A 273825-nucleotide genomic window follows, 5' to 3' on the forward strand; every position below is an offset into this window, starting at 1 on the left:
CACACCTTTCAGCAGCTGTTACAGCGGCAATAAACCATTCACAAAACAACTTTCAAACACAATAGAAGGGCTTATCACCAATCAGAGCTAAACGCAGCCTCATACCAAAACAATGTAGTCCAATGATGTGTATTTACTCAAAGGGATGCCTGCTACTGATGGATGGAGCATTAATGCATTGTTGCCTGTTAGTTTATTGTGATCAGAATGATTGGAAAAATACCAAAATAATGAATAAAGACTACAATAAATGTTGAATTGCTACATCCGGCAACTTACTAATGTAAAGATGTAGAAATGTGCCAAAGAGATTATATGAAAATATCATAATGTAAACTACAGATGCCAGATTAGAGTAAAGGTAAAAATGGAGTAAATGTTAATAAATGTTTACATTTATTTAGTAACCAGCCAGGTTCAAGTGTTTCATAGCTAACTCAGCTAACTAATATAAAAAGGTAATGTTAATTTATGTGACAAAAACAACAGAAAACTTTAAAAAACATGCGAATACGTTATCCTAAATGACCACATAGTACCATCAGATAGATAGATAGATGGATAGATGGATAGATGGATAGATGGATAGATGGATAGATGGATAGATGGATAGATAACTTTTTGTTTAGTTACCGTCAAGCTCAGTCTGACTCTCACCTGCATGTCAGCAGATTAATGAGCTGGTGTCCTTGCTGAGAAGAGGAAGTGCCAGCGGACAGTGAAAGTGTGACCTTGGTCATCAGGAAACTGTTGAACACTTCGCCTGAGGGGAACCTGACACATCTGCCCCGGCATGAATACCCCATGAAGGGCCCTTTAATGTGGAAATAATAAAAGAGCACACACCTTTTAAATTGCAAATGAGAAAATATCAGCCGGCTTTCAAGTGCAGAATGCCAATTAAAGCATCTGTTAGTGACTTTACCTTTAAAGTGGATGAGGTTGTTTTGTGTCCTACAACAAAGTGAAATTCAGTCTTTTGTTTAATTTGCACTTTTCATGAATTATATGCACGCTGATTTGAGGTGTGAGGACAAAATCCCTCCCTCCAAAATCCTGTTATTTCACTTTAACATTATGCTGCAGCTGGATGATAAAACAGAAGTGGGTCAACAAACATACATAAAAAAAAGTTACCTTATTTTACTTATGTAAACCAACAAGACAGCTACAGGAAATCTGTACTGCAGAAAGTATGACAGAAAATGAGTTGGTAGCTACAGAGCTAATTGATTAACCCTTTAAAATGCCAAACATGCAATGGTACCAGCTTCTAATGTGAATAATGTTGGTTTTCTTCAGCCTCTTTGTTAATAGGCCAGTAAATATGCTCGTTTGAGCTCTGGAAAGTTTTCACCATCATCAGATGTTTCATAGCACCAACAATGAATCAAGAAAATAATCTGCAGATTCATTGATCAGGAAAATAACTGCACTAATTGCAGGTAAGAGTTTTATATTTAAGGTAATGAGTGTGTTATGATTATTCTAAACTACTTTAGTGCATTTTCATTTCATTTCATGCAGTAAATTGTTTTTTTTTTCCAGATTTCAAATCTGAAACAAGGCTGTTTTGAAGATTTTCCCATCATTTGACATTTTGGAGAAACATGAATCCAACAACAACAACAGCAACATGGACGAGCTTATGAAAAGTTTCCTATAAAATCTGAACCAGGAAGCACTGGTGTATTAACTTTCCCAATAATTAACTTTTCAGTCAAATTCAGCTGAACTTTGGCACATTAGTTGTGAGTTTGCACATCCTGAAGTTTAAGACATAAACTGCACTTCTTACTTTCTTTCTTCTCTGAATATTACAGTTTATCTGCAGAAGCCTCACTTTGGGATGAAGATGTCCTGATTGGTGCGAAGGCAGCAGCACGGACTACATATCCCAGGCGCCCCTGTGCTCCCTCCCCCCTGCATACCTCTGCTGTGTGCTCACGCTGCGCTGTGGGGATCCTGCACAGCACAAGTTGCCCCAACAGCAGCAGCACGGAGGAAAAGTTTCCCCACAGGAATGGGCGAGTTTGAGAAGAGCGCTTTTCTTTCCCGCTGCAGTCACTCGGCCCGGGGCTGGATGTAAGGACCCGACACACGGCGCCACATTTGGGATTTTTGCTGTAACTTTTCGGTGGTTTCTCTCTCTCTGTGGATTGGTGGCGCTTCAGCTGCACGCACAGCCAAAGAGGGGTGAGAGAGAAAATGTGTTCCCCTCCGCAGCCTCGCAGTCTTGCGAGCTTTGCCGTGTTGTTCCTGCTGGTGTTGAGGCTGCAGCGTGGATGCGGTGCGCGCACAGGGACGTGCCCCCCTCCCTGCGCCTGTTCCGGGGAGCTTTTGGACTGCAGTCGGCTGAAAAGGGGCCAAATACCAGACACGATCCCGGAGTGGACCGTCCAACTGTGAGTCCAGTTAAAGGGCCTCTGTGTGCCTTATTACCGTCACGGAGAATAGTTTTATTTTCACTTACTGCTCAGTTATTTGAAGATCCTCTCTCACACCTCTGGGCTGCTGCTCCCCTCCAGCACAGATGTGAGGATCCACATTCCTGCCTTAGTGAAAACAGAGCAGCTTGTAAACCACATAAAGAATCTGCTATTACTGGAGAAAAGCACTTCAGTGAAGTTGCTTTGACTTAACTTGGCTCTTATTTCACTGCAGGTCTGTTTTAGACAGTAAACTCAATGCAAAGTTACAAAAATACAAAGTTTCATCTCAGGATTATCAGAAATCTCACCTGTTGTCCAATTTAACACCCACTCATGGATCTATTTATGTGTCTTAATAGGTTTTATTTAGTGTATTGGCCTTTAACAGTGGCATGTCAGACTGCTTGAGGCCAACAGGTGGACTTGCAGTGTGTTTTTACACATCAATGTGCTATTGTCAGCCCCTGCAAGCCTCTTCATTAAAGTGTAAATGATTCTGAACAAATGGTCCCAGTGCCTGCAGGGAGTGCTTTAAAAATCAGACGTTCTGGTGTTTCACTGGGGGGTATAAGCAGCTGCAGCAGTTTTAGTTGTTATAACACTAATAGTGGACTAGTTATCAGACTCCAATCTCCTATCAGGTCTCCCATTGCTACTAAAAGTCATCCATAATGGTCAAACAGTGTGGTTACATCCACATTTTTTATTTGCACTGACTGGTGCGTTTCAGTGTTGGTTTAGTCGTCAGATTTCAGCCGCACAGACATCGAGGCCTTCAAAGCCATAAAGGCATAAATCAGATGCAGTGTGTGTGTGTGTGTGCAGCCCTGGAGTGTTTCCTACAGTAATATCTCCGTTACTCTCCTGTTTGTCTACTGGCTCGGTGAGTTGAGACGAGGCCAAGCTCGGCCCGCTGGAGCTGACATACCAAACTCAGCATTTAATGGCATGTTCCTCAGTGTGTTCTCCTTTACAGATAATTATTCTTACTGGATTTGTTTTATTGCCCAGCGTTAAGCTGGAGTGCTTGATTTTTATTGTCCTGTGTGAGGCCATAGCGCTTGATTCACTGCCTGCTCGAAGCCGTTGCCCTGCTGTTGAATTTAGTTTTTCTCTTTCTAAAATGTGCTGCTCTGGAAACTTGACGTTGCCAGGGAAAACAGACCCAGCCTGAGCCTCATAACCGAGGCCGGCCCTCCAAAGAAAATGGAAAGAAAAAAAAAAAACGTTCCACATGGGGGGAAAATTCTTTTCACTCTGGCATGCTAATTTACGAGTGGCTCTCCAGCACATCTTAAACCCCTTAAACCGCCCGACCCTTTGTTTTCCAGCACCCCATTATTTCTGCTGAATTAGCAACTCCAGAGCCAGCGATGGTACTGATTAAGGAGGAGCGTGTAGGATTAGTTTGAAACAAACTGGTAGAAAGGAAAGGGGGAAGGAGAAAGTAGGAGGGAGAAGAAGAGCATGAAGGGGTTGGATTAAGGCATGAATATCTTGGAGGTTATTGGGGGGAAATAGGCTACAGATTTAATTCCCCTTCACTTTTTAGATGTTTAATACACCAAAAACTTTGAGTCACATTGACCTGAAACACTCATTTCCCCCAGGAGGCGTTAAAGAGTTTAAAAAAACACATATCAGAGAATTTGAATGTTTTTTAGCACTGTTGCCTCACAGCAAGAAGTTGTCGGCTCTGTGATTGACTGGCAGCCAGTCCAGGTCGTACTCCAGCTGGGCTCGGCTCCAGCTCCCCCACGACCCTTAAGGATTAGCGGTATAGACAATGGCTGGACGGATGGCTGGACCCAAAGTCCTCCATTACTTGTCCAGGCCCCAGTAATCCTTAGTGAGAGGACAGGAGTCACAGCTAATGCTAACTTCACCTTCCAGGTGTGTTAGTGGAGGTAAAACTAGCCAGAACTCCTAGTGCTCTATGTCATGAAACAATAACGCTTTAAGAGCAACATATTACACCATTTAACTTGTTTTTTAAAGAACAGATAACTCAGAGTCAGAGATTAACATCTTATTATGGAATAAAAACATACAACTTCCTCAAAACTTTACGTTTAAACATTTATCGGATGACTTTGGTGGTTCTTGGAGTCAGAGAACTGTATTTATTTAGCCGGGTATCACTAATGGCGAAGAGGAGATGGACAACATTAGCAGTCCCAGAGGTTTGCATCACCACGATGCTTATTTCTGTAGCTGTTCTAATAACTCACTATTGTAGCTAATAGCTTCTGCATAAGCTAGTAAGCATCAGTTTATTATTCTGACCTTCCCAGGTGAACCGTTAAACCCTTTGTCCTGACAGAGTTGTCTCTTTATGGTAATCTAAATGAACGACAGCACTCATAACCTAAAGAGATGCTCATTTATTCACCTTCCAGTCTGTGATAAGGAGGCCGTGTGGTGCGGCAGCAGATGGGGGCTGCAGCCTGCACGCAGCGCTGCGTTATCTCGCTCTGCTTTGTGAGGGAAGTGGAAGTGTCAGAGCTACTCAGGGTTTATCTAGGGAGTATGATAGGACACCTTTCCCATATGGCCCCCAGCGCCGGACCTACAGCAACAACAACACCAACACAGAGCTGCATGCCTGGAAAGAAAGGGACGAGGACGGTGGGGGGGTTAGCTTTAGCGAGGAAAAGTAAAACTCTGGTTGAGGGCTTTATGAAACTTTCCACTAAAGAACAAAAACAGGCCCCAGAAAAGTCGACAGGGGTGTTTCAGACATTTGAAAGGCGTCCCTCTCGCTTTTCCCGGCATTGTGAATACATTAGCAGTTGATACGTTCCTCCCCTCCTCCCAGAGCTCCTTGATGGATTCCAGATGAGGGAGGTAAGGAGGAGGAGGAGTTGGGGTGAGGGGGTGTAAAAAAAGTGTCTGGCACCGCAGCGTTGATCGTGCGCAGCAGCGTCAATAACTCCACCACTTTATGGCGCACGGGGGCTCCGCTTGCCAGACTCCTTGAGCCGGTTTTCAGGCTCCTTTTTTTTTTTTTTCAAAAACAGGCAGCAAAAACAAGAGGCTCGCTCCTCGGCGAGCTGCAGCCAAGACCGCTTCAGTCGAGTCCAATTCAGGCTCGGGTCCAGAGGGGGCTGAGACAGAATGAAGAGACAGACCAGAGCTAATTGAGCACTGTTCAAAACTTAAATAGACAACAGCCCTCGAACTGTTCAAACACTGATTAAGAAGTTTCCAAAAATGTACAAAATTCTAATGGAGTTCTGATATAAACCCCAGACTGATCAGTAGCTACAGGTCTGCTCCCGCTCTCCAAAGATGAAGTGCTAGGCAGAAAATAAACCAAATACCAGTGAAACTACACGTTTTAATACTGTTAGATTTGGTTTGAAGGTTTGTAAATATTAAATCCAAAATAGGAATGTGGTTAATACAAGTCCAGACACCCAGAGCGAGGTCTGGACCGAGCCTGGGCCAGCACTGAAACCTCTAGTCCAGCGGCCGCCAAGTTTCAGCCTCCCTTCAGCACTAAAAGAATCTGGCCCCTCAATAACGTATCAGCTTGTCTGCTTTGGCTCGGCTTCCCAGCGCAGGTCTGGATATGAAGTGAGCTGTTTTGGCACGGACGCCCTCCTCATAAAGACGGGATGAAAAGCCTGTAACTTGCTTTCGCAGTTGATTACAATCAAAACTGTATTCGGTGACAGGATGTCGGCAATAAATCTTATCCTTGCTTATTTTTCTGACCGTCCTGTTTCATTTAATCAGCATCAGCTTTGCGCCATCTCACAGTTTAATTACACTGACTTTTCTTTGATCCATTTCCTCTGTTCACATTGTTAAGGCACAATAACAGAGAATTTGTGTGTAATTTTGTTTGTTATGTAGACTGCAGCAGTGGAGAAACAGACCACAGTGTCTACTTTCCCCTTAATTTTTGCCTTTTCCTCCTCCACAGGGACCTGAGCCATAACAAAATGCAGGTGCTTGACAGCACTTTGTTTTCCAAACTACAACATTTAACTGAAATGTAAGTATGTCTTGTGTTCTCAGCACTTTCTGGAGTAAACTCAGGATTTTCTAAACAGCCTCCATCACTGTCCTGCATGTGACAAACTGTTGTTTCTTTTCCTTAATGTGCACAGAAAGCTGAACCACAATGAACTGGAGGCAATACCTGATTTGGGCCCATATGCTTCAAACATCACAACGCTCATTCTGTAAGTGAAACTTCTCCTAAAGCGATAAATACCTCTCTGTGCTCTTGGTTCAGCCCGGTCTGGAGGGTAATCCTCTGCCAGAGTTGTAGCTGCTGGTTAAAGTAGTGAGCTGGGAGGTGGTTCCTCCCCCTTCCTTCCCCCTAGAGAGCAAGCCTTTTGGTTGAGCCAGTTCCCAGACGGGGCAGTCGGAGACATGGCACCCTGCCCCAGACGGGTCACGTGGTGGAAGACAAATGCCATCAACAGAAATGGAAATGTTTTGTCTGGAGGCTGTTGCTGCTGTTGATGTATTTTTAACCTGGAGGCAGTGATGTGATGCTGGAAAGAAAGAAAATCTGCCATGTGAAAATGATGACAATCCAAATTTGGTGATTTGTGTTTAAGCCTCAGTGGGTGGATTTCATGTTCCTGTGTGGCCCTTTATGGGACTCTGAAACGAATGACGATTAATCTGGAAACGAGGCAGCGTCTCTGAGCCCCATCCCTTAAAGAAGCCAGTTTATGGCAGCGTAAACATACCCAACAGTGTCTTAAAGGATAATTCTGTTATTTTTAAACACGGGCCGTATTTTTACATATTTTGGGGTGCATTGACTCGTGTGTACAAAAACTTTTGGAGCGGGTCCAGTAGATCATTTCAGTCAGCAGCTGAGAACAGACGGCAACGGCTGTAATGTAACTCTTTGGGGCAATCGCACTACATCAAAAAAGTCCAGTAAAAGCACTTGTTTTATCCACTGACAGGCTCAGATCGTGTCTGACAACATTACAGAAAGAATCTCTGCCCATATGAATAACTTTTAAATCGCTCAGTTCAAAGCCACCAGGCTCCATTGACAAAAGTATAACTTTACAGGGTAGTTACTGGCCCACCGCCGTCTCAATCAGCTGGTATGTTTGTGTTATTGTGTTACTTTGGTGTTTTAAAGGGTTAGTTCCAATGCAAAACAATGTTTGTGTGACACACAATAATACAAACAAACTAACCGATTGAGGCAGCAACTCCCGTGTTCGGTGTGGTAAAATTGCTGTTTTTGTCAATGGAGTCTGGGGGGTTTGAAAAGCGACATACAATGGCTGGTTCTGGTAAATCAAAAAGGATCTTACAGGTCGATCTCTGTAGGGATCCTTTCAGTAATGTTGTTAGACACTTTGACGAACAATCTGAGTCTGTCAGTGGAAAAAACCCTTTTACCTCCTTTGATACTTTACAGACAGCTCAACAACCATTCTTAGCTGTAGACTGGGGCAATCTGGGCCAACTCTTAAAAGTTTTGGTGCCTACCAGTCATTTCAAATCCAATATAAACAAATGGAGCCCGTAGCTGTCCTTTTAAGTTCAATCCTGCTGATAAATCCAATGAAAAAGCGTTTGACTTGTCACATTTCACCCTGTCCAGACTTTAACCAGAAGATCCTTCGGAATATTATTGTGCAATACGTGCTCTCAGAAGAACACCAGATATTAGTGTGTGAAACCTCAACAATTTTATTTGCTTTCTGTGGTTTGTCTCTCCAAAACCAACCGACGTGAAGTTATTGTGGAAGAATGTATCCGTCTCCCGGCTTGATGAGGCGTATTCCTCATCAAGCCCCGACACGACGCTCTGCAGCAGCCGTAGGGCGTGCAGCCGTCAGCCATCGACAATTTGTTTGCACGTTTAGTGCAGGAGTGTCACCTCCAGCTATAACTTTCAGCAGAGAGAGATGGGTGGAGTGGTTGGTTTTTTTTTTTTTATATTTAACCTCCCCAAGCAAGCTTTCCTACTGCATGTGGTTACTGAGATTTGGATTTAATTACGAATGGATTTGTTATTCTGACCCAAGGAAGAAAACACTCTTATTTTCATTATTTGTTCCACATAAACAACACCTGGTGTGAATAGCTGCATTGTTCCCTTAGTGGTTTGAAAGAGGTCACAGGTTCATCTGCCACAACTGCTGTCCAAGTACCCCTGAGCAACTCTGGACTGAAGTGCAGAGTTCCTGCACAGATTCACTTTAAAAATTCCAGACTTTCTCCAAACCATAATTTCTTTATTTGATTTGACGATGTTGTTCAGTTTGGTTTACCCGAGGCCATGTCATCCACGTTAACCACGCCTTAATACAGTCCAGATAAATACCACCGCTTTCCCCCCCTTTTTTAATAAAGAACGCTCAGTTCAGAAGAACATGAAATACAGACACTTATTTATCTAAAATAAAACGACACTTGAGAAGTACGCAAACCTCCTTGTTTGGTCAAGTAACGCTACGCTGGAAGTGTAAGAGGAGGAAGATTATTTTATGGATCTGAGGGGTTTGAGCCATGATGCTAATTCACATTAGCTATAAGGGTTGGGAGACGTCTTCTGAACACTGAAACGACCTGAGTCACTTGGTGAACGCGCTATGGACACAGCGTTCGCCCCGATGTGGCATCTGTGGCTGTTAAATCCCAATATGGGGATGGTAGAGGCTCAGTGGTCAATTAGCCTCCTAATGTTCTTACATTTTAATTATTTATGAATCCTGAATTGATGATAATAATCAAATAGTTTTGTGCTAGTCAACACAATGTGCATTAAAGGCAAAATGCTGCACTATTTAAAGTGAGACCTTTGTTAAACCTGATCACTCTGGGGTACTTGTAAATATTAAAAACGTAGAGTAACAATAAAGGAAATGCAGAGGAGAGGGGTGAAGTCACCAGACTGATGTCAGCCACACAGAAACATCCACCCAGACTTTACACATTAGCGTTAGCCTCCTTTAGCTTCTGGCAGAAATAACATAGCACTGTTTTGTTGTTACATGTCTCACTTTGGTCTTCAAAGGACAATGTTCTATTTAATAAAAAAATCAAAGTGAACACCAAATGGTGAATCCATTAAAGAGTTGTTGGTTAGTGACGCCAAAGAGCATTCATTAAAAAAATAGCCAAAAGCAATAAGAAGAAAAAGAGCAAGAAGAAGAAGAAGAAGAAATTGACACTTGCTCTCTCAGTGCTTTGTGTTGGCTGCCGCTCTCCTCCTTCAGATTAGGTGACGCAGTCTGATTTTCCAGAATTTCTCTCCCTCCTTCGGCTTCTCTGAGCTGGGAGGGCAGAAAAGAAGAAAAAAAGGCCTCGGGGTATCGAATACCCCTTGTTCAAACAGCCAGTCAGACATAGCGGCAGCTCTCGCCGACTTCTTTGACCTCGCAGCTCAGAGTAAAAACAAACGGCAATAACCCTGCAGCTGGTAGTAATTGAGTCGTGATCATCTTAATTAATTGAACAATTTCCCAGGAATTTATGGAGGGGGTAAACCCCAGCGCCGCTAAATCCCTCTGCCTGTGTTCAGGGGGGTCCAACAAATGACCTGGAGATTCCAGATCCTGATTAGGTTTATTAGGAGGTGAACCTCTCGGTATGTCTACGGAAATGGGAACCTTGTTGAAGATGAGAATTACAAACCAAAACAGAAGCGATTATAGTAATAATCTGTGGCAGTTCCACTACAAATATCTGTGCAAAAGGCATTCAGCGAGGGCTGCAACTAATGAAAGACTTCATAACCTGTTGGTTGTTTTTGATCAACCAATTTATTGTCAAATCTAACAGAAAATGCTGCTATAAGTGACGTCAGCACATCCTTGTCCCAAAGATATTCAAGTTACAGCAATTGAGAGGCCGTGGGCAGCAAACATTTAGCTTTTTTTTCCTATTATTGACTTAAAATACCCAAATGTACCGTTCAAAATTCAAAGAATGCATCAGCCCCCCCCTCACACACACATCATTTGATTGACAGGTGATCTCTGAACCGTAATGCAGAAACACAACAGTAAAGAAAAGACATGTACAGTGAATTTTACAGCTCCCCTGCCATTTTATGTAAAGGCCCTTCAGTTCACACGTTAACCCGATCCCTGTTTCTCTCCCCTCCGACTGGGAACCGACGTGTTAAGATGATCAGCCATTTGAGTGAGATATGTGCAAGAGTTTAATATGGCGTCTCAGCCCTGGTTTTCATTACAGGCGCCACTGCAGAGAGAGGGAGTCATCGGATGGCTTCTCAAAACTCTGTTCTGTTTCCAATAGGAAATACCACACACACATATACACACACACACCACCACACATACACACACACTACTACTACTACAAGCAAGATGGTTTTTAGAAAAAGTTACTTTCCATTTAAAGAGCCTTCACCATTAAAAGCTTAAGTTGCAGCTCAGTGGACAAAACTTTGCAAGAAAACTTCATCAAGGATCTTTGAGTTTTACACAGCACAGCTTCTCAGTATGTAACTGTGGCCAGTTCGACGGTGCTACAGGCCAAAAATACTAGTTTTTTTTTCCATCAAGAGTGCTGGCAGGTATGAGCCTGTGTGGAACCCACATTGTGTTGATGTAACAAGCCTGTAATAAAAAAGGCTTTACCCGCACTTACCACACTCACATTTCATGAAGGGAAGTTCTTAGATAGTTTATAAAGTCTAAATCTTCACTTGTATGTTTCTAAAGTAATCAAAAAAGTGTGATACTGACCTTTTATTGCATATTGCACTCATTTTGTTGTTCTAATCATGGCAGCACCACATGATCGATTCATTGTCCGTCTGCTGCTTGCCTCAGTTTAATAACGAGTATATGTTTCATCAATGCTCAAGATGCCTCTGGCTGTTATTGACACATGGTTAGCCTTCCATTGATCTCCACTAACAGCAGCAAAGCCCCACAACCGCAGTCGTAATGGCTCCGTAATCGCGTTATCTGATAGCAAAGTGGAAGAACAAATCTGGAGTGTGCGTAATTAAAGTGCACAATGCTCGGCTTGTTTGTGTGTGGAGAAGACGGAGGAGCGCTGAGATGAGGGTTTGTAGCCGTTTTAAAGATGCACGCTTGATATATTTAAATAGAAATAAATAGAGTGACTCTGAGGAAGCTGACGGGATTAGGGAATAATTGGTTGGCCTGTTTTGTGAGTCAAACGTCAGGGTCTGTATCTCCTCGTCCTCAGGACAGGAAGTGTGCACCAGCCCCTCTCCGTGGCTCTACTTTCCCCCTGAGAAAAACTGGAAAGACTGGTTCTCTCTTACCAGGCGGCCTTCCCTCTCTCAGCGACCAGTCAGGGGAACATGAAAACTGAGATACAGGTGGTGTGCGGCTCTTTTGTTTGGGACCTGGGGGCTGCGGTGCATGGAGAGCCCTCTGCAAATCTCCAAACAAAAGAGCTGCCTGTGCTCTTTTTATTGCAGACAATGATCTTATTTTACTACTGCACACCAGAAACCCAAAAGATTTTTGAGTATTTGTGACATTTTACAAACAAGTTTTATCCATAGAGCCCAATATCATGAATCTGCCTCCAGGGGCTTTACAATCTATGATGAGATGAGCTTTAAGTTTGGATCTAAAGTCCTTAATAGACAGAGTATCTGATGTCAGCAGGGAGGTTATTAACAAGGAAGTGGACACAATAGGAAATGACCCTGCTGCCTGATGACTTCTTTTTACTCTGTGGACAGATGGCAGTGAGTACGGTCGTGCACAAAACCAAGTGAAGCCGTGTTTTCAGGCCGATGTGAACAATATTTCACATTGTGCACAGCCGCCCTGGCTGAGCTGCGGTCACACACCAAACTCCATGTAAAAGAAAGACAATTTTGTCAAACCTTTAGTAGCTCCTGCTCCCTCCCAGCCCCCAACCTGCTGCCTTTCCCTGCCACAGCACCAAGCTTGACTCAAGCGCTGAGCTCACAAACTTGCCCCAAAGTCCTGCCAAACTCCCCGGGCTGCCGCTGACAGGTGAATCTTCCCTTCTGTGTTTTGAATCAGAACATTTCCAAAAAGGTGTTGTACTTTCCAGATGGAGAACCCTGTTTCTGTGTAAATATGTGCTCTGAAAGCAGTCAGCGTGTTTGGAAAAGGGGCCGAGGCTCCCTCTGTGTCACACTAAGGTGTTTTGAATAGGTGAAACACCTCAGTTTCGCAGCAGCGTGGTGCCATGCTTGCCCTCTCTCTGCCTGAGGTGGACGAAAAGAGCATAAAACCTGAGATCAAGATGAGACCAATCGGCAGGTGTGAAGAGACGGATCCTAATACCTGAGTGTTAAATACTTAGCTTTAGATTTTATTATCATTCAGTTATTTGGTCCAGAAAATGTCCAGAAATCACGTTGGATGAAAGGAAACAAGTGATACAGCTGGAACTTAGGCTGTGTGGTATTTTGGCTTAAAAAATGACAATTTTCTGTCGATCAACTAATTGATTAATCCACTCATCACCTCTGCTTCTCTGGAGTGGCAGCTGTCGTGAATGGAGCTGTCTGCACCGTGGGTCAGTTGACTGACAGATTCCAACCATTACACATTAAGGACACCACGTCCCGACTGAAACCTACGGTAGAAAAACTGGCCTCGGTTTTGTTTTATTTTTTTCCAGCTGCTGGAAAAAGGAATCAGAAGAACTAACAGCTCTCTGGTCAGTAAGGTGTAGCTGGAGGCGGCGGCGGCGGCGGTGGGGGGCTGTAACCATCGCAATGAATGCTGAAAACGAGGCCTGTAGTCTGGTGCATTGGAGGGAATTCCTGCCTCCCCCCCCACTCTCTCTCTCTACTGCCGAGTCTCATGCACAAAGAGGGCACTGTACGGGCTCTGTTTATAACTAAGCAGTCCCTGCACTGCAATTTAGGAGGCGTGCAGCTCAGGAAATTGCTGGCCTCTGCCAAGGCATGCTTTCACTGAGGGAATGGTATTCATCAGCCAAGTAATTGGCAGGTTACTTTTTTAAATACCTTGTTGGTAATGACCTTATAAACAAAATAACACATCAATAAATTGAAAGGTTGTTTGGAGCTGGTGTGAAAAGCAGCAACATCGCTCATACTGAGCAATTTGTTGGCATCCTTGAAATATGCAACATCAGCAAATGTTGGGTGGTAAGTTTTAGCTTTAGCGCGTGAGAGTTTGTCATTTTCTTAATACCGCAGGCTAATTGAGGGACTTGACTGTTTGTATATCTAGAAATGTGAAACTGGTGCACGCCGCTAGTCAAATACACAGTATTTTTGTCATTTATTGGAGCGATGGTGTCTGTATTTTCAGAGCAAACAACAGGATCACCAGGATCTCTGAGGAGCAGCTCAGGCCCTTCCTCGCTCTGGAGACGCTGGACCTCAGCAACAACAACATCGTGGATATAAAGGCCGGCTCCTTCCCTGCTCTGCCTCTGAAGAACCTGTGAGTGTCACTGCCTGATAGTCCCAGTGCATTTTATACAGCTGGAGGGCATTTAATCTATTTAATCTGTCTAATCTAGTGCAGCACAGACATGGATGTATACATCCATTAGTTATTGTAGTGCTTTCATAGACTAAATGTATTAAATATAAATCACTCTATTGCTTTTACCTTATTATTAAATCTTTGTTTCTCAGGTTCCTCAACAACAATCGTATCTCATCACTGGAGACTGGCTGCTTCACCAACCTGTCGAGCTCTCTGCAGGTTCTCCGGCTCAACCGCAACCGTCTCTCCACCATCCCAGCCAAGATCTTCCAGCTGGCCAACCTGCAGCATCTGTAAGCTCCACTTACTTTTGCTTTATATTTGATAAATATCACAACCAGGGCTTCAAATCATGACGTGTCTCATATTAACATCCTGATAAGACTTTTCCGACATTCTGAATAAAATGACTTTCTCTGACTGCACTGTAGTTTGAAGGTTTTCCACTTGTAAAGTTGAGGACACACAATATATTGGAGTCTCTCTCTCATGGCTCAGCTTTTGTCTGATTGGCTGACAGCTATATGACCCATATATCTGCCAGCATATCATTCTGAAGATCTAATTGGCTGATATATTGGAGAAATGGCTATTAGTATTATTATTATTTAACGTCATGCACCATCATTGCTCTGCAGCCTTTCCACCCAGAACAGTTTGAAAATCCAAACCATACAGTTTTTCCTGCCTTGCTTGAAGCTTACCGCTCTGTGCGTGTTTCAGGGAGCTGAGCAGGAACCGGGTTCGCAGGGTGGAGGGCCTGACCTTCCAGGGTCTACACGCTCTTCGCTCCTTGAAGATGCAGAGAAACGGGCTCAGCCGCCTGATGGACGGAGCCTTCTGGGGCCTCAGCAACATGGAAGTCCTGTAAGCAACATTACAAGAGACGTGCATCAAGTTCTGGTCTTCCATCATGATTTAAATGCAGCATAAAGTCTCATTATGTGTGTGTGTGTGTGTGTGTGTGTGTGTGGGCCTGCAGGCAGCTGGACTACAACAACCTGACAGAGGTGAGTAAGGGCTGGCTGTACGGTCTGCGGACTCTGCAGCAGCTCCACCTCGGCCACAACGCCATCAGCAGGATCCGACCTGACGCCTGGGAGCTCTGCCAGAAACTCAGTGAGCTGTGAGTCCACCTTTTTTTTTTTTTTCTCTCTTCTCTTCCCTCCTTTTTTCCCCTCCTCCCTCTGCACGCTGTGTTTCTTTTCTCCCCTCCCTCTTGTTATTCCCCCCTCGCTTTCCATTAACACTCTGAACCCCCAACACTTTTCCGTGTCGCCCTCTCCTCCTCTCTGGCACTCCTGCCTGCCCTTCCTCACACTCCAGTTCCTCTCGTCGCCAATCCCCCCCTCCTACACACACACACACACACACACACAGACAAAGCAACATCTCTTATGCTCTGTCAGTCAGTGCCAACATTAAATCACTGCCAACATATTACACACCCCCTCTCCCTCCTCTCTGTTCTGCTGTCACTTAAGCCAAAACATCGACTTACGGAAGTCCCAATTATTTTTCCTGTTGAAAATTCCATGATTAGTTACACTTCTCTTTCCTTGCAAAACACTACATTACCCACAAACTTGAGTGATTTCCAACCCATCAACACACATTCCCGAAAGCAGATTGAGTTTCCTTTGTTGTGGCTGTTGTTTACAGCAGCGGTCAGCTCAGTGTTTGCACCGTCTGGAGCGTTTTTCACAGAAAGGTGGTGGTTCTTTCCCGCTGCCTCTCTCACTCTTATCACATGAACTTGATGGTACACAAACTGGAAACGTGCCCAGTTATCTGATTCATTCTCATCTGAGTTTACTTTAAAAACGGCTCCTCGGAATTTCTGTTTTGTTGCGAAATTTGGTCAACTTATACGAAATAAGCCTTAAAATCCTGAAAGTATCTATCTATCTATTGAAAGTCTGGAAATATAAGATTTTTTTTCTATTTCAAAATGTGCAGGAATATGAAGATGTGCAAAAATAAAGCTGTATTTTAGTTCTGGATTTTCTGAATGACCTACAGTGACGATGATACCCGGGATAAATAGCCAGATGGCATACATAGGCTCGACTTAGTGGATTTATAATTATCAGTTTTCAGTTGCCGTTTGGTTAAGTTTAGGCACTTAAACTACTTAAGCTGGGTTTTTACCACCCTGGTGCAAATAGCATCTGCTGACATAAAAAGATTTTTTTGTGCTTTAAGTCTACTATCCAGGTTTTTTGGCCGCTCTTCTCATGTTATTGTTTTTGTGGTCCATCCTACAGGAACCTGTCCTCCAACCATCTGTCCAGACTGGAGGAGTCCAGCTTCGTAGGCCTCAGTCTGCTGGACGAGCTCCACATAGGAAACAACCGCGTCAGCTTCATCGCAGACGGAGCTTTTCGTGGCCTCTCCAGCCTGCAGATGCTGTGAGTTTAATTCATAAATGTTATCTGATCTAATGTCTAATCAATATGAAATCAGTGTTCTTATTTTTATTGGTAACTTCCATATTTGCTTAAGTTAAGTAACATTATCTCACTGTAATGAAGAAACCCATAATTTGAAGAACAGGTTTCCCACCAAGTCTTGAAAGTTTTTGAAAATGCTTCATTTAAACTGTTAAACATGTTTCAGGGTTCAAAGAATAACCACTTGTTTGACAATATACGCTGATCGCCATAGGTAGAAGGGAATTATATAGATTTTAGTTTTTAATTTATTATAAAGGCTCCAAGAGTGTTGAAATGTTTTGTGCCTGAAAAGTGCTCCAGTTTTAAAAAAACCTGCACAAACCCTGGTGACAAAATCTGGCAGCAAGTAAATCCATGTAAAACCACATTTTGTACAGATGAAACAAATAACAGATTAATTAATGACTAAGCTAAGCCAATCCTCTCCCAACTCTAGCTCCATACTTACACGAGACAGGTATTGATCCTCTCATCTACCTTTTTGGCAAAAAAGCGAAATAAGTGTTACTTCTAAAATGTCAAACTGTTCCTTTAAGATAATCGCTAGTACTTTTTAGTGTGAGTTGATGTTTCAGCTGACACATTCAATGTATGCACACAAAAAAGGTCCCTCACATGCTGCTCTATTACCCCTCCCACCCCCGTTAAAGCCACCTCCACCATCAATCCCCCGCCTGAGTGGAAATATCCTGCCTGATTTGTTTTGGGGATGTGAAATAGATTACCATGTTGAGGTCTCTCCACATACATAAAAAAAAACCTCCAAGAGGCACAACCCCGACCTCAACAACCCCCCCACCAGCTCTCCCCTTTCTCCACCCGATCTCCCCCCTTCCACACCCACATCCACCCATCCCCCCTTTCCCACAGACAGGCTCCATAACATTTCCCCTGGTTGGGATTTTTTTTTTTTTTAACTGGAACCAAATGTGAGCTGTGCTGCTGAGGTCACCGTAGGGCAGGTGTGCAGCTAGGTGGACGTGCACTGCTTCAGGGCTTCAAATCCACCACCCCCTCCCACACACACACACACACACACACACACACACCCTTCCTCAATCTCAATCAGCCATAACCAGGCATGCCGAGGAGGAAAATAACTGTTTGAAAGCATTAGAGCAGCTGAGGGATCAAAGGAGGCAATTTCTCTGGGAAATTCTTGGCTTTTAGTGATGTTCGGACTTGAACGCTGCATTTAGCTGTTTGGTGTGTTTTTCTCTCTCTCTCAAAAAAAAAAAGTCCATATTTTCTCTCACTTTGATAGTAGAAAATGTTTCACAACATTTACTTTCAAAGCATTAACGTCGATCAATAGGTTTTGGTGTCATTCCCTCAGGACCAAAAGCAGGACACTTTCTTTGTAGAGACTTTGAAGAAAAGGCACAGAGATCATGAGCCGGTCGCACCAGCTGTTCTCAACTTTAATTTAGTGTTGTGTAAATCTCCAGTTGGTAAATACTGATATTCTAACAAAACTAAGTTTAAAGTTTAGTGTTACTTATTTAGTTTTTTAAGTTTTTTTTCACAAATGGAGCCATACAATGCGTTAAATACCACAGATATTGGTGTATTTAACGATGGATGGAGGATCTGAGGCAACACTTCCTTTGAGGGTAACTCATATACATATTTGTATTGCATGTAGAGTATATTTATCCCCTCAAATGAAGTTGAAAATGCCGCACACATGTTATATTGTAGCGCTTCCTTGTAAAGCGTTTTTTCCTACACAACGCAGTGAAGCCAGTGCAGACTTCTAAAAGTGCCACAGAGGCCAGGAATGAACTTCCTGTGAGGCACAGAGCCGCTTTGAATATAATTTTAAAGTCTCAAACGTTTTCCCCCCTCACACGAAACGCAAAGCCACATAAACTTTTATTAACATCGCAAGTGCAGTTGTTTTCTGGGTGTGGATTTTTTACAACGCGGTCTGTCTTTGTTTCTTCGGAAAGGGATCTCCAAAATAATGAAATCTCCTGGACCATTGAAGACATGAATGGGCCTTTCTCTGCTTTGGACAAGCTGAAAAAACTGTGAGTTCACGATCAACCTAACACCATTTTTCACCCTGAACTGTGTGACTTCGTGGACCTTGAACAAAGTAAACCCCGTGAGTAAAAAGTGAGGTTTGAAATTGATCAAACTTTTGTCATTTTCCCAGATTCCTACAGGGGAACCAGATCCGCTCGGTGACCAAGAAGTCTTTCTCCGGCCTGGACGCTCTGCAGCACCTGTGAGTCGGCCTCGTGTTTCACTGATTGTTTCCAAAAGCCCGAGCTGTAAACTAAGCAGGGTGAATCACACAGAGACACAGAGGCTGTTTGTTAGAGCAGAACACCCAAACTGTCTTCTCCCATTCCTCCACTTTGATGTGGAATCAGGAAAAAACTCTGCCATTAGTATCTTTACGTGTGTGCCAGACTATATCGATCACCGAGGCAAGTGTGTGTGTGTGAATGCCTGTGTGTGTGAGTGTACAACAGCTGCATTTGATTCTAATTAGAGTTTTTTCCCAGCCGTTGCCAGAGCTCAAAGCAGCCCATAGTTGGGCCTCTCTTGATTAACACAGCAAACTGCTGCCCAGACTTTTATTGTTCTGGAGCCCAGACCTTTTTCTTCTCTCGATTGAAGTTTTTGTAGCCTTCACTCTGTATGGCTGATGCTGGCAGAAAAACCTGCCATCTTGCTGCACACAAGCCCACCAGTCCTAATTTTCTTTTCACTTTTCTCCTCAGAGATTTGAGTAATAATGCCATCATGTCGGTCCAAGCGAACGCCTTCTCTCAGATGAAGAACCTGCAGGAGCTGTGAGTATGATCGCGTCAAAGGGGGCAGCCTTAGTTAGTGCTTCAGTGTTGATTTGGGACAAAACACCAGGTGAAACTCATTATAGTCTGCTGGGAAAGTGCTGACTGCAATGTTAATAACAGGTTCACAGTTTCCTTTGTCTCCCTCCACTAAAAGTTAGTTTTCATTAAAAATGCAAGGGAATTTGTGAATATTCTCAAAATTATTGTGACTTAAAGGATCGTATGTTGTTTTAGTCTGTTAAATATTCCCATCAGTAAGCAAAGCAACGTTAAAAGGTCATATGAGGCCCATGAGCGTGAACTAAACCACCCAGAGGTTTAGTTTGACGGACAATTTTAAGCCTCGAGTTTGGCATTTCGGCCGCTGCCATCTCTGTTTCAGAAGTGACATTCTGTCCTCAAAGACTCAGATTGGTTGGGTTTAGGCATGACCCGCCTCTGATTGGTTAAGTCACATGCTAGTCCTGCTTTAAAGCAGACCCTACTTTATTATCTATTTTCCTCTAAATGGGACTGTAATTTACTAAATTAACATCAGACTATGTTAAAGAAGACGTGAAACTAGCGACTGAGACGCATTAGGAAAGATTGCTCAGAGACTTCCACACAACTGGACTTCTTTTTGGAGTCAGTGGAGTCGCCCCCTGCTGGCCATTAGAAAGAATACAGGTTTATGGCTCACATGGTGCTTTAACTGTGGTGACTCTTGTTTTTACACTTTTTGTACAGATTAAACAAATAAGATTAGACGTGTGAATCAGTTAGAGGTGCAAGTAGACAGACTTTTTTAACCCATGGCCAAAGCCAGGCTAGCGGTTTTCCTCGTTTCCAAGCTCAGCTGATGGTCTGCTGGCTTCAGCTTCCAATTTACAGCATAGACATGAGAGTGCTATTGATCTCATCTCATCTAACACTCAAAAGAATGAATATTTTCAGTCCATCTACCAACCAAAGTCTGTTTGTGATAATTAAAGTCAGTAAAATTATTGGTATCCTTACATCTTACAGGTTAAAACTAACAAAAAAAACATTTACAGTGATATTTTTGCATTGTGAATGAAAACATTTTTGGTTTCTTCTCCCGTGGCAGGCGTCTTAACACCTCCAGCCTGCTGTGCGACTGCCAGCTGAAGTGGCTTCCCGTCTGGGTGGCAGAACAAACCTTCCTGCCCTGCGTCAATGCCAGCTGCGCCCACCCACAGATGCTGAAGGGCAGGAGCGTGTTCGCCGTCAGCCAGGAGGAGTTTGTGTGTGGTGAGTGATGCATTCACTTAGTATAACACCTTTACACACACACATACCGTAATGCCTTAAAAACAGCCATTTATGCGTAGCAGGTTTTCCATTTACAAACTGACCCAGATTGTTCAATATTTTCCTCCCTGACTCCTGGACGAGGTAATGAGTCTCATGAAGGGACCATTATGGAAATTTACTAAGTTTTCAGCTTTCCTGGTTACTGTCAGAGAGAACTACTGGGGAAATGTATCAGTTCAGTTTTTCCCCTTTCAGAGCTTCATCTGCCAACAAAACGCCAAAAAAGCACCAAACGTCGAGAATTATTCCCAACATGAACACTTTCATATGGAAATTTTAAATCCATTTTCTTTTGGTTTCTAGATGACTTCCCAAAGCCTCAAATCACTGTGCAGCCGGAGACCCAGTCAGCCCTCAAAGGCAGCAACGTGACATTCGTCTGCTCGGCAGCCAGCTCCAGCGACTCGCCCATGACCTTCGCCTGGAAGAAAGACAATGAGGTCCTGAACGACGCCGAGATCCACAACCAGGCTCACCTGCGGGTGCAGGGTGGCGTGGGAGGTGAGACGGAGGTGACGGAGTATACGACCACCCTGCAGCTGCGTAACGTGGAGTTCTCCAGCGAGGGGAAGTACCAATGCGTCATCTCCAACCACTTTGGATCGTCCTATTCCACCAAAGCCAGGCTCACTGTCAACAGTAAGTTTGGAACGGGAGAAACCAGTTGTTTGGCTTATGTCTCCATCTACAAGGTGCACACAATGTCTGTCAAAGTCTTAAACGATCAAAATGTAAGGTATTTCTCTCTTTCTCTCATTCCCAGTGCTCCCATCTTTCACCAAAATGCCAATGGACCTGAGCATCCGCGCAGGAGCAACAGCCAGGCTGGAATGCGCCGCCGTGGGTCACCCATCGCCTCAGATCGCCTGGCAGAAAGATGGAGGCACCGACTTCCCAGCCGCTCGCGAACGCCGTATGCACGTCATGCCGGAGGACGATGTGTTTTTCATAGTGGATGTCAAGACCGAGGACATCGGTGTTTACAGCTGCACGGCTCAGAACACAGCTGGAGCTATTTCTGCAAATGCTACGCTAACTGTTCTAGGTAAGAAGACCAGTATGAAGGATAGATGAACTCTGCACACTGATGAGTCTCTCTAATGTTGGTTTGGTTCCTCGTCACACTAACCTATTCTTCTGCGGTGGTCCTTCTTACAGAAACGCCCTCCTTCCTACGGCCCCTCATGGATCGCACCGTGGCAAAGGGTGAAACCGCCGTCCTCCAGTGCATAGCCGGCGGCAGCCCTCCCCCGAGGCTAAACTGGACCAAAGACGACAGCCCGCTGGTTGTGACCGAGCGCCACTTCTTCGCAGCTGCCAACCAGCTCCTCATCATCGTTGACGCTGCCGAGGCTGATGCGGGAAAGTACACCTGTGAGATGTCCAACACGCTGGGCACAGAAAGGGGCAACGTCCGCCTCGCAGTCCTACCGAATCCCAACTGCGACTCTGGAGTGCAGGGCGGCATGGGAGTCGGCGTCGTGGGTGGGGCAGGATCGGACGATGATGGGTGGACCACAGTGGGAATTGTCATCATAGCCGTGGTGTGCTGCGTGGTGGGCACATCGCTGGTTTGGGTGGTCATCATCTACCACACCCGGCGACGCAGTGAGGACTGCAGCATCACTAACACAGGTTGGTTCATGACGGTGTTTCGTTTTCCATTTCATAAGTATCACTTATCCTCCAAGTACCTGAATCTCCTCTTCTTTCCTTGTGTACATTTAAAAATGGTAAAAAAGTGTATGATTTAACTGGCTGTCCTTGTGCTCCAGATGAGACCAACCTGCCTGCCGACATCCCCAGCTACCTGTCCTCCCAGGGAACGCTCGCTGACCGACAGGATGGCTACATCCCATCAGAGAGTGGCAGCAGCCATCAGTATATGGCTTCGTCAATTAGCGGCTTCTACCTGCAGCCAAAAGACATGAATGGTAAAACCCCTGCCCTTTCTCCTTTGTCCTGAATTTGAGTCCTTCTGCAGCAGCAAGTTTTTCTTATACGGTTCTGTTCCTTCACCCACACAGGTCTTTGTCAGCTGGACACAGGAAGTGAAGCAGACATGGAGGCAGCTATCGATCCTCTGCTCTGCCATTATCAAGGTCCGATCAGCTCACTGCTTCGCAGAGACAACATGTACTCCACTGACCCATCCGAGGTCTTCACGGGTCCGTACAGATTTTACTGTACTGTCCAAATATTTCTTACATCTGGGTTTTGTCTCTCACTTTCTAAAGGAACTAATGATTTTAATTTTTCCACCCCTCAGGCTGTTCCATCGATCAAAGGCCGGTCTGCGTCGACTCCTACAGTGGCAGCCTGACCAGCCCGAAAAGGAGGGACTACTTCCTGTCAGAGCATTTTGACCTCTGCTCCTCTACTGTCCTGATGCAGCTCCCCAACGCCAGTCTCCATCACGCTCCCTCCCACCAGCAGACTGACCGCCGACCATCCACGGAGGACGGAGAAGCCAACGACTATGGGAGACCTCATGAGTGTCTTTCCCAATGCAACACCTTCATGGGTAGGTCTTAAGTTAATCAGTTGTCAGGACTTTTGCAGATTTTGCCTGTTAGCTGCTCTGACTTCTCTCACCTTTCTGGCTCAGGAACATTTGGGAAAGCTCCCTGGAGGCCTCACAAGGACCTGTACACGGGATTCGGCCCGCCGTCAGTGACGCATAATGGAATTACTCTGCACGAGAATCCTTACGCCGCTCCGGACACCGATTCAGACCTTGAGGAGAACGGTCTCACCAAGGACTTGGCGTCAGAGCAGATCAGCGGCATTTATGAACAGCCGTTTGACTGCAGCAGGACTGATCCCATCCCACAGCGCAGAACGAGCACTTAGCCAAGTGACTCTTTTCTTTTTCATGAAGAGGACGACCAAATAAATGAACATTTCTACCTCACTGAATGGACGCTTTTGCAATAAAGGACTCCTCAAATGTGCAACAAGTGAATGTAAAGGACAGTTTGATGTTCCTAGAGAAAAGTAAAAGGGAGCATATTAACAGCTTCAGTTAAATAATATAGATTATATACATTTTTTATATAAAGTTTATTATATTTTGTAAATTGTATATAAACAGATTCCATTATTTTTGCTTACTTTTTGTGTATGAGTATTTTGCAGCCCTGCCTATTCAGTTATCCCAGCTTTGAATAAAGCAGTGTTTTGCACATGTGTAAACAATAAAAAAAACACCTAAATGGGTGCTGCTACATTCACGACAAGCGCTGCAAGTCTTCCATGATGTGACTGTCTTTATCATGTAGGAGACGTACGAGAGATTTACAGGACGTGGTTCTGGCGGTGGGTGTTGCACGCCGACCTTTTAGAGCTGAACCACAGACCGCCAAGGACGCCTCAGGTCTGTCATCAGTCAGCCCCCCCACCGAGAGAGAGACGCAGACGGAGAGGACGTTTAACTGTTTGGCATCAAAGCCTGGTTCCATGTGGGACTGGACAATATTTACAAATATAAATCAACTTTCACCAGGACCATGTGGTAATGATACAATCTTTTGATATGGATCCAAACATTATCCAAATGAATGATTCCAAGATAAAGACTTATTCTGAGCATAATTGCCATTTTGTAATTTAACTAAATACTGGAAACTCTCCATAGTAATATCCTGACAATGGTAGTAACAATATAGTCTGTCCCTACTGTAGTTCAGTGGTCTTTAATAGACAGACTGTTGTGATGAGCCTCAGCTAGAGGACCAGGAGTGAGCTTTACTACTACTACTACTACTACTACTACTGATACCAGTACTAATGCTAATGATTGTACTATATTAGTACTATGGGGTCACCGTTTACCTCCACTACTACTGATTGAGTTCCTCTTATTATTGACAGCAAGTCATTTTGTACTAAGACACAAATAATGCACACAAATTATGCTCATACACAATATTACTAGTATCACTGCTTAACTAGTTCTACCACTGTAACAAACATTACTGCAGTACTAATTACTATGAAAGTACACACAGTTACTACACTGTTACTATAACATTACTGCTGTGACTCATAACGCTGTACTAGTTAAGTAAAACTATCCCTGCAACTGCTGCTACCACAAGTAGTAGTAGTAGAGAGGTAGTAGTGGTTGCTGAGAGATAAGATAAGAGAAGATAAGCCTTCATTCATCCCACGTTGGGGAAATTTGCAAATTTGCAAATTTGCAGCAGCAAAGAACAAGAATAACAGGTGCCTATATAAGTAGAATATAATATAAATAGAATAAAAAAGCTCTGCAGTATATACAAATATAACAAAGAGTACTGTAGTAGAATGGATGAAGTACGAGTGGATAAGTACTAAAATGAGAACTAGTAGTAATACTAGTATTGATAGCAGTGGTTATAGTAACAGTAGGTTCAACGGCAAAAATAAATATCAGTATAGGTTCAGATTTTTTCAGGCGTGCTCACATGCCTGTCGAAAGAGTTAGTCGTCAGATTCCTCCAGTTCACACTGGCCATGAAGTTATCACAACACGTGGAGGAGGTGAGCAGCACAATCTTTAGTCTTTCGACGCCTTTTGTGTAAAAGTTCGGCTGTTATGATGCTTCAGCAGTGTCAGTGGGCCATACTGGGTGGATATTTCCCTAAGTTACAGTCTTCTACAGCCAAATTCCTCCTCTTTGTGTTACTGTCTCTCCACAGAGGGAATTTTGTACCAAAAATACTAAACTTGTGAGTACTGCATTCAAATATATAAAAGAAATAACATACAGACTTGAAAAAATCCAACAACAAACAAACAATACTAGTAGCACAACTGGTACCTTTGCTACTATCTCAGCTAATGTTTATGCAGCCAACTATAATTCCCCACCGTGACCAACAACACTGCGGTAACCACTATCATTAATAATCATTCCATTAAACCTGATGCTCATAATTAAATACTACTTAAGATAATTCTATGTAATTTATATTGAACCCACAAATTGCTGTTAGAACAGTATGGCATAATATAACTAACTCCAAACTAGACTCTCTCTGTTTGCTGGATGACTCACCCCCTCTGCCTCCCTCCCACCTCCATCCCCCCAGCCCTTCTCGCTCGGCGGTTTGTTGTTTCAGGCCTCTCCTCTTCAACATGAGGGAAAAAGGTGTGCTTGTGCACCAGGCTAGCTGTTGAAACTTGCACTTGGAAAGCGTCTTGCGGCTCCCTGCCTGCCACAGTGGAGTTGTGTTTACGAAATGGCAGATTCACGATGGTGGTGCCAGCAGTTTGGAGGGGATTTAGTCAGATCCCCTATCCAGGGGCAGTTGGTTCAGCCTTGCGTTTAATCTGGCAGCATGCAAAGAAGTGGAGTGTAAAGTGGTAAAATGGACTTCTTTTTTTTTTTTTGCTATAATCACAAACACCCTAAAAGTCTGTGTTTGGATTCTCACTCAGTTTGTGTATGGAAATGCTGATGATGAGATTTGCTTTCACAGGATGTGTTATTTCGCTGCCATCCTTCTGGCTGACTAATGTTTAAGTACACCTGGCTGTTGGCTTGTGCTGGTTTCTATGCCTTTACCCCACTGTAAAGGAATGAGGGGGGTTTGTTGGAAGTCTTGCCAGTTCTTTGAGGAGGCTGCGATTAGGACAAGATGGTGGAGCCACACACATCCAAACACCTGGGAAACAGCTGCTGCTGATGCTGCTGGGGCAACATTCAAGGACCAGTCCACTTCTGGCTAACAGCCTTATCTCAGTGTGAAGTTGTGTCAGGTTAGAGGAGCAACTGTGCCTACAAACCTGATCCCCCAGGATGGATAAGTGGCGGCTTGTAGTGATAAATGATAAACTCAGTGGATTCCGATCCACTTCTCATTGAGTACAATGTGCTGATGTTTATAGGACTGACATCTTGTATTGTTTGGAAGTACATTTTCAAACCTTTGTGTGGGCAAAATGATGTATGAAGAGCTGGTGATCTATGTAAGTTGTCTATAAACAGATGTCAGACCAGAAGAGAAAGGGCAACTTTTAGTAGTTGTGGTCACAGTCCCACTGGAGCAGCGGCCCCCCCCTTTAAGGAAAAAGCCGCCTTAAAATACTTCAGCATCGCTATGACACACCTTTTGTCATCTAGTTTGGTGTATTTTCTTGGTCCTACTCAGCTAAATATGGAGGATTTGACATGACATCAGAACAATGGAAAAGGCTGATCTGGGAGGTGCAGTTTCAGAGTTTTAATGTAAATCAGATGCTGCACAAGAGTTTGTAGTACAACTCTGGAAAGTTATGATTGTGCCAATTATTTTGTCTATGGTCACAATGATTGCATGGTAAACAGAAATACTGTTCATGCCACAAAGTATTCTAACGGGAATGCTTGCACGTATTTGATTGGCCACCGCAGCAACTTGCCAAGTGACTCTGGTGTTGTGGTCTGTCAAGATGAGCCAGGTTCAAAGCTACGTTCAGCTTGTTTGCTGGATGACATTCCTGTAGCGGAGACCTCTGTCTTCGCACCCTTGTTGCATTGTTAGTCTGGCCTCGTCCAAAGAATGAGGGGACTGAGAAGTCAGGATATGTCTGACAAAAGTTTTAACAAGCTGTAATCGATTATTTTGGACACTTGGGGGCAATGCAACAAGCTGAACACACAACACTGACATAAAGCCCATTATTCACTCTCCTTTTAGCTCTGTTTTGGTCTCCACCAAGAAATATCTAGCTTGCTAGCTCCTAAATGCTTCACTATGCTCAGCTGCTAGTTGCTAACTTTGTCTGTTTAGTGAAACGGGTAGTGTACAGTGGGCTTTTAGAACATTTTTGCCTAAAACAGCTGCCTACTGAGGCCAAAAGCCATGAGAGCGAACCAAAACAGCTTAAAGACGCACTTTGTAAGATTTGGCCACCTGCTACAAATAACACACACATAGAACATGCTGCATATACAATTAAATTTAGAATAGAAGGGGATCTAGTATAAAATAAAATGAAAACAATACACAGAGTTTTACAAATATAAACACCCGAATATACGCACCAAATGTGTACTACTACTTCTTCTTCTTCCCTCGTGTTGTATTGAGGTCGGACTCGATGCTACGGTGACTCACTATCACCCCTGAGGAACAAAGTGAATACCACCTTACCAGACAGCACAGGCTGGAGCTAACTAGCTACCACGTGAATGCTTTAAACTAAAGTTCTGGTTACAGTTGTACCTTGAAGTACTTGAAAAACTATGGGGTTGGATTATTAGTGAGTCAGACAAGACCAAAGGCTTCAGCGCTTCATGTCTCTTTCTACACCCATATACATACTGAATACAAGTTCCCACATGTTTTACGGGAGTAGTCAATAGACATCATGAAGGAAATCTCTGACTGGAGTAGAATTAGGCAGGGCAGGTTGAGGGGAAACAGATAAAGTGTTATATTTTATTACAAAATAACTCCTGGGTTGTGTTGAAAAACCCAAAATTGGTGACGTTAACCATGTAAGAGGATCTGATGTGGAGTTTTCCTTGAACTGCCTCAAGGTCAAGGTCACTTAATGGCAACTGTGGGAAGAAAGTTTCCTCCCTTTTCAGAGTTTAGCAGATGGTCTGGGGGATTCAAACTCTTCTCAACAGTTTGTGATACCCTTTTTGTAGGAAAGGTTTTACACATGACTTAACTATGCATGTTACAATTAAGCGGGTGGATGTAATTCCCCTCAGAATGGTTTATTTACTCCTTAAAGAAAGTCTCTGAAATTGCCGCAACCAAAAAACAATTTGTGGCCTAACAAGCGACTGAGGCGTAGAGGGTTTCCACTTTTAAAAGACGCTGTGAATCCAGGAGACTCCTGCTGAGTCTGCAGCCAGCGACAACCTTCACATTTCCAGCCGGGGGGAGAAAGAAAACACCGGCCAGATTGCAGAATAATTTCCCCTCTTTGATTCTGCGTCCAGAGAAATGAGACAGGAAGTTGACGATTCCTCCAGACCACCAATGACTGGCAGACGACTGATGGAGTTTGCCACCCCCTGGTCTCAGATCAGCGTCTGATCTCCATTCTCTGACCCCGGACTGTTCACGTTAGCAGTCAGACACTGATCTAAGTTCAGCTCCTCGGGCTATCTCTGCTCTCCGCACCCCAGAGACTGAGCCAAGAAAATGAATTTAGCATGCCACAGCCTTATCTCATTGCCAGACACTCTGAATTTTGTAGCTAATTTGCTTTCATTATTGCCAGATGTGGTGACATGCAGACAGATGTTTATTATATTAAATAGCTGAAGGCGACTCGCAGAAATTATTATTCCTCTGTTATGAAGCTCAGGAAATCTGCTGGAGGATTGGTGTCTGACTTTTACAACCACTGAGCTCGTTTTAACATTCAATATGCTTCGTCAGTACTAGAACACAGATTTTTTAAAAATGAGGTGACCCCAGCTTTTGGTATGTGAGGTCGCACTCGCTTTGGGTCAGACTGCCCAACTGTTGACAGACAAATCCAGCAAGATTTGTGTTGTGTTGCTTTCACGGGTGGTTTTCACTCTCCCTGGCTGATCTTTTGGGTTTTCCTCGTATGTGACAAAACATTTCGATCATTCACAGATTATCTTCAAGCATGGTGAGACTCCTCTGACCATATCGAATCACAGAAACAGCATTCGCTCAGTGCAAACACCAGCTGAAGCCAACTTCAGCTTGGAAACACTGAGCTGCAGAAATCCCACGGTCATATAATATGTTCACACGAGTTGCCATCAGTGTGAATCCCAGCACGGACTCCATAAAACCCCATCAGACCCCATCAGACCATCTCTTTTCAATCTCCAATCCAGCCACGGCTCTTTGTATGATTAAAAACATACACAAGGGCTTTGCATCTTGCAGATGTTGCCATAAATCACCGGTTGGCCCTGCCTCTGCAACTGGCTGCCTGACAAATGTTCCACAATAACTGTGGCCCCCACCCCACCCTTCCAGTAAAAGAGAAAAAAAGAAAAGGGGCAAAAGAGAAAGAAAAAAAAAGGCCTGGAATTTCTGCCCGGCTGCTTGTAACTCTTTCAGGACTATTGTAAAGTCTGAGCCATGTCAGCACAGGTGGAAACCTGAAGGGTCGTAAAGCCAGAAAGGAAAAAGAGCCTACTCACTCCAGGCTTTCTCTCTCCCAACAATGTCTTAAACTCCCCGCTGTCCCAGCCAACCCTCCACTGTGACTAATTCCACACAAATCTAAGGAGCTAAATCAGTCAGGCTGTCTGTGCGCCTGTGGACAGCAGTAACCGACACCCCCACGCCTGTAAAAGACACAACCATAATGGCTGATACGGAGACCAAGCTGTGAATCACAGTCTGTGAGGCACTGGAGAGAGATGCTGTCTGTAGGCACTTTCAAGCTCAACCCCCATCCTGCTACTTTAACAAGTTTCACACTGATACTAAGAGGAGCTTGAATCGCTAAGCTTAACTCCAATTTTCCTTTGTTTGCAGGTCGTATCAGCCTGAAAGATTGATTTGAGGAATGGATGACAAAGTTTGAGGCATGACAGTTTTGCTCTATATATATTAAAAGGAAAGCTTTCTGTGTCTAGAGTTTACACAGTCGAGCACTTTAAATGACTTTAATACTTTATGAAACAAGCTTATTCACTTTGCTGAGACAAAGATTAGAAGATCACACCTCGTCTGTAGCTGTTGTTAGGTGTGAAGCTACAGCCAGGACATCATTAGTTGAAATCGGAAGGGAAACGTGCTTTAAAAAAAAAAAAAAAAACAACCTACCAGCATCTCACTAATTATCACAAGTGGTCATTTTAACAGTTTTGTTTTTGCACAAATTAAACATATGAGATATAACATCCCAATTAGCTGCCTTTGGAAAAGAGCCAGACTAGCTGTTTCTTTGTTTTTAGTCTTCATAACTGTTTTATGCCTCTATTGTCAATTTTAAACTTTAAGTAAACACAACACTGACACCACCTTTTAAAGCTGATTGCTGCCTATTGAGACATTCAGCAGATGTGGAGCAACATTAGCATTTATTCATCATATCATGTCATATTACTGGCCACCAGATGCTCTGCTTTGGTCTCCACCAGCTCCTGAGGGAAATATCTGACTCTAAATTCACCACCAGGTTAGCAAGCTAGAAGCAAACTTTGTCTGTGTGCCGTTCGGTGCTGAACAGGTAGTGTTACAGTGTGTTTACTGAAAACGGAGCAGGAAGCAGCCGCTGGGAATGACACTAATTAGAGCAGCGAGAGTGAAGCAGAACAGTAAAGTTAAAGGCTGTAAAAAGACGCAGAGCAGCACAGTCACAATCAGTTGTTAATATGAAACCATAAGAGCAGCTTGAATGATCTTTGCTGTTGTCTAAACAACTGGATTTTACCCCGACAGTACATAAAGTGTGAACTCTGCTGAAATACAGATGTACCAGTGTGAACTCATCCGTCTGTGTTCCCAGTGTGAGTGCATTTTGAAGGGTAGGAGTAGGTGTGAGGGCTTGTGGTGATGAGAGTAGAGATTTATGAGCACACACACTGCCAACAAACCGCCACAGGCTAAGCTGTTTCCCTGCACCTGGGACACTTAGCCATTCTTTGTTTTACCTTTACAGCTTTACTTATTATCCTCATACTTATACTTATTTTCGGGAATGCATACTAACGCAGACCTGGCAGCAGGAACCACATATTCTAAATACCAAACAATCAAATGCACTTTTGCTGAATATGTTTTTTCCCCTGAATGCAAACTAAATGTATTTTATTACAGGTCTGGGCCTAATAAAGGTCCAGAACTACCTACAAAGTTTGATCAAAAACTTGGACAAGTCAAAATGTTTGTTTCCCTTCATACATTAGCTAATTTTAGAAAACCTGCCTATGGTTCCAGCATCAAACACCTCAGACGTAATCCCAAACAAATTGCCAGTAAGAAGGTAATTGTTGTCAAGTCAAACTCTCGGCCTGGATGAGTTCAGGCTGGTGGAGCGTTGACCCCCGGGGATTTTTTTTACAAGCCACAGGAGGAGAAAAATGAGGAAAGGTGACCTTACCAGTTTAGTTTAAACTCCAGGTGGTTTCCGCTCATCCTGTCAACACTATCTGACGCTCCAGCCTCGTTGCATTCCTTCAGCGTATGCACAGAGAGGTGTTGTAAGCCGGATGTAGGGTACACACTTCCAAAAACACTGTTACAGGTGCTGGATCCTAAAGCAAACACAAGGCAAAAATCAAACGAATCAGAAGAATCAAACAATTCTGCTCTTTAAAGTTCATTAAGCTTTGGTCTTTTACAATGTTATGTTCTTTTTTTTTGTTGTAGTAAAGGACAAAGGCCTTTTCTTGTTAAGTACACTTACCTTTATATGTTGCCTCTTTACTCCATTTCCCTCTCTTTTCTGGTGTTTGTCTCATGGTTTGAAAATCCAGATGTTCCACTCAGCGCTGCCCCTAGAGGCCTGGAGCACTTCAGGTGTCGCAGCAGTTTGTTTTCAGGGTTCATGTGTTTTGGACTTTCTATTGTTTCTGTATTCAGCATGTTTGCAGTTAATGTATTTGTTTAGGCTTTCTGCAACACAGTTTTTTTTATTTACAGAACGTTTTCATTTGTTTTGGATCTTCACATGTGTTTTTAAATCGTCTCTGAAGCTGCAGCACGTTTGTCCTGATGGAAATGTTTTGATCATTGTGGGGAAACTGCAGTGACAGCAAATAGAGTATGTGAGTATAAATGTCACTGACAACAGCTGCAACACTGGAATATGTTAAGTAATTACTTGAAAATGTGAGAAAATGAATAAATTAATGATGAATGAATTAAGCCCGTTTTAAAATGCAGCTTTCACAGCTGCCAGGCATGTAAAGTTTTAAATCCATTTTAAAACCAGTGTAAATAAAGCTATTGGACTCAGTCATCAGTCTCCACCTGACCTCTGACCTGTGGAGAATCAACACTTCAGACACTCAGAGGTCAAACACACTGGCACAGAGTGTGTGCTTGACCTCTGACTGTGGGCCAAGAGACAGACAGCCCATACACATGTAAACGTGTTTTTATACACCTCTATTTAACCAAGAACGGCTTTTTGGACGCCAACATTGAGATGACAGAAATTCCCATCAGCAAACATTTGATTTGATTTTTAAAGGTGGCTGTTTTTAGTGTAAAAAGTAGACAGAAAACCTCACAGAGCAGATGCAGCAGTCTTTATTTGGCATTAAAGTACATTATCTGAGCTTTTCTTAAAAGGCCTGACACATTATTTTAAATCTGAGTGTAAAGATGTAGCTTCTCTCACTGATGGAAATAGGACAGGATTGCTTTTTTTCATTATTTCTGGAGCTCCTCTAATATTAGCCGCCCTCCCTGCCCGCCTCAAGCTCAAATCCAGTCTCAAAAAGGCGTGAGCGATGCTGTCTCTGGGAATGATGGGAAAAGCCTTGTGCTGACAACGGGCAAACAAACACTAAAGGTTTTTAATTTCAGGCCGAGCCTGCTGTCGACAGCTCGAACAAATGAAAGCAAAGGCAGGAATGAGAACGGGTGGGGGACGCAGAAGAGAAAGACTAACATGACACAGCGCCAATCGAGCCTCTTTCTTTAAAAAGAAGAAATATCTCCCCCCTTTTGTTGATGCCGAGAGCTCTTTGTAGAGACCTAATCTGATAACTGGGTGTGAGTGTTTTCACAGGTTAACCTCTCCACCATTTACTGAGACTCTGAGCCGCCAAATGGTGTTTGTGAAACCTGCTGTGCTACACCGAGTCTCAGTAAGAGGAGTCACACTTCCAAACAAAAGTCTCATCTTGTACTGATTATTGGCCCACATCTCAAATGGATTTTCAATAACTTCTCTGGAAGGAACGTTTGGACCGCGGCAGTTTATATGTTGGCTGGAATGTCACAGCAATTAACTCATACTTTCTTTATGTGTGCCAGTCATTAATGAGTACAATATGGCCACCATCCACCCCCCCCCACCTCACATGCGATGAATTCAATCTTGGCTTGATGATTTGTGCTTTTTCCTCGTGTGGATCCAGGATTCAGGAGGGGGGGCGATTTAAACTCCAACAAAGCAGAGAGACAGAAATGAAAACAGTCATGTACAAAAGTAAAAGCATTTTTTGTGTTTATTAGCCATCAGAGAGCCAAAAGTTATTATACTTCTGCTTTTCCATGCTGGTGTCTGACAATCAAACCTCAGCACCGTCACACGCGGTGGATCCTGCGAGCGTGTTCTGGCAGGCAGTGTTGTGCAAACAGTGCTGCTTTTTAGAACAACTGAGCTGTAGAATATTTATTGTTTGCTTAAGGTTTGAGTGAGAAATTACAACATCAGTCGGCGGCATAGTAGGAGCAGCTCAGTGAAGGGTGGTGGGGGGATTTCCCATTTTCCCCCGCATTCCCAGCACCGTCTGAACCTGATCGACGCACAGATCTGTCCTGATAGTCTGCATGGAGCTTTGATGGATAGTTGAAGGAGCTGCTATTTTGAGCAATAGTTTTATTGGTCACTGTATTCCTGTCAGCGCGGTACAGCCTCTGAAACAGCAGGTAGACAGATCACGAAGCACTAAATCTCTTGAATGGGATCAGACTGATTAAGCATCCACTCATTAAAGGGCTCATTTTGCAGGAAGTCATTTGGTCTCTATTGTTAATGCATGATGGAAGATATTAAACAATGTTAAATAAAGTTAAATCTGACTTTGAATCTAGACATTTTCAGATTAACAGGAAACAAAGAGTCCAAAACAGAAGGAGCTATGGTTCATTAGCTGTTTTGCACCATCACCATTTATTCAACCTTCCAGACTATAAACTGTGAACTGCTCCTCAAATGAGACGTAGTTTTCGGACTATTAGGCACGAGGTGGTGGCTTTAAATAAACCGCATGAACAAATCAAACCGCTAATAATCAGAGTTTAGTCAGGTTACTTTGAAATGTGGACGTGCATGGCAGTTTTTGTAATCAGAGATATAATCCACTGGAATACATCACATGTAATCTAATAGGATTACTTTTAGATTATTTCAAAATCAGACATTGACAATGTGTCACCTAATGATTAAAAAAAAAAAATGGATACAGCCTCCTGAGACTGACAAACACTGGCCAGCCTGTTAGCAGTCAGTTAGCAAGTCAGCTATAGTAACACACACACACACACACACACACACACACACACACACACACTTTTTTGGTTGTTGCATTCTGGCATTCACTATATTTTTTTGTTCACTTGATTGAAAAACAGTTTTAAAAAAGGCACAAAATAATAGAGAATCCAGACAGAGTGGAACCTCATATCAAAGCAGAACATCACGGCTGATATTTAATAGTCCCATAGATCAGTCGAACTCTGCTGCAAAAAAGTGCTGAGAAATACAAAAATAATCCCTCACAGGCTTAATATGTCATGTGCTCGCGGCCCACCCAGAAGAGCGACTGTGGCCGTTTGTCTTTTTTCATAAGCTGTTTTATCATCTGCTTTGTTGCGCTGAAAACGTACACACGTCCTCCCACACTGACTCAGCGGGCTCCAGATGGAAAACAGAGCCATCTTTCCCCCAGCGCGAGGACGGGCATCTTTGCACTCTTTTCATAACAAAGATTTTAAAATGTTTTCCAGACTGGATGGCAGCAGCCGCTGTGTGGCGACTCCATCAGCGTCTTGGATAATGTCTTGGCACTGCCAGCTCAGTTTCTGAAACATAAATAAGGCTGTTCTGAGTGCTGCCTGGCAGGCAGGAGCTCTTGCTGGCCTCCTCCCTTGTCTTCTATGGTGCCCCCTCCCTTACTCAGGACTGGGGGGACGTCCACAAGCTCTTGTTTGCTGCAAATAGGCGGATGTTGTGACGCTGTGGCTTCATTTAAAGTTTTTAAGCTGTCAGGCCTTATGGCCCTATAATATTCCCGTGATATCCCTGTCCAGACGTTAAGAGTGTCTCCGGGGTGATAAAGGTGATTTATGGGGCCGTAAACTCCAATCACAGTAAAGCATTAATGAAAAGGGTCATCTGCTATGTGTGTATAAAAGAGACGCTCAAAGTGAAATGAATAGTAATTTGAAGGGAGCTAAAGGAGGGCAGAAGGAGAAGTCTGAGTAAAAAGAAAGACTGAAAGTCAAGGTGTAAGTAGAACAGAGGGACAGAAAGAGAAGGAGGAGAGGGAGGCCTGCAGAGGCTATGTCTATCCTGGCCTGAATTACTATCATTATTGTAATGACTCTGTAATGTTTTCTTTCCTGGACCAGTAATTGTTACCAAGCCCGCTGTTCAGAGGTGCAGGTGGACAAATTGCTGCCGAGAATTACTTTCCACGATAGCGAGGGGAACATAATCATTTCCACCATCCAGGCCTCAAACAGGACTTTTCTCTGTCTCAGTTGGACTGTTGGCCTTTTGCGGTTATTTTACTCACCAAACTACCATCAACAAAGCCACATCTTTAAGCACAAAACACAAGAAAAGGTCACATTTCACCGTCTCTTCACGCTGGCTGTGGGAACCATAATCTTCTTATTCTTCTCTGATGATTTACAAGCGGTGAATTCTCCTAAACTCCATTAGAGAATCATTAATGATCTTTTATTCAAGGGGACGTGGAAGAAATGTAGACTTGTCTTGGAAATCTGCCACTTTCCCCTTTCTGCAGCTCTCCACATGAGCCACAGTTGTGTTGTATCTGCATGTATTGACCCTTTTAAACTTCCACGGTCCATATAACCCATATGAACCCCCACCCACCACCACCTGCGGCAAACTGTCCATGACTCTTAAAACCAGCCACATGTTCTTTTAAGTCTGGGATTCCTCAGCGGTTTCATGACAAAGACTCACAGGACTGATTCAGAGAAGTTAGCTGATGGGAGAGGATTTTTTATTGTTAGGAGAGAATTTGACCTGTATTTCTTTATTTGATGTTTGAGAAAATGACATCTTATTATAATAATTAGTGAAATAATGAAAGAGAAGCAGTAAGGGGGCCTGCTTTGGGACAATTTTACGGAAAATATCCATCATTTCTATTAATGTGTTGCACTTTTATTGTCCTCAATGTGCCGTGTCTACTTTACAACGTTGCTAGAGGGTTCCTACATTTCCCAGAATGCCTTTCAGCTAACAGCCCCCCCTACAGAACATGTCTGGACTTGTTGCACTGAACAGTTTCAGGAGGAGAAAATGATGACAGCTGCACTCCACATATGAGCAGAGCAGGATTTCTAAGTTGTTGTCACTCCTCCTCACTCAGGATTCCACCTGTCTTGTGGTTGCATTGTGTTTTAGTCTTTTTTTTTTTTTTTTTTTACGCTGCTGTTGTTGTACAAATTGGTCTCAGTGCTTCTGCGATGTGATTTGTCCTTGTGTGACTGATTCCAGTCTGTGCAAATTGTTGTGGTTTTGAAAGAAGCATTCAGTTTATTACTTTGAATGTCGATGCTTTAAACACTTTTAAACATTTTCTACCTCCGGCTGCTGGAAACTATCTGGGTATTACTTTGCTTGGCCGGTTATTAAAGGAGAATTACTTTACTTGCGTGATGTGTATTGAAATTGCAGACTGTGAGGATTCAAACCAGACTGATTTAAATAGTCCACAGTTAAACAAAACCATAACATAACTCTAAATGTTTACTCATAGCAGACCAAAAAATGGACCAAGTGGGTGTGATGGCAAACTTTTCAGCAACTGACAAATTCACTCTGGACCAATATTAAGGTCGCAGTTATTGATTTATTCTGCTGCTTGGAGCAACAGAGCAAATCACCTTGTGAAGTCAGTATGGCAAACTTATAAGTAAACAGCCCATTTACACATCAAGCAACATTAGCATTCATTTGTAGCCAGACGAGCTCTTTAGCGGCTAAACGCCTCAGTATGTTCAGCCAACCCAGTCTGAGTCCAAGGGCGTCAAATACCGACACTTTGTCACCCCGTTTGGCGTCTGATACAGTCAGCTGAGCGTAATTAGGCACTAAAACTACTTGGTTTATACAAAGATGATGGTTTTTGTGAAAATAACAAGTTTCACTGCTTTATTTATATTTACTGATATTAAATCGCCCTTCCAGCGTATAATTCACACTTTACTGTTTGAATGACACGCTAAAGGGTTTCTTGTGCTTCCACATATGGCACCAAAGGGGCAGTATTTGATGCCTCTGCAATGAGAACAGGTTGGTTCACCAGCTAGTTGCTATCTTTGTCTGTCTGCTGTGTGGTTTATTAGAGCTTATTCACTTAAAACGAATACTGATGATAGCAGAACACAAAACAATGAGCTGAAAGATGCTAAAACTGGTGATATTTCTCTTTTTATTGTCACATGAGCCACTGTCAGTGACAAGAATATTGATGAATGCCGCTTTAATCAGGTTTTTGTTCACAGCAGACCAAAAGTTTTGCTATTTTATCATCAACTGACACGTTATAGGGGCCTAAAAGTGATAAGAAAAGGCTCTTTACAGGATAAGTTATGTGAATATTTGTCTTTTGAAGGTTACAGTACAAACCGTACCACAAAGGTACGTGGCCAACAGCTTTAGCAGAGAGGGTATTTCCCAGCTTGTCACATAGGGCTGTACATGGACACATAATGCAGCCTCGTCCAAGGTCTCGATTCAGAAACTCTTATGCTCTTGCTTGCTGCGTTCCATTAAAAGACAAATGTGACAGAAATGCTTTTTTTCCCCCCACCAGGGACTTTCTTTTCAGTCCCAGATGGTCCTTCATTGAGTCCTTTAAAGTCCTTGCAGGCGAACATACATCAAAAGGCGAATTCCACATCTTTTGAAAGTGTTGTAATTACCAGCGTGAAAGCAGCACATATGTGGCGCACACTGCATCAATCATACAGTAACACCTGATTTTAATCACCCCGCCATGGCTGCCGTGATCGTTTTGACACCCACAACATGGCTCAGAGCTAAATGTCTGAAAGGGGAAAAGTGGGACGTTAAAAGCTAACTTTTTTTAAATTTTTCTTTCCAGAGAAAAGGCACAGCCACCAGCCCTCGTTGTTTTTATGAAATGAGGAAACACCCTCACATGAGTACATTGTTATAATTCTTTTCCCTCTAGTGAATTTGACAAATGAGCTCTGACACCATAAAAAAACACGTCTTTATTCAACACCACAGTCCACAAATAAAAACACAAAAATTTAATTTTCTCAGTTTTGATGACAAAGGGGAGAAGCTCTGGGGGAGAAGTTCTACATTCTCAGACGTGACCACAATGAAATGGTATTCGACCACTGTAAACTGTGGTGTTTCTGCACTACACTTCCCAGAAATCACCTGTCAATCAGCAGCAGGGGGCAGGGCAGTGATTTCCTGTCGGGTCCTGAATCGGTGACACTCTTTTCTTTGTCTGTCTGATCATGGTGGCCACCACTGCTCATGTTTACTATCATGGGTGTATTCTATGACGGCACCACACCCATCCTTTATTTATTTATTCAGTTTCAATACTTTTACAGACACAAGCTTCATGAAAACCAGCTACTGAAGTGTAGGATGTCTGAAGTCCCTCAGTTTTAGAACAGTCTTTTCACTTCTAATGCCGAGGAGGTGTTTGATCAGTCTCTTCTTGAAGACACAAACACGCCTCAGAGTTTTAAAACCGTGACTGTTACAGCTCTTGTTTGTGCCAACTACCTTCCTGTTGGCTCCCCACATGAATGGCATGAAAATAATTTCCTGCCGCAGCTATATCTCTTCAAAACCTTCTAATGTCTCCTCTACTGTAGTTCCTCGAATAAACGCTGGTCGTCAATTAAGAGCTGGGTCTCTCACAATGGCCACACAAATAAATAAAAGCCATGTGCATGCCATCCAAGCATAATATAATTTTCAGCACTTTAATTTAAAAATAACAGTGTTAACATGCTATATTCAATACTTTGTTGTTCTTGATTACTAATTTTAAGTGTTATTACCCACATTTATATACCTATTTATAACATAACATACCTATTTATATTTTTGTATATATTTTCTTACATATATTCTTTTTCTTTTGCACTATTCTGTATTTCTTTTGCACTATTCTGTATTTTGCACCTTCTGTTGTTTGCACTGTCCATGAAAGCTGCTGTTTCTCATTTAAATTTCGTTGTGCTTCTTGCACAATGACAATAAAGGAATTCTGATTCTTCGGATTCTGATTTAATGTCCCAGCCAAACTGTAAATCTAGCTTTTGCAGTAATAACAGTATAATCCAGTAAGAAAAGGGGAGCAGATCAGAAAACAAGGAGGTTTCATACTAAAATATGACCAGATGTACCCATTTTGAGTCAAGCTTCCTTTTTCCTTTTTGCTCTGTTTTGGTCTCCACCATTTCTCTCTCTTTAGCTGCTAAATGCTCCACTCTGTTCACCAGCTAGATGCTAACTTTAACATTTCTAAAGGGCCTCTCTTGGTAGTCAGACGGACGTGATGCTGGGGGTCGTTCACATGTGTTATTATGCAGCCCCGGCTTATTGTCTTTGGCCTTCGCCCACCACAGTGTAAGTCACTAAGCCTCACCAGGCTGCATATGAGAGACATGTTTCTGGTCAGTGACTCATGCAGCATGCTGAACCATGTGAAACCACAGCTCTGTGCCCTTGTGTTGGTCTGCCAGGAGGCCTACAGTACTGTCGGAGCGTGCCTTACAAGCCGTTTCCATGCTCTCTCAGCGAGCAAACTTGCAAACAGCTGCGTTTTCCATCAGAAGTGGTTTCTAGATATGTGTTTTTTCCCCCAGTCTTCCTGAGGGGGGGAGTGACAGGATTGGGGGGGGGATTGGGGGAGACGGGGCTACAGATAGAAGTGAGATGTGCCTCGTACTCAGCGGTACGGTCCTTGCACACATTTATCAGCAACAAAGTCTTGAATCATGCAGACTAAGATGTAGTGGTGGTGGAGACAGCTTGAGGAGGGTCACCATGCCCTGTGGGGCAAAACCAATCACAGTGTTTTCTCAACTAATGAACTGTGAGATGAGTCACTTAAACTCACATTAAAGGAATTTCTTTTTAGTAAGAAATGTTTGGTCTTGTTCTGACTTCAGGTTCAGTCTCACATGTGTGCAACTTGGTTGACTTAATAGGGTATTTGAACGGAGAAGACATAATTAATTCTACTGCACTGCCACACCTCCAGCATACTGTGTGTGTATTCACATTATATCACATGCACAAGTATGTAAAGGATCCGTGTACAGGATTTAATGTGTATTAACATTGTGATAGTGTTGTCAGTGCCTGGTGTTAAAGTTACAATTACATTTAAGTAAAGAATTGGATAAAGGTCAATGTGAAGTGCATTTTTTTACCCACAGGACTATTTGTGTGGAGCAGGAAGCAGCATCAGAGCGACCTCTAGTGGTTCCACATGCAAATCCAGTTTTTACCTAGAGAGGGGGAGTCTCTCCAAGCAGATCCTTTTTTTAGGCTAATTCGCATGTGAAAAATCTGCCGTGACAGATTCTGCATTTCACCACATTCAGTTTGTTTGGGATGCCACAAAGCTTGTTGCTCAGGTTCAGGTTTTTGCAACCTGTCACTAATTGTAACCCTCAATTTTACGGACGGTTTCATGTGGAAAGTGACTAAAATAAATGTGTAAGTACAGTGCACCACCAGCTATGTTAAAAGGCTGCACTGTATTTGGAAATCCAGTTGTTCTGTAAAGACGTAGTCAACCTGGTCTCACATATGGCTGCTATAAAGATCCCTCTGGAGGCGAAGCACCACAAGGCAGTGCCCTTGATTAATATGTGCCTTCTTTAGGGTTGGAGAGTGACTGCATTTAAGCGGAAAAGCATGGATGGCCCCACACCTGCAGTGTGGTTATGGGAACTGGCGTCCTGCCTTGTCTGCCTCTGAGAAATTAACCTGTGTGGTCAGAGGGAAGTCAAATAAATTCAGGTACATGTGGAAAACATTTATGCAGTTCCTGAAAAGTGAGAGTGAATTTTTAAAAAAATACATTTTCTGCACTATATATTTATAAATATATAACTTTTTTTTAATGCTGAGAGTTTCAATTCCAAAAACAATAAATATTATGTTAAAAAAGAAAATCTTTGTTTAAAGGCTTCTGCTGTTTTATTTCCATTCATGCATTTTTGTGTGAAATAATAAAATCTTTCTTTGGTCACTTTTTAAGAAATGCATCCTTAAATAATGAAATCATTTGACTATAAGTCTACAAACCAGACAAACCAGAACCACAGCAGCATGTAGACAACTCTAACTGTACTTAACCACCGATAATGTCTCCTGATTTATCCGTGTGTGTGTGTGTGTGTGTGTGTGCTGTATTTATGAAGACTTACAGAAACATGTTTTGTTGGTCTAAAACATTCTTGTGCATATTTGCAGTTGAAAATTTCAAGAGCCTGAGTGGCTCGTGTTTGCAAGCACTTTGCCATCAGTACAAAAAAAATCACTCCACTTTGATTCCTTTCTTTATTCAAGTCGCAGAAGTTCACTTGAAGATCAATGTGTTTCTCCTACTTGACCATGTGAGATAACTAGAGTGTGTTCAGGTTATATTCTGAGTGTGTTTACTCTTTAATTGCCTGCCGGCTCCGGCAGTGAAAAGTGCCCGAGCCGGCAGCTGATCAATAGTCTCGGGTGCGATGTTAAAAGCAGGATAGTGGGCTGATTGTGCCTCACCCGGCGGTGACTAATGACTGTGATGTGCGGTGAAGATACGGGGTCAGAGCCATCCTCACCCTTCGGAATAATGAACCCCATGCTGAGGTACAGCCGGCGCAGGTTAAATCAGGGAAATGATAATTAGACAGAAGGCTGCAAGAGCTCAAGATGTGCTCTTGGATTAAAAGTTCTGCTGTGATGATCTGTGGCGATGCCGTGACTTCAGTTTGTTCATGGAAATAACCCAAACACTCGCTGGGTCCCAGGACTCAAATATGGGTCGATCAAAATTTCCAACATCCCCACTGACCCCAGTGTTTTAAGTTACGTGACCTTTGCTTATAACCTCCTAAAAGAACCAGAATTACCCCAAAATATCTGTCGCCAAAGACCAAAGACAATCAGGTTTAGCCGACTCTTCACATCCATGTTGCTCAAGGACACCCTTGACCTTCCAGCTGCAGGACAGTAAGAGTCCACGGACAGTATCTCCGCTCTCTAGCCCACTCTGCTGTCCCAATTCTTACCCACTATTTCAGAAACAGCCAAATGTCAGCATAAAAGACGTCAATCCTGCCCTCAAACAGGTCCTCAGTGAAGACACGGTAATCCCTCCAGTTGTGGATGTTCAGGTTCAGCTGGTCCGCCTCTACCAGAGCTCAACCGTGACAAAGCCGCCAGATTGGAGGACAGTTATCTGGACTCACGACGCGGGAGACGATACGAGAGGTCAAACTAAATTGGCTCACCAGAGAGGGGAGTCGACCCTTCAGGCAATCTCCCGCTCCTCCCTTCAATGAATTGGAGGTCCCACTGGCCCCGAGAAGGCCGGCCGCGCCTCACAAATGGGGCAAATAGGAGAATGAGGTGATCCGCCGACGTCCTTGGAGTTTTCGAAAGACAAAGAATCCAAAGGCAGGAGAGATGTGGGTCTGAGCTGGTTTCACAGGGTTGCAGGACTCTTCTCTGACCTCTTGGACTGTCAGTGAATGGTTAATACTTTAATGTTTTTCCTAGCAGCGGAATCAAGGATCTCACCTGCCTGATAATTGTTTAGTCAAATAACTTGATGGGTTTAGTTGAATAATTACAGACAGACAAAACATCTCCACTGAACCGTAAGACTGTTTTCTTCACTAACTGATATTTTTTAGCCTCTTTGAGCCCTTTATTGTGTTTTGACATCGGCTTTGCTGCAGCAGGCAGCTGTATTCAGAGAAACATCTCTCCTATTGTACAGTACCAGCCCAGTGGGTGGAGACCAAAACAGAGCCGAAGGTAGAGGGATGTGCCAAGTGGCTATAAACACATCTCCATATGAATACTGGTGTTTCTCCACGTCTGCTGGGTGAGTAAATAAGCTATTGTTAGCTAACACCTTTGCCATATCAACTTTACAGCATCGGGTTTCCATTTGTTGTGCTGCCCGTTCAGTTAATGCAGTTTTAAACGATGCAAATAGGTTTCTTTATCATTTAGTTCACCAGGAAGACAAAGGTGTTAATCATGGATTGTGAGTTCCAGCACTATCTGCTAATTACCGGTGGTAGTTTTCTGCGAGGCTGAGAGGCACCGAAGTGTACCGAGGTTCATCAGACACAAATTCACAACACAACATGTGCAGATACTAGAATAATAACCACCAGACCCATTAATTCTGTGTTGTACTCTGCTCTCTTTGCTCCAGTTTCATTCTGTTCAGGTTGTTGATCTGTAATTTCCTTCACTTCTGTTATCTCGGCTGCCTGTTTTCTATCTGGTTTCATTTTTTTTGTCTTCCCTTCTGTTTGCATCTATAGTGTCTCTTCTGTTTTATTTGCTTCACAGTTTATTACTGTTCTTTTTTTTTTATTATACTGTTGTGTCCTAAATCTGTTGACATACTGAGCTTTCCAGTCTACAGAGTTTCCTAAATTACTTTCAGCATGGCTTACTATACTTGTCAAGGTCACCAGAGGTGGCTGTTAGGATCTATTAATGAGCCGGTGGCTTTAGGGAGAGTTAATAAAAGAAAAACAGCCTGGCTCTTACCCCAGGACATTGTCCACCGGTTGTTATGTTAATAACATAGGCCTAATTAATACCATGCATATCATTAGCAAAATGAACATTCAAATGCCAGCATGCGTTAATTATCATTGTAGAAGTCATTTGCATTTCTGCAGTGAATGTTAACCGTCTGCCGGTGCTAATTTACTTGAACCTCTCTCATCTGAGCTGGAAAATAAGAAAATGACACGTTGCACAGGGTTTAAGAGATAATGGAGAGAACATATATATTATATTACGACAGGTAGAGCAGCTTCGTAGTTTAATCTAATGGCTTCACTTTGTTTAACAATATTCACAGTCACATGACCTGATTGGTCTGCGTGTGTTTCCAAGATTTCATGTACATTTCTGTGTTTGCGTGTCCTGCAAAACCTGTACTTAATTCTTAAACAGGAAGTTTAGTAATGTCACGCTGATCTACTGTGTGTGTGTGTGTGTGTGTGTGTGTGTGTTTCAGGGGGATTTCCTGATATAATCTCCAGTCCTTTCATTCCTATTAAGCGTCGTTCAGTGTGCCACAAATCCCTCGACTTCTTGTTGTTACTGAGACAGCGTGGGAAAGGCCACTTAAACAACACACCACCTCCCCCCCTCCTCTATTTCACTTTAACTGTCTGAAAACAAGGCGGCCACACACGACTGGACCGTCAGCGCAACAAAAGACCTGAAGCCTCATGATGTCTATATTTTGCTGCGATGTCATTAAATGAATGAAACGTGCAAAACAAAGCTCTCTACACTAGTTTACTACTTTACTTTTAACTTGCAAAATAGTGAATTGAGTTAGTTAGTGCATCTTAAATGAGAAAAAAAACAGTGTGTTTGGTTTTAAGAAGTGTTAACAGTGATGTCTGTGGAGGTGAGAACATGTTTGTTGGGAATTTAGCTCAACCAAACATTAATTTATGTTGTAGACGGTCGTATTTGAGAGAATCACGCCACAAAGTCACATGAAGATGATCTCTGCCAACTTTAAACACCTCCTTAATTAATCCTCAACTTGCACACATTATTAATTAATATAAATGCACACACACACACACACACACAGTTTCACACAGTGCTTCCCCGCTGGGGGAGTTAATTGTCAGGTTAGACATTTCGCCTCCAGAGAATTTGTGCTGTGAATTCTAATGATTTCAACTTTTTCAGAGTCGCCTGTTAACTACCTAATGAATTATATTATATCACACATGACCACATTCACTGTATTATGGACAATGGATGCAATCTGTGTGCAGTAATTGATATAATATATATATAATGGACCGACATAGTAAAGTATAACTGAGAGAGATTCCTGCTTTTATCATGAAAAAGGGGGATATTGTGCCATTTTTCACATTTCTACACTCACATAGGTGCTAATTTGATACTTTGGTATAAACTGAGTTCTTCTGTTGCAAATTAATGATGTAAAAACCACTACAACTACTGCGGCGCTAATTCTGCCAGCACTTCTGCTAATAGCTCACTGTACGGTGTGTTGTTCCTGTTCTTCTTTTTCATGTTATCTTTAGTCTTCTTCTCCTTATTCTGACTATTTATCCTCCTACATTTGTGCTCATGAGAGCTGATAAAACAAGGTTCACGGCGGCCATCTTTAGACATGCTCTCTTGTCCTCAATCAGCTGAATATGATTGTTCTCCTCGGGCTAAAGAACAGGCGACCGCACTCAATATATTTTCTTTGTTCAAGTGTTTCCCCTGAGTGCTGGAGATGGGACAGAAAGACGACCATCTCGGCCAAAGGATGCCACGACAGCCGTTTTTTCCCCAGGTCTCTTCCCTGCTTCTTCCAGCCATGTCCATTTCGACATCATCCAAGACCTTGAGATGCAGGTTTTTCCCCTTAAGCTCATCACACCTCCTCCTGAAAAGACATATTGTGCAAAAACAAGCAGTCTTCTTCCTAAAACGAGGCCAGAAAAACCAGTATCTCAGTTCTTTTAACACTCACGGCTGAATAATTCAGCAGTCTCTCCTCATCAACGCCACCCCCGTGAAGAGCAGACACCTTAAAACTTCACAAAGGCAAGTGGGTGTCCTCGCACTTCATCGCCTCTCCACACTACAACTAAATCTGGCATTATTCTAATTAATGAGACGAGTTCATTAGAGCTCTCTCGTGGGTTAATGTGTTGTCCTACAGCAGATTAGTGGAGGGATTTCAGTGTTGCTCGAGCATCCTAATTAGATCACAGTGGGTGCTGCCTGCTTAAATAGATGGAATAATAGAAATCATCACTCTTCGCAGCAGTAACTTGATTACTGCGTCTTATCTCCACTCATAAAAGACCCGACACTCACCTGGAACAGGACTCAGTGAAATGGATTCAATTACATACATCAATAAAACAGTAACAGCACCTTCTTTCCAAGTTTAGATTGGACTTTCTCTCCTCTGACGATGAGGATTAGTGGCCAAAGCTGCCATCCAAAGGACCGACATGGTACTACAGCAGTGGATGAGCGATAGAGACTGAACTATCACTGCAGCTGGGGAATTGGTGATGTTGTGACATGAATGTTGCAGAGATATTTGTTGCTTTAACTATATCAAAACCACAATTCTTTGCTGGCACATATAATCTACTTTCTCATTTAATTACCAGGCTGTTTCACTCTGAACTAATTAATATATTTGTATCAACGATGGATCAAATTACTCACTGTTTTAGCATCTTTCAGCTCATTTTTAGGTTTTATCACGTTCACTGTGTTTCCAAAGGCGGTGAGCTGCTGTTTTTAGCAAAGAAAAGCTCTAATAAACCAACTGTACAAAACCTTTTCAGCACCAAATGGAAGATATTAGCAAGTAACTGGTGAAATTGGTGATGATTTAACAGCTGAAAAGCCAGAAATTTCACTCAGGAGTTGGTGGAGACTAAAATGGAGCTAAAAAATAGACTTAAAATCTTCATGTGGCCTGAAAAACTGTTTATTACTTTACACAGTAATTTTGGTTTTGTATATTTATTGATATTATAAACTATATTTTCTTTCTGTGATCTCATTAGTTTTGTCTTTTCTGTCTATGTCGCTCTTTTCTTCTGCATGATGTTAAAAAAATTAAGTTAATTACAAAAAAAAATACACAAACTTGAACATAGTGGTTATTTCATCAGCTCTGATTTCATTGTTTGTAGACTGATTATACTTCTATGAGCCTTATGTGTGTGTGTGTGTGTGTGTGTATGGGTTTGTTTCTTAAATCCTGGCTACGATCCTGGAGCACGAAATAAATCAAGCTTTTTTCTGCATGTCCATTGTATTTAATGTGTTTAGTAGCTGGCATTTGATATGCTCATAATTGCAGAAGTAATTCTGTTGTGTTGTACGATTTCTTTATTAAGTCTATTTGGGTGAATGACATTGCACAAATCCAAGTATCGTTCCCTTCCTTTGTCGTCTTGTGTGTGTTTCACATTAATCCCACTGCCTCAACGCTGTTTTCATCATTTTCTCTATTAAGCTTCTGAAATTAACCGAATCTTCTTTTCCCGTCCCGCCCACTCGCCTTATTGTTCAAGCCCACGCTTATCTCCGGTTTTTGTAGTGATTTCTAAGAGGAGAGTGTTGAGATAAGTGGCATATTACACTCCAACAGCAGACACACCAAGAGACTTTGTGATTATGATGCAGAGGGTGTTGTCTTTGAGATAGGCAGTGGAGGAGGAGGGAGAGGGAGGGAGGGAGGGAGGAAGGAGGGAGGATTATGAGGCTAATTCCCTTATAACTTTTTCCCTCATTAATCTCCGAGGAGGCATACGAGATTCTTTAAATGCTAATGTCCAATAAAGATGTCAGCGGTGACATTTTACAGAGGCGGAGCAGATGTGAACAAAGTTGACCGTGTTGTTGTGGAAGAACTCGCTCGCTTTACTCATTTTACTTGTCTCACATGTTAATTTGAGGAGCCCTCTCTCGGGATTAGACATGAATGCGTTATAATCAGCAATGCGCCTACTTATGCTTCTTTGGTGAGTCGTAAATTTAAGAGAGTCAAGGTCGAACGTGCCAGTCGCTCTTGTCCTCCTAAATAACTAACAGCACTTACTTTTTCCAGAGGAATCAAACTTTAATTCAAACACAAGTTGAATCTGTTTAATTTAAGCACAATCAGCTCTATTTACAAGAAATTAGTGGAGGTCAATGTGGCAACAAAATAAGGACGATAGACAAGGAAGTTCTGGATTTCCTTAAAAGCACCCATAGATCTCCTAAAAACAAATCAACTAATACTCGACTTCCAGAGCAAAAGTCGAGTTATATAGAATTATTGTCCATAAATGTAGAAAATGAAATGTACTGTCGCTGCTTCTTCTGCTTCCCTGTTCCAAGGACAAATCATTCTGTAAAAATCCCTTCTGAAGGGATAGAAATGTTATCGACAAGCTGGGATCCTGTTGAGGCTTTCGTGCCGACCACGGCCGCGGCGCTGCCAAGCTCTCGTCGGTGCCAGTCACAGCGCGTCTGGCAGCTAGACGAGGCCGTGACGACACTAGAGGTTTGAAGAATAACGATCTCTGTTCTCATAATCTCTGTAGGCGAATTTGGCCTCCTTCTTGCCGTGAGGGATTCGTCCAAACGGCTCGTGGTCGTTGAAACACGTGTCAAACACTTCATCCACTATTTTCTCCGCCTCCTTTCGGCTAATGTTCCTCACAGCTAGGATGGAGCGAAGGGCGCGGCCTCTGACACACTCCTGGCCAGAGAAAAGAAACAGCATGATCCAAGTGTTCGATTAGAGACACACGCCTGAAAACTGCCAGTGAAAGTTACAAACGTATCCCTGCGGAGATACCTGATGATGCTGCTTCAAGCCAAAGTTGAACCTGCTGACTTCGTTCATAAAGCGGCAGTCTCCACTGAGGTTAGCTGCCCGAATCTGAAATAATGACGGCAAACAAAACCTTTACATCAGCAGGATAATGATACGAAACATGGGAAGCATCCAACAAAACATCCAAACATGCCGTCGCAGAAGATCATCACAACCAAGTCAACCTCAGGTCTCAATCAAACACTCACATCCTGTCAAACATATCAAATACTGAAAAAAGTCTGGTGATGCCCTGAATATTCTTTAGACCACCAAACGTGTATCAGTCCGCTGAGGAGAATAGTCCCCGGGAAAATTCAGTATTTACTCCTGTTAAAGTAGCATTTGGTAAAAACTACAGTGCCCAGCTGTTTTTTAAGAAGGTACATATTCCTGACCTTCTTTTAAATATCTATATTTTCAGTAAGAACCAATGAGCCTTGTGCTTCAGGGCAGTTAATAATACTGCCGTATTAAGACGCATACAGAAAAAGACTCCAAAGAGCGGTGACAGTACACTTCTGCTGCCAATTCAGTCACAGAGAAAATTAGGTAAGTGGTCCAACCATGACACCAGAGAAACAGACTGAGCTGAACCACACAGTAACACACTGGGACTCACCTCGGAACAAGCCAGATGTCTGTAGTTGTTGAACCAGTCCACGTGGGCCCGACAGTGGTCAAAGGCGTGAATGAGCTCGTGTGTGACCACCCGGGTCATATGGGACTGCTGGTGGATGTTGTTCTGACACAAAACAATCTGCAAACAAGCGCATAAACTCATTTAACTCAGTAAACAGTCCCATTCTTCTAAGTCACCAGAACCTGCTCCATCCATCCTTTTCCTTCTTACTTGAGAGGAAGCTGCGTCGAAGCCACCGCTGACCGTCCCGTCACAATCCTCGCAGGAGAAATGTCGGTCTGTGACCACTTTGCTGTGTGGAGGAGAAATGAAAGTGATCTTAGTGCAAAAGCAAAGCAGCTCCTGTTGTGGCTGTGAGGAGAACAGGCTGAACTGACAAATGGCACAGAAATATTTGGACAACTGGAGTATGAACTTTGTTGCATGTTTGTAGGTGATGCTTAAACATTAAAGGACACATTAAATTCTATTTGAGATTAACCTGCACAATCTAAAAAGCAGCATCAAGTCAATAAATACACTATTTCATCCATTCATTTGGTTCTTTACCTGCACTTTTACTTTAATTGACTACTTGAGTATACCAGTAATACTCAGAATAACAACAACAACAAGTAAACAGTGATAACTTTCTGTTTTTTTCCTAAATTACATACATACCATCCTGAACTTTTCATGGCACTGAGGAGGAGTTTGGCATAAGGACCTGAGAGAGGAAACCAGCAGGTTAGCATTGACTGGAGCTCTGCTAGCTGACCGAGCTAACTGCTAACTGTTAAAAAGGTTAAAACGACAACATTTCACGAGTATTTAAATCACAAACACACTTGACAGAAGCCTGTTGGTCGGAGCAGATCTCCACTGTTCGCTGCAGAGGTGACATTTCATTTAAAAAGGCTAAATCTTTAGCTTGAGTACTCACTCGTGTCCATAGCGTACTTTAACATGAGCTGACACTTGTGGTTGAAAGTGAACAGCGACTCTGCGATGGATCCCTTTTTGACCTTCCCCTTGTTCCTCTCCGGGAATAAGTCATATCCATACTCCTCCTCTTGTTTAGTCTGGTCCATTGTGTGCAACGCTGTCTGCAATTTAGAAATGTTACCATAGGTTCACCCCGGCTGGTTAGCTACCGCTAGCTAGCAAGAGAGGTCATCGCTGTTGTGTGGGTCACGTGGTTGCTATATGTCAAAGGTAATCGATACGAATATTTAGTTGTAATTTAATAGACATCGCTCTTGTACGAAAAAAGTTCAGGTATATAATTTTCTTTACTGTAACACAAAAACAATCAAAAATCGGGTTAATTTTCAATGCAGTTTTGTTAGAGAGTTGTCTACTGCACAGATCGTCTATTCACAAAGGACAAGTAAGTCGTCCACTCCAAGCACGATTTGTGGCTCAAAACCAAATCTGAAAAGGGCAGTTCGCAGTGCAGTTACACTATGGCTGCCTTTTAAACTATTTTTAACACGGCAAAGCACATTTTGTTCAGGGATCATCATTCATGTGGACATGTTGTTTATATTCTGAAAATATTCTGTTTGTTGGTTTTGAAGGGGGGAGCTTCTTTCATTTTAAATCCGTAGGCTGTTCCAGGATCACACAAAAAATATTTATATCCATCATTCAAGAATAAAATCGCCACTTTAGTGATGTGTGGCTATTTATTATATCGATTGTTTACGAACATTTACAAAAGGACAGATGATGGGGAAAACATTTTTTTGGAATAAGATGTCGGTTGTAATTTAGACGATCTTTGGTTACGCCCAACGTCAGTAGCGCAAAGGCTGCTGGTACTTGGCTGTCATGGCTGCGAACATAAACAGAAAGCTATGAATAGCGACACTTTTTGCTGTAGTATTTAGCCAAATTGACTGCAGCTACGTTTTAATTATAATTGTCAGCCGAAGAAAGAAGTGCCAGGTATTTTACAAAGTTCAAGTAGCCACAGAGTTACTTACATTTACTTAATTTTACTTTGTGTTTGGTATTTCTGCTAGCTAGCTGTTAGCCGCAAAGGCATGACAACGTGATTCTCGTTTTCCTCTTGGCTGCAACACCAACTCCGAGACGACAACTACAGCAACAAGCGTTGAGAAATTGTCCAAAACAAATGTGTGTTTCACAGGGAGGAACATGTCCGGGGGAAACAAAGCCGTCGAGTTACAGCTTCAGATGCGGCAAAATGCGGAGGATATGCACACCTTCTTGAGGGAGCTGGAGAGCTGGGAGAGCGACATAAAGAAGAAGGATGCGGAGCTGAGCACGGGGGGGAATCAGGAGGTCCAGGTGTGTCTCTGCTGTAGACACCCATGCATCCCAGGAGCAGGTAATGTTCTGGATGATCTGCAGGTTTTCAGCCTGTCTGTTGTCTCTGTGTTGCAGAAGAAGCTCCCACCTGTGCGCAACAAAGACTACAAAACAAAGATGAGGGAGAAGAAGAAGAGGAAGAAGGAGCAGACAGGCAACGGTGACTCAAAGGCTGCCGAGTCCAAGCAAGCCTCAAGGATAAAAGCTTACGATTATCGATCATGGGACAAGTTTGACGCGGTGGGTAATGCTTTCTTATCAAATATACTCAAAGTGAGTGGGGAAGTCATGGAGTAGCTGACTTGAGGTGTTTGCTTCTGTGGTTGTAGGACAAGGCGCTGGCAGAGATGGATAAGGAGGAGAGTCCTGCAGAGTCAAATGAATCAGACTCTGAGGAAGCTGCAGTCGATCAGGATAAATCGCTGACTGAGAAAGAAAAGGTAAATAATGTATCAGAAGTACTGCGAAGAAATAATGAGAGAGAGGGGAAAAATGACCTGTTCCTAAAGCAGATTATTCTTTTATTTTTAGGGTAACGGGTTCTTCAAAGATGGGAAGTACGAGGATGCCATTGAGTGTTACACCAGAGGGATGGCTGCAGATCCTTACAACCCTGTGCTTCCCACAAACCGAGCCACCACCTTCTTCAGACTCAAAAAGTAAACCACCCAGTGTAAAAGCGTACGCAGTCTTCCTGTGTTTGTAAAAAGGTTTTGTTCCCCTGCCAATCATCAAGACTTTGCTCTCCGCAGGTTTGCTGTGGCGGAGTCCGACTGCAACCTGGCGATAGCTCTGGACGGCAACTACTTCAAAGCGTACGCACGAAGAGGAGCAGCACGGTTTGCGCTGCAGAAATATGAATCTGCATTAGAAGGTGAGAAAAGGATCAGATGATGTGTTTGATATGAACGCTGTGAGATAACAACATGAATGTCTTTTAATAGATTATGAGATGGTCTTAAAGCTGGACCCGGGGAACGCAGAAGCGCAGAACGAAGTGACAAAAATCAAAGAGGTGAGTGTGAGAGGACCATGTCAGTGTTAACCTCACTTCTCAAGTCGTCTTCTCTTTAATTTCCTCCTTTATCCTGGTTCGTTTCAGACCCTCGGACCTCAGGCACCAGCTGTCCCGAGTGAAGCCACACAGCCGCAGGAGGCTCCCACAGTGGACCCGGAGCAGCAGAGAGTGATGGAGGAGCAGCAGAGACGGCAGGAGGCCGTCATGCAGAAAGACAGAGTAAGCTTTGCTGTGGTTTGCCGCTGATGCTGCAGAGTCTCAGCTGGACTCAGCTCACATGTCGGAGGCTGGTAAATAAAAAATGGACCCAAATGTCCGTGCGAAGAGTAATTTGAATGGTCTGTAGGCCAGTTTACACAGAGCCCTTTTTCATTTTAGCTTCATTTGTCCTGGTTAGAGAGAGTAAGGTGGCCTGCAAGGGCAACATTTGAGAACAGGAATAAAGAGTGAGGTTATTATTGTCTCCAAAAGTGAGAACCAGTAAAAATAAGCACTGTTAGATATTCCAGCAATTATTCTTTTAATAGTTTAGTTAATAAATGAAGGCGTGTTTACTTGGAAATGCTTTTCCTGAGTGGTGATTTTGTCTGAACGTGCGTTTCAGGGAAATGCTTATTTCAAAGAGGGGAAGTACGAAGCGGCTGCCGAGTGTTACAGCAGAGGCATGGAGGCAGACAGCTTGAATGTCCTGCTGCCCGCCAACAGAGCCATGGCTTTCCTCAAGCTGGAGAAGTAAGCACAAAGGTTCATTTCTCCAGCAGTTTTTCCTCATGAAAACAGAAAAGATCTGTTACAAGCCCATATTTGCTGCAGGTATAAGGAGGCAGAGGAGGACTGCACCAAAGCCATTTACCTGGACAGCACTTATTCCAAGGCTTTCGCCCGTCGCGCCACCGCCAGAGTGGCTTTGGGGAAACTGCAGGAGGCCAAACAAGGTCCTGTGTAGAACCACACTGTCCTCCAAAGACAAACTGCATGTCGTCTGTTTTCTCAATGTCACTAAATTGGTCTTGTTCTAGTTTAAGCCAGTTCATGTGTGTGTGTGTGTGTGTGTGTGTTACAGATTTTCAAGAGGTGTTAAAACTGGAACCAGGGAACAAGCAGGCCCTGAATGAGCTCCAGAAACTCCAGGTTGTATGTTTCAAGATCCAACTAGTTCAAAGAGCAGTAAACATTAAAGGAGCAGTGTTAAGAATATAAAGAACAGCACTAATCAGGGGACTTGCTGCTGGTTTGGGTGACTTAGAGGATGTCTACTGTGTTTTAAGCTCCTCTGGCTATGAGAATCAATAGAAGTGTAAATGTTTGAATTCCAATCTAATGTACAGACGACTAACGTCAGACCTCCTTAGGTTTGATCTGCTGCAGGCGCCTCTTCTCTGTTCTTACTGTCATTGTGTTTGTGTTAGGACGTGGACTCCAGCGGCCGTCTTCAAACACCAGACGGCTCACAGAGAAGAACAGTCCAGCCAGTAGACAAACCAGCACACCTGAGGTCAACTGTGAGTCGTTCATTTCTCCAGTCACACTTTTCCCTTTGAAGAAAATACTGTCTGTGCTTTTGGAAAGGCTGAGATTAGCCATCTGATGCTGAAAACACTGATGTTATCTGACTGCAATGATACTAAAACTAGAAATAGTGGTTAAAATAATTTAATTTAATTGACTGAACATTTTCTTACATGCTTTAACGTCATTCTTCCACCAGGTGGCAAAATAGATTTCAATGTAGACTGAACATCTGGATTGTCCAACCTTTGTATTGTATTTCCTTTACTAGAATTTGATTAAATCAGTGATCTCTTTTGATTAACAGTGTTATTTTGTTTAGATTTTTTGTTGGCTAATTCTGAACATATTCTGCTCTTCAGAAACCTCTCAGGCGGATTGATATTGAGGAGGTGAGCGGACAGGTGTCTGTGGCTGAGGTGGAGTCAGGTGGGAACGAGCCCTTCATCCAGGAGGCGGCGAGGAAGGCTGAGGACGAATCCTCTCCGCTGTCGACGTCACCGAGTGCCAAGATGATCAGGATCGAGGAGATGGCAGAAGCCCCCTCACACTCCTCTGACCGGTCAGTGTTACAAACTCTGTAAAGCTCTAAATGTTGCTCTGTGTTGTGGAACGTGATACCGAATATTTCCACTCAGTAACTGTGTGCTACGCTTCTGTTTCCCAGAGTCCCTGCTAGCAGACAGACTAAACAGCCAGCGCAGCAGGAAGTTACTCATCCTCCCGAACCATCAGCCAAACCTCCCCCGCCAGAAACGGAGCTGCCTCCTCCACCCACCAACAGCTTCCAGCTGGAGGCCGACCTCCGCAAGATCCGACACCAGCCTGAAGTGATTTACAGATATCTGAGGGTGAGCCTGTCGCTCTCATTTACTGGTGACAAGACCATATTTGGATGTTCAGACAGTATAATTATATGCTGTCAGCTCTGCATAGCAGTGGTTTTGGCATTGCCGACGTAAATATGCAGATTAAGCCAAACCAAGAGTGTTTATTGATCATTCTTTTATGATTTCATGCATTTTCTCAGCGCCACGTCAGCCCGGTCTCATCGCCACAGTTTCTCCACACATTTTAAATCACCAGCTTAAATCTGAAGTCTTACATTTGTTTTTAAAAGCTACATTTAATGACTTTATTTCTGTGAGATGAATCACAGCACCTACAGTGAACTGGATGAACGCAACTGACATTTTGCATCGTTTTGTTCCTGCAGCAAATCCAGCCCGAGGCGTATGCAAACATTTTCCAAAACTCCCTTGAACCTGACATTCTCTACCAGATCCTGAGGACGCTGCATGATTTCTATTTGAAGTGAGTAATAAAAGATGCTCTTGATATTAAAATAAAAAAAGGACCTGCAGTCTTGTGCTGTGCGTTAACATCGGTCTCGTGCAGGAATGAAGCCCCAGCCATCACACTGGAGGTCCTCCGGAGTCTAGCAGACGTGAGGCGCTTCGACATGGCCGTCATGTTCATGTCTTCCTCGGAGCAGAAAGGTAGAGTGTGTTTGATTTTGATGTGCTGTTGCAGATCACTCTCACCTCTTTTTCATTCTGTCCTACTCTTAATTGCTGCACTGCCTCTCTTCCCCCCCCACAGTGCTTAAAGAGCTGTTTGACTTCCTTCACCAAGCTGACCTTGAGGCATCGTCTGTCACGGCCTTACAGAAGAAATACGGCGTGTGATGTTCGGATTTAAGGCAAACCTGCAAGTTTCTATAGACTTTAAATTTCAACACACAGTTCTACAATGTTTTCAGAGCCAACTAAGCAGTATAGTGTATTCTAATACTACTCAGTTCACTTTGATTAAATTGGACCGCTGTGTTTTGGCCCCTCACCTCTGGAAGTATCATCTTTATTTTTCTTCTTCTATTCATAACACTGCATCTATGTAAAGTTGGAAGTTGGAAATTCACAAATTAGAGATCATTATTCTGACCTTTAGTGTATTTTAGTTTTAAAGCTACAAACTACAGTGTAGAATCCTGTTCCTTGTGCAACAGCCGATGTCATTATTGATTTTTTTTAAATGTGTAAATGCATATTTTTTACCATTTACTGCATTTACTTCATACATTTATGAGCCTGAAAAATATTTTCTTGAATATTTTGAGGAAGTGGGAGGATGCACATCCTCTGAGGAGCCGGGATAGAAGATATCTGACTCATGACATGGAGTCAGATAATCACATCTCAGGATCAGCCTCAACCAGAGGGGATGTTCTGTCAGAGAGGAGTGTGAATTTCCAACTTTGCATTTTATCTTGAACGCAGCGTAGAGGTGTGGCTTGGTCTCTGTGAGTACTCTGCCCTGTTCTACTCTTAAACCTGCCAAATAAATCCTGACAGTGAGTTGGCTAAACCAGTTTAGACTGTAGAAAAATGCGAGAGTGATGGAGGTGTTCAGGTTGAGTCATAAGAGCTAACTGAACTATAAATAAAGGAGTATTTTGTAATTTGTGGGCTGTTGTGAAGTCATTACAGATACAGAATAGTTTATAACTCAGGACTGTAGTCTCAGGTGTGTCACATGGGTGATGGATTGGCACTGTGTGATCAAAGAAAGTATAGTAGGTCATTGTTTATTAAGTATAATGGTGCATATTGTTTGGCAAGACAAATGGGAATACATCATGAAAGAAAATGAGATAAGCCTTGTGTAATTAACCACAAAATGTATTACTCAAAGACACAATCCATACGTCCTTTCTCTATACTTGTTTACTCTTGTTCAGAGTTACAAAGAGGTTGGAACCTGTCCCAGCATGCATTGTGTTAAAGCTAGGGAAACGCCCTATTCAGGTCGCCAGTCCTTCACAGTCGGTACACAACGCTTGAGCAAATAAAGCCATACGTGTAGAAAATGCCAATAATAAAATGATTAAGAAACTACATCTTTGTGCTCCGCTGAGCGTTTGCAGATCAGGAGAATGTAGTTTGCACTGGACACAGTTCCTCCAGTGCCTCAACATCCACACCAGACAGGATCTGCAGTGAGAGGCACAGAAGTAAGAGTTGGCACAGATACAAACTGAATGTCTAAACTCACTCAAACCTCCAACAGCAGCCTACCTGAGACACTCAGCGTCTCGTTGACTACCGCCGTCTTCCCAGTGAATGTGTTCTCAGCCTGGCAGCTAATGGCCTCTTCGGACACGTGGCGGTTCACAGTGATGTCGATCACGCTGCCCGTCATAGTCTGTCCGTACAGGGTCCACGTGAAGGTGCAGGAAGGCGTGCAGACAGCCGAGCACTTGAAGCTCGCTGCGACCCCGATTTCAAGAGCATCTGGTCCTGAGATGGTTGCATCTGTTGGTCCGTCTGCAAGAGAAGAACCACAGATATAAGACAAAGGTGTTTTTGCTGAAGCAGACATGCAGTCACTCATCGTATCATCTTACCAGGCACCACTACTGTCAACTCAGCTGTTTTCTTTTCCTTCGTCACAGAGTTAAAGGCCACGCAGGTGAGGATGGCCTCGTACGGAGGTGTTACAGCTGTGAAGAATATGGTGGCATTTGTAGCCAGGAGCTTGTCGAGGTAAAACCAGGTGATGGAGCAGACGGGGAAGCAGTCAGTCACACACTGCAGCTCTGTTGTTGATCCAGGCTCAGTGATCATCTCCTCACCCACGGGCCCTTTGCCGGGTTTCACTATAAGCACCTCTTCAGGACCATCTGGGAGATATGAGACAGCTTTTTCTCAGTGCTCAGCTCTGACTGGATTGTCGGCACTTTCAGCTGCCAGAACCTTAAAAAAAATAGCTCAACATTTTGGGAAGAGTGATACCAACCTCATACCTTAAAACATCACACAAACATTACTTGTTTTAAAGTGTACAATCTGATTTTGTAAGTGTTATGTGCTGGACTGATCTCTGGCCAGGAGCAGTGACTTCCTGGAGTCTAAGCTGACGACTTCATGGTGACAAAACTCCAGCAAGTGACTGCATCCGGCCACAAAGTACCAGTGGGAGGGGTTACCTGGGAGTGCAAGACGGTCTTTATAGGAAAAACAGACTGCTGTGGACTTCAGCACATGAGGTGACACGTTAGCTTTATTTTATGTCAGATGATATTTGCACTGGGTGTCAGCGGTCAGCAGATAGAAAGAAGATATTCTGTGTGTAATGTAAACTGCGTTTTATATTTGTGAGTCCACTTTTTGAGTATATTTGGATATCACTGCATAATGATTTTAATGAGTATATACTCACAGTTTACTTGCATCAGGTAGCCAATAGATATGATGGGAGTTCCAGCTTCGACTGCTGTTTCGTTGTTGACTGTGTGGTTCCCACTTTCCAGCACCAAACACTGGAATAACCCTCCGTCCCCTTGGAAGAGGGGACTGAAGGTCACTGTGGTGTTTTCAGGGGAGAAAATCACTCTTTCTGTTGGTAGTATTTGGCGTTTGTTCTTGAGCCATGTGATGGAGGCTGAGGCCTGAGGGCCGACACACTGCAGAGTGAAAGGCTTGTCTGCAATCGGCAGGGCCTGAGAGGTGGGACGCACTGAGAACGGGTCTGTGCAGAGAGGATATTCAAAAGAATCAGTATATTGCATGTTTACTGTGGTCACAAGCCTCCTCACTATAACATATAACAAATACAAAATGTATTGACAAGCAGGCGGGAGCGCTATCACAGACTCACCAACAACAGTGAGGTTCTTAGTGGTGCTGATGGTGGCATGGGATGCAGTGTTCGTGGCCTCACAGGTCACAGGCTCAGTCTTGGAGTAGTCACTAACGGTGATCTCCAGCTCACTGGTGAACCTGGGTTTGGGAACCCCACGCAAGATGGGTATCTGGATTTTGCTGCCCTGGAAAGTCTTCCCCATGAACGTCCAGGTGAACAAACAGGACGGAGCACATTTGGCAGAGCAGGTGTACGTGTACTGTTCTCCCATCGCCACTGTGGTGTCACCAGTGATGGTAATGTCGGATAAACCTAAAGAAGAAAAACATTTAAATGTGTTGTGCTCATTTTACAATAGGTGGATTTGCTGAGTTAATGTCATTCACAGATTCTCTGGTTGTATCTTTGAATGATACCCTAAATATTACTTAACATAGAAACATGGGTCTCTTCCAGATGATGTAACAATGCTCTATGTTTGTGTGTGATCAATAGTTTTAATTTGTGTCTGAGGAATCATGTTCTGTCTATAATTTCAGCATGGTGGACGGATCCACTACAATACCCATGAGTCTTAGTCACCGTTACCCTCGAGAAGAGGCCTATCAGAGGTACAAATCAGAGTGGCAGCAAATTATAGTCATTATAGTTGCTGAAATCACCTGTAATTATATGATATATAATATTAAAAAACATATATATAATTTAAAAAAAACAACAATGAATCTTGGTGATTTATTTTTCTTCCCAGAATGCACCTTGGGAGTCGTAGTTCTTGTCACAGGCTGGTACCTCTGACTTTTTATCAAAGAACCAGATATTTTCTAAAGTTCTTAATCTTATGTGCTGATGACTGATGAAGTTATTTTTGCTTCATGGAAATGAGGAGCGTCTGAAATAGCTCCTGTTAATTCTCACTTAAAGGTGATTTCTTTCACGTACTTGCCACCAACAGTCTCAGAGTCTTGGAGATGAAGAGGTGTGAGACGGTGTCCTCAGCCTCACACATCAGAGTCTCAGCGGTGACGGTGCTACCAGGCGGTGTGATTGAGATGGTGTTGCCTTTTGCGGTGCTGAACGTCTGCCCCTCCAAGACAACAGTCCAGGTGTAGCTGCAGGAGGGGTAGCAGTCCGCTGAGCAGGTGTAGTTGGATGCAGCACCGGTGGTCAGAAAGGCTGGACCGCTGATGTGTATATTAGATGGCCCCGCTGAGGAGTTGGAAATAGACTCAGTTAAAGGAATTACTCTTTAAAAAAAAACACAAGCTCAGATTGAAATGGTCGTTATTATGACCTGTCATTTGCAGGGTCTTGTGGGTGGTGACTGATACTCCTGTCGCAGGATTGACTGCCGTGCAGGTCAGAGTTTGTGTTGGCTGCAGTTCCCCAAGCTTCAAGCTCAGCTCTGGGCCCACAGAGGTCACATTATCCCTGGTCCAGGTGAACTGGCATGCTGGGTAGCAGCTGGCTGAGCACTGGAAATGATACAGTACTCCCACAGTCACTATGTCAGCCCCACTGATCATCGCTGAAGACGGCCCGTCTGTGGTCGGAGGTAGAGCACATGGATAGACCTCTTTAAAATGCCAGTCATTTACTATATAAGTTATATGTATTGAACTAATATGGAAAAGTGAATGAAAACTATTAATTACATGTGGAATGCACCTAAATTTACCGCGGACAAGGAGCTCGAGCGAGTGTGGCAGGTCAATAGATAGAGTGGGACTCAGCTCTGAATTAGTAGACATTCATTGAAAGCTCAAAGAGACTACAGAGGTATGTGTGTGTGTGTGTATATATATATATATATATATATATATATATATATATATATATATATATATATAGGAGAAACACAACCTCAGAGCTAGCAAGTAGCACCAGAGGACTCAGGGACACCAGTGTCTCTGGTCGATGCCACTTCGGTAGGTGAAAATGTACTACTGTGTAACAGATTCACACTAACTGTCCACATCTTGAACATGTTGGACACCGCTCACAGCATACTCACAGTTTATTTGCATCTTGTAGCCGGCAGACTGGATGGGGGTCCCCCCCTCCGACACCACACATTGATATAAACCGTCATCTGTCTGCATTAGGGGACTGAAGGTCAGCGTGATGTTGTCAGGGGAGAAGTACACCCTGTCAGATGCTGGTACTGGGTGTTTGTTCTTGAGCCAGGTAATGGAGACTGGGTCCTGAGGGCCAACACACTCCAGACTGAAAATCCCACCAGCCAGTGGCAGGGCCTGAGAGGCGGGACGCACTGAGTAAGGGTCTGTGCAGAGAGGACAGTGAAAATACCCAAACGTGAACATGAAAGACATGATGGGATTAGTTTCATGCACTTGATACCAGTTTTTTGAATTCAGAAATGAGCAGAGAGCGACAGCGCAGACTGACCGATGACGGTGAGGTTCTTGGTGGCGCTGAGGGTGGCATGGGATGCAGGGTTTGTTGCCTCACAGGTCAGAGGCTCAACTTTGGTGTAGTCACTAAAAGTGATGTGCAGATGACTGGCAAACTTTGGCTCTTCCCCCTGATGCAGGATGGGTATCTGGACTTCGTCACCCTTGAAAGTCTTCCCCATGTACTTCCAATTAAAGGTGCAGGGCGGGATGCATGAGACAAAGCACATGAACGTGTACTGTTTTCCCATCGTCACTGTATTCTCCCCACTGATGCTGATGTCATTTACACCTAAAGGAGTTTGACATGAAGAAGCTTGAATGCAGTGTGCAATTACAGGATCGTAGCATAGTGAATTTCCCTTCTTAGTCCAGGAATCTCTTGAGTGAGCTGTTTTAAAGACATCCTAAAATCTGACTTGGAATCCTGGTACCAACCCGTAGTGGCCGAGATATCATCACATTTCACTACAGGGAGCTTCTGGGTGACTTTTGAAGCAATCTTACATTTGTGGTGGGACAGTAGATCCTCAGGATGTAATCAGAAGTGCTCACATGATATATTAAAACCTCAAATAAACACTGATAAACTACATAAATGCCACTAATTGTCTACAATAATATGACATGTATCTATTTAATTTATTTCTGACTTGAAGTAGATGGCATGACACCATAGATGTTTTAATAATATCATCATCCATCCATGGATGACAACAAGCAGGAATCAAGCTGGTGAGGTGAACTGAACTTTTCATTTGTAAGAGGAGGACTGTGTTATTTCTGCACTCAAATCTTTATAAATCTAGACACACATCTAAACAATGTAATATGCAATTAAACCAGTTACAGAGATGGAATTTGTATTTCTTCATGTATAATGTATCTCATCATGCATGACCAAACTGTAAGCACACATATCTCTCACACTGGATTCCCAATGTGGCTGATTAATTCATGTTTGTGGCTTTTCCTTAAACGTACTGATTGCTATTTTTCACGAGAGGAGTGAGGAGTTACTTCACATACTTGCCACCCACAGGAACAGAGTGGTGGAGATGAAGAGGTGTGAGACGGTGTCCTCAGCCTCACAGATCAGACTCTCAGAGGCCACAGTACTGGTAGGCGGAGTGACTGAGATGATGTTGCCTTTTGCGGTGCTGAACTTCTCCCTCTCCAAGACAACAGTCCAGGTGTAGCTGCAGGAGGGGTAGCAGTCCGCTGAGCAGGTGTAGTTGGATGCAGCGCCGGTGGTCAGAAAGGCTGGACCGCTGATCTGCACGTTGGAAGGCCCGGCTGCAAAGTTTAGATTTGGGTTTAGAAGTGCTGCTGAGGGAACACATGAATTCAAATTCACTGGTCGTTCATACCCGTCACTTGCAGCGTCTTATGGATAGAGAGGGACTTCCCCGTTGCAGGGTTGACCACTGTGCAGGTCAGGGTTTGTGTTGGCCTCACGTGCAGGATCTGCAGGCTCAGCTCAGGCCCCTGAGACGTCACATTACCCCTGGTCCAGCTGTACTCACAGTCTGGGTAGCAGTTAGACAAGCACTGGAAGCCATATGGGACTCCCACGGACACCACGTCAACCCCAGTGATCAACGCAGCGGTTGGTCCGTCTGCAGGATGAAGCAGAACAGATGAAACTTCAAAATGTTTTCCAATTAAAAAGAATATTTTAAATGAGGAAATCAAAGTCTATGAACGATGACTAAGACATCCAGCACAGTGTGAGAAAGACAGTTAGCTTTAATTCAGTTTTTTAACATTTGAAAACAGTGAGAATCAGAATCAAAAGGATCTTACATGGGTTTACCACTGCCCTTCCACCCTGCTCACTTTCACTGGCAGAAAAACCTTTGATATGAGAAAAAGAGAATTAGCTTTAACATTATTAATGTTCTGACAAGGCAAGTTTATTATATGGCATCATTCAGAAACAAGGCAATCCAAAGTGCTTTACAGGGAAATGACAACACATTTAAAATGCATGTAAAAGACATTAAGAGCACAAAGCGAAGATAAGTAAATAAGTGGCTAAAAGTTGAAAAGAAATTACATTTAAAAGACAATCAGAAACAAACAAAACAGCAAGTGGATCAATAGTTACAGATTAGAGGAAAGTTATGTATGAAATTGCAGCAGAAATGCAGCAGATGAGCGATCAGGCCATCTGGAGCAGGTCTGGTGTATTTCTTCAGTCTAATAGAATAATTTAAGTGATGATGCAGGGCAGCCTCTTACCTGGCAGGCAGGTAAGCAGCAGCAGCAGCAGCAGCTGGCAAGCGGTGTGATGAACCATAGTGCTGTGGACAGTGAGAACCACTAACGACACACACTCTTATAATGCATATGGAGAAGGCCTTGCCCACTGTTATCGTTCACTCATACAAAACACAGACAACAAATGACCCAATGTTCTTGGCAAAGGAGTGCAACACGTCGTCGGTTATCAGCTGGGTTTATTCTCTGCAGAGGGTGTGCATACGTGTTCTGTGGTTTTGTCTTCTGTGGGTTGTGGTTGTTTCCTTTGTGTCTGCAGAGTTAATCCAGGTCAGATAATGTGGCTCCTTCTCGCTCTGTTTTTTTCATATCTGCCTGTGGTAGCAGATAGAATACAACTCCAGCTGTCTGCAAGATCTGATACGTGTTGCTATTTTCTTTGTGGTTCGGTTAATGTACCTTTTACCTTTTATGTATGTTGTCGCGGTGGGAAGTCAAAGCTGCACTACCTGTGATTTTGACGTATCAACAGTGTTCGTACAGTCTTGAACATCTGGGAAATGCTTTATTGTGACCGTTATGTTTTCAGTTTTAGGTGTATGCTTGAATTTGAATATATACTCAATGAAAAGTGCTTGATTTTCAACATAATCTGGTGTTTCATGCACACAATCACTCGTGTAAAGCAAGAATCTTTTAAGACTTAAAGTCATATTTGTTTGCAGTGTCCTGACGTCTTGCACCAGATAATAATCCTGATCACGACGTGCAATCAAAGTTATTATAAACAGCTGGTGAAATAAAAAGTATACACTGATTGTGGGTATTAATGAATTCTGCAAACTATTTTTTCACAATTAAATTTAAAGCAACAATCTAGATGTGATGACAAAGGCTTCAAGAATCTGGAAATGTTTAGTTTTTTTTTTTTTTTTTATCATTTTCTGTTGAAACAGGATTTTAAGACATATATGGAGAAATTATGCAAATTTTGCAAGTTTGGTCTCCACCAACTCCTGAGAGAAAATATCTCACAGGATTATCAAAACATGATGGTTTCATGCATTAGATTCTTTTTGTGATGAGGCAGCTACCAAAGATTTGTTTTCTAGTGAAATACAGAACATTTCGGGTTATAAGTCGCCAAATATGCAAATAAGAATCTGTTAAGATTAACTTTTATTCAGATACTATTTTTAGGAAATAGAAACTATTTGTTGTTGTTGTTATGAGTACTTATATTGTTCCTGTTCTTATTCTTATTGTTCTTATTTCTTACTTTTTTACTGTACATAGAGAGACTGACTACTAGAGATGATGACTGCCCATTGAAAGTCCATTTCCACGGACATGACGTGTGGTGTAGGCGGGGCAGAGCAGGGATTTCTTTACCTGCCACACAGTCTTTGTAGTGTCCTCATGTTTACCAGCTGTGTTTAATGAGGAGACCATTAAAGAGGGCTCGAGCTGTCTGCCAGTAATGGTTTGGTTACTGTCGCATCACATCCCCTTCAAAAGTAGTGCCGGAGATGCAGGTGTAAGTTAAACCAGAGGATTAAATCTCAGGTGTCCTTTTTAAAACCACAGCAAAAAGGAATACATGCCACAGTGAAGCACTTCTCATAAAGTATTTGTCAGGGGACTGATATGAACCCTGGGTGTGCCCTTTAAATACAAGATTACATCAAACATGTACCTGAAGTGTGAGGAAAACTGAACCGAGCTTCTATATGAGGAAGAAAGTGAAATATGTAGGATTGTGAAGAGGGTTATTTTCCACGCTCATAGTCGACTCTTTTTTGTATGAGTCATGGGGATCTCGCCACTTCTCATGTATTAAAATACATCCATCCATTATCTACACCGCTTAACCTTCAGGGCTCCAGGAGCTGGAGCCAATCCCAGCTGACTTCAGGCGAGAGGCGGAGTTCACCCTGGACTGGTCATCAGCCAAGTCACGCTCACACCTGCGGGTGATTTAGAGTCACCAACCAACCGAACCTGCATGTCTTTGGATTGTGGAGAAATCCCACATGCAAACTCCACTCAGAGAGACCACAGGTCCAAACCTGGATTTGAATTTGGAGCCTTCTTGCTGTGAGGCAGGTGTTAACCACCACACCACCATGCTGCCCTGTTGAAGTTCAGGCCATTGAAAATACAGATCTCAGCGGTGCATCATCACCATCCAACCTGCAGGGGGAGCCAAGAGTGAATCTATACCATCACACCACTTTGATATCCTCACAAAGGAGCCTGTCTGGTTTAAATCCATTATGCACACCTTTTTTATCGCACTTTGTGGAGAGGAACTAACCACAGATTTATGATTTGCATTAGTTCATTGGGTTTATTTACCTTTGGTATATTCAAGCATCACCCCACCCAGAAACAACCTGAGGAGAAGTCTGACTGAAAACACCTGCCTGGGTGTTAATAATGAAACCACTTCTGACATACTAGATTTATTTACGGTTTCTTTGCATGTATGAGGTGATGTGTTTTGTATATATTTAGAGTCCTGTCAAGTCATCAGTCCATTTTATTCATGTTTTAACATTATAACATTACATATGTATCAAAGATGAGGAATCTTCCAAATGTCCTCCTGTGGGAAAAACATTTTGTGAGCACATTTGCCCCCCCACCCTCCCCACATGATACTCCAGTGCTCCTCCATGTCTGTTACACAAAAGTGCAAACAGGGTTCAGCCCACTGTCAACACGTGACAAATGGAAAAGAATAATGTGTAGCGTGAGATCACAGGCACATGAGTCACTGATTCTCTGTAATCCAACAGGCTTTCTTCATCACAGATTCACTCTCAGGACGTAGAAAGATCTGACAGAGGGACAAAGACGGGGAGACAAAGTTAGTTTTATGATGAAAAGATCAGGGTGTACCTGCTGTTACGGCTAAAATAACTGAAGAAATATGATAAAACAAACTACAAGTGAAGTAAAACCCATGACATTAAGAGTAGAATTTAAAGAGCAGCCTAATGCTACAGTAAGTAAGCCTCGCCTGGGATCACAGTGTGAAGGCAGCACAAATGATGAAGGCCAGCAGCAGCACGGCTGAAGTCTCTTCAGGACGAGTGGACGGGTTGCGATCTGACCCTGAATGCCGCAAAAGGAAGCAAATGCAGGTCAGATAACAGCAGAATGTGTTAATACGATGTCAGACCAGTTTACGGCACCTACCTGATATGTGCACAGTCTTAAAGGCCGTGACTGTCTTCCTCGAAACTGTGTTTTGTGCCTCGCACTTGAGAGTGACAGATTTAAGCGGATGGTCCACTGTCATCTCGATCACATTGCCCCTCACGGTCTGATTCTCCACAGACGACACAAAGCGACAAGAAGGGTGACATGCAGCGGTGCACACAAACTTATTCTTTTTTGCAATTTCTACTTCATCCGGGCCTTCGATCTGGACATCTGATGGGCCGGCTGAAGACAGACAGTGAGGATTAATATAAATAAGTTTACTGGAAAGGTGTTGGCCACAGGTTAGAGATCTTTAACAAGCAACTCTGGTGAAACCTGACTCACATATCACAGATATGGTGCGAGTAGCATCGACAAACAGCCCAGATACAGGATTGGTTGCTTTGCAGATGAGGATTTTAGAGTTGTCCGTCTCCTGAGGAATGATAGAAACAACATTCCCCTGACCACTAATCCACGGGCCTTTATCTATCCTCCATGTGTAGGTACAAGGTGGCCGACAATAAGCGTGGCAGCTGCAGGTGTGGCTCGCTGCTGGACTCATCAAATCAGGGCCTGTGATGGAAATGTTGGCCGGTCCAGCTAAGACAAGAAACATAAATGTCTGAGTCATTTGAAGGGAAAGCGCATATAATTCTAACAATATCTGCTCTAAAAACAAACAAAACAGCTGTCACTTTACCTAACACTTGCAGTTGCTTTGTTGCGGTGGCACTCAGCTGTTTATCATCACCTGCGACTGTGCAGGTGACTGTTAAGGCCTCCAACCAACTGTTGACAGTGAAGGCCAGCACATTGCCCTGACCCTGGGCACTCTGTCCATCCAGTGACATAGAATAGGTGCATTTAGTGCAGTTGGAAATACACTCAATGCTGCTCGGCACGCCCACAGTTACGTAATCCGGACCGACAATCACGCACTCGATTTTCAGTCCTTCTGAAATTTTCAGCAGTCACAGTTCAGTTCAGCAAGCATACAGAGATATCACAGTGAAGTCTGTAGTCTCTATAATGATACAGATGGCACCTTTAATGCAGGTTTCATTGTTTATTTGAATGTGAAATCACTTACTGCTATCACCGTCACCCGGTTCATGGTTTTCACCGTCTGTAGACAGTACAGGGTCTACACAGCCAATGAAAACATGTATCAGAAACAGTATCTGGTATGAAGCATTACAGTTTGTGATCAGCCTTGGAAATACTGTGTTTACTGAACAACCCCAATTCAAGTCCTGCTTTTTTGAAAGCTTTCAATTCTGGGCCTTGAGTTGGGATTGTTTAATGAAAAACTACTATTTACAAGGTCAAGAATGAACTCTGCTGCTTTATTTTTAAGCTAATACAGGTTTAAGTTAACAAATCCATGTCCATAACAACTGGACAACTTCTGTCTGCTGATGAAGTCAAAATCTATTAAGTAGGATGTCAAAAATCTAATAAATGGACATTTATATTGATTTATTTGATCAAATATGTTCTACTGAATAATCCAGCGAAGGTGGAAGAAGTTTCACATCCTTCAGTGTTACTTAAGCCAGGCTAAGTAGCTTTTAGCTTGGATTTATATAACGCCATGACGCTTATTTATTGTATCATATATTTATGTAGTTTCGATTATGGCAGTTTTGGTCCTCCATAATATAATATAATATAATATAATGTAATGTAATGTAATGTAATATAATATAATATAATATAATATAATATAATATAATATAATATAATATAATGTAATATAATATAATATAATATAATATAGCAGTAAGTATTAGTCTTGTCACACCAATGTAAAAATACCATGTGAAAACGCAGCATTCAAATACTTCCTTAAGTGGCAACCATCATGTATGATGTCCCTTGTGATTTTGTAGTATAAATTATATTATTTGACTTATTATTATTATATGATTTATTAAATAGCAGTTTACTGTTGTTGCTGGTTGAGGGGGAGCTAAGTGTAACTCCTTTATATAGTTTTATGTGGTTTAATCTAAAGCAGTGCTTCTTATTTTAATAAAATGTGTGTAAAACCTTCATCTGCAAAGTAACGAGCAGCTATAATGCTCAAATAATATGGAGTATATATAATATATGGAGGCATAAAGTAACTTCAAATGGAAAAAACGTAAGAAAAGTACAAATAGTTCATGAGCTATCACATTTATAACAGGTGCTATAGACACAGTAAGTGAGTGTGAGTAGTAAAAACACAGTAAAGTCAGTGTGGCGACTCTCACACACTAAATTACAACTAAAATCTGACTCCACCACTGGTATTTTTGTCCAAAGGAAAATCCTTGTTTTACCTGTCAGAAACAGAAGCAGCAACAAAAGTCTGCCGAGATTTGAGTGTCCTCCGTTTTGTTTAGATATGTAGGTATTATCCATTGTCCCATGAGAAGTGTACAGCCACCAGGATACAGACAACTGGCACTGCAGCAAGTCAGTCAACATCAGCAGGCAAACAGCTCTTATCAGGGAGAGCTGAGAAGAAGCATATCTACCTCCTTAGTCACTCAAATGTAAAATCCACATTGGCTATAAAAAGATTCGAACCCGTGTGACTTTCTGCAGATTTTGTATATATTTACGTGAGTCATCTTTCCTGATGAGATGAGTGTGTGGAGAAGTTGGATGTTGAAAGAGTGGAGCATTACAGAGCAGCTGCGCTCCCTTCTTTGGGCTTCTGGCTTGAAGGTAGTTTATAGAGAGTGTTTTGGAGACTGTTAGGACGCTGTAGTGGTTTGGAGGCTGTCCCAAGCAGGGAAATGCCACAGGTCAGATTACTCTTAAAGGGAATATGTCACAAATAAGTAGGGTTTTATATCAGAAAATGCATGTATATGACAAAATGTACCATAATGCAGATACACCTATTCAGAAATCTAAACATTATCCCTTTGTCTTGGCTCTGTGTGTCACTAACGTCATTACATGAGCTTAAATTGTTTGTGTGACCTGCAGTCATTAATATGATGAGTGTGACAACATTATTCACTGCTGCATTCCCAGCATTCACCTTGATACTGTACAATAGGTGACCTCGCCCTTAGCTCCAGGGAAATGCGTCTATTATCAGAATAAATGATCAAAATGCAAACAGAGAAGAAAAAAAAAACTACCTGCTTAATGGATAGACTGATTTCAAGGGAGCAGTTGCAGTTTGCATGAATATAAACATGTTGTGTATCACACTAAAATGACAGCTGAGCCTCTTCACAGTTGAGCAAAATCACATTTATTGAAAAGCAAGAACTTCAAAAAACTAACAACATCCATAACTTCTACATAAACACAAATAAATCAACAACTTAATAGTATTTTTGGGTGTGTACAGTATGTGTGAGCGGGTGCAATTTTGTGTGTAAGACTATGTTTGTGCAGAAGTGTGTGTGTGTGTGTGTGCTCTTAAAGTGACGTCTCTCTGGAGTCCCTGGGCGGCCTGAAGGTCAGTATCTCAGTGAACGTGTGACCTGCACAGACACACAGAGGGGGTAGACGGGGTTAATGTGTTATTAAGCCATTTTGTGTCTTCAACACCTTCATCTTTTTGTTTGTTTTCCTGTTATTTCTCCTGTTGTACATACAGAAAGAAACACCTTTATCCTGCGTATTAAAGACGCATCACGTAGGACCTAAGATCTTCAGTGACCTCCTCTGGCAAACAGCAGGTACTGGAAGAACACTGACATTTCCTCATAGCTCCACCCCCCCCTCTCCCCCAAGAGACCCCCTTTCACATTACTCATCTCTCTTGATTTAAAAGTACTGATGAAAGCAGCATTAAGTCTAAATCTCTCACGTTTCCACTGGTCCAGCTGCAGGTCCATGTTGTCCATGGTCTGATCGTAAGGCAGCGCCTCGGTCTCCTCCTCGGTGTCTCTGAACTCGCTGAAGAGAGGCAGCTCGAGCGCCTCCGAGGCGCTCACCCTCCGCTCGGGGTCCAGGAGCAGCATCTTTTCCAAGACACACACGGCTGTGTTGCAGACACACATGAGGTCAGCATGACAGAGTTCAGCGCACCAACAGCTGGGTAAAAAGGAGAACAGAGAGCTCTACGTACCATTCGAGCTCGCTTTGGAGAAAAGAGAGTGCAAGTCTTTTTTTGGCACTTTTGGTAGACTTCGGATGTAGTTTTTGGCCTGTCGAGAGAGGAAGTGGAGAGGCAGATGATTAAGGATGGTGTGCTGACTTTCACAAGCCGAAGGAAAGTCAGGTGTGGAAACCTAATGTCTTTATATTGTAACAAAAAGACTTTCCCACCATCAGGAAACATATTTTGGGTTTAAAATGATGCTATGTACAAAAACTTTTGGAACTAGTCCAGTAGATCACCTCCACTGGCAGCTGACAACAAGGCACAGTGGCTGTAAGGTAATCATTGTTATATAAAGCCTGTAAAGTGCCTGTAATGGCAAAAAACATCTTACTTATAATGTTGTCAGACACTTTGAGCAACAACAACAAACGTGACAGTCGTCAGGCTGTTCTGTGGCTCTAAGGGATGTATCGTCATCACACTGACACACTGTAGGTTTGACAGGTGGCTGTAAAAATGGTAATGGCAGTTTATGACAGCATGAATTCAGTCAGTCACAGTGAGAACAACACTGTGAAAACCACTATTAGAACTGACCACAGCCGCTTTTTACAACCACCGTTTAACTTTACAGCCAGGGAGCGTTTTGGATCAAGTCTTAAATATGTGAGTCTCACATCTTGGCTCTGTAGCTTCAGAACAAAATCAGGAGTTGGGGTTCCTGTAATCTTCATGATTTCTCTGAGCTGGTCCAGATCTGGCAGCAGATGTGGTTAAGTATCACCTTGGCAATTAAATGACACGTGTTTGTCTTGGCATTTTTAGCTGAGTACTACAGGTGTAAAAGGAAGCAGACACATGATTAGACACTCACATCTTACTGGTTTGATGCAGTTACAACAAAAAAAACAAGCTTGTTTTAAGGATACGATCGTTTCCTTTGAAGAGCGGCCTTCCCAGCAGCATCTCTGCCATAATACAACCTGCCGACCAGATATCCACTGCAACAGAGAGAGAGCAAACATCAGCTTCCTTGTTGTTCCTTCCTTTCTGGACCACATGTGAAGCATAAGCGTTTACCAGTTTGGGTGTAGTGCATCCAGTTGAGGATAACCTCGGGCGCTCGGTACCAGCGAGTCACCACATAGCCGGTCATTTCTGCGTCGGCCTGCCTCGCCAGACCAAAATCAAGAATCTGAAGCAGGAAAAGAAGCAGAAGAAGTGTAGCATGAAGATGTGTAGATGAATGAGACGTTCACACTAAAAACAGCTTTGGGTAAAGTTGCGCTACCTTTAGTTCACAGTCCGGGTTAATGGCTAAATTTCCAGGTTTAAGGTCCTGTGGGATACAGAAATGTGACATAAAGGAACTCAGTCAGTCAATCATGATACAGATTAATATCACAAGGCATGTCTGGAAGAGCTGAACATGAATTAAAACAATAATAACTAGCATTAGTTACTAATTAGTGGAAGTTTTCATGTAGGACATTAGGAACAAAAGAAGACTATTGAACATATAGCCTCTTTTTAAAAACAGATTTTTACATTTTTATTATACATGTTTGTCTGTAAATATCTGTATATTTCATACTAATGTGTCTTGATTATGCACCAATATACTATAAGGCAAATTCTTTGTCAAATGTCAAAACTTACTTGGCAATAAATCTGATTCTGATTCTGATATGAGGAGTAAGTAGAGGTGATGCGTAGGTTTGTGTGATATTTTAAGTTAAGTTAAGTTAAAAGTACCATGTTGACGTCAGCTTCAGCATTTTAGCTCTGGTTAATATCCCAGCGGGAGTGTTACAGTGGTCGAGCCTAAATGAGACCAACAATGTGATTCAGTACCAGCCATGGAGAGGATGGGACGGATCTTAGCAATATTTTGTAACTGAAAATATGATATTTTTTAAAAAAAATTTTAAGTTTAGTTAAGTATCTTAATGTCTGATGAATTTCAGGTAGCAAAGCATGTAAGTAAATGTATTTATAAATCTCATTTATAGCGAATTCTTTCATTTTTAATCATATTAATTAAGATTTCTGCTGCCTGAGACACAGTTAAAGGTATATGGGCACTTTGGGAGCTTTGACTAGAAGGCTGCTGCCTCCTCCTGCAAATCCAGCCATTCATTATGAACACAACAGATTTTCGAGATTAGTTTGATTCTAAAATCTGTCCGTGCAATAGGCGGTAAATTCAAAGAGGGACATGTGGGACATTTCAATAACAGAATCCAATGGACAGCGCATAATTCTGTCTCCAGCTTAGAAAGCTCAGTGTGTGGGAATCCAGATGAATGGGATTGAGTGTGAAAAAGAGCGAGAGCCCCACCCCCAAAGCTCATAGTCTGAAAGGTCAGAGGTCACGCACCCTGTGGATGATCCCTGCAGAGTGGATATACTGAGGAGAGAGGAGACACAGACAGCATCAGCAGCTTGGAGCCATAACCCTCACTTTTCCCACCAAATGATCAACCATTACACTCATTTCTCTTCGCTCTAACAGAACCGTATGGACGCTGGTATGTGCAGCATGTGTGTATACGTGCCGGTTGTGTTCACCTTGAGTCCCCTCAGCATCTGATAGACGAGGAACTGCACTCTGTCTTCTGACAGCCTCTCCAGCTTCATCAGCTTGCCAAGGTCCGTGCCCATGAACGGCATCACCAGATAGCTGTGGGCCAGAGAGGAGCAGTCGGGTCACTCCAAGCGGGACTACAGCCCAGAAAATAATCAGCTTTCAGGGAGTGGACGGGAACTTACAAGTCACGCAAGCGGTCCAGCGAGATCTCAGCAGTGAAAACATCCAGCAGCCCAATGACCTGATCAGGAGGAGAGAAGGAAAATAAAATCTGATTAAAACATTTGACTCATGATTGTTATGTTAGACACTGAAAAAGGGAATGTTCAGAGTTAGAAATCCCTCTTTTGTCGTTACATTTTCGTGCTTCATGTGCTTGAGGAGTCGCAGCTCTCTGTACGCCCTCTTGGCAAAAAGTTTGGACTGGAAGGGCCGGTGAAGTTTCTTGATGGCCACCTGCGACCCCGCCCGGCGGTCCCATGCTGAGCTGAAGCAGACGGATACACGGGTGTGTTATGCAACAGAAAGGTGACATGGGCTCAGTTTTTGCCCTAAAAGCTCAATGTGGAGTAAAAAAATAAAAACATGTCTAAAAGGAAATCCACAGATGGAAGAGTGCCTCATTAATGGTATTAATTACTCTGTAAAAAGACGGCCGTTTGTGATTGAAGACAAAGTCGTGGTGCATTCTGGGCACTTAACTCGGAGGTCTTTGACTCCTACCAACAATGGGACGGGGGGGTGGTTTTCTTTGTTGACCCTCATCTACACAACACAATGCAAAGAGAGGCCCTGGGGAGCCAGCTGTGGGGAGGCTGCTGACCAACATGTCCCACCCACACAAGCTGTTGTGCTGCTGCAGGAATATTATAGTAGAGGTTAAAGCACTGAGGTACCAATCTGCTTTAGTGACATAAAGTCAAACTGGCTCATTAAATAGTCAAACTATTAGTTACTTTTACATGTGCATGCTGTTTATCAGACACATCTCTGTGTTCATTATGCACTGGAGGCAAGTTAAAATGCTGAAAAAGCTAAAAAAGAGAGTATTTGTTGGTTTTCTGTAGACTAGACAGCTGCAGGAACAACAATAGATCTACTTCCACACTGTGTTTTAACTATTCATCTCACATGAAGAGGTGTTTGGGATGAGAATGCTTTGATAAATATATTAAATCAAGATTAAATGAATACTACTGAAGGCTGTAAAGTGTATTTTTCCTCCTGAACTTACCACACAGTCCCATAGGCGCCTGTTCCGACCTGCTTCAGGTCCCGGTACCTCTCCGGAACCTCCCACACGGTTCTGTTTACCTCCTGCCGGTAAAATCCCGTCCTGGACCGCACAGCCATTCCCTACCGGCTACACAAGGCTGAGGTCAGGATGTGGGTCCCGCTGCGCTCCGTGATCTCATGTGAACAAACCGAGTCTCTGCTTCTAAAACGCACAAGACGCGCAGAGAAGAGTTTGGTGCTGCGCAAATTCCTCCAGATGCATCAGCAGACCACTGGAGAGCTTAGCGAGGGTCCCCAGCTACACCCCCCAACACACACACACACACACACACACACACACACACACACACACACACACACACACACATTGTTAGTCATAGTTCTTGGTCGCCCAGGGCAGTCTGTGGGTGTGTCTAACAGCCTCAAAACATCTGCCCACCCAAAGGTACACTTTACTATACTATATACTATATACTATATACTAGTATACTAATATACTAATAAACTAATATACTAGTATACTAAAATACTATATACTATATACTAATATACTAATATACTAATATACTATATACTAATATACTAAAATACTATATACTAATATACTAATATACTAATATACTAATATACTAGTATACTAAAATACTATATACTATATACTAATATACTAATATACTAAAATACTATATACTATATACTAATATACTAATATACTAATATACTATATACTAATATACTAAAATACTATATACTAGTATACTAATATACTAATATACTAATATACTAGTATACTAAAATACTATATACTATATACTAATATACTAATATACTAAAATACTATATACTATATACTAATATACTAATATACTAAAATACTATATACTATATACTAGTATACTATACACTGTAGTATATACTATACTATATACTAATATACTAGTATACTAAAATACTATATACTAATATACTAAAATACTATATACTATATACTAATATACTAGTATACTAAAATACTATATACTAATATACTAATATACTAAAATACTATATACTATATACTAGTATACTATACACTGTAGTATATACTATACTACACTTTACTATGCTATATACTAATATATTAATATACTAATATACTATATACTATAAAGTATATAGTATATACTATATACTTTGCTATATACTATACTACACTTTACTATGCTATATCCTATCCTATACTATATTATAATATACTCTATACTATACTATACTACTACACTACATTCAACATGTCCCAATCCTGGTCCTGGCTTGGCTCTGCCCTGCATGTTTTAGATGTTTCCCTGCTCCAACACACCTGATTGGTTTGTTATCAGGCTTCTGCAGAGCATGACGTCGAACTGACCACGCAAATCCTGTGTGTTGGAGCAGGGAGACCAAAACTATGGGCATAGAGCCTGCAACTGAGTGCGGCTTCTGATGTTGGGCCACTGGCTTGCAGGTGTTATTCCCTTTTGTCCCAAAGGTGCTGGATGGGCTTGAGGTTCGGGCTCTGTAGGAATGTTCCAGTAATGTTCCTCCACACCAAACTGGGATAACTGTCCCTTTATGAAACTCACTGTTTTCTAAAATGCTGCCACAAAGGTGGAAATGCAAAAGTCCTTTAATTGGAATAAGGGAGCCTGAACTAAAACAGATGACAGTGACGTCCACATATTTATTCCATAGTGTATAAAACAAGTGATGGTGGCAGACAATACACAAGACAAGAAACATGTTGACAAACTGAAACGATGGTGTTTATTCTGTCAAAGCCCAGACTTGCCAAGCCACGTTACCCGTTGATGAATGACGAACTCATCTGAATCATTTAATAACTGAGTTGACATTCTGTTTACTGATTCGACACTCGTGGCTGCTGATGAGCCACACGCCACCTCGTATTCGAAAGACACCTCTAACTTGTAACACACATACATACAGTATACGAATACATTCGATTAGCAGTTTGCTATTCAAATCCACCACATGTACGACATCCATATAAGCACATTACACTTTAACATTCAGAGGCTCTAACACACTTTGACTGAGACAGACAACTTTTGACTCAATCGGACTGTAAATTCAACATTTTGCCTCCAGTGTTACTGGACAACTTGCACAAAAGGCTACATGTAGCTCTCCAGTGTGGACAATTACAGGGAAATAAAATAGTTTTCCTCAAAAATGATTCCTAAAAGGTAAATGTTTTAGTTGTACACATTTTTCTTTGAGGTAGAAATAATCCCAGTGGCTGAGTTACATTTGAGGTTAAACCAGACTTTAACCTTGCTAGCTAGTTTTAAGTCCAAGTTTGCTTGTAGCTCTTGAGCTAACCTAAAGAACTACTAGTGCTGCTACTTCACATCAGGGCAAACTAACCTAGAAAACCTTTATGTGCCTTAGACCTGCCAATAGTATCCAAATTAAGTGTAAAAACGCAGCTGCAGTGGTGTCAGATATAAACCTGATTTATTGGTAATCTGATTTATTTACTTCTTTTTCTCTTGTTCATCTTCACGTTTTCTTTTAACACTGTAAATATCAATGAATTATCCCATTAACATCCCATCAAACATGATCAGATCACCCAAGACTGGGGTGCTAGACTGTATTTCTCTAGCTAGAATCAGAGAAGTAGATTTCATAATGTCAGCGCTGTCTCCTTTTACCTCTTGACCTTCAGCATTACACAGGAAAGCCTGTGACTCGTCAGCTCTGCACTCTGTGGTTTAACACAACCAGATTAATTCTACCTCAGCAAGAAGGTTGTAGAACTAAAACTCCAGTATGCTGCAAGATGAGTAACACAATGTCAGGGAGGAAGTCGGCCATTTGTTGTAATCATCTGCATACACTTTGAGCGCATGCAGCTTGTACAATCATTACCTGTGAGGGCGTCCTTTAAGATGATTATGGTTATAGTAACGTTGCAATAAGCTATGAGCTGCAGCATTGCTAAAATAGCTACAATGGAGGTAAAAACATCCCCAATACTTTTATACTGTGGTCATTAATGAGTGAATTACAATTTGGATTGTTTTCTGTGTAGCATTATGAAAACTGAAAACATGGAGATCATTAAAGAGCTCCTATGAGAATCCTCAGCTTGGAGTGTTTGACCAGTCAATATATTATCATCCAGCAGGGTTACACACCCTCTGGGAACTGTTGCTAACAGTTTACAAAATGCCCGTAATCTTAATTAATGTAAACACAAAACCAGGGCTGTAAAAGACACAGCAGAGAACTATGGAGACCTGATGGAGCGCGGCCAAAGCCAGCAGGTGATCAGAAATCAAGACGTCAGCTGAAACTGTATATGAGAAGCGAGGTCACTCTGTAAACACAGACCTGCAACACAGTCACTCTGTTCCAGCTTTGGCATATATTAATTACTTTGCTAATTAATAGCACAGTTGGTGTTTACTATTCTGTAAGCAGGAGCAGATGATTTTCACTGTTTTTTGTTGTTTTTGTATTATTTCTTTCACCTTGCGGAAATGAAGAAGATAAAACAGGTTGAAAGTTGGTCACATTTCCTGGTGACGCCTCCCTCCGACCCTCAGGCTGGTTTTACAGCAGTGTGGCAGATGCCTTAAGCAGTCTTTATGGTTACAGTGCAGCACCAGTAATATTCTGTAATAATAAAATGCACAAAAATCATGCAGTAGTATGCAGGCTAAATGCGAAGCTGACGTGACGTGGCATTGCTGCAGGCCTTTAAACATGAATTCCGTATATGAAAGCCGTGACTGCTTATGACATTTGTCACGATGAGGGACCAGACGGCACTCTGTCGTTGCTTTGGAAATCCTAGTGTGCATTTTTTTTCCTTCCTTCGATACTTTTCTATCAGTTCCGTTTAAGTTGCTCCCTCGTATGAATCCTCACATCCTGTGCGATCCCTGACGTAGCCACATTGAGCGGTTCCTCATTTTACCCCCACCGAGCGGAAATCATAAGAGGAAGCAACTTTGTTGACTGGAAAGCTCCCTCTATAAGTTTCTGAAATACTCCCTGTGATTGCAATGTGTGCATCTGGCCCCGTGGAGACCTTGTTGCCCTGCTGCTCAAATAAACTCATGACAGGCAATCGAACACAGTCGCACTGAGCAGAGGGAATGCAGAGTTTTCATCAGTCGGCTTGCCACAGTCCTTCTCCTGCTCGCTGAGTACGTGGTCCTTCTTCAGGTAATGTTCGAGGCAGAGCAGAAAGAGGCTTACTGCTCCACCTGAAGGCTATCAGTCTTGCTGCCGGATGCTTTGAAGCTGCTCACCTCTTCGAATACCAACTCTATGCACATAAATGGGAGAGTATCATGGGAAAAGAAGACGTTAAAAGTGCTCATCATGGTTTGAACCACATAAAGAATATTTCAAACCTGCTTAAACTGTTTTATTGTCACAACAAAAGGTCATTTAAAATAAAAACCAATGAATCCTCACATTTTATTCTGTGCTACCATACTTGTGCTTGTTCAGCTTAGTGTACTGGTCTATCAGAGAAACTCAAAATTAGGAAGCAAACCAAGCATCCACCGTGACTCACATCAACTCAGGGCCTTTTCACAAACCATGAAACTCCCTGCTGAAATGAAGCGTAATCACATTCATGTTGTTATAGATGGCATTTCTAAATATCCATGCCCTAACACTTTGGTACGGTAGTCAGCATTCCTGCAACAAACATACAAGCTTAAACTCATCGTTGCATAATCCTAAAAGTTAAAAGCCCTGCAGCTTCGTTTGTGCACTTTAAAAATTGTGTGTAAGAGGAAGTCGGAGCATTTATTTGACATAAACACACATTTATTTAATGCTGTGGATCTGTTTTGTTGCTGTTTCCCATCAAGAACAATAGTGGAAATGAGTATTTATTAAACCAAACATTGTGTTCCTTTCCTTTACCTTTCCATTCTTCTAGAGTTCGGTCTTTACTCTCCAGTGTTTGATCATAAGGCGGGGCCTCTGGCTCGTCGTCTGGGTCGTGGTACTGTGAGAAGTAGGGGTGGGACAGAGCCTCGCTGGCCGAGATCCTCCCATCACAGTCCAGAACCAGCATACGCTTCAATAGATCGACAGCTGACCACAGACAGAAGCCAACAGAGGGGTGAAGGAGGGCTGGGATATAACCCAAGGTGCCAAAACTGTATAACTGAATTTCTAATTTGCAATATAGAGAAAGCAACTTGAACTTTAGCAGCCTCTCGAAAGCTCTCAATTGAATTTAAGGAGCTGATAATCTAATCTGCGGTGCATCACCCACCTAGCGGATTTGCTCCTCTGAAGATCTTTTCCAGGTCCTGTTGGGGCATGAAGGGCAGAGACTGGATGTACTTCTGCGCCTGCAAATACAGACCAGTATTTAACACATGGCATGTAACAATGTGGATCACTTGGTGTCAGACGTTTAGTGATCAATCACTCCAACACTCACGCATATTGACTATACAATCAGCAGCCATGTCAGTGGGATGACTAATCAATTACAAGAGGTTGCTTTCGTCAGTAGAAGCAACACAATGAGTTCATAACGGATTTGTTTTCACATTTCGTTTAATCAAAATCGCTCTTCCCAGTCATCCCTCTGTTCACTCCTCCCTCTCTCACATGTTCAGAGCAAATCTTCTTTAACAGCTCGGGTGTCGGAGTCCCAACAACCTCCATGATTCTCTTCAGCTGGTCGATATCTTAGTGCAGGGGGGGTTAAGGTTTGTGAAAGCCAACAGTTCTGGAAAGCAAGTCCCACAACATGAGTAAGATCAGTAAATCAAATTCATTTTAACTCTTCGCTCAGACACCGAAGACAACAATCTAGATAATTCAGCCTTTTGTGATCACTCCTTTTCATTCCCCACTTGTCTGTGCTGCCACACCTCCCCTTCAGAAAGGCCCAGAATTGTGATGCAAATCCACAAGAGCTCTGGTGTCCACAGGGCTCTTTAAAGAGGTAATGGAAGGCTAAGAGGGGAAAAAGCTGCAAATTGCAGTGGACTCTTGCCATGCTGATAAAGGATACAGTCAGTGCCAGGAAAAAGGACTTTTCCCTTCAGCAGCTCTCCCATAATGCATCCCACTGACCAAATATCAACTGGAAAAGACACACTAGAGGTTTGAATCATTTAATTAACATTTCATGAGTTTGCGTCAGAAAGAAAACCTTATTTAACGTCTTTTATTTGATGGCATCTCACCATTCTGATTGTAGTGCATCCAGTTCAGCATGATCTCTGGCGCTCGATACCAGCGAGTCGCAACGTACCCCGTCATCTCATCATCCGTCTGTCTAGCCAGTCCAAAGTCAAGGATCTGTGAAACAGGAAGTTCTTTGATTGATGGAGTTCATAGAGAAGGATTCGTAGGTTTCCACTGTAAGTCATTCTCACCCTCAGCTCGCAGTCCTCATTTACTGCCACGTTACTTGGCTTGAGGTCCTGGGAAAGATAGAAAAGCGAACAGATGAGTAGAATAAAGACGTATCTTCAGGGACATGGATGGATGTGAATATAAAACAGCAGGCACCACTCACACAGAGCATAGACATTACTCTCATAAGCACCGGTATTAACTGGTCACTCCTGTACTTTTAATGTCGCTGCACAACCTATTTTGAGTCTGGTATCCGACTGACGTTTCTATTTATAGCCAAAGATTAAATATTCACTCCTTCTGTCCAGGGAACTAGATTTTACCCAACTTTAACAACCTTGAAGAAGTTTTATCTACATTACGGCTGGATGCTCTTCTGTAAACTCATTTTTGTATTTAAGATTCAAAGTTGTTTGTCATCAAACTTTTTAAAAAAGCTAGAATCATTTTTTTAAAGACTGAAATACAGGGTTTAGGCCCTTAATATGCATGCTGTGCAGCAAAACAGTGTTTAGACCAAAGGAACTTTATCTGGTGAAGATCCCAGAGTTTGCCAAAAAACAAAAAGTTTTCCCATAAATGCCAAAATATCAGACTGAAGTGAATGAGATGACTTTTCCAACCTTAAAGCTTCTTTTGGGGAACTACAAGGAGAAAGCCGTACGTTTGGAGGTTAAAATTTTTATTTTCAACCAGGCAATTGGTGCTATGTTTTCTCAAACTTGATGGTCACAATAACAAGAAGAGCAAAGAGAAGGCACTCACTCTGTGGATCAATCCCGCTGAATGGATGTACTGTTCGACAGGCGGTGGGGTGGGGCAGGAGGATGGGGGAGGACAGAGGAGAGAGGAGAGAGGAGAGACAGGACATAAAGGGAGACAGGGGTCAACAGTGCAGCTCACCATGTTAGCCCCTGTCTAAAGGGAGACTGCTTTTGTCTGTCCCATGGTAACCAGGAAGGCTGAGCAGCCGGCCCTGCTGGCCGCTGGACTGATGCAGCGTTATCATGCAAGCTTTGGACAGAACCCATGAAGAATAACAGCATGTCAAACTCAATATAAACAAAAGGAGTGTTTGTGCAACATAGGCTGTGGATTGCTGACAGGCAGCATTCACTTTAAGCTTGATAGACCACAGTGATTCCCAACCAGGGGTGCAAATGAAGCTCAATGATTTGATTTAAAAAAATATATATATTCAGATATTGAGTGAGCTGTAACACCTAAACATTACATGATGCAGATAAGAAGGTGCATAAACTGGTTGGCAAGCGACCAGAGAGTCTAAACAGTTACCTGAAATCAATGGACTGATGGTTTAAATACTCAGCTAAGCATTATGGGAATAGTTTGCTTAAAAAATGGATAAATGGCTGAATTAGATAACTAAAAGAAATGCATTGATGTTTGAAAAACTAGACAATAAAAGTAATGGATAAATGATCCACTTCTGCCGCTCCAAGTTGGTAGAATGAAGGCAAACATGACCATAGCAACCTAAACACTGACTGATCAGTTGCACTGGCAGGGCTGGGAACCTGTGGTATGCTATCTGCATGCTAAAACATATATTATGCATGCTGCATTCAGTATGGCATACAGCAGGTGTTTCATCGTGCAGTTTATTACCTTGAGGCCGCGGAGAAGCTGATAAATTAAGAACTGCACGTGCTCGTCTGACAACCTCTGAAATTTAACGATGTTATTGAGGTCTGCGCCCATCAGGTTAGTCACCAGGTAGCTGGAAAAGTGGGAGAGTGTACGAGTGAATTGGGGGGTGTGGGGGATTGGGGGAGTTTCACTGTAGAGGAGAACATAGTGATGCTGCCATGGCAACCGTCAGACATCTCCGCAAGCCCATAATCCCCCGGGGTCGCCTCCACCAACACCACTCTGCCCTCTAATAACAGGATCTTTGCATTTTTGCTGAGGCGTGGACAGCTGTACATGTTGGAGTAAACATTACAGGGAGAAAGATTTACAGTTCATTGAAGTCCTCCAGCGCTGCAGCAGGTGTGAAGACGTCCAGCAGCCCTATTACCTGCAACGACAGAGAGAGAGAGAGAGAGAGAGAGGCGATCAGAGCTGATCAATGACAGAGCGGAAACATGCAGAGAGTCTGTCTGTCTGTGGGTATTTTTATAAGGAGCACTAACATTCTCGTGTTTCATGTGCTTGAGCAGCCGGAGTTCCCGGTAGGAGCGGCGGCTGTGGATCAGAGATTGAAAAGGCCTGGACAGCTTCTTCACTGCAACCTTCTGCCGCAAGACAACATCGTACGCCGAGCTGGAGAGAGAAAGCAGAGAGAAAGAGATATTAAAAACTTCCATCTCAACGTTATTCCATACACTTAAACTGTTTACCATCACCAGTGTCATTAATACGTTGGGGTGACTTCATAAAGCTGGGTATTTTCTAATCAAAGTCATAATGCTAATTAGACTGGGACCCAAATTGGATTTTAAATCGATAGGTTGACATTTTGGAAATACTGCTGTTGACTGTTGATAGTTAGCTTAGCTAGCTTAGAACCTTTAGAAAGAGCTAAACAGGCTGTTTTCCAATTTCCTGTCACGATGCAAAGCTAAACTCAGTGCTGCACATTATTTTTTTGGCAAAAAAAAAGAAAAACTGTCGTTTTCATGCTTCATTTTTGTTAAGAAACCATCACAAACAAGATACAATGTGCTCAGAGTTTGTATGACTTTTCAAGCATTTTCAAGGTCCCCAAACCAAAAATGTCTGCTCTCAAAGCCTTTATTATCCCTTCTATAACTGCATATATATATTATATATATATATTCCTTCATACCCATTGCAATCAATGTATTTGTCACTGTGTTTGCCAGCTGTTCATATTATCTGTGATTGTATGTTTTGACCAGTATCATTTAAAGCTTTATAGTCTTTATTTCCCATCATTCCCAAAATTTCAAACCTGATATCAGCTGATGATACTGAGAGTTTGCCTGTATATTAGTGATACATGACTGAGAGTTGGGGAAGAGAGAGAGACAGGCTGACGGAGACTAATGCAGACAGACACCGAAGGTGAAAGAGGATGTGGTGGAATCAAGAGAAGTGAGGATGTCAGATATAGTGAAAGTGCAGGGGTTCGTTTCATCTGCTCTTTTAAAATGTAAATGTCATTCCACATATCCGACGCTGCACCCTGCTGCTGCTGCTGCTGCCACTGCCTTTGCGGTGCCACTGTCTTTTCAGCGCTCAGAAAAACAATAAAAATATTACAGCCATCAGAGAGCAGAACAAACAAAACAGGAAGGAAACATGGTTGAGAATTGGGAAACGCTGCTCAGCACTGCAGAAGCACAGCAAGAAGCAAGAAGTGAAACACTGGAAAAGTCAAAGAAAGTCAGAGAGATCACTGAGAGGACCATCTATACTGCATATTTACATGTAAAACTGACTTGACACATGGTATAAAACTCTTTACTATTAGTTTATCTGAGTGTTTTCCGATCACTTGAAGGGGAAATCCCCCCTTACTAACGTGTGAAATTCTTCTGAATGTGTGATGTTCAGGGATTTCTCAGTAATGGCTCATACCATGGAAACCACAACCTGTTTTACTTAAGTGCTTAATAGAACATCTTGATCAACAATCTTTTTTGCGCAATATCTGCAGCAGAATACTGTTTGGCCTGGTGCATCCAGCTGTCAGTTTTAGATGAGGGTGGAGACAGTGACACAGTTTATGAAATGCAATATAGTGAGAATGTTTTTGACTGTGATAAAACAAAACTGCACACATAACACACCTGCATACTCAAAATAATTGCTGCACAGCACACTGATCTGCTTTATACTACTGTGGGTGCAATTACTGACTTTTCAGCGATGGATTTCTGCCTGCATGATGTTCAGTTTGAATGCAACTGTAGAAAAAAGCCTTCAAGCTACAAGAGGCATCCAAACAATGACAATAAGCAGAAACAGCAGTGGCTGCATCAGAACGATAACTATCCAGTATAGTGACCAATCAAATCCTCACACTACCTCCCACGCTACAGGTGAACAGGGTAAAAATGTTATGTTTAAATATGCAAATGAGCCATTGTTTTATTTTGATGACATTTTAGAGCCAAAGGAAATGTTGGATATCTTTTTATCACCCCAAGAATCAGAAAATACTGTCAGCAGCCATAAAAAACAGTTTTCACCATGTTTTTAGGAATAAAATGTTATATAAATCTGGCTATGAATAATATATGAACAAACCTCTCTGTAAAAACCTCCAGAATATAGAGAGGAATAAAACTGGGAAGTTAGTAGATGGAAAAAAAAACTCATTTTGAGAGAACAGCTCCTAAAAATATGAATTTAGTAGAAACCTAGAGGCGTCTCTATTGACAACCTGTAATAAAACAAACTGAAAGAGGACGGGATGTTACAGAAGTAAAATAGCCCAAAATTTCAAAACTGACCAGTGCATGAAAAAAACAATGGTTTTGCCTATAGTGTTTCATCAGAGATAGTTTGACATTTACCTTAATTTAGCATTAAGACTGAAAACAGTGTAAAAAGCATAAAAATGTTGCAGAATATTTTGTGGTACAGTGACTTCCTTGAGTGTCCAAGAAGAAGATGCCAAAAAGTGGCATTTCTCATCTAACTCAGAGGAAGAGCGAGAGAAAGTGTATTTACAATATCTGTCTAATCTCAATCACAATCTCGATCTCAGCGTGGCCCAAAGCAGGCTCAGAAATACAGCCTGCATTATGCAACCAGTTTCATAACCACATCTGTCTAAAATGTACCCAAACTATCCATGGAGGGAGCCTGTGTGAATTATGTAAACTCTAATTTCTTTTTTGAAAAACCTGCAAACATGCAGCTCACAGCAGGTATATGGTCACCTTGTGACAGAGTGGAAGTGTCTACCAACTGATGCGTGTCTCCTGTTTTCTCCACAGTATGAAGCCCACTGTAAATATTACTGTATCATTTCATGGAGGCCTATAATGCTCACATGCATGAGTAAACTACACTCTTGCACGGTTGAGTGCGTTCATGTGGCTCTCTGTCGTGTAATCACCCGCTGCCAGTCCGGATGTTCCTGCCGGGCTTCGTCCAGGACAGCAGCCAGTCTCCTCCGTCTCTGACATGAACCAGGCCTCACCGCATCACACATACCGTCCTCCCTGTCATCTTCCATACATGGGTCTGACTGTGCTGCTGTCAGCACACACGGCCCAGCACAGGCATTGATTTCTCCCCTCTTCTTTTGTCTTTTTTATATCCAAGCTCTTAATGCATCTCTGGTTTCAAAAAGGAAGAGGGGGAAGGGACAGCTAATATGTGAGAGGATTCAAGTCCACTGTTTATTCACAAAGTGCTCTTATGTACATTTTCTGATCTTATCAGTTAATGTGATTCATTCTGATTAAATCAAGGGATAAACCTATATGATTAGCATATATTTGAAATGGGGGGAAGGTACTGACTTGCAAATACTGAGAGAAAATTATAATTTTCTCCTCAGATTAATGTCTGCAGGGTTTGTTTCTTGCATTAAATACTGCACCAATTTATTGCATTTAAATTAATAAATGGACATTTTGGGAAACATGCTTGTTACGCTGAATATAAATGCTACAGTACAGCCAGCAGCTAGTTAGCATAGCTTAGCATGAATACTGGATATATATATCAGCATTTCTAGAGCTGGATAATAATATCATATTTCTTAATTTATACAAAACAGATTTGTGGTTTTACAGGGGTTATGTGTGAGATTATTTCTTGGCCAGATGCAGTTACTTCCAGAGGTTTTGTTTATTGTTGTTGGCCAGCTGCCTGTTTCCCCCCGTGTCCAGTCATTATGCTAAGCTACGCTAACTGGCTGTTAGCTGAACGGACAAACATCAAAGTGGTATTGATCTTCTGTTTTCCAATATGTCAAACTATCTCTGTATAGACTATATCATACACACACACACACACACACACACACACACACTCGCACTTCCAGCTACCCAAACAAGACCAGCAACAAATCAGAAGCCCAATCTGGTTTTCTGCTCGGTTTATCGTATCTCCAATCTACAATCAAACGATTTCAACAGGAGAAATTAAGCATGTCATGTTTTATTCATAGTTATCCAAATGAAAGGCTTCATGCCAAAGTCCTGGTTAGCTGAACAGATGTTACACACGCTGACATGAGATGAAAGCAGCCTCGATCAGCTTAGTGCTTATTCTCTCTTGATGTTCAGTCTCGGCTCGTCCGAAACCGGCCCTCTTTTTGTCTCAAGAAACAGAAGCAGAAATGAGAATATTCAGTGTGATTGAGGCTTTGACGGCCGGAAGCTGAGGAGACAGTGAGCGTGGATTAGGCTGGGGATATAACAGTGCTCAGTCCTCCAAACTTTTTGTCTCATGACTTATCAGAATTCAAGAAGCAGTGCATGTTAAATTATTAAATCAGCTTTGTACTTTCGATCCCCCGCTCTTTTATGTCTGTGCTTTGCAGCTCTAAAATCTCTGCATAGTCATTCCTTACTAGCTAATATACTCGCTTACACCTACTGTACCATCCTCTGTCTAAACTCTATTTCTGTGTCTTTCAGTTCCCCCTCTCCCATGGGCGATGGGGGTATAAGTTCTTCAGCTCTAGCTATAATGGATTATAAGAGCTTGTCGGATCCTTGACCTCATGCCTGCAGTCTCAAGTGGTTTTAGTGAGAGACCAAGGCTCTATTTGAGATAAATGATGAGAGCTGTTTTACTGTGCATCTCAAGTGGTAGATTGTGGAACCATCCTACCCTCCCTCCCAACATCACACATACACACACACACACACACACACACACACACATGTTGTAGTCTAAACCCCCATCCCCCAGATGCTAATCAAGTCTTGCCATGAGAAAGTCGCTGACAATGGCTGGAGATGGAAATTAAAATGCAGGGCAATGCTGGGTGGTGTGTGGAGGAATGTTCTTTGTGTGTGTGTGTAGTTTAAGAAAGAGTTTTAGTAATGGGATTTCAGTTCACGTATGTATTCTCTATATGATGCCTTGTCTTGGGCTGCCAATCCTCTAATCTTAACTTTCAAGACCTTCTGATAATTCCAACCAAACCAGACACAAAACACATCTTCCTGTGTGGCGGGAAACGGCTTCCAGACACCAACAATTTAGAGCAGTAATCCGAAACAGAGGTCAATGGAAAGATTGTGGAGTAGCTTGAGTTTACATCCGTGTATGTCCAGACCAAGAAAAAGTTTCATCAACTCAGCATCCAACCAAATGAGAGTTCACAACCTCCCTTCCTGCTCCTAAGTTACAGCATTAAATAACATCCAGAAAAGTGTTTTTGCGAAACATTTTGTTGCCACGGTGAAACTGACCTTTGACCTTTTGGACATAAAGTGTCACCACTCCATCATTTCATCCGATTAAACACTTGAGTGTGAATTCTTGAGTTATGGCCATAAATGTGTGAGGTCACACTGTGACCATCAAAATCAGTTTCGCCAGCGCTGAGGGATAAAAACATCCACATATTTAGTAACACCTGAACATTATACACTTCAATATAATCAACTATGTTAAAAACACAAGTTAAAATGGACACCTTTAGAATATGGCAGGTGGGGAAAAATAGAAAGCTCAGACTGATCACTGGTGGTGTATACACCGACCACGCTCATTAAAATAGTCCTATTTATATTCCCATTATAAAGTCCTAGAAAGAGGTATTCAGAGCAATAGATGGATATGAGAAAATTGTATTACAAAGAACTCTGGATCACAACTTTAGAGATCATGAATAATAAATACAAACACCACAATGTTCAGGGCAACATTTTCCCCGTAAACAAAGACGAGATTCCTGTGCCATTGAACGGAGGCTTTGATAACATGCACGACATGCATTTGCAAGCATGAGTGTCCAAAAATCAAATGAGGGCGCCTGAAACAGCTGAAAGCAAAGTCATGATCCAGCTCTCTAAATTTTCACTCGTGTGCTATTCTGAGCAGAGCTTTAAAGCCGCCTAGATGTTTATGCACAAAACACTCCTGGGGGAGCCTGAATCATACAGCGGAGCTCCAATGGAGAAGCACATCCCATCTCCTGTGATTTCAGAAAGTGTCTTAATTAACGTCTGACTTGACAGGAAGTCAGCTGTTGCAATATAGCCTCCTTTCTGAGGACGCACATAATGGCAAGAAGGGGTGTGGCTAAACGGGCCAGGATATGAGCTCTGTATCGTTTTCATGCTCGGATGAAGTCCTGCAATGTGGTGGGAGAGTGATCCTATTCCACAACCACCGCCTCTCCTACACTTCTGGGACAAAGACTGTCTGACGAAGTGAGGATAAGATGCAGTGCACTCAGCTAGGAGCCAAAATTGTAAGTGGCAGTTAGGGAAATGTATTCGCCTACATTAAGAGAGCCCAAACAAAGAATGATTTATCAAGATTTAACAGCCAACTCCACACTGTCTCCTAAACAGCACAGAGTTAGCGCTCCATCTGGAGATATTTGGATTCACTGACATTAAATCTTCTGCCTCTTTCATGCTTTTGCTACAAAGCATCACAGGATTTGGACTTAGACTTGCAGGATTTAGGGAAATTTCCACAAATTTTGATGTTTCTCCTTGCAGTCTGGGCAGGCTTAGTGGGGTTATGCTTCAGTTGGGGTGTTGTCGACTCGAGGGCAAAGGCGGTGCAGGTGGGCCATTTCAACTGGAAGATAATATAAATGCAGAGAGAGTTTCCCTTTTCTTGCAAAGCTTTGTAAAAATAGTTTGGGGTTCTGTGGAAGATTTTCAGAGCAGTCTTAACAGTTACTTCTCACTGCCATCGACGTGCTGCCAACATGCAAGGTTGTGTGAAAAAGCTTTAACATCTTCATCTTGTCTCTCCCACAAGGAACAGCCACAAAAAAAAAAAAACTCCACTCCATCCTCTTTTCCTTAGGTGTCAGCCTGCTATTACAGCTTAATTAATATTGACTGTCGGAGGTGGTTATCGCCATGACACATCGCCATGGCAACGGGATCCCACCAGCTGAGCAAATGCATGTTGAGAGGCTGGAAATGTCTGCATTCAACAAACACACAGAGGGGCATGCAGAGAGGAGGGCGGGTGTGCAGGTGTGTGATGGGAATATGTTAAATCATCATGCATGCACCTCCTGCAGGGCTTCAAAGTGTCGGGCTTGCACTGTGCTCCCTTTCCAGATGTGGCATGCATCAAGGTCCCACCACAGCAGCCTCTGCAGAGTTCCCCCTCATATCTAGTGTATAGAAACTGTGTGTGTGTGTGTGTGTGTGTGTGTGTGTGTGTGTGTGTATGTGTGTGTGGGGGGTGGGGGGGTGGGGGGATTATTTGGGAAATTCCTGTGCTGATGCTGTCTCATTAATTCCCCTCCACACGTATAGAGCAGCAGACAGTGAGCTGTGAGATATAAACAAGTCTCTCTATACATCTGACAACGATGCACATACAGAAACATCATCCATCTGCATACTGAAACATAAAAGTAATACAGTTATCTCCTGTTTATCTCATTGAATGTCAATCCTGCAGACAACAATATAATCCTGACCAGTTTCCACAGGCACAGCCTACATGAACTCATGGCTATGCTGATGCATCATGACCAATATACGGTAAATGTTGTGGCGGTGCAGCCTCGCCCCTCCAGCCGCTCCACACACACACACACACACACACACACACACACACACACACACACACACTCACCACACCGAGCCGTAAGCTCCGGAGCCCACCGGCGTCAGGTTCTGGTACCGCTCCGGGACCTCCCACACGGTCTTGTTCAGCTCCTGCCGGTAAAATCCTGGCCTGGCGGACATTTCTCCGAGCCGGCTGCAGATCAGACAGGGGAGAGCGAACCGGGAGAGGAGGGAGAGGTGGAAATAAGAGGAGGAGGAGGAGGAGGAGAAGGAGGAGGAGGACGGTGGATGGGAGCCGCCGTCTGCTGCCTGAACCGAGCTGCTGAAGCAACACACACACACACCAGAGAGCTCTCTCTCTCTCTCTCTCTCTCTCTGCCCCCACCCCCCCACTCAGACATATCATTTATGACAGAAATAACAAAAATAGAACATAATATTATTATATTGCATAACAGTGCATTAAATTATAGTATATTCTGTTGCATTATATTGCATTACATCGTATGAGGGTGTATTATGTTATACACTATTCTAATTGCACTATTTTTGTATGAACATACATAACATCTATAATGAGTGATCCACGTGACATTTCATTAATTGATGATGGTTAAAAAAATGCTGTTCATATAAAATATTGATGTAAAAATACAAATTTATGGAGCTTTTTGTATTGAAATAATAAATTCAAGGCTCTAATCTTAAATGGTAAATAGTCTGCATTTGTTATCTTGCAGCATGTAACATAAATAAGTGGATGAAATGTATTCAGGAAATATAACAACAAAGGCTAAGACACAAGATTCAGACTGAGGAGAATCAGCAGAAAGACATCATTGTGCAGGGAGCTGATGATGAATGCATAACAAAGCTAAAGTGTAAGCACATTGCTGTCATCTGGTGGTTCACATCTGCTAGTGCCAGAGGTGTGCAAAAACAGCAGCAATCACAGATATGCAGCATAAATAAAAAATACCATGTGTAAGCCTATAAGGCAGGTGAATGTAGAAGTGACAAAGCTGCATTCAGAGTAAGTTATTAATCATTTACAGGAAAAAATTACATGCAATAATCCTCCTTTGCAGAGCGTCCCAGTCTGTTTTGTCTCAGTCTTGTCTCAGTCCTATCATCCATAAAGATGGAGGTTCCCACCTGCTGGAAACACGCCATTTTGTCTAGGCGAGGGGCGTAAGAACATAATGCAAAAAGCACGCTACAGTCAGAATTCAGCACTTTGCTAATGCTAATTCAGCATTTTTAAGCTTTTGGCCAATACAACACGGCGGTCAGTGTGCGTAATATCTCTCTGGTTGGTGTCCAGTGATTCGTCCTCAAGTCAAGTCTGACGTCTGCTACGCTGACCTAAAAGGTGCTAAAGGTGAACATGATGATGCCGAAGCACAGGAACAGGTAAGTTAGACATCTACCTGCTATCTGCTTAAATGTTCAACAAATTGCCAGTAGAGCTAAGAACCGAGACACAAATCTAAGCTAACTAATACCATTGCTTCAAATTCATTTTCTTTTAAATCTGCTTTACTTCTTAGTTGTGTTTTGTTTTTTATTCTGTGTGTTGTTTAGCTAACATTAGCTAGCTAAACAGCTTGGCTTAGCCTGTTTAGCTAGCTAATGTTAGCTAGTTAGCAACTCCCATAACACATAGCATAATAATTGCTCTTTCACACACACACACACACACACACACACACACACACACACACACACACACACACAGTCCTCATGTCTTTCTCCCTCCCATTCTTTACATGAGTAGTTCATTTATGCAAACCACAATCATTAAAAAAAATACACCCAGAGTAAAAACATTAAGTGTAATTATTGTAGATTTACAAATAATCCAAGTTATGCTTCTACCAAACAGAGTGTATAGTAATGAGGTGACCGCTGAGTCATCAACCTGTATAGACCACATTTATACCAATGATCTTTAGCAATTGGTTGCATGCCTCCAGGGGAGACTGCGACCTGAACACAGTGCCTTAGACCACTTGGCCATCCTGACTGAAAAAGACCCAACTTTAACAACATTCTGGCCCTTTGACCAGGAGTATTGTCATTGAAAGCTCATTAATACGTTGAGTAGAAAACAGAACTCAAATTGTGCATTCACAGACCAGTTAACTTGTCCTGAAGACTGGAATAGAGAAGTTTCAGCCAGGTTTGACAAGTGGTCCTAGACTTAGTTTGACTGGCACGTGAAACTCCAAGTGGGAAGGAATTTGTTATCCCCTTTTAAAACCAGGTTCCACCAAGGTTTGAACTCGGATCGCTGGATTCAGAGTCCAGAGTGCTAACCATTACACCATGGAACCCCCGGCATATGTCACATGACTGTTGTGGAACACAACCGTGAATGCCCAGATGATGAACTAGAAGGCATGACTGTGGCCTAAAAGCAACAGAACGCCTACTTGTCTTTCTGAATGTAGTGCTAAAGGCAAAGCTTCCGGCGCAAAGCTGCACTTGTCAGGAGTGGGATTTGAACCCACGCCTCCAGGGGAGACTGCGACCTGAACGCAGCGCCTTAGACCGCTCGGCCATCCTGACTCAAAAAGCCCCACCTTTAACAACGTTCTGGCGCTTTGACCAGGAGTATTGTGATTGAAAGCTGATTAATATGGTGAGTAGAAAACACAACTCAAACTGTGCATTCACAGACCAGTTGACTGGAACTAGAGAAGTTGCAGCCAGGTTTGACAAGTGGCCCTCGACTTGGTTTGACTGGCACGTGAAACTCCAAGTGGGAAGGAATTTGTTATCCCCTTTTAAAACCAGGTTCCACCGAGATTTGAACTCGGATCGCTGGATTCAGAGTCCAGAGTGCTAACCATTACACCATGGAACCCCCGGCATATGTCACATGACTGTTGTGGAACACAACCGTGAATGCCCAGATGATGAACTAGAAGGCATGACTGTGGCCTAAAAGCAACAGAACGCCTACTTGTCTTTCTGAATGTAGTGCTAAAGGCAAAGCTTCCGGCGCAAAGCTGCACTTGTCAGGAGTGGGATTTGAACCCACGCCTCCAGGGGAGACTGCGACCTGAACGCAGCGCCTTAGACCGCTCGGCCATCCTGACTCAAAAAGCCCCACCTTTAACAACGTTCTGGCGCTTTGACCAGGAGTATTGTGATTGAAAGCTGATTAATATGGTGAGTAGAAAACACAACTCAAACTGTGCATTCACAGACCAGTTGACTGGAATTAGAGAAGTTGCAGCCAGGTTTGACAAGTGGCCCTCGACTTGGTTTGACTGGCACGTGAAACTCCAAGTGGGAAGGAATTTGTTAACCCCTTTTAAAACCAGGTTCCTTCCCACTTAAAGCATGGAGCTTCACATGACAGTGAAATTAAGCCTAGGGTCACTCGTCCAACCTGGCTTAAAGTTAATCTGCTAACAATGCAGAATAGTCTATAGATGCACAGTTTGAGGTCTGATTCCTACTCACCATATCAATGAGGTTTCAATCACAATACTCCTGGTCAAAGGGCCACAACGTTGTGGGGGATGGTGGAACACTTATAGTGTACTACATGAAGACATCTTGGAGGTCCTCTGTCATGATATTTCTTGAATTTTCCATTAAAGGTGGGTCTTTTTGAGTCAGGATGGCCGAGCGGTCTAAGGCGCTGCGTTCAGGTCGCAGTCTCCCCTGGAGGCGTGGGTTCAAATCCCACTCCTGACAAGTGCAGCTTTGCGCCGGAAGCTTTGCCTTTAGCACCACATTAGGAAAGACAAGTAGGCGTTCTGTTGCTTTTAGGCCTTTTTAGGCCTTTTTAGGCCACTTGTCTTTCTGAATGTAGTGCTAAAGGCAAAGCTTCCGGCGCAAAGCTGCACTTGTCAGGAGTGGGATTTGAACCCACGCCTCCAGGGGAGACTGCGACCTGAACGCAGCGCCTTAGACCGCTCGGCCATCCTGACTGAAAAAGCCCCACCTTTAACAACGTTCTGGCGCTTTGACCAGGAGTATTGTGATTGAAAGCTGATTAATATGGTGAGTAGAAAACACAACTCAAACTGTGCATTCACAGACCAGTTGACTGGAATTAGAGAAGTTGCAGCCAGGTTTGACAAGTGGCCCTCGACTTGGTTTGACTGGCACGTGAAACTCCAAGTGGGAAGGAATTTGTTATCCCCTTTTAAAACCAGGTTCCACCGAGATTTGAACTCGGATCGCTGGATTGTGATTGAAAGCTGATTAATATGGTGAGTAGAAAACACAACTCAAACTGTGCATTCACAGACCAGTTGACTGGAATTAGAGAAGTTGCAGCCAGGTTTGACAAGTGGCCCTCGACTTGGTTTGACTGGCACGTGAAACTCCAAGTGGGAAGGAATTTGTTATCCCCTTTTAAAACCAGGTTCCACCGAGATTTGAACTCGGATCGCTGGATTCAGAGTCCAGAGTGCTAACCATTACACCATGGAACCCCCGGCATATGTCACATGACTGTTGTGGAACACAACCGTGAATGCCCAGATGATGAACTAGAAGGCATGACTGTGGCCTAAAAGCAACAGAACGCCTACTTGTCTTTCTGAATGTAGTGCTAAAGGCAAAGCTTCCGGCGCAAAGCTGCACTTGTCAGGAGTGGGATTTGAACCCACGCCTCCAGGGGAGACTGCGACCTGAACGCAGCGCCTTAGACCGCTCGGCCATCCTGACTGAAAAAGCCCCACCTTTAACAACGTTCTGGCGCTTTGACCAGGAGTATTGTGATTGAAAGCTGATTAATATGGTGAGTAGAAAACACAACGCAAACTGTGCATTCACAGACCAGTTGACTGGAATTAGAGAAGTTGCAGCCAGGTTTGACAAGTGGCCCTCGACTTGGTTTGACTGGCACGTGAAACTCCAAGTGGGAAGGAATTTGTTATCCCCTTTTAAAACCAGGTTCCACCGAGATTTGAACTCGGATCGCTGGATTCAGAGTCCAGAGTGCTAACCATTACACCATGGAACCCCCGGCATATGTCACATGACTGTTGTGGAACACAACCGTGAATGCCCAGATGATGAACTAGAAGGCATGACTGTGGCCTAAAAGCAACAGAACGCCTACTTGTCTTTCTGAATGTAGTGCTAAAGGCAAAGCTTCCGGCGCAAAGCTGCACTTGTCAGGAGTGGGATTTGAACCCACGCCTCCAGGGGAGACTGCGACCTGAACGCAGCGCCTTAGACCGCTCGGCCATCCTGACTCAAAAAGCCCCACCTTTAACAACGTTCTGGCGCTTTGACCAGGAGTATTGTGATTGAAAGCTGATTAATATGGTGAGTGCTAACCATTACACCATGGAACCCCCGGCATATGTCACACCACTGTTGTGGAACAGAACCGTGAATGCCCAGATGAGGAACTAGAAGGCATGACTGTGGCCTAAAAGCAACAGAACACCTACTTGTCTTTCTTAATGTAGTGCTAAAGGCAAAGCTTCCGGCGCAAAGCTGCACTTGTCAGGAGTGGGATTTGAACCCACGCCTCCAGGGGAGACTGCGACCTGAACGCAGCGCCTTAGACCGCTCGGCCATCCAGACTAAAAAAGACCCACCTTTAACAACGTTCTGGCCCTTTGACCAGGAGTATTGTGATTGAAAGCTGATTAATATGGTGAGTAGAAAACACAACTCAAACTGTGCATTCACAGACCAGTTGACTGGAATTAGAGAAGTTGCAGCCAGGTTTGACAAGTGGCCCTCGACTTGGTTTGACTGGCACGTGAAACTCCAAGTGGGAAGGAATTTGTTATCCCCTTTTAAAACCAGGTTCCACCGAGATTTGAACTCGGATCGCTGGATTCAGAGTCCAGAGTGCTAACCATTACACCATGGAACCCCCGGCATATGTCACATGACTGTTGTGGAACACAACCGTGAATGCCCAGATGATGAACTAGAAGGCCTGACTGTGGCCTAAAAGCAACAGAACGCCTACTTGTCTTTCTGAATGTAGTGCTAAAGGCAAAGCTTCCGGCGCAAAGCTGCACTTGTCAGGAGTGGGATTTGAACCCACGCCTCCAGGGGAGACTGCGACCTGAACGCAGCGCCTTAGACCGCTCGGCCATCCTGACTCAAAAAGACCCACCTTTAATGGAAAATTCAAGAAATATCATGACAGAGGACCTCCAAGATGTCTTCATGTAGTACACTATAAGTGTTCCACCATGCCACACAACGTTGTGGCCCTTTGACCAGGAGTATTGTGATTGAAACCTCATTGATATGGTGGGTAGGAATCAGACCTCAAACTGTGCATCTATAGACTATTCTGCATTGTTAGCAGATTAACTTTAAGCCAGGTTGGACGAGTGACCCTAGGCTTAATTTCACTGTCATGTGAAGCTCCATGCTTTAAGTGGGAAGGAATTTGTTATCTCCTTTTAAAACCAGGTTCCACCGAGATTTGAACTCGGATCACTGGATTCAAAGTCCAGAGTGCTCACCATTACACCATGGAACCCCCGGCATATGTCACACGACTGTTGTGGAACACAACCGTGAATGCCCAGATGATGAACTAGAAGACCTGACTGAGGCCTAAAAGCAACAGAACGCCTACTTGTCTTTCCTAATGTGGTGCTAAAGGCAAAGCTTCCGGCGCAAAGCTGCACTTGTCAGGAGTGGGATTTGAACCCACGCCTCCAGGGGAGACTGCGACCTGAACGCAGCGCCTTAGACCGCTCGGCCATCCTGACTCAAAAAGACCCACCTTTAATGGAAAATTCAAGAAATAGGACCTCCAAGATGTCTTCATGTAGTACACTATAAGTGTTCCACCATCCCCCACAACGTTGTGGCCCTTTGACCAGGAGTATTGTGATTGAAACCTCATTGATATGGTGAGTAGGAATCAGACCTCAAACTGTGCATCTATAGACTATTTTGCATTGTTAGCAGTTTAACTTTAAGCCAGGTTGGACGAGTGACCCTAGGCCCTCCAAGTGGGAAGGAATTTGTTATCCCCTTTTAAAACCAGGTTCCACCGAGATTTGAAATCGGATCGCTGTATTCAGAGTCCAGAGTGCTAACCATTACACCATGGAACCCCCGGCATATGTCACACCACTGTTGTGGAACACAACCGTGAATGCCCAGATGAGGAACTAGAAGGCATGACTGTGGCCTAAAAGCAACAGAACGCCTACTTGTCTTTCTTAATGTAGTGCTAAAGGCAAAGCTTCCAGCGCAAAGCTGCACTTGTCAGGAGTGGGATTTGAACCCACGCCTCCAGGGGAGACTGCGACCTGAACGCAGCGCCTTAGACCGCTCGGCCATCCAGACTGAAAAAGACCCACCTTTAACAACGTTCTGGCCCTTTGACCAGGAGTATTGTGACTGAAAGCTGATTAATATGGTGAGTAGAAAACACAACTCAAACTGTGCATTCACAGACCAGTTGACTGGAATTAGAGAAGTTGCAGCCAGGTTTGACAAGTGGCCCTAGACTTGGTTTGACTGGCACGTGAAACTCCAAGTGGGAAGGAATTTGTTATCCCCTTTTAAAACCAGGTTCCACTGAGATTTGAACTCGGATCGCTGGATTCAGAGTCCAGAGTGCTAACCATTACACCATGGAACCCCCGGCATATGTCACACGACTGTTGTGGAACACAACCGTGAATGCCCAGATGATGAACTAGAAGGCATGACTGTGGCCTAAAAGCAACAGAACGCCGATTTGTCTTTCTGAATGTAGTGCTAAAGGCAAAGCTTCCGGCGCAAAGCTGCACTTGTCAGGAGTGGGATTTGAACCCACGCCTCCAGGGGAGACTGCGACCTGAACGCAGCGCCTTAGACCGCTCGGCCATCCTGACCCAAAAAGACCCACCTTTAATGGAAAATTCAAGAAATATCATGACAGAGGACCTCCAAGATGTCTTCATGTAGTACACTATAAGTGTTCCACCATCCCACACAACGTTGTGGCCCTTTGACCAGGAGTATTGTGATTGAAACCTCATTGATATGGTGGGTAGGAATCAGACCTCAAACTGTGCATCTATAGACTATTTTGCATTGTTAGCAGTTTAACTTTAAGCCAGCTTGGACGAGTGACCCTAGGCTTAATTTCACTGTCATGTGAAGCTCCATGCTTTAAGTGGGAAGGAATTTGTTATCCCCTTTTAAAACCAGGTTCCACCGAGATTTGAACTCGGATCGCTGGATTCAGAGTCCAGAGTGCTAACCATTACACCATGGAACCCCCGGCATATGTCACACGACTGTTGTGGAACACAACCGTGAATGCCCAGATGATGAACTAGAAGACCTGACTGAGGCCTAAAAGCAACAGAACGCCTGCTTGTCTTTCCTAATGTGGTGCTAAAGGCAAAGCTTCCAGCACAAAGCTGCTCTTGTCAGGAGTGGGATTTGAACCCACGCCTCCAGGGGAGACTGCGACCTGAACGCAGCGCCTTAGACCGCTCGGCCATCCTGACTGAAAAAGACCCACCTTTAACAACGTTCTGGCCCTTTGACCAGGAGTAGTGTGATTGAAAGCTGATTAATATGGTGAGTAGAAAACACAACTCAAACTGTGCATTCACAGACCAGTTGACTGGAATTAGAGAAGTTGCAGCCAGGTTTGACAAGTGGCCCTAGACTTGATTTGACTGGCACGTGAAACTCCAAGTGGGAAGGAATTTGTTATCCCCTTTTAAAACCAGGTTCCACCGAGATTTGAACTCAGATCGCAGGATTCAGAGTCCAGAGTGCTAACCATTACACCATGGAACCCCCGGCATATGTTACACGACTGTTGTGGAACACAACCGTGAATGCCCAGATGATGAACTAGAAGACCTGACTGAGGCCTAAAAGCAACAGAACGCCTACTTGTCTTTCCTAATGTGGTGCTAAAGGCAAAGCTTCCGGCACAAAGCTGCTCTTGTCAGGAGTGGGATTTGAACCCACGCCTCCAGGGGAGACTGCGACCTGAACGCAGCGCCTTAGACCGCTCGGCCATCCTGACCCAAAAAGACCCACCTTTAATGGAAAATTCAAGAAATATCTTGACAGAGGACCTCCAAGATGTCTTCGTGTAGTACACTATAAGTGTTCCACCATCCCACACAACGTTGTGGCCCTTTGAACAGGAGTATTGTGATTGAAACCTCATTGATATGGTGGGTAGGAATCAGACCTCAAACTGTGCATCTATAGACTATTTTGCATTGTTAGCAGTTTAACTTTAAGCCAGGTTGGACGAGTGACCCTAGGCCCTCCAAGTGGGAAGGAATTTGTTATCCCCTTTTAAAACCAGGTTCCACCGAGATTTGAAATCGGATCGCTGTATTCAGAGTCCAGAGTGCTAACCATTACACCATGGAACCCCCGGCATATGTCACACGACTGTTGTGGAACACAACCGTGAATGCCCAGATGATGAACTAGAAGACCTGACTGAGGCCTAAAAGCAACAGAACGCCTGCTTGTCTTTCCTAATGTGGTGCTAAAGGCAAAGCTTCCAGCACAAAGCTGCTCTTGTCAGGAGTGGGATTTGAACCCACGCCTCCAGGGGAGACTGCGACCTGAACGCAGCGCCTTAGACCGCTCGGCCATCCAGACTGAAAAAGACCCACCTTTAACAACGTTCTGGCCCTTTGACCAGGAGTATTGTGACTGAAAGCTGATTAATATGGTGAGTAGAAAACACAACTCAAACTGTGCATTCACAGACCAGTTGACTGGAATTAGAGAAGTTGCAGCCAGGTTTGACAAGTGGCCCTAGACTTGGTTTGACTGGCACGTGAAACTCCAAGTGGGAAGGAATTTGTTATCCCCTTTTAAAACCAGGTTCCACTGAGATTTGAACTCGGATCGCTGGATTCAGAGTCCAGAGTGCTAACCATTACACGATGGAACCCCCGGCATATGTCACACGACTGTTGTGGAACACAACCGTGAATGCCCAGATGATGAACTAGAAGGCATGACTGTGGCCTAAAAGCAACAGAACGCCTATTTGTCTTTCTGAATGTAGTGCTAAAGGCAAAGCTTCCGGCGCAAAGCTGCACTTGTCAGGAGTGGGATTTGAACCCACGCCTCCAGGGGAGACTGCGACCTGAACGCAGCACCTTAGACCGCTCGGCCATCCTGACCCAAAAAGACCCACCTTTAATGGAAAATTCAAGAAATATCATGACAGAGGACCTCCAAGATGTCTTCATGTAGTACACTATAAGTGTTCCACCATCCCACACAACGTTGTGGCCCTTTGACCAGGAGTATTGTGATTGAAACCTCATTGATATGGTGGGTAGGAATCAGACCTCAAACTGTGCATCTATAGACTATTTTGCATTGTTAGCAGTTTAACTTTAAGCCAGCTTGGACGAGTGACCCTAGGCTTAATTTCACTGTCATGTGAAGCTCCATGCTTTAAGTGGGAAGGAATTTGTTATCCCCTTTTAAAACCAGGTTCCACCGAGATTTGAACTCGGATCGCTGGATTCAGAGTCCAGAGTGCTAACCATTACACCATGGAACCCCCGGCATATGTCACACGACTGTTGTGGAACACAACCGTGAATGCCCAGATGATGAACTAGAAGACCTGACTGAGGCCTAAAAGCAACAGAACGCCTGCTTGTCTTTCCTAATGTGGTGCTAAAGGCAAAGCTTCCAGCACAAAGCTGCTCTTGTCAGGAGTGGGATTTGAACCCACGCCTCCAGGGGAGACTGCGACCTGAACGCAGCGCCTTAGACCGCTCGGCCATCCTGACTGAAAAAGACCCACCTTTAACAACGTTCTGGCCCTTTGACCAGGAGTATTGTGATTGAAAGCTGATTAATATGGTGAGTAGAAAACACAACTCAAACTGTGCATTCACAGACCAGTTGACTGGAATTAGAGAAGTTGCAGCCAGGTTTGACAAGTGGCCCTAGACTTGATTTGACTGGCACGTGAAACTCCAAGTGGGAAGGAATTTGTTATCCCCTTTTAAAACCAGGTTCCACCGAGATTTGAACTCAGATCGCAGGATTCAGAGTCCAGAGTGCTAACCATTACACCATGGAACCCCCGGCATATGTTACACGACTGTTGTGGAACACAACCGTGAATGCCCAGATGATGAACTAGAAGACCTGACTGAGGCCTAAAAGCAACAGAACGCCTACTTGTCTTTCCTAATGTGGTGCTAAAGGCAAAGCTTCCGGCACAAAGCTGCTCTTGTCAGGAGTGGGATTTGAACCCACGCCTCCAGGGGAGACTGCGACCTGAACGCAGCGCCTTAGACCGCTCGGCCATCCTGACCCAAAAAGACCCACCTTTAATGGAAAATTCAAGAAATATCTTGACAGAGGACCTCCAAGATGTCTTCGTGTAGTACACTATAAGTGTTCCACCATCCCACACAACGTTGTGGCCCTTTGAACAGGAGTATTGTGATTGAAACCTCATTGATATGGTGGGTAGGAATCAGACCTCAAACTGTGCATCTATAGACTATTTTGCATTGTTAGCAGTTTAACTTTAAGCCAGGTTGGACGAGTGACCCTAGGCCCTCCAAGTGGGAAGGAATTTGTTATCCCCTTTTAAAACCAGGTTCCACCGAGATTTGAACTCGGATCGCTGGATTCAGAGTCCAGAGTGCTAACCATTACACCATGGAACCCCCGGCATATGTCACATGACTGTTGTGGAACACAACCGTGAATGCCCAGATGATGAACTAGAAGGCATGACTGTGGCCTAAAAGCAACAGAACGCCTACTTGTCTTTCTGAATGTAGTGCTAAAGGCAAAGCTTCCGGCGCAAAGCTGCACTTGTCAGGAGTGGGATTTGAACCCACGCCTCCAGGGGAGACTGCGACCTGAACGCAGCGCCTTAGACCGCTCGGCCATCCTGACTCAAAAAGACCCACCTTTAACAACGTTCTGGCCCTTTGACCAGGAGTATTGTGATTGAAAGCTGATTAATATGGTGAGTAGAAAACACAACTCAAACTGTGCATTCACAGACCAGTTGACTGGAATTAGAGAAGTTGCAGCCAGGTTTGACAAGTGGCCCTAGACTTGGTTTGACTGGCATGTGAAATTCCAAGTGGGAAGGAATTTGTTATCCCCTTTTAAAACCAGGTTCCACCGAGATTTGAACTCGGATCGCTGGATTCAGAGTCCAGAGTGCTAACCATTACACCATGGAACCCCCGGCATATGTCACACGACTGTTGTGGAACACAACCGTGAATGCCCAGATGATGAACTAGAAGACATGACTGAGGCCTAAAAGCAACAGAACGCCTACTTGTCTTTCCTAATGTGGTGCTAAAGGCAAAGCTTCCGGCACAAAGCTGCTCTTGTCAGGAGTGGGATTTGAACCCACGCCTCCAGGGGAGACTGCGACCTGAACGCAGCGCCTTAGACCGCTCGGCCATCCTGACTGAAAAAGACCCACCTTTAATGGAAAATTCAAGAAATATCATGACAGAGGACCTCCAAGATGTCTTCATGTAGTACACTATAAGTGTTCCACCATCCCACACAACGTTGTGGCCCTTTGAGCAGGAGTATTGTGATTGAAACCTCATTGATATGGTGGGTAGGAATCAGACCTCAAACTGTGCATCTATAGACTATTTTGCATTGTTAGCAGTTTAACTTTAAGCCAGGTTGGACGAGTGACCCTAGGCTTAATTTCACTGTCATGTGAAGCTCCATGCTTTAAGTGGGAAGGAATTTGTTATCTCCTTTTAAAACCAGGTTCCACCGAGATTTGAACTCGGATCACTGGATTCAAAGTCCAGAGTGCTCACCATTACACCATGGAACCCCCGGCATATGTTACACGACTGTTGTGGAACACAACCGTGAATGCCCAGATGATGAACTAGAAGACCTGACTGAGGCCTAAAAGCAACAGAACGCCTACTTGTCTTTCCTAATGTGGTGCTAAAGGCAAAGCTTCCGGCACAAAGCTGCTCTTGTCAGGAGTGGGATTTGAACCCACACCTCCAGGGGAGACTGCGACCTGAACGCAGCGCCTTAGACCGCTCGGCCATCCTGACCCAAAAAGACCCACCTTTAATGGAAAATTCAAGAAATATCTTGACAGAGGACCTCCAAGATGTCTTCGTGTAGTACACTATAAGTGTTCCACCATCCCACACAACGTTGTGGCCCTTTGACCAGGAGTATTGTGATTGAAACCTCATTGATATGGTGGGTAGGAATCAGACCTCAAACTGTGCATCTATAGACTATTTTGCATTGTTAGCAGTTTAACTTTAAGCCAGCTTGGACGAGTGACCCTAGGCTTAATTTCACTGTCATGTGAAGCTCCATGCTTTAAGTGGGAAGGAATTTGTTATCCCCTTTTAAAACCAGGTTCCACCGAGATTTGAACTCGGATCGCTGGATTCAGAGTCCAGAGTGCTAACCATTACACCATGGAACCCCCGGCATATGTCACACGACTGTTGTGGAACACAACCGTGAATGCCCAGATGATGAACTAGAAGACCTGACTGAGGCCTAAAAGCAACAGAACGCCTGCTTGTCTTTCCTAATGTGGTGCTAAAGGCAAAGCTTCCAGCACAAAGCTGCTCTTGTCAGGAGTGGGATTTGAACCCACGCCTCCAGGGGAGACTGCGACCTGAACGCAGCGCCTTAGACCGCTCGGCCATCCTGACTGAAAAAGACCCACCTTTAACAACGTTCTGGCCCTTTGACCAGGAGTATTGTGATTGAAAGCTGATTAATATGGTGAGTAGAAAACACAACTCAAACTGTGCATTCACAGACCAGTTGACTGGAATTAGAGAAGTTGCAGCCAGGTTTGACAAGTGGCCCTAGACTTGATTTGACTGGCACGTGAAACTCCAAGTGGGAAGGAATTTGTTATCCCCTTTTAAAACCAGGTTCCACCGAGATTTGAACTCAGATCGCTGGATTCAGAGTCCAGAGTGCTAACCATTACACCATGGAACCCCCGGCATATGTCACACGACTGTTGTGGAACACAACCGTGAATGCCCAGATGATGAACTAGAAGACCTGACTGAGGCCTAAAAGCAACAGAACGCCTACTTGTCTTTCCTAATGTGGTGCTAAAGGCAAAGCTTCCGGCACAAAGCTGCTCTTGTCAGGAGTGGGATTTGAACCCACGCCTCCAGGGGAGACTGCGACCTGAACGCAGCGCCTTAGACCGCTCGGCCATCCTGACCCAAAAAGACCCACCTTTAATGGAAAATTCAAGAAATATCTTGACAGAGGACCTCCAAGATGTCTTCGTGTAGTACACTATAAGTGTTCCACCATCCCACACAACGTTGTGGCCCTTTGAACAGGAGTATTGTGATTGAAACCTCATTGATATGGTGGGTAGGAATCAGACCTCAAACTGTGCATCTATAGACTATTTTGCATTGTTAGCAGTTTAACTTTAAGCCAGGTTGGACGAGTGACCCTAGGCCCTCCAAGTGGGAAGGAATTTGTTATCCCCTTTTAAAACCAGGTTCCACCGAGATTTGAACTCGGATCGCTGGATTCAGAGTCCAGAGTGCTAACCATTACACCATGGAACCCCCGGCATATGTCACATGACTGTTGTGGAACACAACCGTGAATGCCCAGATGATGAACTAGAAGGCATGACTGTGGCCTAAAAGCAACAGAACGCCTACTTGTCTTTCTGAATGTAGTGCTAAAGGCAAAGCTTCCGGCGCAAAGCTGCACTTGTCAGGAGTGGGATTTGAACCCACGCCTCCAGGGGAGACTGCGACCTGAACGCAGCGCCTTAGACCGCTCGGCCATCCTGACTCAAAAAGACCCACCTTTAACAACGTTCTGGCCCTTTGACCAGGAGTATTGTGATTGAAAGCTGATTAATATGGTGAGTAGAAAACACAACTCAAACTGTGCATTCACAGACCAGTTGACTGGAATTAGAGAAGTTGCAGCCAGGTTTGACAAGTGGCCCTAGACTTGGTTTGACTGGCATGTGAAATTCCAAGTGGGAAGGAATTTGTTATCCCCTTTTAAAACCAGGTTCCACCGAGATTTGAACTCGGATCGCTGGATTCAGAGTCCAGAGTGCTAACCATTACACCATGGAACCCCCGGCATATGTCACACGACTGTTGTGGAACACAACCGTGAATGCCCAGATGATGAACTAGAAGACATGACTGAGGCCTAAAAGCAACAGAACGCCTACTTGTCTTTCCTAATGTGGTGCTAAAGGCAAAGCTTCCGGCACAAAGCTGCTCTTGTCAGGAGTGGGATTTGAACCCACGCCTCCAGGGGAGACTGCGACCTGAACGCAGCGCCTTAGACCGCTCGGCCATCCTGACTGAAAAAGACCCACCTTTAATGGAAAATTCAAGAAATATCATGACAGAGGACCTCCAAGATGTCTTCATGTAGTACACTATAAGTGTTCCACCATCCCACACAACGTTGTGGCCCTTTGAGCAGGAGTATTGTGATTGAAACCTCATTGATATGGTGGGTAGGAATCAGACCTCAAACTGTGCATCTATAGACTATTTTGCATTGTTAGCAGTTTAACTTTAAGCCAGGTTGGACGAGTGACCCTAGGCTTAATTTCACTGTCATGTGAAGCTCCATGCTTTAAGTGGGAAGGAATTTGTTATCTCCTTTTAAAACCAGGTTCCACCGAGATTTGAACTCGGATCACTGGATTCAAAGTCCAGAGTGCTCACCATTACACCATGGAACCCCCGGCATATGTCACACGACTGTTGTGGAACACAACCGTGAATGCCCAGATGATGAACTAGAAGACCTGACTGAGGCCTAAAAGCAACAGAACGCCTACTTGTCTTTCCTAATGTGGTGCTAAAGGCAAAGCTTCCGGCACAAAGCTGCTCTTGTCAGGAGTGGGATTTGAACCCACGCCTCCAGGGGAGACTGCGACCTGAACGCAGCGCCTTAGACCGCTCGGCCATCCTGACCCAAAAAGACCCACCTTTAATGGAAAATTCAAGAAATATCTTGACAGAGGACCTCCAAGATGTCTTCGTGTAGTACACTATAAGTGTTCCACCATCCCACACAACGTTGTGGCCCTTTGAACAGGAGTATTGTGATTGAAACCTCATTGATATGGTGGGTAGGAATCAGACCTCAAACTGTGCATCTATAGACTATTTTGCATTGTTAGCAGTTTAACTTTAAGCCAGGTTGGACGAGTGACCCTAGGCCCTCCAAGTGGGAAGGAATTTGTTATCCCCTTTTAAAACCAGGTTCCACCGAGATTTGAACTCGGATCGCTGGATTCAGAGTCCAGAGTGCTAACCATTACACCATGGAACCCCCGGCATATGTCACATGACTGTTGTGGAACACAACCGTGAATGCCCAGATGATGAACTAGAAGGCATGACTGTGGCCTAAAAGCAACAGAACGCCTACTTGTCTTTCTGAATGTAGTGCTAAAGGCAAAGCTTCCGGCGCAAAGCTGCACTTGTCAGGAGTGGGATTTGAACCCACGCCTCCAGGGGAGACTGCGACCTGAACGCAGCGCCTTAGACCGCTCGGCCATCCTGACTCAAAAAGACCCACCTTTAACAACGTTCTGGCCCTTTGACCAGGAGTATTGTGATTGAAAGCTGATTAATATGGTGAGTAGAAAACACAACTCAAACTGTGCATTCACAGACCAGTTGACTGGAATTAGAGAAGTTGCAGCCAGGTTTGACAAGTGGCCCTAGACTTGGTTTGACTGGCATGTGAAATTCCAAGTGGGAAGGAATTTGTTATCCCCTTTTAAAACCAGGTTCCACCGAGATTTGAACTCGGATCGCTGGATTCAGAGTCCAGAGTGCTAACCATTACACCATGGAACCCCCGGCATATGTCACACGACTGTTGTGGAACACAACCGTGAATGCCCAGATGATGAACTAGAAGACATGACTGAGGCCTAAAAGCAACAGAACGCCTACTTGTCTTTCCTAATGTGGTGCTAAAGGCAAAGCTTCCGGCACAAAGCTGCTCTTGTCAGGAGTGGGATTTGAACCCACGCCTCCAGGGGAGACTGCGACCTGAACGCAGCGCCTTAGACCGCTCGGCCATCCTGACTGAAAAAGACCCACCTTTAATGGAAAATTCAAGAAATATCATGACAGAGGACCTCCAAGATGTCTTCATGTAGTACACTATAAGTGTTCCACCATCCCACACAACGTTGTGGCCCTTTGAGCAGGAGTATTGTGATTGAAACCTCATTGATATGGTGGGTAGGAATCAGACCTCAAACTGTGCATCTATAGACTATTTTGCATTGTTAGCAGTTTAACTTTAAGCCAGGTTGGACGAGTGACCCTAGGCTTAATTTCACTGTCATGTGAAGCTCCATGCTTTAAGTGGGAAGGAATTTGTTATCTCCTTTTAAAACCAGGTTCCACCGAGATTTGAACTCGGATCACTGGATTCAAAGTCCAGAGTGCTCACCATTACACCATGGAACCCCCGGCATATGTCACACGACTGTTGTGGAACACAACCGTGAATGCCCAGATGATGAACTAGAAGACCTGACTGAGGCCTAAAAGCAACAGAACGCCTACTTGTCTTTCCTAATGTGGTGCTAAAGGCAAAGCTTCCGGCACAAAGCTGCTCTTGTCAGGAGTGGGATTTGAACCCACGCCTCCAGGGGAGACTGCGACCTGAACGCAGCGCCTTAGACCGCTCGGCCATCCTGACCCAAAAAGACCCACCTTTAATGGAAAATTCAAGAAATATCTTGACAGAGGACCTCCAAGATGTCTTCGTGTAGTACACTATAAGTGTTCCACCATCCCACACAACGTTGTGGCCCTTTGAACAGGAGTATTGTGATTGAAACCTCATTGATATGGTGGGTAGGAATCAGACCTCAAACTGTGCATCTATAGACTATTTTGCATTGTTAGCAGTTTAACTTTAAGCCAGGTTGGACGAGTGACCCTAGGCCCTCCAAGTGGGAAGGAATTTGTTATCCCCTTTTAAAACCAGGTTCCACCGAGATTTGAACTCGGATCGCTGGATTCAGAGTCCAGAGTGCTAACCATTACACCATGGAACCCCCGGCATATGTCACATGACTGTTGTGGAACACAACCGTGAATGCCCAGATGATGAACTAGAAGGCATGACTGTGGCCTAAAAGCAACAGAACGCCTACTTGTCTTTCTGAATGTAGTGCTAAAGGCAAAGCTTCCGGCGCAAAGCTGCACTTGTCAGGAGTGGGATTTGAACCCACGCCTCCAGGGGAGACTGCAACCTGAACGCAGCGCCTTAGACCGCTCGGCCATCCAGACTGAAAAAGACCCACCTTTAACAACGTTCTGGCCCTTTGACCAGGAGTATTGTGACTGAAAGCTGATTAATATGGTGAGTAGAAAACACAACTCAAACTGTGCATTCACAGACCAGTTGACTGGAATTAGAGAAGTTGCAGCCAGGTTTGACAAGTGGCCCTAGACTTGGTTTGACTGGCATGTGAAATTCCAAGTGGGAAGGAATTTGTTATCCCCTTTTAAAACCAGGTTCCACCGAGATTTGAACTCGGATCGCTGGATTCAGAGTCCAGAGTGCTAACCATTACACCATGGAACCCCCGGCATATGTCACACGACTGTTGTGGAACACAACCGTGAATGCCCAGATGATGAACTAGAAGACATGACTGAGGCCTAAAAGCAACAGAACGCCTACTTGTCTTTCCTAATGTGGTGCTAAAGGCAAAGCTTCCGGCACAAAGCTGCACTTGTCAGGAGTGGGATTTGAACCCACGCCTCCAGGGGAGACTGCGACCTGAACGCAGCGCCTTAGACCGCTCGGCCATCCTGACCCAAAAAGACCCACCTTTAATGGAAAATTCAAGAAATATCATGACAGAGGACCTCCAAGATGTCTTCATGTAGTACACTATAAGTGTTCCACCATCCCACACAACGTTGTGGCCCTTTGACCAGGAGTATTGTGATTGAAACCTCATTGATATGGTGGGTAGGAATCAGACCTCAAACTGTGCATCTATAGACTATTTTGCATTGTTAGCAGTTTAACTTTAAGCCAGCTTGGACGAGTGACCCTAGGCTTAATTTCACTGTCATGTGAAGCTCCATGCTTTAAGTGGGAAGGAATTTGTTATCCCCTTTTAAAACCAGGTTCCACCGAGATTTGAACTCGGATCGCTGGATTCAGAGTCCAGAGTGCTAACCATTACACCATGGAACCCCCGGCATATGTCACACGACTGTTGTGGAACACAACCGTGAATGCCCAGATGATGAACTAGAAGACCTGACTGAGGCCTAAAAGCAACAGAACGCCTGCTTGTCTTTCCTAATGTGGTGCTAAAGGCAAAGCTTCCAGCACAAAGCTGCTCTTGTCAGGAGTGGGATTTGAACCCACGCCTCCAGGGGAGACTGCGACCTGAACGCAGCGCCTTAGACCGCTCGGCCATCCTGACTGAAAAAGACCCACCTTTAACAACGTTCTGGCCCTTTGACCAGGAGTATTGTGATTGAAAGCTGATTAATATGGTGAGTAGAAAACACAACTCAAACTGTGCATTCACAGACCAGTTGACTGGAATTAGAGAAGTTGCAGCCAGGTTTGACAAGTGGCCCTAGACTTGATTTGACTGGCACGTGAAACTCCAAGTGGGAAGGAATTTGTTATCCCCTTTTAAAACCAGGTTCCACCGAGATTTGAACTCAGATCGCTGGATTCAGAGTCCAGAGTGCTAACCATTACACCATGGACCCCCCGGCATATGTTACACGACTGTTGTGGAACACAACCGTGAATGCCCAGATGATGAACTAGAAGACCTGACTGAGGCCTAAAAGCAACAGAACGCCTACTTGTCTTTCCTAATGTGGTGCTAAAGGCAAAGCTTCCGGCACAAAGCTGCTCTTGTCAGGAGTGGGATTTGAACCCACGCCTCCAGGGGAGACTGCGACCTGAACGCAGCGCCTTAGACCGCTCGGCCATCCTGACCCAAAAAGACCCACCTTTAATGGAAAATTCAAGAAATATCTTGACAGAGGACCTCCAAGATGTCTTCGTGTAGTACACTATAAGTGTTCCACCATCCCACACAACGTTGTGGCCCTTTGAACAGGAGTATTGTGATTGAAACCTCATTGATATGGTGGGTAGGAATCAGACCTCAAACTGTGCATCTATAGACTATTTTGCATTGTTAGCAGTTTAACTTTAAGCCAGGTTGGACGAGTGACCCTAGGCCCTCCAAGTGGGAAGGAATTTGTTATCCCCTTTTAAAACCAGGTTCCACCGAGATTTGAACTCGGATCGCTGGATTCAGAGTCCAGAGTGCTAACCATTACACCATGGAACCCCCGGCATATGTCACATGACTGTTGTGGAACACAACCGTGAATGCCCAGATGATGAACTAGAAGGCATGACTGTGGCCTAAAAGCAACAGAACGCCTACTTGTCTTTCTGAATGTAGTGCTAAAGGCAAAGCTTCCGGCGCAAAGCTGCACTTGTCAGGAGTGGGATTTGAACCCACGCCTCCATGGGAGACTGCGACCTGAACGCAGCGCCTTAGACCGCTCGGCCATCCTGACTCAAAAAGACCCACCTTTAACAACGTTCTGGCCCTTTGACCAGGAGTATTGTGATTGAAAGCTGATTAATATGGTGAGTAGAAAACACAACTCAAACTGTGCATTCACAGACCAGTTGACTGGAATTAGAGAAGTTGCAGCCAGGTTTGACAAGTGGCCCTAGACTTGGTTTGACTGGCATGTGAAATTCCAAGTGGGAAGGAATTTGTTATCTCCTTTTAAAACCAGGTTCCACCGAGATTTGAACTCGGATCGCTGGATTCAGAGTCCAGAGTGCTAACCATTACACCATGGAACCCCCGGCATATGTCACACGACTGTTGTGGAACACAACCGTGAATGCCCAGATGATGAACTAGAAGACATGACTGAGGCCTAAAAGCAACAGAACGCCTACTTGTCTTTCCTAATGTGGTGCTAAAGGCAAAGCTTCCGGCACAAAGCTGCTCTTGTCAGGAGTGGGATTTGAACCCACGCCTCCAGGGGAGACTGCGACCTGAACGCAGCGCCTTAGACCGCTCGGCCATCCTGACTGAAAAAGACCCACCTTTAATGGAAAATTCAAGAAATATCATGACAGAGGACCTCCAAGATGTCTTCATGTAGTACACTATAAGTGTTCCACCATCCCACACAACGTTGTGGCCCTTTGAGCAGGAGTATTGTGATTGAAACCTCATTGATATGGTGGGTAGGAATCAGACCTCAAACTGTGCATCTATAGACTATTTTGCATTGTTAGCAGTTTAACTTTAAGCCAGGTTGGACGAGTGACCCTAGGCTTAATTTCACTGTCATGTGAAGCTCCATGCTTTAAGTGGGAAGGAATTTGTTATCTCCTTTTAAAACCAGGTTCCACCGAGATTTGAACTCGGATCACTGGATTCAAAGTCCAGAGTGCTCACCATTACACCATGGAACCCCCGGCATATGTCACACGACTGTTGTGGAACACAACCGTGAATGCCCAGATGATGAACTAGAAGACCTGACTGAGGCCTAAAAGCAACAGAACGCCTACTTGTCTTTCCTAATGTGGTGCTAAAGGCAAAGCTTCCGGCACAAAGCTGCTCTTGTCAGGAGTGGGATTTGAACCCACGCCTCCAGGGGAGACTGCGACCTGAACGCAGCGCCTTAGACCGCTCGGCCATCCTGACCCAAAAAGACCCACCTTTAATGGAAAATTCAAGAAATATCTTGACAGAGGACCTCCAAGATGTCTTCATGTAGTACACTATAAGTGTTCCACCATCCCACACAACATTGTGGCCCTTTGAACAGGAGTATTGTGATTGAAACCTCATTGATATGGTGGGTAGGAATCAGACCTCAAACTGTGCATCTATAGACTATTTTGCATTGTTAGCAGTTTAACTTTAAGCCAGGTTGGACGAGTGACCCTAGGCCCTCCAAGTGGGAAGGAATTTGTTATCCCCTTTTAAAACCAGGTTCCACCGAGATTTGAACTCGGATCGCTGGATTCAGAGTCCAGAGTGCTAACCATTACACCATGGAACCCCCGGCATATGTCATATGACTGTTGTGGAACACAACCGTGAATGCCCAGATGATGAACTAGAAGGCATGACTGTGGCCTAAAAGCAACAGAACGCCTACTTGTCTTTCTGAATGTAGTGCTAAAGGCAAAGCTTCCGGCGCAAAGCTGCACTTGTCAGGAGTGGGATTTGAACCCACGCCTCCAGGGGAGACTGCGACCTTAACGCAGCGCCTTAGACCGCTCGGCCATCCTGACTCAAAAAGACCCACCTTTAATGGAAAATTCAAGAAATATCATGACAGAGGACCTCCAAGATGTCTTCATCTATAAGTGTTCCACCATCCCACACAACGTTGTGGCCCTTTGACCAGGAGTATTGTGATTGAAACCTCATTGATATGGTGAGTAGGAATCAGACCTCAAACTGTGCATCTATAGACTATTTTGCATTGTTAGCAGTTTAACTTTAAGCCAGGTTGGACGAGTGACCCTAGGCTTAATTTCACTGTCATGTGAAGCTCCATGCTTTAAGTGGGAAGGAATTTGTTATCTCCTTTTAAAACCAGGTTCCACCGAGATTTGAACTCGGATCACTGGATTCAAAGTCCAGAGTGCTCACCATTACACCATGGAACCCCCGGCATATGTCACACGACTGTTGTGGAACACAACCGTGAATGCCCAGATGATGAACTAGAAGACCTGACTGAGGCCTAAAAGCAACAGAACGCCTACTTGTCTTTCCTAATGTGGTGCTAAAGGCAAAGCTTCCAGCACAAAGCTGCTCTTGTCAGGAGTGGGATTTGAACGCAGCGCCTTAGACCGCTCGGCCATCCTGACTGAAAAAGTCCCACCTTTAACAACGTTCTGGCCCTTTGACCAGGAGTATTGTGATTGAACGCTGATTAATGTGGTGAGTAGAAAACACAACTCAAACTGTGCATTCACAGACCAGTTGACTGGAATTAGAGAAGTTGCAACCAGGTTTGACAAGTGGCCCTAGACTTGGTTTGACTGGCACGTGAAACTCCAAGTGGGAAGGAATTTGTTATCCCCTTTTAAAACCAGGTTCCACCGAGATTTGAACTCGGATCGCTGGATTCAGAGTCCAGAGTGCTAACCATTACACCATGGAACCCCCGGCATATGTCATTTGACTGTTGTGGAACACAACCGTGAATGCCCAGATGATGAACTAGAAGGCCTGACTGTGGCCTAAAAGCAACAGAACGCCTACTTGTCTTTCTGAATGTAGTGCTAAAGGCAAAGCTTCCGGCGCAAAGCTGCACTTGTCAGGAGTGGGATTTGAACCCACGCCTCCAGGGGAGACTGCGACCTGAACGCAGCGCCTTAGACCGCTCGGCCATCCTGACTCAAAAAGACCCACCTTTAATGGAAAATTCAAGAAATATCTTGACAGAGGACCTCCAAGATGTCTTCATGTAGTACACCATAAGTGTTCCACCATCCCACACAACGTTGTGGCCCTTTGACCAGGAGTATTGTGATTGAAACCTCATTGATATGGTGGGTAGGAATCAGACCTCAAACTGTGCATCTATAGACTATTTTGCATTGTTAGCAGTTTAACTTTAAGCCAGGTTGGACGAGTGACCCTAGGCCCTCCAAGTGGGAAGGAATTTGTTATCCCCTTTTAAAACCAGGTTCCACCGAGATTTGAACTCGGATCGCTGGATTCAGAGTCCAGAGTGCTAACCATTACACCATGGAACCCGCGGCATATGTCATATGACTGTTGTGGAACACAACCGTGAATGCCCAGATGATGAACTAGAAGGCATGACTGTGGCCTAAAAGCAACAGAACGCCTACTTGTCTTTCTGAATGTAGTGCTAAAGGCAAAGCTTCCGGCGCAAAGCTGCACTTGTCAGGAGTGGGATTTGAACCCACGCCTCCAGGGGAGACTGCGACCTGAACGCAGCGCCTTAGACCGCTCGGCCATCCTGACTGAAAAAGACCCACCTTTAATGGAAAATTCAAGAAATATCATGACAGAGGACCTCCAAGATGTCTTCATGTAGTACACTATAAGTGTTCCACCATCCCACACAACATTGTGGCCCTTTGACCAGGAGTATTGTGATTGAAACCTCATTGATATGGTGAGTAGGAATCAGACCTCAAACTGTGCATCTTTAGACTATTTTGCATTGTTAGCAGGTTTAACTTTGAGCCAGGTTGGACGAGTGACCCTAGGCTTAATTTCACTGTCATGTGAAGCTCCATGCTTTAAGTGGGAAGGAATTTGTTATCTCCTTTTAAAACCAGGTTCCACCGAGACTTGAACTCGGATCACTGGATTCAAAGTCCAGAGTGCTCACCATTACACCATGGAACCCCCGGCATATGTCACACGACTGTTGTGGAACACAACCGTGAATGCCCAGATGATGAACTAGAAGACCTGACTGAGGCCTAAAAGCAACAGAACGCCTACTTGTCTTTCCTAATGTGGTGCTAAAGGCAAAGCTTCTGGCACAAAGCTGCTCTTGTCAGGAGTGGGATTTGAACCCACGCCTCCAGGGGAGACTGCGACCTGAACGCAGCGCCTTAGACCGCTCGGCCATCCTGACCCAAAAAGACCCACCTTTAATGGAAAATTCAAGAAATATCTTGACAGAGGACCTCCAAGATGTCTTCATGTAGTACACTATAAGTGTTCCACCATCCCACACAACGTTGTGGCCCTTTGACCAGGAGTATTGTGATTGAAACCTCATTGATATGGTGGGTAGGAATCAGACCTCAAACTGTGCATCTATAGACTATTTTGCATTGTTAGCAGTTTAACTTTAAGCCAGGTTGGACGAGTGACCCTAGGCCCTCCAAGTGGGAAGGAATTTGTTATCCCCTTTTAAAACCAGGTTCCACCGAGATTTGAACTCGGATCGCTGGATTCAGAGTCCAGAGTGCTAACCATTACACCATGGAACCCCCGGCATATGTCATATGACTGTTGTGGAACACAACCGTGAATGCCCAGATGATGAACTAGAAGGCATGACTGTGGCCTAAAAGCAACAGAACGCCTACTTGTCTTTCTGAATGTAGTGCTAAAGGCAAAGCTTCCGGCGCAAAGCTGCACTTGTCAGGAGTGGGATTTGAACCCACGCCTCCAGGGGAGACTGCGACCTTAACGCAGCGCCTTAGACCGCTCGGCCATCCTGACTCAAAAAGACCCACCTTTAATGGAAAATTCAAGAAATATCATGACAGAGGACCTCCAAGCTGTCTTCATCTATAAGTGTTCCACCATCCCACACAACGTTGTGGCCCTTTGACCAGGAGTATTGTGATTGAAACCTCATTGATATGGTGAGTAGGAATCAGACCTCAAACTGTGCATCTATAGACTATTTTGCATTGTTAGCAGTTTAACTTTAAGCCAGGTTGGACGAGTGACCCTAGGCTTAATTTCACTGTCATGTGAAGCTCCATGCTTTAAGTGGGAAGGAATTTGTTATCTCCTTTTAAAACCAGGTTCCACCGAGATTTGAACTCGGATCACTGGATTCAAAGTCCAGAGTGCTCACCATTACACCATGGAACCCCCGGCATATGTCACACGACTGTTGTGGAACACAACCGTGAATGCCCAGATGATGAACTAGAAGACCTGACTGAGGCCTAAAAGCAACAGAACGCCTACTTGTCTTTCCTAATGTGGTGCTAAAGGCAAAGCTTCCAGCACAAAGCTGCTCTTGTCAGGAGTGGGATTTGAACGCAGCGCCTTAGACCGCTCGGCCATCCTGACTGAAAAAGTCCCACCTTTAACAACGTTCTGGCCCTTTGACCAGGAGTATTGTGATTGAACGCTGATTAATGTGGTGAGTAGAAAACACAACTCAAACTGTGCATTCACAGACCAGTTGACTGGAATTAGAGAAGTTGCAACCAGGTTTGACAAGTGGCCCTAGACTTGGTTTGACTGGCACGTGAAACTCCAAGTGGGAAGGAATTTGTTATCCCCTTTTAAAACCAGGTTCCACCGAGATTTGAACTCGGATCGCTGGATTCAGAGTCCAGAGTGCTAACCATTACACCATGGAACCCCCGGCATATGTCACACGACTGTTGTGGAACACAACCGTGAATGCCCAGATGATGAACTAGAAGGCATGACTGTGGCCTAAAAGCAACAGAACGCCTACTTGTCTTTCTGAATGTAGTGCTAAAGGCAAAGCTTCCGGCGCAAAGCTGCACTTGTCAGGAGTGGGATTTGAACCCACGCCTCCAGGGGAGACTGCGACCTGAACGCAGCGCCTTAGACCGCTCGGCCATCCTGACTCAAAAAGACCCACCTTTAATGGAAAATTCAAGAAATATCATGACAGAGGACCTCCAAGATGTCTTCATGTAGTACACTATAAGTGTTCCACCATCCCACACAACATTGTGGCCCTTTGACCAGGAGTATTGTGATTGAAACCTCATTGATATGGTGAGTAGGAATCAGACCTCAAACTGTGCATCTATAGACTATTTTGCATTGTTAGCAGTTTAACTTTAAGCCAGGTTGGACGAGTGACCCTAGGCCCTCCAAGTGGGAAGGAATTTGTTATCCCCTTTTATAACCAGGTTCCACCGAGATTTGAACTCGGATCGCTGGATTCAGAGTCCAGAGTGCTAACCATTACACCATGGAACCCGCGGCATATGTCATATGACTGTTGTGGAACACAACCGTGAATGCCCAGATGATGAACTAGAAGGCATGACTGTGGCCTAAAAGCAACAGAACGCCTACTTGTCTTTCTGAATGTAGTGCTAAAGGCAAAGCTTCCGGCGCAAAGCTGCACTTGTCAGGAGTGGGATTTGAACCCACGCCTCCAGGGGAGACTGCGACCTGAACGCAGCGCCTTAGACCGCTCGGCCATCCTGACTCAAAAAGACCCACCTTTAATGGAAAATTCAAGAAATATCATGACAGAGGACCTCCAAGATGTCTTCATGTAGTACACTATAAGTGTTCCACCATCCCACACAACATTGTGGCCCTTTGACCAGGAGTATTGTGATTGAAACCTCATTGATATGGTGAGTAGGAATCAGACCTCAAACTGTGCATCTTTAGACTATTTTGCATTGTTAGCAGGTTTAACTTTGAGCCAGGTTGGACGAGTGACCCTAGGCTTAATTTCACTGTCATGTGAAGCTCCATGCTTTAAGTGGGAAGGAATTTGTTATCTCCTTTTAAAACCAGGTTCCACCGAGACTTGAACTCGGATCACTGGATTCAAAGTCCAGAGTGCTCACCATTACACCATGGAACCCCCGGCATATGTCACACGACTGTTGTGGAACACAACCGTGAATGCCCAGATGATGAACTAGAAGACCTGACTGAGGCCTAAAAGCAACAGAACGCCTACTTGTCTTTCCTAATGTGGTGCTAAAGGCAAAGCTTCTGGCACAAAGCTGCTCTTGTCAGGAGTGGGATTTGAACCCACGCCTCCAGGGGAGACTGCGACCTGAACGCAGCGCCTTAGACCGCTCGGCCATCCTGACCCAAAAAGACCCACCTTTAATGGAAAATTCAAGAAATATCTTGACAGAGGACCTCCAAGATGTCTTCATGTAGTACACTATAAGTGTTCCACCATCCCACACAACGTTGTGGCCCTTTGACCAGGAGTATTGTGATTGAAACCTCATTGATATGGTGGGTAGGAATCAGACCTCAAACTGTGCATCTATAGACTATTTTGCATTGTTAGCAGTTTAACTTTAAGCCAGGTTGGACGAGTGACCCTAGGCCCTCCAAGTGGGAAGGAATTTGTTATCCCCTTTTAAAACCAGGTTCCACCGAGATTTGAACTCGGATCGCTGGATTCAGAGTCCAGAGTGCTAACCATTACACCATGGAACCCCCGGCATATGTCATATGACTGTTGTGGAACACAACCGTGAATGCCCAGATGATGAACTAGAAGGCATGACTGTGGCCTAAAAGCAACAGAACGCCTACTTGTCTTTCTGAATGTAGTGCTAAAGGCAAAGCTTCCGGCGCAAAGCTGCACTTGTCAGGAGTGGGATTTGAACCCACGCCTCCAGGGGAGACTGCGACCTTAACGCAGCGCCTTAGACCGCTCGGCCATCCTGACTCAAAAAGACCCACCTTTAATGGAAAATTCAAGAAATATCATGACAGAGGACCTCCAAGCTGTCTTCATCTATAAGTGTTCCACCATCCCACACAACGTTGTGGCCCTTTGACCAGGAGTATTGTGATTGAAACCTCATTGATATGGTGAGTAGGAATCAGACCTCAAACTGTGCATCTATAGACTATTTTGCATTGTTAGCAGTTTAACTTTAAGCCAGGTTGGACGAGTGACCCTAGGCTTAATTTCACTGTCATGTGAAGCTCCATGCTTTAAGTGGGAAGGAATTTGTTATCTCCTTTTAAAACCAGGTTCCACCGAGATTTGAACTCGGATCACTGGATTCAAAGTCCAGAGTGCTCACCATTACACCATGGAACCCCCGGCATATGTCACACGACTGTTGTGGAACACAACCGTGAATGCCCAGATGATGAACTAGAAGACCTGACTGAGGCCTAAAAGCAACAGAACGCCTACTTGTCTTTCCTAATGTGGTGCTAAAGGCAAAGCTTCCAGCACAAAGCTGCTCTTGTCAGGAGTGGGATTTGAACGCAGCGCCTTAGACCGCTCGGCCATCCTGACTGAAAAAGTCCCACCTTTAACAACGTTCTGGCCCTTTGACCAGGAGTATTGTGATTGAACGCTGATTAATGTGGTGAGTAGAAAACACAACTCAAACTGTGCATTCACAGACCAGTTGACTGGAATTAGAGAAGTTGCAACCAGGTTTGACAAGTGGCCCTAGACTTGGTTTGACTGGCACGTGAAACTCCAAGTGGGAAGGAATTTGTTATCCCCTTTTAAAACCAGGTTCCACCGAGATTTGAACTCGGATCGCTGGATTCAGAGTCCAGAGTGCTAACCATTACACCATGGAACCCCCGGCATATGTCACACGACTGTTGTGGAACACAACCGTGAATGCCCAGATGATGAACTAGAAGGCATGACTGTGGCCTAAAAGCAACAGAACGCCTACTTGTCTTTCTGAATGTAGTGCTAAAGGCAAAGCTTCCGGCGCAAAGCTGCACTTGTCAGGAGTGGGATTTGAACCCACGCCTCCAGGGGAGACTGCGACCTGAACGCAGCGCCTTAGACCGCTCGGCCATCCTGACTCAAAAAGACCCACCTTTAATGGAAAATTCAAGAAATATCATGACAGAGGACCTCCAAGATGTCTTCATGTAGTACACTATAAGTGTTCCACCATCCCACACAACGTTGTGGCCCTTTGACCAGGAGTATTGTGATTGAAACCTCATTGATATGGTGGGTAGGAATCAGACCTCAAACTGTGCATCTATAGACTATTTTGCATTGTTAGCAGTTTAACTTTAAGCCAGGTTGGACGAGTGACCCTAGGCTTAATTTCACTGTCATGTGAAGCTCCATGCTCTAAGTGGGAAGGAATTTGTTATCCCCTTTTAAAACCAGGTTCCACCGAGATTTGAACTCGGATCGCTGGATTCAGAGTCCAGAGTGCTAACCATTACACCATGGAACCCCCGGCATATGTCACACGACTGTTGTGGAACACAACCGTGAATGCCCAGATGATGAACTAGAAGACCTGACTGAGGCCTAAAAGCAACAGAACGCCTACTTGTCTTTCCTAATGTAGTGCTAAAGGCAAAGCTTCCGGCGCAAAGCTGCACTTGTCAGGAGTGGGATTTGAACCCACGCCTCCAGGGGAGACTGCGACCTGAACGCAGCGCCTTAGACCGCTCGGCCATCCTGACTGAAAAAGACCCACCTTTAATGGAAAATTCAAGAAATATCATGACAGAGGACCTCCAAGATGTCTTCATGTAGTACACTATAAGTGTTCCACCATCCCACACAACATTGTGGCCCTTTGACCAGGAGTATTGTGATTGAAACCTCATTGATATGGTGAGTAGGAATCAGACCTCAAACTGTGCATCTTTAGACTATTTTGCATTGTTAGCAGGTTTAACTTTGAGCCAGGTTGGACGAGTGACCCTAGGCTTAATTTCACTGTCATGTGAAGCTCCATGCTTTAAGTGGGAAGGAATTTGTTATCTCCTTTTAAAACCAGGTTCCACCGAGATTTGAACTCGGATCACTGGATTCAAAGTCCAGAGTGCTCACCATTACACCATGGAACCCCCGGCATATGTCACACGACTGTTGTGGAACACAACCGCGAATAAACAGATCAAATAGAAGACCATACAGCAATGCCAGCGACACAGCTCATAGAAAAATCTTAGTTTTATAGGCCCAGTGTTAAAATATCATTTCCCACTTCTTCCACTTGAAGATTTCCTCTATTCAAAGGTTTTAATTAATTAGATGTTTTTACTTTGAAATACATCAGCACTCAGCCCAATTCTTGTCCCATGTTAAAAGTCTGATATTAAAGTATCATGTTTAATTTCACCCTGTATCCAGTATTGTGTTTGAAATTCAAGATTTGAAATCAAAGCCTGATCATATTACAGTTAAAAAAATTTCATATTAATCAACTGTGACAACTGATTCATCATCTCAGTAATTTTTTCAAGCAAAAATGTACAAACATTTGCTGGTTTCAGCTACAAAAATGTATGAATCTGCCATTTTACTGTTATTGTAGTATAGTAGTATAAAAAAATACAAAAATAGAGTTGTGGAAGATTGCTTGCACAGATTCTGCACATATTCTATAAATTCTATTTACAGATTCTATGCATGTATTAGATTATTCATAGACTGTATTATATGTATATTATATATTATATAACAAGTCGTATCTCGTCCTGTCTACATTTTGAATGAAGTGAGCTTTTAAACCTCTTCAAAGCTGGTTGAAAGAGCCTTGTTACTTCTGATGACATGAGTCTAAATAATAAAACAAAAACATAACATAAACACATAACCATAAACTCATAGAGAGGTTACAGTATTTTATATCAAGCAGGTTTGAAGTGATCAGATCTTGACAAAGCTGATTGACAGTTGATTGACCGCTGATTGGTCAGTGACGTCCCGTGGGCTCGGTCGGGGGCGCGTGTGGGTTTAAATCAGAGGCGGCGCGTGGTGATGGTGAGCACGTGAACTAATGACCATCAGTGCCAGAGCCTGTTTTCCGGTTTGTGGAGCAACATACGGCTGGAGATTGGACTGAGGCCGCCTCGCAGCGATGTTTGACCTGAAGAAGAGGAACAGTTTGACTCTGAACTGCAGCCGAGAGGCGGAGGAGTTCAGACGGGTGGCGGTCAGGCGGAAGGTAAAAGGTGCTGCGGTGGAGTGCCACGCCTCGCATACAGGTGAGCCACCTTTCATTTAAGCAGAGATTAGTGTAATGCGTCAGTAAACATATATGTTCAGGCTTTTAACAACTAAATACATGAACTGAAATGACAAACAGTTCATTTCTAATCAAAATAACTACAAAAATACTAATAAGAGAGCAGTAGGAGCCAGTGTTTTCTACATTCAGCCCAGGCTGCAGTTGCAATGTGGAGGCAAAAATGTATATGCTCTCTAAAATGCATGAGCAGTAGTAACCAGGCCGACTATCTGAGGTCCTCATCCATATGTAGGCTTCTTCTAAATCTCAGCGAAGTACATGAAATGTGCATAAAACAGCAGTGCAACATTTTAAACGTGCAGAAAACACAATTGCATTAGTTCAAATGGGCAGGCAGCATGTAAGTCATAAATAATACATGAGGGCTGTTGCTATTGCTCTATGGACATAAATATACACAAGTGTTTTTAGTGAGTTTTGTGACAAAATGAATAGCCATGAGGTTATTAATTGGAAAATACTGTCAAACTATAATCTGCTGACAGCAACCATATTATCAAGGCAGATGTGCTCTTATTACTTAATTCAGTAAATGAAACACTCACTAACATCAAGGGAAACCTTAATTAAAAGTGTCAGCTGGAAAAACAAGAACAACAGCCAACAGTCACAGTTTTGACCCTCCAGCTCAAAGTGCCCCGTAAGAAGGTGACCGGGGCAGCCGGTAAGGGCGTTAAATCTCCTTGTTGTGCCTGGTTTACAACTCATAGCTTGTTGGATTATTGTGGTGAAATCTCTTTCCCCTGATTCAGCCTGGACTTTGCCTGTGTGTCTCGAGACTGGCATTTGTCAATCCCTCGCGCACACACATGCATACAAAGCTGTGCTGTTCCCCCAATTGAAGCAGAGCTATCTGTTTAGATTAGAGAAGTGTGTTTGCTCCAATGGTACTGTCAGATGCAGGATTCAACAGTGCCATTCATCTCCGACCAACATTAAATAACAAATGTGAATTACTCTTTGGTTTGGTGTGAGGCGTGTGGAAATAATTGCATGTACAGAAGCAAAATACTGTCTTTAAGAACCAGAAATATAGATAAGATTGACTAAAGCTCCCTGATTAACACGTTTTATCTTGTTTATCTAATCTGTACAAAAACCAAAGTGTGAAAGCTGGATGTCGGAGGGGTTTGCGTGTTTCTTTAGTTCCAGCAATTCGAAACGGCTTCTCGTTAGTGGACTGCGCTATGCAATTTTCTCTCTTTAAACCAGTTAATGTGATATTTTTTTAACCAGGACTTTCAGTATTTGGATCAAGTAGCTGTGTCTGTGTTGTTGCTGCAGCTGTTATTTGAATGTGTCAGATAATCAACATTTAAGTAAATAGAAGTATCAGAAGAGACTCTGTTGGCAGTGTTTATAGGACTATAAACTATAGGCTGGTATTTGGACTAAAGAAACCTGATCAGGACATTCCTAGTACAAAAAATGTTGTTTTGTTGTTGTGTTGCAGGACTATTTCTTGGCTGGGAGCAAGAAATCGTCCAACCAGCAGTGGAAAATGTTGAATGTTAAGCATGTTAGATTATTCTTATAAGAATTCAAATTTCATCTCTATATAATCACAAAAACATGCTTAATGTCATCTTTTTTTCTTTTTATTTCCCACTATTTCTGCAACCTGACTCAGTTCTTTGAAAAAGAACAAACTCTAATGGCACAGGCTTTTGAATAATGAAAAAGTAGTTCTCTGCAGCTGCAGCATTCAACATCCATCTTATTTCTTTGTAGTTTTCTGTCAAGGTTTTGTGCTCCATCTAGACGTCTGTGCTGTCTAGAAACTATAGATAAGAGCTGGATGTTGCTTCTCAGACGCTGACGAAAAGGTTAGACTGAGTGGGGAAAAGAGAGAAGTGAGAAAGCAGAAGTGGTACGTTGTTGAGAAAGTAGGCTTTATCCTGCTCCACGGGAACACCAAATTGGTTAAGAGGAGCAAGGAGTGAACGAGCGAGCTTTACTTTGTTATACAAGTGCTGGATAATCTTGTACAAGTTTGGAGATGAACTGCTGGTGAGAAAACAGTTACACGATTTGAACATCATAATGAGACAGCAGTGAATACTAGGATGTGTTTAACATGCATTATGTTTATTGTCTTCTGAGGAAAAAACTGTAAACAAACTATAACAGTATCATCTGTAGGGCTATTAATCCTTACCTGGAATACTATGTATACCAGACTACACCTAATCTAGTCTTTGGTCCAAGATTGTGTTTGCAGGATTTTGATCCAGTCTTTGCATTTGCTACAGTTTTACTGCTACAGTTTGTGTCTACATACATGAAGACAGAGTAGAGATGGAGCATATTTTGTTTCAATTCATGACAGACTTAATACCAGTGATCTTATACGTGATACCAACACTAACAGTCTGCAGTGATTTTAGAAATGCACGATACAAGAAAATGTTTTAGTAAGTGCAGAAGAAAGACCTCTGGAGTAACGGTACATAGCCAAGACATTAATGACGCTGCAGTAAGGTCAGTTTTTCCATGTGCATTTGTCACATTTGAAAGTTCAGGAGGAACAAGACCTCTGAATCATACCCTTGAACTGATTTAACTTTAAGAAATGTTGCATGCGGTCTCCCAGGACTCAGCAAAATAGGTCCCAATACAACACATCTAACAAATGCTTGGGCTGCAGCAGAGCCTAGTTCAAAGTTCAAAACCACCATTGCAGTCAAGATCCTAAATGTGAAAAACCTTGTAATGATTTTTCAAGATTAGATTTGTCCACTTCTTGTCATAGTGCAACTGAATAAATTTATATTTTGTGTTTTGCAGACTGATATTTAGACTTTATTGTCCAAGAGGATGTTGTGGAAAAACTTGTTTTTGAGCCAAATAAACACAGTGAACCTTGTGTAACTGTGATAAAGCCTCATTAAAGCATGAAAGAAGTACAGTATACAGAAAACATTGCCATGCAGATTAAAATATATATATCTCCATGTATGTGGTTCAAATACTAACTGCTTTTCTTTTAGTGGTGAGCAGTGGAGTGTGTGGTTCGTATAGCTGTGGCCTCGCTTGTGACAGGGGCTGTGGATCAGAACCAAACACTAAACCTGGTGCAGAGGAAGGCAGTTTAAGAAGCCCAGGCAAAGGTTCACCTTTCAAACCACAAGGTAGGCTGAAGTCCTGAAGCCTACATTCACAACATGAATATCTTTACACGTGTAAAATGGATCTCTTTAATGTTTAAGATGACCTCTTGTCTTATTTCCATGTTTTGTGGACTTGACTGTACCTGCAAGACATTATACTATGACTACAAATTAGCCAACTGTGCTGGTTTTCTCTTCACAGTGCCTCCCAAACCAGCTCACCTCCAGAGTCCCCCGAGGGCAGGACAAACTCAAGCCCACAATCCCACTGCAGGAAAGTTACTACCTCAACGATCCAATGGCACAGAGCAAGACCTGAGTCCTAACAGAGGTTGTGAAGTTTCTGTTTATTGTGTCTGCCCAGCACAGAGTTGTCTAGGCTCCCCTAGTCCTGTCAGAGGAGGCGGGAACGGTTTTTTGAATGGAGTATCTCGAGCATATATCAGCCCTGCCAGACATGCTCAGGGGATTACAAATCTGACAAGCAGTCCAGTTTTAGGATCTCCAAGTCCAGGCAAAAGGGGCATTCAGAGCTGTAGCCCACTGAGGGAAGGAGGCCACAGCCCCGCTAAGTTGTCCCCCAGGAACCGGAGCCCTCTTGCAGGATTACTGCGGACCCCCAGCCCCGTGCAGGGGAGGATGGGGAGCTACAGCCCTGCCAAGAACTCTAAATCCTGGCTAGGACTGCACAGAATCCCAAGTGGCAAAATGGAAGGACAAGAGAAGAGAGCGCGGAAATCTTTGAGTGTGCCGGACTTGATTGTTTACTTGGAGGAGAACAGGTTATTATACTGATGAGCTGAATACTTTCCTGTAATGTGTATAGCACTGTAAAGAATCCAATCATTTCTGAACATTACTTGAATTTTCAATGATGGATGAAATTTATTCCTGCAGGATTCCCACTGAAAAGGTTGACCGCTCTCCACTGCAGTCACCCAAGTACGGACCAGCCATCACCATCAAAGTACCAGTTAACCTCAGACTCAATCATTCCACAAGTGAAGCCCATCTATCAAGCAATGGCAAAGAACACTCCCCTGGACAAATGAATGGCACAGTGCAGGGGAAAAGGTGCCCAAACGAGAAGGGAATAAATGAGAAAATGGATGAAGGCAAGACACACCTAGGATGTGGCTCTGGGTTTTCCTGCCAGTGGAATAAGCCAACTGCAGAAGACGGCAGGGTTCCTAGAAAGTCTAAAGGTGAACAAAATGATGAAGAGCGAGGACGTGGAGAGCCAAAAGATGAAGTGAACACAGAGCAGAAATTGTACAAGATAGCCAATGAACTCCTGCAGACGGAGCGGGCCTATGTGGCTCGCCTCCACCTGCTCGACCAGGTCAGTGTGGTAATCAGTTTGTGGCTACTACTGTGAAAACACAATGCAGTGCCTCTTTTTAAAAAAATGATTTGGATTTAGTTGTGCCTCTTTTCTTCCCTCTACAGGTCTTCTGCTCTCGGCTAACTGAAGAGGCAGGGCGAGGCTCATTTCCTCCTGAGGTAATAAGAAGTATCTTCTCCAACATTTCCTCCATCTACTCCTTCCACAGCCAGTTCCTTCTGCCTGACCTGGAGAGCTGCATCAGCCACTGGTGAGTGTTCAGACTACATGGCAGTAAGACTACTCATTACAATAGTGCTTATAAGGTGAGAAAGTTGAAAGTTATGGACCGGTTAAATCAGTCAGCATTACTAGGGAAGGTGCTGAACATTTGTTTTTGTGTAGTAGACATCAAGACCTGCTACCAAAACACCCTAGAAACTGGGGACTAAATGTAACCTGGTTGTTGTTGTTATTTGGATGTTAACAGCTTGTGGAGCAGAGAGCCGACAAAACAAAGATGTCAGGTTCCAAATACTTACAGATGACCATATACCCTTTACTTTGCCACTTCCACCAAATCAAGGTGTGAGAGCCCAGGCCTGGGTAATGTTCTGCTGCAGCATGCACCCTTCCTGAGGATGTATGCCGACTACGTCAGGAACTTTGACCAGGCCATGGAGCTGCTGAGGACCTGGACGGAGCGCTCCTCTGCCTTCAGAAACATCATCCAGGACATACAGGTAAGACGAGCTCAGCTGGGTGCATAGCGGTACTTTATCCCCATACACCTGAAAGTACAGACGTCTAAGTGGGGTGTCGTTTTAGAGTCAGGAGGTGTGTGGCAGCCTGACCCTGCAGCATCATATGTTGGAACCTGTCCAGAGGGTGCCACGTTATGAGATGCTGCTCAGGGATTACCTGAAGAAACTGCCAGAAGATAACCCAGATTATGAGTTTGCTCAGAGTAAGTATGCTGTAGCAGTGTCTTTATCACACTCCGTATTGATCGCCTCATCATGTGCACCTCCATTGTGCCGTTACCAGACCTCTCTCCTGCATGGAGCACCTGTCCATCTCTGGTGGGTCATTATGTCTGTAATGAGCAGAATGAACCTCTTCTTTTTGCAGAGTCATTGCAGACTATTTCCATGGCAGCCACCCACTCAAACAGCGCCATCCACAAAGCTGTACGTTACCATTGTATCCCACATCATTCACCACTGTTTTGAGTACCATTTCATCACTGTCACAGACCACATGACGTGTCAAAAACTAATTGCATCCTATATTGATTGCGTCCATACAGATCTGTTTCCGTGTTGCTCTCTCTCTCTCTGCCTGTAGGAGAGCCTGAAGCGGCTGCTGGAGATCTATGAGATGGTTGGAGAGGAGGAGTTGGTCAACCCGACTAACGAGTTCCTCAGGGAAGGTCGTCTACTCAAGCTAGCAGCCAGGAACACATCCGCCATGGAGAGGCACCTGTTCCTGGTTAGAGCACTGATGTTTACACAGAAATGGGTGCAGACACACTATGTCTTTGGGCATTTTGATGAGTGTATGATCTATAATCTGCCAAAAAGCTTTTTGACTGTGCATATGTAGCCCTCTAATATACTCTTTTAGTTTATCATAGAGTCACAGATTATTTTAAACTGCACTTTTTCTTCAGTCATCCCTAGCTGAACTGAAACTGTAAATCTAATATGATACAGTTTGCATACTGTGCTAAAGTTCATAAAAGTTGGTGTATAACTTTCCTCCACAGTTCAACAACTTTATGCTGTGCTGCACTCCCAAGTTCAGCCTAGTGGGGCAGCGTTTTACTGTCCGCTGTAGGATCGGAGTGGATGGCATGCAGGTGCAGCAGACCACCAATGAAGACCACCCATACACCTTCCAGGTCTCTGGGAAGGAGAGGACCCTTGAGCTGCAGGCCAGGTTCAGTGTTCTAGTTTGGAAGTAGATGTATTTGATTTTAAATTACTCAACATATAGTCTAAACATAATTGTACATTTACAGTAAGTGAATGAAATGTGATGTCCAGTCTAATTGTAATTGATTATTTTTTTCAAGCTCTGAACAAGACAGAGATGAGTGGATAAAGGTAAAAGCATTTTTATCATTTGCCGCACACATTAAATATTACATGGATTAGGGAAAGATTGAGTAGTGTCAACTAAGTCTTCTAAAAAATCATCTCCAGGTAATTCAGGAAGCCATTGATGTGTTTCAGAAGAAACATGAATCGTTCAAATTGGCATCTAAGGAGCTAAATGTAGAAGACCCAGTAAGTGATGACATTTCCAAAGGGGGCTTGTGTATTTATGATCTTTTCACATTCTGTAAAGCTTTTGCTGACATGGGTGTGCGTGTGTTATAGACGGAGGAGCTCGGCCGACGCGCTCCTCGCTGGATCAGAGACAACGAGGTGACCATGTGTATGAAATGCCAGGAACCTTTCAATGCGCTCACCAGGAGGAGACATCACTGCAGAGCCTGTGGCTGCGTGAGTTACGGGATGAGATGGCTCAACACACAATACAGACAAAACCTCATTTTAGGCCAAAATGTCTGATTGGTCTTTCTGCTCCTCAGGTGGTGTGCTGGAAGTGTTCCGACAATAAAGTGGCTTTGGAGTATGACGGTAACAAGCTGAACAAAGTGTGTAAAGCCTGCTACTCCATCCTGACTGGTCAGAGAGGGGAGAGGATGGAGGGAAAGAAGAGAATACTGGAGGTGTGTTGTGACGAGGGTTTAGCCTTCAAACCAAAGCCAATCATACTCTTGCATCCTTTTTAAGAGCATTGTGTTTTCTTGTATGTGTTCTACCAGTCAGAGGCAGCGTCCAGTGACGGTGTAATGAGCAGCTTCCTGCTGTACGGTGACAATCCCAAGACCTGGCAGCAGGTTTGGGCTGTTATCCCCAGGACTGAACCCCCAGTCCTCTCTCTGTACACAGCTCCACAGGTACGAATCTTTGTGATAGAGACCATGTACTGTCCTTTTATTTTGTCATGCAAGACTATTGCATTTTTATTTTCAAATTCTGAGTAACAATGCCACACACTTGTTGCTGTTTGTCTTTTACCATCATGTGGGTGTAAAAGTCAGATGTGTATGCATGTGATGTTGTCACGCACAGATGTCATTCGTCACTCCATAAGTGGCAAACATGCAACACAAGCCAGAATGGACTCAGTGACTATAATTGGGAAGAGCTGTTGTGCAATCAACTGCACAAACAGATTTAAAGGGTTCAGAGAATGACCTGCTTCTTTTTAAAGATGGAAAAAAGCTCAATCTTCACAAACTGGAATGTTCTTTGACGTCAATGAAAAACACCTGCATGTTTGTTCAATGCCACAGAAATGTTTTACTACTGACAACGTTTCGATCCTGCTTGGATGCTCGTCTGGTCAACACCAAGCAGATGAATATCTGAGTAGGATTGAAATGTTGTCAGTAATGATTAAATTTTATTTTTTTGGCATGAAGCAGATCTGCAGGTGATCTAATGTCCATTGCTGCTGACTTCTAATAGCCTCACACCAAGATGCGTTTAATTACTCTCCTTCAACAAATCCTATTGACGTCTGTGAATTATTATTATTTTTTTTTTTGCATTACATCTAGGACCAGTAAATGTCCTTTAAAAAGGCAATGTTGTCCCATGGTGGCAGCAGAAAGCGCAGCCAAATGTGTGACTGTGAGAAACATAACATACAATTTTCATAGTCATCAAACCATTCAGTAAATGTTCTGCATTCATGTTTCTCCACTCATTTCTTCAGTTTTTTTTTTCTCATAATATGTCCAAGACTGGTTTGTTTGCCGCTGCAATATCCTCTGTTAGAAAGTAGATCACACTGTTGTGTTGAAGTCCCAATTTGAGATTTGTAATTGCAAAAAAAAGCTCAAGATATGAGATCTTTCCATGCACAGCTTCAGCCTCTTAATCCACCACCTGCTTTTCTGTCCCTTTCATCCACCATGTATCTCCAGGATGTGAAGCCCATCTCGTGTATCCCTCTACCGGGCTGCAGCGTGGGGGACGCCCCTCAGGAGCTCCAAGGTCAGCCTTGTTTCTCTTTAAGCCAATCCAAATCCATCCACACTTTCTCGTGCAGTGGCCTGGACCTCAAACAGAGCTGGCTGACTGCTCTGAAAGTTGCAGTGACGGGCAGGATGCCAGTGTGCAGACTCAGTGGCATTGATGGTAATACGAATGATGGAAGTGTCTCTGGTGAGGAATTTCTCATCATCGGCAACAAGGAAAACCACTCCTGAATGTTTTGAGATGGAAAGTACTCATACAAGCAGGACAACCGACGAAACGAGTCCACTGTAGCTTTGAACTGTTGGTTTGATAGAATTAATTCAAATCTTTCTAGAAGTGAAGTTCAGGAATGTTAAGGTTGTTAATACACACTAATCAGACTGAGAACTGTTTTCCTTAAAAGTGGCAAAGCACTTTATTTCTGAAATGGTTTACAGTAAAATAAATAAAGTGAAGGTGTTTTAACATGAGTCAGACTATCAGTTCAACTACAAAGATGCTCTGTACAGGGTGTCTAAGGTGCCATGCGATGTGGCATGAAAATACACTTATGGGATTTTTTTTTTTTCTTTTCTACAGCGGACCGTTTGAACACATAATTGCATGAGGGGTTCAGTGATACACAGAGGCTCTCTGGGATCATAATTGCCTTATAAAACACATTCAACTGATCCCACTTCTTCACAGATAATGTTACAGCAGTTGAATATTTACACTCAAAACAATTTACAGCTAAAACTAAATAAACAATTAAAAATTAAATGGATCAAAATGATCACTGTGAAACAGTATCAAAGGTTAGCTTGGTGCATGGGATGTCTCAATCAGAAAGACAAAACATCCTTTTTAAGAAGCAAAAATTAACATGAAATGATGTTCCTTTGACAGAATTTTCTTTTCAGTGCATGTATTTTTACGTAGCAATGATGTAGTGACTCTTACTCTAAAGGAAAACACTGACCTTGCTGCTCCACATGAAATGCAATACTATACCTGATCAATGGAGGTCTGCAGGCTGAACTCAAAAATGGCCCATCAAAGGGAAAAATTGCTTTAAGCTGCATTAATCAGTATTATAGAAGTAGATTTTTTTTTTTTTTTTCTTTGGCTAATTGTGGTTATATGGAACATCACCTGCATGACTCAATCTCACTACTCTAATCAACTGCAAATGTTCAGATAATCCAAATTCGGATTTAAGCTACGTATCCAGCACTAGATGGGAGACAGGCGAAGTTAGCTGCTAAAAGAATATCCTATCTTTCTAAGGAGCTGGTGAGAACCAGAGTCGAGTTAAAACAAAGACTAAGAGCTGACAGAACTGCTAATGTTTCTTTGTGCTTGCTGGATGCATAATTTGGCCATCAAGAACTTAACAAGCCAGTGATGTAGTTGCTGTCATTTTTCAGTTCTGCCCTCTAGCGGCCAACATTTGATTAATGCAGCTTTAAGGTTTAATTTGCCAGTGTCAAAGGACCTTCTGGTCTCATGTTTCTTTTGTCACTTATGCACTACATCATGTATCAACAGCAATACACAACAAATAGATACCAAGTGCAACTTCTCTGCTTAGCTGTTGATGGAGACGAGCGTATCTGCTTCTATCGTGTGCATCAAAATGTACAGAGCTTAAAAGTCAGAGCTGTGTCTAAACTGATTCTCTGTGATCTATTCTGCAGATGGTAGCTGTTTAAAAAAAAAAAATCGACTTGGTGTCTCTGACTTGAGAGAATCCTCTGAAGCTGTGAACTCGCCCCCTGAAGGCCTGTCTTTGTCTTCATACTAGAGCTGCGAACACAAAGTAGACATTTGAGAAAAGCATTGAAGATAAACAGTGCTCTTTGTGTAACAGCTTATTCCTCTAAATTGCAGACCCGGCTGACGGCCCGGCTGCATTTTAAATAGCTTCTATCTCCACGTGGACATCATTAGAAAATCTGATTTGGTCTTAGCTCAGGCCAAAAATAGTGAGTCTTAACATGATAACTGACCAGTTTGTCATTTAACGTTAAGAGCCACTTAAACAGCAGTGCGTACAGACATGGCTCTTCAAGACAAAGGTGGTTTGACCTGCTTGTGGAGACATTAGTTAAATTTCAAGGAAGGAGGCCCTGATTTGGACCTAGAGGCTTAAAAATGAGATGTTTAAATCCAGCACTTGATACAAGGATAGCAACACTGGCAGACAGGCGGACCCCATACCACACGTACGCTGACACACTGTACATGAAGAACAAAAACTGGGTTATTTACAGGGGGGCTTTTTCACTCTCATACATTACTCCTCTGGGCGTGTTTTGTTCACTGAGAATCTCCAAATCACTGGCTTCATCGTCCTTCAACTTGATGTCCAAGTACAGTTCCCTTTACTTCTTAAGTAGTAATTTGATCTTCTCATCATTTTGACCTGCCATCCTTTTGCTTTCAAAATGTCTCAGTGTTGAAATACGGCAGCTGTACAAGATCCAGAGTCAGCCAAGGGTGAGTAATCCATCTTGAGGGTGAGTTTATCTACCTGAGGCTGTCGCTAGTAGAACTGACCTCAAGACTCTTGGTTATAATACATGAGAGTTGGCCGTTACTGTTGCTCCTGCCATCAGGTTGAGACGGTGAACATAAGACACACGGGGAGTTAAACAACAAAAAAGTTATACCAGAGAAATTCCTGGAGGCTCAAACAGTCCCGAAGCCTCCAAGAAGCCAGTAGTGCAGCACTCACGGCTCAACCCCCTTTTTAAAACCAGTGGTGGTGAAGATCTGACGTCTGTTGTCTCTCAACTGCAGCACAGCTGCTCCGACACCAGCAGGGTGTCGTAGCCGTAGATCTCCAGCAGGTGGAGCAGGAAGAGCCTGTCTCCATGGGGATCCAGACCCATGGCCCTGACGCTCTCCGGGGTCAGCGTGGGATCAGGGCTCGCTGCAACCTCACTGAGGGTCTGGAAAATCCTGTTGTTCTGCTCCAGGAAAAACCTGCATGTGTTGAGATTTAGAGGGAAGGTGGTAGTTTGAGATCTATTACATTTCTTCACAGTTTAGAAAGTATATGCAAAGGTGACTTTTTCCATTTCCTCCCACATTCCTGTGGTTATAATTCCACATCTTTATGCTGAGCAGCAGCAGGTATAACAAGGAAAAAGCACAATCCCCCTTTAATAACTGCAGCGACAGCGAGAGGTGGAGAAAGATCAGGGGGATTCTGTCGGGCTCATTACCTCCTTGATTCAATTTTAAGTTTCTAAGCTGCCACTGTGACGGGACTTCTTTCCAAGACCCTCATAAAAAGATCAAGTCATGTGTGCTCTGGGCACAGTGGTTAATCAGTGGTTACTCCTCCTTTGGCTGGTTAAATGAATCGTGTTTTACTTACAGAATAAAGAGATCCTCTTCACTGGACACACAGTCTCCATTCTCCTCCTGGGAGTACAGCAACATCTGCCTACATGCACAGACACACAGTTTATTTCAGGCAGAAAACCTACAGGAGAGAGTGCTCTCTGTGATTTATACCTAGATATGAGATACTTTAACTTCAGTGCATTTGCATGAGCTTTTAGTTGGATAACTGCTAGGATAGATACTTTTCCTCTGTGGCACAGAGGAAGAAGATCTATCAAACTTTGGCTTCAGTAGAAATATGTTTGAGTCGCCTACATTCATTGATAGTTTTGGTCTTTTTATGGGTGTTGTTGATGTAAGAAAAGTATAAACCTACACCAGCCTTAGCCTTTGATTACCACTGTGGTAACTATTGTGCAAGCAGTAGTCCTGCAGTCACTGACAGGGTTACCTACCTCTGTTCGGTCAGTTTGCGATACTTCTCCCTGTCTGCAGTGCTGAGGCGGAGCAGAGGTTTCAGTCCGTCTCTGTAGGTCTTTACATTCTGATTGTCTACATACACATCATACAGATCCTTCTTCTCCTCAAAGATCTTCTCAGTAGTACCTAGGAATCCAACCACACACAGGATCTCTAAGATCTGAGATACAGGAGACGTGTATTCAACCAGCTAGTCCTTTTTTTTTTTTGTAATAGGACCTCTAACAAATGTTAACATGACTGGAGCAACCACTTACACGCTACGTAGGAGAGCTCGTTCTCCAGGGCGCTGATATCGGCCACATTAACGTAGAAGAAGGGCCGGAACTCGGGCACAGCCACGCCGATCCCAGGGATGGAGATGTTTGCCAGGCAGCAGCAGCAGTACACTGAGAGGGGTGGGGGGTGAAATCAGAAAAATGATGCACGAGTGTGGGAGAGAAAGAGCGACATAAGATGTGAAAGTGTGCATGATGTGTAGGCTGTCCAGACACTGCTGCAACCTGGAAAGGAAACTAAAATCCAATACTGATACAATGAATTAATAAAGGACAGTTCTCTGAGTAAGATTAAAGGGCGTCAGCTATAAAAACATGTTTAAACTTTAACTAAAAACATTAAAATATCATTGTTTTTTAAATTGAAGGAACAATTTGACATTTTGTGGAATACACTGTTTCACTATCTTACCAAGAGTCAGATCTGTCTATTCGATGTGAAGCTGGAGCTGTAGCACCATTAGCTTAGCATAAAGACCAAAGTTCAATGACAACATTGTCAATTTTACAGGTTTTGTACAGATTTAAATAAGCAGATACAACATTAGTTAGTTAATTAATGAGCTTTAAGGGTGCTGGTAGGTGGATTTTGGAACCTTCAGACAGAACCAGGCTAGCTGTTTCCCCCCGTTTCCAGTCTTTGTGCTAAGCTAAGCTAACCAGCTGCTGCTTCATAGTGATCAGACAGACATGAGGGTGTCATCAATCTGACTCTAGGCAAGGAAAAGAATATGCTTGATTCCTAAAATGGAAAAAAACTATGGAATCAAGCTACTCAAGCGCTTGTGAATAAATCCATGTTTCTTACCTCTGTAGCAGACCACACCCACGGGTGGAGGGGAGAAGATGAGGATGCGTCTGCGGAGGAGAGCCAGTTTCCACAGCACCATGATCTGCTCCCCAAAGAAGCGGATGAACTGGGACATGCAGCCTGCAGGGTGGGTGATCTGGGCCAGAGGGATTCAAACACAGAGGTCACTACACTGCTACTAATACAGTCTAATCTTCACAGCCAAAGACACCAGCTGACATAGGTGTAGAAGAGGAAATGCTCCTCCTACCTTCATCTCTGGGTGCATGCTGTGGTTGATTGCAACTCCCCAGGCATTGGCTGGACATGCAGTAACCACCCCATCACCGCTGGGGGGCAGAAGTGCTCTCTTGTCCTCATAGAAGGCCTCCAGGGGGGAGTAGTGGCCAGGGGACTGAAGCTGGAGCCTGGATCGAAGGACAAAAAAAAAAAAAAAAACAGGCATTAAAACTAGAAAAGACCTTAAAATAAAATCTACACAATTATATGAGCAGAATTTTCTTAAGCAAGGTGCAAAAAACTACAATCACAATACAGCTAATCGAAACTATTCCAATCAATCCCACTTCATTTTTAAAAGGAAATGCACACAATGGATAAAAAGTAAACACTTTACAAAGCACATGCTCCTGTTTAGAAGTGCATGTGTGTCTTGTCTCCGCTCAGCAGCTCAGAACAGTCTTGCCGTTGCATTAGGTGGTTTCACCTCTTTGTGTGGAACAAACATAACTTTACCTATATTTTCAAAATAGCCTGGATTGCACTGTTCAGCACAGAGAGCCATTCTGGTTTTAAAATGTGGAATGCATGTGGTTAACAGTTGCTAATTAGTGCAGAAACAGTACAGTGAAACAATCAGCTGCAGCTCTTTGTAATACAAATGAATTTGGCCTGGAAACCCTCATTCAGTAACAATAGACTGGACTAAATTGAAGTGGCACCGATATTCATTGGTCTGGATGTGAGTCTGGGAAAAATATGCTACCAAAGCGCGGAGTAAAAACAGCTGCTTAACATAGTAAAGCTCAGATTGTGGCGACAAAATGTGACGATTTTTAATGTTAAATCAGAAATGGAGGTAAGGAGGGACGGAGGGACGGAGGGAGGAACAGGGGGAAAGTCTCCATAAATTCCTGAACATCTTAACCACCTCATGACCAACAGTGCGTCTTTCATGCCAAAGCAGTCAGCAGATGAGGTATCTGGAGCGAGCTACGCGGGGAATGATGAGTAAGGAGCACGGCTGTGTGACTGGAGGCCAGAGTGTGGGAACCACAGAGGGGGAAGAAAGGAGGATCAGGGAAAGCAAAGAGGAAGAGGGGCTGAATATAGAGAGAGAGCTGTGTTCATGAGCAAGTGTGACAGGGGTGTGACACATCTTGGGATGTCACGCCGAGGCCTGTCTGCAAGAGCAAAATTACTAATGGGGTGTAAACATAATGGAAGCGTGGTGTGGTGGAAGGAGATCTAAGGCTCGAGAAAGGGACAACGGGAGTCGTGGAAAGTGTGAGAGTGGTCTATTTTGAGATGAGGGGAAAGAGGAGAGGAGTGAGGTTAAGAGGAGTCAAAAAGCCACAGTTGCCCCGAGGGGCCATATTTGAACTGATGTTTGAAGCCTCTTACAAGATAAGTGCTTCTCTGGATCAGCACCAGTATAGAAAGTGTTTTTTATACTTTGCTTAACATTTCTCACCAAACTTAACATCCTTACAGCAATCACAAAAGTGGAGTCTAGTATCTCCCTCGTGAAAAACAATTAACTATTGTAAGGAGTCATTTTTTGGAGCCCTAACTAACTTTAAGGAGGGTTAAAATGATTAGCGATCGCGTGACGATCCACGAGTGCAAGATTAAATTAACTGGGAAGAAAATTATAATCAGTCATAATCATTTTAAGCTATTTATGAACCAAAATGTGCTGATTTCCTTCTCACACATGAGGTCTTACATTGCATTTATTACCTTTACTTACATTTTGTACATGTTTATTTTGCTTAGTTGTTTGTATTCATGGTGGTGGTCACTTTAACTTTCTGTGCTATTGTAACACCAGAATTCATCAAGGGTATTATCAGTAAAGTATTTCTATCTATCTAATCTCCACTTTTAATTTTCCCCGTCGTGGGACTAATAAAGGAAAATCTTATCTTTACATCAACATGGGGAGTCCTTCTGGTGCAATAGGACAAAAAGGGAGGCGCATTGTGCTAAATGGACATCATGGTGACGGCTGAATATCTTTAGGATTCGGTGTAGCCAAAACAAGCAATTTGAAGTCTTCACCTCGGGCTGTTGGGAAATTGTGCCTGAAAGGAACTGATTTATTGGTTGCAGGAAGTGACAGCTGCTGCCGTGCGTGAGCGGACCACCTCTCTTACCTGACCTGGTGCTCCAGGAAGCTCATGTAGCGGTAGAGCAGGGTGTAGGAGGGAGACAGGATCCCTACCGACTTCATCCTCGCACCCCTCTCCACCGTGCTCTCCACCGCCATGTTGGCGAAGCAGGCGAGGCCAAAGTAGGAGCCCTTCCGGAAGTAGCTGAGGATGGAGGAGAGAGAGAGAGAGAGTTAGAGGGAGAGAGACGAAGCCATGAGTCACGAAAAGCAAAGACACTGCCAGATGGCTGGGCTTTTTTTTTTTGCCAGGCAACGCTTTCCGTCGGTCTGTCCTGCCAGGAGGAAGACATGGGCCGCATCCTAATACTCTAAATTTGCTTCCTCCACTTGTTTGTGCCCTTCATGTTATAAAGAAGGTGAACAACTTCCTCCATTGTGCAAAATATGTGTGCTGGTCATGCACACACACACTCACATGAAGTCTGTGGTGACTCTGTGGGAGCCGCTGGCGATGGCTTTGAACTCCACTCCCTCCAGGTCCATGTCTTTGGGTAAACACCACTCCAGCATGTTTCCTATCACACCCACACAACAGACAGAGAGGTAGCGTTACAACGAGCAGGCAAGCAGACAAGCGCTGATACAAGACCAGCCGGTAAATATATTATCGACTCTTCATTTCATGCTCATGAAATAACAGTGACACAGCCCCGACTGGATTTGAAATTCATTATGTGTTTATTGAACGCCGAGCTGCAGCTGAGCAAATAAGGTCTGATAGGAGCAGGGAAACAGAGAAGGTGACTCAGCCGGTGTGGTTTTCTGTCTAATCATTAGCTGCATGTATCCAGTCGGTGGAGTTCCTGCAGAAATGTGAGTTGATTTGATTGAGCTTCACAGGTCTGCATCATCCACCTGCGGCCGAACACCAGAGATGCTCCATTGCCACTTTGACAGCTGTTACTGACTTCAAGTATTAAGCTTTAAGTATCCTGCAGTGCAAAGTGCCCATCAAAGCTACTGACAGACCGGAATAAAAACACCACTTCTAGTTGCAATGGTAAAAAAAAAAGACCCCATTTAAACCCCATTTGTGAACAAGAGCATAAAATCAGCTCTGATTGGTGACTAAAATGAATCCTAGTCCTTTTCTAATTAGTCCTCCACATCCTCTAGAGCAGAACAGGCTCTGAAATCTGCTCGTACATTTTAAAGCCTAATTTGTTAGCTTTAAAAAAAAGGCATCATGTGGATGTGTTGGTGTCTTTTGTTGCACGTCTTTCTCCTTCTGGTGTAAACACAAAAATACTACAGCCCTGTCCAATTTGTTGCACACAGTTTCATATTAGTTGTTTGTAAAATTCAAATATGAAAACGTTTATTAATACGCTGAATAAACGTGTATGTTTTCCTCTGTGAGATGAGCCATAGCCAGCTGTCTTGTAATATTTCATACCACAGATGCCAGTCCACTGTGAGCCATGATGTGTGGTTATGTTATCACGAGCCACCCTGTGAATCCTGGCTCTGGCATTCAGGAAACATGTGGCAGCAGCTCATTAGAGGACTGAGAGTCCGGGCTAACAATATTGACCGTGCAGAGCAGGAACTGATCCCAGTGTGTCTTCACCCGGAGTCTCATTTGTTGGCTTCAAATTGAGGCCTTTTTCTGTGACTTTATTATAACCTGTCCGTCACCCTGTTCTCCTGCTCTCAGCTGCACTCTGTAGGGAATCAACTCAGGTTTTCTCTTTCATCTGAGACACCCAATAACATGGTTTTGTAATAACATATTTTTGAAATCAATCATTAATAGGTCATTAATTAACCTGTGTGGCTGCTATTTCCCAGAAGCTCATCCTGTCTTCACCATGCTCCTCATTAAAAATGTATAGGCCCATTCTGCAGAAACAACCAGCTGATTGATCCCCCATCACATAACTCATCCTGACATTTTAACATGTCTGTTCTGTAGTAAGACCCCAGGGGGCCTCGTGGCTTTCTGTCATGTCTCTAAACTTATGGCCAGATGAGAAAAAGCCACACCTGTAGGAGAAGGTTCTGCACACTTGGTACAAACAGGGCGTCAGAGACAGCGACTGCTTCCACTAAACGAGGCAGGCTTCACCTATTTTACCTTTCCTGTCTGCCAACATCATCCTGCACACATCTTGTATTTAATCCAACAAAAGCGATGCATGTTTTATGCTTCACCTGATCTGGTATTGAATGTAACCACAAAGACCGACACAATCTGGTCCTTTTCCTCCCATTTCACCATCCTGTCCTCCAGCGGCACCTCCCTCGATCCTGAATCCGAGAGATGCTCCTCGCTGTCGGGGCGCAGCGCTTCATCCTTGGCCGGCGGGGCGGTGGAGGTCGCGGGCGGGGCGCTGCAGCCGTCTGCGTTGGACCTGCTGGGAGTGGGACCCCCCGGACTGCTGCTCCACCCAAACCCCGGCGCGGTGCATCCTGATGAGGCACGACTGTTGGAGGGGCTCGCCAGACGGTCTTTGGCGTGTGCAGGCACCGGCGCCGCTCCGCCGGGCTTCTCCGCGGACGGAACCTCCTCCCAGTCCAGCAGAGGGGCTCGATCCGACCGCTCCACCATCCTGTCGGCGGTCCCTCCTCGTCAGTCTCACCGCGGATTGTAAATGATGTCTCAGCCGACGGGCACCAGGTCCATCCGTGGATAATTACACCTCAGAGCGATTCCCACATTGCAAAGTTAACCTAAACTGTTTAAAATGGCTCCATTTTGCATCAGATTAACGTTGCGCGTTGCAGATTTCACATCTATCTTTATAATCTTTCTTGTCTGAAGTGATCATAAATTTGATGCTGTTCAGAGAGGGCAACTCCTTCGTCTCATCTAAGCTGCATTCAAAACAATTCACCAGCCGCTGTCACATTCTCTTTATTAGGAATAGCTGCTGAACAGTTGGGAACACGCATTTTGCTTTGGCGTCTTGAACGCACCACGTAACGACGGCGTCAGGAAGAATCTGAAGCTTCTCTTCACAAACAGCACTTTCGTCTAAATTAAAAACAATGTTTTAATAAAGCAGCGCGCCCACAATTAATGTCTAATTAATTAAAAATAACTATTAATATGTCAAATATCTTGTTTAATTTTTTCATCATCAGTTAATTTAACAGTTTAATGGCCCGTTGTTTTTTAACGTGTTGAATGTTGTGAAACAAAATCAAAGCCAGAGTCGGTGACGTCGTTCAGTGACACGTCAGCCACACGGAAGAAGGTCTCTGTCCAACCTGCTGCTGTGCCGCTGATACAAGGAGCGTAGTCTTATAAAAATGGGTGAGTGTTTTAGCTATCGCTGATTAAAGTGTGTATTTATTCTTTAAGTGTGTGTGAATAACTACTTATATTGGTATATCTCTGTTTTGTGTCTACCTGCTCCATTTAAGGCGCAGTGCAGCTACCGTTAGCTAGCTAGCTACCTAGCTAACGTTAGCTATTTACAGCGAATGCCATATGCTTTTGGTGTGCACGCTGCTTAAACATTTCCCTTCCAAGCTATTCAGCTGTTGTTCTTTTATCATATCTACATATTGGCGTCAAGGACACAAGACATGAAGCCCTCTTCACTTAATTCACGCCTTAATTATGCCCTCAGCGCTGGTTAGTGCAGCTAAGCTAACCTCAGCCAACTTGCTCAACCACCTGAGTGGCAGTGAAGGAGGCCACTGTTGTTCAAGTCAGCAACAGAGCTGAGTTTTAAATAGTGCGAGGAAAGCTCATTCTTCCATATTTCTGTTATTCATCAAGGAGTAACCTTTGCTGCTATTTTAACAGTTGATTAACCATCGATTGAACTGTTATGTTATGACTTTTGGAGCCATTAAGTTTGCACAAAGTCTAAACTGTGAAAAGTGCCCATAGCTGTTCATTATAGTCCTAAATAATGTGCACGCCAGAGTATTTAATTAATGACGAAGATGACACACAGATGTTTGCTGCTTTAGTTGATAAATGATCAAAATCACATTTTCTATCTATACACATGATAAAAGCTGTTTTTCTCAGCACTCATTCCCCCTCTGTGTGTCTGTTCTCCAGGTGGTTTCTTCTCAAATCTCTTCTCGGGCCTGTTTGGCACCAGGGAGATGAGGATTTTGATCCTGGGTTTGGACGGCGCAGGAAAAACCACCATTCTGTACCGGCTGCAGGTTGGAGAGGTGGTGACCACAATCCCCAGTATGTACTGGCTTGCTCTCTTTCTTTATTTCCATATGTTTCAGTTAAATACCCAGTTCATCAAATGCACTATTTTTACCATAGTGGTATGAGAACAACCTTGTAAATGGGATCCTGCAGGGAAATGCTTCTACACGGAGAGACTTGGTAACCACAGACAACCAGTCTAGGCAGCATTCCTCTTTGACACATCAGGGCTTTGACTGGAGAGGAAGCTAATGCAGTATTTAGCCATGTTATGTATGTGGCCAAACAAACCAACAGTTGGCTAATGTCAGTGAGGACAGCTGTGATAAAAGGAGAAAGTTTATTTGTGGTTTTCAAACATTTTCTTGGCAGCATGTAGCCTGATCAGAAGTGTGTGTGCATTTGATTGCACAACTTTAGGAGTCTTTTCCTCATTATTTTGAATGTTTATTTACACTGTGTGTCACTGGTACGTTGATTTGAGGATCATTGTGGAGCATCATATATTTAGAACAAAGACAGAATGCTATAGATATGAAGATTTATAATGAAGTTAACCATGACCAATTAGTTCTAGAGAAAATTAATTTTACTCAAAAGGGACAGATTACAGACTTATCAAATACACTATTACAGTATTGTGACCCTAAAAAATATTCAAATTTAATTGTTCATGCTACATTACATAGCCTGAGAATAGAGACTAAGCACCGTCTGCGTGCATGTCATAATCACATTCCACATGCTGATAATCACCATGATGATGTTCTGTGGCCTCACTGCACCCATTTGGATCTCTCTCTGCGCAGCGATCGGCTTCAACGTCGAGACAGTCACATTTAAGAATCTGAAGTTCCAGGTGTGGGATCTGGGAGGACAGACGAGTATCAGGTAGGTGGAAGCGGCTGTGCTGTGCAGCTCCCGGGAGTCGATGTGTTTTCACCCCTAACTTATCTTAACCCCTCTGCTTGACAGGCCCTACTGGCGGTGTTATTACTCAAACACAGATGCGGTCATCTATGTCGTTGACAGCAGTGACCGAGACAGGATGGGCATCTCGAAGTCTGAACTGGTGGCCATGTTGGAGGTAAGTGTGCTTCTTCTCAACCACCACCTACAAACATCGAATGTGAGGATTTCTCAGCACAAGCAGGAACCATCATGCTAGCAGCAGGTCTGTAGGATGTCTAGAGTGAAATTATTCTACAGATTTTTATGTCCCTGTTCTTCTACTGTCATCATTGAGTCTTTGTGTCCAACACTGACAAGATACTTGGAAACTTAGTAGTAATATCTCTATAAGAATTGGTGTGGATCAAATTATTTTCTTGAAAAAAAGAGATTTCATAGCACATAAATTCAGATTCAGACAGATGGTTATGTCAGTAACATATCTCAAATCTATACATTGAGTTATTTCTATTTTAACATCATGTATTTCAAAGTGGTTACATTTCACAATCAAGTATTTAGTTGCTTATAAGATCCAAATTATTTCAGCTGTTTTTTAGCTGCCACTTGGCAAATCTGGGGCATTTCTAGCTTGATTTTGACAAGATGTCACAATGTATACTTTTTACAGCGTAGTTCTGTGTGTTATTCAGGAGGAGGAGCTGAAGAAAGCCATCCTGGTGGTATTTGCAAACAAACAGGACATGGACCAGGCAATGACACCCACCGAGGTGGCCAACGCTCTGGGCCTTCCCGCCCTCAAAGACAGAAAATGGCAGATTTTCAAGACCTCGGCCACAAAGGACATCGGCCTGGATGAGGCAATGGAATGGTAGGCTTTACCATACTCATTATATATAGAAACAAATGAGTCAGGGTGTTTAGTTTTTTCCTACTTCAGAACCGTTTCAAGATAACTATTAGATATCTGCTGGTGTGAGAGATTTTTATTTTAATTTTGAACATTTGTACTTTGTTAAAAGCTCTCAGTCAACAGTGAGCACACCAGCCATGTCAGTGAGGGCTCATAGAATATTTATTACACTTGATTACTCACTGTCTTCAGTATTTGTTCACATTTAGAACATGTTGCACAACACGTTATCTGTTCTTTGTGTTTATTGAGGCTGATTTGGATTCTCTCTCTTTGTCCTCACAGGCTGGTAGATTCCCTGAAGAGTCGGCAGTAAAGGCTCCCACCCATCCTGTGTATATACTCCTGACCTTTGACCCTTCTGTTTGGAGCCTTGTGACTGACCCCCCCTCCCCACGCCCCACTGGACCGGTGATTGCACTCCTCCCCACCTCCTCCCCACCTGAAGCCTTGGCCAAGCCCCCCCCCCCCAATGCCTAACGCCTTTCAAGCCTGGGACTGAGAAGCGAAGGCTGCAGTAATTTCTGGACTGGGCACAAACATACTAAGCCCCATCTCTCCCAATGCAGGTGACACGAGTGAAGGTTTTAGAGAGCCGTGACTTCAGCGATGGATGGGCCACAAGTTAGTATTTACATATCTGTGTTTTGGGAATGGGGAAAAAATGTTGCTAATTTTATTAATCCACTTGTAAGAGGCAACACTCGTAATTAATCATGAATCAAGAGGAATCAATAAATGAGACTGAAAAGCCCATCCACTCTGACCCTCTGTAGCATTTCTGAAATTAGGCGTCTTTGCTGGACAAAGCATCAGGTAGCTTCATCTTCTCCCCAACATCCGCATGTAGTGAAGCCAGAAGGCGCTCAGCAGCTGATGGGCACTAATGTCGGCAAGAAAAATGCTATTAAAATCCCATCAGGGCACAAACATTATCAGAGGTTCCACAGTACCGACTTCACTCCTGCTCCTGACCCGAGGACACGTCACCACTGACGGGCTCATTCCACAGTTTTTAATAGTGAATTTCCATGTTTAGAGCAGTGAAGGAGAAATCCAGCTGTGGATGGCAGACCTCTTGAGCGAAGCATTTTGCTTTACTGTGGGAAATTACAGACAGTAAAAAAAAAAAAAAAAAGTATATGTCCTCTGGCCAAGTGTTACTGCAGCCTGGGCTGTTTTTGTACTATAGACAGGCAGATTTAATGGCATGGATTTCTATTTTGTTCTCCTGTTCATTTGTGTTGTTCCCACTTTTTTTTTTTCAAATAATTTCACAGTTAATGTCTTTTTTCCACTGAAATCGTCAAGCTTTGGCATATGAGTCATTTAGTTACTGAACACTAACTGTGTGCTCAAAGTTTTATGGTTGCATATTTATATCTGCTTGTACAGTGAAAATGATTCTCAGTAAAGATTGCTATCAGTGATTGTACCCATTTTGTTTTAAGATTGTTTGATTTTAAAATTGTAACAGTAGTAGACAGATCGGGAAAAAAATCTTTTAATTACAAAATGCTGAAGTTTTAACTGCATGGGATATAAATCTGAGGACTATTCTACAATTCATATAAACTGACATTAGCTGCTCAGAGACGTCCTGCTGTGTATGTTTTCCAATTCCTTTTACACTCAAACATGTCGGACACCTGGAAGAGGAGATGGAGTACGTTATGATTTTGCTCGGTTAGTTGGAGTTTGTTTCCGCACACAGTCGATGTCGTGTCTTCTTTGTCAACTGACTTAATTTAAAGCAGAAAAAGTCATTATGTAACATCGGGGAGTGAGTCTTGTGGAATCTGCGGTCACATGTTCAGCTTCCTGCTGAATCAAAGCAGTCACTTCACTGGGTCACCTGACCACCTACACGGCTCACTGCACCATGGCCAGGTCTTTGAGCGCGTGGCTCCGGTGCTTCTTGGCTTTATATCCCGGCCGCAGGAACTCGATCTTCCTCTTCTTGGCTTCGATTTTGTTCTTGTGCTTCTTGAGTTTCTTCTTGGCTGCGATGTCTGGGTTGGTTACCGCCTGGGGGAACAGAGCACGATGGTAAATGGGTTGCAAGGATGTGTCGTTCTTGTGTTTGTACGTGTGTGAGCTCCCACCACATACCTGCATGGCTCGGTGTCGTTTCCGTGCCGCTCGCCTTTGTGAAAACTCCTTCTGGACAGCAGAGAAGGCCAGGGAGAATCTCTCCAGGCCTGTTTGTCTCTTCAGCAGATCGATCAGCTCCTGTGCCAGGTTCTTCAGTGTGGGATCTGGACATAGACGGTGGATGCAGTTCAGTGGAATTTTTAATTCTTTATACTTAATTTATTTGAGTTCTGCCAGAGTTTAAGGCTTTTTAAGAGCAGTTACCTTGGTCTGCGTAGGTGCTGTCCAGCTCCCTGTACAGAGGAGTGACGACAGTGGTCAGATAGGGGCCGAGGCGCTCCTTCCCCAGGTCCATGGCCATCGCACCCAGGAACTTAAACACACACGTTCTCTGTGGGAGAGGATGGAGGGAAGGAGAATGAGATTATTGACAATGGTGTGACTGCTTCAAATGTTAGAATTCAAAGGGAGTGCTGTTAAAAATGTAACGGCATGTTTAAATAAAATCAGGCAAAGAAAAGGGAAGTATTTTAAGATTGAAGGTGCATCACAGGCCCTAAACTAGAAACGCTTTCAGCTGAAGTTAATAGTTATTAGCTTTATTGTATGTTGTTAGCAAACAGTTGCTTATTTACATGTCCAATAGATGTGGAGTAGCATTGGAGGAAATATCTGGAGATCTCTTTATCTGCTAAATGGACTTTGTTCACCAACTGTATCCTTAAAATGATTATTGTGATAAATACATTTTGCCGCCTGCCCTGTGAGTAGACTGAGAGCTCAGTGACGTGTCTGAATAATAAGATTCTGCTGAACTGGGGGAAGACATGTATTTCCATGGTTACCTTCAGGGGAACTTTAGGGGTGTATGCCGCCTCTCTCTTGGCCATCAGCGACAGCTTCTTCATCAACCACAGCAGGGAAGGAGGCCGATCATCCTTCTCATCTTCCTCTTCCTCCTTTTCTTTCTCTAAATCTTTGTCATCTTCATCACCATTCTCACTTTGCCCTTCCTCCTCCTCTTCTTCTTCCTCCTCGTCTTCCTTCTCATCCTCCTCTTTCGTTTCTTCCGGAGGGGAAGTGACGTCCGACTCGGGGGAAATGAGGTAGATCACCTTCGCGACGAACAGCAGGTTCTTGATCACCTGTGAACGGAGCACAAACCGCCTGTCAATCAAATCTCGTGTGTGGTTTGAATTTGGCTTCGACTGCCGAGTGTCTCAGATGTGTTTCAGGTACCTGCTCTCCTGACGCCGTGTCCAGGAACTTGGACTGTAGCTGACTGCAGAACGATAGCGCCAGCTCTCTCATCTGAATGTCATTAAAACAAAAAAAGAGAACATTTGTTCAAACAGCCAGAGTAAGATGCTGAAAGTAGATCATCGCAGTAGAAACGTGCTGCCCTTGGCCTCACCTTCTTGTCAAGGCTGCTGGTGATGAAGACTGTGCCTGCCGACTGAGGCGAAGAATCCCCTCCTCCTCCTCCTCCTCTCCATAGAGCCACTAGCTGCTCCGCCTGATGGGCTGCGAACAGCTGACCAAAAAGCTGCGAGGCGGTCAGCCACACCCAGCAGTGAGGGTGTCGCAGGTGGGCTTCAATGTGACCTGCATGGAAAAGAAGAAAGTAAATGAGTGTGTGTCCAACTGATTTGATTTCACTTCATTACATGTAGTGCTTCATCCCCAAACTGACTGAGCAACGAAAGAGTCTGTTCAGTCAAACCTGTCGGACTCCAAATCTTCTGTCCCATTAACTTCAAATAAAACATGAGGGGCGTCAGATGTAATATAACCTGCTGCAAACAACATTCTTGTCAAGCTGCGGATAACAAAACTATTATTTGACCACATATGCAGTGAACTGATTCCAGACTGTTATAGATTAGAAAAGCAATAACAGGAGATGGTTGTTTTGCTCCAAATAACCTCTGTTGCTGTACCGTGCTACATATATAATCTATATGTGCACTACAAAAGGAAGCAGCATCATGTTCAGCATGTTCAGAACAGGACGGACGTGGAGGATTTAAGCTCAGAGGAAAAGTCATTTCTTGTGTTTTCTTTTCACCCCACTCCACTAACCCGTTCTGATGATCGTCTTTGGTGCCTAACAAAGACATCAGTGTTGCATCATCTGAAAATGTCTATATAAATGTATTTGGAATATATTTTAGGGTCCTGCTGAGTTAGGAAGTTGAATATGTCTGCTTAAATATCTGTACTTGACTTAATTAATACTTAATTGTACCACTGAATCAAATGAGGATTAACCTCCATTTGAATCATCTTTGCCAGTAAAAGCTCTGGCTGAACTGTTCTGACTGCAGATGTAACATCTAAGAAGACGGCCCTGATTGTAGTTTAAGGCTTGTGTAGAGGCTCTAATATTAGATGCATCAGTGTTACAACTGCATCCTCTCTGCTACTGTTCTACTTAAATGCAAACTGGTGAGTGTCCAGCTGGCCACAGTTCTCTCTGGGTTACAGGACGATAATCAGAGTTCCTCAGCATGTAGTTTTTATGGAAGAGGAGTGATGTGAGAGTCTATCAAACACTGACAAACAGATTTCCGGGTGTGAGTTTAAGTAATATGGAGGCGGTGTGTGTTGGTGCTTTACCCCAGATGCGACTGAGCGTGTCATGAGGCTTGCTGAGCTCCAGCAGGCCGCAGTGTTTGCTCAGTTTGGTGATGAGAGTCAGAAAACTGAACAACAGCCTGTCTGCCCCTCTCTCATCCTGCTCCTCCTCGATCTGAAAGACACACAGAGTTAAGAAGTTTGCATTTATTCACGTCTCGTACAACTTGGTGGCTGTGGACGGTGCCGATGTGTCGCCTCACATCTTCGTAGTTGTCGGGGTTTATCTCTTTCTCCAGCAGGGGCAGCAGGTCGTCCAGGCGGCGGGTGAATTTCTCCTCCTCCACCTCGACGAAGAGACCACAAATGTGAGCCCCGAGACGCCGCAGGTTGGCCTGGGAGGGTGGAAGAAAGGTCAAAGATTTAAATTATATCTTGTAGTTATATAAGTTTTTTTTCAGCTTTATTATCTCAGTGAGAGCGTTACGTTTTCTCTTCTCTTACCTGAGAGACGAGCTAAAATAACACGTTGACAAATAAATGACTCTGATTTTAATTTACTTTTGGGTCACACGTGTTGTCCCAGAATTGTGTTTGTACCTTTTCTGCACTCATCCATGTTTTGACGAGGGAGAACAGGGTGTTCTGCTGGTTCAACTCCAGCTTGGACAGCAGGACCTTGATGGCCATGGCGGCCATCTTCTTACAGCGTGCCGAGTCATCGTTGACCACGACCAGAGTCAGCGGTGCGAAGAACAAGCTGTTGTGCTGCAACAGCAGCTTCTGAAAAGAAGAAAAACCCAATCTGGTGACTGTCTGTGCTATGATAAGATTTGCATGCAGTTTTAACCAAAGTTTGTTTTTTTTAGTCTACTTCTTGTACTTGGTTACTTGAGAGGGAATCTACTCACCTGAGGGAAGGTCTGGAAGATGTAGGCCAGCATCTCCAGCACAGACTCCCTGCCTGTGTCGTGCTCGTAGTGCAGCTGGGCCACCACAAAGTCCAGGTGCTGTTTCAGCTTCCTCCCCAGTGGGTAGTCCAGCAGGTACTTCAGATAGATCTGCAAAACACAGATCATCAACGCTGGCTGAACACAAGCTTTTAAAACTGTCATTCAACGTACAGCAGAGAGGAAAAATGTGGTTTGTCCTCTTTTATGCTGAGTACCTGTCTGCAGTGGTTTCTGATCATGGCATTACTGCCGGTGACGGACAGCTTGGCCACCTTTTTCAGCACCTCCTCCATCTCTGGAACAACGAGCTTCCTGGACAGAATCGCCTGCAGGAGACATGAACACATGTAAACATTTTCCTGAGAGAGTTTGTCACAAAACTTTGATAATCTCTCATGTTTTCGCTCTTTGGGTTTGTCCTTCACAGAACCACAAACACTCCGGCTGACACTTGACTGGCTACCTTCAGCAGGCCGAAGGCGGTGGCCTGGCGGGACTGGTCGTAGATGTCCTCCTCAGCATATCCCAGCAACACCTGCAGTTGCGTCTCTGAGATGTTGTTGCTTTTGACATTCTTCACCAGAATGGTGATGGTCTGTGAGACAAACAGAGTGAACATTATAGACCAGAGCAGAAGTTTTAGCTTCATATTCTTTTATTAGGTTTCTTCAACCCGGGTGCTCCATGACATTTTGTTCTGTCATATTGTTCCAGACAGCTGCCGTCATCTTACAGGAACATAAATACATGGAGTCCTTACACAACAAACTGACAGATGGTATCACCTGTTCACCTTCAGCTGTGCATACATGTGCTTCTATTATTTGTGGTACCTTGAAGCAGTTCTGGACCAGGTGGTAGTTCTCCCCGCGGGCGGCTCCGGCCTTGGAGTAATCCTTGAGCAGGACAAAGAGCTGCTTGGTCAGCTGACTGGCGTTCTGCTCCACTGCGGGCAGAGGGAACTTCAGCAGCCATGTGAACGCTACCAGAGCCTCCGTGATCACCTGGGAGGAAGAAGAGATACAAGAAGCAGGTCAGGGTGGAGGAAGCCGAGGTCTCCATTTTATTTATTTGAGAAACTTTGATGCTCAAAGTTAGGGTGATAACAGGAAATGCCGGCACCTTGACATGCATGGAGTCGAGGCAGTCGAGCAGCAGCAGTATGAAAGGATCCAGCATCTGCAGAACTGAGGCCTCAGACGACGTCACTTTGGATTTCTTCAGACTCAGGTGGAGGAGCTGAGAAAGCAGCCATGTGTAATCTTTATTTCACTGCACATTTCAATGACATTATATTGCTACAAACTACAGCTAACAAAGCACCAGATGGGAGCACTGAATCCTAGCTTATAGAGAGTATCGCTGTGCACCTTGAGGCCAGCGTCCACCAGGATGTGCATGTTGGTTTTGCAGCTGACCGCAGCTTTCTTCCCCCCTCTCTTTGGAGTTGGAGGCAGGAGCAGGCAGCTGGGAGGGGGCAGTCTGGGGTCTGGGGGAGGTTTTATTGAGGCTTTCTCCCTACAAACACACATGCATATATACAGCGTCAAGCTCGGTCGATGGAAATAAGCATCGAAGTGATTTACTGAGCTTTTGTGAGTGTTTCTGTGTGTACCGGTCTCTCTTGGTGAGCAGCGGCAGACTCTCGCTGACCAAGCCGTGGCACAGCAGTAAGATATCCTGGGATGTCATGCGCTCGTTGACTAGCAGACCAAGGACCAGCCGCCGCAGCACGGCACCAACCCGGTTACACACCTTTAGACTGGACGAGTTCTCCAGGATCTGAGAGAAGGGGAAATGAAACATTAGAGTTAGACAGCAACTCATCTTTGTCTCCATGGTTACTCCATGGATTCAGCAACATTTGCTCCTGCCTCCTGCTCCTAAAAAGAATCCTACATAACAGTAATTTTATTAATCATCAGTGTATCCAGTTATATTTTAGACCTCCTGCTACAGTTTGTCACTTCCTGAGCAGCAAAGGAGGAGCTGCTCCCTCACAAGGCCGTAAGCAGTTACTGCATTACAGACCTGAACATGTCTCAGATTAATGCCCAACAGTTCCTCATCTTACTATTACTATTATTATTGGTCTTAAGGAAACTCTCTTGCACTCATTTGAGTTTAAACATATATTCATTCTTGTATATTTAGGTCTTTTTTATAACTTTCACATTAAATCAACCCTCCTACCTCCTTCAGTGGCAGTATTAACTTGGTGATGCTCTCCTTGCTGCAAAACTGGGCCAGCAGCTCGTAGGAGTCCATGCTCTTGCTGTGTCGAGCCTCCATCAGCTTGGAGACGATCCCCTTCACCTCCTTCTCCTCGGCCACAGCCCCAAACAGCTCGTTGTTGAAGATCTGACCAACAGGGATGAAGGCAAAAGGGGAGAATCCAGAATAAACATCAAACACATCATCTGAATCAGATTTAACCAAATACTGCCATCTTTATTATTTGAGGTGGGTTTGAGGTGTGAAACGTTCTTACATCGATGAGCATGTTCATGCATGGGTCCAGGTCGCCACTCTTCAGGGTCGGACTGAGGACCGACAGCAGCTGGTACACTGTGAACGTTAATACATGGACCTGGAAGCACAACAGAAAAACATTTAATAAGATTTTAGGCAAATATTCCCTATTTGTCTCTCACTTTCTTAAGAATGTTAAGGATTATTTGTGTGTTTTTAACTGTGTCTTTGTACCTGGTAGCCCTTCACCAGGACTCCTTGCATCTCTTTGAGCAAGTACTGCAGGTACCTGCAGCCTAAAGTCTCAAGGATCTTCACCAGAGTTCCCCTCGCCACATCGCGGATCTCCTGGAAACGGTTCCTCAGCAACACACACACCTTGATCAAGATTCTGGATGAGACGCACAAATTGTCAGAGAAAATACACACACACACACTACAATGACATTTTAAGTGGTCCAATAGTTTCAAGTAGAAAATTCTCTCCACACAACTCTCAGTATCCGGGGGAACGACACTGTGCTCCTTCAGTGCTGTGGTCTGGAACGTCTTTCTAAACAAAACACACAGCTGCATACCCAGGCAGGTTGGCGTCCATGATGTGTGGAGGCAGAGTCTGCATCAGTTTGACCATGGCGAAGGCTATTGGTATCCTCCCCACCTCCTCATCCTTCACGTCCTTTGACTTCACTGCCTTGTGCTCCTCGTCACGCTTTACCTAAGTGACACAGACACACACACAATTATAGGCCACTGCTGTTTAGAGATTTCAGAACAGATTAAGACTGTGCGTGTGTGTGTGTGTGTGTGTGTTCGGGTCTTACTTTTGCAGTGAGACACTTGTGCAGACGAGGAAGCACGCTGTTGTTAACAGTCTGGTGGATGGCGTCGATCAGAGACGCCAGCTCCTCTTTGCTATGTGGCAGGCCGCTGGTCGCCACGGTGGGTTTAGGAGCCACTGGCCCCTTGGCTACGGTGGTGGCTGCTGCCTCAGAGACGACACCCTTTTCTCCATCGGTGGTGTCCATTTCCATGGCAACGTCGGATGGAGCTGCTTTACCGTCGACCTCCATTGCCTCCTCATCATCACTTGCGTCCAATTCGTCAGCTGCAGCCTGCTCCTCATCATCTGCGTCGACAGCGACGCTCCCAGCTGGTTAAAATACGTGAAATTAAACACACTGATCTAATTTTTCAGACTTTGACACAAAATCCAATTTGAAAAGTGATCAGTCACTCACCCTCTCTGGCCTGGGCAGCCTCCATTTCTCTGCTGAGGGTCTCATGGTCAAAATGGAAAGCCTCCAGCACTGTGACCAGCAAACTGCAGTTCCAGACCAGAAAAGTGGAGGAGGAGAGTTTATTAAATAAATCATGTCAATGTAAGTATGATGAATTAAATGAAAAGGTTTAAAAAAAGTTATTTATAAGCAGACAGCCCCACCTGACAGCCAGTTTCTGCTCAGCCTGCGCCGTCTGCAGGATGTGGATGAAGTGTTTCAGGTAGTAGAGGTACTTGGACCAGGTCAGGCGGCGGCACACTGCGCCCACCACCTCCACCGACGCTGTTATCATGTTCTCATGCTGCACGAGAGGAGAGGAGAGGAGAGGAGAGGAGAGGAGAGGAGAGGAGAGGAGAGATCAGACACACAAGCAAACAAATAAACACAACACATGTATTAAAATCTCAAAGTTTGTAATGAAGCCGTTCAGATTTCTGCAGGTTTGTGTGCACATGAGTCACCTTGAGCATCTTTTCATCCAGCAGGGCGGTCATGGCGTACGGCATGATGTAGTTCTGGAGAGAGCGAGGCGTTAGCACCAGCTGGCCCTCGGTCAGCTGCTTCGCCAACTTCCTCAGGGCGCGACCCCGACGGTGGATCTAAACACAAGGAAAAAAAAACACACATATCAGTTTGATGGTGAGATGGGAAGGGAGAAAGGAGAGAGAGGAGTGACTTCTCATGGTTTCTCTCCTACCTGGATGTGCTTCATATGCTCAAAGAAGTCAGACTCGGGGTCATTGTAGTCGGTGAGCTGCACCAGGTCCCTGAACTCCTTCCTGGAGGGAAAGGTCTTCACCAGGCAGGCCAGCACGGTGGTGTAGTCATGCTGCACACTCTGGTAGAGTGAAGAGGAAGAGCCTTACTATATACTGAGTCTAGTGCTTTCATCTTTAGAGCATTGCTCTGGATATAGTGTGTGTTTTTGGGAGGAAAGGTGTGTGTAGCTACCTCTGTCTTGCTGCGAAGCCCCTTGAGTACAGCGTCCAGGATGGTGTGCTGCACGACGTCCTTGTAGATCTGCTCTCCAGCGCCGACTGCCGCCAGCTGGGTGATCACTGCAGACAGACACAAGGTGGCGTTGTCTGCCAGCGACATGTCACCAATCTGCACCAAAGCAGGGAGGGAGGGACGTTAAAAAGAGGGAAGAATTTAAATCAAAAAGATCATTAAAATATCTTCCAGCTGCAGCGGTTAGTTTAGACAGTATATCAGCTTACCTCATAGGTGTGGAAGCAGTTGTGCATGATGGTGCTGATGTAGTCCAGGTCCAGAGTGGTCATGTCCTTAACTCGCCTGCTGGCGTCTTGGAAAGCTGTCAGACGCACGTCAAAGTAGATCTCATCCAAGTGTCGGCTGTCAAAGGCATTGAGCTGGAGGAGAGCGGGCAGGAAACAATGAGTGTTTTCTGACTGGATGTAACTTTGTCAATAATACTGAACACGAAGAGTTAATGAAAAACATCTCTGGTGTTCTTGGTATGTGTGGAAATAATAATATAATTAATGCAAATGTGATGAATGATCTCACCTTTGCTGCTAAATCAGTGATGTACGTGAGTGAAGGCTCCAGATCTGACAGAGTCTGAAGACAGAGCAGCAAACACAGATTAAGACTGGGGAGGATCAACAAACATGCCAAGACTTTATTAAACGGAGTCAATATCTATGACTACAATTACATTTTAATCACTTAAGTCACATCTGGGCTTTATCACACCTAACTAAGTCTTAAATCAGAAATACAGCTGTAAAACCTAATACTTACCTGGAAGACATTAGTGAGGGCCTGCCTGGACAGCTTGTTCTGGATGATGGAGAAGAGTTTGCTGAGCGGCTGCAGGAAGGCGGAGGGCCGCGCACACTGTCGCAGAACGTTCTGCACTGTGGCCAAGATGTCGATTTCTGTCTCCTGAGGTGAACACATTCATGGGCAGCAGACACAGATTCTGTTACTAACACCTCTAACGTGGCCCAAGCGAGTTGCTCCGAGGCTCCCAGGCTTGGACCAAAACACACAAATAATAGGTTGTTGGTCTTACTTGAGGATGCTTGACTTTCTGGAGGTAGGGCAGCAGCAGGCTGATGAGCACCGAGCTCTGCTCCTTGTCGCTCACAAATCGACTGACCCTGACAGAAAAAAAGCAAAACATTCACAAAGTGAGGTTTGATGTAACTGGAGTCTTCAGATATCTGTACTAACTGTTACTTCCTACATTGTAACTCCTTACATTTTCAAAACAGCCTCCTTACTTTAAATGCATGCTTGAATCCTTTATTTTGAATCACTGGGTATCTCTCTTAATGAAAATATATTATATATAAATAAAGATTGATTGATTCAGAGCAGCAAGATGTTCCACATCTATACTCAAGTATCTGTATTTCTGCTCACCTCTGTTCAAAAGCTTGTTTCATGAGAAAACATCTGTAGCTTCATACAGTGAAGCAGAACAGAAACTGCAATGTGAACTAAATTGTATGTTCGCATCCAAATAAAACACTAACTTGGAGAGGATGTTGAGCTCTCTGGCCACCTGTGACCTGAACTTCTTCTTCCTGAGTCTGTCGGTGTTGCGTACGACTCCGCTGAGGTAGTGCAGCAGGGTGGATACGTGAGGCAGCAGCAGTCTGGAGCCCTGCGTTAATGAGTCTGGAGGAGAAACACCAACATGCACATTGTCCAGCATCAACAGTTACAGAATAAAAATGTTTAAACCTGCGTTATGGTCCTTTTATTAAAGGTAAACTCTGCTGACCTGCAGTGACAAGAGCGCCTTCCTCAGGCTGTGGGAACACACTGCTGTTGACACTCAGCTCCGTCTCCGTCTCTGAGGCAACGAAGTCTTCAGCGGTTGCTAGAGACTCAGCTATGTCCATTACCATGGCGATGGTAACTGGGGAAGCGTTCTTGGCTGAGAGGAGGGCGAAGACATTAAGGAGGATGTCACACTCCGGCCGGTTTGGCCTCTGCTTGGCCAAGAGGGGGAAGTACCTGAGAAAGGCAGACAAAGACATCTTTTATAGTTCCTTTAACTCACTCTGGTTGAAAACTACAACTAACTGGTGTATTAAAAGATGCTCAGGTAGACAGAAGAGCAAAGTGATGGGAGTAAGACAGACGGACAAGGGGGGGCAGATTCTAACCTGCCATTTTTGCACCACACGTGGATGAGCCTCAGCAGAGGGGTGGGGGAGTAAGGGCTCTCTGTGGGAAGACGACACACCTGCGCACAAAGAAAAGCAAACTCTTAGGCGATCCAGAAAACAACAGAGACCCATAAACCCATAAAAACAAAAAAAAGCTGCTGCAGCACGTACCTGGGGCCAGATCACAGCCTGGATGACGCCGTCCAGCTCATCTGGACTGAAGCTGTAGGAGTCAAAGTTGTCAAAAAAGTCCTGGATCATCAGGACGCCGAGTCGCCTCAGGTTCTTCAGAGGACTGATGCAGCCTGCACGCAGCTGCAGACAACAGGGGAAGAACTCGCTCAGAAATCAGGACACAGAGTCCTTTTTTTAGGTTTTTAGGATATTTTGTTATATAGTTTTACAAGGCAGTGTAGCAAGGCAGCTTTTGATGATGCTGTTAATACCAGAAGGCACTGCAAAAAATAACTGCAGTAAATCAGTGAAGTAAACTTTGAGGACTCTCTGAAGTTGTCTGAGTAATGTATACTTGAATTAAAACAACGTAATAAATCCCCGTCCTGATTACCTGGTCCCTGTTGTCCAGAATGGTGGACACCGAGGCGGTGACACACAGCAGGATCTGCAGCACCTTGGGCAGGTAGATGTGGATGAGGTTGCCCAGTTTCTGGATCACCACCTTAATGATGTTCAGCAGGCTGTGCTGACGGCCCAGCGGCAGGACGGCGCCCACGTCCGTCTCAGCTACCGCTTTCTCCACTGCTGCCAGGCAGGAACCTGAGAACACACACAAAGGAGAAGATTGACAAGGGAACTTCTACTGTTAAAGTGCTGTTTTTTTAACATCTGAGTCTCCGGGGAGCCTTAGTCTGAGAGACATGTCCTGTGTAATGTGCATATGTTATACTATTTAAGTCATTCCAGGCTACTAACCCCTCTGGAGTGCAGTCTACCTGCAGGTTACCAGTGAGTGGGAACAAGAAACAACCAAGTTAAAGTCTAGAAAATATATTTATGTGTCAATACAAATTGTCGAACTAAAGACAAATGCCCGTTACAGGTAAGAAAACCTCACATCTTTAAAACTGTAATGGCCAAATGTGTTTTTCAAAATATATTACCTTAATAATGAACTGTGAAAAGAATCCATTATTAATTATATTTTCAATCTCAACTTGAAAGCTAAAAATGGAGCGCGCTATAATTGCAGGGCGTTTCCTGAAGCTTCTCATAAAAGCCGTTTGTTGTCAGAAAAATGAAGCTTTTTGGGTTTCTTTTTCTACCATATATGTTTCCTACCTTGGCTGTAATGGCAGACGGGCTCCAGCAGCAGGTCGATGAATATCCCCAGCTCCTCGGCCTGGCAACCGGCCAGGAAACGCAGGATGATGGAGGAGCGGGAGGCGGCGCTCGCCTTCCCCTGAAACTTGCTGCCCGCTTTGCTGCGCAGGCGGCCGAACAGGATCCTGTGTCAGGAAGGGCAGAAACAGGGCAGGTGACCGGGAGATCAAGTCAAACTGTTTCTACCACAACTTCTAGTAAAGTCGTGCTAAATTATTAACACTGAAAATAATAAAAACAATCAAAATGGCCTCATGTATTTTAATACAAAACAGATCCAGATACATTTAAAAAGAGGAATAAAAGTGTCTCCCATGATTAGAAGTATGCTTTCACTGTTTCAATCACTCCTGCTGCTGCTTTCAAGCTGTTTAACTATGAGCAGCCTTATTAGCTGATGTGTAACTCATGGGGATGTTTTAGTAAATACATTTATTCACTTTCTTGATGAGAAGAATGATACCGCTCGTTCACAGTGTTCATGGAGGCGAAGCTATCACACGGTACCTCATGAGCAGTGGGATGAGTCCGGCTCTGTGTGAAGCATCGACCACTTCTGTCTCCTCAGAAATGTTGAAATGGACAATCTCCTCTTTGAAGTGTTTGTCATCCAGGAGCCTCTCCAGATTCTCCCTGAGCAAACACACCATCACAAAAGTCAAAACACAGAAAATCACTCCTGCAGCCTGACATTTCCTGGTGCAAAGACTTAAAACTCATTATGAACCGAATGTGTTGTACATTCTAAGATGTTGATGGATGAACTGCATGCAAACAAAAATAAAACCGCAGCAGGGAACAAATCTGTTCACAGCTGTCTGTCAGCACCCTAAAACCAGGTCAGTGTGACAGGCCGACCCGAACAAAGAGTCACACACAGTCATCTGTAATGTAAAACTTCCCCGGAAATACACATCTGTCTGCAGGCAGGCCGGAGCTACAGTCAGCGGATAGCGTGATAACAGACAGCAGACCCATTCCTGGGCCGAGGACAAGAGCTCTGATTCCTATCGAAGACGCTCACAATGACCCCGTTGAGGAGAAGAAAGAATGGGGGACTGTTGTTTCAGGAGAAAAATTACTGTGTGTGTTGTTTTAAGGCGATTACGGTAGTTTTCTTACTTGTATGGTACAACGTTGGGGTCTTTGTATGAGAGAACACATTCCAGCGCCGCTCGCTGGAGCTGCTGGTCCTGATGGCAGAGCAGCTGGAAACACAGAATCAGGCCGGTTTGGTCAAAACAGAAAGAGTCCAGGAGTCCAGATCTGTGTAAGTTCAGGATAATTACCTGGTTGTAGAGCTCCATGAGGCTGCTCTCCAGGTAGAGAGAGCGAGGGTTGGTGAACTTGGCGAATACCTTCAGATGGGTAATCAGCTGTCTGGAAGAAACAAAGACGACCCCCCCCACACACACACGGATCAATCAGCAGTCCAGATACACTGGTCTTCTGGTGTTTAAGACAAAACTACTCTAGATCTCTGCATTGGATTTGGAAAGGTCATCGTGTTCAGGGCCACGTATCAAACCTGGATGCTTTTGTAGGACTTTGAGATATATAAACATGTTTCTCTACAAAGTGAAGTATCAAAAAAGCATTTGTCTTTATCAGTCCTGAAAACCCAGGTGTTGTATCACTAATATCATTAAAAGCAGTGAATTACTATGATGATCACATGAACAAACAGAGGGACGCTGACACTATGGCTGATGTTGAATCTGTGGAATAGTTGTTAATGAGTGTGTGATTCTTACTTGGCAGCAGCTCTCCTTGGAAGCGCCTTCCTCTGTTGTCTGCCTCCCTCTTCCACCTCCTGCTCCTCTTCTTCTCTCTCCTCCTCTTCCTCCGCAGCCATCCCAGACTCCTCCAGGGCAGCGTCGTTCCTCTTCCTCAAGTCCTGAGTGGGGGCCACCAGCAGGTCGGCGGGGTAAAACTCATTCCTAACGACGAAAAAAAAAAAAACTAATGTTGGGACTGGATCCGCAGCAAATGCTGGACTGGGCAGCGTTCTCCTAACAGCAGGGAACCACTGACCTGATGAACCGGAGCAGCAGAGGGCTCAGTTCCCGGCTGCGTGGCTCCACTCTGTCCGGAAACTGGGCCATGGAGCGCCACAGCAGGCTGCGGAAGTTGGGGAAGTCCGTCCTGTCGTTGGGATCGCAGGTTACCTTCAGCTGCTCCAGGAAAAGCACCCCCACGTCCCCGCTTTCGATGACGTCACAGCCCGGCTCGCCCCGAAGACTCAGCTCCTCCTCGTCTTCCTCGTCGTTCTCTTGCAATTCTTTTTCTATAAAACAAAAGGAGAAGGATCAACTTTTGTCATGTTTGCTTTGCCTATTACCCCTTGCTGTTCGATACATTTGCCCCAAAAGAAACAGACTATGTGTTGGTGTTGTAGCAGACACTGTGTAAAACGTTATGCTCAAAGATTTTACATGTAGCTCACTGATGCACCTGCAGCACTTACCAGCCAGCCCAGCCACCATCTCCAGATGTTCATGGTAGACCCTCCAGAAGTCCTTGTTGTCCATCCCTCTGGCATGAGTCCTGTGAGGTGTAGAGAGACTCATTTATCCTAAATGTCCTCAAACACTTTCACCAGTTAGCACTGTTAGCGTTCTTCATTTAAAATCATTGTGTTCTAAGCCACAGCTGAATTCAGTTTGGTTTCTTTTATACTCACACAAGAAGTTCGATGACCGCGTCCCACAGAGGCCTGAAGTTGACGAAAAGCATTGCGATGAGGTAACGCAGAGGCACCTGAAGGAAAATGAGCATTCGAAGGATTGTTTAAACACCATTTGTATACCACTGAAACCTTGTTCACACTGTCCTCCAATGTTTCCCAAAGGATGAAGAGAAGAAGAGACAACAGCCAGCAGTGATTCCTTCGTACCTGCTCGAAGGTGCCGGGCGCTCCCTGTGGCAGGCTGCGCTGCACCAGGTCGTGTCTGAGCTTTCGGAGGTGAAGCAGCTTCTCTCTGTAGTCCTGGACGGAGGCCGGCACCAGCTCGGCCTGCAGGCACACAGAGAACACTGGCTGCACCTCCACGTTCTCCTCGCCCTGGACGGGGGGGGGGGGGGGGGGGGGGGGGGCACACACTCACACATATAAGTACACAGTTTGTTTTTTAAAGACTATTTTTACATGCTTTACTAGACAGGACAGTTTAAAGGTGACAGGAGAGACAGAGCAGGGTGACATGCAGCATAGGGCCACAGACTGGGTTTGAACCTGCCCCTGCAGCAGCTACCCAGAAGCCCCATAAAGTACATTGATTCTGTAAAGTCCACTTAATATACTGATCTTGTTTAATGAGAACCTGGACTGGCAGTCCTACCTCGGTCTGTGGAGGCAGCTCCGCCTCAAACTGAGAGAGAATCCTCAGAGTCAGAAGGCGGATCTGAGAGAGAAAATGGGGACGTTGATGATAAAAACATATTCATGTTATTCTTCAGATATTCTGCCCGTGCTGCTGTGCCTGCAGACATACCTTGGAGATGTTGGAGGAGTGGTTGGCGTGCAGTATCTGGTAGAGCTCCAGCAGTGCATTGTGGGACAGGTGCTCTGAAACGCCGCTGAGGGACAGACGGGTGTAGTACAGGTCTCCCAGCAGCAGGGCAGACAGGTCTGTGGGAAACTTCCTGGAACCACAATGAACACGATGCTCGGAGGTTAGACCCTTTAGTGGGAGGTGTTCACCTGTTCGTTACTCTTGGCAACAACACCAGCTGTACTGACCGCAGGATTGAGTTGATCTTGTCCACAGTGAGCAGTGAGAGGGGCTGGGCTGAGCCGTCCAGAGTGAGGAGGCAGCTCAGGGCCTGTCGGGCCACAAACAGACCAGCTGGGGGGGGCGGAGATGTGGTGAGGGGACAGAGGGGTTTCAATCAGTTTAGAGAACAGCAAAACGTGATGCGCAGTTCGTTTGTTTGTAGATTCATAAGAGAAACGGCAGTAAGGGGATTTCTTTGGAGGAATTCAAACCTGCAACTGACTATTGTTATTACAGATTAAACTTTTTTTTCAATGCATCATTTGGCTGATAACATTTAAAACTAAATTCAAGTTCCTGCAGCTCAAATAAAAACCTTATTTTGTGTGACAAAAAACCTAAACAGACACAATAAACAATAAAGCTGTTATCATCTAATGTGGTATTTTTACTTCATGATGCACCAATAAGATGAATGATTATCAAAACCAACTACTCAATATCACAAACCTTTTCCCAGTTTGTCTGACTCAATCTCACACAGGAGGTGGTTTAAGAAAGCAGCCACAGCAGGAACAACACTGGCTGGAGCAAGAGGCCTGGAAAATTAGGGAAGAAGTAAATAAACATAATACATCTGTCAGACCACTTTAAACCATCAACTCATGCTATCTTTAGATACTTCTCATAAGAGAGCAGGAGTACAACTCTCAAACGAGAAATTTTATGACCAGTAGGAGCCCTGAGGACTCTAACAGTGTGTGTGTGTGTGTGTGTGTGTGTGTGTGTGTGTGTGTGTGTGTGTGTGTGTGTGTGTGTTACCTGAGGTGTGGCAGAAGCACCAGGGCAGCCCAGGGCAGTGACAGGTTGGTGATGGACTGGCTCTGCTCCTCTGGTAATTGGATCAGCGACAGCACCAGCTGCGGCACTGCAGGCTGCGGTGAAGTGGCTCCGCTGGCCTGGTTACTGCTGAACGCTCTGCTGGAGGGAAAAGAAATAAATCAGACAACCACAGACTTATTCAGTTACCTTGGATTTATTAGATGCAAGTGAAATAGTGGGTGTGTGCTGTAGGATCGCACCCTGTGGTCTGTCCGGTGAAGAGCAGTGGGTACATTTCAAAGGCCATGGAGCCGTCTGTGGGGGGCGGGGCTTTGGAGAGGATCAGGCTGACCAGCACGTCCAGGCCACAGTGGCGAGAGAGGGGATCACCGCAGCCCAACAACCCAGCGGCAAAGCGCAACAGGCTGGGGAGGAAGAGCTGGAGGAGAGAGGGGGAGGGAGGGAGGGAGGGAGAGAAGAGCTGATGTCAGAAACTAAAAAGGACACAGAGGAAGATACCGCACACATCACTCCAGTGTCACTCACCTGTTCAAACTGTTTCATGGTGAACATCTCCTTGGTGAACTCCAGTATCAGATCTTGCCCCATTGTGCTTTCAAACACCTGGTGAGGAAGGCAGAGAGTCAGAGCGGCACATGCATGCTCACAAACAAATATCCTTACACAGATGCGATCATTAAAGCAAACACACACACACCTTTTGGATCGTCTCCTGGATGAGTGCTTTGGGCAGGGTGGTGTTCTCCCCGAGGAGCAGGGAGGAGGTGATCTGGAGCAGCAGACGGGAACAAGACGCTGACAGAGAAGAGCTCCGAATCAGCCGCAACACCGTCTGAGGGCAGGAGATAATAAGATGATGAAAACAGCAAAAAGACCCGTTTGGTCTTGAAAGCTCACAGATTAGCGCCCTGCTCTCACCTGGCAGACAGCGTCCGGCTTGGTGACCTTGTCCCCGTCCCTGTGGGACACCAGGGTGTGGAAAATGAACAGCAGCCTCTCCAGCTGCTCTGATGCCTGCCCCGCCTCTTCTCCTTTCGCCTCCACGACAGCCAGGACCTCCTCCACGCCGAGCTGCACAGAGGGACACACCGCCGTCACACACACAAACAACCGCAGGCCTGTTTGAACGTTCTGACTCGGACATGATGCCGTGTGCTTCTAACCCACCTGTAAGGACTCCCACAAAACCAGGAAGTGTTCTCGGTCAACGTGATTGGCTGCAGCCTGGCCCATGTGATCAAGAGCGTCCCTGACAGTGTCCCATGGCAGGGAGGCTCCTGGGTAAGTCGAGGGTCCGAGCTTCCGCAAAGCTACAGGAAGAGCCTGAAGAGAGAGAGAGAGAGAGAGAGAGAGAGAGAGAGAAACATTTAAAACCTCTGTCCATCACATAGCAGGAGAATTTTCCGTGCACGCACACTCCTCGGAAAACAGGACTTACGTTTGCGGCGCAGGAGTGAAACATGTTTCGGACTCCTTTGCACATTTCAAACAGCAGCTGACCTGCTCCCTCTGCCTTGTCGGGGTGCTGCTGCAGATCTGAAAACATGTGATTCAGCAGGCCGTCGAGATCTGGAACCTGTTGGACACAACGAGACACAATTTTATGGTTTAAAACAACTGAATACCGACCGACACCAAACTAACACAAAATCTGTTGTAACTCACCTTTCTCATCAAAAAAGAGAAGCTCTCTGCTGCAAAGTTGCGGATGTGCTCTTTCTTGTGTGCCAACAGTGTGCTGTATAAGCTGTGGGGTGAAAACAGGTGTTAACTTCTGATCTGACAACAAGGAAAGCATCCTCCATCTTGTTTCTCACCTGTAGATGTTGGTCATGTCCTTCACCATGAGCCTCCACAGGTACTTGTAGAGGTATGACAGACAGGTGAAAGCCCACTCCAGGAGCTCCGTGTCCTTGGTGTCCAGCAGCGAGGTGATCAGAACGAAGAAATCGGGGAAGTGGGGGTAGAAGTCCGTCTGCAGGTCTCTGGCCAGCTGCACCACCAGGCTGGAGGAAGAACAAGAGGAGGAGTCAAAACACAAGCTAGCACATCAGCTGGTAAACCCAAACCAGATGCACAACAAGCAAGACAACTCACTCCAGCAGTGGCTGGTAGGCCAGACTGTTCCTGACAGCCAGGTGTGCTTTCAGGCTCTCCACAATCGGCTTCTGATGGAAAACCAGCATGTTGAACGACTGGCTGTTGTTGGAAACCTCCTTCAAAAAGGTGGCTGTGGAGGAGAAGCATTCAGTGTCCAGTGGCTACGAACACTCGAGGCTTAGTCACATTAATGTGTATGTGTGTATATATTCTAATATCTATATATTTTTATATTATATTGCTACTACCATACCCATCATGTGTACCACATATACTATATCCTGTTATATACTCAACAGCATAACTCATAAAATAATTCATACAATATCAACACTAGTGTTATAATCATCATTTTGCACCATTATACACTTATTATACGCTCAAATATATAAAATATATCCACCTCAGCCTGTAGTTTTATTCTATATGTCCTTCTATATGTATTGAGATGTATCTAGCTGCTAAAGCTAATTTCCCTTTGGGGATTGGTACAGTCATCTCTCCATCTGTCTGTCTGTCTGTCTGTCTATGAACTGAGATGCTACTTATTGTATTCCACACGTACTGAAATGCTCTGTCAGGTTGAGGTCCCTCCATTTCACCAGTCCTTCAGAGAAGTATGTGTCTACCTCCTGCATGGGGGAACCAACCAGGTCATTAAGAAGCTCAGTGGATACATGAGAGGAACTTTTTATGTCTGCAAGACCACTGAGTGACCAACAAACCTCTGCATAAGATCCAGTCCTGTCAATGCGGTGGATGACATTGATGTTGACGTTGGCAAGTCTCTCAGCAAAAGTGAGAAACTGAAAGAGACAAATCAGAGAGAGAGATTCATGTTTTTATTACACTGTGTAATCAAATATGAAGACTTCACTTGTCTGTGTCTCCATTAGCATCATGCTGCAGTAGGTTTCTCACCCTGAACGTGTTTTCCGATTTGTGATACGAAGACTTGGATTTAATCTTCATCTTTGCTTTGTTTCCTGGCAAAAAGAAGTCGATCGTGCTCCAAAGATCGTCGTGCAATTCAAATTATTCATTAAAACTACACTTTGCCTCTTCTCTTGGCTACCACTGTTTACACACACGCCGACACCAGGGCGCAGCCATGTTGAGCAAAGCATTGTGGGAGGTTTTCAGTCCGCGTGGTGGCCGAAAAGAGACGAAGAGGCGAGAGAGAAATCCTGCCTTCACTTCCGCATTCGTTTTAGTGTTTCCGCCGTGTACATGTAAAAATGTAAAATAGACTTTAAATAGCGGCTTTTTTCGGTATTTCATTGTGTAATAAAGACAATATTCGTCATGGCCGCCAGAAATAGATTAATGTGCTGCTCCATTTCAGGCTTCTGTGTGTGGAGGCTCATTTCTGCCCATTTCTGCCACTGTGTGGATAAAAAGATTAGATTAGACAGACTCACACATTACAGCAGCAACAGAGGCAGGGGCCAGATAAGCAGTAATAGAAAGAAAAAGAAAAAGAAATAAAATTAGCAATAGTGGAAAAAATAGCAATAGTAAAGGAGTATATATTGTAATGAGAAGTATATATTGTAATGATAATAAATAAATATTTACACTATGAACAGTTAGTCCGTCATTATAATGACAAAGAATTACAGACTTCAAAAGAATGACTCAGTATCTCAAAATAATTCGAAACTACCTCAAAACAGTGAATGTAGATTTGAAAACAGAACCAATCGTGTCATCTAGTGTGTTTACTTCTATAAAGTTTGTAGGTTCAGGTCTGAAGACAGAACAAATTGTTCGGCAAATATGTTCCTGAAGAGGATTCAGCTGAGCTGGCTGGCAGCCATTTACCACAAAATGCCTCCAGAACCCCCCACACACATTTCATAGGTCTGTTCCTTATCAGCACCGTCTGATTACACACACACACACACACACACACACATAAAAGGTCTCAGCCTGTGGTCCTGCTCTCAGGTCAGTCTTGAGTCAGAAGGTGCTGTATCAGGACTACCTGTTTCTTCCTCCATGAGTTCAAACCTTTCTGAGAACTTTTATTTCTAGTTTTGTTCTGACTTGACTGAACATGCCCGGGGACTCTCTGGCGGCCTTTGTGGTGGCAGACTATGTGGTGTTTGCTGTCTTGCTCGCACTGTCCGCTGCCGTCGGGGTCTACTACGCCTGGGTGGACAGGGGCCAGAGGAGCTCAGGGGACTTCTTAATGGGGGGGCGAAGAATGACGGCCCTGCCTGTCTCCCTGTCCCTGACCGCCAGCTTCATGTCGGCCATCACAGTGCTGTCCAACCCAGCTGAGGTAAGGCTACAGCAGGCTGTAACAAGGGACCATTTAGTGTATTTTTCACTCTGCAGGATGTGTTTTTAATCCTTTTTTGATTCAGAGATGTTAGACACAATGAAACGTGCGAGCATGTGAGCTGTAATTGAAAAGTTAAATTAATTTGGAGAAAATATAACTGCAAACTTTTCTTTAGATAACTAACATTAGTAATTCATATGATCCCTCTGCAGGTGTATCGCTATGGAGCCAGTATTGGACTTTTTGGTCTCTCCTATCTAGTGGCAATGGTGTTCACATCCGAGATCTTCCTCCCTGTGTTTTACAGGCTGGCCATCACCAGCACATATGAGGTGAGCATGGTGCGGTTTCTCCATTGTCTTCTATCCATAAAAATACTTCAAATGTTTTGTTTACCTGTAAAAGAAGAGAAACTGAGAAAAAACAAACAGATCTCAGACTGCTATGGGCTTACTGCACAAATAAAAAGGTTGGTATAAGATCACGTTTTTTTGCCCAGTCTGAGGTTGATATGGCCTGAAAAGTATGTTGAAATGGAGTCAGGTAAAGGTGACATGGGTGACAAGGGTGTGCAGGGCTGTAGGCTGCTGTAGAGTTTGAACTATAAGCAAAGGAAGGAGGTGGGTTAAGATAAAGCATCTCCTGTATGTACTATAAAAACTTGAGTTATGGGATATTGCGATAATGATAACTTGTTAAGATATGATTGAAAGGTATCACCTTCCTGATATTGACCTTTTACATAGTTATACATACGTGTTTCTGTCTGTATTGTGTCTCTGCTAAGTATCTGGAGCTGCGTTTCAACAGAGCAACCCGTCTGCTGGGAACGGTGCTCTTCATTGTTCAGACAGTGAGTAAGAAGCCACTCAACACACAATGACAGGGCTTTGATTTAACCTTCGAGAGGCAAACAGCAAAAAACTGTTATTTTTCTCTGTCTGTCTCAGATCCTCTACACTGGAATCGTCATTTACGCCCCAGCTCTTGCTTTAAACCAAGGTACGTTGGTCACATCCATGAAACGTTCCCGCTCGAGGGCTCTTAAAGCTGCTTGGTTTTGCTCGGCTGAGTGTGTCTGAAGCCCTCCCTCTCCCCGCAGTGACCGGTATGGATCTGTGGGGAGCGGTTGTTTCCACAGGCGTGGTCTGTACCTTTTACTGCACGATGGTGTGTAGCTAAACTCACATGTAATAGTTATTATCTTAATTCCTGGATTTTAATGCACAATAGACACGACACCTGTTTGTGGTCTGGGCTGTTACAGGGAGGCCTGAAGGCGGTGGTGTGGACTGATGTGATTCAGGTAGGGTTTGGATCTGCCAGGCTTGAGGGATTACTGAGCATGTGTCATATCTTTTTGTGGCTGTTCACTCGTGTTTCATACACAGCAGCTGTAGAAACTGATCCCCACTTGTACAAAAAATGGACACGTCATTATATATTTAATTTTAAAAAACCCAACATCACATAAAAATATACACTGTTGCCCATAAAGTTGGAATAAAATGTTTTTTTTACCTCTTCTCATGAAATGATTGTGACAATGTGATTTATTCTTGATAAATAAAGTGAATATCTTCTCAACTTTATTGATCAAACTCTTCCAAACATATCACAGTGAAACTTAAATCAACCTTTGCAAACTGTGTATTCAGGCTTTAACTAAATTGGGGGTATTGAACAGTGTATTATCCATTGACACTAGATTAAGTGCAACAAACTGGTGAAATCAGAGCCACCACGGGGACAAAAACAGGGTAGATTTAGTGAACAAGCTTAAAATGATCTGAACTTCTCCCCTGCAGCTCGGTGTCATGCTTGCAGGCTTCCTGTCTGTCGTCATCAGGTCTGTGGACTTACGAGGCGGAGTCCTGCCCATCATCTCAGATTCACAACGAGGAGGGAGACTCAACTTTTGGGAGTAAGTATGTTTCAGAGTTGAATGGCTCCATCTACCAGTGGGAGGAGGTTTAACATGCAGCAGAAGAGGTTCAGGAGCGTTCACAGAGGTCCCCATGCGACCGGACAGGAACATGTTGATATACTGTAATAAGTATTTTCTAAAGGTGCAGTACTATTCTTTTAGGTTTGAGACACAATCTGCTGTGTTTTCGATAATGAAACAGTCGAATCATTTGTTCTATCTGTCTCTCTCCAGGGTGCGGAAATGTTTAATCCATCAACTTTCAACATTTTTACTGTACAATTTAACAGGGCCCTCCTGAATGCACCATTTGTCCCGGTCTCTGTGAACGCTGTTTGCCAGAGAAACAAGCTCCAGAACCAAGGCACTGATTTCTGACAACAATTGAAAAGACTTTTAGCTTCCAAGTTTTTACTGAAATTCAACCTGCCATCTTTCTCTGTTTCGCCAGCTTTGACACCAACCCCCTGAGGAGACACACCTTCTGGACCATAACCATTGGGGGGGCATTTGTGTGGACCAGTATCTATGGGATCAACCAGGCCCAGGTTCAGAGATACATCTCCTGCAAGAGCATCACTCATGCCAGACTGTGAGTCCACTTTCACATGATAAATGATGTAATAATGATGAATTTAAATTAGACATATAAGAGTTTTTGCATTTTAAACATCCCCACATGCATTGTTTGGAATAGTGTATGTTACTTAATACACGTCTGTTCATCATTTTCGGATGTGTTTACATGTTTTTGTCCATGTTTTCTTTGCGTGTGTGTGTTTTTCTGTTTTCAGATCTCTGTACATCAACCTAGTAGGCCTGCTGTTCATCTTGCTGTGTTCAGTGTTTGCAGGGTTGTGCCTATTCTCAGTCTATAAAAACTGCGATCCGTGGACCGCTGGACTGGTTTCTGCCCCTGATCAGGTGCGATGGAGGCATAGCTGAGAGTTAGGATGAACAGTGTGTTGTCAAAACACACACATGTGCAGCAGTACACATGACGAAAGAAAGTAACTGAGTTTGTGCTTGTGCTCTTTTGTGTGCATGTGTGTGTGAGAGACCAAGATGGTTCAACAGAGACAAGCACATTGACTGAAGCTCCTGATCTCACATGTTAATGCAGTGTCACCCTCCTCTGTAGTTGATGCCATATTTGGTGATGGACATCTTGGGAGACTACCCCGGCCTCCCTGGACTGTTTGTGGCAGCTGCATATAGCGGCTCTCTAAGGTTAAGACATTATTTAACATTGCAGTTACTTGAACTCAAACACTGAGAAAGCTTTGTGTGTTGTTTACCACCTTTTTCTAGCAGTTATTGTAGAACATGTATAGGCTGTGTAAGCTTTACCACATCTGCTTTAATTTCTTCACATATAACTTCTTTGATCAGATCGTGTTCATTACAATGAGGTGGGACTAACATGAAAAAGGTGTTTGTACGATGGTTCTTCTTTGACTAAACTGTGTGTGATTTTAGTGTCATTTCCACCCCAGCACAGTGTCTTCCAGCATCAATGCACTGGCTACGGTGACAGTGGAGGATCTGATCAGACCGTACACTAACATGTCTGAGAAACACCTGTCCTGGACCTCTAAAGGACTCAGTGAGTGGACCGTCCTCATGTGCACTTTTTCACCTGTGCACCTGAGTCCAGGCACCATTAGGTGGTAATTAAGGATGAGAACCTCAAAGTCTTCTCCGCTGTTGGTTGCAGGTCTCGTATATGGGGTTTTATGTATTGGAATGGCTGGACTGGCTTCGCTCATGGGAGGGATCTTGCAGGTAGAGTGAAGCTCCACAGCATCTGATTAAACAAAACCTAAAATATCGGGTGTATATGATCGCTAAATATAAGTTTGGTAAATAACAACAGCAACAATAATGATAATAATAAGAGATCGTAAAGGTTTGTGACTCTGAAGGCTCGGCCTCCTCTGGTTTTCAGCCTTGACCAAGGAATTTTGTAACATGCTTTAAAAGTAATCATTACAATTTCAAAATCAATTCTTAAACATGCAGGTAACCAGTGTAGAGCTGATACAATAGCTGTCATGAGGGATCCTCTATTGGCTGCAGGATTATCAACACGTTAGGAAAGGTTGTATTGAGTGAAACAGAAAGAACTCAAGCTTGAATGACTGACTTTACCTGCTGATCAAAGTTAAGTCGCAGGCTTTAGTAGGAGGTTTATGATTTATTATACGGATGAACTCTTGATTGATTGATATGTTCTTCTTTAAACAGGCAGTCATCAGTATATTTGGGGTCATTGGAGGTCCTTTACTGGGCCTTTTTACACTGGGTATCCTCTGTCCATTTGCCAACTCCTCAGTAAGTCTGTCCTCATTTTTGTTTTGTTGTTGCTGTGATTCACATGCTAATATTAACAAAGGACATTAGTCCAGCATAGTGAATGAATTTAACTCCTGGGAGAATAAATAACTTTATTATTTATCCTATAAAAAGCCTCAAAAATACTGGCTAACGTTTGTGTGAAGTCACCAGGTCTGAAATATCTTTTCTCCTTTAGATTAGCAGCACAACTCCCCAATTTATACATTACCACCCCTTATAAATGCCCTTAACCTTGTGTCACATGGTTTGAGCGTGTGAGCATTTGGGCCATCCTGCTGAACAAAACTGACACATGGAGATGTGTGTGCGTGCTCGGACAGATGGTTTTGTAAGTTCAGTGTGGTAATGTTTTGCACACTGCAAGATAGACACGTGGGACCTCTAGGGTTTCCTCTGGCTTGCTTATCATTGGCTGGGTACGGACGGGTGACAAATCAAAGGAAAAACCCAAATAAATGAACATAGAAACATAATGAATGCAGGTAATTCCACACAAGTTTGATGAGAATGAAAATTATTTGAATTATTCTACAGTCCTTTAGAAGAAAGGCTTCATACTGACAGGACTCAGTATGTCAAACGTTCACGTGGGCTCGCTGCTTGCAGCTCTAATCAGTGATTAAAATGTGTTCTAGGGAGCTCTGTCAGGTCTTCTGTCAGGGTTGGTTGTGTCTCTGTGGGTGTGCGTAGGAGCTCTGGTATACCCCCCTCCTCCTGAGATGACCCGACCTCTGCCACTGACCACTGAGGGCTGTAACTTCACCACCGACAGCCTCAACTGGACCTCCACTGCTCTGCCAACACAGCTAAGCTTCATCCCCACAGCCCCGATACACAACACTGATGGAAAGTGAGTGTGTAACTGGCAGAACGTTGTAATATGAAGTCAGTAAGATGATGTATGTTAATATTGAGTTCATGGAAAACAAGTGAAAAAACTGTGTCCATGTAGTAACGCAGAGTAAATTAGCTTTAAGCAGCCCTGAATAAACCGGCCTTGTTTGTCTGAATCTCTGCTGGAAAGTCCGATCGTGAGGAAGAATTTAAAAATGGTGATGTAACAGTTCCTTTATGTAACATGTACTATTTTCTCCCACCTGCAGCAGGCCTCTGTTGGCAGATACCTGGTACTCTCTGTCCTACCTTTACTTCAGTCCTATTGGAACCATAATAACTATCAGTGTGGGACTGTTAGTCAGCCTCTTCACAGGTAAATAACATATGTTCTCTTACATAAATGACATAATTGTGACTAGAACACTATGTTTGCTGTGAGCTTCACAGTTCTTGATGTGTTTTTTTTTTTTGTCTTCTGAATGTACATTTCAGGGAGCTTGAAGCTGAAGGTGGAATCAAGGCTTACATTAATGAAAGAAGACCCAACTCTCTATCACCTGTTCAAGTGTTTCAAAGACAGAGTAAGTGCTGCAGCAAGGAAACAGTGTCAAATGCTACTGACTAACAGCTGCTGACTGTGTGGTTTGTGCTCTTCTGTTTTGAGGTCATGAGAAGAACAGGAAAGCTCGACTTGACGAAGGGCAGAGAGAAGAAATTTGGCAACACTAATCCTGCTTTCTGCAACATTGAGTTGGATCCAACAAAAAGCAGCATTTCCACATGAAATGCAACTAATGTTTGTGATATAATTTCTGGATTAAATCAGTTTTTTCTACTGTCTAATGAAGGACGGAATTCGTTTGACTCTCTGTAATTAGTTATAATGTAAAATATCACTGCTTTTGGGGTAATTGTTACCTGAGCGTGCAGAGGACTTTATTATCACTCCTGATTCCCAGCCTGCACCCTGGCCTGTTAACCACCAGCCGACTGGCCTCCAGCCTGCATGTCACTGCCCCTCAGAGTGGCCCAGCCTAAGACATCGACGCCCTGCCTCATGCCCCCATTCTTCAGCTATCAGACCACGTGCCCCTTCCACCCCCACCTCCTCACCTACAGTACAACTCATTTATTCACCAGCCACTATTCTGTGCACCTCAAACCTGTTCCCTGGGCTTTGACCACTCTGAGGGTAAAACAGCAAATCTGACACCTGCGGTCATTTATGTGTGTATTACTTCTCCCTGTCTGCCACAGATCCTTCAAACTGGACTTGTCATTTCTGCAGCAGTTCTTACTTTAAACCAAGATACACTGATTTCAGCCCACATCCATCTGTCACATTTCACATTAAATTCCTCCATGAGGGCAGTTAAAGCCTCCTGCGTGATTGTTTCTGTCCCTCTTTAGTTACTGATATGGATTTCTGGGGTGGAATTACTTCAATAGGCACTGTCTGTACCCCTTCCTGCACATTAGTGAGTAAATATATACAATAACGTACTAAAGTATGTACTCAAAAGACAGCATTACTTAAAAATCCAACTATGTTAAGATACTGGGCACCAGGATGTCATGGGACTCTGGTGGCTGGCTCCTCTGTGGTAGGAGACTCTCTGGTGTTTTTCTCGTGCTGGTGGTGTCTCCTGGTATTGGGGTCTACTACAGCTGAGTGAACGGGGGCCTGGGAAGCTCTAGGGACTTCCTGACAGGGAGCCACAGTCTGACAGCTCTGTCTGTCTATCGGCTACATGTCAGCTAATGTAGTGCTGGTCAACCCAGCCGAGGTAAGATTACTGCTGGAGTCCAGATCCAAAAATATCACTTGCCTCAAGGTCATTTTGTCTCTGATCCAGCCTGTGTGTTGGTGAAACAAGAGAAACCTTTAGCAATGTGGTGACATGTTGTTCACCTGCCTGGCTGGCACGAAGAGCTTTTAAGAGATAACATACAGTTTGTGTTCTCCTACTGCTTTGTAATGAGCTTCAACATATTTTGATCTGCTCTTTTGTGCTCTGTATTTGAGATATTAATGAAAGAGGACAACTCTCTTACCTATTCAACCTCAAGACAAGTGTAGCAGCAGTGAAACAGTATGAAAAGCTATAAATTGTTCATAACTGCTGATAGCTGCTTTATGCTTCTCCCCCTTCAGGTTATGAAGAGAAAACCTCGACCTTAGAGAACTGCAGCCGCACACTTTTGGTTTGCTGTGTTATTTCTAACATGTTTGTCAGTTCTTGACTCAATCTCACACAAGCAATGGCAGAAAATGAGCTATTAAAAAAAATGCTGCTGTGGTTTCATAACATTTATTACAACAGAGGATATGACAGTTTTGAAATATCACTAGTTTCCTCTCTTATAGTGCATTGATACATAGTCATGTACATTCACTCTCAATCAAGAAATGTGACCATGTATTTACAAATATATACACTGAAATACTTTGGACAACATGATTCGCTCAGTCTGATCCCAGCAGTTTATCACAGACCACTGGCAGGTCTGCAACTGTATAAAGATCAAAATCTACAATAAATTAACTAATGATAATCTGCCAGCGGGTCTACATGTTACGGTCCAGAGTAACAACTGTTCAAGGGGCGAACAAATGATATCAACATATATACAGGATTTGTTAATTAAAACACTGGCCTTTGAGGTGCAGCACGAGTATAAAAATACAAAGCACATTTTGTAACAGTGCCATTATCGTCGCTTTCTGGCACTTCTGACCAATGGATCTTGAATCTTTGCTGTGTTTCTCTCATTCATAAAAAGGTGCAGATGTGTAAGTAACAGGCTTCATATGATACACTAAGTATTGACACACTGACTGTACTTTCCTCACAGAAGGCTAATTTGGTGGTGCTGTCTATGAGTGTAATCATTTCTCTGGTTCATAATACCTCTTCTTCATGGCTCGATATTTCCTGAGGAAATAGAGAGCCTCCAGCTCCTTGATGACAAAGTCGCCACGGGCCACCAGCTGTTTAATCTTTTCGGGGTCTGTCACGTCTTTATTCTTCATGAAAGCGGACTTCAGGCGCTCTCGGAAGTAGGCTGACCCCTTTGGGTATTCACGGCCGAGGTACAGCAGCTTTGGGAGGACGAGAAACACATTTAAAACCACTTGTAAATGAATAAATGTTTGTGACTAACTGCTTCACTTACGTTTTTGTACAGCCTCATGACCTGACCCCTTAAATGGTTGGCCATGTCAGAAACGAGCTGGACCTTCACGCTACTGAAACGAGAAGAAAATGAAAGAGAAACTGTCCGTAAGTAATAAATAAGACAATTGGCAAGAGCCCAAAAGATAGAAGAGTTACGACAACTAATGGATCATCTGTGGGCTTAGCTAGCTACAGCTGGCTAGCTAGTTAGCCTCTTATTTAGCATTTAACACACACTGCATTTATCACACACTCTACCAAAAAACATATTAGCCTACATTCACGTATACACGTGTTATTTTGTTGGGTGGACTTACTCAAGCAGTACGATAATGAAGAGACGTCTACTTTTCTTTGTCCTTCTTCGGGCTAACACAGTGTGCAGTAAGTGCACACATTGTCGTATGTCGTTTCGTTGTGTCGCAAATAAAAACAGACCACCGCGCATGCGTGAGCGTTTCCATGGTGACCCGGACGCTGTAGCGCTTTTTCTTTTTAGCATGGTTAGTTTTCATGTTTTTATTTCGAGAAAATTACCCTGTTTAGCCTTCAAAGTGTTCATATTCAACCGGCTTAATTTAATTTGAAGTAAAGTGAATTGTTTTAAAACGTAGACAGTAAGGCTAAAGCTAACATAGGATAGTAAATACAGTACAATACCGCGACTAGCTAAACTGCTGCTCCTCATTTTAAAGCTCTTTCTTCTCTTCATTTTCTTACCTTGTGCCTTCAATTCGTGTTTTAAACCTTCTTTAACTGTTTCTGCCATGTTTTCTCCTGTGAATGATAGCCGCCCAAGACAGGAAAGGTATGAGCAAAAGTCAGTCAGCACACTTAGCAGTAGTTTTACATCAGCCTGGTTACCATAGGTAAGTTATGTTATGTAGTTGAAGACATGTGGAGGATAGAGTATACCGTCCTACTAACAAACTGATGGTCACTGTGTGTACCCACCCTTTTCCTCAGTGTAGTTATCCCTGTTAAACCCTAATTTATAAAATATTGTGCTGGTTTCAAGTCATCCAAAAAGGGACGTAAGCTGACCAAAGCTCAGAAGGCAAAGCAGCAGGAGGAAGAGGAGGAGAGGAGGCTGCGAGAGGAAGGTAATCCAGATATTTGTGTCTATAAACCTAAACTGCATTCGACATGATGCATCCAACTCTGCAGAACCTTTCTGATCAACAGTAATCTGCCTAACAATCATTTTTTAACATCTACCAAGCACTGTTTAGGAATAAAGGAGGCCCCTGCAGCTTTAGGATATGTGCTTTTGCTTTATAGAGGAGGCCCGTCTGCAAGCAGAGAAAGAAGAGCAGGACAGATTGGAAAGAGAGAGAAAGAAGAAGGAGCTAGAAAGGCTTGAGTTAAAGGTAAGATGTTACTCGTGTTACTGACGCAGTGAATGCTTGTGAGAGTGAATACACACCCTGTTGTCTTGACTGTGGTCATACTGCTTTGCACTGTTCATGGGTGTCTTTTGCTGGCAGGACCAAGAGCGCAGAGAAGATGAGCTCAACGAACTCCGCCATCTACTGGAGGAGAATCATACTGCTGTGACCAAATGGAAAATCGAGGCTGTGGAGAAAGCCAAGGTGTTCTTCCTGACCAAACAGTGCAACAATGATTAGAATGAAATACTTTTCTCCTATTCATACTCAAGCAGACAAGACTACAAATGACAAAACTGTGTCATTTTGTCCCTGTCCAGACTGAATGAATGCAAAATAATCTACTACTTAAAATAACCTGATCAGACATTCTTACCTTCCCTTCAAAGCACCACTTGCAGATTTCTTCTGGCTGGCAGTAACACACTTTATGCTGTTTGTGCCCAGTGGGAGCGATACATGCGTTGTGATGGTACTCCGGACCCAGCAGTACAGCAGGATATTAACACATATATCAGCTTGTGGAGAGATGACCCAGAGGTCAACATCACAATGGTGCTCAAGCAATGTAACCTCGCTCTGCAGGTGTGTATTTTACGTGTACATGTGCATTTTAGGGCTACCTTATCTGTGAGCAATTAAATATTGTCCCTTATAGCTGATTGAGGAGCTGGAAGGTCTGCTCAGAGATGTTACACAGCCTGAAGAGGGGCAGAAGTACCAGGAGGCTCTCATAAATTTGCAGGAGCTTATTCACTCTAAACACCACCTCACCACCGAAGAGATCCTCAAGGTACAAGAATCGAAGTTCTACTTGTGCTTTTTAGTATTTTGCAAGGTCGCAACACAAGATGTGCAAACACTTTTTTTGTGTTGCGTGTCCCCCTGGTCACAGAGGGCCAGTGAGAACACCGACACTGAGACGGGCAACATGCAGACGATGGTCAAAGATGACAACATAACACTGTGTCTCTGGGCCAACCTCAAGAAGAATCCCAGGTTTGTGAAGGAGATACAAGAGCATAATAGGAACATTCATATTTAGCAGGAAGCGCATGTATCAAGTAATTATCTTTGCTTCTTATGGGTCTGTTCAGGTTTAAAGGTTTAAACTTTGAAGAGGCAGGCCTGGGCTTTGAGATTCACAAACAGCTGGCTGTGAGCGATATCGCTGTACGGATCCTCCACACACATTATGACCACCTGTCCTTGCTTGCCAGGATGGCTCACCTGAGAATACACACACCCAGCCACAGGTACTTATCTGGTAGCGCTCTTACCACTGCTGATACAGCTAATGTTAGCATTACTTCAAATATGTTAAGGTTAATGCTGGTGATGCCAATCATGCCCTTTTTGCTCATTTGTTTGGCTCCAGGTCTCTTGCAGGCAGTGAAGAGGTTCCAGCAGACACTGATATCCCCGAGCAGGGGGAGATAAAAGGAGAGGAGGTGAGAGAAGACAGCGAGACGCAGCAGCAGAGAGGGGACGAGGAGGTGCAGTCCATCCAAGGGCTTGAAGGGACGAAGGTAAGTTTAAAGAAAGACTTCACATCATCTGGGGTTAATAAATTCAATGTGATGTTTTCATTCTGACGGTGTATCTCACAGAGTGCAGCCAGTCTACAGTCGAGGAGGAGCAGTGCCCATCCTCCAGAGGACCAAGGGAGCCAGATTCAGACTCAGATGGAGGCACTTGGTGGTAAGATGGCCGGCCTGACACTTCCTGACGCTCCAAATGACAACACACCGAATTTAAACCTGCTGACACTGAACATTGTTAACACATCTTTTGATACGTGGACTATCACACATTGCCTGCATCAATAATTGTTAAAACAACAGGACTAAATCAACTTCAGGAAGACAAAAAAACGTATTTGTCCACAGTGGAATTAACTAACAGCTCCTCCTCCATCTCAGATGACCCACTGACCCCAGTGCAGCTGACAATGATGGGCCGCGGTGTCCAGGTGGTGGACTTAATGCAGTACACACCTCTGGGTGGAGTCTTCTACTATGATGTGTTTCACCTCCCACCACAAGCCCACCAGATCAACGGCTGGGAAATGAGACAGGTAGATAGAAAAAGGGCTTCAAGGCTGTTTAAACCAGGACCAGCAGGTAAAGTTGACCTAATAAAACACCTTCCATGTCCATGTTTTTCTAGCTGTTGGACACAGGGCTACAGGTGTTCCCCTATACCATGGAGAAGTCTAGCTTAGATGACAACGAAGCTTCGTCTAGCCCTGCTATTGGTGTGTCTGTGACACTGCCTGACTCTGTTGTCTTCTTAGAAACTCCCCAAGTCGCTCGCTGGGATGCTGCAGGTAGGGCGGACAGCAACACATGCTGCGTAGAATAAATCAAATAAAAAAGTCAAGTGATTTGGAGTTGACAGATCTGTCTTGGACATTTAAACTGGTATTTCATCCAGGAAAGTACTGGAGGATGGATGGCATCACTGACGTCTCCTATGAGGAGGCGGAGGCCAAGATCTCCTTCAAGATGGACTCCTTCCAGGCCTTTGTGCTGATGCAGGAAACTTATGCCAACCTTCCCTTCCATGGCTGGGAGCTCAGGCCATTGGGTCCAGACTCAGCTCTTTTCACCATCAATGGGGCACTCATCGACCTCAGCATCGTGATCCAGGTAGGAGACTGGGCAGTACAGTACACACACAGGAGAAGAATGAATCAGGAGACGTAGATTGACAGTTGTTTTGTTATTTGACCAACAGGGTAATCAGTGTATGTTGCACTCAGAACAAGAGAGAGGGCTCTCTCATCTCACAGGGAAGTGGATGAGTGGCCCCGCCCTGCAGAGAGCAATGCTCAAAACAGGGATCAACATCTTTGTGAATGAGTACACGGACAAGTACGTCAGCACCTACAGCAAGGTTGGCATCTTTTACTCGTTGGCTTTTAGAATATAAGAACAAGGCAGTAGATTTGAGCCACGGCTTTTATTTGATTATTCACACTGAGCTGAAGGCACAAATTAGTGTTGCAGCATAGTGTCTGGCATGCATCCACATACCGGTGTCAGTGTGAGAATGACTGGAAGCATCCACTTCCTTCCAAGCATCATTTGAAATAAATGTCAAATGTTTATTTATTTTTTTGAAGTTTGCTTGGCAGTAGTTCACAAAAGTCACATTTTGATTGGCATTCAATCTCACACATGCTGCTTAAGCAGTCATACTGTTGGACTGAAAAGTGATAAACAGTGGTCTGAATGTGCGGTGTGCTTTCGCTCCTCTTCAGGACCCACTCACAGAACACGCTGCCTACGAACAAATGGCCCTCTTTGCCTCTGCCTGCGCTTTCTCACGGAGCAACTGGAATGCCAAATGTGGAGCCGAGCATCTGGTCATGCAGGTATTCTCACTCACATGAATTTATGGCTTATTGATTTGGCATTTACACCGTTTTTCTACCATTGTGGAATGACCTACTCCCCATTCCTCACACATGGAAGCACCAATCACGTGCAGACATTCATCCCAACCACTTCCACACTGGCGCTGTGACAAACAACTAGGTGTTGTGCCTCCACTGCATCCTTAACACAAGCAGATTTGACATTTACACATCCATAGACAAGGCAAGCCGGAGCAGAGAGGTGTAATCTTTTCAGAATGATTAAGAAGAAAGTTATGTAGCACCACACAGAGTGTTCTCTCTAGAAGATAGAGGTTATTATGAGTGGACAGACAAGGAAAGGAAGGAAAACCCAATCCAAGACACCAAAATTACTTTAGATTCCTGTTTTCCTCTCCTCTGCCAGGTGTGTGAACACCACGGCCCTGACCCTGTGCCTGAGGCGTCGTGGAGTCTCTACCTGCTGGGCGCTCAGAGGAGTCAGAAGCTGGAAATCACCGACAAGAGCGAGGCTTTCTCTCCAGACCTTTATCCCGGCAGTGAGTTTCATTCCACCTTCATCCACATGCTCCAGGACGGCATGAGCACCGATGGCATAGCCAGGACCAGAGAATCCAGCTATGTGTTTGTTGACACAGTACAGAGTCTGCTCTGTGCCACCAGGCCACTGATGTATTCATGACCAAATTAAGCATAAAACACCTGAATTTTAAATGTGCACATAAGAACACACTTCTTCTATTGTAGAATTGGCTACTTTATTTGTGCAAAGTTTCACTCATCATCTTTGGAACATACAAAAGTGTATGAAGTTGAAAACAGTGACAACCACAGCAAGAACTTTGAGAAAAATAAAACCTTTGGTGTTAAGATGATAACAATGTAGAATTATAACTTAACAAAAATAAACAGATATTCACAGCCCCCACTCAAAACTAACAAACACATAAATACAGATTTCAAAAATTTAAAAACACGTAAAATGAAAGATTTATTACCAGTGTTTGTAGACTTAAGTTATAAAACGTCCTCTGCAACTTATGAGGAAATGAATGGAAAAATTCCATTAAAAAGGCTGGCGGTCCCCGGTTTCCTCAAGTGCATGAAATGTGTTTAAAAAGCCACGTGGCCCGGTTGAAGCCATCCTCCATGATGTTTGTCAATGGAAAACTGCACAGCGGCCCATTGGTGCATCAGCGCCATCACTGTGATGAAGATGTGACATGATTGGTCAGCGTTGTGCCGGCTCTGATGACTCATCAAGCCTGATGTGGCAGATTGTGTTGAGTCCGTGTAGACAGCACTGACAGGAAAACTGCATCGTAATGTGTTAAGGACATCGGTTGCCACAACCTGTAACTGCTTCTCTTAAAACACAGACACACACACACACACACACACACACACACACGCGCACACGCACACGCACACGCACACGCACACGCACACACACACACACACAGACTAACTAATTTAGCAAACGTGATGTGATGCATAAAATCCTCCATAGGGTTAACTATCCCCTGAGGCCTGGCCTGTGCCGTCAATGTGAGTCTTGTTTTAAGAATCTTCAGGCACCAGTAAAAATCCCAACAGCCTCTGCTCAGGAGTGGTACACTGTACTTCCTTCATCACCGCACATGGGCAGTAACATCATCCACCCCGGGTCTCAGGGGCTAGACGGGGGGCTGTCCGTTGTGCCGGAGCCCTGCGTAGGGCCACAGCAGCTGCTGGATGGTCATCCAGGAGTCCCCGGTCCCCACAGGGGCTGCGTCTACCACTGGCTGCATCACCAGGCTGGCCAGCAGTGCCAAGAGACCTGCAGGGGAACCAGGAATATCTACATTAAAGGAACAGCTGCATCATTGTGGCTTGAACATGTCTGAAAGTGGGTCCTTTAATTCAAGTGCTGTCAAATCCAAGTAGGAAATTATCTTCATCATCTATAAGATTTAACAATTATCTTAAAATCAGCACTACAGGCAAACAGAGTACCTGCAAGCACCACCACCATCGCCAACCAAAGCCAGAGCCCCCGGCCACCTCTGGCTACTGCTGCGGCTGCGGCTGCCCGGGAAGAGGTCAGGCTGTGGGACAGAGACTGGCTCATTCCTGGGTCTGTAGACGTAGGGCTGGAGGAAGGACTCGGACTGGAGGTGGGCAACGAAAGAATAAAATGTTACCACAGGATGGATAGAGAATGGAGGCATGAGAGATGGAAACCAACAAATGGTCTGAGATAAAGCAAGAGATTGAATAAGTTACCAAAAATGATGCGGAGAAGGAAGCAAGTCATCCCAAAGCAATTTGTTTAGTAAAATCTGTGGGTCATTTGTGGTAACTAATGCAATGGATGCAGGCAGTAAATTAGCTGCAGCTTGGTGCAATCTAAAGTTGGCTTCACCGACGTGCCTTTTACCACCTGTCTCAAAAGGTGTCATAACCACCGACATCTCCATCGGCATAATGAAAAAGCTGTCAGCAGCACAGTTAATAGCGGTTGGCATGGAGGTGGATTTGAGCATCGACTGGTTTAGCAAAGCAGACAATTTTGGCCTGGAATCTGTCAGCAGTAGGAGTGCTGCTTCAAATCACTTTAGTCATTATGAGAGTCAGTGCAAGGTTTTAAGTGGCCTTTGATTGGCACTCCCACCTGATAAATACAGGCCTTTTGCATGCGTTATTTGTTTTTTTGGACAGAGATTGAATCCACAAGCGTTTCCCGCTTTGGACTCCCCTCCCTACACACTTACAGCATAACAAACAGCTCATCCTGACTCCTGAGCAACGTGGAGGCGGGAAAAGAGGAAAGGACAGTTCAGAACAACACATGATCGCTTACACAGAACACTCAGTTGCCCCAACAAGAATAAAGACAATAGTCCAAGTGTAGTAGTTTGCACACAAAATCATTAAAGGTGGTAGAACATGTTAGTGACAGACAGAAGCCAGAGCCCGGGAAAGATGGTCATCAGTTAGATGCTTCGTTAGCACCGCACTGCAAATCACAACTTGAGATCCATGCATGAAACATAAATCATGAAGCTTCTAAAAATCACTTGTCGCACCGACATACACTGATCTCAAGTCAGTTAACAGCTGAGGGAAGTGGTTCCTTTCTGGCCCTTAGAGTGAAAACACTCTGTTAACGTGATTAAAAGCCGCTGATCCCCTGGAGCAAAGAAGAAGCTAGTCCAGCACAGACCCATGTAATGAACGAGTTGCATCATTTAGGAGGTTCCATAGACTCACACAACTTTTTTTAAAAGTAGAACATGACTGAAGTAGTAATATATATTGTGTTATATGCTGCTCGCAATCACAGGTTAATTACAGAAAAAATAATTCATGTATGTAGCTCTGACATTTGTTAGCGTGAGCAGTGAAGGGCCATGGGGCACCAGCTACAGAGGGAAATATTCTAATTTATGTCCAGATGTCACAATACTGAACGCATTGATGGCTGCATCTCTGAAGTGAAGTGCAAACCACTGCGTTAATGACTGTTAAACATCATAAAGTAAAAATATCTGACATGTCACAGATGACCTCTGGTACCAGAGAACATTTACTTTGCAGCGACTGGAACCTCAGCACAGCTAAATGATGAACTCCTCCACTATGCAGCTAGCCTCTTAGCTTTGCTGGCAGAAAGCGGTGCTGCAGTAGGCTAGTGGTGGGTATTTTGTTGGACTAACGTCTTGAGGGGCAGAATGAGGGAGGTGAGTTTGTTGCCCAGCTCACTGAGACTGGACCTCCTCCTCTCTACCGCCGGCTCCTGCATCTGCTCGTCCTCCGACTGGCAGTCGGTGTTGTCGCAGACCGTCCTGTTGGCACGCGTGGGTCAAGCATTCACAAACACACTGTTCAGTTGCACATTCAAATAAAAGCACGGCTTCATAACCACACAGATTCTGTATGCGCACATGCACACATGCGCATTTCATGCATATGCAGCCAGCAAATATTCACAGGTTAACATTCACCTGCTGTGTAAACAGAGATTCGTAGACATCCTTGATAAAATTGAGTTTGAAATCTTTTTCTGCAGCGTCACCATGCATGCTCAGTAACACAAATTATATGCGCCAATATTATATGATGAGCCCACAAAGCAATTTCACAACCTTTCAGATATTTGGAGAGCATTAAAAGTGCTTAATGTGAATCATGAAAGCTTCATTTTTGGCTTAGCTGGTCAAAGACAGCAAATTCTACTTTTGTTGTCCAAACATTTGAAAGCTATATGATGCCAAAATAAAATAAATAAATAAATAAAAAAAACAGCCAGACACAGTCTCTCGCGTTACATTTATCAAGGCAATAAGGAAAAAATCTGCCGTTTTGGAAAATGTCACAAAGGGATGTCAGCTTCTGACCCCATGCGAGGACGGAGCAGATGCATGAAAGATGGCTGCTGTGTGGTTTGATGTCATCATCACTGAAAGACAACTTCACCCTTTTCCTCATTACTTATATCTGCACAGTTGCTCAGAGTTGTTACATTATCGGCAATTACATTTTTTTCTTTCAAAGTCTGACTTTTGTTATTTCACTGCACTCATTTTTGAGTGACCTGACTCTAAAAACCTCACTTTTCTTAGTGGGCACATAATTGTTGAGAAGTACAACAGTTGCTTGCAACCTCTGTTATACCCTGTAAAGGTTGAATCTTAAAAATAAATTATTTGCATGCAACATCCACTGCAAAGTGATGTGGAGAAATGTTAACAGAAGTTGATCCCAGTATCCCCCACTGTCATGACAGTCACACCACAGAGCTGCCATCTTGATGCATCTGGGCCCACTGTGAGAGGACATGTGCAGCACAGCCAGCGTGGAACCCTTCCTCTTGGCATGTCTTACCCTTTCATCATGAGAGAGGGCTCTTCAGTGTCAACCCAGGCCGCAGAGCTAACAAAGCGTTTTAGTGGGGGACGCGCTGTGTTCTTCCCTGCCACATTCCTGGAAACCACCGTTATCACACAGGGGCACAACAACAACAACCCTCATGTCATGGTACAGCAAGCTTTGTAGCCACAGCCAATGTCTTCACCCACATCAGAAACAATGCTGGTGAGTCTTAAAGATAAAAGTAGTTTAAACAGTCCTCTTACTTTTAACCTAAGCACACTCCACCAATCACAGGAATCAATAGAAATACCTACCATGGGGATCGCCTGGTCAGTCTCTCCATTTCAGCCTCTGAGCCGTCTTGTGTTTTGGACTGTGGTGAGAAAATCAGACTATTTTAGTCATAATCATGCAGACAAAAATGCTCCGAAGCTGCTAAGCTAAAACACGTCCTGCATTTCACACACATGCAGGCTGACTGCAGTATAACACTCATGCTCCGACCTGCACTGTAAATGATGAATCAAAGCTAACTGACAAACATATTGAACATATAGAAGGAGTAATCAATCAAAAACATACTTTAGGATATTTTCCTAAAGTTCCTATAGATGTTTGGAGCAACCTGCACTCTTGCAAGCAGGATGCTTTCCAGTGAAGGGTGCTTTGGATCAAATATATAGTATTAAGAATGCAGAAAGCCTGCTGACTGACTGACTGATAAAAGTGCATGCTACATGCTACATGATGACGTTATTGGATAAAAGCCATGGCAGCGTTGTCCTCACCATATCAAAGTGCATGTTGCCTCCAGCAGAGCGGGGGATGGCCGCTATGCTGACCCGCCGGGCTGACGACTGTAGGGAGGGAAAGCAAGATCAATAAATCACTTCATGAACACACATGAACGTTACCAACACGCCAAACCAAGATCAGTCCTGAGTAAAGGAAATTGATGAGCTCATATGTAAGTGCAGCTGACCTTGTAGTACTGTGACGCTGGCTGCTTCTTGCCACGGAAGTCATCTGGAAAGTGACAGTTTTGTTACCTTATGCATAATGTTTGCCAACATATTTACACATATAGGCCAGTACAGTTAGATGACATGGGTCAAGTCACAGAATAGTAGCCAACGGGTAATAAAAAGTTTAAAAAAGCACCTGGACTGGGTATGTTGCAGAGATACCTGTACATTACTTACTGCCTCTGTCGGTTTGTGACCCAAATGACCTCTCGTTCTGCATGAGCGTCTCTCTCAGCTCCAGCAGCTCGGCGTGCTCCTTGGTGTACATCCTCCTCAGGTTCTCCACGTGCTGGATCATCACCTCCACAGCCTTCCCGATACGACTCTCCTGACATTCACATACAGGAGAGTTTAGTTTCATCACACCGCACAACAGTGGGAGCAAATGCTGACAACACAAACACATTATCCCACCTGGTGAATAGCTCCTAGCATCTCAGAGCGACTGGACACCCTGGTCATGGACTGGATGAGGATATCCAGGTTCTTCTGCAGCCTCTGGATGATCTCCAGGGACTGGTTGTCGTCCTCACACAGAGGAGTCAGAGCCTGGGAGGAGAGAACGGAAGAGAGAAAGAGCACAAGGACAGTGTTGACGAGAGATACAAAGGAAGAGAAGGGTCACGAGAAGAAAAAAAACTTAATGACTGACCATGTTAGGTGAAAAAGAATTGCTCATATTTACTAAACCCACACACATTCACTTACATTTATAGGTTAATTCAAAGCTAAACATGCTGTGACTTTCTAGCATTGAGTTCTAAAAAAGAAAGAAACTGAAGCGGTGTGCAGGATGAATTATTGCATTATAAATGAAAGAGTGCCCACACACCCGACAGAAAGCCGCCCACCTGTGAGGTCTACGGTTTCTTCCCGCTAAAAGGGAGTTTTTCCTCACCATTCTCACATGATGTGGTGATTATTTAATCCTTCATTTTAAACTGTTGAATCATTGGGTCTCTCTTAATTAAAGAGTTTGGTCTAGACCTGCTCTTTTATGAAAAGTGCCTTGACATAATGTTTGTTGTGAATTGGTGCTATACAAATAAAGGTTGATTGATTGACTGAAATAAAATTACACTTGAATAATAGAAGTGTTTGAGTGCTGCATCCACATAAAGCTGTGAAGTGACACACACGGTATGCAGACTGACCTGCAGCAGGCCCTGGCAGCTGGACACCTCCCTGCGGACGTTCTCCTCGGCCAGGTCACGTGACCTCTCCTCCAGCCGGAGCCTCTTCTCCAGGGTGAACATGTCGCACTTGAAGCCCAAAGCCAGACGCTGGAACTCCGTCTGCAAACATAAAAAAATAAAAATAAATTCACTACTGGACACATACTGTATGTAGCATTATATCGTGCAATTATCAGATAACATTTCCTAGTTTAGTGAAGATAAGAGTGTGTCCCATCAAAGACAGTATTATTGTGCTGGCTGAAAAGTTACAGCAGATAAATCAGCAACACTTCTCTCTTGAAAACCCTCAGATTTCAGGAGAACCTCATCAGTTTGCATTAACAAAGCGACACAGTAGCTTTCTTTGTGCTTCGTTATCAGGGTTCTGTTGGTGTCAAAGAGCACTGCAAACTTACTGACATGTTAACGTCTGATATCTATTTCTGTAACAAAGGAATAACTCAACTTTGCACTCAAAATGAGAATTCATACATTCAGACTGCTGAGAACTAATGCAGCTCCAACATCTAATGGTCAACATACCTCAATCTCCTTGTCACTGGGTGACAGGCTGCAGATAAAGAGACAACAATAAGTCTTATTACATGTACACATGGATGATTATCAAAGTGTTCAGGTGTGTTACTCTGGCCCTTAGTTGTCTTACCTGTTCCTGTCCTCTTTCAAGCTGTCACTGGTGTCAGAAAGCACTGACGTCTCAGCTAGAAAGGAAATGATGAGCAGGTTTATCGTCGTATGACAAATACACGACTGAATGCTGCCACCTCCTTCAGATTTTCAAAGAGTACATGTACGATCAAAAGTCATGCAGCAGTTATTTTATTATAACTAGTGTAGAATGAACATATCACACATACATTCCCTCTCAGTGAGCACGCTGGTTTCACTCTGGTCCTCCTGAACCTTCTGGTCTTCGATGGCATCCATGTTGCGTGAGAGTTCCTGCAGGGTACAGACTAACATTACTGCCTCTGTCTGCGTCTTCTCTCCCTCCTGCTCTCCTTCTAACTGTGATCCCTCCATCTTCTCCACATTGCCCTCCATATCGCTCCCTCCTCTCCCTTCTCCTTCAATAGTCATTACACAGTAAACGTGCAACGTGGAGATTCAGAGCAGCTGGTTGTGGAGTTGATTCTGAATGATGTGATCCTGAGTGGAGCTAAAATGAAACTATGCACTCTCCCTTCCTCTCTCTCTCTCTTTTATACACACTCACACACACACACACACACACTTGCGTAGCTGGAAAGACGGCATTTCATGCTGAATGAAGATACCGTTGGCACAATCTCACCACTTACAAAGAAATTTCATCTTTATGACACCATTCAACAAAATCCTCATGTTTCATCGACTCTGAGACTGTTGTTGTTGTAACAATGTGGCAAAAATTAAGTGTTAAAAAACTGAAACCTGAACACAGAAAAACAAATCATAAATAAAAAGAATGCATTAAAAAAAACAAAACACAATACTGAGACGACTTTAACCCAACAAACGTATCTTTTTCATGCATTAGGAAGGCTGTTCTTAGTCAAAGACAATGGAGAGAAGACGAATTTATTACATAACACCTGCTCCAAACTCTGTCAGATATCTAAATAAAAGCACTGATCAACTCAAACAGCAGTCGGGCAAATGACTTTAAATCCTTCACCCTTAATATGTACAAATCCTAATCCTACAGTCCGTTGAGAAGAAAGTGGGAGTAAAGCAGGACTTACCAGTTCCCTCTTATTTTTGCCACTGAGGGGGAGGGAGTCCTTTTTGGCTGCACTATCCTCCACTCGGCTGGGGTCAGAGGTCACACTGCCCATGCCGCTCCCAGATTGGCTGGCTTGTGTGAAGGACGACCGTGACTGAGGAGAGCTGCTGTCGGAGATGGTGGTCAGTCTGCTGCTGCTGAGCTGGTCCGTCCCTGGAAGGAAGAGTCGGTGTGTGGGTGGTCAAAGTTACACTTCGATGTAAAAAGGTGCAAACAAGCAGTCATCTTAGGAATATCAGATCCTCTCTTTCGCCGCTTCTCACACACAGATTTGAGAGGTTTTCTTCCTACCTTCCATGCTGGTGGCTACTGCTGAAAGCTCAGCTGTGCCGTCCTGCACGTTCTCCTCCTCTTCCATCAGCACAGGTAGAAGACACGTGCTGGAACACACAACACACACAGAAGAATATGGCATTTGCAAAACAAATCTACCAAACAATTGGCTTCTCTCACTAAAATCTTCAGGAGATATTGCGGCTGCTGGAAGGCGAAGCAGTGTGAAAACATGGGCAGTTCAGAAGGTTACCTGAGCTAAGAGCTGACAGTGAATCACTCACCTGTCCTCTGCTGCTGATCTGTCTGCCGACTGGTCCGGGCTCAGGCTCTGAGAGTGACACAAGTAAAGGAGGAGAGGGAGGGAGGGGGTGAGAAATAGACAGGTGGCCTTGCAGCACATTTTTCAGCTCCACATTGCAAGGAATGGTCAATGATTAAAAGACACACATACGTATAGCGTACCTGTCCCATGGCAGAGAAATGCTATTGAAGCTGTACAGAGTGTGGAAGAGAAAGATCGGGCTGATTTCTTATATAATGTGGAGCTTCATGAAGAGCCCTGCAGCTCCAAGAGTGTGTGTGTGTGTGTGTGTGTGGCTGAGAGGGGTGCTCAGAGACCATGATAACACTGGCACAGTGCTAAGTAGTGGAGGCGGACTGCGTGCATAGTCGTGTGAAGACACACACACACACACACACACACACACACACACACACACACACACACACACACACACACACACACACACACACACACACACACACACACACACACACACACACACACACACACACACACACACACACACACACACACACACACACACACACACACACACACACACACACACACACACACACACACACACACACACACACACACACACACACACACACACACACACACACACACACACACACACACACACACACACACACACACACACACACACACACACACACACAATGGAGCAAGGTGAGTGCTCAGAGCAGTGCAATGGGATATTGTGTAATGAGTGTGCATAGTATCCGTTCTGACACTGCTCGAAATAGGAGAGAGCTGCATTACCATTTCACTCAATACAAAACCCAAAGGAAACTTCAATGTTATTTTACATCCAATCAAGTAAAATACAACTGGCATCTGAGTTAAGTCATTTCAGTTTGACTCAAAGTAAATGAACAATACTGAGCGTGAGGTCATTTATCTGTGGGACAAACCTGATTTTCCTGCCGTCTTGCAGCTTGCACAGCGAGATCATTCTCTGATAAATGTTAATTAATTTTGTCAACACTGCGTAGCCCAACATAAATACGGAGGAAAACCCTACGAAAATGTCTTCCACTTACAAGGAAAACTGTTATTTGAATATATCCAAATGATTTTGTTCACAAGAAACTCAACTCCTCGTCCTTCCTGGCAGATTAAGACCAGGATTGAGTCTTGATCATCTAAAACCGGTCTTGATTAAGCCCGTATGAGAGTAAAAGTGCATACTGTCGACTTGCAGGAAAACACCCACAGTCCCACAGCCCGTCTTTCTTGGCCCCCCCTCAGACTCTCTGCAGGGAGGCAGTCCAGCACGCTGCCAGCAGGTAGGAGACTACATGAAACAGGCAGATCGATCTCTCAGCGGGACGCCAAGCAGACTGCGGTGAAACAGCATCACAACACAAGTGAGCTTTGGTTTTACCATGAAAACCACTTGAAGCCCATGTGAGGCCGAGGCCGGGCATAATTACCATGAAGCATTCTTCTTGTAGGGACGACGCATCAAAGCAGTGCATTGTAAACACTAATTGGTCCAGACAGGCAGAAGATGTGATGCTCGCTGTGTGCGGGCCTTTGCTAATGGGCTCATCTATCATCAGCTCCACTTTGATACAACAGGTTTTGATCACATTTGATAGACAGATAGAAAACTAACTGACAATTCTGATGATAATTAATCATGTATGTTATTTATCAAGATAAAATTATCTCAATTATAATCAAATTTATTGAAAAACTTAAAGATGCCCTCTATGAAATGGGCATTTTCTATCTTTTCCATGTCATTTCTCTGACACTTAATCAGTTCATTACAGAAAAAATGTATATGTATAAATACAATAGATCTGCTCTGATCTGACACCCTCCTTTTCTGTATTTGTGAAGCCTGTAAATTAGCACCTTAACACTGACACCTCGGTAAGCCACACTATTTTGTACTGAACAGAGTTCAGGGACGCCAGTAGCCCGTCCTGCTCCTCCCTAAGTCTTTGGCCTGTACAGTCACTAGAATGATGGCTACCTGATGCTCTGATCTTTCTCTTAATTTTACATCCCTGCCCTCTCCCCCGCTCCTTGCCCAGGGCTAGGAATCCCTCTCAGCCTTTCTGGAGGAAAGCCGGCCCCCGCCCTGCCCACTGGGACACCCCCCTCCACATCAAAACACACCTGCTGTCACTCAGCTGAGGTATGAAGACGTACACAAAGCGGCAGAGAGAGAGAAGGAGGCCAAAAAGAGGAAGGGGAAGCAGTGGGGAGCGGATGCTGAAGAGAATAGAGGAAGCAGAGTTCCCTTATGCATTAAAACACTTCCTCTCTGCTACTAACCTTAGTATGGCTCATAGCTCCTGTGCTCGAGTCCGTCTCGCCTTCTTTCTCTTCTTCTCCCCTGTGGTCCTCACTGGTCGGCTGGGTGCTAACCACAGGTGGAAGGTCAAAGGTCAACAGTTACGCACTATCCCTTTTGTCATTCTTGATTTATATATTAGATATACTTAATATCAAACCACTGTTGAGACTGTCAGAGAGATGAGGAACAGCCTTCGTTTCTTTGTAGGTGGACTGTGCCTATGCAAAACTTGGCTGATACTAATTAGGCTGAACACTCCTCCCACAGCGATGAAAATACCCATTTGACTAGCAAATGTGGACAAACTCACAGGGAAATGACGCAACTCAGTAAAATGGTGACTTCGTCTGTTAATACCTTTGGTTAGAGATAGTTTATGTAGCTATGAAAATGAGTCAGGATGCTGGGTGAGACTTTGTGGTAACATCAGATCGGTTTTCTGACCATGGGAGCTTGTGTTTTATGCCCCATTACGTGGGATTTGCTAATCCAGACACCAACTGAACAGGTGCTTCTCAGGCTGAAGCTCCTGTTTGTGACAGAAAAATTACATTTAAAAGGAAAATTTAAAAACTTAGGTCGTTGCTTGGTGTGTGGTCTCTTTATCCTCATCTACAGCCACCACATTTCTTGGTATTAAACAGCCAGATTGCCATCTGATGCATCGTCTGCGCTGACTAAATATCCTGTTCTTCTTCTGCCCTCGGTTGCTGCATTGTTTGTTGTGGAAAATCCTGTTTTGTTGGTCACTACCATGCCAGATGTGTCATGGGAAATGAGAATGATTCAGACGGCATATTGAGAAAGACCTGCTGTATGATCTGCTGCGTCACCTTAGAATAAGCCAAGTGTACAGAGAGGCCTCTCTCTCTCTCTGCAGAAATAAAGAGATAAAATATTTCTTTAATGGCTCAATTGCTTCTTTTGAAGTGACTGGAACAAACTAGTATGCTAAAACTATGAATAAATGTTTGCTGCAAGATTAGAGACACTAGAATTCCTGACTTTGGCACCCCCTGGAGGCAATACCACAAACAACAGTCAGCAACACAAGAGAATCTAATCAACAAACAACCTGTAAATGTGCTCATCAATACTTTCCATAGAGGCAGACTATCATTCTTGATTATGTGTCCAGCCTATCCAATACAATATGTATTTTTCACTCACCTCTGACTCTGGGTAGTGGTCTTGTCTGGTCCAGGTGATGTGCTGTTGGGAGGAACCATCTCGGACGCTGTGGGAGGGGTGTTACCAAGCACGACCATTTGGTCCTGTTCAGGCTTGTTGCTCAGGTGTGGGGCTGCACCGCAGGACTGAGACTGTGTGTCTGCTGAGACATGAAAACGACGGGCTCATCTATGAATACACCGTCAGTGCGTTCCAGGATTTACAGGTTATTGAGTTATCAGCTGTTGTACTTTACTCTAATGGTTTCCTACATTCTCTGGGACGCATTAATTCAATGTGACTTGCACATGAATCAAATACTTTTGCTTTATTGTTTTAGTTAATGTAGAGGAGAACGATTTTAACACCTTTGAAAATGTCTTCCTCCATGTTGTTCATATGGAAAGTAAAAGTAAGTACTCAGTAAAGACAAAGCATATTAATATTTGACTTACCCAGTTTATAAAATCTGTGTCTGTCTTCATGTGATAGGATGTGATACTGCAAGCAGCGGTGCAGTTACTAAGACACGATTTTACAAAACTGTGTTCATACTGTGGTATTTAGTCAACTTTGACCTTTCATCTCGCAAAATGTAGCTTCTTCTCTAAACAAACAGCAAACAAACCAAGTGAGTCAGGAAATGACTCAGACTTTGGTTAAGTTGTAGATGCACACACTAGAGAGACTAGCTGGCAGTAGGGGAAGAAGAAAGAAAAACACAAAGACAGAGCGTGATCCACATAGAGAGTGAATCGCAGAGAGAGAGAGGAGGCTTGCTTACTGTTGTTCTCTGAGTGGGACAGATCGGGGAGAGCATCCGCCTCTGGGTGTCTAATGCTGACAGCTTGTGAGTGGGCGCTCAATGGCACTGCTGCCTCTTCCTGAAAACACGCGCACACACACACACACACACACATGAAATAATAAATATTCAAAAAGAAAAAAGGGGTGAAAAGATCAAATAAGCAACACACATTAACCACGTACCAAACAGCAGGCCCACAATCAGTCAATAGAAACAAATCTTTGTCAGATGAGAAGACATCGCATTAGAAGTCAACCGAATCTAACAGCTGACAGACAGCACAAAGCATCTGTTCCATCAGTGAGGGATTTTTGGAAAGACCCCCCCAATTACTGTCATCTTCATAGAGATTCAAAAGCAAACATCACTTTCATACTGACTGCATCAATGATGGAGTGTTTAAATCAGTTTTAAAACCCTTGCAGGCATGAAATTATTTAGGCATTGAGGGCTGCAAATGAGAGGAACACTTAGCATCCAAGATCAGAAAGTGTGACATTGAGATTATAGTTATGTAATGTGTAGTTCAATGTACACAATGTGTTGTCTGTTGGTGCAGAACACATTTGGAAAATAGTTTTTTCCTCAAATGCAGGTGCTTCATACTTTCTTTTGCCAACAACAGCATGCCCTTTTCCTCGTTACCTCAGCGTGACCTTAAAGTTTCATCACCGTCATTCTATATAAGGAAATGTGCAGCTTCAACACAAGCGTGCGGACGGCTGCCTGTGAGCAGAGGCTGTCAATAATGATATGTGAAGAGCTATTTGGTAGGCAAATGGCAGAAAGAGAGAGAGAGAGCAGAAGCTTTGAGAGAGGAAGAAGAGAGACAGACTGGCAATAACACATGTATACTGCAGTAAATTACATTACAATTATATTAGAAAGAAATTGATTGTTTTAGAAGAACATCTATGCAGTTTTGCAGCAGTTTACTACAAATCAGACACATTACTGCCAACAAGTCCTAATGTTCCCATTCATTTCCATGTAACAGAAAATTAGGCTTCAGATATGTCCATCACAGTGACAGGGGATGTTTTAAAAGTCCTCTGTGCATGATGGTGCATTCAAGGAAATTCTTATATCTGACATTTGAATCTGAAGACTCTGAAATTTGATGCAGGAAGAGTTTGCAGAGGAGTCACTTTTTGTTACACTTGCATTGCCAAAAAATGACAGATGTGACGGCGGACTGAACGTGCAGCGGGATGAATTAATCATCTCCTGCAACTTTCAAGTTAGTTTTCTTACAGAAGTGAAATGAATAAAGTCAGCAGCAGTCTGGTAGATTTGTATAGAATATAAAAAAAATAGTAAATATTATTAAAATATGCCATATATGGTCCTTTAAAGCGAAAACTCTAAAGAATGGGATGGCTCTGATGCTTCAGGTTGTAAATCATATGATCATTTAAAAACTTTCTGCTTCCTTCTCATCACCGCAGAGGAAGTACAAAGTTATATTCCCAAAAACCCAAGTAAAGATATGTATACCAAATGAAACTAGTCTAAACAAAGGAATGTAAACTGAGCACTATCTGTTTTGGCACCGTTCTGTTTCCTGCTGACACACATTTACATTGGACACACACCTGCCCGCTGCAACTACAGTCATCTATTGTTGGTCTCCGAGCAGCCTGGGAATCAGAGTTGGAGTTTCTGAGCAGGTGTGGGAATTCAAACCACCAAATGTCGCTTGTCACTTGTCCTCATCTGTAAATCTGACAGCGCTGTGGTTTGGTGGAAGTCTCACATCCTCTCGATTTTACACTCTTCACAGTCCAGCTGACATGAATGCTGCAGCATGCAAGTGTTTTGAAGCTGTTTCTATCGTTTGAAATCCTTTTTTTTAAGCTTGTAAACTAAAAGGTTTTCTATGACATTGGTTAATTTTTAGTTAATGGACAAAGCTTAAAAATCCCTGTGATGTGTAATGAGGTTTTGAACAACAGCAATTTCTCGTGATAGTGTTTAAAAATCAAGGAGGTTTGTTGAAATGATGCAACAAAGAAGTTGAAAGAAATCAGGTTGCCTGAAGTTCCCATTTGTCCCATTTAATTAACATACAAGTTCAAGATTTTACGGAGCCATTTAGGTAACTGTCAGTGAGGTTTTAAGGAATTATTTTGTAAAATATTAAGGAAAATACAGAAAGACAAAAGGTCACATTCAGGTACAGTCCAGAGCATGGTGAGCATCTTTGTCCAATACATATACTAACCCCAACGTCACCATTCATTTACCTGTAAAGGCCGGCAGTTCACCTCTGGCTCCGGCTTAGTGCGGGCCGGAGAGTCTGTAACAGATACAGAGGAAGATGGTAAATATAGATCAGGGGAAAAAAAATGACAGGAGGAAGCAGGAGGCTGAAGAAAAGACAAAACAACACTTGTCAAATTCCTCTGCAGGGGTTAATAGCCATCCAAAAAAGCAACCCCACCTTTTACCATAACAAGTCACACTGTCTACTATGCGGGGCATTGTGCTGAGGGAGGGGCAGAGAGGTTAAAATACCATGCACGGCTAAGATGGCAATTAATGACCACATTTGCAGTCCCGTTTTCTGTCTCTCTGCCCGCCAGCCGCTCATGCAGGCAGAAGAATGGAGGATTACTGAGCTCACTTCGTGGCCTCAGACCGGTCGTACACCTGGCCATACAAGGACCTTCAGGAAGAGAGGATTTCACATACTGTGGAGACACACTCACTCTCACACACAACCTTTATAAAGCCAGGGCCATAACAGCCATAGAAGGCAGGGGTCTGCCTCAGAGTGTGTATATCCTTACAGTGAGAGAGTGTGTGTACTGTGCTGGTAGTTCAAGGGTGGCTGAGTGCCCTGTGACTCCCATGGATTACTGGGGGATAATCCACATACTCTCTCTGACTCACACACACACACACACACACAACCCATATCACCACTCAAAAACAATAACTGAATCCATAAATTGTTTTTCATCTTTAGAGTTTATCTTGTGAAGCACTTTGTTAAACACATTTTGGGCTAAATTGGTGCACCAGCTGGACGTGTGAGTGAACTTTAAGTCATGACATAATATTTAACAAGTTGGTCTGGGAGAAAAAAAGAACCTGAGAGGTCAAGAAAGACTCCACTAACTAAAATATTGCTGCTGGCAGTGATCAGTACCCATGACGTGCATAGTGATGATCTAGAACTAGAGATTGTCTTTGCACTGCAACATCTACACATTTATTCATTCATTCATTCATTCTGGGACACAGAGGAAATGCATTATTCCACTTAAAGTTAGCAAAACTTCTTGTTTAAAATCCCTCAGCACAATAAAACCGCAGTTGTATGAACGTACAAAAGTGTTTCGTTTCAATAAGCATTAAATCTGGCAAATGTTCATCTCCATTTTTCACATTTAAACTCTTGTTTCAGTCCTGCAGAGATGACACGGGGTGTCTTAACTCACATTCTTGTTGCATGAGGCTACTTCAAGGTTTATTTCTACTGTTAATCCTACCGCGTTGGATCCAGAGTTATGAAGAAGGTGAGTAAGGTTCAGGAAGGGGATAGAAAAATATTAAACTATATTTAGCCCTATTTGGCTTGGGTTTCTGATGTTTCAGTTAGCACTGGGCCAATTCTGGCTCAAGGAACTCTCAACTCTTACTGAGACAAATTCACATTTCATGTGTTGAAAGCCAATTAAAAAAAGAGGAACTCCACTAGTATGGAAGTATTCCAGTATTACTACATTTAGTGAACATAAAATCTACTTTTAAGATACCACATTACATTTATATCAAAAATATATGATCATTATTCTAGTCAGACTTTCACCAACTTTCAAAAAATAGTTATACTAGTTGTAGATCAGGTGTTAGCTGGTGCTTGTTATGTCCACCGTGGTGCCCCCACTCACCATGACCCTGTCCTGCTGCAGTGTGCCCAGGCTGGGCCTCCCCAGAGAGGGCAGACAGAGGAGTGGACGTGTCCCTCACTTCTCCTTCTCCTGCTGTGTCCACCACAGTCCACCTCTCCTCCTCTTCACCTCTGTCTTTTAAGTTATCCACCGCCGCCTGAGGCCTTCCATCCGTTCGCCCACCCTGTTCTCGGCAGTTCCTTTCTGCTAACTCGTTCTTCAGGAAGTCTTGAAGGGCGAACTCCTCCTCCCAGTCTAAGTCATCTCCAGGCTAAAGAGAAAGAGGATAAGGTATTGATAAAAATAATAAAAAAAAAAAGGTGAGATGCATGTAAAACTGAAAAATCCTAACAAATCCCACAGTGCCACTATGGCAGAATCCATCTGAAGTTGAGCAGCGACAGCCATTGTGGTTGAAAAGAGAACCACTGTGAAAAACTCATGAGTAGACGTGTGATTTCTGGAAAAAAAAAAAAAAAAATCTGTGCAGAAAAACCACAGCAAAGACCAATTATTAACAAAGCTGCCAGAAAAACTGAATCATACCAGCCCTCATGGATTATCTGTTCTTTTAAATACTGTTCTGTTGATTCACAAATCCAAAGGAAGTGATTTTAGTGACTCTGATCCAGGGCTACTGAATTTCAAAATGAGAACTGCATTATTTGTGAAAGCGCAACATGGTTCCTGTATGTAAATCTGCCTCAGCACAAAGCTCATTATGTTTCGCAGTGAAAACAATGGTGCTGGAATGGAAATGTTCAAGCGTGCGTCAGTGCATTTTGTGTGAAGAGCAGTGCGTCGGTGTGTGTGGTCACGTCTGATTCTCTGTCAATGTGTGGGTGCACATGGCCACTTCAGCCGCCAACTTGCACTCAGCTCTCCTCCACCATCTACCATCCATCTGTCTGAACACAGTACGAGCTCTCCTAGCAACCTCTCTACTGTGGTATGTACAAAAACACACACACACACACGTGAACTATTAATGTTGTATATATTCCAAACCTGAATGTGACCTTCATGCCAGTGCTCATTTAAACAGGTGACACTTGTGCACCTCCCAAACACTGTACAAGTTTTCTAAAAACAATGTATTCTTACTACAAACGCAAATTAAAAGATTACTTCTAAAAATGGTGAAAGTGAATAGCTTCTGCTGTGTATTAAGCTTTATAGACCTGCCCTTTGTCCCTTCCCTGTCTGACCTCTTCCTCTGGTGCAGGTGTCTGGCATGAGGCCTCTCTGCTGTCCTGAGGTGTCTTCAGTTGATCCAGCTCCTCACACAGCTGCCGCTTCTGGTTCTCCTGCTCCTGCACCCTGTGTGAGAAAAAAAACAAAACAACAGTGTTATTTAAAGAGCAGCTGAGGGATTAGTATTTTTTTTTTAAGAGAAATGTGCAAGAAAGCTGCAAATCATCTCCGCATTCTTAACTGTCCAGAGAGAAAGACAAACACATGCAAAGATCCTAGAGGACAGTACAGTGGACATACTGTACCCAATCCGCAGGCCCATGCAGTGTCCCATTCTGTTGCCCAGGGTGACCAGCGCCAGTTCTCTGACTGGCCCAGTAACGGTCTCTTCAATTCACGGTTTTGTAGATCCAGTCCCAGCCCGACCCTCTGACTTCAGATTACAACTCAAATATGTCTACAACAAAAAACCTCTAAACCTGCCACTCTCGGTTCAGTCTTGCTCTAAACAGCCTGTATTAGCCCCGATACTCCAGGGCAGGGGCGAAAACTACACCTACAATGAGCCCTCTTCAGTTTTCTTTTCTCCCCAAACAATATCACTGTTCCTGAGTTTACCCTGGCAACAGAGCACCTGTAGATCCTGGACAGCCCGACCAGCTCTCCCTCTCCGGGCTGATACTGTACCACACTAGCTGTTATATATCTGAAGGGGATGGCCGTCTCCAAGAACACACATGCAAACAGAAACACACACACAGCACAAGACAACCCCATCCACAAAGAGTCAGAATAAAGTCCAGAATTGGCCCAGACCTAATGAGGCGGGCCGTTTGGGGGTCATTGAGGTCAGGATGATTGACATGTCTCTCCCCCATTCAGCACAACTGAGCGGCCAACTGAGACAGAGCAGTGGAGGGCAGAGATATCCTCACTGCAGGCGTCTGACTGTAGGTAGTGTGTGGTGTTACTTATGTGGAGCTTTAGTAGGCTCGAAGGTTGAAATAACTTCATTGGTTGTATAAAATCCACTAGCTTCTCTTGTTTTATTCATTGTGACACTTAAGAATCTGTAAGCTATGCACGCACCCAAACAAATCTACAGAGACAGCTATAGGCTTGTAAGGACTTAGTCAGCTAGGCTAACCAGCTAACCTTCATAGCTCATTATCCCAAGACTTCTTTTTTCCAGTTAGCTATTACACTGCTAGGTTTAATCAGCCTCCAGCTCTCTTCCTAATGTCTTCTTCAGTATTACCTTACTTAGCCAGAAAATGAATTCTTTAGCTCTGCCTACCAGGGTTTAATTCAACCAATAAGATCACTTCTGCTTCAGTAGAAACTCCACCTTAAATAAATGTTTTCCTACCTTACAGTCGAGCCGTCTTTAATTAGCCAGCATACGATCCACTGCAAATCTATTCTCCTCCATCTTTCTCTGGTAATCCTCCTTCACCTTCCTCTGCTCTCATATCAAATTCTCAAACACCCAAACGTCCCTTCAGCTTTCAGCAGCTCGCACATTTCTGACTGCCCACTGATTTTCACTTACATGGCCACACATGCACAGGGAGAGCAGAAGACAAAGATTTGCTCACCTGACTGAAAGGTGCAGGATTTCAGTGCGGGATCTCCTCATGTTGCTAGCCATTTTGATGAGCTCCTTCTCCAGTGAGTCTGTGTACTGGGCCAGCTGGTCCAGGCTGAGGGCCCAGTCTGCCCTCCTCGCGTCCAGCTCGGCCTGCACCTTCTGCAGGGAGACGAGGCCGCGGGGTTAGCTGCTCGCTGGGATGAGAGGCCTCAAAAAAGTTCTGACACCTAACTGACACAAAGTCTTTCCATGCCAACCCGCACAGAGTTACTTGCACTGGTGCAGCTCTGTTGCCTAACGATGTCTGTCTCATTTGGTATGTTTACTGCTGTATGGCAGTACGTGGCTAATGAATGCAGAGTGGCAACAATGCAGAAGGAGAGGGGGGGGGGAGAGAGAAAGAGAGATACAGAAAGTTGGAGTGAGGGAGGAGGGGAGTGGGTTGTGTTCGTGGTGCAACACACTAAACAGCACTGCATGGAAGGGGCCTGTTGGAGAGTTACATAAGTGAGAGATCTCTGGAGAGGAGAGATAGTGGGTGGGAAGGAGAGAAAGAGCAGATAGGCGGTGATAGAGAGAAAAAGGAGTGCAACAGGTGGAGGTAGAGGAAGAAGAAAGAGATCACATTATATAATTTCATGATTCATATCAAAACAAACAAAAGATGCCTATTGTCAGCCTGAAATCAACGTTATGCATACGGTATGAAAACACCTGGAGAGGCAACACTGCAGCAAACTTTGGAGCTGCAACTTTCCTCAAGCTTAAATCAACCGTCGCAGGTTGTCTGAAACCAAACACAAAATGCACACGTATCTGTGAAAGTGAGCGAGTGCACCTGACCTGGACACTGGTGTCCGTGTTGCCCTCTAGCAGAGAGCGGTCGCCCACCAAGCCTCTAACTGTAGACAAGACAGAGTCGGTTTCTTCTCTGAAATCCTTTTTCTGAGACACAAAGAGGAAGCATGTGGTGAGAGCAGAATTGTACAACAACCACATGAGGCACAAGTACTTAAGAAAGCTTGCATGCATGCATTCGGACACCTAACACCATACATATTCTACTTGTTCTCAGCTCATATGAGAGTCTTATCGATCTTAACCTGGTAGTAAGTGAATGTGACTAAAACTTTCAAACAGCTTTTGTGCCATAAAACTTTTCATACATACACAGTTGATGCCATGCTGGTCAATTTTAGGGGTGTAAGTGCAAGTCAGTGACTCACACACACTTAATCACACTTGGTTACCAGTTTGTTTAGGAGGATCTTGAACTCCAGAGCCATGTGCTCAGGGCTGGGTCCCTGCAGCATCAGCAGCACCTCCCTGTCCAGCGTCTCATCCAGCGGGGAGGCAAAGCTCATAGTGGTGGACAAATGCTCAAGTCCATGGTGGGCCTGCAGGAGACGGCAAAATATTACAGCATAAAACATCAGCTTTGGTCTAATTGTTACAGAGATGCTGGACCGTGCCAAGTACACAGCATGTGAAGAGCTGCAACTAATGTACAGACAGAGCTTTGTATTGTGTGTGTGTGAAATTTGTGAGGAACCCTACAGTCTTTGGAAGAGAAGCCTTCAAAGATGAATCACCGGCCTGTGGGCATAAAACTTCTCAGAAGAGGAGCTGAATATTAGAGACACTTTAAACTGAGATTACATAACATTGACAAAACTAGCTGAGTATTTTGAAGAGGCCGGTGGGTATGAATGCTGTAGCTGGGCAGGATGCATTCAAGTTTCTACGTACAACACTTTGGCTGCTGCAAAGAAGAGATGCAGCAGCCTTGAAATCTCTGTCAGGAATAAACGACCAGACAGCAGAGTGTACAGAGAAATGAGAAAAAAGTCAGAATGTAAATGAGGGAAAGAGAAACAGGTGAATACGAGACATGAAACTTAGAGAGAGGAGGAGAGAGAGCAACTGAGAAAGACAGACAGAGTAAGGGAGTGCTGACCTCCAGTGGTGACTGTGCCAGAGCCAGTTCTGTCTGTAGGGATCCTGAGCTGCTCTGGTTCAGCCTGTAGGCCACCGACAGGGACAGACCAGCGCTGCAGAGACAGGAAACGGGGGTGGAGAGGTGGGGTGTAAACAACAAGTTACAAACAAAGACATTACAGAAAGAAAAGGCGGTGAAAATCTTTCCCAAAGTTAAACCACCAGGATACACAAAACTCAGATTGTGGATTAGACTGGCTTCCTTCCAAAAATGAATTATGTAAAAAAATAAGAAGGTGGCTGATGTCCATTTCTTTAGCCGTCCCTAAACCCTCTTCACTCCCGGGCCGTTCTTGGTTCACTTACCCAGCCAGGTCTGGGTGCATCATCTGCACCTGGTTCTCCAGCTTGCTCTTGTCTGCCCTCAGCAGCTGGAAGCAACAACAGAGACGCCAACATGATTCAGTCCATCGCATTAGTTATTTATAGGCCGACTACATCGCCGACCATTTCTCCACTAGAACAAACCTGTTGACTACAACTTGTGTGCAGAAGGACAGCAGCTGATTTAATTCTCACAGCTGGTCTCCACAACTAAAATACCAATGACGTACATGCGGATAGTCACATGAGCACACTGGACACTGGAGAGAATTGTCTGTACACTAAAATACTGGCATTTGTGTTAGAGAATATAACATTTTGCTTTGATTAAAGTCATTTTCTCCAATATTGATATACATTTTGGAACATAAAATCACTAGGTTAAAAGATAAGACTTATTTTTGCCACCAACAGGCTCAGACTGTCGGACATCACAGACAGGGTCCCTACAGAGATAAACCTGTAAGATCTTAACCAGAAGTAGCCGTTATATCACTATATCACCACCAGACTACATTGACAAAATAGTAAACAGTCAACACAGAGTCTGGTGGGTTTGTGTAGCAGGATACAGCAGCTGGTTCAGGTTAAACAGGGAGGATCTTACTGGTGTATCTCTGTAGAAATCATTTCACAGTCAATATTTCTAAATCTATTTTAAGTGTTACTATTTTGTAAAGCTCCAGACATCTGATATGCTTTTTTAGATTACTGTTACTTATTTAGCACACCGGGAAACAAAGGGAATCACTGTGTCATTTTCTGCAAACTCATGTCAGATTAAAACAATGGTGAGAGCACAGCCAGTGGTTTATATGGAGCATGTAAAATGGCTGCAGTGGCCCGAGACAAAAAAAACGAAGAGATCAGGAGCATCTGAAAGCAGTAAAAGAGCATCTGTGAGAAGACTAGTGGGAAGTTCAACACACTGACCTCAGTGATGGAGGAATATTCCTCCACTGTCGACTTGAGCTCATTTATCTGTCTGCTCTTCTATAAAAAGGAAGTAAACAACACACAAGACCAGTCTGAGTTTTTTATAGAAACGGAAAAAGAGGACATGAATAAGTTGCCTTCAGCCAGAAAAGTCCATTTTTTACTTTTACTTATCAGCAACAAAATTGATAGAATATAATTTTACAGATTTACACTGAACCCGTGTTTGCTGAAAGGATCTGAGCACTTTTACACCCCGAATCATGAGAACTACTACAAACAGCTTTGCAGACACAGTAAAATAATAACAAAACAAAATAAGGCTCTGACCTCTAGTACCACAGCTTCCTTTTCACCAATGATGCCATCAAAAGAGTGAATTTGCACCTGAGGACAGAGAAAGGGCAGTAACATAAACATAAAGACATCACAGCACAGAGACAGCATTTCTAAAGCGCCTGACACAGATTTACAACACGAAAGTCTTTTTTTAAAAAGGAAGTAAGGCAGATATTTAACTCAAAAATACAGAGGATGAGGAAGAAAGAGCAGGAGAGTCTGTGAGGCGTGTAGGGATGTAATAATGCAGAGCAAAATATTTTAAAAAATGATTATGGGCTGATAGTAAAAGGTACCTGAAGGTCAGTGTTAATGTCACACAGCTCTGCTATTCTCCTCTGAAGCTCGTCTGTCTCCATGGTAACCTTGAAGTTCTGGGGAGCCATCAGAGGGGAGTTAGGGCAGCTGGTCACATCCCTTTCTGAACAAACTTCTAACAATATACTCTCTTGTAAGCTATTGATAAATGGGTGAGGACTACGGATTCTGAGAAAAGTCAGACTATCGATTTTACTGCCAACTCCTCTGACAAAAGAAGAGAAGACAGTGAAGTACCTCCTCCTGAAGAGAAGCAATCTTGGCAATGAGACTCTGGTTTTCTCTCTCCTGAAAAGAAGAAAAATCAATCAACTCTACAGCAACTATGAAACCACATGCAGTCCTAAATTTCCTGCTCTATTACATTCTGAAAGCTTGACTTGTGGATTGAAAATAAAGTTTATCAAACTTAGAAAAGATATTGTGATGTTTGTAAAAGAATATGTTGAAGATATTTGCAATTTCTTTTAAAACTTAAGTTTAATCTGGGATTCAGTATAGTATCCAAACATTATGGTCATAGTACCAAACATTTTCTGAGTTGAATGTTATGTTATGTACAAGACTTATGTGCATGTTTCTATGTGCAAAAATGGCTGAAAAATAAACCGCAAGTCAATAAATTACACAAAGATTTGTCTCATCAAATTTCCTGCAATCTAATGCAAAAGAAAAAGAGAAAGAAGAAATGGCTCAGTTTTCCAGCCACAATAAATAATGAAAGTAAAAGTAGCTTAACTTTGAAGGGCAACACTGAGTGCATACCATTTTTATTTTAATCCAAATTGGGTCAACAACACTTACTCTGCAATACATTGTAGTGCATTTTATCTACAAATGTCTAAACACTGATTAGGAAAAGTCCCCCTTGTGACACATGCCATCTTTGTAGCTCTATTTTACGCTTTCACTGACCACATGTTTGCTGTGTGCCGAGGCGCGAGCTCTGCCTTCCTCCGTACAGCTCAGAGTGGCCTTCATCTCCTCCACCTCCTCCTTCAGCATCTTCTCCTTCTGGGCCAGCTGCTGGTTACTGTCCGCCAGGACAAGCAGAGATGGGAGTCAACAAACCGCCGCGTGCTACAGTAAATCTGTGCCGTGTAGTTGCATGCAAGTGAGTCTTACACCCTGGCCTGAGTGCGCAGCTCCTCGTTCTCCTCCGCTAGCTTCTGGTTGCCGTCCTCCATGCTCTCCACCACCTGCTTCAGCTTCCTCACCTCCTCCTGGAGCTTTTGATTGCTCATCTGAAGGTCAGCAACACAATACACCAGCTCTGACGTCTCACTGGTGAGAGAAACGCATAAACACACACACATGTATATATTTAGATATAGGCAATGGTTAAATTGGACCATAGTCTATCGGGACTGAGCTCTGACATCCAAATCGCACCATCTCCCTCAGTATTAGTGTTTGAAAGCCAAAAGTATGAGAGTTGTCAGTGCTCTCTTACACTGACCAAAAAAATGCAGACTCTTCCCTTCCTTTCCTTTGGCTTTCCATTTTGAATATCTGTGTGTCTTCACACGGCAGCAGGATCGGTGCATGTGGCTCCGAATTGACAGAGCGGCTGTGCACAACTTATGCTTAAGTGGCACACCACCATTAACTTACTTAACTGTGATCTTAAGGTAGCCTTATTTCCCTACATGCTTTTCTGCACAGCAAGCAAGTAAATCAAAGTGACAGTTCAACCATTAGGGCAACAAACAAGGCCACAAATAGTTGGCCTGATAATGAAAACACATTTTACCCTATGAGTCATGAACCACAGGGAGTGTAGGGTCATAAAGGCATAGCAGTGCAGATTTACACAAACATGGACTCCCTCTCACTGATGCACACAAGTCACTTACAATTCTGCTCTGGATGCATCCCCTCCAAAAGCCTCCAAGCTTCCTGAAGTCATATTGAGCAGCATGGACCTCTTGGCTAAAACACACACATCAACAGTATTTAACGCTCAGGTGTCATCAACATAAGACGTACTTACAAGAGAGAAATCAAACACATGAGTGATTACATGCAGACTCACCAGACAGGCCGTCTCTGAGCTTGACTGAGTCCTGAGTGGTGTCATCCATCAGCTCTTCCCTGAGACGCAGAGATGTAAAAAATTGCAACATAAATTACTTTCACAATCTTTTTCTGGGATTTGGCAGCGATGCACTATGCTGCTGCTGCTGCTGCTGCTGCTTTTGGACTCCTGAAAAAAATGCTGGAAATGATTTATTGAACTGTTTAATTTCTGGTGCCTGGCACAGTGAGCACTAAAAGCAGTCAGCTCCCTGCTCAGTCTGAAACTCATCCTCCACATGATCTACAGACGGACGTACAGCAAAGAGAGCTCGCTGGCTGGCGCTTATTTACTGGACAGTGTGAGGTCAGCCATTAAATATGTCAAATATAATATATATATATAAATAGAAATGTCTTCACCCACAGTTGATGCAGGAACAAACCAGATAACTGTCCAATGCACATTTGATTTAAACCAGACAGAAGCTGTGCTGCATCATCATCAAGTGAACTCTGCACTCGGAGACAAAAGACATGCTGTTGAAAAGAAAATGCACACAGCTGAAACTATGTGGGAACAAATTCTCACCAGTAATATCTCATCTGATGCAAAACCCACCCACACAACATCTACTTGCATAACTCAAACTGAATATATGAGTGGCACTTCTCTGAGAGGCTAAGAAGAACACACAGGGCTGGTGAAGATGGCGCGAGCCGTCTTTGTCATTTCATGTCACGTTTAAGACATTAGAAACTTTGCAATTACAAATAGTAGAAGAAGGAAAGAGCTGAGGTGGAGCCGTAGTGTAGATGTTGATTAGTTCAATTAAAAAAAGAATCCTCATAAATGAGAAGATCATGTAGTGAAGATATAATTATTTTGGAAAGCCCTTAATTCATAATGTCTGCTTCTCAGTACCCGTTGTTGCGGCAGTCGTCAATCCACTCCCTCATGACGGCGTGATACGTGTCCAGGTCAATCGAGACGTCTTTGTGCTCTGGATCCAGCATGTTGCAGAGTTCCTCCAGCCCGCTGTCCTCTGAGCTGCGGCTGGTGGTGTGCCGCAGGTAGTCCACGATGTGAGACACGTACACTTTACCTGGAGGACGACAGAATCACAGACTCACATCAGAAAAGTCTTTTTGTCTTCGGTGGATGATAGGTGTAGGCAGCAGAAGCAGTAACCATAGTAACAGTAAGAATCACTGAACTTTTTTCCGTCTTCTTCGTCCTTTTTTTTTTTTTTTTTTGCAGTTGGTTTCACACATTTCTAAATACTGACTCTACACTTCAGCCTTCACACTGTTAGCGCAGTGTAATCTAAACTGAGGTCTAGTTTTCTTTCGTCTGACAAAAATGCATTTAATTGCCTCAACTTTCACAATTCATGGACACTTTTCTCACTGAAACTCAACAATGCTCCATGTAATGCACCATTTTCAAAATGTGGTGCTCTTCTCCACAACTGTTTGATTTCAAACACAACATAAAACCAGCTAGGATGAAACAGAAATTTGGATATTTCCACAGCAATGGTGAGATTAAACAATCTAAAATTGAACAAAGTTAAAATCAGAAGTTCTTATTAGATAAACATAGAAAGAAAAAAAACAGACCTGTCACCTGATTAACATAAAGAACAGAGGAAACTGCAATCTATGATGGAATCAGATCCACAAGCGAAGAGAAAAGATGGTAATCATCCTCAAGAACGGGGAAAAATGTCAAACAAATTACAAAAAACATTTCCACCACCCCCACACTTCGTTAAAGATCCTATATCCGATACGGCTGCTGCACAAGATGGTTCCCTCCAGAGAAACATTGAAAACGTTGCGACAACACAGAAGTCTCTGCACAGATGAGAAAACTTGAGGGCTACTGAGCTGAACGGAGGAGATGTGTGCTGCCAGTGCTAGGAGGCATAAGAGGGAGATGCAGACAATGCTGTGATGTGTGACTGTTGGAAGCCAGGGGAACTATACAAACACAGAAAAACGCTCATCTTACTCCACACAATGACAAGTTATAACTGATCAGTAGGCCGCCCCATCGCTGCAGGACTGAAATAAATGCGTGACCTTGCAAGTTGTGTGTGTGTGTGTGTGTGTGTTATCGTGTTTGTGCGGGCGAACCTCTGCGCTGCGTGTCACAGGCGTGGAAGATGGTATCAAGCAGATTCTCCTCACAGATGAGACTGATTTCTGCCATATTCTCCTTCCTGTTCTCAGAGGCCACAGAGGGTCCTGAGCATGGATAAGCAACACACACACACACACACACACACACCACACACACACAAACACCAAACACAGAGTGCTTTGAGTTAGCGTAGCAAAGCCAGCACATGATACAGTTTCCTTCAGGCGCAGCAACAACTGTAACGGCATGATGGCCAGATACAATATCCTTTGCAAATTGAACAAGTAATAAGTCAGTTTGGGGCTTCACCTAATAACTGACCACTGGGACGGACCATTGACCTCCATTCTTCCCACAATGACTTCTGTTTTTCCCCCTTTTACACTGTATCCCGGGTTTGCTATGAGGTAATGTGATTAAACATGTTTTAACTGAGGAATATGGAACATGTGAGCACAAACCTGACAAACTTACCTTAAGACAGGTGAGGAAACTGTTTGCTTTCTTCTTGTACAGAACGAATAATACCAGTTTTTTTCCATTCCTCTGGATGTAAACATAGACTGGATTTGGGATTTCATGTTTTTTTTAAGCTTTTGTCCCCAATTCTTAGTTTGTAGTAAATAGTAGAAGGAAGAAGCTGCACTCTTATTCTTCTAATTATCATTAGCGGTTACTGTTGGAATCCCTGTTTTTTCAAACTTAAGGCAATAAATACTGTACTTTGAATGATTAAAAACAACTTTCCAAGATGTACAACACCTGTCTGCAGCCTACTACAGCCTCAAACATGTTTCTATAAAATATACGTTTGTCCATTTTTAGACGTTTTACAAAATAATAGACACAAAAACAACAACAATGACATTTTGAGGCGAGGGATCTTTTCCTCACAATATAATTAAAGATTTGCAAATACAAAATCCTGTCTACATAGCTAACCCAATGTTCCCAGCGTGACAAACATATTTGTTCATTTTTGTTAATTGTGACGTCCATGCATGTATTTCAGTCGGCCTCTCCTGTGACAACCATTTCTTTGTAAGAGCCTTTTTACCAGCGACCAACAGCACGTTTAGTAACTCTACGGCTCAAACTTACGTCCACGAATCCACATTTCAAGCGTTTTCGTGCTGGTGCCGACATTGAACAGCAAACTAAACTGAACTTTGGACCAAATGATCCATTTTATTTCACAAAAAAAAAGGTTCCACTTACAAGCTTTTTCCAGAGCTTTCAACTGCTTTGCACACTTGTTATCAGTAGATGGAGTACGCTCTGCAAACTCCATGAGATGTGCCTGAAAGGTCTGGCAAAAGACAGTAAGTAGACCTCAAGTTTGCCTTAAGCATTTCTGTCAAACTACTACACATCCCAGAAGCCACCAGCCGCTCCTCCTTACCTCCATCCCCCATGGACAGTCGTTTCACCACCAGGGCCGGGTAGGGCAGCTCACACTCTGTTGGGTTCCCTGCGTCCGCTGAGCAGAACTTGAGGCTGTAGGAGAGGGTGCTGTGGTTGGGGGTGAAGGTGCGAGACAGAGGAGGGCTCCTGCTCGGCGTCTCGCTCTCGGGTTGCACCGACTGGGGTCCTCGTGTGAATGTAAAGTAAGGGGAGTCTTTGGACTGGCCCGTGGGCGTCGAAGAATACCTCTGCCATGTCTTCACTTGTCGTAAATCACTCCCATCGGCACCTCTCCTCTCTCCCAGAGTGCTGGTGATGGTGTATGTGATGTTAGTGGGCGTGGAAGGGGTGCGTGCCGGCGTGGAAGGGGTGGACAGAGGGACAGAGGGACCCTGGCTGCTCCTCTGGGAAGCTGCGTTGCTCGGCATAACCATCCCTCTCCCTTTTCCCTTCCCCTTCTCCTTCTCCTTGTCCCCCTCGTCTCTGCTGAGGGCCCCTTTCTTCAGGATGGCTTCCAGGTTGTGCCTGAGGCCACACTGCGGGCTGTCGTAACTGCTGGAGGAGAGCTTGGGAATCTGAAATGGTGAATTGGGCTCTCGGTCACCGCGCCACTGAATGGTCTGCAGCTTGCGGCAGATGCTGTCCACGGGGTTGTGGCGACGATTGAGCTGGGGCGTGTAGTAGTCCATGCTGCTGATGGCGGGGCGGCAGTGCTGGCTTCCTGGTTAGAGGAGAGGCTGAAGTCTGAGGAGAGAGAGGGAAGCAGAAAATACGTTGTTTACTGGCATGAATAGAAAGCCGTGGTTATTTTCCAAGGTTAGAGGCAGAAAATAAGCAGGTAGCTGCAGTGTGGAAGCACAGAGCACACTGAGAACAACTAGGAGACCAAGACGGAGCCCGAAATGAAAAATGACAGCTGTGGGATGACACAAGCCACCTATTGCCAAACAGTTATTATTAGATTGAGTGGAGGTGAGAGTAGAGGACTTAAAACAAGCAAGAGGCATTAAAGAAAAGAGGGAGAGACATTAGAACCAAATCATAACAAACAGCTTCATGCACTAAACTATGACAGGAGAGCAAAAGGAAGTTTAGATTGTAGATCCTGGCTCCTCAGTGTGGAAACACTGAGGCTTCATCACCCACTCAGGCTGCAGCTGTGAACACCAGCTCATTAATTAACAGTTTGCTCACAAATTCTAAACAACTAATTCACTAAATATCTCATTTTTCTCTCCAAACTCAATAACACAGTTTCATTTATCGCAGGAAATTTGTAGAATATTTGTTTGAAAGAGATTTAAAGTGCAGCTAAAGCAACATTTCATTGCTTTTAATTTATCAGCACATTCATCCCCACAGAGCCACGAACCAGTCCACAGAGAACCTGTCCACAGAGAACCAGTCCACAGAGAACCTGTCCACAGAGAACCAGTCCACAGAGAACCAGTCCACAGAGAACCTGTCCACAGAGAACCAGTCCACAGAGAACCTGTCCACACAGAACCAGTCCACACAGAACCTGTCCACAGAGAACCAGTCCACACAGAACCAGTCCACACAGAACCTGTCCACAGAGAACCTGTCCACAGAGAACCAGTCCACACAGAACCTGTCCACAGAGAACCAGTCCACAGAGAACCAGTCCACAGAGAACCTGTCCACAGAGAACCAGTCCACACAGAACCTGTCCACAGAGAACCAGTCCACACAGAACCAGTCCACACAGAACCAGTCCACAGAGAACCTGTCCACAGAGAACCAGTCCACAGAGAACCAGTCCACAGAGAACCAGTCCACAGAGAACCAGCCTCTGAACCAGCCGCTCTCCTCCGTTTGCTGCCTGACTTTTGGGTTTTCGTTACCTTGTCGAGCTCTCGTGAGCAAATCTGCACGATGAAATGTTTGGTGAAGTGTCCGGGCGCACAGAGCACGCGCACAGGTGGATCAGGTGGGCACGAAGGAGTTAAAACGTCAGCGGGTGTCAGAGCCGGCAGCGCCCCCCTGCGGCCTGAGGGGTGGAGGGGGGCTGATTACTGCCAGCTCACCGACACCCGTCCTGCCCCTCAGTGCACCACACAGGAGAAAATACTAATAATATAAAATAAAATACAAAATAAAGTATGGTAAAATAAAATAAGATGCAAAAAATAATCTGTTTTTACTGTCGCTCCTACAAATATCCTACTCCTCACTGCACTCACATTGCAGTGATAGTCTGTGAAATAAAATAAAATTAAATTAAATAAGGTAAAATAAAATGCAAATAAAATAGAATACAAAAAAGAAATTAATTTTTTTAGTGTCTCACCTACAAATATCCTATTATTCATTATGCTGGCAGCAGTGACAGTCTGTAAAATACAATACAATAAGATAAAATACAAAAAAGACATTATTTAGAGTGGTTTTGTCTCTTTAACGCACCAACAGAGGAAGTTCCATATTGAAGTGATAGTAAAATAAACTAAAATTAAATGAAATGAAATAAAGAGAGCCATGCATCCCCTCTTAGAAAGGAATAATAATTTGGTGCCAAGTGACACCACGTCAAGGGTGCTGAAATATTAATTGGACTAATTTGGATGTTTGGTGTCATGACAACACAGTGGTGGGTCTGGTTTCGGCCTGAGCACCCAGTAAGCCGTTTAGCGGTGAGGATTTGAAGGTGCACAGAGGGTTTAAATTTCATCACAGCAACGTTTGGATCAGACGTGTCTCCTGCTCTTAAGGTAACCTCTCCTGTGTTATTGACCACCAGACTAATGTTGGGGGTAAATGGCCTACTGGTGAAACAGCTTGTGCTTTAATCTGGCAGTAAGTACACAATATTAATAGCCTGCGTTAAAACAGCCACATTAGTGAGGTCTAACTTAAAGCTGCTTTCTCTTTACACTTGCATTTAAAAGATATTTGACAGAGCACACAGTGTGGCTGAAAATGACTGAGAAAGAGCTATTACACATAGAAAAACACACGTCCACCCTGAGCTGGAGCTCGAGGATCGTTTGGCCTGGTGAATTAGATCGATTTTTCTGTAATAGGAATAAGTTTGCAGTGTGTAGTTGTGAGAAGATACTAATCAGTGATGCTGACAGATGCTGGCTAGATAATTCATTCTGTTCAGCAGATCACGGCCCTCCTGTAACATCTTCACAGTGCAATACTGACACATACTGCAGTGCATATTTGTAAGAAAAGAGTGCACGGTTGAAGAATAACTTAATGTCATCACTGTATTGTTCTTATCATTATTTTCAGGGAAGCGGCTGCATCACCATCGCCCCAAATGGCTGACAGCAGCACTCCAAGCTTTAAGGTACTGAAACAGGTTATTGTTGTGTGCTGTGGCTGCTTGGCGTGTTGAATGGAGGATATGCTAAACTTCAATAGAAGCCACTGCTAAAATGCCATTGTGATTTAAATTGCACCTACCCTCAGTAGCTGCTCCAGCTGCAGCATCTTGATGATTCCTTGGCTTCCTGACACTTAAAAATCCCCCCTTTTGCTCCACACAGAAGATCCTCCAGTGCTGCTTCTTGTCCTCATGTTGCCAAGAGCAGCACTGAAAGGCCTTGAAGGCCACCGTCATTCAACGTGCTCTTCCTGTAACAACAAAGCGCATGAAAAACTAATCCAAGGGTTATTCCAGCGTTTGAAAAAGTCCACTTGCTGTCACCCTGAGCGAGCTTTTTTCAAGTTGTTTGCTGTAGCTCTCGACTCCTCTTTAAACAGAATAATATCCATCTTGTCGCCATTTTTTGGGGGGGTAGGGGGAAGGACACGGCCGGTGTGCTCTCCTGCACTCGTCCTCCTCTTCCTCCAGGTGCAGCCTGCTCAGCAGAATCCACTTTCCCAGCTCACGCTAAGTAGCTGGAGCTTTGCTTGTTTTCTGACCCTGAACACCTCAGCACTAGACAGCAGGCTCAGGTAGAGATTAGGGCAGACATGTGTAGACACAAACACACACACACACACACACACAAGGTTGAGTGCTGGTTTTGTTTTGGAGAAGTGTACCCACATTTGCCTCCTTTGAAAATTGAAAGTTCTTCACCTTAAATGATGTTGTGGTTTACCTTGTTAACATTCTTCAGTATGGAGGACAGTGTCAAATCACCAAACATTACTCTTAAGACTTACAATTCAAAACAAGACTCAACTCGTCTTGCAGTGGCAGTGTTTGGGTCAGAAGGGATCCTCTCTCCTCCAGCCAAGTTCATATTTATAGCTACTTAATCCCGGCTGGGCCTTGTGTGAACTATACGGGATGCAGGTAACAGGGAAGAAAGATTATGGCTCATTCTGTCTTGTGAGATGTAAATCCAAAGATGGTGCAGGAGTGGATGCACTTGGCTCTTTGCACACAAAATGTAGACAAGCAGCAGCAGCGAGGATGAACTTTTAAAAAGGAAAATGAAGGTATGCTAATGTGTACATGGGCATTTCATGTAAAAATCAAAGAGATAATTAGAAAACAAGACAGAAGTCCAGAAAAAAACCCATTACTCTGATCACTTTCTCACGGTATTGTACTGTAATCTGGGATTATGGCGCAAGCACCCTTCTGCGTCTGGAGGAAGGGGATAAAAAGCCAATCTAATCCCAGCCAGTTGGAAGAGATAACTAACTGCATGGCAGAAAGGAAAGAGGTGTCTCTTTAAAAGAAGGATCTCACGACTCAGTCTTCGCTGAACAGCAGGATAGTACAGCACTTGTTCCTGATAGATATGACACATATTTCTCAACCTGCTGTTACTGCATAAAGCTGGTACGGGGACTTAACGGACTCATAGACTCAGATTGAAGCCCTCTCAACGCTAATATGGTGCTATCCTAATCTGTATCTGACCATGATGTTTGACCTTTTCATGGCGTGGGTGAGACAGACGCCTTCAGTGCAGGTATTCATGAAGTATCAGCCCCTTTGCCTCTCACTGATGTTACAGTGTCACTGCTCTGATGTCTGCTGTCACAGCTGTGAGGCCACTAAGGGGTGAAATGAGGCTCATTGTTGCTTGTGGCACTAAATCATGTTAATGTTACAGTAACCTCTGGTTAACCACAGTAACACAGGCTGGGAAACAATTAGCTGAAAGAAAGTGGGATAAGTCACCCACTGGTCTGTGGCCTCAAGTTTGGCTTTATGGGCGTCGCCATCTTGGGTTTTTGGAGCCAGATTGGTTAATCACAATGTAATCCCACCCTGATGTATCGTATATTTAACTCCGGATGGGACCATAAATTACTGAATGAGCATCATGCTGTGTTGAAGATGACTTTAAACTAGCAATTGAGACCATAAACTTATTTGGAAAATGTTCACTGAGGTAATAAATTAAGTGAGAAGTCATAACATAATACTTGAATATCATCTCCTCTGTTTATTTTCTCTGCTGTCCTGTTTTTGTTTCTTTAACCAGGCAGCTGACCTGGTTATCCAGCTGTCCTCCTCTCCAAACACCAAACCGTGTGACGTGTTCAGCTTCGGGACCGTCTTCACCGACCACATGCTGACCATAGAGTGGAGTGTGACTGAGGGCTGGCAGGCTCCGCTCATCAAGCCCTTTGAGAACCTGTCGGTCCACCCGGCCTGTTCGTCACTGCACTATGGAGTACAGGTACACTGGCTGGGAATGTCCTGAACTTTAGCCTCACTTTTTATGCCTTTCCTTTGCTTGTATGGATTTAATATGACATCTCATGTCTCACAGCAAAAATAAAATGAATATGAAGATGAGCAACTTCCCTAATATTCTCCAGCAGCATTTTGATCTTTATTTCAGAAGATAAGACATTATTTTATAGGCCCGTAATGCCCCAATAATCATCAACCATTTAAATAAAATTTGAAGAAAATATAATCAACCATCTAACTATAAAGTTAAACCTTGAAAAACAGAATAATTACGAAAAACTGGACCCTTTTTTGTGTCTGAGCAGGTAATAGTGTTGGTCTTGACCTCTATTTCTAAAATCCTTTCTACGACTCTGATTTTCATCCTGTCATCTGGAAATCTGCATCTAAGTTGCTCGATATATTTCAGATTAAAGCAAAGTGCATGATGATAACACAGTAAATAGTACGGAGTGAATACAGTATTCCAGGAACCATTTAACCATCTAATAAGTGTGAAAGTACATCGTTAATATTTGCAGTCTTCCTCAGTGTGATGCAGTTTGACATTATTTAGTTTCTTTATGCTGTTTTTTCACCCTCTCTTCTGTTCTCTGCAGCTGTTTGAAGGGTTGAAGGCGTACCGCGGGGATGACAATCGACTGCGCCTCTTCAGGCCGATGCTTAACATGAACCGCATGTGCAACTCTGCTAAGAGAGCGTGTCTGCCTGTAAGATGGGTGTGATGAGTGAATGGATGGAGTGATGAGAGGCTAGGTGACAGTGATGAGCAAATGACTGGTTTTACCTTCAAGATGTAACTTCAGCTACAAGTTCAACTCAATGATCCACCTGTGATATTTCATCAAAGTGCCAGAGCCACCCTCCGTCCTTTTCTTTTCTCCCACTCAACCTCTTTCCCTCCTCCAGGCCTTTGATCAGTCAGAGCTGCTGGAGTGCATCAGGCGGCTGGTAGAGACTGACCAGGGCTGGGTTCCTCACTCAGACTCAGCAGGCCTCTACATCAGACCAACATTTATTAGCACTGAGGTCAGGATGCATGAAGCACTGCCATAATTTGTGGAGGCAGGAGGTTTTCTTTTTAACATTTAGTTTGAAATGCATTGCTATGTGTTTCTGTGTCCATGGTAGCCCTCTCTGGGTGTAAAGAAGCCCAACCATGCCTTGCTGTACGTGATCTTGTGTCAGGCGGGCCCTTACTTCACCAACGACGCAGAGGCTCTGTCCTTGTGGGCCGACCCAAAGTACACTCGGGCCTGGAAAGGAGGAACTGGAGACTGCAAGATGGGAGGGTGCGTGGTTTTCTTCACTGATTCACATTTAGTGCTCTAGCAGTGCAGTATCTGGGTGCTGAGTGCTTGAAGTCAAGTGCAGAAAAGTCTTCAGCACCACATTTCTCTCATTTTAGTTTGATTCATTACTGAAAATGTACATGTTGTTACTTCCTGTATGAAATTAACGATGCTGTTGAGTTTTATTGACTTTTCCTTTAAATATTCGGCATAGATGTGAGTCAGGGGCAGAACAATCACGCTTTTGGCAGCTCAGCCCCAATAGAAATATTCTTGTGTCCTTTGACAAACGACGAAACAAATCTGTTCAGAGCATCATGCTGCATTAAATAACTTTGTCAAACTGGTCTCACTCACACACACACAGTACCGTAGATGCTGAGGGAATAATAACTGCAGTTGCTGATTTTGATTTCTGCAGGAACTATGGATGCTCTTTGCTCGCCCAGTATGAAGCAGTGGATTATGGGTGTCAGCAGGTGCTGTGGCTGTACGGAGAGGACCACCAGATCACTGAGGCAGGCACCATGAACATTTTCCTGCACTGGATCAGTGAGGATGGAGGTTAGTGGCACTAGCAGACACACACACCACAGGCTGTTTGTATCACAGGTGCAAACAATGTTCAACGTGCTTTGGACACAGAATGTTTCACAAGTCTGCCCTCTACTGGAAGAACAAGGTCACTACAGCATGATGGCACACAGCAAGTTTGTTCTAGTTTGATTTTACACTTGTCTGATTAATTTCATCTTTTTTAGAGGAGGAACTTGCAACTCCACCTCTGGACGGTATCATACTCCCGGGTGTAACCCGACAGAGCATCCTGGAACTGACCAGGAACTGGGTGAGGAAGCTGAGACCATAACGGTCAACACACATGGGTGAGCTTTCCAAAACAGGCTTCATTAGGCCTCACATCTCTGTCTGGTCCTTTCCGCTCTCTTCTAGGGTGAGTTTAAGGTGACAGAGCGCTACCTGACCATGAGCCAGCTGTGCTGTGCGCTGAAGCAGCAGCGGGTCAGAGAGATATTTGGCTCCGGCACTGCCTGCATGATCTGCCCCATAGGACACATTGTTTACCAGGGAGAGGTAAAACAAACACACCTCACATGAGAGTCTCTCTGTCTAGTAGTATACACCAAAGCCAGTTCAATCTGAGTGTGCATCATATAGTTTATATTATATGTATCATCGTGCATGTTTTAAAAATATGTTTTGGGCACCACACTGCCTCTAATTTGCCAAAAGTAAGATGAGAAGATGTGACACTCTCAGATGTGTCCCTTCATTAACAGTAAGGCTGCACCCAGCAATCTGTTGGTACAGTTTAGTGCAAACAGGAGGAAACAGCCTGCCTCTGTTCAGAAGGGGAAAAAGTCCATATTTCTTGGCTGCGTCCTGAAGGCTCTGCTGGTGGCGACTAGACTTCAGGAGGTCCGGCACAAAAACCCTTGTGAATGTTGTGTTGACATTTTTACTCCTCAGTTTTTGTTGTATTAAACAAATGAGATTAACATGTTGATTTGTTGTTCCTGCCACTAATATAATACCTGATGCTGCTCATGTGGGGATTCCTGAATCCTTCATTTTGAATTCCTGAATCGTCGGGTCTGTCTCTTCATTAAAGAGTTTGGTCTAGACCTGCTCTTTATGGAGATAACACTGTTATGAACTGGTGCTATATAAATAAAGACTGATTGATTGTGAACTTTAGAGGCGCTGGAAGGCAGAGCCAGGCTAGCTGTTTGCCTTCGCTTCCAGTCTTTATGCTAAGCTAAGCTACCTGGCTGCTGGCTGTAGACATCTTGTGTTCCCATTTTGTCTTCTCATCTTCTGCTTCATGAGACTTAAAGAAAGTTGGACTGTGCATCTCGAGCCTGCTTTTAATTCATTTACACTGTAAAAGAAAAGCTGTCTTTATTTCATTAAAACTTTCATATGAAAGAACACAAAGTGGTTTCATATAAACAGGTTTAAAACTTTTACAATCTTCTTTGTAAGTCTCTGATTAATGAGACTCACAGTCTCTCGTGACCACATGGACAGTTTTCATCTTTTAGGAGGTCGTCAGATCCCTGCAGCTTCTTCTTTTAATATCATAGTATGTTTACTTAATATTCTCTTCTTGTAATTTATATTGTAACACGTAGACTCCCAGAGCCAGCGCGATAACAAGATTCACATTGTGAGTTTTTGTGTGTTTTAGAACTTGAACATCCCCTGTCAGGAAAAAGACTCACAGCTGACGTTACGGATAGCAAAAGAACTCACAGATATACAGGTTGGTGGATGACACACACACACACACACACACACACACAGGCATGCATGCATGGATATATACAGACACACACATCCTGCAGATGCTTCACTTGCTTCAAACAGCTGGTTGAGCATCTGTGTTCTTTACACTGCTGACACCCTCAGGACTCTCCTTTCTTATAGTAAGAGGAAGCATTCAGTGATGTGACTATGGGACAAACAAATGGAAGAACAGCATCCTGCTGAATAAAAGGTGGGAGCACGAGTGGGAGTGACTGTGGGACTAAACGACAATGACCAGAACATTTGTACTCGGTCACATGTCGGCCTTATTTGCGCTGACATATTCACCAACCAACACAAAAGAGGCTTCACTGAAAAAAAAGACAAATAAATAGAAATGTAGACTCACTGAACTGAAAAATACAGTCGATGTACGGCAAGACCTAACAAAAACAAATATTCCCTCCAATTATTAACTTATCTTGCATCTCTGTAATTTGATTACGGGGCTGTTATCTGAGTGGGTATTATGGAACTCAATGAGATAAAAGCATTAAATTGTAATTTTATGAACAAACCCCCATTGGTCCTTATTCATTGTACACCCATAGCATGCATTATCTTGCCTGTAAGTACATAATAAGTGAAATATCTTATTAGGTAATGAGTAATGACTTGGTAATATTGTGCATGGCCTACAAACTCGCCACCTCGACAGTCTACGCAGCACCGCGGGTTTAAACTGATTCCTAATGTTTTTTTGCTGAAGGCCTGATTTGTCTTAATGAGCGAGTTAAGTCTCGCTGACTTTCTGTTATTGTGCTCTGTAATGAGCCTATTATTAGCAGGAGTTTGGGCTCGAATGTGCTTTTTTTTCCTATCTTGTACTGGGAAAGGCCTTCGTGTGGTTGAGATAACTAACAAACTAAGGAGGTCTTGGCACAGAGCACACACCGGATCTTCTTCTTGCAAACATGCAGCCCTCATAAAGGTTTGTTTGTTTTTAGAGATCCATTTAAACCTTCGCTGTAAACTAGTGAAGTGATTTTGCAACTGATTTAAAATGTCAAAGGTCACAACAAATGACAACATAAACCAAAATTCCTATCTGGCCACACTCTCCATACAATACCTCTTGGCACCAGAGCTTAAGCTAAAACCCAAAAATCTTTAGGGCAAGTGTTATCTGTCCACCAGACTTCAGTCAAGTCTGTAACTTTTTAAGACACCTTGTCAACCAGCACACAGAGGTGTAAAGGATATCATCTTCCAACTTGTGAGACTAGAGAGAGACCCCATAAAGGACTTCTGTAGCTTTTAGAGTCTTTGAAATCCCTGTTTAGCTGAGGAGCACATGGACATACAACATCTGTAACGTGGAACCGTCGAGCTGCAGTGAGACACAGTCAGGATGTAATAACACTGTTAGCCTTCAAAGTAGAGGAAAATAACTACATATGTTTGCTCAAGGTTTTGAGGTCCTTCTAAGCTGCTTGACTATTTAAGGGAAAATAACGTGCTTTACATTTATTTGAATAATGAGGCTTACAAAATAGCTAATACTTTGTTAATAGTTTCGTCTGGGTCCTTTGTCCTTTGGTATCTATGAGTTGTTACCATAAACATGTTCCTCCTAAAGTTCTCAGATAGAAGATCAGAGAAAAGTGCAAAAAAATTCATATGAATTTGTGCAACAGGATAATTTTTCCTCTTCTTTCGACCCTCCACCCTCCTATTTCTCTTGTGAGCCTTTGGAGGGATCTGACCCCTTGGTTTAAAATGACTGGCCTGAAACACCAAACTGTTCTAACAGTACTAACAACTAGAGCTGCTGAGCAGCTTCAGCTCCATGATGACATACACAGTGCTCATGTTTTCTGCAGAATGCATGCTTTTATTTTGGACACTTTAAGAACATTTCACCGAGAATACTTTTAGAAAAGTAGGATTTTATTTGCAAACTTGTACTTGTATATTAGCACTGTTTCAAATCCAACCAAAGACAGTTAAGATGAACCTTTTACCTCGGCATTGTGAGCAGTGATGCAGTTGCTTAAAAAAACAGAACAAAACTACACAAAGTTAGTGGTTTAAAATCTTTCATCTAAGCAAAGAATCTGCTGTGTAAGTTCTGGTTCTCAGGTGTTTAGCAGACAGTCCTGACTGAGTCAAAGGCCAGCGGGTCCCTGCTGAGCTGTCTCACTCATAAACTGTGGATGACCTGCAGGCTAACACGTCTAAATCATACGAGCAGAAGGTCCCTTTGGAAACACTTGATTAGTCGATGTGGCTTATCTCTTCGCCCACTGACTTTTCTCTCTTCCTCTTTTTACTATCAGTGTTTTTGTTGTTTTGTCTCTCTGGTCAGTGTGGGCCAGGCGATTAGCATATCTCCTCCCTCCATCATCCAGGCCTCGTGTGCATGCACGAAGCGTGCTGTGGCTGCGTTGACCACATCTCTCTACCCGATAACATCTTCCCTCGCTGACTGAGCTTTGAGAGAGAGACAGAGGGTGGAGAGTTGGAGATAGGGGCAAGACAAACTCCTGAATTCTCTCATTAAGCTCGCTGTAATTGCACAAACCCAATTATTGCCTCAGCCTTTTGTGATCTTCAAAGCCCAGATGCTGCAAATGAAGCCTCGAACAAGTGGGAGAGGAGGAGGAAGAAGAAGATTTTGTGGGGGGAGGTGGGGAGGAGTGGCGTCAGCGAAGCTTAATGAACAATAAAATCGACAAAACGCTGGAAACCGCTGCGCTCCTTCCGCGGCGCTGTTAAATCTGTTGACATTTCATTTGGAGGGAAGCAGCGCAGTGTTATCCCCCCACACACACTCCTCCTCCCGCCCCTCTTGAAGACAACATTGTGCAACAAACAAACGAGTGGTCTGAGGCAGCGGATGAAAGATGGGTTTACTAAGTCGCCCTGCCGTTCCTCTTTCAAGTTAATTAGAAATCACATTCTTTTGTTTCCCCTTCGCAGGCGTTTATTTACTTTCTCACTTCGACCATTAGAACAAATTTGCAACATGAGACACAAATAATTGGATTTGTCTCCGCGGCTGTCACGGATTTGGGAACATTTTGTTTTGATTTTTATTATAGTTCCTTTTCTCTGTTGTGTTGTGTTCTGTTGGTGGCTGAGTTTGCAGATTTGCTCACGGATATTTGATTTCACTTTTTGATTTGTGTTTTGCTCGCAATTAAGCGGCGCTGCTTAGTGCCAGGAGATTTATTTATTTTTTTCCTTTAAGGAGACTCTCTTGTAACCTCGTGATGACCTTTGCTCTCTTCCAGTATGGACGCACACCCAGCGACTGGGCCTTCCTGGTGTAGCAGTGATGAGTGTGTGGCCAACAAGGACAAACTGTACACACACACATTAATAAGGAAACAATGTACGTGCAATGTTTGTAGTCTAACTGCAATGTGCTGGAGGACGGCTCTGCGGCGAGAGTGTCACACCACTTTACCTCCTTTTAAACTTAAATTAATGGCAAACACACAACTGTCCAAAATAATTAAGCAAAGTAGGCTAATGTCTCATGCAATACTGCACAATAACTTACAGTGGTCCAGCCAGCGTGGCTCCTTCTGCTGCCTCTGTGTCTCTTTCTCCAACATGGGAAGAAAAAAAAACATGAGAGAGACGTCAGAGTTTCAGAGAATTTCATATCACTTTTGTAAGAGTTACAAAGCAGCTACGAGGGGACTTTAACTCCTGTCTTCATATGGGAAGGACAGGAAAACATTCCTTTAAAAGTTTTACAGTGAACTAGAGTTTAGGTGGTCCAAACGCAGCTGTCCTGATCGTTTTAGGAGTGAAAAGCTTTGATTTCTTTAGTGTGTCCAGTTTAACTGAACATGGGTTGTCATGAGAAACTCTACAGCTTTATGGAGGAACCTCACACACATGCAGTGGAAATCCATTAGTAACTAGTTTCCTTTCTACCACATGGAGCTTGTTATTCAGTCAGCAGCAGTAGACCAGTCCAGGCTGTGTTGTGTCTGGATTACAGAACAGTGAAGTCTCTTATAGAAATATTACAAGAAATGTCCATCTGACCATCTCACACTTTGAAACATTGAATACTGTAATGTTTTATTGTGATTAATATATAATGTATTTTGTCCTGAAGTTAAAATACTGTGTATCGTTAAAGATTGTCAATAAAATAATCATTCTAACCATCAGGACCTTTCCACTGCATTAACTTTCCCAGAGCACGAGAACCCTCTGAGGTCCTCAGGAGCAAAACTCCAGCTAAACGTCCTGTGTGATAGTTCCACGTGTGGAAAAGGTCCCTGTGTAGCACTTTTCAGAGGGTCAGGAACTTTAGGGGCGAGCCAGGCTCTGCAGAGGTGCTTCCACGATCCTTAATGATGCTGAGGAGTGTTTTCCTGCCACCCTACACACACACACACACACACACACACACACACACACACACTCAGAGACAACCTGGAACAGAACCAAAGCCATCAGCATAATGGAGTCATAACAGAAAGCCATCAAACCGGAGAGCCCTTGGCTGTTTGGCTCTGCACACATGTCATGCACATGTACACACACTCACACATACATACACACACACACACACACACACACACACACACACACACACACACACACACACAAGCAACATAAATCAGGATATACTGTACTAGTTTAAAGAAGTCAGGAGGTGAATTGTGTCCACTTCTAAATGCCTCATGCCTCATTGACTGGGATCTGTATGTCTGCCTCTGTCTGTGCATGCAATGGATGTGTGTGTGTGTGTGTGTGTGTGTGCGTGCAAGGAGGCGCCCAGTGTGTGTGTGTCGGATGATTTTTGGCTCTTTGTGAAGACAGCTCATTTTGGCGGCCGCTCCTCGTGTGTGCAGTGGCACAGCTGGTGTAGAGCCCAGTGAGAGAGAGAGAGAGAGAGAGAGACACACACACACACACACACACACACACACTTCAAAATGCCAAACACCATCTAGCCAGTCTAATCTAGGCCACTGATGAAATGACCACAGCGTGTTTCTCAGCGTCTTACACCAGGTTCCTCTTTCTATTGTTTACTTCCTCCTGCAATTAAATGCTCCGAACGGTTTGTTCAATAATCATTAGCTATAAATTACTTTCTCAAGCTCTTCACTCTATTATTCCCCCACAGGGATCGTTTACTTACATCTAATCTGATCTAAATGACATGTAGACAGGTGAGGACATATCGTGTGATAGTTAAAGGGCTTGTTGGATGTTATCTTCGCTGAGACCATCCCAGGACCACTTTACCAGCACAGCGGAGACGCTTTTTCTTTGATACTTACTTTGAGCTGACAAGTGTTGATTGGACCACTGGTTGCTTGTCCACTAAAACAACTGATGAGCCTTTGAGGCAGTAACTCATAATTATGTGAAAGTGTTGAAGTGACTGATGGGGTGGAGTGATGGAAACACTGCTGAGGTTTGTCCTCGTCTAACTTTTGCCAACATCTTCGATGGGATAGTGATGTAGGATTTAATTCTTCATTAATATTAACCACATTTACAAAGAATATTAGCTATATTTAATTTGGAAACCACTGATACTATCAAACTATTACAACACAATAATGATACAAGAACAATACAATAACTACAAAAATCTGATTTATCATTTTGGTGTTGATCTGCAGGCACATGCCTGATAAGCTCATCGTCAGTGAGGCTGTGAGGAGCTACCAACCTTCTCTGTAAAAGAAAAAACTAAATCATTAAACTGCTTATTGCTTCTGATCTTAACAAGACAATGAATTTACATATAATGTGTCAAGAGAAATGAAATAACTAAAAATATCATATTTCTTCCTTAATCCTAATGATCCTGTGTTATTAAATGGACAGTTTCATTTTATTTCTGGGCACAGTGCTCTTGAATTTCTCATTACATGGCAATTTAAAGCATTTATGACGCATGCCACATGTTTCATGGTTGTTTTCTCCCCTATACACACACACCCGAACATACATACGTGTATAATTCAGCTCAATTTATTCAGCTTTATTGGCATAATAATTCAATATATGTTGCCAAAGTATCTCTATCTCCATTTCTCACAGCTCATAGTATCTTTCCCTCCAGCTCCCCCATCTCCTTTATTCTCCCTCTCTCTCCCCCTCTCCATCCCTCCCTTCCTCCCTCACAGAAACCCGGGACCCCAGCAGGCCGCTCCCATTCAGCCCGGAGACGCCGATGATGTTTTAATTGTCACTTCTTGTTAAGGCGGCCATGACATTCACGCGGGTACAGAGGGGAGGCGGTCGGCGTAATCAGAGGAAATGGAGAGAGAGAGAAAGAGAGAGAGAGGGGGGGGGGGGGGGGGAGAGAGGGAGAGAGAGAGAGGGAGATGGCACCCATTCAGCTCCTAAGAGTGGTGTTTGGCTCTGAGCAGTGTGCCTCCTTCTCTGTCTTTCCTCTCTCTCACCCCGCCGGGGCATGATCTGATTTGACAAGCGCAACGCTGTCATCTTGAGTTTGTCCAATTTGAAATTCTAATTAATGAACTCGGCGCCACTTTGTGTTTTTGTCGTTGTTGTTGTTGTGTTCTTCCTCTCCTTCTCCGTCCTTCTCGGGCCAGTTTGTCTTCTGTTTGTCTTTCCTTTACCCTTCCTCCTTCCGCCACTCCCCCGGTCCTCTTTCGGAGGCGGTGTGACTGCAGAGGCCGCCGGTCGCTCTGGGTGAGATTGTGGTCTCACACCATAGCAGATGATATCAGTGGCTTTGGGTCAGCCAATTAGAATCAAACTGCGTGTGAGTCTACTCGTCTCTGTTCTGTTTCTCTCAGAATCCTAATGAGGAAGCAGAAAGAGGAGTGATGGCTGCTGAAGGGCAGAGGAATGGTCAGTCTCTATCCAGATCTTCACACATTTACTGCATACTCAGAGGAAAAGTCCATCCTGATGTTTTTAGCAGCTTGTACACAACAAATCAACACATAATGTGTCCAGCACAGCTATAAACTCATGCCACAATGAACATCAGTGGTCAACTTCAGGTTATAATGACCTCTGGAAGGTGCAAACTGAAGTTGATCTATTGCAATGCAACAACACAATAGATGCTAGGGGCGCTGCTGGTGAACATAGAACGTGTGATTCACAGTGCCACACTTCTGTGTATTCAGGTGGGTGTCTTAGTAAAATGTTGAGCCACTACAAGCTTCCAAAACCAGAACCTTCTCCAAGAAGCAAAATAGAAACACAATGCTTTGTATGTTTTATCAACATAATGAGGACATGTTCTTACTGAAACATCCAGTGACAAGATAGTACATAATATCCACTCTTTAGTTTAGACACTCAGGGCGCTTGTTTAAGATTAAGGGGCGATAAATACTGAAGAAGGCGGCAGCGACAGCATGTGAACCCACATGTTCGGTGTCAGCCACCACCCAACCAAACCACTTCCCTGTGACGTCTGTCTGCTACAGGAACAGAGCAATTTCTTGACTGGAAAAATGATGGCAATGAGAACACTGTAATCCAAGCAGCAATTATGTTTCCTTCAAAATGCATTTGGGGAAACAAATTAGCTTTATATTCATGTAATTTTAAGGAGGCAGGGCTGCCAGAGCAGCTCCAGTGCTCCTCGGCAAAGGTTGTCCAAGTCTATCAGAGGTATGAACTCATTTGTCCAAAAGATTTTCTCCATTTTGTCTTTTCGTCCACATCACACAGTTCATTGACTCCAGCGTGCCCTGTATGGAAACACTTGCTGTGTTCCTCCACACGTCTGCTCAGGTTTTTCCTTTAATTTGCCACAGTAAGGTTTTTTTTGCTTGAGCGATCTCCCCGTTCAACCCTGAAAGTGAAGTTATGTGAGGCAGAGACATGAACGCCGATGTCCCTCTGCACCAGCGGGGGGTGCTAGCAGCCTACAAACCACAGACCTCAGCACAGCTCTGTTTCAGAGAGGCAGAGACGGAAAGAGAGACAAGGGAGAGGGAGCGTGGTGGAGTTTTTGGAGGCCTGCCAATCATGATGAAAAACCACTGCAGAACTAATCTATTTCCATGCCTGTCCTAATCCACCAACACAACGATGGCATCATTTAATCACAAAATCATCATCACCATCACCACTATCACCATCATCCTCCTCTCCCTCGCTCCCCTCCCCCTCCTCTGCATTAATAAAAAATGTATTTTTTTGGTAAATAAGAGCTTGTGATTAAAAGCAGATTAGCGGCGCGCCTTCACACGGACAGACCGAGTGTGATGGGTTTTGTTAACACGAGAGTAACACTGGGTGTCAGTTGTGTGTGTCTGACATTACATCAACGTTATCCTCCTGCCTCTCATGTTATTGCTCTTGGCTTAGAGTTTTAGGGGACTTTTTAACAGCGGCGTTGCTTAAGAGCTTAGAGTAAATGGATGGATGGATAGATGGATGGATGAAGATCAGGCGCACACATGCACACACACACTCATCCACACATCCACACTCACAGAGAGATCAGTGTCACTCATACAGCTACAGCGCCAAAGCCTGATTTGCTTTGTGGTAAAATCTGTTTTATTTCTCATCAGTGTTGTAATGGAGATGCTCCGCTGTCACACGGCACTTGAAGTCTCATTTTGTACTGAAGAACAGAAAAATCTGCCATTTTGCTGCTCTGGTATTTACCTCTGTCTCCTCCGACTGTATCTGAACATCATTTATCTGATGGTCAAGTTAAAGATGTAAATATTTTCACATGTGTTGCCTCAACTCTCTTTATATTGTCTTTGTAATTTAAGGATAATATTCAAGAAATAAATCAAATGTTTTACTTCTCAATTCTCAAGATTGTTATGAATTTTTTTGCTGAAGGAAGATTAGACTGAATATTTTGGGAGAGTGAACAGTGATTGGATGTTTTCTCTCCTGAGAGTCATTTGCTACAATCCTATACTTTATTTTGCACTGTGACAGAAAACAGTTCTTGGTTCAGAGGTGAAGATTAGCTAGATGTTCACCATAAATTTGGACATTTTAAATTGCTGCTTGCACGTCATATAAAGGTTTAAATTGGGGGACACCAAATAAAATGTCATTCTTTGTGCACTTTTGTGGGGAGGGTGTCTTTTCTCTTACTCAAGGATACATAAGATGAATATTTCCTTCAAAAGCTGAAACACAATGCTCCTTCCATACAGCCCCTTAATGCAGAAGATCGGTGCCCTCTTCTTATTTCATACCATAAAGCAGCCAAGCAGATTTCTTGTAAAATTAGATAAGATGACTCAGTGTAGAGGCTGCTAGTGTTCCTGCCAATGGTGTAGTTTGTTCGTGATTATTGTTGGGGTGTCTCAGAATTGAAATGCTATTGATTTATTTTTACATTGCCACCGCAGAGCACAGCTGATATTAAAATCTCTCTGTGCTTTTGCTTTTAGTCTCTGTGGGCGAAGCATGTACTTTATTCCCAGGTGGGCACATTTTGTCTTGGAATGCAGGACACCTACTTATTATTCAGTGGCATACTGAATACTTGTGTGTGTGTGTGTGTGTGTGTGTGTGTGTGTGTGTGTGCGTGTGTGCGTGTATGTGTGTGTGTATCAAAAAGAGACGTCGGCCCTGACGGTGAGTAATGTTCTCCAGGCCTGGCGGCTGGCACTGCTCTGTCTCCCTGCAGGTGGGAGTGAGTCACACACACACACACACACACGCACACACATGCACACACACACACACGCACAAACACACACACGCACGCACACACACACACACACACAGATGCAGTGCCACCCATTTCATGCTGACCACCTCAGTGTGCCAGCCCAGTGACCATGACAGCCAACTGGCCAATGAACAACTGTCTGTCTGTCTGTCTGTCTGGAGAGCAACAGCACATACCACCACAGCAGCCACAGCGACGCTCTCAACACACACACACACACACAGACACACACACACACACACAGACACACACACACACACACACACAGTCATTCTCTCTCATTACTCACACAAGTCTGACACATCCCTGTCAAATGCCAACTCACATTAAGGTGGAGAGAAGGTACCTTTCTCTCTCCTCTGTTTATCCGGCCTCCCTGTCTGTCTCTACGCTTCTCTCGAAAATTCAAATTCAAGCTGCTTTGCTGTGCGAATTACGAACGTAAACAGCATTAAATCGAGGCATTAATGCCGTTGCCAAGACACACAAAAAAGTAAAAACACAATTTTATATCGAACACGTGTCCCATTATGTCATCTGCTGCCACAAACAGTGTATACTTCTGGAATCTTTCATTGACTAGGGGGTCCAGTTTCTTCAAGTTTACTGCTGTTATTCTCTCTATTTTAAAGGGGTGTTGCACTATTTTGTAAGCTTTATGAGAATACTCAATATAAGCCATTAATAGGAATGTTCAAACCTGGCTGCAGTATCCATAAAAGCATCGTGCTAAAGTGCAACTGCCTGTAACTGTTTTTGAATTTTCTTATTTTTCTATATATTTTTAATATTCATAAAATGTTGTTGACTGTAGATTTATTCATTTTTCTTGACATCTAATGTGATCTAATGCCAGGGCTATGCTAATAAAATTGATTAAGGCTGAAGCTTTGCGTGTAACATTGTTTACTGTCCCATACTAACTTCATCTTTAACTGTACAGGCATCACAAATCATCATGACCGTGATTATAACACTTAACTGATGGGTCTATCCATCAACTGGAAGTCCTGAATTCACAATGAACTGTGCAAATGCATGTGCGTGTGTGTGTGTTGTGTGTGTTGGAGAGACTGCTGTGGATGCTTGTGTGTGTGTGTGTGTGTGTCTGACGTCCTTTTCCATCATTTGCTAATCAGATATCATAATTTGCTCCAGCAGAATATTGAAATACGTCTGCCGGTATTTGTATCACTCCATCATGGTTGAGTAAATGACGATGTGACAGGCATGGATAACCCACCAGACGTGACGTGACAGAGCGTGTGTGTGTGTGTGTATGTGTGTGTTTAAGTGTGTTTTAATGATGTTCTGTGGAATTGTGGATGTATGATTCCCTCTGAGCGCGGATAAAACAGTTAAACACAGTAATTGCCATTTACTCTCAGCTGTGCTGGCGTTCCCATGGGAGAGCTCAGTGCACAGTGGGTACTGCACCCACACACACACACACACACACGCACACACACACACACACACACACACACACACACACGCGCGCACACACACACACACTTAAACTAACATACATAGACATACACTGAGAGGTTTTCATTTTCAACAGCACCTCTTCTGTCTCGGTTTTGGTCCTGAATGTATACACCACTGTGTGTGTGTCCATAGGTGAGGTCTTGCAACCACCATTAATATTACACTCTGCCCTGGGGCAGCTGAGGGTTTCTGGGTTACTTTACTCCTCGCTCTCTGTTTCTTTCCCTCTAAATAAAGAGTTTTACTCTCATTTGTTTTTCCAGAAATCTCATTCTTCTATCAAACTCATTTATTGACTTTTGATGCATATAAAACACAATTCTAATTTATTTTTCCCTGTGTGTGTGTGTGTGTGTGTGTGTGTGACAGAGAGAGAGGGGGAAGGAGAGAGAGGTGTGTTTCCTGATGTATGAATTAAGAGCACATAACTTCTCCTTCAGGTCACTAAAACAACAGAGCAGTCACTCGCCTGCCAAGTATGAATGTGGGGTGCAGAGAGGGACATAAATGACCCATTGTGTGTGTGTGTGTGTGTGTGTGTGTGTGTGTGTGTGTGTGTGTGTGTGTGTGTGTGCTGCCTTTGCCCACATTTCCAAATGTGTGTGCTAACGTGTGTTGGTTTACATGTGTCAATACAAATGTGTGTATGCAGAATATGGGTTTGAGCATGTGCTTTTTTTTGTAAAGTATAAGTGTCAGTGTGTGTGTGTGTGTGTGTGTGTGTGTGTGTGTGTGTGGTGTGGGCTCAACTGGGTTTCTCCGTGTGTGTGATTAGGTGATCGCTGCTTTATATTCCCCACAGAGGAATAAAGAGAGTATTTTCCCCGAAAAAACAACAGCGCACAAAGGGTCCTTTGACAAGGCAGTGTGTGTGTGTGTGTGTGTGTGTGTGTGTGTGTGTGTGTGTGTGTGTGTGTGTGTTTGGGGGGGGTTGGCGGTGCTGGTCTTGGACCCTCTGAACTCCCCTCAGCTGTGACCCACTGCTAGCAGGGCTTGACAATACCTTGTATGTGTATGTAAAGTCAACATCTCACAGGCTGCAGAGTGTGAAGCTCAAGACTGGACCCTGTTTTCCCCCTGATGATACTGTCAGCAGGTTCAGTCTGTCTGTGTTGTTTTGGCTTTGATTAACTGTTTTTGGTGAATTCCAGGTGTTTTTTCCTGATGATGCGTTTTAGTCAACCTTTCTGTTGTGCTCACTTTCCCTCAGTGTGATTCCTCTTCTCCTTCAGTTCCCAGAAATCCCTTTAACAACCCCAAAAAACTTGTCGCCATATGAGACAGTGTGTTATTAACGGCCAAGCAAATGCAAAGTACATGTAAATCACTGTTGAATCAGGGGTGACGCTTCACCTTGTGTGCTCTGCCTTTTTATAAGATGAGATATAAGATATGTCAGTGTTGTGTTTACAGCTTGCTGCGTGGGCCCCAAAGCGGCCGAAGAAATAATTTTATGCAGGTTTAAGTCACAGCATGTGATGACAGGAGCATTAACACTCCTTTGAACCCAAATGTTCTCGTCTTAGTGAGAAGAAGTTCGTCTCTGGTGAGTCGAACTTTCTCCAGATGCTGCTCCTCCTCACATGGACACAGTGTTTTGTGTTTGGTCTGGCTACTTAAAGCTGTTGTCTCATTTTTGGGGGGACGGTGTGCTCTTCTTCTGCTGGAACACCACCTTGGCAATTACAGCAACTGGTATATTTTTACATAACAATCTAGACTAACACTTAAATATTGTTTGGATGACATCTTGTGCTTATGCGACATACAGAATATGTTATTTCGCTCTTCTTTCATCATTTTTTCTCGCTCTGTTTCTCTCCCTCGCTCTCACCTTGCTGTCAGAGTATAATGCCATGTTGTCCCAATGTGACCAAGGGTTAATACCTTAGCTGTCATCACAAGATCCCACGTCTCCTGCCCCTCTCCACCCATGCATTCATCTCTATCTGCCTTCAGCTGCTCACAACAAAGGTTACCGCACCTCCGTGGATAAAGACAATGATTAGTAAAAGATAGCCAGACAGACTGACAAACAGACAGATATATAGATGCTTTCCATTTTCCCCCAGAGATCAACGCTATGCCTCACACAGACCGGCACACAGGGGGATTATTTGGGAAAATTCCAGGGCATTTGTTGCAGAGTGGCACCACGGGCCTCTGAACACCGGCGATTCAGCTAATGTCGCTGTGTGAAAGCATCAATCTATCAACAAAACCCTACTTTGTGGGTCAAAAGGCTTTCAGCAATGCAGCAAAAGACAGTGAGAGAGAGAGAGAGAGAGAGATGGGGGGAAAAAAACAACGGCTCCACATTTCACCAGTGAGTGAGAGGAAGAGGCCTCGAGTGAGTCTGAAAGGAGAAAATTGTTACCATTACCGTGGAAAAGCAAAGAAAGTACAGAATAGCAAAAATTCTCCATGAGAAGGAATAATCAAGATGGTTATTTTTCTGCTGGATACCGCTGCTCCCTTGCATTATCAAAATTGATTGTGGCTATAATTTTACAGGAGGAGACACTGAGAAATAAAGACGTACGGAAGGCCCTATTGTCAGGCCGACACATATCAAACACTGCGATATTGTAGCAGTTAAGTGGCAATTTTGTTGTGTGCAAGCAGCTTTTCTTCATCGCAGAGTGATGCCATTCTGTGCGTTTTTAGCGACTTCAGCTGGCGAAAGGGACCTGATCACAAACACATAAACCTGCTTTTATGTGCATGTGTTGCACTTGCCTGCTTCATTTTGATATGAATTATTTAACCAGAAGACAAGTGTGCATACAGCTACGACCGTTTTTAACCTGCTTCTAAACTTATTTTGACCTGGAAATCACCAATCAAAAACCCCTGTAAGTTATTGTGTGCAAAATAAGGGGAAGTGTAGGGAAGTTTGCAGGGTGAAACGGTAAAAAAAGGCAAATTCATAACCGCATTGTGTCGTGGTCGCACCTACCATTTATTTTGAACGAACAAAGAGGAGGACCGTTTTGCAGAGAGGGGACCCAGAAGGAGATCTGTCAGAGACGAAACACGACAGATGACATCAACTGGAGAAACAAAGATGTAATCATCATCGGAGTGACTCACACATGAACCCACGTACAAACACACACCTCTCTGCCCTCCAGAGGTGCACTATCGGCAGCAGGAAGTCCCATGCAGACAGTTCCTGTTGGTCCCAGGAACACAATGGCTATTGTCGCAGTCTGCTCCAGTCTGATATGCCGTGACCTCACCTCCATGTCTCAGCTGACAATAAATCCTCCACCTTTAAATGGAACAAGCGATGATAGATTAACAAGGTAACGGCGCCACAAATCTATAAAAAAAAAAACAGTAACAGGGTTAAAAATTGCGAAATACGTAAGATTGAGCCAAAGATGTAAGCGGGATGGATCGTATCGTGGGCTGTTCTCACATTCTATTTTGTGATGTGGTTTCTAAAGATTCAAATTGTTCGTGTCGTCTCCAATTTAGCAGCAAAATCCAGGCAGCGAACTCCTCCACAGAAAGACAAAGCGGTCATTCTGATTCACACAAACACTGAGCCGACATGTTTCAAATAACTCACGTGTCTAACAGGAGCTTCAGAAGTAGCTCCTCTAGGTGGTCCGCATTCTTAAACACTCAAGAGCGAAAAGTCCATACAGTCTTTGCACTGTGACACACTGGTAACACACACACACACTATGCTACTGCACAATTCAGTTTATCTGCACAGACTTTTAGCTGACAGACTGGTGATGCTGAAACTGACTTTATGGAGCAATAATAAGACAAACTTCATTTCTTCATTTCTACGTTCTTTTTCATATTGACTTTCATGATGTTGCTCTATGGTACGCTATTATTTCAATGAGTTTGCATGAACTGACTGGTGAGAGCTGAATGGACTTTTCTTGCATTTAACCCTTAAATCTGTCTTATGAGCATCAACTGACCATTTAGACGTGAGAAATGACCGGCTGTGAATCGTCTGTAGTTTGCACCTTCCCGAGGAATGAAGACTGCGCACAGTTTGGATGAGAGCAGCCTTATCGGTAAGTTTTACTTACTTTAGAGTGAGCCCTGTCACCAATTAATATGGACTAATATGGAAACTGTATGGTCTATATTTTCCACATCCTTGAGTCTAGTTGCTTAACCTTAAATAAACCTGCAAAAAATACTTTTTTTGCCCACTTGGAGGCCATCGCTCCACCACCATCTCAGCAGACGATCTATTGTAGAAGCGAGGATGTTAGATCTAAGAGCAAATAAGAAAGTAGTCTGGCTGATTGTGGACCTAGCAATGAGGGTCATGGGTCATTTACGTGTGCCTGCATGAGAAACTGGCCCAGAGTGGCTGAAACCAGCTGGTGCTTCCCTGCTGCTGCAGAAACAAACTCCAGTTTTTAGGAATATGATCATGATAAAGTGAGTTCCTATGGAGCTTACATACATGCAGCCTCACAGAAGGAATGAGCTCGAGATAATACAATCACTTCTCCAGACAATCCAGGGACTGGTACTCCTGTGCTGCAGCATGAATATGAAAGAACGCACATTGAGAGAGAGAGAGGGAGACAGAGAGGAAGAAAGAGCATTGTGTTCATTAATCAGCTGATGACACAGCTCCAGTGGCCTTAGAAGAGTGGGAAATAATGGAACACAACCAAGCTCCCTTACCTTATGTTTAGTATGATCCTCGAGGGTGTTAGAAAAGGGTTCCAACATTCGACAGTGCTTTTTTTCTCTGTGACAAAGCGCATGTGTGTGCGTGTACATGTGTCTGTGTGTCTCAGCATCCCTTCGTCCCCATCTGTACAGAGCAGCTGCCGTCAGGATGCTTCTGGGGATTAAACGCCTCTCTCACACACAATCTGCCTTCCCCCTACCACCCATCTACATCTTCTTTTTTTCGTCTTACATGAACAATGGGTCAAATTACTATGTGTAATGTGACAGGTGTTGTGATAAACCCACAGAGAATTATCACCCGACTCTGAAGTCCCCTCACCTTTACAGAGTCATCCTTCAGCTCATTGTTTTTATTTTGCGGCCTGATATGTTACTGTTTTGTTTCCATTTTCAGCTGATTAGCTGTCGGAACATTTAGCGGCTAAAGAGCCACATTCCTCACTTCCCCTCAGGAGTTGGTGTAGAACAAAACAGACCTAAAAAGAAAGTGAACATTAGACTGGCAACTTAGTATGTGATAATATGTCAGTGTTGTGTTTACAGCTTGTTCCACTGCCCCCTAGTGGCCAAAAATCAATTAATGCTGCTTTAAAGCTTTAAAGTTGCCATGTCTACTTTTGCTTTGCACAATGTTTATTGTCCAGGGAATTTCATCCATGTATGCTCGAATAGGCTTGGAGTTCATTAACACTTTATCAAGTCTGCTGCTCAAAGAATCCTTTCAAATCCAATGAGTTTACCTTCCAATAACATCAAATAACGTAAGTCAACATTTAAGAGCTAAAACTCAATGATACAGTTAGTTTTTCAGATTCTGTATTCCATATTTCAGCATTTTCATTTGGCAACTGAAATACTTTTTCAAAGATGACATTTATTTAAAATGATAACTCATATATATATATATTTTTTTTTTTACATATCTTGGGTTTGAAATGACTGCTGGGTACAAAAACTTTTGGAATTGCTCCAGTAGATCTCCTCTATCACCATCGTACAATCACCATCAGCTGTATGTAATAATGTATAATGTAATCCTTTGGGGCAATTGCGCCAGAAAAAAGTATGTCCACTAAAAGAGCTTGTTTTTGCCACTAAAAGGCTCAGATTGTTATTTGAACAGACAAGACCCCTACAGAGAAAGACCTGTGATGTTTTACCAGAACTAGCCTTTGTATTGCACTATTCAAATCCACCAGATTTCATTGACAAAAATGGTAATTTTACTTCACAAAACACAGGTTTAGTTGCTCTACTGTTGCCTCAATCATTTAGTTTGTATGTGCTAATGTGTGTTGCACAGATATTGTGTTGGATCTGAACTGACATTTTAAATCACCAAAGTCACACAATAACACAAATAAACTAACTGATACATACAGTGGTAGACAAGTAGATACTGTGTAAAATGAGTGTTTTTGTCAATGGAGTTTGGTGGCTTTGAACCAAGCAACATAACGGCCATTTCTGATTATACAAAACAGATCTTACAGGTCCATCTCTGTAGGGAGCCTTTCTGTAATGATGTCAGACACTTCAAATAACAATGTGAGCCTGTTAGTGGCAAGAAAAAAGCACTTTTAATGGATGTACTTTGATCGGGTGCAATTGCCCTGAGGGATTACACTACATTTCTTGTAGCTCGTTGTCCATTCTCGGCTTCCAGCGGAGGCGATATACTGGACCACTTCCAAACGTTTTTGTACCTACCAGTCATTTCGACGCCAAAATTATGTAAAAATAGCGCCTTGGTTGAAAAATACTGGAATTACTGACTTGGAAACCAACTGTATGTCTGAAACATAATTATTGTAGCTATAACAAGTGTTACATTCTATGAACTTAGTGTGCATTAGGCCGAAACTTTCCACCATCTCAAAAATCCCTCCGGATCCAACAGCAAGTATAAAAATGTTTGTTGCCTTTAACTGTGTATTTGAAGCTCCTTGTATATGCAAGATTAAATAAAATGAGATTAAGCGACACTTTATGCAAAGATTGGAAATTTCTAGCACGTGGACAGTTTTAATGTGTGAAAACATAATGTTTGTGAGAAAAACTCTGCGTGACAAGTAAATTGTGCACATGGGTGTGCGTGTGTATGTTGTGTATGTAGGCATGGCTCGAGGGGTGAGTGAGTTTTATCCCACTGTCAGAGAGAATGTGTCAGATTTCGACTCCTTTGTTCCTTGTCGCAGAGTCTTGTCGTTACGTCTATCCGTGTGTGTGTGTGTGTGTGTGTGTGTGTTTGCCTGCCATCCCTGTCGGCTTTAGTTATTAGTCACTGGCTCTGTCGAGAGGCGCCTTTTTTTTTCCCAAATAGTTTTGAAGTCATAAATCCATAAGCAGACAGATGTAAGCTGGCGACCAAATACAGATATATATTAGGCATTCCCCAGGATCCAGCAAGCTGCTTGATGGGACATAAATGCAATCATATCCTTTCTCCCAAATCCCTCAGAGCTTTCACATTCTCCCTTCACCACTGCTCATAGACTATTAAGATACAGATGCTCTTGCTGTATACACTACACTAAGTCTGTTGAGATAATTCTCATGTATACCATATGTCTTCCCTTAAATTTTGATACACTGCATCTTCTCTGAAGTGCTGATAAGACATGTCAGTGGAATACAGCGATCATTGTGGTCCAAAGCTTTGTGTGGGCTGCAGTGCAAAGAGAAAGCAGAATGAAAGACAGAAACTGAATGAGCATATTTTGAGGTTATTTAGAGGATGTGTGTTACAATGAAAATGGAAAGTGAGGTGATTCTATTGGTTTTTGCAGTGTGTGAGAATGGGAACGAGGCAGGTTACATCCTGTCTCTCACCCTAAAATGTAAACCCTTTGAAATCATTATACTCCTATTACTGTAATTGAGTTTGAGAATAATACCAAATGCTTCAATAATACCAGATTATGAATTCATTATGATATGCTATAATAATGTTGGCCAGATGCTGCCGTTTTGTCTGGCTGGCAAATGAATCTAATCCAAACTGGACATCTGACAATGGAGGTTTTCATAACCCCCAAATGACTTTGAACAGGTTTTAGGTTGCATTCATTTGCAAAAATACTAATTAAACAGAGGAAAAAAACACAGGAAATCAAAGCTGGCTACAGCACGATGATTGCAGGTGGACAAAAAGCCCAAATTGCGAAAGTCTGGTTATTTCTATGCTCTAAATATGTCGTTTATTGACATATTGAACCAATTTCCCACTGGAAGTAAGGCACAATACACAAAAGGGGATTAATATAGTGCTACAAATATAGAATAGCCATTCATCCTCTATGATACGGATAATATTGTGGCTACAGCTTCAACTATCCATTTGTTTGTTGTTTAAAATCATCATTATTTTGATAATGAACAAGAAACCATATGATGGTTATTTGTCATACAGTTTATTAAGCATTCTATTGACTATATTCAATCAATGATGATTTACAATGATTAATTGAGCCACTAATAGAAAAAGGGAAATAGAGACAACACACTAAAATGATTCTAAGTATATAAAACAATAGTCTGATGAAGAGATTGAGCTGTAAGACAATACAAAATGTTTTTACTTCCATATTTATGCTGTAGTATCTACTTATATTATACTTTTAGGATGAGGGAGACAAGCAGAGCAAACACACTGACAATAATAATAACAGGAGGTTAGTTTCACAGTGTCACTGCTGCCTAGTGTCTGCTTGCAGGCACACAGAGGTGGTTTTGGAACAGGAAGCACCGCCTTGACCCTTGCTTCCTCCATTGCGCCTTGTTTATGTTCCAACGACTTCCTGCATTTCTCTGTCATTTCTCAGGCTTGGAATAGCCTCGGCCGGCAGATGGATATATCATGATATATTTGTCTAGCAGAGCGTATACATGTAGAAATAGCAGTGTAAGCTGAAGGGAGAGCTGCTTCCCAATAACTGGAGATTGCTGCGGTGTAGCTGTAATGTTAGTTTCCAGTCACTAGAGGGTGGTTAAGCTTGAGATTCAGCTGTGGCGGTACAGCACATGACAGGAGGTAAGATCACTGACATGCTTCACAAAATGATCTCTCCCCTGTGGGTCATATACTTTCAGCTCAATGTTTTCTGACGTGCAGAATTTGATTTATACCTTAAGCAGCAAATGTTGTTACCAGTCTTATATTTCTACAGGTTTCTCTGTAAAACTTCTCATGTTTGTCTGCTGAATTATCAGGAATTATAGAGATGTTACTTAAATGACCTACAATATAAATGTCAGTTGTATACATGTGCATATGTGTTTGTGTGCCACCTCTCCTCTGGATCTCCTGCCTTCACAGAGCAGCAGAAGCAGATACAATAAACATCTTTACCATCTTAACATATTCATCAATAGTTGTCCAGTAATATCAGCCTTGAAACAAGTGAATGACTGCAGTTCATGTGCGTGCTACTTGATGAGATAAAACTCTACTTGATCCCTCAGAAGTTCAAGCCGCAATTTCTTGAAGACTTTTGTGGCACAGTTTCGGTTTTGGTTTCCAGTTTTTATTTTGAAGGAGAAATGAATAGATGAAATTATGAGCTGGATGTTTTTGCAGTGAACTGACTTACAACAGAGGAAGGATTTGTGCTTGCGAAGGCCACCTAGTGTCGGTGGTTTGATCATGGGTGCCCCCATCATCAAAAAGAAGGGTGCCGCTTTTGGGAAGGCTTACTGTTCCAGGAGGGCGGGGGGAGGAACCTTGCCTTGTCGCCCCAGCAGGGTGTCACTTGGCCGGGCTCTTAAGCCTCAGGCCCCAGGAGTCTCACACAGGCTGCCAAATCCTGGGAAGGTAGCTCCACTACAAGCAAGATGCAAGTAATATATGATGCTCAGTGTGTGTGTGTGTGTGTGTGTGTGCCTTATGTTCTTGTTAATAATACAAAAGACAGGCAGCACAGCTATTTTAAGCCAATGAAAAATAATTACAAATTGGCCCATAGCATTGACTTCTACATTTCTGCTCTATAATGGGATCATTATTAGCAGTTGTATTGACATGTAGTTCTTCTATAAGGAATGAATCACATGAAACTATGATTCCTGATTGAAATTTTGATTGGACTGTAGAAGCGATATGGCTTGATAAAAACTACACTAACTTCAAAGGAATCTGTGGAAATGGCCAAGAGGTCAGAGACGGCTTTGTGCTCCGAGAAAAGAGAGGAACTCTCTCAGATCGAACATTAAAAGTTATGCTCGTTTTATGGCTGAGGCTTCCTGAATCCCATCCCTCCCTCCCACACACACACACACAAACACACAGCGGCGTCCATGCAACTATACGGAGACAGAACGAGACAGAGAGAGGGCTGCACATGATCTTGATTTGGAACAGCTTGAAACAAATTAGGGCATTTCTGGTGCCCAGTTTTGAAGTAAAAAGACCAACACTGATTTTGGAAACATTCCCAACCAAACCCAAACACAGAAACTCTTACAGCTAAACTGCTTTGTGAAAAAACAGATTAGTATGTCACATACGCATGAAAAGATGTAGGTCTTTTTTGGTGCAATTAGACAAAGACCGGGGCCATAATGAGGATTTCAGAAATACTGTATTTAAATGGCTCAAAGACACCCCACCTTCTGAGTCTGACTCCAAAACAAAACTCTGAATTTCTTTAATTTCCTTTTTCACATTATGTCAATTCGTTTAGCAGCTCAGTTATACTTTATGCTTAACAAAACATATCAAAATAAACCTAAACTAAGTAACTTTGTCTCTACAGACAGATAGAATACTGATTTACTGCTCTGTTTCTAAACTTTTACACCTTTATTTAGTTTTTTTATTTGTTGGCTTACCATTAGTCACATTTAAATACTGAGTCTAAACAATTCTACATGCAGGTTTTTCACTGTGGGATGTAAACTCTCTCCAAGTGGCTAAACCCTCCACAGTGCTAGAAAAAAAACATTAGAATTGTTATCGTTCAGGCATTAAAGTCATGTTTTGTTATTGTTATTCAAATTTAATACCCTTGTTTCATTTGTAACTTTGGAGATGTTAATATTCTGCAGAAGCTGAAATGTATTAAAAGTACCCAGTGGCCTTTACAAACCATCAGTCAAACAGCAGAGTGAAGAAAAAAGTGACTAAATAACTTCATCTAGTCACAGTGACTGAATAACATCTCTCAACAGACCTTTAAAATATGCAAAAAGACTAATACTGTCCCCCTAAAATCCTCCCTATTTGTAAATGTGCCATAATAATCAGACCTGGACACAAGCAGGGAAAAGAGGAAAATTACAAAAGATACAATTACAGGGGACAAAAAGACCTAATTGAGGCCTGAATAAACCAGTGTGTATGTAAAAGAACATCTCTGAGCTTGTGGTGAAAACTTCCAGAGATGAGGGCACATACATGGAGGCCAACAACAAGAGGTCCAAAGCTTATCCAGCCACAATCTTGAGGTAATGATTGAGGAAATAATATTTGCTCTTGGGGAAATTGAATAGTTTGGGCATCACTGCAGAAAATAAGACCTATTTAAATAAGTAGCTTCAAGTATGGGAAAAGATTTAAACATTAGTCGTTGCCTTTGGCTAAAGGCCTGTCAAATATGAACTGTCAAATTTGCTTGCTTGTTTTCAGTAGACATGAAACACACAACAAAAACAACAATGACAAGATAAAATTAATAATAAATGTTAAGCTAAATTTTACTGATACTGTAATTGGCCAAGTAAGAAATTTAAGGAGACATTTAAGAACTTTGCTTTCAACAATCTAATCTTTTCTTAAGGTCTTTTTTCTTAAGAAGAAATAAAAAAAGTTAAGAATAAATATCAAATCTTCTTAACTTTTGTCTTAAGACTTAAGAGAGTTAGGAAAAAAGCAGCACTTAAGATTTTTTGTCCTGAGCAGGTTTTGTGAGTCCCTGAACCACCTACAGTAGCTGCTAAATGCTGAGGAGAGGAGGGTGGATTTGGAGTGACATCCCAGTTATTGCTCATGACATTTGTGCATCATCAAGGCACATATGTGCAGTAAAAGCCGCACCTAGGGGAGGTTGTGTATATCTCTGTGTGTTTGTGAGTGTGTGTGTGTACTGATGAGCAAAGCACAGCTGAGGACAGACAGTGAGTGAATAATAAAGTGTGTCAAATCTGACCTATGTGGTCACTCTATGTAGACATTCCCTCGTTTGACCACCAACCTCACACACACACACGCACACACATAACTACATAGCCTCTTGTGCAAGCTAACTTCAGAATGACGAGACGCCAGTGACCGCCTTTGTTCTCTGCAGCTTTAACATACAGCAGCTATTGAACTGTGAAAGTGAATTGGACAGGGATCAGCCATATAATATAGTTTTGACAGCCTTCGAAGCTCATCCGCTCTGCCCCCACGCGCTAGCTGATTGCCCCTGAGCCCTTTTTCTCCCCTGCACAGGCATACTGTGGCATTTACAAGGTACAGTGGGCAGAAAAACGCTCATTAGAAACAAGTAAGCATGCATGGATAGCGTGAGGGAGGGAGAGAGAGAGAGAGAGAGAGAGAGGTGCAGTGAGTGGGGCAAAGGGTGAATCATCTCATACGGTTGAGAGAAACACTGATGCAGTAGTAAATATAAAGCTTGGCAAACAATGTGCAGCTAGTGAGCATCACATCATCTGTATAGTGCATCACTTTACATGGATTCTGTGTCCATTCCTTGAATAATGGCAGACAAATAGAGAACAAACTAATAGAAAGTGTACTAGTATGGCGCTGGCCACCCTCTCCAAGTCTCTGGAAGTAGTCTGAGCGCTCACAAACCTTCTTTTTGGCTTTTTCTTTTTCACAAAACCAATGGCAACAGTCTAGTGACACAAATGTTTGTCTCAGGTGTGTGAACAACACACACAGAGGAGGAGAGACCAGGAACATCCCTGTTTTTCAGTCGACTGTTGCCATCGATTTAACAAAAATGCGTGAAAAAATGTGTGAGTGGATCTTGGCTGCTGGCTGGTAATACCCTTAAACACTTCAAAAGATTTCAGATAAGGGCAGTGAGTAGAGCTTGTTTCTGAGGCACAATGTGCAGTCTAGTTCAGTTAGAAATCTGCGGGATAGGAGTCTAGATTTCTGCCATCTCCTCCAAAATAAGCTGCCAATACAGAGCCTGGCAGATATTGTCCACATGACTTAGTATTTTGTGTTTGGTTTGGTTTAGAGTAATGGCACCGTTTTGTACTCCAGTTCAAGCGCTGCATCAAGCCAGTCAGTATCTCTTTGTGTCTCATATGAAAGCACCTGCATTCGTTACACTTCTCCACTCATTTATCGAGTTTTTCAACTTGTCTTCTGTCTGAGTGTGTCTGAGTTTTGCTCACTGCTTAGACTCCTTTATTAGGATCAATTAAAAACTAATCATTTACCTCCTTTAAACAAAAACAGCAGACTTATAGCAGTCACCTGATTCAAATGTGATTTTAGTTGTCTTTATCTTCACTAAATAGATGAAGGCAGATTAGATGGTGGAAGAAGAACTCTGACCTTTTATTTAAGTAAAAATAGCATTAAAATATACTAGTACTAAAACTAAAAGTGCTCACTGTGCACGGGCCCATTTCAGAATACTGTGGATTATAATTATTGGATGTAAGCATCATAAACGCTGCAGCTGGTGAGGGTGGAGCAAATCTTAGCTGCCAGGTATCTTCATTTATGATAACATAGCAGAATTTATTTCATTTTGTTGAATATTAGTTATATTTTGTATGAATCAGAATGTGTAAAAATGAGAAATAATTGACTCTGTCATGTGTGTTGGATTAAAAAGGACATTTTCCTCTGGAATGTTTAGGAGTAGAAGTATAAAGCAGCATAAAATGAAAATACTCATGTTTAGTTAAAGTACCTCAAAACCAGTCTGTTCTCCAGAAATTGAGCCAAAAGACACAGATTCGATTCCCGTGTGAAACCGGAAGTGAAGCTTAAGTAAGTGAGTAATTTAATTCAAATAAATGATCGCTTCCTGAACCCAACCGAGTAATTTTAGAATCTAAAGTACGTAGTTTTAACGCATAAACGTAGCCAGACTGCGGAAGTTTCAGAACGTGGTTCTTACTGTTACCGTGACGACGAAGGTCCGGAGGTGAAGGGATCGAACGTTGCTGCGGTTGGAATTCTACGTAACGAAATATGCGTTGTTACGTTCCACACACTGCGTCCGTTCAGCCAATGAGCGAGCGAGTAGAGAGCGGTGTAGACCAATGGAGAGGCGGGAGGCGGGATTCTCCGACGAGCGCTAACTACGCGTGTTTCTCTTGTTAGCTTGACAGAAAGGAGGAGCAGAGAGCAGCGGCCTGCACACCTGTAGCAGCCATGACCGCACACAGGTGAGTGGCTCACACTCTCCACGTGCAGCTAACCGCTAACTGCTTTGACAGTGAGTTGTCAGCTTACTGTGACTCAAAGCATAATGCCACTGACGCCATGTATAATGTTTCTAAGTAGCCTGCTGGGGCAAAAGCCACGGCATGTATATCATTCCTGCAAAGCAACGAGGAGGGTCATTCACTCTGAAGGGTAGTTGGACTAAAATCCACTCAATTACTAAACAGAAGTTTCAGCTTGTACCTGCAGGCTACTGTGTCTTCAGGATGGAAATACTAACGCCATGTAATTTATCTGCTTAGAGATGCATGAATAAATTTTTTGGGGGGTTGAATTTGATAGCAGATGGTTGCTTTTTTATATTTAGTAGACCCAGAACAACATTAACATTAATTTGGACCACCTGACAAATTTAAGTCATATGATAAAGTAATGTATTTCCTTTTTGTCTCTGGCTATTTAACTGATAAATACTCCACTATGTTCCAGTCCCACCCGTGCATGTATTATTAGAACTGGACACCGGGCCACCGCTCAGCCTTGCTCCCAATGTTTCCTGCTTTTGACCTCTTGAGGTACAAAAAGTCCAAGAAGCGCTTTCTGCAGACCACAATTAAAAAGAAACAGAAAGCTCCATAAAACTATTGACAGGACATCTCCAGCTGCAAACACTGTCAGTTATTCCTCTTTGCATTGTGTATTTTTAAGTCACAGGAGTTTAATCTTTGCAAACAAAGATGTAATTTTTTTTCCTGGATGATGTCAGTGCTGTTGTAGGAGCCATTCAGCAGCTCACCTGGGCCCGAGGCATGATGGGATGAACACTACTGAGCATATACCGTGGGCCTCATACCCCTGGAAGCAACTGGGAAGCTGAAATAAAAACGTTCTTGCGCCAGGTAAGCAATTCTTATCGGACTGAGTAGGCACCGCTTTCAGTCCAGTATTATATTACCATTGCTCCTGTAGCACACACAAGGTAACGGCTGCAATAGTTGGGTTGTTTGCTAACCTGTTAGTCACTCAAGTGGCCAAGCACAAGCAAGTATGTCAAATGGATAATAAAACTTTGTGTGCAGTTGATATGTATTATAACTGCTGCAACTGACACATTAAAAGTTATTCATCCAGACAATTTACAGCCGCCCCCTATGTTTTCAATCATGTTTGCAGAATTAGCTCTGACCAACATGGCTGTCCATCTGCACTGTAATGCCCACAGAGTCTGTGGGACCATTGCAGACTGTAATTATTAATTCCTGGGATGCTAATGGGTTTTCATCAATATGGGGTATCATAAAGAGCACGTGCTAGCCTTTTTAGACAGTGTGTGGTAGAAGTTGACAATGGTTTGGAGTTGTGGAGATGCTGGCTGGCCTGCCGTGCTGTTGGTGGCTGTGATGGCTCGGTGGCAGCGCCTGCTCTGGAGAGGAAACAAATTGACGTTTCTTCCCCTCGGTGCCTCAGCCTCGAGTAATTTGCCCAAATCTTGGCGTGTATGTGTGTCTGTGTCTGTGCGTGCATGCATGTGTGTGTAATTTGAAGTGAAGTGAAGAGAGAGCGGGAAAGAGGTGGAGTGGCGGGAGAGAGACAGAGAAGTGACACAAATCAATGTGAGCACCCAAACCACCATCACCACCAGCAGCAGCAGCAGCAGCAGCAGCCTCCCGACCTCCATCACCTCTCTGCCTTTCTCTGGGAGAGACGGATAGAGACAGAGTCACAGGAAAGCCAGTCTCCTCAACAGCGCAGCATCCGGTAAGTCGTAAAACAGATATGATACCTCCCACCATGCACAAGTTGTGGAAGCGACGGCAGCACGGGTGCGTTTGGCAGTGTGGCTCGGGTCTCCAAGGCGCAGAGCGCACAGAGCAGGGCAGGCAGTCGTGGCTGGCTGAGCGCTTTTTTCTGCTTTTCCCCGTGCATCAGCTCCTCTCCACCTCCTCTGTCGCCGCCGCTGCTGCAGGGAAGAAAAAAAATAACGCTCTGAACCGGACAGAGAGAGAGAGAGAGAGAGAGCGAGAGAGAGCCACCACCGGTTCCCCGCTATTCATATGATTTAAAGCCTGCTGAGGATTAGGGATTGGATTCAGGGAAGCTTTCTTTCCGCCAATCACCACCGTGCCTCCCGGAAAGCAAGAGAGAGCTGGTGGATGAGTAGAGGAGAGAGAGGGAGAGAGAGCGGTACTAGAGAGGTGGTTCCCTGTGAGGCATGACATGAATGCTGCTTTAATATTCATGTAGGAACTTAGAGTTTGTCTGTGGTACATTAATGTTGCTCAGCATCCTTATATGGATTAAAGTGTGTTTGGTATCCATTAATGAGGTTTTAAAAAACTTTATGCATTATGGACTATAATGGCTGATTTGCAGGTGTTAAACCATTAAGTAGCCTTAAAGTTGTATCATTACCGTACATCTGTGTCTACTTGTTCCAACACTTTGTACAGGTGGATACATCAACATCATATATGGTGTGTTTGGAGTATTTTTTTAAAACTAGAATTTAAAATGAAGGTCTGAAGCCTCAGTGAGGATTATTTATACGACTTGCATTTGGGTCTTTTAGTGTTGAAAATATTAAGGAAGATTGTGCACTTTACATTAGTGCCAGTGATTTTTCTTTTTCGTAGATTGATCTTCCAGGAAGCCACTGGTTTCCATCCCTTTATGCTATGAAAATCAACAAATTTTGCTGTAATGAAAGTCTTGTGTCCATTTCAAAATGAAGTCCTCTGCAGTCCTTGAATCTGGCTTTTATTGCACCATCACTTTGCTTTCTTGCTTTGTTAAGCTGTGATAAAATAGGACACATACTTTCAGTATCGTACTTTCACAAACTAGTTTGTGAATGTGGGTGTCATGGTGGGTTGAATGTCTGTTTTTCAGAACGGAGTCAACCATGACACCCAGCAGAAGTTTTCTACCTCAAATTGTAACTCTTTAAGAAAACTGGAGCTGACTAGAAATCAGTCATTGCTATTTGATTTGGACAATGATCATTTTTTTGGAAGTTCACTAACATGAATCTTCATCGCACAACGATTAAAGGGATGCAGCTTTTATTGGCACATTAATTCTGGTAAAACCCATGTAAGTGGACTTTGTTAATTAGCAGAATTAGGCTTGTTACAGTATCAGGGCTCACCCTAAGCAGAACTGGGGTCACTTCTTTGGATGGCTGTGATTGTTGATGCGCTTGGAGACCAGTTTTTAGAATTGTTGCCTACCGTAGCCTGTTGTTTAGTATTAACCTGGTGCACAACATTAAAACTGAAGCACCTACCATCCAACCATAAATTGTTTATACTGCTTAACCTTAAGGGTCGTGGGGGGGGGGCTGGAGCCAATCCCAGTGCTTCCTGGACTGGTCGCCAGGTGATCACAGGGCTGCACAGGAGGAAATCTTCATAAAAACGTATAAAAAGAAGAAATTAATCACATAAAACGGGAACAAAACAAACGGCTGTCTTCACTGCTCGAGCGCCGTGTGTGCCTGTGTGACTTTGACCAACTTCCAGTGTGTTTTGCTCATTAAGAGTTTAGAGACAAACTTTGCTCTCCTTGTTCAGTGATGAGTCTGAAGATGCTTCACTGTAAAACCGTGTCCTGTTTGTGCAGAAACTGATTCTGATCTTCTTTTTCTCTGCTAAAACAAACTGCTGAAGCATTTCTTTTATTGAGCAGTGTTGTCTTAGACCATTAGTAAAGGCTGACCTGCAGAACATTGCTGAGGTAAAGTCATTTTTCTCCATTACAGAGGTCTAACTTTAATCCACAGAGCACACAACACATGGGAGTAACTTTACTTTGATTTTCAACATATTGCACTCATAGCTATGGATTATGTTATTAGACCTATTGCGTTCTGTGTGTATTCTATATTCAGTTTCCTGCAACCTCCCAGCTCAATTTATTTGAAGAGCCAATTTCAGTCATTGCTGAGTCATACTGTTTCTGCACTGACTGTGAAGTGCGTCTGCTATTTACAGACATACAGTTTCAGTTGCTGCTGCTCGGCAGCGGTGCCCATTGTTATCTGTCTGCAGCATCAGGGATTGGTTTCCGCTCTATTTTAGACAGATGAAAACTCAAACATGAACTGTACACAGGAATACACACGAACACACTGTGCTAGAGTGTGTTTGTGTGTGTTGTGCTGAGTGCTGCACAAGTCCTGAGGCTTGCAGAGCGAAACACATTGTTAGATGCAGGTAAGAGTCAGACAGAGAAAGACATCTGTCAGTCTCTGAAGGGTATTTTCCCAATGCGACTAATAAGGTTCTCTCTCTCTCACTCTCTCACACACACAAACACACACACACACACGTACAAGGGGAGGGCTCAGGTGAGAAAGCCGTGTGTGTTTGAGTGTCAGTATTTTAACGGGGTGTTGATCTTGTACAAGACAGGAAGCAGTAAACAAATCCCCCAACATGTGGCGGCTTGCTGGAGCATATCTCTCCCCTCTTCTCTCTCTATCAGAGTATGTTTGTGTGACTTATGGTATAATGAAATATCACAGCTGAGTGAAAATTGGAGCAGTTTGTCAGCGTTGCAGAGATGTTAGAGCACTTGAAGTGGAGTTTGTTTTGGTGAAAGAAATAAACGGCAATAAACAGCGATCTAAAAGACATTTGTTGAATCATTTCATAGTCTTGCGAGCGGCTGTTTTGTGAAATAATACTTAATGTGACGTGACCTCTCTGATATGAACTGTACAGTAAGTGCATTATTCATGAAGGGCTGTTGGGATCTCCAGATCTTTGAGGGCTGGAAGTTAATGCAGTCGTAATCGTCTCTGGACTTTTAATGGAATTTAGACGATACTCTCATATCGTGTTTTTATTTTACAAAACTCAAAAACTACTGATTTGTGGCGATGCACAGATTATTCTGCCAAAATCAAAAGCTCCTAATGCAACAAGTTTTTTTTACTTTTTTGGGATATTTGTTGTTTTGGATTCCCTGTGATGTTGCTTTGCATTGCTCATATTGTGATATATCAGTTACAGAACAATATTCGGACTATCTTGATACCAATTTCATACAAATATTCAAAACATTTGAAAAGCCAATGTTTTGAATATTTGTAAACTTCTACGTTCATATTTGCTGTGTCTTTGTCTTTCCTGGTGTCGATCACCACTACTGCTGCACATTGTGTTACCGCCACCAAGTATCAGTCAGTGAAAACTCAAGTTTTGAGATTTGTACCATTTCTCTGTTGTAAATGAATTTTAGACGTTCAATAACAATTCAGCTGACGAACATTGTCCATATTGTAAACGGACAGTATCCCGTCGTCTTTCAGCGTCCTGACTTTTAGAATATTTTCATTGATTGGTATAAAGTTTTAAAGTTTTGCCTGGATTTACCTCATCCCTGTACTTCATAAAAGCTTAAGTACCTACTTAAGTGCCCACTTTGTACACCGAGTCTCCTTGTCTTTCTCTCTCCTTTGTAGTCTGTATCCCTATTTTTCTTTTTTATCTCTCTCTATTCATCTAGCTAATGATCTATCTATCTTTTTTCTCTTTCTCTGCTTCTCTCTGCAGACTTTGGACGAGGCTAAGGAGTGCGCTGCCAAGACGTATGAATTATTAGACTAATGGGCTTAAGTGGCTTGTCCTAACATTGTCTCCCTCCAACACATAGCTGTGCAGAGGCTTAGGAGAATACACAAAGCAAGAATAAAAAATTAGAATGAAACCAAAATGCCAGCCCCCTCCTCTCCGCGTTGTCTTTCTTTTTTTTCGAGGTCAGGATTAAAATTCATCAGAAGGAGCCGTTAACTTTCCCCCTCTCTTCTTCTCCTCTCCCCCCACCTCCTCCTGTGTCTCCTCTGTTGTGATCCATTGTTATTAAATTGAGAGATGTGCCGGGTGCTTTCATTCCCCGTGGAGGCTTTTAGTAAGTGAGCTGTTACAATATTTGACTTTAAATGACGGCAAATCTCCTTTTAAAAACAGAATAAAACTTGGACCGATGAACTACAGTATATGTTTCATGATGAGAAGATGCTGGTTGGGATGAATAGTGGGAGAGGAGGCGAGGAAAAGTCGGGAGACTCAAGTATCCATGAGCGTAGTATGAGCTAGCTGGCACTTGTAGTGTAGCTTTGAGTGTGTCTGGGAAGACTTCACTGTTATAGAGGTAGAGAACTGGATTTACAGGTTGATTATGATTAAAAACTGATCCATCAGGTTCTGAGCTTTCTGCAAAAAATAATCTCAATTGAGCCAACATACTCTATAATAATCTAATATGCCAGATTGATTCATCTGCTACAGGCATGCTGATATTTCCTTTCCGTAAATTTGTGAATCCATCGTCTGAGTTGGTGGATTGTTGTCATGTAGCGGCACGTCGACTGTGTCATAAAGGGAGAATAAAGTTTCTCACAGTGTGGAACGCACACCACATCATTTTTACACAGCCTTGGGAGCACGACTGAATGGGGGCTGTCCTTTAAATAAACCATTGTTGAATGAATGTTAACGAATTAATGAAGGAATTGTTTACTTAATATAGCAGCGGCTATGTATAGGCTCATCCTGTCTGCAGTGTGAAAGGCTTTGAAGTTGCCCAGATAACAAACTAAAAGTAATTGACCTTTTCATGAAGTTTGGTACAATGCAAAAGTCAATGAAGCTACAGCAGTGACTTAAATACCTAGAAGTATAAATACCGCGGTCGTCTGGCAGTTCAAGGTCATCCACTTTGTATTCTAAATGGCTGTTCAGTGACTTAGTGTTTGATGGGCCTGACTTTTTCAGGCTTTTTGACAGCTGGATCACAAACTTTGATGGTTGTGAGAGCAGAGATACAGACCAACAGAGTAGTCTGTTGGTCTGTGTCTCAGTCTTCTTCCTATTGTTGATCCTCCAGCTGCACGGAATCGGACACATCACAGAATTTTGTGCCACACGGGCATTTTCAGACACAAAGCCAAATGAATGGCTGCCTCATGATGAGATTATTTTCATTGTTTTGAGATTTGAGATTTTTTTTTTGTCTCTGTTGCTGTCTACATGAGCATCAGGATATTAAATGATCAGTAGGATGATTTAACACTTCAGTAGAAATATTTGTTGTCTTTTTTCCCTTTTGTATGACTTGCAGCAGCACCTGCCACTTATGGAGGTATTATGTTTTCAGGTTATCCATCCGTCCATCCTTCTGTCCCAGTATCATGAATGTGATATTTCAGGAATGTCTTGGAGGAATTTCCTCAAATTTGGCTCAAACCTCCACTTGGACTCAACGATGAACCGGTTAGATGTTGGTGGTCAAAGGTGAAGGTCACTGTGACCTCACATCCGTCTCTTTCTGGTGATCTCAGGAACGCCTGGAGAGAATTTCATTGCATCTAGCACATAGCCTCGTCGTAACAGGCGATTTTTGTGCACACAAATACACACACCATGGAACCTTGTACTCAATCAGCTGGTCAAGCAGCCCTCAACCTTTTTAAAACAAACAAAAAAACCAAAAATAACAAAACAAGAACCGACAAAAAGAAGCGCACCCCTTGAGGCCTTCCTAATGAACCAAAGTCCAAGTCGGACAGAGGCAGCCTATTTCCAAACTTTTTTATTTTTTTCTCCTTTTCCTTTGTGCATCAAACTCTTAAAAAAAACATAACAAGCTTCTTTCATGGATCAAACGAGAGCGGCAGTGCTCATTGTGCCAAAGCGGGATAAAAAAAGGAGACGGAGAGAGAGAGAGAGAGAGAGAGAGAGAGAGAGAGAGAGAGAGAGAGAGAGAGAGAGAGAGAGAGAGAGAGAGAGAGAGAGAGAGAGAGAGAGAGAGAGAGAGAGAGAGAGAGAGAGAGAGAGAGAGAGAGAGAGAGAGAGAGAGAGAGAGAGAGAGAGAGAGAGAGAGAGAGAGAGAGAGAGAGAGAGAGAAATACCTTATTATTGTTATCAAAGTAAAGCCAGCTCCTCTCCTGCTGCTCTTATGGGACCTCCCTGACTCTCTCTGCTCATAGACCCAGGGGGAATCTAAACATGACCCGCATACACACCCCCCCTCTTCCTGGAACACATATACACACACACGTGGGCCTGTCTTGGTGCACGTCGTTTCATTTGTGAAATTAGTCCATTCTCTCTGACCCTGTCTTTTCATCAGGCGTGGCGGTGCATATTTTAGTCCCTTTCCTGCGCTTGTTTTACTAATTGGTGGCTATACTTTGCCCAACACTGATATCCTTTGATCATCTCAGATCATTACGTTTACCTCATTAATTTGCTCAATGTGATTTTTCTCCCCCCAAAAAAATGTAAGGGTCCGTGCAAAATTGGATTAATAATAGATCATATGAGCCAAGAGAAAGTGTAATTCCTTTGTGATTTCTTCTCTGTCTCTCTCTCTCCCTCTCCCTCTCTCTCTGTCTCTCTGTGTCTCTGTGATTATTTTGACTCATTGTCCTGTCGTGGGCAGGCCAGCTTTAAAGGAAAAGGTCAGTATTTTGGGAGATGGATTGAGCTGGAGTTAAGGATGTCAGGACATGTTTATCCATCTTAGGACTAGTCGGGGAGAAACAGCCAGCCCAGTTTCACACCTACCAACACCTCTATACGCTTTCTTTTTAGCACAATTTGTTGTAAACATGAGATCAGACTTGGGGCGGCTGTGGCTCACAAATTGAAAGATTGGGAGTTTGATTCCCGGCTCCTCCTGTCAGCATGTCCTTGGCCAAGATACTGTGAATGTCGTGTAAATGGTTAGTTTCTGATTGATGAGCAGTTTGGTGCCTTGCTTGGTAGCCCTAGTCATGGCTGTATGAAGGTTGAGTGAATGGTGAGTGTTACGGCGCTTTGAGTGATTGAGAAGACTGGAAAGGCGCACAGACCATTTACTACATAATAGTGACCTGATTATGGCCCGACATGACCTGTGAAAATTCAAGCAGGACCTTTGCTTGTTTTATCCCGCTGAGTGTGTCAAAGTGGTGATGCGAACTGATGCAGCGGCTGGATGCACGACTGCACACACACACACATATGCAGCTCAATCACAATATTGAGCTCTTAAAGACTGGAAAGGAACAGGACAGACGGCTGCTTTAAAAATGTTCAGTTTCATTATAAAACGGAGAAGATAAGCAAACGTGTGGCTGGTGCTGTCAGATAGGTCAGTAAAGTAGATTTTGTACATCATGCAAGTAGGTTGAAGTCCAACATGCAGCCAAGTCACTCTATAATCACCTAATCTTACATAGCGAGCATCTTAGAATACAAACATATGGTGTAGTCTGATTTCAGTGTTACCTGTACGTGAACATGTGTGAAAATATGATAAACAATTCATCCATCCGCCCTCACCGCTGTCCCTGACTGAAGCATGTCGTGGCATCATCATACTGTGGTTCTGATGCTCTGCTCGGCGCCAGACTTTCTATGAAGTGTGTTCTTTTTTTTATTAAGTAGAGAAATGTCTTCATCAGACAACATCCATATAGACTTCAATAGAAGTGACACTAAAGTCTGACACCAGGCAGAGGATTACAACACTGGTACACTGATGTCATGACTGTTGAACTAAGTTAACTAGCTATTTTCACAGAAAACTAAATGGTACTTCTACTATTTTAGGATGAATTAAGGCTTTCTTGAGTAGCAAAATAATCTTTGAACTTGACAAACATCATATGTGTGTAATTAATGGATCAGAAGATCTTTTTCCTCTAACCATTGGCTACTGTACATATTTTTCCTGAAATAAGGCCCCACGGGGCACACAGGAAGGGGAGGGACTTTGCCTCTCTATATACACATTTCTCCAAATGTTGAACTATTTTATTAAAGTTCAATAGACAGACTTGTTGTACACATTCAAGCGTTCACACACAGACATGAAAGCTCAAGTGCAAACATTTACTTTTACAACATTTTGCCACCGTTTCCACCACATAGAACAGGCCCCGTTTGTTCATACATACATTGTGATGCATCCAAAGTACATCAAGTCTACAATCATAATCTACTTACACGCACCAGCTGCGATTGTAAAGGCTGCCAGTACTTCCTGTATCACACTGTTTCCTGTATTTCATCCCCTTTCAGCATCAGCATCTCATCCAAAGATATCTTCCCTAACAATAGGCTGTTGTCTGCACTTTGTTGTTGACGGCTTCATTGTCAATCCATCCAACTCTAAATTGTGTCGCACATAAAGACGTGTATCTCCCTCTTCCTTTCTTTTCCCCTCTCCCTCTTGTTCTCTTTGGAGCAGATTACATCTCAGATCACTCTGTCTGCAGGCGCCGCTCTGCATTGTGCCGCGTCTCTCCCTTGTTGTTACGTTGAGCTCTGCGCCCTCCTATTATCATATAGATAAGTGAATGTTCTGTTGCGAGAAGACAGGGAAGCGCGCTTCTAATGTAGTGTATTGTGTACGTTGTTAAAATTGGCCCTATCGCCTCTGTCATTCAAGCTGCCTGCTCCCCGGTTATAGTTGTAAACACAATCACTGAAGATTGGGAGTTTTGGGCCTCGTGTCGCAGGAAAAGATGATGCCTGTTTTTGTGTTTTCTCACTAACATGGTTTTGTGACGTGAGGTGGGCCATTTTATATGCAACTGTGAACAGTATATGTGTGTCTCTTTACAAGGGTAGAGTGAGTGTTTGTGTGAGTGACTTTGAAACCACAGGTGGTAGCACTGTTTTCTGACTGGAAAAGCATTTGAACAGTGGAGGTTTTTTGCAGGAATGGCTGCATTCACACACTCCTTATTCTGTGTCTTTGCATGCTGGGTGGACAACGTATATAAAAGTGTGTGTTTGTATCTACAGGGGAATTTCTTTGACAATGATAGAGTGAGTTTAGGCAAGAGGAAAATCCCCTACAGCTCTCATGGCTCAAATAGCCTTTGGGTGCCACTTCGTATTGTGTGTGTGTGTGTGTTTGTTTGTGTGTGTGTCTGTGTGTGTGGGTGTGGGGGTGTGAGACCGAGAGAAACCTGAAAACTCCCGAAAGTAATACAGTTTATTAGAGGGATAAACCCCTTGAGATGAACCATCTTGTTTTCAAGGGGGTCCTTTGAGTCTAAAGTCTAATATTTACCGTAGAGTCACTGAAATACACAGCTGTCACAACATAAATACACTGGTTAAACTGGATTATGTCTCTTTGCGGGGACCAGTACAGTTCAGACTAGTCCCCCCACTCTAGCTTGGCTCAGTTGACTTCAGTCAGTTTTAGCAGAACAGTGTGAACTCAGCCGGAGGAGCTGCAGGCCGTGATGTGATGACTCAGAGATGGAAGGAGACAATCTGTTCCCTGTTCAGCCCCAGGTGTGTGTGTGTGTGTGTGTGTGTGTGTGTGTGTGTCTGTCTGTCTGTGTGTACATATGACACACGTGCAGTATGTGTATTCATGCAAATGCTCCTCAAGGATTTGATGCACCGTGATATTTGCAAAAAACAAAAGTTCTGATTTATTTATAATTGTTATATTATTGACTTTGTTGTATGTACCCACTTATACGGACAGTTCTTCACTACCATTTCTAATATCTTCAAACATTTTGAACGGTTCAAATTTAAATACTAAGACCTTTACCAGGTTAAATAAAACAAACTCAGCACACGCACAGCAGCTTTATAAGAAGTGGGCATTACTGCAAAAACAACACAACTGTTTAAATTAAACCACATTTTAGATGCTTTTTATGGTTTCTTTTTCTGCAATAACTATTCAGATTATCAACATTTATGAAATCACCTTTCAAAGTAGTAATAGCTGTAGTAGTTTTCATTGTTAGTGGCGGGGTCCGCCATTCCCTCACAGGATTCCAGCCGCATACCTACACACGAGACTGTCAGAGAAAATGCATGCATGTAATCCAGTGTCACCTTTCGTAATGTTCATCTCAATTATATCAACCTCACTGTTCATTGCTGATGCACTTTCCCACTGCTTCACATTAAAAGCCCCGGGAATGCAGTGTATTTGGCCCTGACAGCAATTGTTCATCAAAAGAAGGCAACATATATGTGTGTGTACTCCCCCACTTCTGTTGGCTTGTTCTTTGACTTGGTATTTCCTTTTAAAAACTGAGGGTTGCTGTGAGTGTCATAAGGGCGGAGGAGCTACACACTTTATTTTTGCATGCATGTGTAAGTTTACATAGAGATCAGAATTCAGTTCATGAGAGCTTTCACTGTTTGTTGTTTATCCCTTTCTCTCTTCCTCCCTACTGTGGAGGGCCAGTAGACTGTCCTCTGCTTTTGAAGAGAAGAAGAAAAGACTTAAAGTTGACATGATGTTGCCTCCTGTAGAAAGAAAGAATAATGGAACAGTCAGGGGTTGTTTAACTCCACCATATGTTCAACATAACAGCAGATTTCTGTGCATGTTTCTATGTTTGTCGTCTCCACCTGTTATCTCCTCATGCTGGGTTTTTACTGTATGCTCGGATTGTTAATGGAGATCCGTGATAGTGGGTCACAGTAATATAGTTTGTGCATGCTATCATGTTTACATGTGTGTGTCTGAAGTAGTGCATGTGCCAGGCTGAGCACAGCTTCCCTCTGATCCAACACCGCCACCACCTCACATACATCCACACACACACACACACACACACCACCAGACACACTCACACTTCCTCCCTCCTCCATGCGTTCTTTCACTTTCAACATCCTTCCCTTTCTTATGGAAAAGAGCCAATTAGACTTGTGTCTGTTTGTTTTAAACAAAATGGCTTTTAATTAGTGCGATCAAAAAGGTTTCTTTCTGCAGGCCCCAGGATCCACTTTGTAGTTCCCCCTCCAGATTGCACACGGGTTTGATGCCACCTGATAGGACGCCAAGACAATCAGAACACTTTTATAATGGATACACACACACACACACACTTTATCACTTTGTCTCCATCTATCGCTGGTTCTCTCTTAAAGTCTTTTGGTCTTTTGTTGTATTGTTATCATAACCATTCCTTTCTGTTGCCCACATCCTCTTAATTCTTGCCGTGTCCCTGCTTTCTTCTCTTTTGTCCTTTCTGTCTCTGATCTGTGTTGTTTTAATGACGTGGCCAAGCATGACTCATGTCCCCGCTCTTCCTCATTGGATACGTTCACTTTTGTTTATAAATATACTGACACATTCATGTACTTAGAATATAGTAAACGTATAGTTATAGGTATGTAGTCTTGCTTTTATCCAAAATACTTGCAAATAAACTTTGCTCACACTTGTAAATTGTACTATAGCATACTTTAAAAAAAAAAATTGCTGTAAAATACGCATTACACTTTTCTTCTCAAACACAGCATGATGCTCATTTAATGATTTATGGACCATTCGGACCAATCAGTGGCACGGTAAAACTCTACGACAGACTTAAACTAAGAGGACGATTTTGAGATGGCTACAAAATGACTCCCCACAAGCCACATAATAATGTGATTATTTATGTTATTAACTCATGATAACTTGATTTTCTTTGAGCAAATTGTTTGTGTTTGTTTTTCTCCAAATGAAGGCAAAATGGTTCTGTACATTTCTTCTTTTTTCATTTTGTCAGATAACTTCCAAGACTTGGTTGATCAAAAGAATGTATTCATAAAAGGGGGAAGATACTTGAACAAGCTGGACAGCAGAAATTAATAGATTGTTGAAAATGAAGAAGGGTGCCCGTCTGATGCCAGTGCATCCGTTTCAGATGGACGCTAGAAATGTTATGATGGTTATAACAATCCTTTGTTAGAAGGTTGATGGTGTATATAAAGCTTCTTTGTCTTTATGGACACATACACTCTGGACCATCTGCAATCTGTGCTGAGGCTCCAAGGGGACACTTCTCCAAAAATGTGGTGACACCTCAATGTAGATAGACATGACGTTATTGATAGAAAATAAATCCATGGACTACAAAAGGTGGCCTTATGCAGTCGGTAGTTGAGACTTGGTGCACATAATGAGCTGCATTTACATGAAATGCACTCCCAAATGTACACTGAACGACTAAAAATTACATTTACCTACTTATTTTCTGGCTGTTTGTGACAGTTGCACGCTCATCTGCGTATAACTCAAAATGTACTTTAGAAATTTTGAGATTGAGATTTACTGTGTTTTATCTCGCACAGATTTTCTTATACAAAGGTTTCAAGGCTTCCTCAGGCAGCAAGAGCCAAAGTGATGCAGAACCCCAAGACTGCCAAAGTCAAAAAAACATGACATCTACATTGGTCACTATTGGAGATATATCATGGAGATACACCAATACTGAATTGTGGTAATGCAGGCAGGTGGACCCGAATGCAGAAGAGAACAGGAAGGCAACAAGAGCAAAAGAAAATAATTCTAGATTTACATGCAACTTGAGTCATGGGCAGACAAAGTCAAAACAGAACTGGAAACACGCCTAAACACTGAAACACCAGGAGCAAAGAGGAGAAATAACAGCTGCAAACACCAGGATACACCGTCCATAAACTGACAATAGGAAACACACAGGTAGGTTATACACATAGAAAACTAATCACAAGAACAAGACACAGGTTGAGTAGATTATAGTGGCATAAGGAGAGAAACACAAGGATGGAAGTATGGAGAGACGGGTGTGTAGGCAACAGTAAAAGGGCAGAACATACAGGACTAATACAAGACAGGTGTGCAGGGGAAAACAAGGCTGAACAGAGAAACACAGCAACACAAAAGGAACGCAGGATATACAAACTGTCTGGGATAACCAATGCAAAGCGCCCAAAGCGAAACCCCAGACCTCCCAAAATCAAGTGATAAATATTTAACAGGCTCAGTAACCATCACGTAGAACTGGAGAGTGGAGCTACACAGACACATGAGTGAACACAGGATGAGGAACAGAAACACCACAAGTCCAAAAACAATGAGTCCATGACAAAATCAGTGTAAATGTTCTAATACTTGGACATAAAAAGTGACTCTGTTACTATGATGGTGTTTACAACTCTACCATATCTTTTCTGTGTGTGTTTGGTGGATGACAGTCAAGTCAAACATCTTCAACCCAGAGAACAACATGTCATCATACACTGTACAACAAATGTGCAGAGGTTTTCGGTGGGCAGTGCAGCAGATTGCATGTATCATATTTAAAGCATGTGCATATTTCATTAAAACAATAAATATTGTTACATTAGTGTGTTCAGTAGTGACTGTTCCACACTGTACAACAGTTCTGATGAGCACAATGACTTGCCACTGTTTAATAATATAATATTACACCCTTAGAAAAGAGAGGCAGGAGTTGACTGCAGTCATTTTGGAGTCCTGTACTTGTACGTCCTTGAAGGAAATGGATGGTTCTCATTTTAAGAGTTCTTTTTCTTTTTTCTTTTTTACAGTAGCTGCCACAGAGCCTTGTATGAAACAAGATTTCAAGGCCTTTCATATCAAACCGGTTTTAACTAAAAGTAATTTCTGGCCATGAAGTAACAATAGCAGATTATCCATTTCTGGCAACAAGCCTGTGGAGCGAGAGTGTAGAAGCATTGTTTTCTCCGTCTCACTGTCCCTAACCTTAACTGCCTCTGCTGTAACAACAATGCTTTTACACTGTTGTTAATCTCTTGTCTTACTTCTGTCAGCTCAGCAGCTTCTCAGTCGCACTGTAAGTTTGTAAGAGGTATCTTCTCCATAGAGGAGGTCACATGAATCAATTCATTAAATTAGAATGCATGGTTTATTTTTTCATAGTGAATAAATTCTCATGACACTGGTAGTTGTTCTGGGAGTTAACCAGGTGTAATGTGTCACCCACTCAGAACACTTTGGAGATACGAGTAAGCAATTAATATAATAGAAGAATATTAGTTGTCTAGTCAGCGCATAGTTCAAGTTTGCTTAAAAATGCAATTGTGATTCTTTTGTTATAAAGTTAATGTTTTTTAGTTTCACTCCAAGTACAATGAAATAGTGAGTTTGCTCTACATACAGATGTGCTTCAGACTTCATCACCAAATTACTGACAGTCCTGTCAGCCTCAACTGTATTTTGTGTTTAGTGCTAATTGGGTAATGTTGGATGATAGTTGGCAAGTTGGTATATTAGCATTGTCAGTGTGAGCATGTTAGCATGCTGGTGTTGGCATTGATCTGGAGCACAGGCTCACATAGCTGCTAGCATGACTGTAGACTCTTGGTCTTGTTTTATTGGCACAGGGTGGATTCATTGTGACAAATGCAACAGAATTGTAGCCCTGTCACCCTCCAGCTCCAGCAAAGGGTTTCTCTTGTACCCGTCTGTCTGTGTACATGTGTGTTTCCAGGCTTTGCACCTGTAGTTATATATGCTTTGTTTATTATGCCAGCTGCTGTCACACTCCTGACTGTACAGTACATGTACTGGCTACATGTGTGTGTATGTGTGTGTGTGTGTTTGTCTGATTCTTTGTCTGCGTGTCAGGTGATATCTGTGGTATTGTTGGTCTGTTGCTGACAGTGGCTGCAGGGAGTAAACATGTGACCCAATCAGCTCACTACTGCTCAGCTCACCATGGCTCCTAATTGACATGTGTGTGTCTGTGTCTTTGTGTGTGTCTGTGTGTGTATGTGTCTGAACTGAAATAGGTTCAACTGACAGCTGTCAGGTTGCTTGACTTAATCATAATCTTCTCTGTCTTGCTTTCTTTCACATATTCCGACACGCATGTCCACACACACACACACACACACACACACACAAAGTGAACTAACAGAAATACACTAACCAGTGATGTGGGGACCTTTTGGCAAGACATTTATGTACATTATATAACTGATTAAGAATGAATATTCTAATGTGCCTCTAAGTTTATTAATGTTTCAGTTATCACTGTGACACTGACTGTGCTTCAGGTTATTATCTCAACGGCCAGATATGGTATATATATGACAATGTAATTGGCGAAGACTTTTAAGTTTGCAATTTAGATATTTATCATGGGTAATGCAGTGATGAGACGTCTGGGCCAATTTAAGTCCAAGTAATACATTCTGGACCTGTGTTTTCTGGAAGAAAGAGTCACAACTGTGTGCTTGTCTTCACACATGAGAGGCATTTTGAACCGTGTGTTGATGGCGCAGCATGCCTCCATGGCAACACTGTACTCCATAAGCACCATGTCCATTAAACACAGAAATGGCTGCATTAAAGTGTTTAGTGCACAAGTATATTAGAGTAGGGTAGAGTAAAGCTTTAACCTTTCCGAAGGGCAATTTGTCCGGCAAACCACAGTTAATAACGAATAAAAATGGCGTATACAGGTACATGCTCTACATACACACATGAGCACGAGCACTCAGGTTAGAGCTGATGTCACTGTCAAACATCAAAACAAAGAAAAGGACGGTCAGTGTATCACATGGTATTACACGTGTACTTTCAAGATTGCCACATGCTATTAGCAGAAATAGCATCTACCCCTGATGGGTCTTAGTTTAAAATTTGATCAAAGCAAGTGCAGCCTCATGAATCTGCTGTGTTTTCAATTAGACTCGAAGAATGAAAACCCTGAAAAGAACATAAAGCATGCTTTGACCAAATTTCCATCTTTGCCAAGAAGGAAGCAACAGTTAGCACCAAATTTTGCCTGGCAGTGTGACATGATATCTGTCCAACATTACAGTATGTATGCTCATGTGATGACTCTGAAAGCCAACAGTGAGAGGAGGGAGCTGTGACGGTGCAGTGTGAGGAGGCATTCAGAGCCCAGCACTCACCGTTTATGGATGATTCCCTACACAAATGCCTGAGCAGTATCGTGGCTTTAATGGCTGCACAAGCCTGATTTATTATATGAGTTAACCCTGACCTGGCTCTACCTCACAGCATCACCTTCAACGCTACACACACACACACACACACTCATGCAAAAGATTACAACTCAGTTCACGTGTCTGATCCTGATAAATGGACAGAAACATAGCACGATAGGGACCAATAACAAGACAATACAGATGATATGGAGGCTTATGTTTGAGATATAGTAGCAGTGTGTGTGTGTGTGTGTGTGTGTGTGTGTGTGTGTGTGTGTGTGAGCATGCTGCATGGTCTCTTTACCTACTACAGTTATGACCTTACTGTGATATGAGTAGCACTTAATGTAGACCCCATTTGCCTCTAACCGTCCCTCTCTTTACTTTCCTACAGCTCTCCGCCGCCTTTTCTGCAAGTGCATGTGTGTGTACATGTACGTGTGTGTGTGTGTGTGTGTGTTAGCGCACTTAGCATAGAGCCCCCTGGTTTCCCTTCATTTCCATATAATTAGATTGTGTGTGAAAGGCTACTTCCAGTGCATTGATTAAGTGTCAGAGGAGAGGAGAGGAGAGGAGACAAGCATCTCTGGGCAGAAGGGGGACAGGAGGAGGCACGGCACTACAACAACCTGTCACACACACACACACACACACACACACACACACATAAAGCCCCTCCTCTTCTGTCACCATTATAGAGAATGACGTCTGGCCACTGAAAAAGGTACTAACAAAAGGATATGAAAGTGTGTTTGTAATAATGACCCACATTGTGACCAGTATGACATTGCCCATGTTTGCTCTCTTTCTCTTTTTGTTTTGTGTGACAGAATCAGGGCAGACAGTCTTAGCCTTGTGTTTTCTCGGACTAGCCGCCGTTGTCTCCGTCTTAATTTATGTCTTGCTGTGGCTGAGTCTGACTCGGGTGTTAAACGACCATCCGCTCGCCTGCCCTATATAAGGACAAAACTACTGGACTGGGCTGAGCTGAGCCATGCTGGGCTAATGGATTGCAGTCTTTCCACAACTGCATGTCTACTGCACCTCAAGCCAAACTGCACTCCAGAGCACCAGTGAGAAAATCCTTCCTACATATCTTGCTTGTTCATAGTTTTGTTTTTCTTTTCCTTGCATTTCGTCTGCGATCATTTTAGGCCGACAAAACGGATATTGTCATGCTGCTTTGGCCACATTTCCTAATACATGATTGATTAGGGATGATGATGTGGGAGTTTAGGGTTATTGCCCCAATGTTCTCCTCCAAGGCTTGATTGTGATTTTGCAGTGATATAATTCATGAGCAAAATGTCGAAGATTTACAATTTAGTACTGTCGGCATTGGCTTTCTTTAGATGGGAGGTTTCTTTGGGAGGCTGAAACACAAAGGACTGAGGTCATTTCAGGTCAATAAGAAGTCTATTGATGCCAAATTGCAAGGGTTTCCTCAAATAATCAATGCTGCCATGCTTTATGGTTACACTGGAAACTGCTTGAAAGAAGACCAGACTGCTTTTGGACTGTAAGTAGGTGTACTGGAGCAGTAAAGGGAAAAGGCCTTGCCAAAAAGCACCTCTGTGATAGCTCCTTAGTGAATAGAGGGAGTTTCATTCTTATTTCATTTAACAAACTTTTTTTTTGTCAAGCATTCTTCTGCTGCTGCCAACAACTTTAACCTTGTGAAATAATGTGATCGTCTGTTCAGCTTTCGACTCAGGACTAGCAACAATTTTGGTCTGCTAGAGGATAGGCTAAAGGGGCGCTAAAATCAATTGGGCTTTCCAGAGTAGACCAAGTGCGGAGCATAGTGTCAGTTCAGGCAGAGACCCCTAGTTTATGTCTTTGTCATTGACTATAGTGTTGATTAGTGGGAGATTTTGACCTGACACTGCAGCTAGATGTAAGGCCAGAGGGCTCTGCACAGTCAGTAGCAATCATTATGTAGAGAAAATGAATATATGTATCAAACTTTCATTAGAAATGATCAGGATACCTTGCCCTGGACTTAAGTGGAGGACAAAACTGTAAGAATGGCTAACTGGCTGAATATCCCCACCTAGAATAAACACTTTCACCACACAAGAATGTGCTTTTATGGACTTGTAGCTGAATTTGGTTTCTATTTAAATGTATTTGCATCATGCTGATCTTTGGCTGGAGGTTTTTCTCTACCACCTTTTGTAAATTTGGTTCTCTGCTCGTGACGCCAGGCTTGGTGGAGAGCGAAACAGGATTGGACTTGGCAAGTCAAGTGGGGCTGCTTAAAGCCCCAGCTGAGTTTGGATAACAATCCCATCCGCACACACAACTGTGCTGTAGCTGCTCTCTGTGCTAAGTGCTAATTAGCAGAACAAAGCATCTGTTGTTCTTTTAAAAACACGACAGTTAAATATTTCATCTATCTGCCTGTCTCCACCGATCCTCGGCTCCGCTGGAGGAGCAAGAGGAGGCAAGCTGACAGCACGTGCACCCACTATACGCACACACACACACACACACATTGGTGTAAATGTACACATGCATGCACACAAATGAATGTACAAACCAGCATACACAAAAATAGACATGCTGAGGCACAGACACACACTGACACACACAAGCCGCCTGCTCTCTCATGTGAGCTGACAGCAGCATCAGCATAATGTGGCGTATTAAAGTGAACAGGACCTTTACTATAAGCACCGTTTCCCCTTAGAGAGAAAGCTAGAGGCAGAGAGCTGGAGGTTTGGTCTGAGAGAGAGACAGGGCCAATGGCTAAGTGCTTATTACCCTGCCTCCCCTGATACTTAGAAATATACACTTTGTTCTTCCACTGTCTGAGGTAGGGAAGAGGGGGCGAAAGGGAGGAAGATCACAACCTGGAGAGAAAGGAAAGGTTAAGTGAATCGAATGATTTAAGATAGGAAAACGACATATCTGATGCTCTGTCTGTCTCTTTCCCACCCTTGTCTTTTTTCCTCTCCGTCTCCCCTCCTTTTCCTCCCTCCGTCTCCGTCTCTCGTGGCTTGAAGAAGGAGTGTGGGGGCAGAGCGCTCTCGTCTTGTTAAACGGCTGGCAGATGACAAAAAAATTAGAGGCATTTCGCTCTTGACAGGTTGTTGTGTGTGCGTGTTTTCTTTTTTTTTTTTTTTTTTCCTATTTTTTCTGCTTCAAATGTTTTTTGTCAGTTTGTTTTCAGTCAAGCTGTCTCAGCAGCACAATAAGTGCAACCGGTGCACGCACACACACATTCAAGGGAATCACACGCATGCAAAGACACGTGCAGGTTTTTTGTGTTCTCGTAGGAGACAGATCTGATTTTGTGTTCTCAGAATGGTGGCAATGGGAGGAGGGAGAAGAACCGTTCGCTCACAAAGACGTCTTCCCCTCCGCTAATTATCGAGACAGGCTTTGATTGCCTGTTTGGAAACAGGTTTTCAAACAGCTGTAATGACGATGATTAGGCGGCGCTGCAAATTCTGTGCAGGCGTGAGGAGGGGTGCGCAGTCAGCCCGTCCAAACATCTCGGCACCTTGTGTTTACGTAAAAGTGTGTGTTTTTCGCAACCGCGTTCGTATGTCATTTTGTAAAATTATTTTTACATTACAGTGCAGGCTCCTTGTGCTTTTGTCCTTGCCTGTTTGTGAGATGTCGCTGTTTGAGCTGACAAAGGTGCCTTCGGCTGCTAACCACCACTTTTTGAAACAGTGGATGTGCTCAAATTGGTATTTTTGTGCCTTTTAAGGTAAAGTGTTACACCTCTGTTCCTGCTTTACTGATGGCCTGCAACTACTGCATGCATTTCCCTGTTACTGTGGAAGACAAACAAAAGAAAAGCATCGCTCAGACACATACTGGCACTTGGTGATCGATTAAGAACACATTTTTTCCATGCATTCAATTCTGTTCCTTCGCCATACATGTCCAAAGACTGAATGAACACACAAACCTGAGCCAAGTGATAATGCTGTAACAATTGCATTGAGACTACAAGAAAACGTGACTTAAAATGCCACGAAAAACCTGCGGTAGATGTGACATTTGGTGAAAGTTGGCAGAAAACTCAGTTTGGCTTATGAGATATTGGACTTGTTAGTGTGCTGAGTTGATGTGATGGTGGGAACCATAGATAATATCATTAGTATAAAGGGATCGATGACATGATCACTTATCAGATTGAAGCCAAAACATCTTGATGACCCTCTGGTGGCTGGCTCAGTATAGGTCATAAATGTTAATGGGACATGGGCCAAACTAATAAAATTTACTTTGTTCTTATCATACTATTTAATCTTCAAGTCTTTATTTTTCTGACCAGTTTGGTTTTGATTAGTCACTTGGTGCTATTAAGAGGGTTAACCGTCATGATTGACAGCCATTGAGAGCAAAATGAACGGATGCTTTTCTCGCATTGTTTTAAAGTATTCAGTCATTATAACAGATTGTCCTGGGTGTGAAGTGCACGAATGTGTTTTGCTGTAGTTTAATACGGACAGCATTCACCTCGAGAAACCCAAGTTGTGACCCCCATTAGAGAGGGGAAGCATTTTAAATGAGCACCACACAGTCACAGAGTGGCAGCCAGCCTTTCATTAGAGGTAGAGGGAAGGAAAGAGAGAAACAGAGAGACGGCGAGAATGAAAAGAGAGATGCATGAGAGAGGTTTGATCACTTCTTCCTAGACAGACAATGCAGTTTAAGTCTTTCTCTTTGAGTGTGTGTGTGTGTGTGTGTGTGTACATGTGTGTGTGACTGAGGTCATTGATGTTAAGCGGACTCCAGAGAATTTGTGTGAATATATTTGCACATTAGTGTTGATACACACTTGAGTCAGCATCTTAAATCCTGGACGACCTTCTGGTTTAGGTCCAGCACTCTCTGCATTGATGTGCACAGACTGATCTGTGTAGGTTCCAGCTCAGAGACACACACACACACACACACACACACACACACACACACACAGAAGAGTCACCAAAAATTAGAGCTATTTTATACTGAATTTCAGGTTTAGTTTAATTGAGAAATCCACCACTGTTATGTGAATATTAAGATTTGAGTGCAGAGATAAACAGGTGGTGCTGCTGATTCTCCTCCGAGGTGCCATAAAAGCATTGCAGAAGAAGAGGGCACTGTTGGCGAGTTTCAGTCGATTTGTCCCCTCTTAGACTCATCAGGTGCTTCTATCACGGTGCAAGAAAAGGTGAGACTAAAATGTGTTTAGACGGTTTATAGTCTGTAGTTTAAACGCCAAACATTTAAAGTTTACAATGGAAGGAAAAGAAACCCTTCTACACAGCTGATTGAATAACCCTCAAACTAAATATATAGCATGCTTGAGAGAGATGATTTGGTTTATCTGCTGTAGAAGCTTTAGCATAACTAGAGAAGAGATTCGTCCGTGCTTAAGAGATAAGAGAGACTTTATTTATCCCACACCGGGGAAATGTACTTGTTACAGCAACAGAGGAGACAGAAAATGTACAGAAATAAAGTGTCAGTAAAGGAATTAGTGCAAAAACAAGAGGGAAAAAAAATACATATACATGTATGTATCTTATCTTATCACTTGCAGGATATTGCGAGTGTTGCACTTATTACTACTCACCACCCAGCTCCTGTTCTTTTAACTTGAACCAAGTCATAGTGGCTTCTAGCAGAAATGTAAATCACTTCCTGCCCGACAGAGGACTTTCCCTGTCTGACACTGCATGTTTAGAGCCGCAAATATAAGCTCTTTCATGAACTGGATATGTCAGTCAACGATAAACGGCAGCAAAACTGACATCAATGTTATCACAGTAAAGAAGAGGCCACGGGGCACAGCCGCTGTTTTGGCCTATGGGAACGTATCAGCATCCACGCAGCCGCAGCAGCCGCAGACTTTAAGCGTGCGTTTAAGTAGAGCAGGTAGGAAAACACACACATGTAACTCACATGGAATACAAATGCATGAACTCGTAGGTGATGCGTTTCCGCACACACATACGGCTGTCTTTTGAACACCAACATGTGTTACACCTGGGATTAGCTAGATGTTTGTGAGATCAAATGTTGTCTACCATCCCCCTTCCTACTTCCTATTATCTCTAATGTGGAGAATAATCCTCTTGTGGAATTAATCTCTTCTGAATAGCGTTTGTTACCATGCTGAGATAGAATTAAAGCTCTTGTTCCACTTCTAGGTGTGATGTACACATGCATTTATACTCTGTTTGTGTGTGTGTGTGTAGAGAGAGAGAGTCAAAGGCATATATGTGCAGTTGAAGTTTTTCTAAAAATCTGTATGTATATATTTTTAGGAAATATAATTAAATCATTAAAATCAGAGTCTTCTCTTTAGGAACAACTGTCCCGTTGAACTGCAGAAATATGTTTAAATCAACTTGATGCATTTAAATGTATCTTGATCTGAGTTTTTCCCAGAGCTTTGATTCTCAGCCGGAGCCTGATTGAGCACGACAGTTAGCTCAGGCTTTTATTTCTCTTAATTACCTTTGGCTTTAATCAGATCCGGTTTGACTCTATTCCGTTAATTCGTTGCTTTTCTACATCAGTGTGCATGAAACAGTCGCCTAGTTTTTTTTTTTTCTTCTATTACAGACTACAGCTTTAGTGAGTTATTATAGATTACAGTAACCTGTCTGCATCTAGTGCCACTAGCCGTTCAGTATTTTCATTATGTCAAATAAAATGTTCTATTTAATGAAATATATATAATTTGATACAGACATTCGTGGTTCCCAGAGGATGGATCCTTATAACTTGATCCCTTGAGTTTTCCTCAAGCACCACCATGAGGTTGACGTTTGTTTGTATGAAATTTAATTCATGACAGAGTTAAAATGAATTATAATAACTTTGGTTATATTGTCATTGGTAGGTCACAATCTGTCCACCTCTTTGGTTAATGACCAAATACCCTCAGTGACCACAAGTCCCAGATTATATGAGCAAATATCTGATTAACATGTTCTGGTTTCCACCGAAGCTGCAGTAAGACTTATAATATTCAATATAATATAATATATAATAATATATATAATATATAATATAATATAATATTCAAAACTGATTGGTCCGTGTGTGTGTCAGTCAAGACTGTTTTTAAGCTACGATGCTGGTGGCTCTTTCTAACAGAAGATGTCAGCATGCTAACGGTTAGCTGTGTCTTTCTGAAGAACTCCTTTCTAAAGCGTGCATGTACACACATGTTCATGTTACCAGATACCTACAAAACTAATGACATGGCCATCAGCCTCTGCATACTAGCACTAATTAGCTAACATCACCATTATGAGCATGTTAGCATGCTAATGTGGTATAGCATCGCTGTAGACGTAGTCTTGTTAAATAGTAAGTCATGATGACGACTTTCCAGAGACATGAAAACTGTGCTCACACCTTTTCACCTGCTACCTCATCCATGCACTAATAATTGGTTTCCAAAATGTCGCTTCCCTGATGACACATTTAAATGCCTTCATTATGTTTGGCGTACAAAGCTAAGTTGTTGTTGCACTAGTTTTAAGTTTTTAACTTCTTTGGCAGACAGTCAGGTGGGCGCTGGTCTGAGTGTCCACAGTGATGCGTTGAGCAGTTGAACCAGCTGAGCTGTCATGGTGAGAGCCAGCAGAACCGTTAGACAGTCCTCGTCTGTCTTCAGAGGGCAGAGCAGGACACTGGCCCACACAAATGATATTTCTCTCCCTAATGTTGTTGTTTTACTTGGAACACTTAATCACATTAAAACATTAAGCAAAGCATCTGGAACGTATGTCCTCTCCGACATCGGTTTTGTGTTTGAGCCAGAGTGACGGCAAGCGAGCGACAGCATGCCAAACATGTGTCTTTGTTGCTGTCTGTCTCTCCGACAGAGGTGAGAGAGACAGAAAGGAAGGAAAAGAGAGATAGACGGGAAGAAGGAGGGCTGTAATTTAGCCGGCTGACAGAGGAAGTGAGATCTCTTGGGGGTGTGTGAGTGTGACAGTCTAAATGAATAGAGACATCAGTGAGTGTGTGTGTTTGTGTGGACATGAGGAGGGATCTGTGCTTGGTGTGTTTTACTCACCCTGTCAAATCCAAGACAGCCTTAAGTGTTTTTATCAACCTTCTGCTTCTTTTCTCCTCCCTGTCACGGCTCTGTGGGGTAAAGTGTGTGTGTCCGTGTGTGTCTCGTTACTGCCAAAAGGGAAATGTGCAACAGGTAGATGGTAGGAGAAGGTCTTTCTATTTGGTTGATGTTTCCCTCCCAACCTCGCCTCTGTTCTTTGAGGTTGTCGGATCTCAGGAGAGAAAAGAAGCAACCCAGGCTGTCCAGAGCACCGGCACTGACATTATACACATACACTGAAGATTTAATTAGCTTGGTTTATTTTTGTACAAGAAAAAGGCCTTAAAACTTTAGCTACTGTACTCAAGAGTGGCCTTGAGACAGTTATTTCAAGTCAAACAAATATAAGAGAATAATACTGATTATATTGGACCTCTTGCAGCTATTCCTAGATGGTAAAACAAATATTTTTATTTGCCCTTTTGTTGCTGGGATCAAGCCACACCTGGTCAGGTTGAGTTTCTGGCTCATCATTTCTGTACAGGATGAAAACAGAGCGACTAGACGGTAGGATGACAGAGAGACAGATACAGAGGAGGGAGAGCACGAGACAACAGGCAGCTGAGACCTTTACAGAAAGTTAGAAAGAACATTTTAATAGTACATCTGGTGGAGGTAGAGCTTATTTTAGCTGCTTTATTTGGATAATTTAATCTGTAACACTATCTTCTATGAATTAATCACTTGATTTATTAGTAAAATCTTGAACTGCAAAGTATTAGTAGCTATAACTGTTAGGTAAATGTAGAGGAGTAAAAAGTGCAAATATTCTCCTCTGAAATGTAATGCAGTAGAAATGTAAAGCATTATGAAATTATAATTGAAGTCAAACTGAAGTCATATTTCAACTCAGCACAACAGAACTTAAATAAATGTACTTTGCACCGCTGCATCTGTAAAGCGAAACACAGAATTGTCCATAACACAAGCGCCGTACATAAGGTTAATAGCTCAGCAGACATCTATTTGCAACAGAATAATCACTTCATGGTCGTTTCGGTGGCTTTTGTGGTCTTTTGATAAGCTTTTAACAAGGAAGTTGCATACTGTGTATCACAGCTGAGCCAACGACCGTGCTCTCAGTCACCAGTAAGTGGAGCTCCACTGCTGAGAGCTACTGATTCAGGCCGTGACAATGGTGATTCAGTTTAGTCAGTTCAGTTTGAGCATTTGGTGTAAGAGATGGGTATGTATGTGTGGTGAGCACGTCTAGCAGTAACTTTGGTCTGGTGGCACTGGATGCAAAATCAGGAGGTCAATAGATTTTTGAGGATATCCACAGGAAACTGGGGAAAAGAAGTCATCAATTTTAAGTTTAAGTCTCACAAGGCGAATCAAGAATGAGTTTCCAACAGTTAAAGGCTCAGTCCTATGCAGGGCATGAGTTTTATGGCAATATCCTTATTAGAATCTAAAATTTCCAGCATATTAGTGGACATTTTTGTCAAGAAGTTAACAGAAAGATTCATTTTCAAGGAACCATAATTAGATTTTTAGTTACCTTGTCCTAAACCAGAGTGTTGGATATTTGTAAAATGTTGTCGATTAGGAAGTGATTCTGAAAACTTTTGGACCTCTTTTCTATTCTCCTCTTTTCTCCCCTCCAGTCCTCTTCCACTTTACCTAACGCAGAAACTGTAGAAGTTGTCGAACAACATGATTTACAACTCTCAGGGATCGGGTCAAAAGGGCAAATCTGCAATGCTTTCCGGCCTCCACAAATCCATAGTTCATGCTATGTAGTCCAGAGAGCGCTCACTGAACCCTGCAGTAAGTGTGTGTGTGTGCCAGCCCACAGCTGTCAAAAGCAAACTCAAATACACACAGTAAAGTCTAGAGAATACAAACAAGTGGTTCCCACAATTGACCTCCTCCATGGTGAGTATCAAAGATATCCTCACACTCTCACAGACTAAACTGTGTAGAAATGTCAGAATTCATTGCTGAAATTTAAATTTTCCCTTTCAAATGAGACTTTCTGATTTTATTTGAGCAGTTCTGTCATGTTTTGGGGTCTGTGTGTGTGTGTTTTTAAAGGCGGTGCTCAAAGCCTGAATGTCACTTCGTGTTTGTTTCTGACATTGTGTGTCATTTCTCAGAAGCACAACTTTAGCAAAATCACATATTCATGTCTTCAGTTCCTTCCTCTTCTTATAAGGCTATTCTTTGTGACATGTCCCCTTTTGCTTCCCTTTTCATCTGAAATGGGCTTCTCATTCTTAACATCTTTTTTTTTTTTTTTACATTTTATTAGGACAGCAGAGCAGAGAATGGAAATGGGGAGTGGGCAGTGTGATTCTTCTTCTTTTATTATGTTTTTAACTGCTGCTGTTATATTGTTCTCATAAATTAGTTTTTTTTTTTTTTTACAAGCAAGTCAAACCACTGAATCATCTCAATAACATGTCACAGTAAATTACATTTTCATATATGTAAGGTCTCTGTGAAGGTTTTGCTGCACAAAGACAAAGATTAGATGAAATGATTCCCACACTAGAGTTTCCTCTAATAAATCAGCCTTAATCTATATCCTGATTTTACTGATAGACTTAACATGTGACATTTATACAGGAGCAGTTTTTGTGCTGCTGTGTAATCTAGAGATTTTCTGCTTCTCATATCTCAGATAAAAGTGCATTTAGCATCCAAGCAGTAATTGTCTTAACCATGTGATGTGTGTCTCCCTGTCCTGGGGCCAAGGCCTCAGTTAGATCAATAAGCCGTCCAGTGTGCAGTTGTATTGAAGTGGTTGCAAGCTATTGTCCCCACAAAGGCCTTTGTTTGGTCTGGACATCAAGAGGTTTACAGGAGGGATTCACCAGACAGACAGATGGTTAAAACAATAAGCCATGTATGTGCTGGCTGGTGGTAGTACTCTTGTGTTATGAGAAAGATAGAGGCAGTCCACAGTGCTGATTGGCTGAGCGTCACAAAGTAGAGCTATTGAATGAGATGTTAACGTCACTAGAACCGTATTACATTGAAGAAATAGTGTTTTGTTTATTGTTAACTTAACATTAAAGTGTTTAACAGCTTCTCAGATTAATAATAATAGTATATGTTAGTCTGATGAAGGCTTGTTACGAGGAGGTCTGTCCAACAATTGCGCTCACAATTTTCCAAAACCAAAAATCCTACTTTTGTACTCATTTCATGCATCTTTGGGCGAGGTGTGCAGCGTTGAGTAAGTAGGCAGGGTTTGAATTTCTCTCTCAACTTCTCTTATTTCATTTTTTACACAACTGCTTCTATCATGAAAAGTACAACATAAATGCCTTCTTGGAGAAACTGATTGAAAGTGCGCGCACATTTAAACGTTTATTGCATCAGTGATGGTGAGCTTGTCATCCTGCCTTTGGAACACTTTTTCTCTCTGATCATATAAACCAGGCTTTACTTTATTCCTCACTACATAAAGGGCACATTACTTCCTGCTCTTCCCTATTGACATCAAGACAGCAGAAACTACACTTCTTCCGTCGCGGACTGAAATCTCATCTGTTCAGACTGCACCTTGGGCAATTTAAAAAATAAAAATATTTTTAAAAAAAGCATGATTCTTGCTATTTTGGGTTGTAACCACATGGTTGAATACACTCTTTGTAAGTGGCTTTGTA

The 273825-nt window shown here is 43.5% G+C and overlaps 14 protein-coding genes and 91 non-coding genes across 109 annotated transcripts; 8 read left to right on the forward strand and 97 right to left on the reverse strand.

The window, feature by feature from the left end:
- Window positions 1-2208: 2208 nt before the first annotated feature.
- lrig3 (leucine-rich repeats and immunoglobulin-like domains 3) lies at window positions 2209-23623 on the forward strand. The gene is made up of 19 exons (XM_070853632.1): window positions 2209-2405; window positions 6364-6435; window positions 6551-6625; window positions 13703-13837; window positions 14035-14178; window positions 14609-14752; window positions 14868-15011; window positions 16153-16296; window positions 18294-18374; window positions 18503-18574; window positions 19077-19148; window positions 20242-20405; window positions 20772-21107; window positions 21232-21513; window positions 21627-22103; window positions 22244-22402; window positions 22496-22636; window positions 22738-22992; window positions 23077-23623. Exons 1-19 carry the CDS (start codon window positions 2209-2211, stop codon window positions 23319-23321), a joined length of 3339 nt encoding a protein of 1112 aa, XP_070709733.1. The 3' UTR covers window positions 23322-23623.
- A 24624-nt stretch (window positions 23624-48247) lies between these two features.
- Window positions 48248-50946, reverse strand: atp23 (ATP23 metallopeptidase and ATP synthase assembly factor homolog). The gene is made up of 6 exons (XM_070853974.1): window positions 50545-50946; window positions 50283-50328; window positions 49833-49914; window positions 49602-49739; window positions 48962-49045; window positions 48248-48862 (listed from the first exon to the last, which is right to left on the reverse strand). Exons 1-6 carry the CDS (start codon window positions 50690-50692, stop codon window positions 48659-48661), a joined length of 702 nt encoding a protein of 233 aa, XP_070710075.1. The 5' UTR covers window positions 50693-50946; the 3' UTR covers window positions 48248-48658.
- A 480-nt stretch (window positions 50947-51426) lies between these two features.
- rpap3 (RNA polymerase II associated protein 3) lies at window positions 51427-56972 on the forward strand. 2 transcript variants are annotated; one of them, XM_070853664.1, is made up of 17 exons: window positions 51427-51551; window positions 51757-51917; window positions 52014-52178; window positions 52268-52378; window positions 52470-52597; window positions 52691-52812; window positions 52883-52953; window positions 53041-53175; window positions 53561-53688; window positions 53770-53891; window positions 54020-54087; window positions 54366-54458; window positions 54828-55027; window positions 55133-55316; window positions 55682-55779; window positions 55864-55964; window positions 56068-56972. In XM_070853664.1, exons 2-17 carry the CDS (start codon window positions 51765-51767, stop codon window positions 56151-56153), a joined length of 1965 nt encoding a protein of 654 aa, XP_070709765.1. In that variant the 5' UTR covers window positions 51427-51551; window positions 51757-51764; the 3' UTR covers window positions 56154-56972. The 2 variants fall into 2 exon arrangements, with proteins under 2 accessions (XP_070709765.1, XP_070709764.1); XM_070853663.1 differs by having other exon boundaries at window positions 51427-51917.
- Window positions 56973-66771: 9799 nt separating this feature from the next.
- Window positions 66772-75037, reverse strand: mapk12b (mitogen-activated protein kinase 12b). 2 transcript variants are annotated; one of them, XM_070853445.1, is made up of 15 exons: window positions 74844-75037; window positions 73967-74096; window positions 73792-73850; window positions 73591-73702; window positions 73400-73429; window positions 72311-72358; window positions 72100-72214; window positions 71949-72020; window positions 71697-71776; window positions 71044-71122; window positions 70783-70956; window positions 67783-67911; window positions 67302-67559; window positions 66951-67199; window positions 66772-66866 (listed from the first exon to the last, which is right to left on the reverse strand). In XM_070853445.1, the coding sequence occupies exons 1-15, from the start codon at window positions 74960-74962 to the stop codon at window positions 66778-66780; spliced, it is 1743 nt and encodes a 580-aa protein (XP_070709546.1). In that variant the 5' UTR covers window positions 74963-75037; the 3' UTR covers window positions 66772-66777. The 2 variants fall into 2 exon arrangements, with proteins under 2 accessions (XP_070709546.1, XP_070709545.1); XM_070853444.1 differs by lacking the exons at window positions 66772-66866; window positions 66951-67199; window positions 67302-67559; window positions 67783-67911 and adding an exon at window positions 70263-70453.
- Window positions 75038-78996: 3959 nt separating this feature from the next.
- Window positions 78997-91095, reverse strand: mapk11 (mitogen-activated protein kinase 11). Its single transcript, XM_070854152.1, has 12 exons — window positions 90983-91095; window positions 83398-83527; window positions 83224-83282; window positions 82871-82982; window positions 82007-82036; window positions 81259-81306; window positions 81067-81181; window positions 80892-80963; window positions 80483-80562; window positions 80139-80217; window positions 79781-79954; window positions 78997-79166 (listed from the first exon to the last, which is right to left on the reverse strand). The coding sequence occupies exons 1-12, from the start codon at window positions 91093-91095 to the stop codon at window positions 79093-79095; spliced, it is 1086 nt and encodes a 361-aa protein (XP_070710253.1). The 3' UTR covers window positions 78997-79092.
- Window positions 91096-93179: 2084 nt separating this feature from the next.
- Window positions 93180-93251, reverse strand: trnaq-cug (transfer RNA glutamine (anticodon CUG)). Its single transcript has one exon. It is a non-coding gene; the product is annotated as a tRNA-Gln (tRNA).
- Window positions 93252-93403: 152 nt separating this feature from the next.
- On the reverse strand, window positions 93404-93486 carry trnal-cag (transfer RNA leucine (anticodon CAG)). Its single transcript has one exon. It is a non-coding gene; the product is annotated as a tRNA-Leu (tRNA).
- Window positions 93487-93712: 226 nt separating this feature from the next.
- On the reverse strand, window positions 93713-93784 carry trnaq-cug (transfer RNA glutamine (anticodon CUG)). The gene has a single exon. It is a non-coding gene; the product is annotated as a tRNA-Gln (tRNA).
- Window positions 93785-93936: 152 nt separating this feature from the next.
- trnal-cag (transfer RNA leucine (anticodon CAG)) lies at window positions 93937-94019 on the reverse strand. The gene has a single exon. It is a non-coding gene; the product is annotated as a tRNA-Leu (tRNA).
- A 524-nt stretch (window positions 94020-94543) lies between these two features.
- Window positions 94544-94626, forward strand: trnal-cag (transfer RNA leucine (anticodon CAG)). The gene has a single exon. It is a non-coding gene; the product is annotated as a tRNA-Leu (tRNA).
- Window positions 94627-94779: 153 nt separating this feature from the next.
- trnal-cag (transfer RNA leucine (anticodon CAG)) lies at window positions 94780-94862 on the reverse strand. The gene has a single exon. It is a non-coding gene; the product is annotated as a tRNA-Leu (tRNA).
- A 438-nt stretch (window positions 94863-95300) lies between these two features.
- Window positions 95301-95372, reverse strand: trnaq-cug (transfer RNA glutamine (anticodon CUG)). The gene has a single exon. It is a non-coding gene; the product is annotated as a tRNA-Gln (tRNA).
- A 152-nt stretch (window positions 95373-95524) lies between these two features.
- trnal-cag (transfer RNA leucine (anticodon CAG)) lies at window positions 95525-95607 on the reverse strand. Its single transcript has one exon. It is a non-coding gene; the product is annotated as a tRNA-Leu (tRNA).
- A 226-nt stretch (window positions 95608-95833) lies between these two features.
- On the reverse strand, window positions 95834-95905 carry trnaq-cug (transfer RNA glutamine (anticodon CUG)). Its single transcript has one exon. It is a non-coding gene; the product is annotated as a tRNA-Gln (tRNA).
- Window positions 95906-96057: 152 nt separating this feature from the next.
- Window positions 96058-96140, reverse strand: trnal-cag (transfer RNA leucine (anticodon CAG)). Its single transcript has one exon. It is a non-coding gene; the product is annotated as a tRNA-Leu (tRNA).
- A 254-nt stretch (window positions 96141-96394) lies between these two features.
- Window positions 96395-96477, reverse strand: trnal-cag (transfer RNA leucine (anticodon CAG)). Its single transcript has one exon. It is a non-coding gene; the product is annotated as a tRNA-Leu (tRNA).
- A 226-nt stretch (window positions 96478-96703) lies between these two features.
- trnaq-cug (transfer RNA glutamine (anticodon CUG)) lies at window positions 96704-96775 on the reverse strand. The gene has a single exon. It is a non-coding gene; the product is annotated as a tRNA-Gln (tRNA).
- A 152-nt stretch (window positions 96776-96927) lies between these two features.
- On the reverse strand, window positions 96928-97010 carry trnal-cag (transfer RNA leucine (anticodon CAG)). The gene has a single exon. It is a non-coding gene; the product is annotated as a tRNA-Leu (tRNA).
- A 317-nt stretch (window positions 97011-97327) lies between these two features.
- Window positions 97328-97399, reverse strand: trnaq-uug (transfer RNA glutamine (anticodon UUG)). The gene has a single exon. It is a non-coding gene; the product is annotated as a tRNA-Gln (tRNA).
- Window positions 97400-97551: 152 nt separating this feature from the next.
- Window positions 97552-97634, reverse strand: trnal-cag (transfer RNA leucine (anticodon CAG)). Its single transcript has one exon. It is a non-coding gene; the product is annotated as a tRNA-Leu (tRNA).
- Window positions 97635-98137: 503 nt separating this feature from the next.
- On the reverse strand, window positions 98138-98220 carry trnal-cag (transfer RNA leucine (anticodon CAG)). The gene has a single exon. It is a non-coding gene; the product is annotated as a tRNA-Leu (tRNA).
- Window positions 98221-98446: 226 nt separating this feature from the next.
- Window positions 98447-98518, reverse strand: trnaq-cug (transfer RNA glutamine (anticodon CUG)). Its single transcript has one exon. It is a non-coding gene; the product is annotated as a tRNA-Gln (tRNA).
- A 152-nt stretch (window positions 98519-98670) lies between these two features.
- On the reverse strand, window positions 98671-98753 carry trnal-cag (transfer RNA leucine (anticodon CAG)). Its single transcript has one exon. It is a non-coding gene; the product is annotated as a tRNA-Leu (tRNA).
- A 317-nt stretch (window positions 98754-99070) lies between these two features.
- On the reverse strand, window positions 99071-99142 carry trnaq-cug (transfer RNA glutamine (anticodon CUG)). Its single transcript has one exon. It is a non-coding gene; the product is annotated as a tRNA-Gln (tRNA).
- A 152-nt stretch (window positions 99143-99294) lies between these two features.
- On the reverse strand, window positions 99295-99377 carry trnal-cag (transfer RNA leucine (anticodon CAG)). Its single transcript has one exon. It is a non-coding gene; the product is annotated as a tRNA-Leu (tRNA).
- Window positions 99378-99603: 226 nt separating this feature from the next.
- Window positions 99604-99675, reverse strand: trnaq-cug (transfer RNA glutamine (anticodon CUG)). Its single transcript has one exon. It is a non-coding gene; the product is annotated as a tRNA-Gln (tRNA).
- A 152-nt stretch (window positions 99676-99827) lies between these two features.
- Window positions 99828-99910, reverse strand: trnal-cag (transfer RNA leucine (anticodon CAG)). The gene has a single exon. It is a non-coding gene; the product is annotated as a tRNA-Leu (tRNA).
- Window positions 99911-100423: 513 nt separating this feature from the next.
- trnal-cag (transfer RNA leucine (anticodon CAG)) lies at window positions 100424-100506 on the reverse strand. Its single transcript has one exon. It is a non-coding gene; the product is annotated as a tRNA-Leu (tRNA).
- Window positions 100507-100732: 226 nt separating this feature from the next.
- Window positions 100733-100804, reverse strand: trnaq-cug (transfer RNA glutamine (anticodon CUG)). Its single transcript has one exon. It is a non-coding gene; the product is annotated as a tRNA-Gln (tRNA).
- A 152-nt stretch (window positions 100805-100956) lies between these two features.
- Window positions 100957-101039, reverse strand: trnal-cag (transfer RNA leucine (anticodon CAG)). The gene has a single exon. It is a non-coding gene; the product is annotated as a tRNA-Leu (tRNA).
- A 317-nt stretch (window positions 101040-101356) lies between these two features.
- On the reverse strand, window positions 101357-101428 carry trnaq-cug (transfer RNA glutamine (anticodon CUG)). Its single transcript has one exon. It is a non-coding gene; the product is annotated as a tRNA-Gln (tRNA).
- Window positions 101429-101580: 152 nt separating this feature from the next.
- trnal-cag (transfer RNA leucine (anticodon CAG)) lies at window positions 101581-101663 on the reverse strand. The gene has a single exon. It is a non-coding gene; the product is annotated as a tRNA-Leu (tRNA).
- Window positions 101664-101889: 226 nt separating this feature from the next.
- trnaq-cug (transfer RNA glutamine (anticodon CUG)) lies at window positions 101890-101961 on the reverse strand. Its single transcript has one exon. It is a non-coding gene; the product is annotated as a tRNA-Gln (tRNA).
- A 152-nt stretch (window positions 101962-102113) lies between these two features.
- trnal-cag (transfer RNA leucine (anticodon CAG)) lies at window positions 102114-102196 on the reverse strand. The gene has a single exon. It is a non-coding gene; the product is annotated as a tRNA-Leu (tRNA).
- A 289-nt stretch (window positions 102197-102485) lies between these two features.
- Window positions 102486-102557, reverse strand: trnaq-cug (transfer RNA glutamine (anticodon CUG)). Its single transcript has one exon. It is a non-coding gene; the product is annotated as a tRNA-Gln (tRNA).
- Window positions 102558-102709: 152 nt separating this feature from the next.
- trnal-cag (transfer RNA leucine (anticodon CAG)) lies at window positions 102710-102792 on the reverse strand. The gene has a single exon. It is a non-coding gene; the product is annotated as a tRNA-Leu (tRNA).
- A 226-nt stretch (window positions 102793-103018) lies between these two features.
- trnaq-cug (transfer RNA glutamine (anticodon CUG)) lies at window positions 103019-103090 on the reverse strand. The gene has a single exon. It is a non-coding gene; the product is annotated as a tRNA-Gln (tRNA).
- A 152-nt stretch (window positions 103091-103242) lies between these two features.
- Window positions 103243-103325, reverse strand: trnal-cag (transfer RNA leucine (anticodon CAG)). The gene has a single exon. It is a non-coding gene; the product is annotated as a tRNA-Leu (tRNA).
- A 317-nt stretch (window positions 103326-103642) lies between these two features.
- On the reverse strand, window positions 103643-103714 carry trnaq-uug (transfer RNA glutamine (anticodon UUG)). Its single transcript has one exon. It is a non-coding gene; the product is annotated as a tRNA-Gln (tRNA).
- Window positions 103715-103866: 152 nt separating this feature from the next.
- On the reverse strand, window positions 103867-103949 carry trnal-cag (transfer RNA leucine (anticodon CAG)). Its single transcript has one exon. It is a non-coding gene; the product is annotated as a tRNA-Leu (tRNA).
- Window positions 103950-104266: 317 nt separating this feature from the next.
- On the reverse strand, window positions 104267-104338 carry trnaq-cug (transfer RNA glutamine (anticodon CUG)). Its single transcript has one exon. It is a non-coding gene; the product is annotated as a tRNA-Gln (tRNA).
- Window positions 104339-104490: 152 nt separating this feature from the next.
- Window positions 104491-104573, reverse strand: trnal-cag (transfer RNA leucine (anticodon CAG)). The gene has a single exon. It is a non-coding gene; the product is annotated as a tRNA-Leu (tRNA).
- Window positions 104574-104799: 226 nt separating this feature from the next.
- Window positions 104800-104871, reverse strand: trnaq-cug (transfer RNA glutamine (anticodon CUG)). Its single transcript has one exon. It is a non-coding gene; the product is annotated as a tRNA-Gln (tRNA).
- Window positions 104872-105023: 152 nt separating this feature from the next.
- On the reverse strand, window positions 105024-105106 carry trnal-cag (transfer RNA leucine (anticodon CAG)). The gene has a single exon. It is a non-coding gene; the product is annotated as a tRNA-Leu (tRNA).
- Window positions 105107-105395: 289 nt separating this feature from the next.
- trnaq-cug (transfer RNA glutamine (anticodon CUG)) lies at window positions 105396-105467 on the reverse strand. Its single transcript has one exon. It is a non-coding gene; the product is annotated as a tRNA-Gln (tRNA).
- A 152-nt stretch (window positions 105468-105619) lies between these two features.
- trnal-cag (transfer RNA leucine (anticodon CAG)) lies at window positions 105620-105702 on the reverse strand. Its single transcript has one exon. It is a non-coding gene; the product is annotated as a tRNA-Leu (tRNA).
- A 226-nt stretch (window positions 105703-105928) lies between these two features.
- On the reverse strand, window positions 105929-106000 carry trnaq-cug (transfer RNA glutamine (anticodon CUG)). Its single transcript has one exon. It is a non-coding gene; the product is annotated as a tRNA-Gln (tRNA).
- Window positions 106001-106152: 152 nt separating this feature from the next.
- Window positions 106153-106235, reverse strand: trnal-cag (transfer RNA leucine (anticodon CAG)). Its single transcript has one exon. It is a non-coding gene; the product is annotated as a tRNA-Leu (tRNA).
- Window positions 106236-106552: 317 nt separating this feature from the next.
- Window positions 106553-106624, reverse strand: trnaq-uug (transfer RNA glutamine (anticodon UUG)). The gene has a single exon. It is a non-coding gene; the product is annotated as a tRNA-Gln (tRNA).
- A 152-nt stretch (window positions 106625-106776) lies between these two features.
- trnal-cag (transfer RNA leucine (anticodon CAG)) lies at window positions 106777-106859 on the reverse strand. The gene has a single exon. It is a non-coding gene; the product is annotated as a tRNA-Leu (tRNA).
- Window positions 106860-107148: 289 nt separating this feature from the next.
- Window positions 107149-107220, reverse strand: trnaq-cug (transfer RNA glutamine (anticodon CUG)). The gene has a single exon. It is a non-coding gene; the product is annotated as a tRNA-Gln (tRNA).
- Window positions 107221-107372: 152 nt separating this feature from the next.
- trnal-cag (transfer RNA leucine (anticodon CAG)) lies at window positions 107373-107455 on the reverse strand. The gene has a single exon. It is a non-coding gene; the product is annotated as a tRNA-Leu (tRNA).
- A 226-nt stretch (window positions 107456-107681) lies between these two features.
- trnaq-cug (transfer RNA glutamine (anticodon CUG)) lies at window positions 107682-107753 on the reverse strand. The gene has a single exon. It is a non-coding gene; the product is annotated as a tRNA-Gln (tRNA).
- Window positions 107754-107905: 152 nt separating this feature from the next.
- On the reverse strand, window positions 107906-107988 carry trnal-cag (transfer RNA leucine (anticodon CAG)). The gene has a single exon. It is a non-coding gene; the product is annotated as a tRNA-Leu (tRNA).
- Window positions 107989-108305: 317 nt separating this feature from the next.
- trnaq-uug (transfer RNA glutamine (anticodon UUG)) lies at window positions 108306-108377 on the reverse strand. Its single transcript has one exon. It is a non-coding gene; the product is annotated as a tRNA-Gln (tRNA).
- Window positions 108378-108529: 152 nt separating this feature from the next.
- Window positions 108530-108612, reverse strand: trnal-cag (transfer RNA leucine (anticodon CAG)). Its single transcript has one exon. It is a non-coding gene; the product is annotated as a tRNA-Leu (tRNA).
- A 289-nt stretch (window positions 108613-108901) lies between these two features.
- On the reverse strand, window positions 108902-108973 carry trnaq-cug (transfer RNA glutamine (anticodon CUG)). Its single transcript has one exon. It is a non-coding gene; the product is annotated as a tRNA-Gln (tRNA).
- Window positions 108974-109125: 152 nt separating this feature from the next.
- trnal-cag (transfer RNA leucine (anticodon CAG)) lies at window positions 109126-109208 on the reverse strand. Its single transcript has one exon. It is a non-coding gene; the product is annotated as a tRNA-Leu (tRNA).
- Window positions 109209-109434: 226 nt separating this feature from the next.
- Window positions 109435-109506, reverse strand: trnaq-cug (transfer RNA glutamine (anticodon CUG)). Its single transcript has one exon. It is a non-coding gene; the product is annotated as a tRNA-Gln (tRNA).
- Window positions 109507-109658: 152 nt separating this feature from the next.
- trnal-cag (transfer RNA leucine (anticodon CAG)) lies at window positions 109659-109741 on the reverse strand. The gene has a single exon. It is a non-coding gene; the product is annotated as a tRNA-Leu (tRNA).
- Window positions 109742-110058: 317 nt separating this feature from the next.
- Window positions 110059-110130, reverse strand: trnaq-cug (transfer RNA glutamine (anticodon CUG)). The gene has a single exon. It is a non-coding gene; the product is annotated as a tRNA-Gln (tRNA).
- A 152-nt stretch (window positions 110131-110282) lies between these two features.
- trnal-cag (transfer RNA leucine (anticodon CAG)) lies at window positions 110283-110365 on the reverse strand. The gene has a single exon. It is a non-coding gene; the product is annotated as a tRNA-Leu (tRNA).
- Window positions 110366-110591: 226 nt separating this feature from the next.
- On the reverse strand, window positions 110592-110663 carry trnaq-cug (transfer RNA glutamine (anticodon CUG)). The gene has a single exon. It is a non-coding gene; the product is annotated as a tRNA-Gln (tRNA).
- A 152-nt stretch (window positions 110664-110815) lies between these two features.
- Window positions 110816-110898, reverse strand: trnal-cag (transfer RNA leucine (anticodon CAG)). Its single transcript has one exon. It is a non-coding gene; the product is annotated as a tRNA-Leu (tRNA).
- A 289-nt stretch (window positions 110899-111187) lies between these two features.
- Window positions 111188-111259, reverse strand: trnaq-cug (transfer RNA glutamine (anticodon CUG)). Its single transcript has one exon. It is a non-coding gene; the product is annotated as a tRNA-Gln (tRNA).
- Window positions 111260-111411: 152 nt separating this feature from the next.
- trnal-cag (transfer RNA leucine (anticodon CAG)) lies at window positions 111412-111494 on the reverse strand. Its single transcript has one exon. It is a non-coding gene; the product is annotated as a tRNA-Leu (tRNA).
- Window positions 111495-111720: 226 nt separating this feature from the next.
- Window positions 111721-111792, reverse strand: trnaq-cug (transfer RNA glutamine (anticodon CUG)). The gene has a single exon. It is a non-coding gene; the product is annotated as a tRNA-Gln (tRNA).
- Window positions 111793-111944: 152 nt separating this feature from the next.
- Window positions 111945-112027, reverse strand: trnal-cag (transfer RNA leucine (anticodon CAG)). The gene has a single exon. It is a non-coding gene; the product is annotated as a tRNA-Leu (tRNA).
- A 317-nt stretch (window positions 112028-112344) lies between these two features.
- On the reverse strand, window positions 112345-112416 carry trnaq-uug (transfer RNA glutamine (anticodon UUG)). Its single transcript has one exon. It is a non-coding gene; the product is annotated as a tRNA-Gln (tRNA).
- Window positions 112417-112568: 152 nt separating this feature from the next.
- On the reverse strand, window positions 112569-112651 carry trnal-cag (transfer RNA leucine (anticodon CAG)). Its single transcript has one exon. It is a non-coding gene; the product is annotated as a tRNA-Leu (tRNA).
- Window positions 112652-112940: 289 nt separating this feature from the next.
- trnaq-cug (transfer RNA glutamine (anticodon CUG)) lies at window positions 112941-113012 on the reverse strand. The gene has a single exon. It is a non-coding gene; the product is annotated as a tRNA-Gln (tRNA).
- A 152-nt stretch (window positions 113013-113164) lies between these two features.
- Window positions 113165-113247, reverse strand: trnal-aag (transfer RNA leucine (anticodon AAG)). The gene has a single exon. It is a non-coding gene; the product is annotated as a tRNA-Leu (tRNA).
- A 309-nt stretch (window positions 113248-113556) lies between these two features.
- Window positions 113557-113628, reverse strand: trnaq-uug (transfer RNA glutamine (anticodon UUG)). Its single transcript has one exon. It is a non-coding gene; the product is annotated as a tRNA-Gln (tRNA).
- Window positions 113629-114058: 430 nt separating this feature from the next.
- On the reverse strand, window positions 114059-114130 carry trnaq-cug (transfer RNA glutamine (anticodon CUG)). The gene has a single exon. It is a non-coding gene; the product is annotated as a tRNA-Gln (tRNA).
- Window positions 114131-114282: 152 nt separating this feature from the next.
- Window positions 114283-114365, reverse strand: trnal-cag (transfer RNA leucine (anticodon CAG)). The gene has a single exon. It is a non-coding gene; the product is annotated as a tRNA-Leu (tRNA).
- Window positions 114366-114654: 289 nt separating this feature from the next.
- On the reverse strand, window positions 114655-114726 carry trnaq-cug (transfer RNA glutamine (anticodon CUG)). The gene has a single exon. It is a non-coding gene; the product is annotated as a tRNA-Gln (tRNA).
- Window positions 114727-114878: 152 nt separating this feature from the next.
- Window positions 114879-114961, reverse strand: trnal-cag (transfer RNA leucine (anticodon CAG)). Its single transcript has one exon. It is a non-coding gene; the product is annotated as a tRNA-Leu (tRNA).
- A 318-nt stretch (window positions 114962-115279) lies between these two features.
- On the reverse strand, window positions 115280-115351 carry trnaq-uug (transfer RNA glutamine (anticodon UUG)). The gene has a single exon. It is a non-coding gene; the product is annotated as a tRNA-Gln (tRNA).
- A 152-nt stretch (window positions 115352-115503) lies between these two features.
- Window positions 115504-115586, reverse strand: trnal-cag (transfer RNA leucine (anticodon CAG)). Its single transcript has one exon. It is a non-coding gene; the product is annotated as a tRNA-Leu (tRNA).
- Window positions 115587-115875: 289 nt separating this feature from the next.
- On the reverse strand, window positions 115876-115947 carry trnaq-cug (transfer RNA glutamine (anticodon CUG)). Its single transcript has one exon. It is a non-coding gene; the product is annotated as a tRNA-Gln (tRNA).
- A 152-nt stretch (window positions 115948-116099) lies between these two features.
- Window positions 116100-116182, reverse strand: trnal-aag (transfer RNA leucine (anticodon AAG)). The gene has a single exon. It is a non-coding gene; the product is annotated as a tRNA-Leu (tRNA).
- A 309-nt stretch (window positions 116183-116491) lies between these two features.
- On the reverse strand, window positions 116492-116563 carry trnaq-uug (transfer RNA glutamine (anticodon UUG)). The gene has a single exon. It is a non-coding gene; the product is annotated as a tRNA-Gln (tRNA).
- Window positions 116564-116993: 430 nt separating this feature from the next.
- On the reverse strand, window positions 116994-117065 carry trnaq-cug (transfer RNA glutamine (anticodon CUG)). The gene has a single exon. It is a non-coding gene; the product is annotated as a tRNA-Gln (tRNA).
- Window positions 117066-117217: 152 nt separating this feature from the next.
- On the reverse strand, window positions 117218-117300 carry trnal-cag (transfer RNA leucine (anticodon CAG)). Its single transcript has one exon. It is a non-coding gene; the product is annotated as a tRNA-Leu (tRNA).
- Window positions 117301-117589: 289 nt separating this feature from the next.
- Window positions 117590-117661, reverse strand: trnaq-cug (transfer RNA glutamine (anticodon CUG)). The gene has a single exon. It is a non-coding gene; the product is annotated as a tRNA-Gln (tRNA).
- A 152-nt stretch (window positions 117662-117813) lies between these two features.
- Window positions 117814-117896, reverse strand: trnal-cag (transfer RNA leucine (anticodon CAG)). Its single transcript has one exon. It is a non-coding gene; the product is annotated as a tRNA-Leu (tRNA).
- A 318-nt stretch (window positions 117897-118214) lies between these two features.
- On the reverse strand, window positions 118215-118286 carry trnaq-uug (transfer RNA glutamine (anticodon UUG)). The gene has a single exon. It is a non-coding gene; the product is annotated as a tRNA-Gln (tRNA).
- Window positions 118287-118438: 152 nt separating this feature from the next.
- On the reverse strand, window positions 118439-118521 carry trnal-cag (transfer RNA leucine (anticodon CAG)). The gene has a single exon. It is a non-coding gene; the product is annotated as a tRNA-Leu (tRNA).
- Window positions 118522-118810: 289 nt separating this feature from the next.
- trnaq-cug (transfer RNA glutamine (anticodon CUG)) lies at window positions 118811-118882 on the reverse strand. Its single transcript has one exon. It is a non-coding gene; the product is annotated as a tRNA-Gln (tRNA).
- Window positions 118883-119034: 152 nt separating this feature from the next.
- trnal-aag (transfer RNA leucine (anticodon AAG)) lies at window positions 119035-119117 on the reverse strand. The gene has a single exon. It is a non-coding gene; the product is annotated as a tRNA-Leu (tRNA).
- A 309-nt stretch (window positions 119118-119426) lies between these two features.
- On the reverse strand, window positions 119427-119498 carry trnaq-uug (transfer RNA glutamine (anticodon UUG)). The gene has a single exon. It is a non-coding gene; the product is annotated as a tRNA-Gln (tRNA).
- Window positions 119499-119928: 430 nt separating this feature from the next.
- trnaq-cug (transfer RNA glutamine (anticodon CUG)) lies at window positions 119929-120000 on the reverse strand. Its single transcript has one exon. It is a non-coding gene; the product is annotated as a tRNA-Gln (tRNA).
- A 152-nt stretch (window positions 120001-120152) lies between these two features.
- On the reverse strand, window positions 120153-120235 carry trnal-cag (transfer RNA leucine (anticodon CAG)). Its single transcript has one exon. It is a non-coding gene; the product is annotated as a tRNA-Leu (tRNA).
- Window positions 120236-120552: 317 nt separating this feature from the next.
- trnaq-cug (transfer RNA glutamine (anticodon CUG)) lies at window positions 120553-120624 on the reverse strand. The gene has a single exon. It is a non-coding gene; the product is annotated as a tRNA-Gln (tRNA).
- Window positions 120625-120776: 152 nt separating this feature from the next.
- trnal-cag (transfer RNA leucine (anticodon CAG)) lies at window positions 120777-120859 on the reverse strand. The gene has a single exon. It is a non-coding gene; the product is annotated as a tRNA-Leu (tRNA).
- Window positions 120860-121177: 318 nt separating this feature from the next.
- Window positions 121178-121249, reverse strand: trnaq-uug (transfer RNA glutamine (anticodon UUG)). Its single transcript has one exon. It is a non-coding gene; the product is annotated as a tRNA-Gln (tRNA).
- A 1016-nt stretch (window positions 121250-122265) lies between these two features.
- LOC139222240 (FYVE, RhoGEF and PH domain-containing protein 4-like) lies at window positions 122266-131161 on the forward strand. Its single transcript, XM_070854215.1, has 16 exons — window positions 122266-122392; window positions 125427-125567; window positions 125749-126328; window positions 126444-126888; window positions 126996-127141; window positions 127457-127613; window positions 127699-127837; window positions 128002-128060; window positions 128218-128361; window positions 128639-128811; window positions 128948-128978; window positions 129078-129161; window positions 129255-129380; window positions 129470-129626; window positions 129717-129841; window positions 130877-131161. The coding sequence occupies exons 1-16, from the start codon at window positions 122266-122268 to the stop codon at window positions 131159-131161; spliced, it is 2919 nt and encodes a 972-aa protein (XP_070710316.1).
- A 2494-nt stretch (window positions 131162-133655) lies between these two features.
- On the reverse strand, window positions 133656-141053 carry LOC139222040 (DENN domain-containing protein 11-like). 2 transcript variants are annotated; one of them, XM_070854010.1, is made up of 9 exons: window positions 140386-141053; window positions 138647-138746; window positions 138215-138373; window positions 136087-136243; window positions 135834-135972; window positions 135005-135136; window positions 134723-134873; window positions 134299-134367; window positions 133656-133901 (listed from the first exon to the last, which is right to left on the reverse strand). In XM_070854010.1, the coding sequence occupies exons 1-9, from the start codon at window positions 140780-140782 to the stop codon at window positions 133706-133708; spliced, it is 1500 nt and encodes a 499-aa protein (XP_070710111.1). In that variant the 5' UTR covers window positions 140783-141053; the 3' UTR covers window positions 133656-133705. The 2 variants fall into 2 exon arrangements, with proteins under 2 accessions (XP_070710111.1, XP_070710112.1); XM_070854011.1 differs by lacking the exons at window positions 133656-133901; window positions 134299-134367 and adding an exon at window positions 134574-134649 and having other exon boundaries at window positions 134711-134873.
- A 360-nt stretch (window positions 141054-141413) lies between these two features.
- Window positions 141414-144938, forward strand: arl1 (ADP-ribosylation factor-like 1). The gene is made up of 6 exons (XM_070854012.1): window positions 141414-141490; window positions 142253-142390; window positions 143167-143248; window positions 143333-143444; window positions 143962-144140; window positions 144468-144938. The coding sequence occupies exons 1-6, from the start codon at window positions 141487-141489 to the stop codon at window positions 144496-144498; spliced, it is 546 nt and encodes a 181-aa protein (XP_070710113.1). The 5' UTR covers window positions 141414-141486; the 3' UTR covers window positions 144499-144938.
- Window positions 144939-145652: 714 nt separating this feature from the next.
- Window positions 145653-165691, reverse strand: utp20 (UTP20 small subunit processome component). Its single transcript, XM_070854013.1, has 61 exons — window positions 165632-165691; window positions 165436-165516; window positions 165276-165342; window positions 164708-164840; window positions 164428-164616; window positions 164276-164357; window positions 164049-164186; window positions 163778-163933; window positions 163529-163681; window positions 163308-163442; window positions 163136-163213; window positions 162850-163028; window positions 162590-162745; window positions 162278-162366; window positions 161794-161899; window positions 161546-161696; window positions 161393-161455; window positions 160948-161115; window positions 160735-160811; window positions 160519-160598; window positions 160086-160338; window positions 159806-159991; window positions 159341-159431; window positions 159174-159259; window positions 158559-158684; window positions 158010-158176; window positions 157279-157487; window positions 156882-157025; window positions 156708-156787; window positions 156320-156555; window positions 156069-156213; window positions 155603-155690; window positions 155329-155472; window positions 155092-155145; window positions 154782-154934; window positions 154513-154668; window positions 154259-154399; window positions 154023-154160; window positions 153723-153862; window positions 153520-153602; window positions 153103-153431; window positions 152857-152996; window positions 152513-152669; window positions 152298-152396; window positions 152000-152167; window positions 151422-151588; window positions 151177-151324; window positions 150929-151045; window positions 150640-150810; window positions 150270-150401; window positions 150022-150132; window positions 149765-149914; window positions 149454-149636; window positions 149117-149248; window positions 148896-149028; window positions 147691-147881; window positions 147516-147587; window positions 147122-147421; window positions 146541-146667; window positions 146295-146440; window positions 145653-146210 (listed from the first exon to the last, which is right to left on the reverse strand). The coding sequence occupies exons 1-61, from the start codon at window positions 165680-165682 to the stop codon at window positions 146055-146057; spliced, it is 8481 nt and encodes a 2826-aa protein (XP_070710114.1). The 5' UTR covers window positions 165683-165691; the 3' UTR covers window positions 145653-146054.
- Window positions 165692-166769: 1078 nt separating this feature from the next.
- slc5a8 (solute carrier family 5 member 8) lies at window positions 166770-172906 on the forward strand. The gene is made up of 17 exons (XM_070853549.1): window positions 166770-166997; window positions 167213-167332; window positions 167788-167853; window positions 167951-168002; window positions 168103-168170; window positions 168268-168306; window positions 168809-168924; window positions 169379-169519; window positions 169722-169851; window positions 170069-170157; window positions 170424-170533; window positions 170645-170712; window positions 171175-171261; window positions 171921-172135; window positions 172392-172495; window positions 172615-172703; window positions 172787-172906. Exons 1-17 carry the CDS (start codon window positions 166770-166772, stop codon window positions 172904-172906), a joined length of 1842 nt encoding a protein of 613 aa, XP_070709650.1.
- A 1514-nt stretch (window positions 172907-174420) lies between these two features.
- lyrm5a (LYR motif containing 5a) lies at window positions 174421-175711 on the reverse strand. 2 transcript variants are annotated; one of them, XM_070853550.1, is made up of 3 exons: window positions 175619-175711; window positions 175300-175372; window positions 174421-175225 (listed from the first exon to the last, which is right to left on the reverse strand). In XM_070853550.1, exons 2-3 carry the CDS (start codon window positions 175342-175344, stop codon window positions 175013-175015), a joined length of 258 nt encoding a protein of 85 aa, XP_070709651.1. In that variant the 5' UTR covers window positions 175345-175372; window positions 175619-175711; the 3' UTR covers window positions 174421-175012. The 2 variants fall into 2 exon arrangements, with proteins under 2 accessions (XP_070709651.1, XP_070709652.1); XM_070853551.1 differs by having other exon boundaries at window positions 175300-175369; window positions 175619-175690.
- A 36-nt stretch (window positions 175712-175747) lies between these two features.
- On the forward strand, window positions 175748-180816 carry dnai7 (dynein axonemal intermediate chain 7). Its single transcript, XM_070853548.1, has 16 exons — window positions 175748-175804; window positions 176320-176404; window positions 176583-176671; window positions 176789-176893; window positions 177137-177274; window positions 177348-177482; window positions 177585-177688; window positions 177787-177945; window positions 178068-178218; window positions 178300-178390; window positions 178612-178766; window positions 178859-179018; window positions 179126-179340; window positions 179429-179587; window positions 179955-180068; window positions 180478-180816. Exons 1-16 carry the CDS (start codon window positions 175748-175750, stop codon window positions 180751-180753), a joined length of 2193 nt encoding a protein of 730 aa, XP_070709649.1. The 3' UTR covers window positions 180754-180816.
- A 105-nt stretch (window positions 180817-180921) lies between these two features.
- Window positions 180922-210649, reverse strand: lrmp (lymphoid-restricted membrane protein). Its single transcript, XM_070853547.1, has 39 exons — window positions 209956-210649; window positions 208547-208657; window positions 207330-207510; window positions 206424-206482; window positions 206245-206320; window positions 205514-205672; window positions 205304-205421; window positions 204626-204676; window positions 204367-204444; window positions 204062-204118; window positions 203729-203788; window positions 202778-202842; window positions 202431-202524; window positions 201724-201870; window positions 201317-201418; window positions 200481-200632; window positions 198897-199008; window positions 197689-197959; window positions 196036-196088; window positions 193766-193865; window positions 192982-193141; window positions 191790-191877; window positions 189472-189518; window positions 189206-189294; window positions 188874-189067; window positions 188007-188091; window positions 187796-187850; window positions 187672-187699; window positions 187105-187245; window positions 186365-186499; window positions 186131-186278; window positions 185908-185951; window positions 185714-185782; window positions 185240-185298; window positions 184938-185036; window positions 183770-183898; window positions 182825-182851; window positions 182067-182221; window positions 180922-181890 (listed from the first exon to the last, which is right to left on the reverse strand). The coding sequence occupies exons 1-39, from the start codon at window positions 210644-210646 to the stop codon at window positions 181748-181750; spliced, it is 4632 nt and encodes a 1543-aa protein (XP_070709648.1). The 5' UTR covers window positions 210647-210649; the 3' UTR covers window positions 180922-181747.
- A 2597-nt stretch (window positions 210650-213246) lies between these two features.
- Window positions 213247-222490, forward strand: bcat1 (branched chain amino-acid transaminase 1, cytosolic). Its single transcript, XM_070854249.1, has 10 exons — window positions 213247-213276; window positions 215381-215578; window positions 216195-216305; window positions 216505-216624; window positions 216727-216887; window positions 217309-217451; window positions 217649-217734; window positions 217839-217979; window positions 219097-219171; window positions 222452-222490. The coding sequence occupies exons 1-10, from the start codon at window positions 213247-213249 to the stop codon at window positions 222488-222490; spliced, it is 1104 nt and encodes a 367-aa protein (XP_070710350.1).
- Window positions 222491-273825: the final 51335 nt, after the last annotated feature.

Source organism: Pempheris klunzingeri, chromosome 22 (assembly GCF_042242105.1).
Source record: "Pempheris klunzingeri isolate RE-2024b chromosome 22, fPemKlu1.hap1, whole genome shotgun sequence".
In the NCBI taxonomy this organism is placed as follows: Eukaryota; Metazoa; Chordata; class Actinopteri; order Acropomatiformes; family Pempheridae; genus Pempheris; species Pempheris klunzingeri.

Coding starts and splice junctions, on each gene's coding strand:
- lrig3 (XM_070853632.1), top strand. CDS start 2,209: ATGTGTTCCCCTCCGCAGCCTCGCAGTCTTGCGAGCTTTGCCGTGTTG. Junction 13,838..14,034: donor GCTCTGCCTCTGAAGAACCT/GTGAGTGTCACT, acceptor TTTGTTTCTCAG/GTTCCTCAACAACAATCGTA. Junction 22,403..22,495: donor GCAGCCAAAAGACATGAATG/GTAAAACCCCTG, acceptor TCACCCACACAG/GTCTTTGTCAGCTGGACACA.
- bcat1 (XM_070854249.1), top strand. CDS start 213,247: ATGGCTGACAGCAGCACTCCAAGCTTTAAG. Junction 217,452..217,648: donor CTGGATCAGTGAGGATGGAG/GTTAGTGGCACT, acceptor CATCTTTTTTAG/AGGAGGAACTTGCAACTCCA. Junction 219,172..222,451: donor AAGAACTCACAGATATACAG/GTTGGTGGATGA, acceptor GCTCTCTTCCAG/TATGGACGCACACCCAGCGA.
- atp23 (XM_070853974.1), bottom strand. CDS start 50,692: ATGGACCAGACTAAACAAGAGGAGGAGTATGGATATGACTTATTCCCG. Junction 50,329..50,544: donor AAAGTACGCTATGGACACGA/GTGAGTACTCAA, acceptor TTCCTCTCTCAG/GTCCTTATGCCAAACTCCTC. Junction 49,046..49,601: donor GACATCTGGCTTGTTCCGAG/GTGAGTCCCAGT, acceptor TCATTATTTCAG/ATTCGGGCAGCTAACCTCAG.
- lyrm5a (XM_070853550.1), bottom strand. CDS start 175,344: ATGGCCAACCATTTAAGGGGTCAGGTCATGAGGCTGTACAAAAAC. Junction 175,226..175,299: donor TCATGAGGCTGTACAAAAAC/GTAAGTGAAGCA, acceptor GTCCTCCCAAAG/CTGCTGTACCTCGGCCGTGA.
- LOC139222040 (XM_070854010.1), bottom strand. CDS start 140,782: ATGGTGGAGCGGTCGGATCGAGCCCCTCTGCTGGACTGGGAGGAGGTT. Junction 138,374..138,646: donor AGAGTCACCACAGACTTCAT/GTGAGTGTGTGT, acceptor CTCCATCCTCAG/CTACTTCCGGAAGGGCTCCT. Junction 135,973..136,086: donor GCATGCACCCAGAGATGAAG/GTAGGAGGAGCA, acceptor CCTCTGGCCCAG/ATCACCCACCCTGCAGGCTG.
- mapk12b (XM_070853445.1), bottom strand. CDS start 74,962: ATGGCTGTGCGGTCCAGGACGGGATTTTACCGGCAGGAGGTAAACAGA. Junction 73,430..73,590: donor AGATGCTGAGGGGACTCAAG/GTGAACACAACC, acceptor CTCTCTCCTCAG/TATATCCACTCTGCAGGGAT. Junction 67,912..70,782: donor GCAGCTGGACCAGTGGAAAC/GTGAGAGATTTA, acceptor AAATTTCAGAAG/GACTGAAAATCGAGTGCGTG.
- utp20 (XM_070854013.1), bottom strand. CDS start 165,682: ATGAAGATTAAATCCAAGTCTTCGTATCACAAATCGGAAAACACGTTC. Junction 155,691..156,068: donor GAGCTCAACATCCTCTCCAA/GTTAGTGTTTTA, acceptor TTTTTCTGTCAG/GGTCAGTCGATTTGTGAGCG. Junction 151,325..151,421: donor CTGCTCACCAAGAGAGACCG/GTACACACAGAA, acceptor GTGTGTTTGTAG/GGAGAAAGCCTCAATAAAAC.
- rpap3 (XM_070853663.1), top strand. CDS start 51,765: ATGTCCGGGGGAAACAAAGCCGTCGAGTTACAGCTTCAGATGCGGCAA. Junction 54,088..54,365: donor ATGAGCTCCAGAAACTCCAG/GTTGTATGTTTC, acceptor TGTTTGTGTTAG/GACGTGGACTCCAGCGGCCG. Junction 54,459..54,827: donor CAGCACACCTGAGGTCAACT/GTGAGTCGTTCA, acceptor TCTGCTCTTCAG/AAACCTCTCAGGCGGATTGA.
- arl1 (XM_070854012.1), top strand. Junction 143,249..143,332: donor GGAGGACAGACGAGTATCAG/GTAGGTGGAAGC, acceptor TCTGCTTGACAG/GCCCTACTGGCGGTGTTATT. Junction 144,141..144,467: donor CTGGATGAGGCAATGGAATG/GTAGGCTTTACC, acceptor TTGTCCTCACAG/GCTGGTAGATTCCCTGAAGA.
- mapk11 (XM_070854152.1), bottom strand. CDS start 91,095: ATGTCCGCCAGGCCAGGATTTTACCGGCAGGAGCTGAACAAGACCGTG. Junction 83,283..83,397: donor AGCACATGAAACACGAGAAT/GTTAGTGCTCCT, acceptor CTGTCGTTGCAG/GTAATAGGGCTGCTGGACGT. Junction 80,218..80,482: donor AGAAGATTTGCTCTGAACAT/GTGAGAGAGGGA, acceptor CTGTATTTGCAG/GCGCAGAAGTACATCCAGTC.
- lrmp (XM_070853547.1), bottom strand. CDS start 210,646: ATGGACTACTACACGCCCCAGCTCAATCGTCGCCACAACCCCGTGGAC. Junction 185,037..185,239: donor CTGACCAGGCGATCCCCATG/GTAGGTATTTCT, acceptor GGTGGTTTCCAG/GAATGTGGCAGGGAAGAACA. Junction 182,222..182,824: donor GATGAGCTGTTTGTTATGCT/GTAAGTGTGTAG, acceptor GCCCACCTCCAG/TCCGAGTCCTTCCTCCAGCC.
- dnai7 (XM_070853548.1), top strand. CDS start 175,748: ATGCGTGAGCGTTTCCATGGTGACCCGGACGCTGTAGCGCTTTTTCTT. Junction 176,894..177,136: donor AGGCTGTGGAGAAAGCCAAG/GTGTTCTTCCTG, acceptor GTTTGTGCCCAG/TGGGAGCGATACATGCGTTG. Junction 178,391..178,611: donor TCAGATGGAGGCACTTGGTG/GTAAGATGGCCG, acceptor CCTCCATCTCAG/ATGACCCACTGACCCCAGTG.
- LOC139222240 (XM_070854215.1), top strand. CDS start 122,266: ATGTTTGACCTGAAGAAGAGGAACAGTTTGACTCTGAACTGCAGCCGA. Junction 127,614..127,698: donor ACATCATCCAGGACATACAG/GTAAGACGAGCT, acceptor GTGTCGTTTTAG/AGTCAGGAGGTGTGTGGCAG. Junction 127,838..128,001: donor AGATTATGAGTTTGCTCAGA/GTAAGTATGCTG, acceptor TTCTTTTTGCAG/AGTCATTGCAGACTATTTCC.
- slc5a8 (XM_070853549.1), top strand. CDS start 166,770: ATGCCCGGGGACTCTCTGGCGGCCTTTGTGGTGGCAGACTATGTGGTG. Junction 170,158..170,423: donor GCATATAGCGGCTCTCTAAG/GTTAAGACATTA, acceptor TTTCCACCCCAG/CACAGTGTCTTCCAGCATCA. Junction 172,136..172,391: donor ATACACAACACTGATGGAAA/GTGAGTGTGTAA, acceptor CACCTGCAGCAG/GCCTCTGTTGGCAGATACCT.